The following is a 288,358-nucleotide window of genomic DNA, read 5'->3' on the forward strand; positions in this document are numbered from 1 at the left end:
GTTTTTTCCCCAATTTAATCTTTATAACAGTGTCAGCTTTATTTGGAGTTATGGTTTACCCACACTGGTCTGCTGCAGGTGTGTATATACGTGTTGTTTTTCATAGATTCTACAAATTAATTAGGTGGTTTGGACATGACAATAAGTAACACTGTTAGGAAAATATCACATTAACATTAATTAACTGATACAAATCACAGCTTCAAGATTCAAACAAGAACCCGATCTTTCCAAGCACCTAGTCTTATTATACAGCTATTTCACACTAGGGGGCAATAGAGAACAGAATATTTAGGGAAATGTTTAATATATACATACTAATATTTTATTTGTTAGCAAATGCCTTTGTCAAAGGTGACTTATAACTGTTACAATATATTACATTATTTTTACATAGTTACCCATTTATACAGCTATAGAGTTTTTACTGCAGCAATCCAGGTACAGTAACTTGCTCAAGGCTACAGCAGCAGAGGGACTGAACCCACGACTCTCTGGCCCAGAGTCCAGAGCCTTAACCGCTTCATAAAGGACTCATCATTGCCTTGTGTGTATGCTAAGCTTAAATGTTTCATTTATAAATAATAGGCACAGTTGAAACAGCTAAAACCATATTTTAAGGTGCTGCACAAACAGAATAAGCAGCTACTGAGCATAAATATTGTATGAACCCAAATCAGTAGAGAGCACCATTCTTAAATCATGGTCAAAAGCAAATGCACATGAATACATTTTTTGCCCTTGTTTTATTACTCTGACAAATATCTCCATTTGTTAGCCACCACACCTGCAAAGTCTGTCACAGAAACTAAGCGGTGCATCACAGCGCCTATGTTTGCCACTTCAGGCCTAATCATCTCCTCCAGCATATTTCTGCTCGTTGTGTATTTTCCACTCCTGTCAGTGGGTTAGGGTCAGCAGAACGTTTGCTTGCCATTGAATGCCATGGCTCAGGTCGGTTTGAGAATGATTCTAATGACACCGCAATCTACGGTTTTACTTCCCATCAACTTGCATGTACATGGAGCCATGGACACTATCTACATTGATACGGAAACCTTCACTGTCCAGTGGCTTAACCATGGTAAAAAAGAAGTACACACATACACAGCAATGCATGACCAACTGTATATGCAATGGGGTATTAGCCCCCCTTTGCCGCTTAAGGGATTGTACCAGAGGTCATGTCATGTGCTGTGTAGAGGCTGGGTACCAATATTCACAACAGTGCAGTGCAAATATGAACTGCATTTTATGATAATGGTGCATATACCAAAACTGAGAGTGTCTGAGGGAGAATAGCATTGAAGACATTTAACTGATTTTAATCGCAGCACCTCTGTGAGTAGGAAAGATATTGCTGAGAGACCATTTGCTACTTCATTGATTTGACAATGCTTGGTCCCTTGACATGCTTCATCTTTATCACGTAGCTCGTGAAGGATGATTAATATAGGGCTGCAACGTTTGTCTTAGAGACGGACAGAAACACAGTACATCACTGTCTGATCTGTTTAACTGCAGAAAACAATGAGACTGAACACATTCAGGTTTATCCAGGGGTGTAAAGTAATGAAGCACAAAAACTGTGTTCCTGTACTTAAGTACATTGCTCGAGTATTTCTACTTTACTTAAGTATTTTTATTTGTGGCTACTTTTACTCCACTACATTTATGAACAAAATAATGTACTTTGTTCTCCACTACATTTGCTAGATACTTGTGAGCAATCACACTGGAGCATAATGAGTATCGCTGTAGTGAGCCCCTCGGTGAGCCGGATAAGCGGCTCAAATCCCTTCCCTCTTTCGTCCATTAGCGCTTCATCGCTCTTTCCTTTCCTGGTCAAAGATGGAGTCGAACCCGTGGCCGGACCTGATACTCCGCACTGAGTGACACACGGTATAACCTTTCAGAGGCAGGTCTCTATTTGCTGAAGGACCCAGCCGAGGCTGTTTGGGGGGTTTGAAAGAGTTTAGCCTGCAATCTCCCTAATGTGGTTCATGTCTCCGACCTTAACAGTTTCATAAAATTAGTAAGAATTTAAAGAATCTAAAGATGCTGCCTCAGACATGAATATAAAGTGTGTTGGAGCTTCACACTGGACGGGAGTTAAATGGTAGAACTGCCTGTATTTCAATAGGAGCTCCACACTGCTTTAAGGAAAATCAGCATCGTGAGATATAAACGGTCTACTTTCTAGATTTTATCGCCGCGGATAGAAAGAATCTGACCAATCAGAAGTGACGTCAACCCACGTGCAAACACGCACAGTAAACGCATGCACCCCATAACAAGCCGCCTGGAGACGAGAAGTTAATTCATGAGCTCCAGCAATATCCATTAGTGCATCATTGCACATTAAAGACAAACACATCCATTCAAAACACAATGCGTGGGTGAACATCACAGCAGCTCTACTTTAATGACAGCTTTGCATGAAAGATATTAATAAATAATTAATAAATAATATGCATAATTAAATTTGATTTTTATTTTACATATTAACTTTATTATTCACTTTATGATTTAAATAATACAGTTGTATATGAGAAAAGGTCCATGCTGATGTTTACACTTTATATAAAACAAAAGTTTTTGCCACGAAGTTGGACCGCACTTCGTCAGCACGCCCCCGGCCTGAAGAGCCCCAGTTCCCCCCGCTAGGCTGTGCGCATTACTGTTCAGATACACACCGATCAGCCATAACATTATGACCACCAGCCTAATATTGTGATGGTCCCTCTTTTGCCGCCAAAACAGCCCTGACCCGTCGAGGCATGGACTCCACTAGACCTCTGAAGGTGTGCTGTGGTATCTGGCACCAAGACATTAGCAGCAGATCCTTTAAGTCCTGTAAGTTGCGAGGTGGGGCCTCCATGGATCGGACTTGTTTGTCCAGCACATCCCACAGATGCTCGATTGGATTGAGATCTGGGGAATTTGGAGGCCAAGTCAACTTAAATGTTTCATTTATAAATAATAGGCACAGTTGAAACAGCGAAAACCATATTTTAAGGTGCTGCACAAACAGAATAAGCAGCTACTGAGCATAAATATTGTATGAACCCAAATCAGTAGAGAGCACCATTCTTAAATCATGGTCAAAAGCAAATGCACATGAATACATTTTTGTCCTTGTTTTATTACTCTGACAAATATCTCCATTTGTTAGGCATAAAATGTACCTACATTAAAAAAAAAATAATAATTAAGGGTATGTCATATAAATGACAAATGGATGATATTACTAGTATATTGTTCTTAATATAGGTTGGTAATACACTTCGTTAAGGTTAATTTGATAATAATAATAATACATTTAATTAATATTAAGGCATTAGTAATAGTACATATGGAAAGAAACAGGAAGACTAAAATAAATGCCAAAGAGTAAGAAATACATGATCTGACTTCCAGCAACAGTGAGCACAACACATTTAGTTTATAAACACCGCTTCTTAGTCAATCAGATCGCAACATTTATTGACAAGGGTGAATTAAAAAAAAAGACAAAATCAACAATCATTCATTACATAAAGATGTATATTGTAATGAAAATGTCTATAAACATTTAAATATGATCTGAGGTGAAATAAATGAACTTGTATATTGGGTTTCATATAGTCAATAAAGAGTCTGATAAACATTTCTCAAACAAACTATTTCTACACCTACGAAATGTAGGAATGTATCGTACCACACATTCCTACAAAGACAATCTAATTTTTTGTAAGAGAATGATCTGTGGCTTCTTCACTGAACAAAGGTTACAGCCATGATTTCACAATTTCACCCTGTACTCAGATTACTCACACCTGCTTTATCTGCCTGCTTTCACTGGTAATTTAAAGCTGATGTTGGTTTGATGTGTTGAATATTATAAGGTGATCTACATGTAATGTCCTCTAACATCTCCAAAACTGTAGACGTTTCCTGGAATCTGTAGATAATCAAGCACACATGTATAGTTACAGGGAGTAGTCAATGACACAAATCAGACTGGACACAATTGTGTGAATCACTACAATTGTGCTGATAATTGACATGATAATTGGAATTTTGATAGCAGTGTATGGCAATCACTATCAGCAGTTGTATTCTTGATATCAGCAATTCAATTCTTGATATCAACAATTTGTATTCGTAATATCATTATAACATTATTATACAAACATATGTAATAGGCTGAAATAAAAAAAATCTAGAACAGGGACTCCCAACCTGTGGCCCGTAGAGGTACTGCAGGTGGGCCACGAAAATATTATAAATAAATAAATAAATAAATAAATAAATGAAATTCATTCGGTCTCCTTAGAATGTTTCCCAGCAGGCAAAATACATTAGAAACAACGTTGTTTCAACGTCATATTTCAGTGTTGAATATACATTGAAAATGGATTGGATTTGCAGATGGAATCAATGCCAAATTGTCAACATTCCCTCATCTGCAATTTAATCAGCAAATGCAAACAACCACAGAAAGAGAGAGTGATGATAGATATAGCTAATCTGGGGGAGAAGAAAAGAAAACAACTAAAATACACTTTCTTGGTGTTAACTATACAAAAACAGTAGAGACAAAACACTGTACAGCTTCAGGATGAACCTAGAATGAAAACTTCAAACATATTTTTTTTGGCTGAAATTACTTTATTTTGATGTGTTTCAAGAAAGACAGTACCCTGCACATATTGTGTACAAAATAACACAAAATGTGTCTTAGTACTATTAACACATGTTGTGTGTAGAATTTCTACACATTACTTCTAAGAGTGTATATTAAACCACCTGAAAAACAGATTTTAAAAATGCGTTCAATCTTTTTAAAACTAGTTTCATGCAAGTTATGGTTAGAGAGCACTTTTATACACACCCACAGTTTTTCCAATTTGTTTTATACAGGTAAAGTAAAAAACAGCAACAAAAAAAACAAAAAAACAATGCACGCTGACAAATTTCAAATACCAACAATGGTCACTGATAAAATATTTTAATTGTAGTTATTATTTTGATAATACATTTGATTAATGCACACATAATACATTTTGTTATCCTGCACTGAAATATTTAGCTACTAAAATATTTGATTTCAACTAGCCATTAATGACTTATTTAAATTAATGAACTCTCAGAAATATTTTTCCTTTAGAGGAATGTGCTTAAATTCTAATTATATACCTTCACCAATTTCTACAGTATATAGCAGTTAAACAGTCAAGCAGCAAAGACCCTTTCAATAGCCTACAAAACTATATATATATATATATATATATATATATATATATATATATATATATATATATATATATATATATACTCTTACTTGAGAAAACCTACAGCCAGCTTCAGTTAAAATGGAGGCTCTTCCCAGGTTTAAGTTTAGAGACTTTCTTGCTTTCATCTAATTGTCTGATTACTTGATAACCCTTTCCCACTCTATTTGATTCATTGGCTAAGCTGTTTGTCATAGAGTAACATTATATGCACCCAGGGGCGTTGCTAGACATAAAACTCTGCTGGGGCACAGGCCCCCCATTACTCATATCGCTTTTTTTTTCTTGAAAGCCTGCTGCGTGCAAAAAGTGTGCAACACAATGCACTATACCAGGGGTAGTCAATTATTTCGTTAAGGTTAAGGTCCAGACATGGGGGTCACACCTTCAAATGACCCTTTCCAACACACACACACAATTCTGTGAATTAGTAATATAACCCATTGCTTATATTTAGTACATTCATTTGACAAAGTACAAAAATAAAAACGTTGAAATGAGTGTAAATATTAGTCTTAAAACGGGTTCAGACCACTTTTAATTTAATTTTGTTAAAGATTATTGTAGGCATATAGATAAACATAATAGACACTTTCAATCATTTAGTGTATTAGATTCAAGTCTTTAGCATTTTACCATCTGTCCACTGTGCACTGCACAAAACTAATGTTGACAAATGAGGGCAAAGATGATTGAGTAATTGAGGGCGGGGGGTCTGGGGGTCCCCCAGAAGATTTTGACAATTGGAGACGTGAAATGCGCGATTCGGAGTCATTTCGAAGTCCAAAAACAGCTCAAAATCTCCATGAAATCAGGCATATTTGGACGCAAACCTATTTTTGCTTCACAACCGCACATCCCCAGCGGAAAATCACACGTCAACCGACATTGAGCAGCGAACCAGAGGCGGGTCTGCTGCCGCTCAGTCTGCACTGACGGGGGAGCCGCTGTGCCGCTGACGGACGGGTTCCTCGGTGAACACAAGCAACGGCACCGTGACCCCCCTCCGCAATCTGTGCGCACTTTTATATTGTGGAGGTGACGTTGAAAAATGTCCACACGTCAAACGATCCGCAGTTTAGTTATAGAAATCAGGAAAACAAAGCGAATAGCTGTGTTTTTGACGAGTACAAAGTGGCGCTCTTGCCCCAGTCCGGACCGGTACCGAGCCGCCCGACCCGGGAATCTGCGCGCAATCATGTCACTGGACCCGGGCTCTATAGACATGCGCATTAATACATCACATCCTATCGGCTTATAACTAGGAAGGGCTGCTAGGGTACACACAATAACAAGCACGGAGTGCAACAAACCTCCGTAACAATACATACATTACAAAATAAATAAATCATGATAATAAGTTAATTATATTTGCGGTCCATTCAAAGGTGTCTGCAGACCGGGAACACCCCACAAGAGCTGCAGTTTTGGAGATGCTCTGACCCAGTCGTCTAGCCATCACAATGTGGCCCATTTTTCCTGCTTCTAACACATCAACTCTGAGGACAAAATGTTCACTTGCTGCCTAATATATCCCACCCATCTTAAGGTTACTACAAATTGTCACTATAAAGAATGACTGCAAGCTTTTTTAATTAGCCTTATTATTTTTAAACTCAAACTTATCATTATGCACTGAGAGAGAGATAAAATAAATAAAAAATGAATATCTTAAGTTTAGCTCTTATGACCTTTTAAATATATATATATATATATATATATATATATATATATATATATATATATATATATATAGGTATAAACATCTTAAGTTTAACTTATGAGCTTTTAAGGCAGAAGTAATTTTCTATAATGTATTTAACAACAACAAAGAAAGATCACATAGCGGGAGAGAGAGATTAAATAAATACATTAAATATATTAACATCTTAAGTTTAACTGTTACAAGCTTTAAACATGTCAGAAGACTTTTACTAAAAATTGTAACTATATACCACAAGCTTTTTTTATTTCATTTTTTCATGAGCATTATTGTTTATATAGCATCTTCAGTTTACAAAAAATTGTCACTGTAAAGAATGGCCCCAATTAATTAGACTTATTATTTTAAAACTCAGACTTATCATTATGCATTTCGAGACAGAGAGAAAGCTAAAATACATTAAAACATTTTAATATCTTAAGTTTAACTCTTACGAGTTTTTACGACAGTTAGAAAGCAGTTACTAGACTGTATTTAAGTACACATTATGAGAGCGAGAGAGAGAGAGATAATATAAATAAAATATAGCAACAGCTTAAGTTTAACTCTGATGAGCTTTAAACATGGCAGAGGGGTTTTACAAAAACAACGCCCCTATACAGACTGAACACAAGCTTTTTTTATTTTATTTTTAATTAAACTTAGCCTTATTATTAAGCAACTGGCCTATCAGCAGATGTTTCCAGAGACTGAGAGAGAGAGAGAGAGACAGTGTGGCTAGGATAATCACACTATGAGGAGGGGGGCCTTTACAGTTGACCAACAAGATCAAAGAACTACACACATAACCTGTGGGGAAGAGGGGGGCAGAAACCACCCAACACTACTGCTGGCTCTGAACTCTCCGGCCCATTCACACTCTCCGGCAAGAACAAACACCTACAGACCTAATCAGTGTGGGGCGAGGCAGGGGTAGAGGGAGATAGAAGGAGAGGGGGCTATGGGGGCTTTGTGGTTGAGTTTGAAATGGGTGTACACTTCCTTCCAGATATGATGTAGGAATAATGAATAAGGTGACGTCACACATCATACAATATTAGGCCGCGCCCTGAGCACCCAGTATTCTACTGTGGTGAGCTGTTGTTTCATCCAGGTGGATGCTATACATTGGTGGTGGTGGATTACTCTGAGTTTTGCATTAGTTTGTTTGACCCGGACCCAGACGGAAGGGTTTGCTGTTCTGAGCAATGTTCGTGTTGTTGGGACCCCTTAACATGTAAAGTGCTTTGGGTTCCAAGATAAAGCGCTAAACCCAAGTTAAATTCATAAGAAATGTTTCACAACTCGCTTTCTATTGGTGTTGTGTAATTGTGTTAGTAGGAGTAGTTGAAGATACAGAACTATGGCATATTTAAGTCATTATTGAGGAGTCTTTTTGAGTCTGTACTTTTAAAAGTCTAAATAGATGCACAGATGTTATCAAACCCTCTCAAACTAAGAAATATGATTATGAAAATATCTAAATTAGTTTGATTTAACAACTGGATTATTTTAAGAAATAGCACAAGAATGCACACCAAACTAATTGTATGGAGGACAGGATTGCTTATAATTATTAACACTGTCCTACCACAATTAAGGTCATTCTGTATATTACAACAGAAACAATGCATATTTCAAAGTGGTTTCCTAAAGCATCACTGAAGGATTTGGTAATGGTGTGTTTGGCAACTAGGAGACAATATCAGGTTCCTGTTTGCATGAAACACTCCTGCCAGTAAGTCCTCAGATATGTTGCATTAAGCAAACTGTGATTAAATCAAAACTAATTGAAAACTATAGAACTGTAATCAGTTGCAGCTTCATTTTTAGTAAGATTACAATTTCTTCTAATCATAAATGTAACCGCTATGATGTACAGGTTTTTAGTTTGCTATTAGTGGGTGGGTCAAAAATTGTATTTCATCTTGCCCTTAGTCTAAGTTTAAATCAAAACATTGACCATAGCAACAGCTAAACTGAAAGTTATTATCCAGTTCTTTATGGTGGGTTTTTGTTTATGTGTAGAAGGAAGAAACTTCTGTCAGGTTTGTAATTTATGATTAGCAGGTGGGACACTCTACGCTTAGACTTCATGTGAAAAGCTGATATGAATTGCTTTTTAAAAAACAACACACAGGCCCAGCAACAGTTTGAAAATATATCAGTTTTGATGTGACTGGGAAGTTCTACCACTGTTTGGTAAAGAACCAAGCTGCAAAGCAGGACTAGCAGAGATAGTGGCCGTTGACTGTTCTTTTTTCAGTTTATCAAGAAACACATGCAGCAAGATATAAATGAGTGTTATTAATGCTAGTTGGTATTTCTAGTGATCACTAACGGCAAGGTCAAGATAAGTACCAGATTCTTCCTGTGACAAATTGAGTCAATTTACAATTTTTCTTGAAGTCATGTGTCACGAGTGTGGTTTTCTTTACTGAAAGACAGACCACATGTGAATGTCTTATCTGTCATCTGGAATGAATGCAACATAAGAAAAGTTTTAAGAAACACAATATAAATGAACGCGATAATGGATCGTATGGGATCTTCCATGCTTTTCCAACATTCAAATACCGATACATCAGCTAAGATATATAATTACAAAGGCTGTCAGAGTCATAAACATTGTAAATATGCATTGTTTACATTGAAAATGAAGATGTATCTTGTTTCTTGTAAGTTATAACCTAGTTGCCAGGGTGAGTGGAATAGTGACCATCCAGGAATGATTGTCTTGTGATTTACACTATGGAATGATCAACTGACCCACAGTCCCACTTTGACCAACTCCTTCTCCTTTTTGTGTTTCAATGTAAACAAACTCTACAATTTCCTTAATCGAAACACTATTGTTTGTTTTGCTCTGTTAAGAGACAAAAGAATACAGGAACACATTCTGATTATTAATTAAATGGGGGTGAGAAACTCTCCTTCTCTGTTCATTGTCCTCAAACTGAAATATTGTCACTGTCCCATAGTAACGTTCTCTACTGCCTCAGAACAGGGACATGCAGTTCAGCCTTGATGTCATATCCTTCTTCTTTTTTATATTTAATTCAGCACATACAACTTATTGGTTTTCAAAATGTAGACTATTTATAATGTGTGAGGACAGGTGTTAAAGCCAAACTAGAGCATTTTCCATACTTTGACCACGAGTTAAAAAATAACAAATGTGACTGTCTGTTAGATTTGACTGCATATGGTTCTTTCTGTCAATGTACTTGTTTCCTACAGAACCGTGAGGTTGAATGTGAAAATGTGTGTTTAGATTTTAGAACACCTGAACAATTCTGGAAACATTCTGCAACGAACAATCCCCAGCATTTTTATTTTGGGTTTAATGTGTAGCATTTCTTTTATAGAACTATATAAAGTGTTCAACTGCAGACTAAGGCTTGGGATACCAGAGAAGAGAGATAATTTGAAAAAATAACATGTCCTCCCATACACCAGACATCTCAAACAACACCTTTGGGATCATTCTCCAAGGAGGCATTGAGATGCAAATTGTAACACAACATATTTGTTTGTTTACTAACCTAACTACTTCTTCTTCATCTTCTAGACCCATGTGCTGTGTTAATTTAAATGATGGAACTCCACAGTCCTTCTCAGATCATATTTCGATTTTCTTTGGCTTGATTGTAAGTGATTGCTTGACGTATTTTGTTTGTTGTTTTGTAGCTCTTAGCAGCTATTGCTCAAGTCACAGGTTACATTTCCAAATGTTATTTCCCTGCCTGTCGACCTCTGATGACACACGCATCTTACTTGGACGCAAAAGAAAATATGAAATAAATGCACTGATGAAAACCTTTCGTTCTGTGACAACATTATTTCCTCTTTGTTTATTCTGCCCAAATCATGTGCCTGTATCACAAGACTACGCAAACAGACAACGAGAAAACCTTGGAGTGAATAGCTGAGGACACCAAATATCTTGGATTTTAAGGAGGCTCAAGGCACATCATTACAAGGATTTACAATGGATGGTAGGAACAATTATCAGTTTTGTGTGTTTATTTAATGTTGTCATCTAAGAACATTATTTTTTTTACTAGTGATAGAATGGAGCAGCCCATTATAATATAATTATATTTGGTGATGTTTTTTTAATGTGTTTTATGTAAGCTATTACATATAGGATAATAATGAATGTCAAAGTTCAGGAGGCATTTCTTTGTTCAGGGGAATACACTGGAAACAAAGTGTATTTGAAATGAGTTTCTGTTAATCATGTGGATGATTTGTGTGACTGCATAATAATGTTTAATGGATATTTTAAAGACATTTTGATATGTCTTCTATTGGAAATGTGTAGCACAACTACCAATAACTAAAACAACAGAATGTGGTACTCAAACCTGAGGGCTGTGTGACACATTAGCCACCTCAATCACAAATAGTAATTTAACCAATTGTATACAAAGCTACTTTTCGGGCGGGGGGGAGTGCTACAGTAACTTTTTATATTGCACTTTATTAAAATTAATATTTTCTTTACGTTATATTTTGCAGACCCGAATACCTCTCTCAGCCTAAGCATTGAAGACATTCACAATTTATTTGACAATTCATCAAATTACACAGACTGGTTTGGATATAATGACAGCTTTGTTGTCGACCCGAAAACCTTTACTTGCCCAGAAACTCACATAGCACAAAGTGTGAACATAGCTATGTGCTTACTATATTGGCTGATCTTCCTGCTCGCGGTTCCTGGGAACATCTTAGTTGCCATTGTGATTGGGCTCAACAAACACTCCTTGACACCATCTGACATCTACCTCTTCCATCTGTCAGTGGCAGACACCCTCTTTGCATTGACCATTCCCTTTTGGGCAGTGAGTACCATCCAGGGCTGGGTGTTTGGGGACAGCATGTGTAAACTGGTTTCCTTGGTTCAGGAGATTAACTTCTACAGCAGCGTCCTGTTCCTCGTATGCATCAGCATTGACCGCTACTTGGCCATTGTCCGAGCACTCCAGACCCGGAAACAGCGCCAGCCCCTCCATAGCTGGGCGGTCTGTATTTCTGTCTGGCTGCTAGGTGCTGTCCTTGGCCTTCCCGTTCTCTTCAATGAGGCCTTCAAGCCTTTAAACTCTGATAAAGAAGTCTGCTACGAAAACTATGACCCGCAGAGTGGGGACCAGTGGAGGCTTTTCACAAGACTTCTCAGACACATGCTGGGTTTCCTCATACCGTTGATAATTATGCTTATCTGCTACAGTATTACCATCTGCCGGCTGCTGGAGACACGCAGCTTTCAGAAGCAGAAAGCCATGAAGGTGATTGTGGCCGTGGTCATTGCCTTCCTTCTGTGCTGGATGCCCTACCACCTGACTGTGATAGTGGACACCCTGATCAGATACGAGATCATCTTCAGCAACTGTAATACGAGGAACATTATTGACCTGGCCCTGTTTGCCACCCAAAGCCTAGGTCTGCTTCACAGCTGTGTCAACCCTGTCCTCTATGCCTTTGTGGGAGAGAAATTCCGAAAGAACCTCTTAAATCTGCTCTATAAAATGCGTTTACTAGACCGCACTTCTGTATCCAAAATCAGCAGATCCACCTCACAGTCATCAGACATAATAATGTAATGTAACCATTTCCATATGTATACTGATCAAAAATATAAACACAACATGTATAGTGTTGTTTCCATGTGTCATGAGCTGAAATTAAAGATCCCAGAAGTATTCCATTGGCACAAAAAGCTTATTTCTCTCAAATTGTGTGCACAAATGTGTTTACATCCCTGTTTGTGAGCATTTCTTCTTTGCCAAGATAATCCATCCACCGGAAAGCTGTGGCAAATCAAGAAGCTGATGAAATGGCATGATCATTACACAGCTGCACCTACTATAAAAGGAGACTTTTGTCACACCACACTATACCACAGATGTCTCAAGTTTTGAGGGAGCGTGTGATTGGCATGCTGACTGCAGGAATGGCCACCAGAGCTGTTGCCAGCAATTTTAATGTTCATTTGTGTACCATAAGCATTGTCTACAACATCGTTTTAGAGAATTTGGCAGTGCGTCCAACTGGCCTCAAAACCGCAGACCATGTGTAACCATGCCAGCCCAGGACCTCCACATCTGGCTTCTTCAATTGTGGGATCATCTGAGACCAGCTTCCCGGGCAGCTGATGACTGTGGGTTTGCACAACTGAAGAGTTTCTGCACAAACTCTCAGGAAGCGCCTCAGGGAAACTCCTCCACGGCTTGTCGTGCTCATCGGAGGCTGGACCCGACTGCAGCTCTGGTGGATTTTCCTGCAGTCAACTGCATGTCAATTGCATGCTCCCTCAAAACTTGAAACTTCAAATCCATAGATTAGAGCCTAATGAAAGCATTTAAAGTGACTAATTTGCTTATATGAACTATAACTCAGTCAAATCTTGGAAACTGTTGCATGTTGCATTTATATTTTTGGTCAGTGTATATAATTAATCCTACTTTGATTGTCTGTATGTTAAAATGCTTTGCACCAGTAATGTGTCATGCATAAAACTTTATACTGCCACTTCAGAATATTTGATTGCATGGGCAATTTATGGAGCTCTACTGCTTATGGTGTTTTACTGTGTTTTTAGTGCTTATCTCTCTAATTGTATCATGTTCCTGCTGTATTCTGCAATTGTGAGAGAGCTGTCTACTAAATGGTGTACGATAAGACATGTTGTGCACTTACCTATATATATTTTTTAACTAAACTGTTGCTTTTTAATACAACATTATCAAATTGAAACGAGGTCTTCCCTCTGGCTAAATAAATACTATTATGTGTGGTGAGAGTGTGGGTGTTCATTTTTTGATCTCACAGTGTAATGATAAAAATACCTCCTTACTTAAATTAATGCTATTTTGAGAAGTGCCCTATAGATTTATAATGCTATGTAATGGGCATTAACTAGGTTTTGTAATCAGTATTACAGTCCCAAGACAGCAATATAGCACCCCCTTATAGACACGTATCATTATTAATCACCCCACTGTGGTAATTTCAATATCTCAATAATTAATTCTAGTACTACGCATTACACATAAATGAACTGTGCAATGTATATGAGTTCTGACACTTCAAGCATGCATCAGTTCTTTTTAGTTTTCTTGCAGATAATGTGTAAATAAATCAAAATGTTCACTTGTAATCTGCATATAATTTGTCAATTTTCTGGCTTTTTACTCTATTTTATTTTTATTATTTAAACATCGACAGTTGATTAACCGTTAACCCATATGAAGGAACACATCTATCAGCATCCTTTCATTTTTCTTGTTCGGCTTTAATCCTAAAATCCTTTCAAATACATTCTACAACTCTTCTTTTGCATATGGTATGTATTTTTCTTAAAAAGCAAAATAAATTACAGATGTTTTGGAATAATATCAGTCGTGGCAGAAAAACTCAGTTCTGCATTCAGGTTGGGTGTTTGTTGCAGTGCCTTCATTTCATGCAGTGTGGGGAGCAACACAGTATATTCGTTACAAAAAGACATATTTATACACAATAAACAAAAATGCAGTTGAAGAGTCGTAGAAATCCGGAGAGAGATATATGTTACCAATCAGGAAGAGGTTCAAGAGGCACTTTTATACAGACCAGACAGGAGAGAAAGATAACAGGCTCACATGTTTGTCCCGTGATGAGTGCAAATTCGGTTTCTGCCTGACAACTCATTAGGAAACCCATATACGGTTAAACCGGGGAAAATGTAAGGCATATGTAATGCTTAATATAAAGGGGGTTTATATGATGTATCAAGCCCAAATTGCTGGAGAAAACTCGGTTCCTCTGGGTATCAGGGTTGCACTATGGCACAGTACCATAGCACAGCAAGGCCGACAGACAGTGACCTTGTTTACACAGACACACAGGGAAAGAAATGCAGTTCATCACAGTTATCAAACATCATCCTTTGACACATGCTAGCAGAAGATAGTTTTCAAATACCGGGTGCACAGTTGTTTCTGAATATATTAAAGGATCTTGAGACTTAAACATGAGTTTGAAAAATATAGTTCACCCAATGTCTTTTTTTATTAAATGGAAGGAGTCCAGGTACTTTTCCAAAACAACATGTCCCTTTGACAATATGGATGGAGTCCAAATACACCCCTAACCAAAACGTGATGCTTCACAGCCTTTTGAGCCTTGAAAGAGAGCATTTCATAACTTTCCTTCTACAAAGTCCTCAATCAAATACCTGTGCCCCAAAACACACAACCTTTAAACTGTTTTAACTGATTTAGCTGATTCAATATCCTAGAAGGCATCATTTGAGAAATTGAGAAAATAAAACTGTTACATACTTTAATTTCAATATAATAGCTATAATTTAGATTATTTTATTATTTTATAACAAAAACGCATTAAAACAAACACATCAACAAAATACAACACAAATGTTATTGAAATCTATTTTAGATTTATTTTTGATTAATGTCACATCTTTTGTGGGATGATTGTACTACAGAATAGTACACAGGGATAATACCAAATTAAATACTTAAGCATGCTTATAAAGACTTTCTTTTGGACAAAGTAGGCTCAAAGAAGGATGGGACAAGAAGGAGAATGACTGTATATATGACACCCTTATTTATGTAATATTTCAACATAGTTTGTTGTGCTGAAGCACATAGCCACTCCTCCATTTCCTTTTTGAGACCCTGTCTCATTTAACATAAAGGAAGCACCAGGTCAGGTTGACCAGATGCTCTATAGGCAGTTATAGCACAGATAGCAATGACACACTATTTTTTTTTTTAACAGAACCTAAAGACAGAAACATTTAAAAGAACAGAATAATCTGTATGATTTGGATCTTGATATCTTATGAGTAAACAAAACTTAAATTACTTGTTTCTACTGCTGTGGTGAGAGGTAAGATTCTTTGTCCACCAACTGTATTAGGATTTAATGGCAAATGTATTTCATTATTTTCATTTCAGACAGCTGAAAAAGACAAATTCAATTTCTTATGTAATTTACAGATTTTCTGTATAGATTTTAATGTATTGAAACATAGTGAGTTGTTATTATTAGCACTGTTAGAAGAAACAGTAATACATTTTTAAAGGAAATAACATATCCAGTCTACATAATTGATGGGTGGAAATGTACAATGTATAAATTATTTATACCTTGCATATCCATTGTCAAGTTTCACCAAGATTTCTGTACATTCTAATAACTCAGGCTTATTCTACTTTATATATGTGCATGTTTTGTTTGTTTGTTTGTTTACAATACACTGAATATGGCTATTGAATAGTATTCCATGGTGTCATGTTATTTAAATCACTTATAGCTAAAAAACAATTATAGCTAAAAAACAATATAATCTGGTTTTATAATTCAAAAAAGGCATTGCTATTTCATTTTCATCCTATTTGCAATTTTAATTTTTGACTGATTTGAAGAATGAAATTTATGCTGGTTTTAGAAAAGTGAATTTAGGTATCTGAAGTTAATGTTAAACAAACTTCTACCAATATATGATGCACATTATTAGATTCGATTATCTTAACCATAATTGTGGACATGTGGTGGCACAGTGACTCACAGCTTCTGGGACCTGGGCTTGATTTCAGCCATGGGTGTCTGTCTACCCGTAGGCGTTTGGATGTTCTCTTTGTGTTATTTTTTTACTGGGTGCTCTGGTTTTGCCCACATAACAGAATCATGCTGTTTAGATTGATTGCCATGGCTACTCTGAATTAGTGGACTAGCATCCTGTCAAAGGTGTGCTGGGTTAGACTGGTTCACCACAATCCTGTACCGGATGACACGGTTATAGAAAATGCCTCAGAAAGCCCACAACGCAAATTAAGACACAAGTTCAGTTTCTGACATCTTTGTATATTTATCCACTGTTCCGGCATTCTGGAGTTTTACCCAGTCCCCTGAAATGAATAGTTTATATGTATTCATATGTTAATAGGAGTGTATACATGTACATCATTTTATTAACTCTTTAAAAAAATAAGAAAGTGATTACAAAAGCTCTCATTACAAACAATTTTCCTGCCAAGGAGAGCATGATGTTTCAACACTTACAGCAGATTCTACAATTGTCACAAAAAACACTTAAAAGTAAATAATACATTCATAAAACATGTACCTATTACAGTAAATTGCAATATATGCAAAGTACAATGTAAGGTAATTTAAAGTATAGATAATGTGAATTAAAAACAAGTAAAAAATAAGGTGCAAAGTTACATCTATTATGTGTGCAATGGGTTGATCTGGGGACACTAATCAATATTACACCTAGCGTTTACCATTTTATAATAGATTAATAATTAACGAAAATAATAGAAAATAATTACCACTGAATGTAGCTGCTGCAGAGAAGATAAATCCTGTACAACAGTAAGTGCTGAAACATATAAAACATAGAAAGTACCTAAATTTTACATTTGCCCACTTTATACTATTATTATTATTTATGTAGTTATGTATTGTAGATGACCTTCACAAAATCATGATTAATATGCAACTCTATTCAAAACTGCAGAAATTAAGAGAAGGCAATCAAAAATTCTATTGTATGGTGTGTTGTAAAATTTTGATTCAGGAGCATCACTTAGACATTTATTGTGTCCCAGAGAATCAGCATTCACAACAGAGTTTTATTGTTTTGTTTGTTTTGTTGTATTTATGTTCTTACAGAAAACCAGGATGCCCAATTCAAATCTGAGTGATCTTTTTATGAATTCCAGTAACAAAGTATGCTTTATTATTATTATTATTATTATTAATGGTTAAATTGTTTTGTTTTCAGAAAGTGTGTTGTCCACAATTATATTTCCTTATTGTCTCTATACTACTCCTACTATTACTACTACTCATACTTGTGTAACCACAACTAATATCAGTACTACGTTTACAACTACAGCTATGAATACTAAATCTACTACTACTACAAATACTATTAATATTAAAATCAATGATGATTATTATAATAAAAACTATTCTATTTGACAAGATATTTAAGTTTTATACAGCAGATAGAAAGGATGAGTCACAAACTTTCATAATTTCTGACACCATTTCAGATCTGATATATATTTGTCTATATATATATATGCACACATACATTTTTAGTGAATGAGTTACACAGATAGATAGTGCTCATAAAAAACCTTGTACTGCATTTTAAGTCCTGATTTGGACACTGTGTTAACCCATTTCACTTGTATTTTTACAGGGAAACAAGATGAGCTTTCAGTTTAGTTTATCCGAATTTGACTTTGACTTTTCCAATTATACAGACGATAACTACACAAATGGAATAGATCTCTCTTTCTCTCCATGTACCTCTTCCGATATCGGCCTGGACAGCAGGCTTGTGGTGGTCATCTACACCTTGGTGGTCCTTCTCGGCTTGCTAGGAAACATCCTGGTGATTTTTGTGATTCTCTGCATGGATAACAAAAGATCTTCCACTGATGTTTACCTCTTGAACTTGGCGGTTGCAGATCTCCTGTTTGCCTTGACTCTACCCTTCTGGGCAGTCTACGTTAACACCCAGTGGATATTTGGGGTCTTCATGTGTAAGTTAGTGTCTGTTATGCAGGAGGCAAACTTCTACAGTGGCATTCTGCTGCTGGCGTGCATCAGTGTTGACCGCTACCTTGCTATCGTGCATGCCACACACGCAATCACCCAGAAACGCCACTTGGTGCATGTTGTGTGCGCAGGAGTGTGGGTGGTGGCGGTCCTGCTCTCCTTGCCTATCCTCATCAACCGCACTTCATTCTGGTCCAGTTCCCATAAGAAGTTTATATGCCATGACCACCTAGAGGGAGAAAGTGTGGATAGATGGAGGGTGACCATTCGCTTCATGCGCCACATAGTGGGGTTCTTCATCCCTCTGGCCATCATGATCTTTTGCTACGGCTTCACGGTGAAGACCCTCTGTCAGACGCGAAGTGGGCAGAAGCACAGGGCAATGAAAGTGATCTTCGCTGTGGTGCTGGCCTTCGTGTTCTGCTGGTTCCCCAACAACCTGGCTGTCTTTGTGGACACCCTGATGCGGAGCAAAGTCATCGAGGAGACCTGTGAGGTGAGGAATCAGGTCGACACTGCTTTGGACACCACCCAGATCCTGGCCTTCATGCACTGCTGCATCAACCCCCTCATGTATGCCTTCATCGGGCAGAAGTTTCGCAATTCTTTCCTCAAAGCTCTCTTGAAACACGGCTTCATCAGCAAGAAGGCCATGGCGGCCTACAGAAGGGGGTCGTCTCACTATTCTACTTCAGGGAATACGTCCACAACGCTGTAGACCCCAACATGTGGGACGTGCTTCTGCTCCCGACTGGCTCATTGGCCATGCAACAATTTGAGTGTGTTTTCATTTAGGACATTGGGACACCATTTTTCTTTCATCATTATGTTTATAAACTGTTCACATCATTTAAATTTGGAATTTGCTTTTCTATGTAACATTTCAAAAGCTGGATTTGTATATATTGCTGTGTAAATCAGTGTTTTATATTCTAATCAATACAGTATGTGTGTTCTGTATCATTTTCATAGCAAACAAGAAAGTGTTCCAAAAATTACTCCCAGATGAGATGAAAAAATTGTAACTGTTTCTTAGCACAAATTAAATATACCTTAGTTCATAATGGGTTGGTAAATATCTTGTATAATTGTATATAATCTCATATTTTAATTTATCTTATTATAGTACTTCCTATTAGTTTAGATATTTGGCATTCATTCTGATTTCATCAGTATTTAACATTTTAATGATTTATCAATGTTTCAGGAGCAGGTGTCTGAATATTGTGATAATGTATTTGATTGATTTGAACTATGATGAAAAAATATTTGTTGACTGATTACACTGAAAGGGACTACTTTTCATTGTGTACTCAAATGTTGGGAAAAAAGTGAATCCATATTTAATTATGAATTGAAACTGTGCATATCTTTATTTTTTTTTAATCAATTTAATAAGTGCAATAAGGGAAGAGATTACTTACATATTGTGGGAGATAAAGCAGTTAATAACACCAGCTATGGTCTAATGAACTCAATGTCATTCTTTGAGTATAAAGAACAGGCTGATGGCATATGCCATATAAGTTTACACAATGTCTATTGGCTATAGAGTTAGGGTAGAGTTAAGTGACACAACAAGAAGGAAACTGTGCAATCTTAACCCTACTGAGGACCCCAAATAGTGCTATGTTATAACAGCTACAATTGTAATGCTATTTTTTGAGAAAACAGAACTGGCCTGTAACACAATACGATAAAACAGGAAGGATCAGGATAAGCAATTCATTCTGAAAGAGAATTAATTTAATTTCTCAAGCAAAAATACACGAGAGGACATCTATTGCTTCAACATTACAGCACATTATCACACAACTTTGTTTCCGTGGGGTTTAAGGTTAGATGGCGGCAAGACAGCATAATTTCCATATCATTTTTCTTTCTCTTTCATTCTCATTTGGATTTCATCTGCTTTATTAGTGTAATCAGCGTGATAAAAAAAGAAGAATGGCATTAGTTTTATAATTGTACCTGTATCTGACCAGTACTGTTTCATGTACTCATACAACCAGGCTGTTTGGTCTAATCTTCAGGATCTGGTTTTTCTGTAGCTGTCAAATCTGTACTGTATCATCTTCTCAAAGATGTCTCTGTACTGTTGATATGGAGAGATTTGCTGTAGACCTGAAATCAGACACAAACAGACTGTCAGAAATGATTAGCCCTAGACTCTCTAACAATCAGTCTGTCAGTTCATTTAGTCCTCCCCCTCATTCTATATTGGCCATCAGAGTCTGTATATGTACCCTTTTTAAGCTAGTTTGTATGCTTATGGTATGTACACTACCAGGTGATATAGGTAGAATGAAAGTACACATAATCAGTGTACACACATTTGTATTCTATTTGAAAACTCCGATTATTTGCGTACATTGTCAGCACACATCTTCTGAAATACACGCTGTCTGAGGATCTGATCCAGGAATCGTCATGCAAGCAAACCTTAGAAGGTTTTCTAAAGATATTTGCAAATGCAGTTAAGTCTATGTATATAAACTACACTGCACCTTTCTCACTCTCAGTAAGGTTGTTTTTTTTACTGTGTTTTTTAATGATTGGATTTAATTTGGGCCTGTGTTTAAAGTCTAGAGGCAACAAAAACACACAGCTACATTTACACAACTCAACAAAAGTAACAGTATACACATATATTGCTTTGATACTCATGGTCAAGATATAATCAAATCAGCATTTTTTTTTAATTCAATCCACTGTAATTTTTGTGTACATTTGCATCGGATATAGTACCTGGAGCAAAATAATTGTACTTATTTCAAACATTTGTCTTCAATTTAATTTTTTTTCTGTTAGGAAAGGGGAAGTATGCTTATAATTATAAATGTATATATACTTATGATTTTGTCAACACACAGAAAAACATCTGTGATATATTTTTAAACTTGTTTTCACTCTAACTTCCTAATAAAACTGGGAATGGCAAGTCAATGTTTATATCATTTGTAACAAATATACAGTAGAAAAAATCCCCTTGGAAAAAATAAATAAAAGTATGTCTTAAGAAAGTACACAATTGTACACAGATACCGTTTTAAAAAGTGTATCTTGGCCCAAGAGACAATTAAGCCCACAGAGATGAAAAAGTGGTGCAGATCTTCAGACTAATGAACAGTCAACTCTTGGCAATATCTTTCAAGGGAAGCCAAACTAAAACATGAAAGTTGCTAACAGGCAGCTAGACTACAGACATATCGATTAAGCTTGAAAATATCTGTTATTTTAATGCACTATAGGAAGACAAGTAGAGATTAGACAACAGCTATATTTGACCTTATGCATTATACTAGAGAAGCTAGATCAGAGAGCTCTCAAGAGGTGGGAAAGAATTAAAAAAAAAACCCTGAGTTTAGATTGAGAAATAATCCAGACTTTGATCACCTTTCTGTTTACCAACTTTGCTTTCTATGACAGTGGATTACTGAGTTTGGAAGTTTTCATTTGACAGATGGGTTAAATTTGTATTTAATCCAGACCTTTGTCTATGGAGCATGTGCAAAAGATCTTCAGTGTGGAAGAGAACCCCATCTCTTTTCTAAATAGACTTGAAATATGTCATTTAATACATTGCCAACACAAAACTGAAAACCATCCAGTCCAAGCAATCAATCAACGCATTAAAATATTACTACATAAATACATCATTGTAGACTGCAAATACAGTGTCAGGATCATGCGGAGGTCAATTATTTAATTGAGTTGTTTGGATAAGTGTATGATATCAACAACGACGAAAAAAGGAGAAACTCCAGAGAGAGGAACATGTCCTTGGTTCTCAGGGTACTCTACTGTTTGTAAGAATTGCAATTACTGAGTCAGTTATGAATCAAACTTGTATATGTTCCTATTGCTTTCATAAACAGCTTACATATGATAAAGACATCAAGCAATCAAGCCTTGAATAAACCTAGTGGAGGATTTAGTTCTACTATGATTTCCCAGCTATTAGCTGTTCATTTACAGATACCTACAAAGCCCCCATATGACCATATTAAGTACTGTGATATCTCAAATGTATGTATATGTATATTATATTAAGTTTTATAATAATATAATAAATATTGGGAGGTGTGGTTTGATTATTTCCAAGCTTAAATCCATAATTGTTATCGTTTCCCTTCTCCTTTAAGAAGCTGTCTAATTATCTATGTATTTAGTTATTTATTTTTGGTTAGGACCTGACCTGTTAGTTGAGCATCTTTGTGATATGTTCGGTTCTGCTTTTCAGGGTTCTTGCAGACCCTTTCTTCTTTATCAGCTGGTTTGTGAAACAGGAACTGCTGACAATCTGGTTGCCCTGCAACTTCCTGGTGGGTTAAGATGAAACTTGTGCAATTCTGCGATGCAAGCTACATACATGCTAAATGCACATATTACAAAACTCCTGTCTACATATTGAAACCAGTTAGGTGTAATATTTTGTATGTTCTTCTTAAACTCAATTCCTTGCTAAAATAGGGAAGGAGAAAAACTGACATGTCTCAAAATTAAATATATGGGCCAAAACTTTTTTTATAATCAATATTTAATGAATGACAGGATTAAAACAATTTTCTACCCACCCTGGTCTTCCAAAAATATTGTCATGCATATTTTTAATGACACTGGTCTGAGCTCCTTCCTGGATTTATTGATGGTGAACCATGGAATTCCACAAAAGCACAGTCTGCTTTCTCCACGTTTTTGCTATTTGTTACACTCACACTTCCCCCATTCACTTTGGGACAGGGATCTGACTATACTGGGGGAGTTCAACAGTGTGGTTGAAAACATTCTCCTCTTCAAATAATCCTACTCACCCACATATCTAACTCAGATTTATTCAGAGATACTTTCTTTCATTCTTTACTTTTTATTTTATTTACAATTACTTTAATTAATTGTTACTTTTATTATAAGATTTTCTCAGCAGAAAACCTGAACAGTTTTACAAACAAAAGGTTGGTGGCAAATACATGAAAAGCCTGCAGAGTAGATACAATAATCATGTTTTAAAAAACAAACATGTATGGTTCTATGGTGACACAAAATGAGCTTCACTCAATTTATAGGCATTTACTATCAAATAATTATTCTTGTCAACTTCCCTTTTGACCACCAGGTGGCAGACACAACTAATTTAATCTGCAGGAATTTAGAGTACAAAACCAAAACTACAGAATTCAGATTCTGAGGATGTTTTTCTTGATGTTGAAGCCACTTCATACATCTGTAATTTAAAAGTTGACGATTTATAGTAAAAAACAAAACAAAATGCATGTAAATTAATAGAATTTAGGTAGGAGTTGATATTAACATTCTCTAAAACATTTGAATTTTGTTAGTGCTTCGGCTTAACACAGTCTTTTGAAATCTAGAATGTAAACAGTGTAAATACTGTAAAATTTAATTATGTTGGAAGGGAAAAATAATTAGCAAAATCTATGTATGTATGTAAGTATGTACGTATGTACGTGTGTGAAAACATAAAAATAATAATAAATAAATAAAATAAACAAAATCAAAGTCGAAATGCTAGATGCAGAGCCCTGGTGCCACTGGCCGCATTGTGTCGATGTCTTTTGCCATTTTTCAGTCTGTTCTGTAAGGGGCTCAGTCCCCATCTGCCTCTTTGACTGGGAGCAGGTGCCAACTGCTTTCGGATCGCGTCTACATTCCTCTCCCAGATCCCGGCACAGACTCCCAGTAGGCAGTCACTTTCAACCGGGACACGGCTGGAATGAGAGGAGTGCAGACTGGCACGCCAAACAGGTGCATTCGGGGCTCAGCACAATAACCTGGGAATGCAGCAATTATCTCAGCTACAGCTACTGATAATCCCATCCTGTTTAGTGCTACCTAAATAGGCCATACAGCATCTGCTTTCCTGCGCTGTAAAATGTTAGGAGTTACAGTCCGCATGCCCTTTGTTTTGGCAACAGGGGTTAAGTGGCACCTGATCCTTATATATAGTCTGCCCAGTCATAAAACCGTCCGCTTGCACAGTAATCCAAGATTGCACTCCCGGGCCTGGCAGCTAATGCCAAGTTTTTCAGATAAAGGCAATACACATTATTTGCCTAAACAACTATGACCTCTAAGTAACATTAGGCTCCTGTAGTGTTAATCCACTTTGTCCCCCAGGTCCTTAATAATTGACATACTGCGTGACTCGGAGGGAAAGTGGTATGCAAGATATTGTATACCAGCTGCTGAGTGCTAAAATAATTCCCTTGACTACTGTCTCTGACTGTTTCACACTCCTCAGGGTTTCAGGGCAGCAATCCCTCTCTGAAATATCATGGCTTCAATGGTCTGATATGAGCTCTGAGTTTCTTGGGAGCTTGCAAAATATAAAACAGAAAACAGAAGATAATTTGAATGAGTCCTTTCTACTTAAGTAAAAAGAGATACATTATAATATATAATAACATATACATAAAAGACTGAATTGGACAGCCAATTTAAGTATTACTAAGTCTATTTTGAAGAGAAAGACAACAAGTAAACTGAATGCAAAAAGTTAGAATCCCTTCCCTCCCCAAAACCCCCACCAAAAATCCCTACATTAGTGGTTCCTCATTTTTCACAACTAGGCCACCCTGCCTGTCAGATCCTACCAATTAAACGCTCCTCCCCATCCTTCAGATTGAACCTGTAGACCACACTTTGTATGCACCCAACTATTGTCTGGCTATCATATTGCTGCTTCAAGCAGAACAGGACTGATAATGAGAAACAGAAGCCAGGGCCAGCCGGCGAAAAGGAAACGTAGGGCTGTCACCAACAACAGACGATTATTAATCTACTGATTGACCTTGTTGAGGGTCCCTGTCAGGTTAGTGTTGCTACAGGACGCAAAGACATATGCAGATCTTGCAGAGATTAATTGCACTGATTCCCAAAAGGTTGAGGCTTCTGGCTACAGAAATAGACTGAGAGGCCCACTGGTCGAACATGTGCGTACTGAAAAGACAAGGCACACTTCCTTCATCATATTTTTTGGGGGCTTTAACTGATTCACATGACTCTGCCTTCCACAAGCGAGGGCTGAGTCGCTATAACAACAGTCACTGTCCTTGGTGTCTGGTGAGAGAAGCTCAGATAGAAATGAAAAGTATGATTGTTAGCTAGTAATTGTGTTGCAATAGGGCTTTCAGGATAAAAAGTATTGTTTTTAGAATATAATAACTTCCAATGATTTAGATAATTATAATTCATCATGCTCTCGAAATGCATAAACATTCCTGATATGTTCCGATATGTTATGTTTTGCCTTTTAAGAAAACAAGATTTTGAAATGAATATCAGAAAATAAATAAAGATGTGCCTGTAGATCATTGATTGTATATTTTTTGAGCCAAAATCGTCACCATCCTTGCACAATATGTAAACAACACGCTTCTTTTCTGCCTGTGTACACAGATAAAATATGGGAAGTTACAGTTTAACTAGGGCACAATTATACCTTCCAGGAATGATTAGATGTTTTTCTCATGATTTGAAGCCAGAGTCGGAATTTAAAGAGCCAACCTTAGTACATGACTTTCCAGATGAGTAAACCGATAATTTGTTTTTCTTCACGTCGAGAGCAGATCGGCTTAAGGAATTTACTGCCAGAAGATTCATATTTCTCTGGGATCTCTGAAAGGGGGGTCTGTATCGGCTAGAGAATCCCTGCGCTCTTCTGACCCGGCACTTTGAAAGGTCTGCCAAATGTCAGCTTCAAGTCAAGCCCCCACAATACCAATGTTTTTCTCTTCATCTGTGGGAATTGAAAGCACAGGAGTCTTCAAGCTACAGGATCTAACACGGTCATTTATTTTATGGTAACACTGAAATATCACCCCATCCTCTAACCTGCTATACACATTTTTAAAAGAAATACAATAAAAGATTTGTGTCTCACTACTTATATGCCCCTAACCCAGTTGACAAGTGGTTGTCCATTATAATCCTGGCCAACTATAAACTATGAATGATAAAGCTGCCTGGTTTGGGTGCCCTATCTGCCACTGGTCACTGTAACTTATTTATCACACCTTTCACTTAAAAGCATGATAATCAGTTTTGTACTTTTGTCTTATTATGTATGTCTTAATATGTCAAATTAATGTGTAAAATATCTTAATATTAAATTTTTATTTATGACACTCCAATTTATCCATCAAGCGTTGAAAAAAAAAAAACATATCTTGCACAAGTACATTGTCATTCTTTCAGCCCCATTGTCATGCTTCAGGAGAAGAACTGCTTCATGTCCAAACATTTTAGAAACAAGAAAGTGGAAGAAAGCATACCCAGAAGCAAGACATTCAGGAAATAGCAGCCGTCAAAAACAAATGATTCGGGTGCCCTTTTAAGAGATATGGCTCTCCTTTTAAACCGGCCCTTGAGAAAAATAATAATGTGGCTTCTACATCACTGTGAGAATTGCATTATCTTTAAATGGTCACAGTGATCATTCTGTGCTGGATGGTGATTAAATGCACGCATTATATCTTGAAGCCATTATTTGTAATAGGCTGTTATTTTCAGGAACCTTCTGTTCCACTTGTAGGATAGAGCTCTTGGCAAAAAATGGGGAACACTGAAGTCTGCTTTTTCAATTATTTATTTTACTTGCCCTTAATTTGACTTCTGCCTTAACACAGAGGATGTTTTTAAGGAAGTTCACATTTCCAAATAATCTGTAAAGTATTAGTTAATATTTACAAGTATCACTCTCTCATGATGTTGCAAATAATTTCAGACTAACCACAATGTATGAGTTGTTTAACCACTAAATAATAATATTAATATAGATAACATGAGGTCTCCTACATTATCAATACATATTGGAACATTTAAAATAAAGGTATAATTAATAGTAATATTTCAAAGTGTTTTATTCAGTTTGTTTGAACAAAAGGGAAAAATGCTGTTATGCTCCATCAGAAATGATTTATATACTCTTTATTCTGCAATCTTATTTATGAAAGGATTAATCTAAGATAAACATCACTTTTTTAAACTCTTTCTTTAGAAACATTGCACTGCAGATATTAAGAATATGCTACAATTAAATTTGGAGAAATAAAAGAGAAATGTGTCAGTGCCATTGCAAGATAAGTTCCAAAATGTGTGAGAGCATCTGAAATGCATACAAAATAATTGCAAAACATGGGAGTCAGTTTCTGGATCCTCTATGTGTTATTGTTTTCTGGAAGTAATAGTTTCTTATTTTTTGTCTTCTAATTAATATTTGTTTTTATTAAACAGTAATATGATTAGGCAGAAACAAAAAAATACAACACTCTAAAGCTTTGGAATTCCTTAACATTGCTATAGAATACTGCATTCCTATTAGAGTCCTAACCATTCATACTAATTCAAATATAGACTTTAAAGCAAATTGATAGTCTTTGTTTGTTATAAACTGAGAACATACAATTCCCTTTTACCATGTTACTACTATAATTCAGACAAAGTAATTTGTGTTTTTTCTGGGAAATCTTTTTTGTCTAACTTATCTGAACTTGTAGATGTGTTTTGGTGAAATATTGATATTTGCAGTGATAATCATCCATGGCATTCTGAAAGTTTGCACACTTTCTTTTTTGTTTGAACAGGTTATTACATTAATTTACTTTTTCCAAGTTGTTGGCATGCTTTATCATGCTTTCCAGTTCTTTACCCTGTGCCTTACTATGCCTAACTGGACGTGGCATGGCTTCAAACACAATTTGAAAGTAGAACAACAATGTGGTACTTCTTATTATATGAAAGTAGGTTAGATATTCAAATACCTAAATACTTATGTTCTTACTGTCAAAGTCATTATACAGTGATAAACTGTATCTTTGATTTGCGTAAAAAGTCTTCCAGAGGTTATAGTAAGGGCAATGCTGTGTTGTTAATTAAAAAAGAAATACAATATCTGAAAGAAATAAAAGCACAAAAAACATTAATCAAAAATATAATTAAACTGTCAATTACACAGGTTTGAGTGTATTCCTGCACGGACTCTGTCCTTCTCCGGTCCCAGCAGAGCTATGAGTTATGAGAACAGACACAACACTCGTATCCCAATGGCATTTCCTGAGAATTTTTTTAAGGGCTCGGATTACAGTAAAAGTCAAAGTGTTCTTCAGTGTGCGCAGATTACTGAGACAATGTAAGACCCTCCGGTGTCTGCAGATTACTGGGGCAGTGAAAGTGGGCCCCATCCTCTTAGTTCGGGGGAGATTAGGAAGTTCGTGGCCACCAGTCATGTTCGACAATTCTTCCTTTGATCTTGATTTAAAGGAAGATTTAAAGAGGCAGCCCTGCTGTCAGAGTGTCTGGCTCCAGGGGGTTGACTGCTCTCGTTATCTTACCCATTCAAACATCCACAGACTAGCACACAGGCGCACACCTAAAGACTGACAAACGCACACGAGCAAAACCAAGACAAACCATCGTACACACCCAGACGCATATCTTCAGTCACACTCATACCTACTCACAGACCGTCAAGCACTGACTACTAAACACACAGAAATACAAACAGTAGATGCAGACAGAGATATAGCTAAACACACACGCAACCTCTGGGAGACACTTCTACAAGTTACTGAGTGTAAAAAGTAATGTGAAATTATTAATAATGTGCCTTTGTGCCTTTCTTCTTTCAGCCCAATCTTTATTTCCACTTGCCACCGAGTTAGAATTGTAGACCTCTAAACTGTGCCAGATCGCTCAAAGACTCAGGAAATAGTCTTGTTTTCTGATTTATGAAGGATTAAATAAGAGAATGCTGTGCTTAAATAAGAAGTATACACAATCACACTACATTTTTTGTTTGTGGAACCTTTATGTAAAAGTATCATGCCAATACCATACATAAATATTTTTGGTTGCACTATTTTCTTCATTTGCCTAAACAAATCATTTTCAGTTGCTCTATAATCTAAGCCGATTCCACTTTGTGAATGGTATCTGTAGCTGTGAGGCCAGGTTCCACAGTGAAAGCAAACGGTTCAGCTCGGTCTCAGTTGTAAAGGGAGCAGTGAAAATGGATAGTCCTCAGTGCACCATAAAAGTTGAATGAATGTTTTAAAAGTCACAGCATAACTGCGCCCCCTTTCTCTGCTCTCTCCTGGTCTTCACTCTCCAAAAAGCATGTTGGCTTTACCTAAAAAAGACTGAGCCATGACCATGCCATCGGTGACCTCCTGCCAGGAGTTCATTTAACCTTCCCTACAGACCCACCCCTCACCCCTCCCACAGCCTTCTAACCCTGTCACTGTCTCGGCTCGTTTTCATTTAATACCCTTCATGTCAGCTGAGGGTAAGATCAAATCTCCCATTACTGCCTTTAACACTAGAAGAACTGCTTTAATGTCTCTCTGCCCCGGCCCATTACTGTTTGATTAATTTCTTTACGATTGTCATGCTATTTCAGGCCGATTCAACACATTTGTTTAACCAAGGACAAATACTGGCACAAGGGAGAGAAAATATCAAGAAGTTATTGTATTCAATATTTAACTATGTACTGCTGTCAAGACAAAGTGAAATTGATACAGCCAACCAAAAACTAATATATGCCATTGTTAACTGTTCAAACAAGCAGGTCTATATGCACTTAAATATAAACTTCTACAAGGGACTAAGAAATAGAAGAGCACATCCTGCTAAAATGTGTTATCTATGATAAGGAAGAAATAACTTGTTATAAGTTTAACTCTATTTAGAACTATAACTGTTATTGCTATTTTAAGTTGTGTTTCCTTCTCTATAATGCACTGCACCCCCAGATGGTAGTTTAAGTCTATTTCCATATATTGTTGTCATGCCTTTGAGCACTGATTGATGCACGTACAGTTTTTCAACCGTTATATTTGTCATCATAATGTTGCTTTTATATTTATTGTTATTTTTGTCATTCATATTTGGATGTCAACACATAAACACTTATATTTTCGGAATACTGAATGGATTTGTCAGGTTAGTTTGTTCTTGGACATTAAAGTACAGTATCAGAAAGAGGCGTTGCAGATATTTTGGACACCTCACTACCAGTGAGAAGTGGTATGTGCATTTATTAAAAAGCCACCACAGTCAATGAAGAATGCATTTTTATATCACCCCAGAATATAAAAATTAAAATACAATAGAGTAACAAAAGGATAAAATAGTAAATTTAGAAAAGTTAAAATCTACAGAGGAATTTATCTTCTATAAAACTTTAATTTAGACTTCACTTCTAGTGTTCCTTGTTCTAAAAATGTCTCTTTGGAGCTGTTATTCATTACCTTAGCAAGGGCCTCAGGCAAACCATACACCACAACCCCCAATCCCCCTCCTTCTCCAAGTGAAATAAAAAAACTATATGAGCCCCTGATGAAGGCTTTAAGCACTGCGTCTGTTACAGTGTGCCCTGACACAGCACTATGCTACTCAGAACACATTAAAGGATTTAAAATGGGGGTGGGAAAGGTGGGCTATTTCAATACTTGGTGAGACATTATCTCAAGGTGCTGGCGGAGTTTTAAAAGGAGGAATTACAGCCTTGCTTTTCAATTGTCAAGAAACCTCAATCCCATAAACACAGGTTTTTCACAGACAGACAGATAAACTATCCTCAATTATGGGCGCATTACAAGTCCGATAGGTTGGCGGAAAGAAACATAGATGAAGAGCTGAGTGAAAGATTTAACACTGAAGAAAAAGGAAGAACCCGGCTCTTGGTACATGAAAAAACACTTCTGAAGCACAATAGCGAGGCACATTTCTGAAGCTGGGTTTCAGCGGCCTCTTTACACAAACGCAGACCCTTCGAATGATGTTTTTAAGAGAAGTTCCCCACACCCTGAATTCTGTTCGACCTCTGTGATTATGTATTGTTCTGTGATGTCCAGAGGGGGTGTCATCAATGAAGAATGACTGTGTTGAAATGATTTGCCTTTCCTGATCCAATTGCACATTTGCAGTTATCCTTCTTTTCTTGAAGTTAATTCATTTCTTTTCAGTATATCACCTGTGAAGAACTGTGGAGAGCAAACTGTGGAAAGGTACCATCGCTTTTGGAATTGACTGCCTGTTAAAAAGGAGGTGGAATAACGATCTAGACTCACAGCTGTGATTAAATATTACTGCTGATCCATTATATTTTCGAGTACATAAACGCAGTATATCATATTCCCTCCAGACTGAGCATGATCTGTGTTTTCACTGGCTTTCATGCAAAGGCTGGAGCAAAATGAGCAAAGCCAGCTGAATAAAATGGTGTACTGGTTCTGCAAGACACTGAGCTTGTCAAATGATTAGGCTGAGAACATGGTTATGTTGGGATGTGAACAAATAAACAGAAATTACATTTAAACAACAGGGCTTGAGTTTTATATACCTACTAATTAACTAGGCGTGAATTATGATTCCCACTGTTCAAACACAGATGCAATAACATTTCAGTGATACGGTGAATCAAATACATTCTCAATTTGCGTCACATTAGGATGAAAATATTAATGGCCAATGTGCAATTCTATGGAATGTGTTTTTTTGGTTTAAATTCAGGTCCTTCATTTTAGTGATATTAGTTTCTTTATACTTATTAATTACAATGTTTACTTTTGTTTGTGTATATGCATAAAAAGTATTTGGAAAATAAGCACAGTCAGTGTCTGCCTTTAATTTGTACTTTATAATATCCAGATGGGAAGATTTCAGCCAAATAATTTCAAAATTCTATTAGAGAGCTACAAGAACAAAGTACTGTATGCTTTATGCTATGGCAGTACAGTGCCAAATACTCCTAGCTTTAAAACATATGTATTGGCTCCACTGTAGGTTTGTGGATGTACTAAAGCCTGCTATTGCTAACATATCTTGATTGAACTGGCTTGTAATATTCAACACTATTTTCCAAACTTTTAGATTGTGCCCTGCTTTGATTTTTACTACAGAATACCTCAGATTTTAGTGGCTGCATCAGAGAACGTCCTCACAATTATAGCGGACTTACATAGTGACGCTGAAGGGGTCTGCAGGACGTTCTTTTAGTAAAACACCATCACTTTGCAAGATCCAGTCATTCTCTCGGTGGTATTGTAAAGATGTTCTGTTCTAACTTTCATGCTCCCGTAATGATTACACACAGGATGTTTATTAGTGTGAGGGCCTAATACTGCTTAATGTACTGATAATGGATTCCTATCTCCACCCTCTGCCCTTCTCTGAAAGGAGATCCCTCCAGGCAAGACTATTTGGCCTGTCAGGAAGGGTCTTGACCCTCTAAATTGACACTCCAACCCCCCAAGGAGATGTGTATGTGTACATATGAAATGAATAAAAACAAATCCAAAAGACATCCTTCATAACTGAGATAAATGTCAGTGGGATAAGCTTAATTTTACCAGATAATTAATTGCACACCCCCTATCTACACTTTGCGTATGAGATTTCTGTTCAAATACACTTGCTTAGTGCCTTAGAGGGAATGTAGTGTTAAAACAATCTCAAAAAAATGTATTGCCCTTCCTGAGAGCTGGTGCTCGCTGATTAAATGACAGTTGTCAACCACCTCAAGTCAATCACACCACTTTTCCTCCAATCGCTGCATACGCCCCATTTAAAAAAAAACAGTTTATGAGGTTCATAAATTAAAACTTGATAGATTCACTTTGAAATCTTCCTTAAATGAAAGGGCTTAACTGGCATAGCAGAGACTGTGGACCATTACTTTAATTCCCAGAGGATTTATAAGCACAAATTCCTGTGTCATCAAAATTACAGAACTCCTTTCTGAAATTGAAGCATTGTGTCTGAAATACATTTATTATAATACTATTGTACGGCACCACAATGTAACACAAAAGAGATACAAAAGCCCTTTTCCATAGTGAATTGACAGACCATCAAGCTCTTACTGTCACCATTATTAATCTCCCACTGACTATAGTGACAGGCTTATATACCATATCAGGTGAACCTGAAGGGACCTCTGTAAGCCGTGCAGCAGTTCCTTTCTGAAGAAACCTTAACGTATACAATTTTTTCCATGTGACCAGGATTATTAAGTGCAACCTAGCATATCTGAAACATAGATAATGGAAGTTTACAAACGGCAGGCTAGGTGCCTTACACGGTGACTTTTTCTAACGCACCAATAAAAACTGGCAACACTCCAAATGGTTGAAATGAACTCAAAAACACATATTAATCATTTTTGTGTTTCCCCAGATGAGACACAAACGTCTCACTCAAGAAAAGGCATATAGAGCTTGTGCTATTTCATTCTACATGGATTTGCATTCAGCAATTCAGCGCTCTCCATTGCTGTGCACAGGTGTGATAGGGTTTAAAGTCCACAGTAAACCAGCACAAAACAATAAGGAGTCTATGTTACTGTATAGGTAGAGGCACATTCCTCCGTTTCCAAAAACCAAATCTGTCTTCTGTTTCTCTGGAGTTGTATTTTAAAGAGCAAAATGAGAAGATAAGAGTGGAGTCCTGGAATGCTGTTGATCATTGATACCCCCGTTACTGTGGTTACCAGTTAATATACAGTAGGTTCATTTATTGTGAAGATGTAGTGGGTGGGGGAATTCCATTAAAATGCATGTCAAGCTGTACTTAGTTGCAGATGTTTTCTTTCTCGGGCATGGGATTTAATTGAACTGAAACAACATTTTGTTTTCCCTGGGACTGTGATAGTGATAGTGTTTTATTCCTTTGCAAAAGATGTTTCAGATGGGCGTGCCACGTAGGCACTGTAGCGTGCAGAGTTCAATAGCAGTGTATTTACAGCTTTGGCTGAGATACCAAAGATGCATCTAATTTACTGCTTGTGATCACAAAATGTAATTATTTAGTATGCAACTCCTTTGGCGTGTCTAAATCCCGACCTCCAGTTTCACTGCTCATTCGTCAGTCTCTGACGGGAAACACTTTCTGTTGCAAAAAGGATGGCATAGAAGTATTTTATAAATGACATCAAGATCATATTTCTCCCAAACATGCACATTTCAAAGGTCTCTAATATAGACTTTATTATTATAATTTAATTTCTTGGCAGACGTGCTTATCCAGGACTTTAACTCTTAACTTTGAACAGATGTATATTTTCCTGGTATATTAAGCATATTATGATGACAGCATTCCCCTAAACTTCAAGAATTTACATACTCCCTGCACATTAGAGGAGTTGTTGCTTATTTAGGTTGTGTGGACCAGAAGTCTGACAGCAATACGAATCTGACAAGGGCATGTGTGACCAAAAATAATAAATAAAATGCTCCAAGTTGCATAACATTTGTGTGGTTATTTATTTATGTCCTAATTTAAATGTTCTGTCCAAAACAAAACAGAAGCTTTTTCATTCTCTCTGTCATCTGTGTCTGAGAGTCAAACAAGCCCCTATGCTTAGCACGAAAGCTGACCTATAGGCCCGATTCTCCTTTTATATGTTGCATCATTCCTACTTATGCAAAATCTCATGAGAAACCTTACATGTGATCTGCCATTGCAACAAGTAAAAAAGTAATTAGTTTCACTTCAGTGACCCCTAGTTAAATGTATTTAAGTACTACTGTCTTGTCTTACACTTGCTCTTATGCAGAATATATTTTAGCATGCAAGAGTATGGGAGATTTTTTTTGTTTAGGTTTGCTAAGGTAAAACAAAACAAAACACCAACTGTTTCCATGAAAAGATGCCAACATGACTTACTTCTGCATATGAAGTATAGTTTCAAATAAACAAGCCACAGCTTTCTGACCTACTTAGCTTTGCTAGGACACAGAGCGTATCAGTCTCTGTAAAAGGTAGACGGGCAAGAGGTGTGACCACTGTTTCCTAATCCTGTCTCTAATTGATATTTAAATGTCATAAAGAAGCCTTAGATGTGTCAAGGCAGTGAATAAACTGCATTTCCCCATTCACTTCTCCTTTTAGAGAGTACACACAGGGTAACTAATTATACTCAATTGCACGTGCTTTCTGATGTAGATTACCACCTACTAAAGGCTAGGTTGAGACCACCCAGCTCATTTTAAAAGTGACCAGCTTTATGACCCTTGACCCTTAGGCCAAACTGCAACGACTTCTTGCAGCCCTCTTCCTTGACTGAGAATACAAAAGCAGGCCATCAAATAACCGAGTCCTCAATTCTGACATAAAGAAGGAAAAGAAACTGTTGGACAGAATGAAAACAACTTATTTTTCAGAAAGCGTGCAGATTGGAAACCTTCATCTACCTCAGAATAAACTTTCTTAAACTATTTTACATCCTTATAACTATTTGAGGGCTATAAAATCTGTTCAGATTCTTGCGTAGGGTTTATGAAACAAGGATGACTTGCGTATATCTAATATGAAATTTGAATCTGGTTTGAATCTGGAAGAGGTGCCAGTTGCTTTTGGTAGATTAGGTTGTAAATGCAAGGAATTCCATCATCTATAGAGGGAGAAATTATCAGGGACTCAAAAGGCTCATAAAGCAACAGGCCAGAGTCCAAGAATAACACCCTCTTCAAGCCTTTCCATCTGTCAGTGCTTCTGACGGTGAACTTGTAGAATATCTTAAGCCCATCAAACATGAGGTAATTTCTGGGCAACTGCCTCCTCTTTATGAGATTCACAAAAGGTCTTTCTCAAAAACAAAATGTTTTTACTTTGGCCACAGGGTCAAATTTAACAATCCTTTCTCATGCTAACTTCACTCTTCAGCTCCAAAGCTTTTGGCCCGAGAGTGTTATTTTAAGTAAAAAAACACAAAAGACAACATCTGCAAAAACATCTTTTTTTTTTTTTATAAGCAAACAAAACAACCTCCCTTGAAGCTCCTTTTAAAGGTTAGATTCTTTGTTTTCAGTAACTTTTTAACAATGGGCTTTATTCATGTTGCTTTAGGTTTTACCAACACTGATGAAATGAAGACAGAATATCATTAGAAGAAGTGACAGCTGTGGAAGAGTCACCTTTTATTGTATAAACTAAAAAAAGAGGAGGAAAGAATAAGAAAATGAATAGGTAATGAGATAAAGGTTTCTGGGCCATTAGCCATTGTTTTGTCACAACAAAATATTGCATGAAATTGCACACCTGAGTAAAAGGCTTTGAAACAACCCTGCTCTAAACAGCACAAACAAAATAAACACCAACCACAGTTCCCTGGAAGAGACTCACTACAATGCAACATTGAAATACTGTGAAATCAATCACTTCACAAACAGTACCCTGCACACCTGAATACATCTGTCTCACTTGCATGTGTGTGGCATCCTTGCCTGTCTTTATTGCAGACAAATGTCTTGTTTCTGTTTTCAGTTACATTATTTATTTTTAGACGTAGATTGAACATACATCTGCTGAAACACTCCCTCTCTCACTATAAATGGTCTTAGAAAACACACAGCAGGTTAAGGATCCAAAATAGTGGAAAAGAGAACAACAAAACAAGTAGAAACCACTGCATTAACTACTTCATATTGTTCTTTGACTCAGAAGTTACATACTGGACTGATTCAGAGAATTTGTTTATCTCTCTGACTATAGATCTTTGATGATTTTTGTATAGATTTTTTACCTTTAATATTCTTCAATATTCTAACTTATTTGGGAGTCTGATCTGAAAACAAAGTGACATTCATGCACTGCATAAGTTAGGTCATAAACACACATACCAAGCAGAAATGAGAACAGGGAGTAGAACACACCGTACTGAAAATGCAGGAATGGAATACAAATAAAAACTGCTAGGAAGGAAGTCATTATTTAAGCAGTTCCTTATCAACCTGTCATTTAACTGATGAATGCGAACCACCACAAAGCCTTGAAAAGAGCAAGTTACCTAACCCTGGCGTGCATACTGCTGGAGTACGTATGAAAGCCTCACAGAAATAAATATACACAGGCTCTCCTCAGTCGAATTCAAAGTATGCAATTGAAATCAGAATTACATTCTTGGTGAACCTTAAACCGAGGGGCGAATTAAGGCACTATGAAGAGCTTTTGAGGCAGAAGTTCTCTGGGGGAAACTTCAAAGGCTGGCAGAGCCATCAAAAGGCAGCTCCAGGACTGCAACACATTCCTGAAAGTTCCCCCAGCACTGGGCCTGGCCGCGTTTGGACACGACAATGTGTTTTATCAAGGGAATCAGGCTCCAGTCTGGCTGAACCAGATTCAGGATGATAAACTTGGTCTTTCTTCTTTACTCCATGGTCAACCTGGTGAAACATTGGGAATGGGTTCCCAACTTCCAGGTCTGTGGAAGCTTCCGAGATGCTCTTCCAATACTGGGCATTGGATTGAGCATGCACTGTATTTACTAGAACGGAAACTTCAACCCTAAATTCAACACCACACAAAGCTGGGCTGAAATTGATGGTGGGTTGTCCAGTAGTCCAGAAGACATATGAGAAGGACACAACACATTGCAATCTCATTGACACTTCCTACAGATGGGTATTCACAGAAATATTCAGACTGTGGTTCCATGTTTTTAAGGGTAAGATGGACCAGATTTAAGGCACCATTATGTTTATGAAAGTCAATATGTTAACCGAAGGTGCATTTGAATAACTGTGGACCTATGTGCAATCAATATATCTTAGTGGGATCAATGCTTGGAACAATGGTGAAATGCGCACATGATATTTTGTTTTGTTTCTGTTTTGTTTTCTTTAACCGTGGGAATTCATCAAAACTAAGGTTTTCTGTCCCATGAAGGCATCAATTTTTGAAAATCAGACACTTTTGTCGTTTCACTACTATAATTTCCCTGTAATTTTTAGTTCTGTATCAGTAATTGCTGTTTTTCTCACAGGAGAAAATGAAGGTGTGACAGACATCATTATCTGTGATGACTTTCCCAAAACCCTCTCCTTGCCGCTCCTCAATACACATTAATTCAGCTCTAGTAATCCCATGCCATCTCCCCTCGGGATTAAGAAGTCAGTGCACATTTGTACATTGTTGCCAAGAGGTGTGGAAAATACACATATATACCTAGTGACACAGAACACACAAAATATTCAGCCATTACAAAATTACATAAAATTACATAAGTCTAATTACAAAAGATGTCTGTTCCACTCATTGTATTTATCTTTGAATACCTAAGATAGAGTCAAGTGCACTTTCACGACTGCTTTTCCCAAAAAGACATAACATTTCCTGTCTCTGAATTCAAAGGATCTCTAGGCTATTTTTAGTTTAATACACGACTGCAGCTGCCTATCACATGCTCATAAATAATTATCATCTTTTGTCAATAGTTCCTTTGTCTCATCCCTGTGGCACTAGAAAGGCAATGTAGAGATGTCAACTAATACAGAAGACCATGACACAAATTACTGCTTTTCTTTACAAAGCATTTAGCAGGACTGTCTTTCTTTAAAGTCTTTGGTGATTTTGCTGGTTGCTGTTCCATCTGATTTAGATTGTATATAAGGTAAATACTTTCCTGGGCACCTTGAATCTATCACAATACATATAATTTCATATTTACAATACATTTTACTCTACTAAGTTCAGAGAGGGATTACATCACCGTAACCAGCTCAGGGATATGAGTAGGGCCCAGCATCTTCTGCGACTTCTTTTTTCAAACGTAATTCAACTGCTATGCACTAGATGTCCCTGCAGCCACTCATCCGATAGTTATCAAATTCATAATTATGAAATCAAGACATTACAATTTGACTTATTAGAAAAATGAAAACTTACTAAAGAAACTTTGAGAAACCTAATCATGGATTTAGACATTGCAAGCAATAAGCATAGAAATAAAAATGTTCCCTGAGCCAAAGCAGGCAACAATATCCACCTGATGTTCCATATAGCGATAGGTATAATTTATGTTGTACAACTTGCAATTTATTTTGGAAAAACACTCAAAAGTCAACAACAGACAGACATTTATTATCACAAAAAGACAGAAAATGAAAGGCTGAGATTGACAATTATGAGATGGTGTCTTCCAGTAAAAACACGGGGAGAGAGAGGTTTTTTTCTATATTGACAGAACCTTTTGTTCGTGCTAATGGAAAAAGGACATCCCATTCTGAATAAAAGTAATAAATGTGGGAGCAATTCCTACACAGGTCAACTGAGAAGGGAATATCTACCTCAAACTGCTGATTTGCACAAAAGGAAAATTGTACAATCGGTAAAGATGTCTGACTGTATCTTCAGGTACTGACGAGTCTACAGATTCAAGAAATCTGTGTGTTTTGCACATTTCGTTTTTTTGTTAGGATTATCGAAAATCTCAGATCTGAAAGTAATATTAGCTGATAAAGTTGATCTTTGCTCTGTGAATTACTCATCAGTGGCATGGGGTGTTGTTAAATGTATAAATGCATTTTAAGTTAACTTTAATTATCTGACTGGATTTGTCTCCAATAATGCCCGTTACACAATCAAGGCATAAAATGACATTCTTTAAAGTTTACTGCCAAGTTCACCATATTTGACTTGTAATGCCCACATAATAGCACTTCTCAGAAATATCTCAGCAATTTTCGGAAAACAGACAAGCTGGTTGCAACCGTTGCAAAAAATGTTAAATAGTCAGCAAGCAGAAAAATACATTTTAAAGACCACCTGACAGAAGCAATCCAACAAGAAGGCTGTACCTTACCCAGAAAGATGCCATCCAAATTCTGAAATGATGGGGCACTAGGTTTTCAGCTGCTGAATATATAAATGCATTCCCTTTGTGTGTAATTGTATATTTGGTTGTGTAAATAAAGATAAGTACTAATTTAATGACATAAAGTAGTTACCCATTAACTCAATTAAAAGTATGCGTAACATTGTAAATTGTAAACACACTGTAAGCACATTAGTAATGATCTGCTACTTACACATTCACTAGGAAATAAATTAGACACCCACAAATTGCCCAATTAATGCAAACAATTAATATAAAAAGTTGAGTTTACAACCTTGTTTTGCAAAATTGATCAATCAGATACTGAAACTGCTACAATGCTGATTTGAAAATTTAAATGTATTGCAATGCAAAGAGGAAAACAAAAAAGAAGAAATAAACAGCATATGTGTTCAACTATACTGGCAATGAAAAAGCTTTTTTATATATAAACACCAAACTTTCACTTCCATTTACCTAAATTATGGGTTATTAGAGGCCATTATCTGTGTGAAACCTATCCAACCGTGGATAGTTTCTGCTGTACAATTTGTACAAGTACCGCTCCGCAGGTGAACACAGAACAGAATACTATAGCCAAGGTCCTCTGGTACACATTTGGTCACAGAACAACAATAGAAAAGGCCTGGCAGCTGAACACATTGGCATCTCACACACCCCAAGCCTGGAGCATTAGATCAGCCTCTTAGCATCTGTAGGTTAATTTAGTATTAAAGTATGTTTAATTAAGCTTCATTTCATGCAGCTCAGAAACTCCATATGTGCCTAAATACTGCCACCACCCCCTCCACTCATTTAAAGAAAAAAGGTTATATTTCAACAATTAAAGCAGGACACTATGGGTTCCAGTAAAGAGCTATGCAGGTAACACTCAAATCAGGTAATGCTCCATAGCAAAATGTCATGCTTCCCCCCCCCCCACTTGCACTCTCTGTTCTGCTGGTTCTTTGCCTTCATTTGTGGTGTTGAAAACAATCATTCATTATGGCCGTATGATCCTGAGAGGTAACTAGGCGCCGTGAATGAAAGGATTGCAGATAAACGTATTAATCATTAATATCTACTTATGCTCTTGAAATTACACTCTCACTGCATGCAAACATCCATACAGAACTATGTGATTATTAGATGTAAAGATCTGCTTAAAATGTTCTATTTTAAGGTGTTGTGTTAAACGTTTTGTTACAAAGTCATCTCTCTGATACACACCTAAACCCTACCTTTGCATAGATTAATAACAGCAGCATTAGGGAAAATTACAAAAACCCCACTTGCCAAGATGGAAGATTAGTCTTCAAAGGTCCGAAGAATTTGTTCCATATGTGTTACACTTCAATATCCATATATTGCAACACATTTACAGTTATCTTAAATAAATGTATGTGTGTATTTGTGGGGAACAAATCATTGTTACATTTTTATAACTTTTATTATTATGTTAACGTTCAGACATTACATTTTTCCAGCGTGGTTCAAGTGCTTATTAAAGAACAGTGGTGTACATGCATGCTGTAAATATAATTATTTAATATATCATCTTATATACAATTGTGACCTATGTAAGACCCACTTTGTTAAATGAACCCAATCCAAACCCACCCAATCGAGTACTGTTATTTGCAGATGGCAGTTGGGATGAAGTTTAGATTTGGATTTTGCCAAATTTATTGCTATAAGATTTTTAAGAAACTGAATGGTGTAATACTAATAGTTTGGTGTTTCATAAAAAAAAAAAAAATGAAAAAGAGGACATAGGAATGCAATGTTTTTTTTAAAGCTTAGCAAAGCACCATTTCAGGTCTCATACAGGTGAAGATAAATAAATAGTGAAGCACGGCAATAAACTTAAATAGATACAGAGATAAAGTATGTCTTGTTTTGGGGAACAGGTATGATACAGTATATAGCCAAGGACTCACAACATGATCCAGCTTAAGGCAGACTAAATTTGTATAGAAGTGCTCAAACAGATCAGTGGCTGAAATGAGTACCTGGCACTTTCATGTATAACTTATCTGTATTGTTTAGCACACGAAAGAAAGAAATCCATGCAGATCATATATTTTTTCGATATGTATTGAATTAAAATGCTTTGATTTGATTTGTGTGGCACTTTGATAACCCCCACACAGTTGTTGTTTGTGTTTGTTTATGCATTCATTCATGTCTTCTTCATGTGATTATTAATAGAAGCTGTTGTAGGAGTAGAAGTAGCATAGAAGTATTGATAATGCACCCTTACATTTACACTGAGCGTAAGAGAAACTTCTGGAAGGCATCTGTGGTGTAAAGCAAGTCGCAAAGCCAGTGGGGATCCGGCAGTGTGTGCGCCTTTCCTACAGGATGCAGTGTTGAGCCAGGTTCAGGGAGGGGGAAATCCTCAGGGTTGGATTACACACACATCCCTCATCTGAAACACTTTTTTAAACTTTCAAATCCTGCCTCTTCCTGAACAGCGGGGGGAGGCAAGCCAAATGCGACATTAAGGCATTGGTGAGAGGCTTCAAAACGAACTCGGTCGTGGTCACGGTTTACACATCTAAAGGCGAAAACCCCCTGAAATCACCACCGTACCCCCCTTTCATTGAGTTCAGTCGATGGTTCATGACAAATCCCACAACCAAACCACAAAAGCGTTTGATAAAAGCCTTACCTGTGCCTCTAAAGCGAGAGACGTGTGAATGTTAGGGAAGTTTCTGTGGCCGGAGCCGGGAGGACCGGAGCGCTCGCCGGCGGGGTGCAGTTGAATGGGTCAGCACCGGGACTGGGCTCGCCAGCTGCCCGGATGGGATGTACAGTGAGCTTCATCTGCTGTGAAGACGAGCTCCTCCAGATGCCTTTCGACCGACATGAGGAGAAAAAGAAAGAAGAAACGAGGCTGCTCGCAAAGGTAAGGCACCCCGTGCGGGCAGACGTGAGCAGGTATTGGTCCGGAGTGGCCGCTGGAAACGGTTTGAACTTGACCACGGATACAAGTGGAGTCTCCACATGATAAACAAGCACACAAGCACATGCGTGGTAAAGGGAGAAGCTCATCCAGAACACATGTGTCGTGTTTACCTGTTGGGCATACAAACATACAGGCACTGCAGCGGTGTGGGTTATTGTTTTAGTCCTTATAACAGTGCTTGGTTTGAATACAGTCATGGTAAAACAAGCAAACAAACACGCACCACAGCCTGTGCCTTTGCCTTGTTTTGTTTTCCGTCATGCAATTGCATAACCAACTCCATTTCGGGTAAACGGTTGTCTAGAGGAATACAAGTTGTTGAAGAGTTTGGAAGCATTGATACATGAATTCGGATTCTTTTGGAAAGTTGGCCAGTACCAAACTCTCTAATTCTCTAATGAATCTCCTGATGAGATGAATCAGTTTCCATGCCTCCTACAAACCTGTAGAGCCTCCTGTTCTTGATCATAGCTTCCCCAGTACTTTATTCCCATACTGTAATGTAGTAGGAAAGGATTCCAAACAATCTGTATCTTTTACATATCTGTGAACATACATACATACATGCATGCATGCATGCATGCATGCAATCTGTACATATTGCATTGCCTCCATAGTAGATATTTTGTACATGAATATACACCGATCAGCCATAGCATTATGACCACTGACAGGTGAAGTGAATAACACTGATAATCTCATTATCATGGCACCTGTCAGTGGGTGGGATATATTAGGCAGCAAGTGAACATTTTGTCCTTGGAGTTGATGTGTTAGAAGCAGGAAAAATGGGCAAGCGTAAGGATCTGAGCGACTTTGACAAGGGCCACATTGTGATGGCTAGACGACTGGGTCAGAGCATCTCCAAAACTGCAGCTCTTGTGGGGTGTTCCCGGTCTGCAGTGGTCAGTACCTATCAAAAGTGGTCCAAGGAAGGAAAAGCGCTGAACCGCCGACAGGGTCATGGGCGGCCAAGGCTCATTGATGCACGTGGGGAGCGAAGGCTGGCCCGTGTGGTCCGATCCAACAGACGAGCTACTGTTGCTCAAATTGCTGAAAAAGTTAATGCTGGTTCTGATAGAAAGGTGTCAGAACACACAGAGCATCATATTTTGTTGCGCATGGGGCTGCGTAGCCGCAGACCAGTCAGGATGCCCATGTTGACCCCTGTCCTCTGCCGAAAGCGCCTACAATGGGCACGTGAGCATCAGAAGTGGACCACGGAGCAATGGAAGAAGGTGGCCTGGTCTGATGAATCACGAGTTCAAGGTGTTGACTTGGCCTCCAAATTCCCCAGATCTCAATCCAATCGAGCATCTGTGGGATGCGCTGGACAAACAAGTCCGATCCATGGAGGCCCCACCTCGCAACTTACAGGACTTAAAGGATCTGCTGCTAACGTCTTGGTGCCAGATACCACAGCTCACCTTCAGAGGTCTAGTGGAGTCCGTGCCTCGATGGGTCAGGGCTGTTATGGCGGCAAAAGGGGGACCTACACAATATTAGGCAGGTGGTCATAATGTTATGGCTGATCGGTGTAAAAACATAGTTTACATTAAATACGTTTCTACCATTCCTATACCCAGCTCATTAGATGCTCAAGAGAGTTTCCAATTTGTCCTATATATTTTATGTTTGGTGGAACAGGGGTTTAAAAAAGGGTTTTGTTAACAAGAAATTCATGGTTTAAATCCTTTGCTCTCTCGCTCTCTCTCTCTATCCTCAGCAATTGTCATAACTTCCTCCTGTTCTGTCCTTTGCAAGAGATGTTCACCAAAGGTCCTGTTGTAATAAACCTAGTCACAGTTGATGAAAGACTCAGAACCTAGTATTTGTATATTGCTATGGATTTAATGCTGCACTAAGTGACTAATGATTTCATTGTGTGTATACTGTATACTTGTAGTTCAGGAGATGGGGAGAGCTACTTTGTGAGTCAATGAAAGTTTATTCAGTTTCTTTACCCACATTGTTCGAGGGTCCGGATACTAGCAGTCTTCATAAAGTGGGACTAGCCCTGTTAGCTGAAGCACATTGTTAGTGGAAAGAGATTATGGAGAGAAGTCAGAGAGGAGGCGGGGGGATGTGAAATGCACAATTCTTAATGGTATGTAGGATTATGTTCTCGTTTTTCATGGTTGAGTTCACTGAATGATCTGCAGATATACTGGGATGTCAATGAAGAGGGTGTCTCCTCCCATGTATGCCTAAATACCTTGCCTATACTACAATTGTTTTAACACTTTTTTTTTTCTTCCAGTGTTGTATATTTCAGATTACTGGTTTGGTTTAAAAAAAAATGTAATCTAGAAGTCAGAGCTCTTGTGATAAGCTCCATGTACATGCTAAGTTGCATCATTCAGTTTCCAAATTGTACTAAATCATTTTTTCTTGAATCATGTTTTGGTTTATAGTCCATCCCATAGATGCTGGTTTTCTTTTGATATTTGCATGATCAGGTTATAACATATATTTGCCCACCATAAGAGTGTGTTATGTTTGCAAGGAAGATTTTTGAAATACTTCAGAAAACAATGGTTTGGCACAGAAAGTCCTACTCTTCCAAACATGTTTTTCCAAACTTGGTGGTACACGTATATCATGCATGATCTTGCTTAGCCTTGAACAGCAGACCCTGGTTTTCTGTGCTCCTGAGTGGTACTTTTCACAACTGCAACAACAACAACAACACACATCCATCCAGTGTAGAACAAAGAAGATACTTTGTGTTGCCTTGCATTAAAGTAAGCCTAATTATCTAAATAGCAGTGAGAACATTTTCTCATCAGTAGAAAATGTGATGATCTATGAAAACAGGAAGAAAATAAACTTTAATTACTGTAATTAAGATGAGTTTGTAACCGTTTTGAAGATTTCCACATAACCCCCCCCCCAAAAAAAAGAGAACAAAGACAAAACAACAACAAACCACAACCAAGATGTTTAGATTTTCTCAACAGCACAGCCCTATATGGCCCAATCTAGATTAGCTATTAACTAGGAAAAGCAATATAACCTTAGAAGACAATCCTTGTGGTTAAACAATCACATCAGTCAATACTTTTTAGTAGTTTTTTTCCAATTATAGGGTCTGTATTCTTCTTATGGTGCCACTGTATGTATTTTAAGTGTGTTTATTCATCTTGCTTTTAACAGAACTGCTCTGAAACTTTTCTTAAATTGTTCAAGATCATTGAAAACGTTAGACTTTGCAGAATTTGACCCAAAGCTCATTATTCTAATCCTGACCCTGAGATAACAACGAAACTGGGATTTATCCAGGTGAGGTGGGGAAATTGAGATAGTAAGCAAAAATATGTGGTGATTAACTTATCTGTTCCAAATGTTCCTCTGAGCAGTAACTTCCCAGGGTTTTAAGATGCGTGTTGGATCTGCTGTCTTTTCTGATGAGCCTTGTCTCGAGTACTCCACTCTCCTGGAGGGCTGGTGTGACTGCTGCTGTCAACAGCCAATCTGTTGACTGTCCGGTCCAACCTCCTCGCAAAAGAACGGTCTAATGGTACGGTGCACATTCATTCAAGTGGACAAATTGCAATTTTGTTTTTCAAAACGACTCCGTGATGGAAAAAGGCAAGACTAGAAATGTGCTTTCTGGTGTAAAAATTCCTTAATTGGCTGATTGTGTCAGATCAGTTGATCATCAACCGTGTACCCAGATCCTAATATTGCTGTTTTGTTCTCACTGCTGTGGGATCTAAATTGTAATCATCATCATCATCATGTGGTAACCAAATAGCTCAGCAAGCATAGCGTCTTAACAAAGACCAGAAAAAGGTAGAGAAACACAAAAGAAAGCAAGTGTTTGAAGCCTGCTGCTGAGGAATTGCACATGTATGCCTAGACAACACTCATATATTTGTCTGATCTGTCATTTTCTACTGCTTTGACAGTTGTTTTAAGTACCATTGGAACACTTGTAACTTAAGCAAAGGTGCGAAGATAAATGTATTGAGGAAACATATTGCACTTTCACCCAACAGCTGTTTCGTAAAATCACTTCTCACATTTTAAGATCATTACCATTTACAAACCTTTGAGACATAAGGCATTTATCTACTGTGCAAGTAACTCATGTTTTTGAATGAGTGTGAATAATATTATTTGTAAAAGCAACTGAATGTTATTCATGGACTCTCTTTCATATTTTAAGTTAAAGTTTAACAAAGTTGTAAAGATCCCAATTGTGTGTTTGGAAATCGCTCATAAAGTTTCCAGTTCTTCAGGAAGGGAGAACTTTGAAAAAGCTGTTGAAGTGGAGCTGCATTGAAGTAGTGCCAGACTGCGAATGTGTGAAACTTCTCTATAAAGTCCTGGTACCCGTTCAGAAACTTCCAGCAGATTTGCATTTCCATAAAGCGTTCAGGTGGAAAAGCCTGCAGACTTTGTTGCCGTTAGATGGCCAATTTGTCCTAGTTTGTAATCAGCACAGTAATGACTATAATTTGATCGCTGTCTCAGGAAGGTATTACTGAACCTGGTGTGATTGTGTGCCGCTTATCGCTCCTCCAGAGAAACCCAGCTGGGGGGATGAAGGTGGTTTGGGAAAGGGAAGTGAAATGCATTAAAACAGGGTGTGCATTGTGGTCCCAGGCTTGGTGGAATAAACAGGTCTACAGGAATGTGGCCAGAGACCTGATGTATGATAGTCATCTCTTATTGGCATCTGGAGTGGATGTGGTTGGAATCTAATTCACTTGTGAGTGTTTTCCTCAGGTTATGCTTTACTATATTACAAATGAAACAAACAAGAAACATAATTTGTCCTTTTGGAGATGTTAATCAGTGTGGCTTTTCATATTTATTTATGTAGGTTGGTGCTTTTTGTAATACTTCATTAATGCACTTAATTAGTTTGCTACTTTTCCGTTCCTTTTTTGGATGTGTATTTATATTCAGTTTCTTGGCTTACAGATTCAGTATGGAGCGTATTGTATTTAGAATGATTTGATCATGTGCTATTTGAAAAGAGCAGGGCATCAAAATAATAGCAATAGAATCCAAATTTAATGATTTTAACCTTAGGTTATATTGTGACATATTTTCATCCTGTATGATACATTATATCTCCTATCTAATCTGTTCTTACTTGAGCAAATGTTTTGACTCTCGTTTGTCTTGTTTAAGCAATCACAAATAAAGAAGATTAAGTAAAACAAACGCACATTGCTATTTCCCAGAGTCTCTGATTTTGTAGTGAAAATTGCTGTATTAATAAGCTGTTACCCATGGGACACATTCTTGAGCTATTGTGGTGCGGCTTCCCATTGAGAAATTAATCAGATTCTATCACAGTTTCTTTGAAAATTGTCTATGGTGGGAAAACATGAAATTGGTATCATTAATTTAATCAAGTTTCTCATCAGTGCTATGTTCCTAAATTACCATGACTGTAATTTACATCTTATTTGTTCAAGTTGAATGAACATTTTACTGCAATAGAACTGTGATATTTAGTTAACGCCTTCAAATACAGAAATACCAGTTTTGTCAATATCAAGAACCGTGTCTTTTATGAACATTTATATGTATTTTTTAATATTCTGCTCCTCTCAAATTAGCCAATTCCTTGTGGCAGTTAAAGGGTATTTTGTTATTAAATCAAACTCAGAAAAAAATGGAAGAGGTAATAAAAATAGTGCAAGAAACAGGTACTTATGTAGGTACGCATCTGAAAGCATGGGTCTTATGCGAACATTTGGATGTAGCCCACTCCTTTGACACGTTTATTTTTTAGTCATAATGGTTTAGGAGTGTTTGTGTTTGGTTAACCATTCCTTTTAGTCTGAATATAGTAGCATTTGAGGGTATGTCTGCAGCCCAGAACTGGCATAAATCCATGGCCTGTTTTGCTTTGGCAGATTTACAACCACATTTTTTTTTTCTTTTTTACCAAGACCACATTGACATCATTTATGGGTTACCACTTGGGTTCTGCATAACAAGTCAATGACTACTTACTTCAGTGATGCAGTGGCTATGTATTATAAACTGAACACTTTGCTGTTGGGACCAAGCCATCTAAATCTGGTGTAGATGTGGATTCTGGCCTTAATAATAGAGCTTAATATCGAACACATACATGCCTTTGTTTTACAATTCAGTTCTGGGGAGATTCATTATGTATATAAGAAACACACCTGCTGCAACAACAGATTGAAGAAGCCTGTTGAAAATATTGCAGAACTATGCTTTGATATAGGTGAGAGGTTGGCTGAAAACACTTTTCAGCACTTCATCAAACGTTGTACAATATTAGGCTGGCACTCATGAGCTCCAAGATGGTAAAGCAACATCTATCATGGCAGGATTGCTGTTCTGTCAAGATAATTTATTTTATGTACCTTTCAGAGTTTGGTGTGGGTTTACGTCATCGTTTATGAAGTTGAGCCAGAACACCTCCAATAGGGAAACTGGAGCCCTAGCTGTGACGCAGATGCAAATCCCTCTACTCTATGTAGACTTCAAGTCCAAGTCATAATTCTGAATTTTAGCTTGTTCTTTTGTCAGTGCAATGACAGAAGCCTTGTTCAATCAATCAAAATTCAGTCTTTAATTGCACTCACAGTATTTCCTAGCCTAATACAAGAAATTTACTCCTGCTATGCAGGATCACATTTCCATTAGGAATCAAAGGAACACTGAGAGTAGGCAAAACTGGAATTGGGATTTGGTGACTGTCACTTCTCATTTTTAACCTCCTGATGAGTTTTTTAACTTATAATTTAAAAGTTTAATGCAATGTAATGTATATATTGTAGCTTAGATGCATGCACAGATGAGTTTTACATCCAATCTGTTGTCTCTTATGTGTCTTGTAGCCGTTGCAACTATGTGTGCTTCCTTTACAATTTTGAGCAAATCATCTAACAGCAGCTGGTGTCTACAGAGCATCTAACAACACTGAGAACACATCTGCTGCAGGAATACAAACTGACATTGTGCAACTGATTGTGTGAGTTTAAAAACTTGTCAATGAAAAGTAAATGAGTTGTCTTTCTTAAAATTGAAGTGTAGAGATGTACAAGATTGTGTTTGTCAGAAACCTGCTGTTTCTGGTTTAATACTTTGAAATATTTCCCACAACTTGAATGCCCAAGCATCTTTTTCACTTGGCCAGATAATTGAAAAATTAACATCTGTTGATTTAATCCTAAATTAAGTAAAAACACATGTGAATATATTTGATCTGTTCAAAGTCATACTGTAACTTCCATGATGTTAAATAATAAATATTCATAACTCGAAGACTCAGCCAGTAGTACTATCTGGTCACAGATGCTTAGCACATGTTCATTAATCAGATGTTGACAGGACATTTGCTAACAGATCTCAGATATTTTGAGGGGGAAAAGAAAAGGTTTGTTCACTTTCATCATGTTCATAAGAGTAAATCATTTTGATGTTGCAGTCAGCCGAACAAAGGCAAGAGTGGGAATTTCCAGTGATTTATAATAGGTGTGGGATATTTCTGCATATTTCTACACATCTACCTGTGCTGATTGTGGCAGAAGGAGCAAAATCAAATGTTTTGTTTTATGTAGCTGATAAGCATCAGATGAAGATACTGTTCATTGCTGAGTCATTCAGTTGATAAGATGTGTGCATAACCGTGTTGGGACAATTTGATGAATGTATACATAATTGGGAACATTTGCAGTTACAGAGGAACAATGCACTGAAAACGTCTATTTCTAAACCTATATCAATGAACATAGCTAAATTATGTTTTATTGTGTTCACAGATATTGTTCCTAGAGACCAAAACACTCGCTGTTGACGGTTTTAGTTCATATTCTCTAGAGCTGATTGGGTGGTGAATTGAATTCCTGTGGCATAGTCCGCTTCACCTCTCTATTATCCTGTTGAACATGAGTATTGATGTGAGCAGGGCTTCATAGTCATACAAATGAAAGCACTAACAAACGCAGTTATTTATAGATCGTCGTTATGGAATTTGCCTTCTGGCAAAATAAACAAAGCATAGACATACAAGAGACACAACAAATAACTAATGGGAAAACAAGATTTGTATACAATTATCATTGATTTTATAACCCAACAGTCATCCTTATGATGATATGTTATCAACCGAAGAATTGCATATTGTTTAAATCAATACATTAGAGGAAAGACCTGCACTGAGAATGCTTTAACTGAATCAGAGGTCCTTCGAAAAGTGTCAAGCCAACCTTGTACTGTTTGAAAATCCTCTGACATCCCCCCTCCCTTTGGCCGCTGCTTTCATTCTCTTGTGAACGTTGTGTTTGTTCCTTGAGGCTAAAACTGCCTGTTATTTTTAGATCCTAACTTCAGACAAACCCAGCTCAATCCAAACCCCACGCACATCAAAGGCTACCTGTCGACTGCCTACTACACATCTTTACTGTGCCGCCTGTCTGTTTGTTTGACAGGGGAACGGCTCGTGAGTCGAGCTTCATCTTACACGGACAGGCGTGTCTCTGCTGCTTTTGTTTGCCTTACCAAATCAAGGGCAGAATCACTGTGGGTACAGAATGAAAAATAAATAAAGGGCCTTCCGTTCTTCCTTTGAATTTCCAAAACTGTGCCTTAACATCGTGACTTAAGTCATTTTTGTTTTTAAGGGAGAGAAAATAAACATCATCAGTGTTTCAAATGTTTTTGTGAATGTGCCTTATCAAAGGTTTGACTCCAAGTTACAGCCTTTATTTATATGAAGTAAAAAACCAATAAACATGAATATAGCATAACATCTAATGCATGTAGGTCTGAATTTAAGGCTGTTTAAATGTTGCTTTTAAGTGAACAACTAGAGGAAAACGACATCTAGCGTTAAAAACAACAAAAAAAAAAACTTGAAGGGATCAATACAGGTCCCTTTAATTTCTATGGATTGGGAATGTCTTCTCTGGTAGTTCCGTGTTCTGGTGCATTTGGTGGGTGTGTGGAGAAAGTTCTGGAGACTTCTTGGCACACGTCTATAGGAAGGGAATATAATAAGTACCACATAGGAGGAGATGTTATCTGTGAGTCCTGTGCCAAACCACAGAGCGGTTTGTTCGGTAAACCCACATCTTGTGTGAACAGCCTGCCAGCTGAGAAACTGGATATAGTGCTATTGTACTAAACGTTGCATAAGCATCGGAGTCTGCTTAATTGTTTAATGTCCTAAGCTGAGCATGCAGGGGGTCTGCAATCTCACAGTTGTATCTCCTTTAACAATTCAATCTTGAAAGTATTATTTAGTAAAGGTCTGGTTTTACTTGAGAAGCAGTGTGATAAAATTTTATCCACCATCTCATTATCATATTGAAAGATGGCTTGATTCATTTGAACCTTTCCTGTAAGAAGCAAGACTGAGCTCAGTCTTGCCATAAACCTCTGTTTTGTAAGGTGTACCATTGTGCAATTAATTAACACATTTGTGGAAAGGGCTTATCATGCTGTTGCTAAATCTGATTAGATCACACAGTTTGTTCTATGTATAGAGTGTTCTAAGGTATAAATAACCAAATGCAGTTAGAATAAAATATTTTGAAGGCCTTCATCTATGCATTGAATTACAGTTACATATAGTACTACTTTTCCGCTGCCTTGGTTTGGTTTTCACACACACATTAATGATACTTGATGGGTGCTCTTGGAATGGAAAATGATTGAATTATGTATAAGTTAAGTAAAAAGTAAGGTTCAAATCCTGGGTGGGGCAGTGCTGTTGTACCCTTGAGCAAGGTACTTCACTTCACAGATTGCTCCAGTAAACTGCCCAGCTGTATAATTGGGTACAAATGTAAGTGGCCCTGGATAAGCGCGTCAGCTAAATGACAAAAATAATAATAATAATAATAATAATAATAAAGCAACTACATTTCAGTGTTTTCATCTGCCTAGAAGTTGACTTTCTGACTTCTCTTGCTTCACTCCTCCCCACCATAAGATTTAAGCACAATAAAAGAAAATCAGTGCAGCAAGCGAAGGCAGGGGGAGATGGGGAGCTGTAGATTAACAGACCTGTAGCCTCCGAGTGATGAATAAAAGGGAGGAGGGAGGAGGAGAGACACAGGAGATAGAAGAGCCTCCCCCCTGGTGATGAGATTCCCTGTATAGGCATGATTGTTCTTTTGTGTACCTAATGCCTCAGTAATGATGACAGATGTGTGATTAACTCTGCCCTCCTTAAACGCAACCGTAAAAGTGAAATCAAATACAGAGGCAAGGCTGGTGGCACTACTTAATCTAACCTCCTGTTTAGACTGCGTTCACGTGAGCTGCACGGGAAGTAATGAATTGTTGCTTTCTACACCCCACCCCGCCCAAGAGCATTCCTTTACGGGAGCTAGGACAGCGCTAGGAAAAGTACCATGTTGGGTAGGACAGGGACCTTTGAGTTTTATCATGCAGTGGTGTCATATTCTAGGCCCGTAGTGTTGTAACCCTATATGACTACACTTCAAACACATATATCTTCAAATATGATTAAGAACAAAATGGTTTAGATTTGGAAACAGAAGTCAGGTTGTAAGGTTTTTAAATCCTTTTGACCCCAGCTTGGTTTAGCACCTGAGCGGAACTAGGTATTTAACGTGTGTGTAAAAGCAGTCTGTTATTGTTCGTGGTGTGCTGGTAATACCCATATTGAACTCCACCTGCTCTCAGCTTATGTAAGCAGGTGAGAATGCTAGTGTTCCCGTGTTTAATAAAGTCATGTGATAGTCGCCCCTTGCTGTAAACACATGGCTGGGGAATTCGTGTGAATACATGTAGTGGAGAATGGTCAACCGAAGACGGCACTTTTAATGTCAGTTAAAGCCAGGGATTACCTGTCACGTACAACAGCTTATTTTATTGTACACCTTTACCTTGGTTCTGTACCTTCAGTACAGTCTTAGAAATGCACTCCCAAACTAAACTGAAGTGAGAGCAGGAGTTGTGGAGAAGAACAGGTCTCATACTCCAGAGATTGTGTGGTGCAAATTATTTGATGATTCTGTCCCAAGGATTTTAAAAAAGGGAATCAAAGTTGTTATTGTAGAACTGGTACTTTGTGGGGATATAAGGAAGAGGGAACATGACTACAGTGGGGGAAAAAGTATTTGATCCCCTGCTGATTTTGTATGTTTGCCCACTGACAAAGAAATGATCAGTCTATAATTTTAATGGTAGGTGTATTTTAACAGTGAGAGACAGAATAACAACAAAAAAATCCAGAAAAACGCATTTCAAAAAAGTTATAAATTGATTTGCAGTACAGTGTAAAATCAACACTCTTTAATTTGACACCCAGTATTAACACTGACTCTCAAGATGGTTTAACTCTCAAAATGTCAACTGAATATTTATAGTGTTTAAACAACACTGATTTTAACACTACATTATTAACACAGGGATTTCAACACTACAGATTTTGCTGTGAAGAATCCTATCCAGTCTGTTTTTGAATGTTCACAAATGTTCAGCTTCAACCACATCGCTGCAGAGTTTGTTCAGATTGTGACGACTCTCTGTGTGAAGAAGTGTCTCCTGTTTTCCGTCTTGAATGCCTTGAAGCCCAATTTCCTTTTATATCCCCGGGTGCGTGTCCCTGCTGATCTGGAAAAGCTCCTCTGGTTCGATGTGGTCGATCCCATTCATGATTTTGAAGACTTGAATCAAGTCCCCACGTAGTCTCCTCTGTTCCAGGGTGAGAAGGTTCAGTTCCCTAAGTCTCTCAGTGGCACATTCCCTTCAGACCTGGAATAAGTCTGGTTGCTCTTTTGAGGCCTCTTGGTTACATAATAGCTTTATAAATGTCTTCAGCAGTCACTGTAGCCGCCCCCACCACAAAACTAAAGCCTATGCAGTCATATCTTACCTAAATTACTGACTTTTGTTTTTTGTATATGTTCACTAATTTAATTGACAGTAATTCAATAGTTATGAACTTAGGAGGGGTATTGTAGCTCTGTTGGTTCTGTAAAAGTTTGAGCTTTTTAAAAAAATATTTTGCTTACATTATCAGATATTTTTGCTAATTAATTTGTACTACTAACCTAAATTCATTTTGCCATCTTTCTGCCAAGAGACAAAAAACAAAACCAAAGTGTAGCAAGGTAAAATCACCAGTTTTGGCAGTGGAAGTAAAGTACTTATTGTATCAAATCATTTTGACTGGCAAATCAGATTGACCCCAAACCCTCCTTATTTCTGAATGTTCTTGATGTGACAGCTCCCTGGCAGGGTGTCTGGCATATTCTGCAATTATCTGATAAGGTATGTGCAGGATTGAAGGCTTCCCAGCATCCTCTGCAGCATTCCACTGTCCCGCTGGCTGACAAACACTGCAGCCTCTGTGTGTTACTGTGGCATCCCGTCTTGCGCCTTTACCTGATGGTGCTGTACCAGAAGAACGATTCTGCTCCTGTCTGTGCATATCTGTCCTTATGTGAAGGTTTTCGTGTCTGGGGTCTTAGAAAGAGAACAATATGTTGCTGAAGTGTGCTGGGTAGCTAGTGCGAGAGGAGCAGACAATGAACAAACACTACTGTTTACAAGGCATCTGTAAAAGCTCACAGACATCTGGTCACTGATAGAGATACAGAGGTGCCATGTTATGCCCCGCTTTGATGGATGACGTGTCTGCCGCTAGCTGCTATTTCAGAGTGCTTCGTGATGGCCCAGGCTGCAGACCACATGACAGCCCTGTGAGAACACTAATAAAGACCGGGGTGAGAATGATTCCTCAGGACGGTGAGAAATGACTGCATCCCATATCTATATGGAGTGGAAGGAAGACAAAATATTTATCTTGGCCAGAAGATCAAAACTTTTTTGTATTTGTTCTTCTTTCCCTCCCCTGAGGCTGCACTCGGTTGTTGACATATCTCTCAACAAAATCTGAAACGTTATTGCAGACAGCCCAGTCTTATTTGGTTTAATTGCTTCTACTTAAATGCAAAGCTGTTACGCAATAATGAAATCATAAGAGACATCCGACTGTTTGTGTGCCATGTTCATTGACTGTATATGGGCCATTTTTGCTGGTGTGAATTCATTATATTACTTTTAGACAGTGACCATGACTACTTAGTGGTTGTGCTGAATTACTTTGGATCAGCTTGGGCTAGGGTCCCTGATTTGTTATCAGTATTGGGAAGGACATATTGATTGTCTTACAGAGGAATACAGCATGGGATTACATTATTAGCAAGCAGTAACTTCTTAGCAGAAGTGCTGCTAAATACAATAAAACAACTCAAATTTTGTTACATACTCTTTAAGTTTAAATATTTTTTATCTTTTCTCATGACAAAATTAAATGGAAAATATATTTTCAATCTTATTGCTTGCCAGGTTGCTATTGATCTGTCCACTTCTTGAAAAAACGCCTATGAAGCACCATTCATAATGGTTTTGCTAATTTATTCTTTAGCCTACATCCGCTGTTTGTATAAAGAATAATTAAAATCCATCATGTTTTCTGTCACGATTCATTCTTGTTAGAATAAATAAATAAAATAATCAGTAAATTCATGTTATGTATTAAAAAATGCAGAAGGAAATACAAAAGGAAAAAATAACATCTGTGCCACAGAGATGCTAACCCTTTTATTTTTTCTGCAGTGCAAATAGCTGAACACAAAAGGGCATGTTAACAAAAGATACTGCAATTTACCACATAATTCCATCAGCACAACTTAAAAGACAGAATTACAGTAACGATATGAAGAAAAGAAAAGTTGCATTAAGAAATGTTTGAATGTACGGTCTTCTTTCTTATGACTGTAACTGTGGGATAGTTACAAATTAATTACTTCTCGTCAGCTTTGGCTTTTTTTTTTTAGGGATTGGTTTTGGATTTGTATCTGGACATTAAGCTTGCTCCTTTTTTCTCCCTTTTCATCCATTTAGATTTCCTTGTAATTTGGTTGAATGTGCCTTTTTATGCTGCTTTTTTGTTTTCACTTTCATGCCGGAGGGATTTTCTTGTCTGCCTTTTACAGCTTGGCATCCCAGAGTGGCGTTTATGCCTGGCAACCATGAAGGTCTGCACTGCTTTGACCCCGACACTGTTCCTGCATAGTCTCTACTATTGCTCTCAATTTCTTTTTTCATTTGTTTGACTCAGTCCATTCTCGGTGGCTATACAAACCATATGACAGAGATGGACAGAGTGTAGGACTCACACAGAGTCTGCTTTGCATTCGACAGAAATAAGCTTTGTTGTTGTTTTGATGGTTTCCCTATTTACGTGTCAGTTTTTTTACTGTTTCTTTTACTTGTATTTTCACCTCCTTATCTTAAATGAAATGCAGAGGAAATCCGGTTCCACCCCAATTAGTGGGGCAGCAAGGAACACCAATGCACTGGTATTCAGGTCGTGTGATCGTGTTTTCATCATTCTGAGAATGTTTCCTCCAGGGAGGTAATAAAATCCCCCTTTGACATGCCACATTTACTGTGAATAAATGCAGATAGAAAAGCTCGACTTTTTTGTGGGTTTAAACAAGCTGAGACAGATCATTTTGAATTATTTGTAAAAAAAAATCCCCTTCCTCTTAAGAATAGGTTTCCATGCTTCCACATTCTTCTCAAAGAGATGTCATCTAATAGGTATTTGCATTGGAATGTCAGGTATCAGACTGCAGAGATAAAACCCTGGAAATGAAATGTCCATGACGCATAAAATACCTGTCCAGTAAATCCAGGCTTTAGTATTCAGTATCTCTGTCTTCACTTTGTCTTGAAGCTCAGCAGCCCACTCTCTCATTGCTAGACCAGATTATAAAACGTTGGAAAGAGATTTGTACTTTAAACTAACATCCTTTCTGATATGTGACTTTTTCACATTCATAAATGCTTCATATTGTGACTCATATTGTGTATGCCGGTTATTCTTCTTAAAGTTTTTTTGTATTCAAATATTACTTTTTAGGAGCCATTTGTATGCATTTCAGTTCCACAATTTGTGGTATTTTAATTCTAAAAGTAAACCCAGGGATCCTAGGTTGAATTTGTTTTTGAAGCCTACAAAATAAAAGGCACATCTGATTTGAATGGACGGTGACACCTGATGTAATAGCAATACATTTTGAACTCCACAGTACTTCTGTTGGCTGTTTTCTTAAACCCTGGATTGTCACTTGTATACTCGGCCTACTTAAAAAACAGGTGTAATGTTACCATAAGCAAGAGCTGTTATGAAACCGTATCGGCAAGAGAACACTCTCAGTGGTTGGTTGAGACTTCAGATATAAATCAAGTCTAAATGTATAAACAGCTCTTCCAGGCATATTTATTTTGCCATTGTGTTGTATCTCAGAATTAAAGACCCAAATTAGCAGAAGACACAATGCTGATGCAACATACTTTCATGTCCAAGTCAGAGTTCTTTCATCTTCATCTTTAATCCTCACTTTTAAGTATTTCACTTTGGGGAAACACACAGTGGCTGGGCAGTAGATTCCCATGTGGGCACCCAAAGAGTGTAAGCAGTGCTACTTCTGGCAAAAAATTATTGGCTAATAATTGGATACTTAAATTACAAAACCCTGAAAGTTGTATGCCCTTTAGATAACACATTAAACCATTTGAGAGCTGAGAAAAATAATAATTTTGATGCAATGAAAATGAGCTTAGTTTTATTGTCTGCTGTAGTCCAGAACCATGGGGCTTAAAATTTGATTAACTAGTATGAACGTCTGTTTATTCATTATTAGAGACATTGGCGTGGAAATAAATTACATGTAACAATTTCCCATTTACATTTAGAAAAGAAGAATGTGATTGAATAAATGCAGAGCATCCCAATTTCCCCAGCATCTCTGTAATTTTAAGAGATGTTCGTGAATTAATAATGATTACATTACATTACATTATTACATTATTAAGCAGCTGTTTAAGTCTGGTAATAAAATCTGACCATGCAACGCATTTTAGATTTGTATGAATTTATTCAGGTTCCATAATACTTAACTGCCCTAAACCTACATCACATTTAGACTGTTAAGTGATGGTAGAATAACTTAGCCATCCATTTTACTCCCATCAAAGGTAGATATATTGTGTCAGGATGTACTTTGACTTGTGAAAGAGAACTCTAAGCAAGTGTTGCAAATCCCACCCTGGCATTGCCTTGGTCAAAGACTGAATAAAATTCCCTGAGGAAGACATCCCCCAGTATCCAGAAGGGCATCCCATCTCGGAATTCCTCATGGGAAGCTTCAATTCCACTCTCGCAGTATGTACCAGAGCCCTATATATATATCCAAAAAAAATGATACAATCTTATAAAGTGTTCAGAATTCTTACCAACTTGCACAGTGATCATCATTGGATTGAAACTTTCTCCTTATCCAAAGCAATTGCAAAGAATTCTGACTCATTCTGTTGCAGAAGAACATAAAATGAAACTATTTTGGGTGTAAGGAGGAGCATATGATTTATTTTCCACCCAATTGTCACGTTCACTGATATTTCAAAGATTTGAGAAAAATATATTGCGGGATCCTTTATATTCAATGTAGTCTGTGTTTTCTTTAATCATGTCCAATAGTTATGCTTACTCACCTGGAATACATAGGCAGAGGGCTCCAGGTGTAGGTGAGCTCCATTCATAACAAATGTCAGAGTTGGCAGGCTGCTGATGCTGTCGCATTCAAAGACGTACTAGAAACAGAAAACGGGTTAAGCGTACCTTCTGTGATTTAATAAAACTTTGATAGGCTTTGTTTCTGAGCATGACATAAAACCACTCACATGTCCATTCTCATCTTGCTGAGCCCCAAGTTGCTGATGGAGCTCCTGTACATATTGGGGCGGGCAGGTCAGCAGAGAGGTCCCAGTGTCCACAATCGCCGAGCAACCTCCCTGGCACCAGCCAGTACTCTGGTGGTCGACCTCAAACCTTTAAGGAGACAAAAATTAAATAATAATCTGATCTTTACCTCAGTAAACTCCAAACAAAACTAAGAGCAGATCAAAACATTATATCTGTAAAAATGCTCATGCAGCCAAAAAAAGTGCCATAATTTTTAGATTTTTTTGTAGCTATTTGCAGATAAAAAGAAACGATTAATTGCATTATTCTTTATATTTATTTATCTTTGATGTATTTGGAGTACCAGAGCTATAATTACAGTGCTTACCCTTGAAACACCAGCTGCCAGTGGCTTTCCGCGGCAACGGGAACCCAGTGGATCTCTCCAGTATATTGGGAAGGATCTGTGCCACCGAATGTCACCTCACTGGTCCGTCCAGAGTTCCTTGAAAGTAAAATGTAATACTATGATTGTTTATAGTACAACTGAAAAAACAACAACAATAGATTGGAAAAAAAAGAATGGTGACCATGTCAGTTTTATTTTATTTTTAATTAGGGGCCTATATTCTTGAACAATATCCTCTCCCTTCCAGAATTGATGACTCACTTAGACTATCTTGTTTAAATATATTGGGTACAAAATACTCACTTGCTAAGGTAGAAAGCAAAGACGGGCTCCTCAAGCAGGTTCTCCTTGATCATGGTGTCCACAATGGTTCCTTGGCCCTGCTTGAAGGCCAGGCCCATGAGGCCATCGTGCAGTGGTCTTGCAAAGTGGCTCCCTGGCTCCTGGCTACTCAGGCCAATCTTCTGGTTAGTAACGGTGAAGTCCTCGAGCTATGGAAGAAAGATGCACAGACAACACTCTGTGATAATTTTGTAAAAGATAGATTTCAATGAGGGCATATGCTTTAATTCTACGGTTGTCTGGTTTTACCACAAGCTTTGGTTCAACCATTTCAGAAATTGTAACTGTATTCAGACAGAATTTCACAGGTATGTAAGTGCTATCATATTGAATATTAATCTTATTCACTTTGTTATTTATGATTGACTGGGTTGTTCTATTGGAAATGAGTGGAAAGCAACAACTTAAAATGCGCAGACCTGTAGGCCTAGGTCTAGGCCTTTAGGAAGTCCACATAATTGACTCTTGATTTTTGTCAAATGTACTTAGGTTAAATACAGATTTTAAATACTTTTAGTATTTGCAATGAACTGGCACAAGACACATTTGTACGGCAGGCCCAATTTACTTACAGTGATAGTGTCATAGCCAATCACCCCAGAAACGCTCCCTGTCCCATATTGGATAGAGAAGGGCTGGTTGTTGCTGTAATAGGTGGATGACTGACTTGGGTCAAAGAGTGGATGCATTGCTATAAGGAAACAAATAAAGACAATGAAGATTTAGGCCTAAAATAATGTATCCTTTTGTATTAAATGTAAGGACTAAAAAACATACTTTGTTAGCAACCATCAACTTTTTCAAAAACATAACTTCATAAACATGAAGCACATCACATGCAATTGTACTTACTGCAGGCTTCACTCTGGCAGTAGATTGAATTGACCCACAGGGTAGTTGATCCAGTATCAAAATGGACATAGAAGTATTGTGGAGGGGTTCCCACACCGATTTTGCCATAGTAGCCCATCTATAAAGAAACAGTTTCAATCATGAGATCTGGAAGGAGCTTTGGGAACTCATTGGGATATAGGGGTATAGTTACAGAATATAATTCAATGCTCAAGCTAGGCATAATATCCAATGGATACATGGGATAAATAAGTATGCTTATAAGCTGGAAGTTTAATTTGAAATTTGAAATGTTCGGCACATCTTTGATTCATCACAATCACAGTCTTATTAATGAAAATGAATAAGGTTCATTGTAAAATAACCTTGAATCAGACTGCAAATGGGTCTGCTCTGAATATAAATATAAATATAAGTCTCAAAGTGTTGGCATCGGAAGTTAAATCCTATCATGATTTATAATTGTGCAGGATGTGATGGGAATTGTCTTCTTACAATGTATTGCAGGCACTGTGGTAAGTGTGTTATTCAAGTATTGCTTTTATCACCAATTATAAATGCATCAAATTTAAAGCAAATCTTTATGATCCCTTTGATCTGCATTCTTCACATCATGGGTTCTACTGTAGTAATCTCCTTTTCTGTAATTTATTGTTTGTCATGTCATTTTTGTTATACTTTTCTGTGGTGATAATCCTGTAAGGGAGGTGTGCGTTGACTAAAAATTGGAAAGTAGGCTGATCGAAGTGGAACCTGAAACATCAATGCACTTACGTCATTGTTATTTATGAGATGCTGAGTGTAAGTACCAGGTGCACTGAACTGCTGATACTTCAAGAAATCCTCCAGCTCTCCTCTCTCTCTCAGCTCCTCATAGATGGACTGCCGGTTCATCAGGGGGACTCTGGCAGGAAAAACTATTCAGTTTAGTATAGCAGTGGAGATCCAAGCAGGGTTGCTAAACATCCCATAAAATATGGAATCGTCCCGTAATGAAAAAAAAAATGTTGCATTCTGTATTGAATCAATACTATGTTACGACTGACAGCAGCAAGGATTTTAGAAATGGCACCCTCCTCACATAGTCCATTTGGTAAACGAAAGAGGCTGCAACAATATGAATGGGAATGGGAAACTGAATTCTCCTGACTTTGTAGTGTTAATGAAAATGTATTTAAGGCGCACTATACAATCTGTAGGCAGGTTTTCTTCCATCTGTGAGGGGTGAAGCAACCACAGATTGAGAGACAGCCAAAGACAAACATGGCACTTACTGTGTTGCACTATTAAATGAATAATGATTTGTTCTAGTTAGTGGGCTACTATGTATACCCTTAAAGGTAATATTCTCCTACTTCAGTTACTTAAGTTTACTTTTTTCTGTACTCTGGTTGTCAGATAATAAAACTTTTCAGCTGCTTTCAGTTAGCACTTCCCCAGAAAATGTATTGTTTCTAGTTATTCTTGTTGTTTTATTAATCTGACTATTTTCCAACAATGTAAAGCCCTTCAAAGTTGATGTTTGAGTCCTTATGACAGAATTACAGTAACCATTACAAGTCTTTATAATCAGAGCTTTGAAACAGTGGTGTGTGGCATATTTTTTTTTACATCATGTATGTTAAGCAGTGTTTTTTATTCCTTGAATGACAAGTAGTATATTCAGAGCATGATTGGCCCTAGGACATACTTAAAAATGCTTAAATCCCCCTCTGATATGTCACAAGAAACAAGCATTTAAAACTGTTTAAAGAAAACAAAACTCCCTGTGGGAGCATGTCGCCAGTCCCCCCTAGGATTAAAGTGTCCTTTATTTGCTTTTGCTAAAGTTGGCAACCCTAGATCCAAAGTACTGCCCATCGATACATGTGTATGTTTTTCACCTGAGATTTTTTCTTTCCTTCCCAATAAACCTCAAATTGACTTTGTCAAATGTAGGTAACCAAGTAATATACTTGACAAAACAAGTCCTAGTTGTTAGCAGTTCACCTCACCTGACGAGTCCCTCTGCAAGAGCCAGGCAAACCAAACCGAGAATGAGACACTTGGCCATGATTTTGCCGTGTCCTCCTTCTGTACTGAATGCACTGCAGGGCCCAGGTTTTTATACCTTTTATGAATCAGCACCTTCATATCTAATCTGTTCATCTTGGGTTGTTGCTTTTTTTGGGTGGGGTTCAAACAACTAATTATGCCAATGGGTGTTAAAATGATAAGATATGGAGCCCAAACAACACATTTCATTGGAGGATTTTAGCCTTTATGTAACAATTTTTAAGAGAAAGCTACATACATTTTAACCTTCATTATTTCTTTAATATGTATATCAAATGCATTGAAGTTGATAAAGCTGATTATTTTGTGCAACCGTGTTGGACAATAATCAGTACTTTTGTTGGTTTAAAACTTCAGAGGACTGATTACTTTGTTTTTCACACAAAACATTACTACCGAATGAACGCTATGACTATTAACGTAAAGCTTTTATTGAATCATTTTCTGAATCAGATATGCCAGGACTGTTGAGAGTTAAACACACAATTTGCACTGAATAATGCTGTCTCAAGCAAAATTAAGGTAGTGATACAGTCAACACCACAAAACAGTGCTCCAGTCAGGTATGTTACTATGTAACAAGCTGTATCACAATCACCCTCCATATGTACTGCTGACATGTAAGCACGTAACATTTAAGATTTTAACGAATTATTGAGTGTCAGCGTTCAGTGTCCTTCAAGGTTAAATGTTTGCTTAGGTCTTTAAAAATAAAGCAATGGGAATGGAAAACACAAAGAACACCTTCTTTAGTCATAAGGGCTGAAGAAAAGTTTATTCAGATGCTGGGTTAATGGATGAAGCTCAATCAATCACATACAGAGTGAAGAACAGCTGTTTGGAGAATGTATGGAATACATGCTTGGGATATGCCTCTTTTATTTTAAGAAACCTTTCAGAATAGTTCAATGTTGAGAAAAGTCACTTTCGCAGGACATTACCTATTTAATGAAATTAAATCTCCAATAACAAAACCAAAAATAAGGCTTTGACCTACCTGTACCTATGCCATTTAAGGTATGAGTAGTAGAAAGTGGGCTCTGATAATACATTAAAGTGTAATCTGGTCAGGTTTGTACTTGTGATTTTTTTTAGCATTGAATGTCAGAACTGTTAATATATTACTATGAACCTGACAACTTTCACAGCTTTTTGCTTCAATGTGAAATTTGCTCCAGTTTTTCTTAGTCCAAGTAGTTAAAAAACAAAACAAAAAGTAAATAAATTACAATTCATAGCATATATAATAAAATCTATAGGTATATATGTATGTTCCACTACAAAACTCTACTAAAACTACTGTACCATCAAAAAACATGGAGCAAATGTTGCACTGGAGCAAAAACCTTTCAATGTTAATGTTGGCGGTGCATGATTAATATTCAAAACAGGATGGTGATTAGCTGTGACCAAGCTACTGCTGTGAATTCCTAATTAAACTTAAGATGAACGCTGATAAATATCTGCAAGAAGTCCCAAAACATGCACTGTGTTGCCGGTGCAGTAGAGGTGTCTGCACGATCAGTGGCACAGACATAGAGAAACATTCGTATTAAATTGAGGGCAGTGAAGCACGGCGGGGCTGAGATCTCAGCAGGTGAGAGGTTTTTACCAGGAGCACTCTGTGGAAAAATACTAGCCGGGCAAAAGCTGTTTTTAAATCATAAAACCCTTTTCCTGAAAGCACATGAGTTTAAACAGTAACAAAGTTTGTTCTGATGTGAATAAAGTAACTCCAGTTGAAACTTAGAAGACGTGGACTTTAGTTTGGAAGATTTGTTTAGATTTCAGTTGTGTTTATGAGTACAGATTCATGCACTCTCAATCTAATATCATAAATGAATCAAAAAAGTCCTATCAACCTTGTATAAATAATCCAATCATAGTTTATTCCGGGCTGAGAATAAGGGAGGGCTGTATGTGTTTGACCACAAGGTGGGGATATTGGTGAGTTGAAGTAAATCGTCACTGGCCTTTGAGGGATATATCCAGCTCCCCCAGCGAGGATGTGTTGCTGCAGTGACTTTACAAGCGAAAGTATGTGGATCAACTTTACTGTTTAAAGTAGGCCACTGGCTGCAGTTTTACACTGCAGTAGCAAAAGAAAAAAATAAAGAAACCTGTAATAGAAACTAGTCTTTCTGAAATGATTACATTGTGGTGATGTTTGTCTGTACTGTAACAAACACTTTTCTTCTGATTAAATTTTACATGTCATCTGTGATATGTCAGTCAGAGTCATGTTGTTCTTGTGGAGAGGAAAGAAAAAAACAAAGATTGAGAAAACATTAGGTGTTTGAAATCTTACAGTAAAACAAAGACCAAAGGACACAAGTGAAAAGTAAGGCCAATTTTTTCATCAATCATATTGTTTCAGCAGTTAGTTTTTTTGATTCACTATAGCACTTTTTTTGTAACATTTCATATCTGTGTATGATTATCACACAATTACTCCTAATCAGTTCTGCAATCATAATAAGTAAGGTAAATTCACACTCCTTGACTCCTTTCCAAGTCTATGAGTCTCCCCCAATTAAAAATGGTGGCAGTGCATTTGCATTAATACTGAGAACAAGCAGTTAGTCAGACGCATTGGATAAATGCAGTTGATGCACAGAAGAGCTGAAAATCAAAACAGTGAGCGCCTGTCATCGACTGGATCCCGCAATGGCCCCCACTTGTCCGATCACGCAGTCCTTTTCCTCCACTGCTAAATACATCATAATTATTAGCAGGACGCTCCACGGGAAAGACTGAGCTGTCTAATCCCCCATAGAGTTCACACGCTCTGCTTATGAACTTCATATTCCTGGGTTGGAAATGACTTTAACGAGAAAAGGCAGTTTGCTCAGAAAGCCTTTCAGAAAACAAAAAACAAAAAAAAACTTCTCAGAAAAAGTCAGATTTTAAATTTACTTTCACCTAAGAAAATAACAAAAACTAAAAGCGTTTGAGAAATGTGAAATGAGAGATTATGCCTGGGAGTTATGCTGATAAGATCTTCAAAGCACCATTGATGGAGTTCCCAATGATCTGAAATAGCTTTGTCCACTTCAGTCCCTGACTCTCTTTAATTGAGTTGAATTTACTTTTCTTTTTTATATTTGTTGTTTATTGGTTAGCTTGGGAAAAATGTGAGTTGTATTTTCTTTCACTGATTTTGATGCTAGTAATTACTGTAACAATTGCTAATTCCTTAATATTCTGTTACATTTAAATTAAAATATTTTCCTAACTTTATTCGTTTATCCAGGTTTATTTCACCCTCAGTATGGCTGAAAAATGCTGTGCACAGCACATGAGGAAAACTGATAATTACAGTTTGCAAACTTTGTTGTCAAGCTATTGAAATCAGAAGGGCTGAGCTGAGTCAGTGTATGTTCATTCAGCAGCCTCCGAAAACAGATCAATCACAGCTGATTTAGCCCACAAAGCCCATGGCAGTACAAAAGCCATTGTCTGCTCCTTGCGGTTCCTCAGGACCACATTCCTGTTGTATGTGTGGGCTATATTAACAGTGTATATGCATAGAAGTTAATTGGGTTGTGTCTGTATATGTTTAATTCATTTACATCCTTAAAACGGCCTTCACAGTTGTACTGGGTTTCTCAAATATGTGACTAGATAACCGATGAAAACTTAATCTGAGCAGAAGTGCATTCCATCGTGGGAGTGAGACATGTTGTAGTTAGTTCTCCACACAAAAGAAAACCTATTAATTGAAGATGCATGTAAAGGAGTATTATGGAGGCTTGGAAATGTACAAGATTAGTTGCAAAACACTATCATTATGTAGTGCTGTCTGTGCAACATAAGTAGTAAGTAGTTTAATTTACTGTCAGTTTACAGTTCAGAGACTTGTAGAAAGCTGTCTTAATGCTGCATTCATCTCCTTCATGCTTGAGGGAGAAACATAAATGGGAGAGGCATTTCCATAACTCTGGGGATCCTCGTCATGCTTTACCCTGCTGATCTGGGCAGATGAAGGTTACACGCTGAGCAAGATAACGGCTGATAATATAATGTTTTGCAGACTGCAGAAACAGGCTACCACTGTATAGTTGGGTGATACGAATTAATGTGCAGGTGACTGAGGTTAAGTGAAAATCTGCAAGATATGGAGGTGTAATTTATTGCTGATTTGAAAGGGGATCTTTCCTCAGTCCGCTTTCTTAAACCAGCTGCATTTTAAGGACACGGTAATTGTGCCATGATGACAAATAATGCTATAAAGACACAGCGTAGTGTAGGAAGTATGTCACACGGTGTCACAGAAATTTTTGGCACGCAGAAGCTACAGATTCTGCTTCCTTGCAACGGAAACCTTTTAGAGCAAGAAAGAAAAAGTTTGTTTGGCGGAGATAAAAAGCTTCAGAATTCTCTGGCACTGTCTTACCCATATCACATCTAATTAATTCTTTAAAAAATGCTATAATGTTTAAAGAATACTGTTTAACATTTTTTTTTATATAAAAGCACAAATCACTCTGTGTGTCATTATTTCTGGTGTCCAGGGTGAAGAGAGCATTAATGATGCCTTTTCCCTGCGATTTGTGCACATTAAGTGTGGCAAGGGAGGGACAGAAATGGCTAAAGTTAGCTGTTCCAGTCATTTGTTGTTCTCTAAAGGACTTCCTGCATTGGGATTCGGGTTTCCTGTCTTAAACCTGTTGTTGGAAACTATTAGTTTTCCCATGGCTCATGGAATCACCTTCCTCTTTCCACTTTCCCTTTGCTCCCTGGTTAGAGAACAGTTTGTTCTGAGAGAGTGTGACTGTTTATGTTAGTCTTTAGCTGTTAGCCTTTTTCTGACCACCATATTGAAAATGGTAACCCCCATCCCAAAATAAAGGCCTGCCCCTTAACCGGCTGATGCCTGAACCTTACATTTATTGTGAAGCTATTCAATTCCAAAAGGAGGAGATCCATCAAAAAGGGCACGTGCCAAAATATTAGAATCATTCCAAAGATGCATGCTACGACAGCCTCACACTATTGTTAATTGGGCTGCAAGGTCCAATACCTGTGAATGAATTTTGATTGTGAACCGTTTTAGAACACAGTTATTATGTGTGACTGGAGGAAACGCTGAGGAAAACATCCCTATGAAAGCACCAACTTGAAAGATAATATCAACAGAGAGACAGGTGCTTCAGTAATGGGTTCTCCTTTGGGTGCCCTGTCACATAGTTACTCTTACATGTCAGTACATTCATTCATTCCGTGTTGGAAGTAAATTAATTCATGCTTTTCATGGAAGTTGGGAGAGCATTTTGAATTACACAACACCAACAACAACGCATTGACTTGCGTACTCAAAAACATGTTCTATTTTGTAAAAGAAGAATCTAACCTATATTGATAGTCTTGGTGGGTCTAGATTTGGATGTCAAACTGAAGTCAATGTCAAGTTAGTTCAATGGATTAAGAATGAAGTACATCAAAATGTGTTGCCCAGTGTGCTTGTTCACATGAAGGGTCTCTTTGCACGTCCACGGCCCTTCTAATCCCGAGTATAGAGAGAAAAACCTCCTATTTCATTGATATGAGCTTGTCACAATGGGAGGCCGAGAGGAGTGGAAGGGTTCATTAAGACCCCCCTGTTGATTTAGGGGCTTTGACCTGTCTGGCCCCTGGATATCCTCCAGCTCTTACGCTGTCCTCTTCACCCCGGTTAGACACAGCAAAACAATGTTGAACCTTCAGAAGAATCCGGAACAAATCAATTTTGCCATTTAATTTTTCATTTTTTTTAATTTTTTTCTCTGCACCGCACACTCAGCAGGGGTGCAGACCTATCAGCTCTTCATCGTAATAGAGCAGCCTCTTGCTGAAGAGTGATTTTTTGGGTTGTTTCAGAGCATAATTTACATTATCACTGCATGTGCATGGCCGCTGATATTCCACTAGTCTGCAGAATACTGAATATATGAAATGGCATATTTCAGTCCTTTCATATTTAGAATATTAAAATTTATTCTGAGCCATTTAAATGGCATATTCTGAATATGACTCCAAACCCACAAAAAACACAGGCGATAAAAGAGTTGAGATGATGTAAAACACAGGTGATTACAGCTTTAAAGAAGAGCAGCTACTTTTGGTCAGTTTTCTTAAGGATTGGAAGAGAATGAAGGCTTACAAAGCAGCGCCATGGAATCTCCAAATAAAACAAATTATTCCATATGGGAAAGAAGATGCCAAAAAAATTTAATTAGTCTATTATTCAATATTAGGCTACAAGAACTCCCTAGATCTCAACAAGATTACAGGTGCAATTCAAACATTCACTGCTCCTCTTGCCATGTGCATGCATCAAGAATTACAATGCACGTAAACAGAACTGTCTGAATATATATTCTGAAAACTTAAACTTCTGACAACTTGTGGCAGGTAAATGATCTATGAAAACTCTGTGTTCTATCCATCTATCCATCTCTATCTATATATCTATCTCTGTTTGTGGTTTGGTGCATAGCAGTATACTGTGTTATTGTTTCTTGCATTTGTGAAATAAAGTTTAAGACCAAACCCATCCATCCATCCATCTATCTATCCTCTACAAATGGTGTGCTTTAACTTAGCTAAGTGACTTTCAGCAGTGCATGAAGTCTTCAAGGTCCACAATATTATTTTTTGCCCCCCAAAAAAGTGATATATGATCTGTAATGCACACTCACATGTGTATTTATTGAAATAGCTGCAATTAATCAATGAAATGAACTGTGTTATAAACTCATTGGAGAAGAACACCTAAATATTTATTTGCCAAACCATCCAACTCCATAGGTCCATATGAGTTGCTTCACAGTTTTTGGCCTCAGTTCTGCTTCACTATTCCTGTCTAAAGTTCTGCTTCTGGCTGAAAACTTGATAAAAGCCTTAACCGATAGAAGAACACTTTTATTCCTATAAATGTATGTTGTTTTTGTTTTGTTTTTTAAGAGATAAATCTGATTGCATTTCACTGAGATACAGCATTTTTATTCAAGCAGTGATTTAGGGTGTGTTCACACTTGGCAGGTTTGGTTCGATTAAAACGAATTCTGGTGCGATGCTCTGTTAGTGTGAACACTTAAGAGTCCTGGTCCATGTTAATAATGGCCTCATTTATTGTTTTTAAACTAAAATTAAATTTAAGTTATTTCTAAAATATAAATTGCATATATTGAGGGGATCTCCATTGGCCAATTCCTGCCTCTGCCCCTATAAATCTCTCTCTACACTTATTAAGGATATTAAACCCACCAGCTGGAATCTTCATTTATTTCCCTGCAATTTTGCCTTTCATTAACTGGTGGTAAATAGCAATTATCCTCCTCTTCTTGTCATGTTTAATAAAACCTTCAGTGAGACTGCACTGTGTTTTTCTGTCCGGGTTCTTGGCAGAAATATTAGAAAAAACACAGGACTCTGTCAATAATCAACAAGGAAGTTATATTTCACAGGAGCGTCAATAGCATTCCGTTGGGCACAGGTTAAACTTTGACCTTCACGGAAGGAAAAAGAAAAAAAGAAAAACAATCTTTACGCCGCTCACGTTGCACAGTAATTAAATCCCCCAAGAGCTGCCTTGGCTGAGATAATTCTTTCAATTTTTTTTTTCTTTTAAACAATACACATGAGGAAATTTGTTAGGACAAATCACGTACTGCTTAGCCTTTTCTTGCAGTGTTTTTAAGCTGCCCAGCTGTGTACATGAGATTGTGTTGTGCTAGTCAAGGTGAACTATTGTTAATATTTGGACCTCGGGAACAAATGCCAGGTTAGGAATGAGGGGTGCTGGCTCATAGAAGCTGATAGGATTTGGCAGGACCTGAAACAACTGAGCATAAGAGCGCCTTGGGAGATCGGGGGCTGGAGCACTCTTCACAATGGTAAGTGGAGGCATGCAGTGGACAGTGTACCACAAAGTGACCTCTTTACTCATAAGAGGGTGCAAAGGGTCAGATGCATTCTGTGCTAGCAATTATAGACAATTAAAAACCAATGCAGCACCAAAATATTGAAGCACTGCATGGATATATTCAATTGTACTGGGGTGGGAGGGGAATACATAAGAAAACTCACAGAAACTTTTTATTTGGAGCGATTATATCTGAGAGTAGTATCTGAGTGTGATAGCCATACTGTTTGCTGTAGTTTTCTGAGTTGTTGGATGAAAGAGATTAGATAATGTATGCACTCTATCGCCAGTAGGGAAATATAGCTATATATATTAGAAGCCTGTTTTTGCAGTCTTTCTGTTTTCCCGTGACAGGAGTCAGACTTGTTAAGCTTCAAACCAATTTTAAATGGGGTTTTGCAATTTAAATTACTATTTTGTCTTTTCTATGCTAGCTCACTTCCATACATTCAAGTTCTTTTCAGATCAATCTTCTAAAATATGTGTCAGGTATTCCTCAAACACACACAAGACCTGCAGACCTGTACACAGGCAGTACACATCTTACTGTACGGCGCAAGTGGGCACCATTACAAAGAAAAATAAAAAAAATGTCAAAAGTGAGTACATTACTGGCTTCTTTGAAGTATAACTATATAAATCTAGTTGTTGTTTTTCATTTATAAAGACAAAAACAATAACAAGATTTATTTTATTTTACAATATAATATAAAACCATAAATATGTTTTCCAAAGACATGTGAAGACATCTTTGTGTGACCTATACCGGGGCCCTAATCCTCCTCCTCTGTTTTTTCTTTTGTCTGTTTATTAGAAGATCGTGCTGTGCTTGAAACATAGTTTTGCTATTGTGGAATAATTCCAAGCCCTAACTTGTTAGTAAGGCGTGCTCTTAGATATTTGTTGAATGAAGTATACAGTAGTGGTGGTAACTTGTTTACAAAATGATCCAGTCTAGAGTATTATATAGATTAAACCTTTTTTTCTCTTCTCTATATGGTTGCATTGATGTATTTTCACCAAATAGATGGGAACTGCAAAAACATTTCCCTGTTTTACTGGCATGCCCGCTCAAGGGAATTTGCTCTTGTATTGTTTATACTGACGGCTTACGCAAAACGAAGCTTTCAAGCCAGCCAAATAGATTTTTGGCTTGCACTAAAACAAAGATGGGATTTTTCATAATAACTTCAATAGTTCAATATACTTTTTGTAGACTACAACAAATCAAAACACCTTTTGTTGTGTTGCATACCAGAGTAATTATAGTTTCTTACACAGTTTTTGTGGTGAAATTATATTTACAACCGAGACCAGAAGAGTGTATTTGTTAATTTAGAGTCACGCACAGCTCACGAAACTCATTTTCTCCAGATTAATAGATAAATCAATAGATGGATTATTATTGCATCTAGATAAAATCATGTTTCTTGGTGGCCATAGAGATATGTGTAAAGAGAAAACTATTTTGGACTTAACATTTACATTGCTACTCTGCATTTGTTTGAGTATTTAAAATCTTCAGGTCAGTTAAAAACATAAATTTAAACAATAAAGGGCTCTCTTTTTATCTTGAAAAGAGGATATTACTAAAGGGAATTGGTTTAGATTTAGATTCTACATTTTGAAGGACATTGTACAAAGTCAACCTACAGGGCTACTGTAAGTTTAACACTAAATAGAAGGCATAAGTCAAAGTAAGGCATTGATACTAGCAGGCACTTCTTGACATACTGAGTTGTAGTTGATTGCAGCAAATAAAGTACAGTTGTAGATTCAGGTAAGAGTGTTGGAAGGACTGGCTCAAAGATGTTCTTCAGTGAAGTATAATTGGGAAAATGAACACCACCTATAATAACCCTTTATTTCTGTGTCCTGGTGAATAACAGATTATAGACTGTGACTATCGCATTTATCCTGTTGAACATGCCTATTTTCTTTGCATTTCATGGACATCTTGGGATTTCAGAAGATTAGAAGGAAAGAGTTATGTTTTGCAGGAAGTTCAAAATGGCAATGGCTGTCCTTAAAGGTTTATATGATAAAGAAAAACATACTATGTTTGAGGTTCAGATGACCTCCATTTGTTAAGTTGAAATACTATTTGTCTTTCCACTCACCTAGTGGGTTTCTGAAACGATTGGACGTGTTGAATTAGTGATAGCAGCAAGAAATCATTTGTTTCAGCTGGAGGTTAAAAAAGAAAAGTACAGATTATAGTTATAGCACATGTACTTTTAAAGAAATACCATGCAGAGAATCATATGAGCATTGTTTAATGATATAAATATAATTTGAATTTGATAGGTACCAGAAAATACATTATTCATTAGCATATTGGAATGTTGTTGTATAACTTTAAGAAGAAGCTGAAGAAGATGAAAGTGACTCGAGCCACTTAAATTGAGAACTGGAGGGAAGATCACAAACCGATAAGTGAATTATGCGGGCTGGGTGCTGCCACCAACGTTGTCTTTTTCTTCTTCGTTTCTTGTTGCTTAGTTTGTTAAGCATTCCTGGTCACACTGTGCCACACTCTGGGTTTTCATTTAGCTTCATGGATTTTTACTGTGTCTGATTCACTGCATAGAAGTGTATCAGTAAGCATGTCCTCATGACCTTGTTTGACAAAGGGTCTTGCCACTTATCCTGTGATGGAGAAATGGTTTCTGGATAATAATAGCCACTGCTGGGGTGTCCACTACTAAAGTCATTGAATTGGATCACAGAACAGGAAGTTCAAACGTTTAAAACGTGGAAGTTTCTAAACCTGATCTTTAGTGCCATAGATGTTCATGCTGCTGCATTATCTGGATAAACCGTATTAATTCCACACATTTCTTCATTGCTACACCAATTTTTGCAGTTGACCTAAACTGTGCTGTCATATATTCTAACCAATAAATATACAAACCAGACATGTTTGTGATCCTTTATTTTATTTGTCTTTTTAAATAGCTGGCATTGGTCAAATCTGACATCAAATTCCAGTCCAACTCATTGTAAGCAACACATGTTAAGGAGGAGAATGTACAAGGAAACAACTTTTGAATGTGTCATCCATGTGTGTTTTTTCTGTGTGTGTTGTCTTGTTTTTTTGAAGCACCAAGGTGGTTAAGTATGTTGTGCCAAACGTCTTTCATGGTGAAAGCGGGCTGGACTGGTGATGCCCTTGGAAGGAGGTTTGTGGCTGCAGAGCGAAATTGCTTTAGTGCCAAGGGAATCTAATAAAGTAAATGGGGACGACAGAGGCGGTGCACGGGGAGGGGGGGTGGTGGGGTTGAGCACATGAGTATAAAATGTTGTATTTTTCTTGCTGTCTCTTCCCTGCCTCCTTCACTCTTTGTGCTTTTTCAACCTCTGAACAATTATAATTACATCTCCTCCCAGTAATTTACCATATACAAATGTTGGTGGCAAGCTGAGAAAAGAACCAAAACCTTAGAATAAATAGGCCCTGGAGCAATACTGTTTTGCTCTGGCTAGTCGTAAACAACAAAACAAGGCCATGCCAGCACTGCTTTTCCTTTCCTCTCCTCCACCCTGAATATTTCACTTCCTTTACGGTTTATTTAAGACCCAGGGAAAAGACTTCCAGCAATCCATTAAAAAAAAAAACAATTTAAAATACTGGTACAATATAGTGGCCATGATAGTTTAAAATTAGGCCTTAAAATTAAAGTACAGAATATGAACTGTCTTTCTTCATATTTATGTAAGAATTATAGTCTTGAAAGTAGCACTGTACACCTTTAAAAATGTGCGTAGGCCAAGTTGCAGCTGCTTCCTCAAAGTTGTTTACGTCTTCTGTATATATTAACTTTTCAGTCATCCACAAATGGTAAGAAAATATGAGGGCTTTGCTCAAGGCTGCCATCCTTTCCAGAAACTACATCCCTGGCAGGGAAAAGGGCTGCTGTGTCAGTGCTGTAACATTAATTTAATTGGGTGGGCCATTAGCAGTAACATACCACTGATATGGTATTTTGTGTAGCTTAATGTCACTTCAGTACTTCAGTGGCAATTGTAAAATGTCCAGGATGTATATTTTATAATTTGTAATCTATTGACTACGTGTTTATCGAAGTAGCCTGATACCACCTTTCGTATATGTTTGTTGAAACAGGATGAAATAATTTGTTGTCTCCTACACCCTACTATGCCTTGACCATCAAACTGCTGTAAATCCTGTTGATTCAGTGACTTCTGTCCCCTCACATCAAGCCTTTAAATTAAAAGCAATAGTAGGTATAATGGGAAACAAAACACGTAGCTTGACATGTAGGGACAATACTTAAAAAAACAAAAAAACATGTAACCTACAGTCTTGTAACAATCCTATAGTCTAATAGACCCAATATTGCCACCAATTGCATTCAACCTGAATATACAAATGTTTGATAAACGTTTCCCTCTCCTATGGTCTATTATTGCTCTCAAAGATGTCTGTATCACCCTGTCTGAGATGCACCGATGCAGTGAAATGCTACAGTGAGTATTTCTCAGGAAAGCCTTTCATTTTATTAAAAATCCTTACGTGACATTCTTATGCAGCAATATCTATCTTTTTTTTAATTATTATTATTTTTTAAACCAGACCCCATGAAACACCATTCATAACCCCCATTGTATTCACTGCCTTTAGAGGGAGGGCAGCAGGTTCCCGTCTTTGGCCTGAGAGAAAAAGACTTTCTGTGCTTTGATGAGCTTCTGGCACCCAGGGTCCTTCAGGAGGGGAAGTGGAGTGGATATGCCCTGGCTTTGTCTGCTGTGCTCACATTGTCCGGCTCTTTCAGCACCACCACAAAAATCTTCAATTTGGGAACAAAAGACAGCCAATTATGGCATCACTCTGCCCTCAACACTGCCCAAGCCACTTCTGTTAATCCCCCTGCCCCTCCCCTTACACCTTTGATTTATTTACTCTCATTCTGCAATTGTTGATCAGGGAGGATATTTATAGCACCGAATTTTAGTAGTTTCTGACTTTAGCTACAGCACGTCCCTGAATCACCTCCGTCTCAATCAATATTCTTTGTGGAGTCAATAGATGCTGTTTCTAATGTTGAGGAATGAGTAAATCTGGATGTTTGCTGTCCCTTATCCTCTTCTAGCTAGATCTCCTCTTAGGACATACCTGCTTTCAGTAACTCATGACCATATGTACAGAACATGTAAAAATGCTATTAAGCTAAAAGTTCTGGCTCGTAAGTAACCAAGGCTACAGCCGATAGCCCTGCAACCCACACGGTGCTCATTTAAATCCTGGCCTTTCTCGTTTTGTTAAACTTTTAAAGGATCTGATTTGTTTGCTTGGCTGTGCTACATTGTACTACAGGTACCAACAACAGCACCTCATTGTTTTAGTATTTACTCGACATCTAGTGCCAAGAATAAAGAGTTGCCTGATTTGATTTGATACTGACATTGTTGAAAATGAACTAAATGGGAATGCTTTCTACTATTTGTTTGTTTGATAAAGGAGATTGTTTGTAGCATTTTTCTAATATACCTATGTAGGTACTTTTCTCATGTATTGTGGGCGGTGCTACCTGTTATATAAGCATTATATACCTATATATTGAGCATTACCTTACCTATACGCAATAGTAATTTTCCCAGCATTCTTGCTACATTTCTCTGGGCTGCTGAGGCTAATTAGGGAGATTAATATGATTCCTCAAGGGACTCCTCAGTTGTCCAAGCCATCCTACCCCCCTGTTTCCCCACATAAGTCATTATTCATCTGTCAGTTCTCAGTCCCCCAGCGACAGTTGCCTGCTACTCAGCTCTTGCTGCTGGACACAGCTCTGGTTTTCTTCATTTTATCGATGTAAGCTGACCAAACATATGATTTATTTGATTTCTGGTGACAGCTTCTGGGAACCATGTGTATGAGTTGTTTGGCCCAGTTGTTCAAGCTTCATATTAATGTTTTTTTCACACCCCTGTTAATCAGTTTCATTGAAGATGACAAATTGTATGGTGATTGAACATATAACTTCAAGACTATTCACTGTTTTGACATTTTTATAAGTGTCTTTCTGAATGGCTATATTATTAAGGAACTTTTGAGGACTACTACATTATGTTTAAAGGCTGATAAATTGTTCACTTATGTCATAGATTGAAGCAAGTGGAAACATCTTGGGGAGGCCTTCATCCAGCCATGGATCGATATGGGCAGATGATGATGATGATATATATAGAGATAGCGAGGGGAATTCTGTTCAGGGAACTCATTTTTTTTGTTTTCCTTCAATACAAAGAATTCTTCATGTTTACTTCAATTAGGCTCCTTTGTGCTGCGCTCATACGCTCTTTGTCTTTTAGATGGCTCAAACATCTAATTGGATCTGAGAATCAATCAGTTAAAGGCTCTATTTCACTTGGATTAATAATTGGATTAATTAATCACAGACCTTAAATATAGGTTTCAAATTCAACTCTAGCTAAAGCAAAATGATTATTTCAGGTTTCCCCTCTTCACTAAGATGTCTAGGCAAGGGTTGTTTACAAATCGTATCAGGGATTCCATCAAAATGTAAATTATAATGCTGGAATAAAGTCAATAGAATTTGTTGCCATTGCTTAAGTAAAGCTGATCATTATATAAAGCATATGCAGGCAGCAGCTATCCCATCTATCTACAGTATTTGATTAGCATTACATTATAATGTTATTTTAACAATATATTATACAAAGCTACAATGGATATTTAGAGAATTTCATTTTTCACAGTATTGAAACTGTATTGTATTTTGTACACTGTCACCTTAATAAGTTTAGTTCTGTGGGCACCTAATTATTGTTGAAAATGTAAAATTCATTAATTACATTAAAGCAATCTGTTTTAATTTCCTAATGTTTTATAGTTTCACATTTATTGCTGAATAGCTTCATTTTGGTCTTATGAGAAATTCACTGTGATAGTTATCACATGATGTCATTAGTGCCAAGTTATAAAGCTCCCCTGTTATGTTATGAGCTTAAATATTGGGAAAAACTAGCTCACTGCAGTTTTTTTCTTTTTTGTATCATTCCCAATAAATATGTACTGCTGAGGTGCTCACAGAGGGGTAACATTGCCTTGGAAACTAAAAAGAATGGACTTTTAATTTTGTTTCACCAGGAGTAACTTCATCTGACATGCATCACAGTTCTCATAGGCAAAATACTGTTTCCAGGGGCAACCTTCAAGTGTGCCATGTACTGAAACAGAAGGAAAAACTTAATTTAATTAAAAACATGGGTCTGGCTTTTTGAAGGGATTTCTGTTTTCGACATTTAACCCAGCGAAAAAATACATGTGTAATTGTTTTGCTTCTCAGAAGAAAATCAGAACGCACAATCTAGAATGTAAAATGTAGATTCTTACAATCAGAATCCTCTTCGTGAGATTGTCCGACTGGTTGGGAAAGCTACATGCTGCCAAACAACAAAGGTCTACAGAAAATAAAATTAGCATTGATAAAAGAGGGACCACTAAACTAGAACCACCAAGGGCATAAAGCTTGTGAAGTCCGACACCAGAAAATCCTAAAGCATGTTATTTTGTATAGCTGATGTAGAGTTTGACACACACTGCTAAAGTGTTTGAGGGTTGTGAATGATGATAGTGAAGACAATGCTTGAAGAGAATCGAGTGGATGGTTGATCTTACATCTCTTACTTGGGATAGACTAAAGAGACAGCAGCTTCCCTAAATTAGTTAATCACAGTTGAAAGCATCAATGGAAATGGAAGCTTTTTGGGTACCTGGTTAGAACAGCATGCTTACGGCTGACGTGCCACCTGTCAAAGTATCGACCCCATGACTTTTATCACATTAGTAGCAGCTCAGCCAACAGCTGTGCCCTACTGAATTGCATCAGTTTCTAAACCAGTATCAACAATTAAATTGTGTAGAAAGCTCTTGGCTATTGAATATTTTTATTAGTTCTATTAAAAATTAGCCTGTTACCAAATGTGAAAATATGACAATCAAATTATATTGTTATTACCCTGATTGATGTTTTTTTCATTCTGCTTGTTGGACGGTTGAATTGTTATATTTTGTAATTTAACAATCCTCTTTTTCTTCTTCATAACATTCACTAGGTTTGAAATTTGCAGTTTGTTACATCTCCCCTCAGGTTCAAGATGGCACAGTGATTCGTCTTAGTCTGTAATAAAAGATAATTAATTCAATCTGCATTCAACTTGTTTGCCTTGCTCCCGGCATCTGTAATGGGTTCATGGGAGTCTTAACAGTATATGCAATGCAGGCAAAAACTGCATTCCTTAATTTACTTATTGTGTTCCAGGCTGGCTCGGTGCCAGGATGACAAAGCATCCCCCCCAATGCAAGGTTATCTTTCGAATCCTTTATACTTTTGAACACTGTTGCAAGCTTGTAAAATGTGAAAATTCAAGCCTGTAATTTTAAAAAGAAAACATCTTCCTCCCTTCTACACACACACACACACACACACACACACACACACACACACATATATAAACAGGGAATAATGAAAACTGAAGTGATTCATTAAATGCTCTTATGACTCAGTAGGTTTTGGGATCACTGTTTTTTGCGGATTATTTAATTTCATGCTTTTCCATTTTCCATTCTACTACATACATTGATGGCACAAAGATATGACCTGCAGTGATCTGTGAAGTAGAGGAGTAGCCGAGATCCTAACATGATGGAACATTTATTTGATGTAAACCTATACCTCACAGTCAATTGTCAGCTATCCTATTTCCACTCCTTCTGATTCATTAGAATTAATCTTGGCTATAATGCCAGCCCTGCCTCAGTGAGGACATTTTGCCAGTAAAGTACAAGTAGAGCCAGTAAAAGGTGTAATTTAACATTTGAATACAATACATTAAGAAATAGATCTATGTAACAATGAAACACTTTTTATGGCAAAGTAGCTCATTCTGTTTAGCACCAATAATCCCCTTTTTAGAAGAAGATTAATGTTTTAAATCATAGCTGTTTGATATTTTACAGCACAACAGCGAAATGATACCTGCTTTACTGTAACCTGAAACTAGTACATGCAACGTTTGCTATTATGAGGACGTGATTAATGAAGTAGCGTATGTTCAATGAAAAAATACCCGATGTGTGGATTATTCACTTAGTGAAAATCTATTGCGGTATCATCAAAATTGTAACTTGGTCTACTGTTGATTTTGGTTGTATTAGACTTAAAAATGAAGTTTGTAAGTGGTATCAAATCTTAAAGTCTTTCTTCTAGTCAACATCCTAATTGTAAAAAAATACTTTGCCTTTAGGGGTGGGGCAAATGAAACAAAAAGAAAACGTCCTTCATATCCAAGTGAAACAGAAAATAAACCAAAGAAAATTTCCATGATGTAATATTCTCCTTCAATAAAAAATAAAAAATAAAAATGGAATACCTAGGACCGGATTTGGACACACCTGCTATTCTTCACCAGCTGTGATTAAAAACACAGGTTTTGATATCATGTTTGCATTAAATAGAAGCACAAAACCTATACAGGTGTTGTAATCGTGGTCTGTAATTGGTCGGTTTTGATTTCTTTCTGGTTCATGTCTGCAGATTATTTTGTGTACAGATGGAAGAAAGGAAAGCCTGCAGGAGATCTATGTGGAAGAAAGTACCAGCTTTTTTAGTGTGGGTTCATTATAGAATGGAATGCAATTAAGTTTTAGTTATTATTTAATCTTTTAATGCTTTGATCTCTTAACTTACTTTATCAAACAATGGAGCAATTTCTTTGCAATGTATTGTTATTTATTTAATGAAGAATTCTGAAATGCAATATCAGTGTTATTATATTTTACTTAATACATTAATACATTAATTAATAAATAGGTTTTTTTTTTCTTCCATGTGAGTTGATTACTGTTTGTGTCTGTGTAATCCAGCATATACTTCCATTTCAGGCAGCGCTTTGTGCGCCTGTATCACTTTTCAGTTTGGAAGCAAGTCTATATTGTTGGTCAATATCTGTCCTTAGTGATTGCAGGGTCTATTATTCTTAATGTGCAGTTTAATTAACAGTGAAGTATTGGTCTCAAGGGAAGAAGGACTGATTTGCAATTGAATACTAGGTTATGAATTGCAGGGGACTTGCTCTCTCTCTCTTTCTGCCTGGTACTCTGTGCTATAATAATACTTTATATAATGATGACATTCTTGTGTTTGAATCATTTTGATTAATCTTATTCTGCAACATTTGTATTGAACAGTATAATAGTGAGGTTCGCTCAAATTATACTTCAACACTGCAGTATTTATTTGAGATGTACTTTCAGTCTTAAAAATAAAAAGTTCCAATAAAGAGTCTGATTGTTTTTGTGATGTGAGGCGGTTAACTTGTAATGTAACATCATGCTTTCATTCGCACTCATTATCAACCCATTATAAGATATTGCTTTTGCAACCCTTGTGTGCCGAGTGTTGAAATGAATTCGGTTCTGGCAGTCATTCAAAGGGCTGTAGGCTTTGGGTTTGAACGGACAGGCTATAATATCGTCACCCCTTTTTCCCAGAAAGTTACTCCCTGTGAAGTGCAGGAGATGTACAATGGAGCAGCTCACCTGCAATAGCATTTATCATTTTTCATCGGCACAAAGCCTGCTGGGCTTGGTGTTAACAATATGCTTTGCTTTTAGTATCTGGTTGTTTTATTTCCTAGCCTTCAGCCTTGCTGCTGGGGCTTATTTTTATTTTCCCAGTTCCCTGTTTCTCAGCCTTAGTCTTACTGTGACTATCTTTCTTTCTCTCTGTTCCTCAGTCCCCCGCCTCCTCTCTCTCTCGCTCTCTCTCTCTCTTGCTCTCCCCCCCTCCCTCCCCTCTCTCTGCAGCATCCAGAGAGATGTACGGATCCTGAGTGGAGATGATGTATGGCGGGGAATGGTCGCAGTTCGGCTAGTGTAAGCATGTGCTCATCTCTGGCAACGTGAGTCTGTGCTCTGGCTCTGTGAGAGAGGACGTTCCCAGTGTGGAGCGGGAAAGGGTGCTGGCTGAGGACAGGCTTTAGGTTCAGATGCGGCTCCTGGGGACAGTGTACAGCGTGAGGGTTTAAGGGGGCTCCTAAGGACACTCGCACCACCGTCTGACTGGATATCTGGGAATTAAGCAGGCAAGGATGGCCCGTGTGAATTGGTGCCTGGCCACAGTGATCAGCTGGGGGAAGTTCCTCTTCTCGTGCTTCTTTCCCCTCAGGGTGCCCAGGAGGGACAAGGTAAGGCTGCTTCTGTACCTGTGGTGCTGCCAGGAAAGGGGACAGTGGCATCCCCTCAAGGCTGGCCCACAGAGTCTTTACGGGGGGCTTCCACAACAAGAGGTCACCTTGTGCATTTGCAGCATTTTGGACTACATGACGGAAGTACAGTGGTGCAGTGGCACAGAACAGAGTGTTTGAGCTTTTTCTTTCTTTCTTTCTTTCTTTTTCTTTCTTTCAACAGCTTTTTGGACAGCCTAAAAATACTTATCACTTTTTTGTACATCTACTTAAGATTGCAATCCCTATTTACATTTGTAGTACTGATTGTTTTACAAATGCTATTTAATAGGGTATAAAATAAATAATAGGCTGTAAAAGAAATAGTGGATTATAACAATCACAATTCATCACTACATATTTGCTTTCTAAAACACAGTTCAAATTAGAGTATTGCACAAGATAGCATGCTTTTGCAAATGGTAGGATTTGTGTGTCATTCAGGGCTTTAGTCACTTAAGATGATTTAAAATTAAATTTGATGAACGATTTAATGAAAAGCCCTCAAAGTTCTTATTTTATGGCCAGTGCTGTGGCAAATTAAATGTCTTTGTAAGAAGTAACACAGTGGATAGCTCTTACGAAAACAAACATAGTGTGATTGATTGTACTTTGTAGTGTGTTTTCTTAGTATCTAAAGCTGTTATCATACACATTGATCATTTGTTTTTTTCTTTGTGTTTTTCCATTTCTCTTCCATCCTGCAACGCTGGGTTTGCTTGAACATTTTTCAGATTTTCTGTATTTGTAGGCTACACATCAAAATATTAAGCTGGTCTAAAAAGATCTGTCTATTAAACTTCCAAGATATTAGGTACCACTCAGTAGCATCTTTCACAGAGCTCTCTGGATTTATACAGGGATGTGTGTATATCCTTGTATTCTCCCTCTCTCTCCCTCCCCCTCTCTCTTTCTGTCTCTGTCTATATATTATTACTTACTATATCACTACTACTTATACTAGTCCTATATTACTTAACACTTGAGAACTCTATTAAAACATCTAAATCAGTTTTCAGAGACCCAGTGTTAGTCAAGGAAAAGTAATCCAGGACTAAAGCAAATCCAGGTCTGTGAAACCATCAGATAGAATAACACAGTACTTTAAACTATAATGTAAGATTCCTTATTTTTATGGTGGTATAATGGAGATTTTGTTTTGGTTTAAAGCAGTGTTTAGACTTGTTTCTTAACTCGTAAAGTTAGTTTGATGTGATTTCACAGCAGCAAGCGGTACTGCAGGTTTTCCCTCACCTTATCTGTATTTTGTTTTTGTTTTTTTCACATTGACACTGTAAACTTCCTGTGTCCTTCCCCTCCTCTCACTCCGTCTCTCTGTGCCCACACACTGAATTAATTTGTAGCCTGAGAGGGTGCAGGTGGGATGGCCCTTGCCGAACAATGCCAGAATATGAATCACATGTTAGTTAACAAAGCAGTGTGCTGTGCTGTAAAAGGGCTCACACGCAAAGGGGCTTTTCCGTTCCCACAGCTGGGCTTTATTACAGGAGACGGCCTGCATTAGAAAGTGGAGGAAAGACTTAAGATCAAAACCCAGGAGAGGGGGCAAGAACTCATGCCTGCATACCGGGGGCCTCATCCACGTTTGGAATCAAAGGTGAAACGGATTGTGCCAGAGAACGTACCCTCGAGATTCAAGACGTTGCCTTCAGATTAACGCCCTCTGGTTATCCTGCTTAGGGAAATGTCTATCTGTACTGCTTTAAAGGAAACCATGCGCTTTACACTGTTTGTGTTGCTTTAAAATTGTTACGACCACCCCACATTGTGATTGTTAACTGGGCAGTTTTGTAAACATTGGGATGCACTTTGATTTTTCATTCAAAATGTTTTTGGTTTGATTTTTCATTCATTGCTACAGCACTCTCCAGTGGGCCTTTCACTACAGTTTTTTGCAAAGATGGCATTTGATGAACTCAGCACCATGTGTGAAACTAGAATTGAATGTTCATACAGAAAGGCCTTCTCCTAAATTGTCTTTTTCAGTATACAGCTGCACCTGACACTACTTAAACAATGTCCTGGATTATGTCATACTAATCTAATTAAGTTGTTCAGAGTGTGCTCCATCATGAGACATTTATCCCAGTGTCCATGATTGCAGATATACTAGAAAATAGCATGTGAACTATTATTTAAAGTGCTAATGATCAGCCCTAATCTCCGTGAAAGGTCCAGGTGAGGAACAATGATAAAACGCAAGCAAGAGTGGGAAGGTATTTCATGCACAGGGAAAGAGAGGAGTAAAGAAAATTGAAGGGACGCATACAGAACTGCTTTCAAAGAGCAGCGCGTGATGGTTACTTTTGCGTACAGATGCCTCTGGAAATGACTGTGGGGATACGACATCCAGACAGAATGATTTATAAGTAAAAGGCTTTCATATTACTTTGCTTTTGTCTACCTTTGGATCCCGCCGTCCCTCCCCTCCCAATTACAACCACTGGCAATCCCCCTAAATCAAGGACAGGGCAGTGGCTCTTGCCAAGCGGCAGCGTCTATTGAACAGAGTCATTAGCTGCTGTGCTGACTCCCTGAAAGTGTCCAGTCAGCCCCCCGCGATATTCTTAATTAAGGAAGAAAGCTCTCTTTGCAGGGGCTGGCTGTTTTACACAGAGAGGGATTGCAGGCTAAGTGAGATCTTAGTGAGCACTTTTTTTCCCGTGGAATTAATCTCCCTCTATTGGCACTTTAATAGCGAGGCACACTGGTCCCCTCTGTTTTTATTATTGAAAAAGACTAAGCACTTTTCTTCTCATTTAACTAATGTCCTCATGGCTCATAAATTAGGAGGTTAACTTTGGAGACGGCTTAAGGATAAAGGATCCACCCGTTTAATACATTTTTGTTTTGCCTCCAACCTTATGCTCCAAATGGGTTTGAAATACATTATTATTATTGTTGTTGTTATTATTATTATTATTATTATTATTATTATTATTATTATAAAAGCTTCTGTTCTTCATTGAGAGGTTTATTCAGTTTTTACTACAATAGCTTTACTTAAGCTACATGTATATATATTCCACTTATTGTCAGTGTCTCTTTTCTAGGTCATGCCAGTAAAGCTTTTGGTTTCATCTTCTCATCTTCTATCTCTCTTGATCCATACTACAGTTTCTTTAGCCCATGTTTGTTCTGTTCACCTTTCAATGTGTCCAGTCCAGTTGTGTGAGTGGTGTGTGTTTGTGTGCCATCTCTAACTCACAGTGACCCTGTACTGGATGAAGTATTCTAGGTGCAAACATCTAAGATTTAAGTTTGAACCTTCTTATGAGTTTCAGCTGTGTGGCAACACTACAAGTGTATGCCAAAACCATATTCTTCATAGAGCTTGGAACTGATTTTCACAACATCAACAGTAAAGAGACTAAAAAAAGTTTAGTTTACTGAAATATGAGTTCTGACAGTTGAGTTTGGCTTGTGGTACATTAGTTTAAATCAGTTTGAGATGTTGGAGAAAGGCATTAAAAGAAAGACACAATTCATCCAAGCATTGGCATCTTGGATTTTCATGTGTGGGGAAAAGGGGAAAAGATTTATCTGGAGAAGATTTGCACATGGTGATCTGACTTAGCTTTTTGAAGAAATGTGTTGCCTTTTCTGCATGAAAGTTGAGGTTTGGGTTGTAACCCATTTTTCACAGCTTCTCTCTTCCAAGGGGCTGTTTGTCACTGTCAGGGGCTTTTTTAATGTGTAATGGAAACGTGTATATACATGTGAGTTTCACTAGAGTGGGTGTGTGTTTATGGGTAATAGACTTTAGCTTCCTCCGTTCAAATAGTGAGGTCATTTATCTCCTACTTGCTCAAAGATCAGAGGGACATGCCAAGTTAACACATAACAATAAGCCATGCACATATAATGTTGGCACCTGCATTTTTAGATAATTATATGATTTAAAATGTGTTTGGCAAAATTGTTTGAAAATGGCTAATATTGTAAACTTTGCCAAGCATACAGTCGTCAGGAAGTCTCGGTGTTAGAAACCACCTGACACAAAGGAGACGTACCATTGTTTTGTATATGAGGATGAGTTAAAAGACATGGAGATTAAATTCCAAGACTTATACAATTGACCAATAGAGAGGTATTGCTCATGCACTATTGGGGAATGTTGATTAAAAGACCGCACATTATGATGTTTTAGTGGTGTGTGGTAACTTGTCCCTAGAGATTTGGACAATGTACAGAAGCCTGCGGGAATATTCGGTTGTCTTGGAGCAGTTATCTGACAAGCCACCAACAGAGGTTTTTATTAACCAGATGTAAAAATGTCAATAGTATCTGCATGTATACACTTTTAATGCCCATTGAGCTAATGAAACTGCTCTTTGTGCCAATGGCATATATATCCCCTCTCTTAGAAATGTGAAGTGCAGGGTTGTTGTACAACAGTCATATGTTCCCCATGCAGCTACAACTCCACAAATCTGTAGTTGATGGTCGTGTACCAGATTTCTCTGAATTTATTCAACACATAGGTAGACATTATGATATAATCATTTTTTATATTGGATTTCAGGCAGTTCTAATGGTCATGGTTTTGGAGGGAGAACAGATATGACAATAGTTTGACTTAATTCAAAAATATTTTTGCATTCAATAAAGTGTCCTTTCATTTCTTACTGTAATGTTTGTAGGCTGTCCCTCCTTTTTTTTTTGACAGTAGATGACATCTTCCATTTTATTCAAAACATATGACTTTGAAATTTGAAGTAGAGCATAACACTCCCAAAATGTTATCCTTGCAAGTTGTTTTGTCAGAATACATCTTAAAGAAAAGGAGCAAGAAGGAAAGTACTCCTTCTCAAGACAGATTATCAGCTCCTGTGGGTGTCACGTGTCCTCGCTTTGTTACCTCTGAGCAAGGAAAAGAGAAAGTCTGTATGTCTCACGTAGGGGCGGTGAGGAGTGCATCCTATTCACAATCCCCAAGTAAGAGCAATGGGGGCTTGGGGCTCCTCTGGGGTCGGTTGCCAGGCAACAATGGTTTAACGCCAACCTGAAGTGGCTTCCCAACAGGACTCCAGACCAGAAATGGGCAGCCTGCTGATTCCACAGAGAAGAATGCTCCCCCAAACTCTGCTGTGTGGCCTCGAATTCCACAGATTCCTGCAGGCTACATGCCCTACCCTCCTTGGGCTTTCTTTCCCCAACACCTTTTAAACTGCTCTCTGGCCCGATTCGATGCCTTTAATGCCTTGCACATTCCCTTCTAGCCTTTGTCTCCTCCATTCACCTTTATCACCATCATTGGCCTTTGCTTTCAAAACTGCTTAGCAGACTCATGAGTGTTTTTGCAAATGGTATGTGTTAATTTAGAAATGGTAAAAGCAGTGCATTTTATGAGTGCTTTTCAGTTGATCTGAAGTGAAGCTTGAGGTAACTGTTCACTGTTAAAATACTTACCACAGTATATTTATTCCTTATATTAAGCTATTATTAGTTCTACAGATTCTAGTATCCTCTCAGCTTTGTGGTCTGTTAGTGACACCAACTAAAGAGGTTTTATAAGTCTTATAGGCACAGCTTGTTAGTACCAACAGCATTGCTAACTACATATTCATATGCTATTGTGGCCAAGAAGAAACTGATAATGAAATCCTATATGAATGTGACAGCTTTCACTGAAGTCTTAAGTTTTCATCTGAATATTTATTCGTAACCGTGTCCATTAAAGAGTAATCATTTTGCATGCACATCTCTATTGGTAGTAATTCTGTAACATTGCTTCTTTAATATAGTATTCATTATAGTCTAGCTGTTATATAACAATCAGGGGATTGTGAATGCATTTTCACTGTTGAATGGATTTTAAATATAGAAATGATTTACGTAATCAGAATCAGTTTGCCGATGCAGGTACCCGTTTTCCATTTCTTTATTTCAGAGTAAGCCGTTAATAACTGGCCGATGTGTTATTACATCTTTACAGAAGGACAGTACGAAAGCTTCCACTAGGGGCTGCTGTCGGGATTTTGCTTTTGTGTCCCTTCACAAAATATATATTCCGTATGTATTTGGGGAGAATATTTCAGACAACTCCTATTGTGCACAGTATGGGTTTCAACATTATTGGAGAAATATATATATATTCAGTGTAAAATATTTATACATTTGATTGCATTTTACATTTACAATTATAGGTAAGTTGACAGTGTACACAGATTTATGTCATATATGATTATTCTCACCTCTCACCTTCCTAAAGTAAAAAGTCTTCGAGCTTTCAGCCATGGTGCAGTAATAAAATATGTCAATAATTACCATGAGATGTAAAGTGATGCTATATCCCTAGCTCCCACTGTGCATCTGTCTCTGGGTCTTAGTGCACAAGGTGATTCATTTATGCCTGAAGCCTAAAGCCCCAGCCGCTTGCTACTATTTGTAGAAGAATTCTCGCTTTGCTTTGGATGGGATTTACACTCTGTTTATATGATCACCGCTCAGCCAATCATGAGGAAGAGCTTGCCATTACGAAGCCTCATAATTGCGACTATACAGTGTGCCATTAACATGAGGTAGATAGTAGTTTAGGGTCACAATAATAATATCCTGTGAAATGTTTGCATTTATTCCCAGAAGGGTTTCAGTGTGCATGAGTACACAAACAGTTGACTAGACCAGAACAGTTCTGAACAGTTTTAATTGGTGTTGTGCAAAAGTTTTAGTCTGGCTGTTCGGGATTAGAAATAAATGTGTGGCTGTAACCTGTATATTTGCACTCTCTAAAGCTAGTCTTACCTCCGGGGGTAAAAAGTTCTCATATCTGTCTGCTCTGTTTATATTATTTTTGCCAAATCAGATTGTTTCAACATGAAGTAATAACGTGAGAGAATATATATATGTGTGTGTGTGTTCTTTTTTTGCATTTTTATGCAAAAGCACAAGTCTGCCACAGATTTTACAGTTCTGGCATGATTCTCCTAACAGCACTGCTCTCCAGAACAAATCTTCCATCTCTTGATTTGTTTTCCCGAAACAGAAGACATTTATTCACTCACGCTACCTCCCAAGCAGGCTGCATGTATTTAGTATTGATTAAAGGATGTCTGTTGTAGCCGCATGCCATTCAATTCCAGAAGTTATAATGAAGTATGATGGTCACATCAGAGTTGAAGTCAATCAATCCACTAAAAACCCAGTGCAGTCGTTCTTCATAGGAAACCAAATCCATGTTAGAAAGTGAGAGATTAATTTGCTAGAACAAAATGAAAAGGCCATACTGTGGGACTATCTCTATCAAATTTTCATTCCTTACTTTTTAACATGCTTTCCATTTTTGCTTTTTTGCTTTTAGTGTGTTTCTTTGTATATGTAGTTCTTCTCCTATACTGTTTGTCACTGCATGGAAGCTGGTGGCACTGATAAATAATTAGCTTGATAAAGTCTATAACTCTTCATCATTTGACCTGAGACATCCCTGCTATGGCAACTGACATTCTGTGCCCCCCTCCTCCCATTTAGATGTGAAATGGTGTTTCAGATGCCATTTTATTCTATAAGTTAATTAACAAGCCGAATAAATAAAAAAATAACAATCTTGCAGACCACTTAACAGTATATAATGTCAAAATCGAAAATCTATGAAAAAACGGCAGATCAGTGTGCTTCACCTGGACTAATAAGGTCCTCTGTGTATTGAGGAATAAGACATGTATTGGCAATGAACCATTGACAGATTGAGGTTGCTCTCGGTTGAACCATTTCATTTTTCGAAATCCTTTTTATTCCTGTAGCGGAAGGAAAACCTCTAGGATTCTCGTGCAGAAAGAAATACCAGGGGATTAGTGATATAAACCAGTGTGTGAGAGGAGAGATGGAGATAAGGAGATAGGACAACTTTCACCTGGGCTGTTTGTGTAGTGCCCTTGTTTGGTGCGCAGACAGTTACTACACAGGTGATTTGAGATCACTAGCTGTGATCAATAATACAATATATATATATATATATATATATATATATATATATATGAAGAAATCCCCATCTCCACTTGCTTTGCAACTTTGACTGTTGATATTGTGTTTTATAGTGGTCATAAAATATATTGAACTGTTGAGAGTTATCTATGAAGAAGGCACGGCAGGGAATGATTGTCAAAACAGACGTACAGTTTTTTACATACTTTTGGGTAATGCATATTGTGAATTTTGTGAAAAAAGAAAAGAAAGCAATGCATTTTTGCCAAATTGCAAAAGAGACCGATTTAATCCAACCAGCAGAAACAATGACTAAGAACAGTTAAAGGTATTGAGTGATAGCCTTGGTGAACTGGGATGGAGAGAGAGGGATGCATGGGATGAATGAAAAGAAGAATGAGAGAGAGAGAGAGAGAGAGAGAGAGAGAGAGAGAGAGAGAGAGAGGAGGGGCTAGCTCAGAGAAGGGGGAGAGTTGGGGATTTTTTTTTTTTTTTGGGATAAATAAAGCCCCTTCCAGACACCTCCCCCTTCTGTGGAGTTGAGTAGTCTGACCCCAAAAGCATTTGTGAGTCTCTTGGAGGAGGGAGAGAGGGAGAGAGTGAGTGAGAGGGAGGATAGCAGCAGCGGTTCCTTAAGCTCCTTACAACGTGTCATGGAGCGGCACTGCCAGAGAGAGCCCTCTGTGGAATTAGTGGGAATCCAGTGCTGGTTTCAGAGGGGGACTTAAGTGACTAATTTGAGGATGCCGTCTGTGTCTCTCAGCTTGCCTGCTGGCCTTGTGGGGCGGGCCAGGACTTGGGTCTGTCTGTCCTGCATGTTGTGGGTAAGTGGGGTGCATCTCCTCACTGTATTTCTGTTTCCAAAGGGGGCGGGAGGGGCAGTGAGGGACGCTAACAGTCCGGCTGTTGGTTGGTTTGTTTTTGTAAGTCCTTATTCACACATTTACTATCATGATATTTTGCTGAGGTGGTTATTTATTTTGCAGCAGAAAGCAGATATCGTAAAGTACTGTGACTCATTTCCAAAGTTGTTTTATTTTGTCCTTCTTTTTGCTAATTGCCATAATACATGCGTAGGACAGACTTTTCTTCTTGTGACTGCCTTGTACAAAGCTATTTCTGTTCTCTCTGGTTTAATTTAATCTATTGGTTTTGCTCAATTGTAAGTAGCCTTGGTCTGCCAGATGCATATTTATTTCAGTCCCCACAGGTCGATGCAATCCATCAGTCCTGCTTGTTTCGCATAATCCCAGACTATCGGGACACAGTTATTTTTTGACCCCTTGTTGAGTTAATTAGCATTCAGCTTGATTCCGGGCTCGGTGGGATCAGATGTAAAAGGATCCCAAAGCCCCAGCTTAGTGCCAAGTGATTGACTGACTGACTGAATTGAGAAGGAAAGTCTAACAGTCTCAGTTTGTTAAGGGGTGACTGCCCTCTAGCCGACTGAATTGGTCAGATTCAGAGGGACAGTGTTTGAAAAGGTGAGGAGAGTACTGTATGTGTAGCTGTACAACTAATCTGAGTTGTTAGAAAATGTAGGGAAAGGGGCTAAGCCTATTAATGGTGCCCTTCAGTGATTTGAAAGAATATATTGGACTTTCAGTTTATCTATTTACATACAATATGCTGAACGTAATATAATAGACATTTTTATGGAACCAAAGGTATCTATGTGCCACGCACTGCTTCACAGTAGTAAATGGAATATGGTGTTTGAAACCAAAGCAATAACTAGTTTTCTTTTCTTTTTTCTTTTATTTAGTTTCTTTACAACAAGTATAAAGAAAAAAAAACATCATATATAAAACAAGCAAAAGCTCCACAAATATACATTTCCACTTTTTATATAAAAAAAGTTCCTTTCACAAGAATATGCATTTTCTCTTTAGGATGTACAGCTACACCTGACAGTTAAGCTGCACAAATTAATTTGGTTCCAAGACAGGGCAAGATTCTGCTTCAGATGAATCAACATGTCTCTATTGTTGTTGTAGCAAGAATAATTAACTTGTTTACTGTCATAAGGGAAGGATGAGGATTTGTTATTAATTACAGTTTAATTCAAGTTAGATTTTCAGAGATCCAATATTAGTAGTAGTAGTAGTAATAATGATTAGACTGGAAAGAGTTTTAACCTACAGAAATGGGTCCTTCAAAGAGGAATCTGTCTCTGTGATAACTGATGACAGACCAACATGTGCAAGATAAAACAAGTATTGATCTATCCATTAACCTGCAAGTTCAGTCTGTACCAGATGGTAACCTCTGGTTGGTCGACAGCTATAAGCAATAAAGAAAAATACTAATTAATTAAACCAATCCTGTGGAATACCAGCTGGGCTTGGACTGTGTATTTGTTTGGGTGTCTAGATGCATGGTCCATGTGGTGTTTAGCTGGCAACAAGTGGCCTCTAGTATTTACCGGTCAATCAAGCAGTGAGATCAGTTGCGTGTCACTTTCCCTTTTCTCTGAGCCCAGAGTGATGGGTTTCAGAGCCCCTATTGGCACTTGTTGATGGATGGAATCTGCTGGAAATTAAAGTTTCTCCGCTGTCATCAAACGCTTAATTCTAAATGAGTATCTGCTCTGTTTAGGAGACAATAGCCGCTGATATGCAATGCACTGTGGACGTAGGTGCTAAGTGGGCTGTTTCAGAAGTCTGTTTTAATGCTTCCGCAAGAGCCTTAGCCAAAGTCATGATTTCTACATCTTTCCAAAGCAGAGAAAGTTGATAACTTCTTTGGACCTTAGAAAAGCCCACCTCTTACACCACCTCGGATATGTCAAGCTTTCCATTCTATCCCTGCCATTGGCATGTTTCACTACAAAGGATGAACCAATTCATGAAATGTACAATATATCAGATTACATTTGATACAGGAAAAAAATGTAATCATACAGAGCCCCTTAGAAATCTGGCAACATGATCATAACATCTGGATCAGCTTTTATGCACATAAAATATGCACAGTCATAATTGATTTAACATGAGGTGACTTTGCGCATGCCTGTGACATTTCATAGTTATGATGGATATACTAAATTGGATGTGTTCTTCTACTCCCCCACCCCCGTCTACCCAAACACACCCTGTACACCCCGAACAGCTTCTCCATGTATGCAGCTGTCTTTACAGGGTTAAAAGATGATGTATGGTTTGTGTCTATAGTATGAGTTTTGCAGGTGCTTAACAGCATTCAGTCCTGGAGCTACTGTTGAACAATATTGAAAAGTAAAAGTGGTTTTGTGCTGTGGAGGACTAGGATCTTGTTGAGATAAGTGTGCATCTTTGCCCTTGCAAAGGGTCCTCCCCGAATTTGAGGGATTTGTTTTATTACAGATTTATAACAGACAAAAACTGTGGGGAAACATTCAAATGTATTCAGGATGTCTGCTTTATCGAGAGAATTTCAGCACACACTGAGATTATGGGCAGTTCCCCTGCTAGAATTGAGGAGCAGCCGAGTCTGGCATACAGGATTGATTACTGAATGAGTTATGTCTGGCATCATCAGGGTATAATACATAATTGTGCACATGGCTCTGCAATATCAGGAGAGCTCGGAGAGATTCTTAAGGTGACAGTGATGATAACTGGGAACTGAGAATGAACTGAAAAATATATGTAGCTATTTTTAACAAAAATATGTGTTATGTACAAAATCACACAATTTAAGTATATTTAGGCTTTCTATATTTTATGGTAATTGTATTGAATTGTACATATATATTATGTATGTAACTGCTCTTGTTAAACTTATGTTGATCACATTATTTGCTAACTGTGGTAATTACCAAGGTCTGCTTTTGACTGACAGATCAATAGATAAAGACAAAGACAAACAAGAGAGTGTTTCAGCAGTTAACACTTTATAAAATGTTAGACTCCTTTAATTTAGCTGAGAATCTAATAATGGGCTAATGTTACCAATTATAATCATTTTAATTATGACTGAATGCTGATATTTGTGACTTCACATTGAGACAGATACAAGAAAACAATGAGACAGGCTATACTTCCTGACCTAGGACACAAAGACCTTCAAGATGAGTTCCTTCTAACTGCCTCTGCCAGTCTTTAAAGTAAATAAAAAAGGCATTTAACTCATCCCAGGTGATTTATGGCTTCAGCAGACCTTCTTACTCAATTATGTTGCTGTGATACTACAATCCTCTTGAACGCTTCACTAGTCTGAATGGTATTCGGGGTCTTTTCGCTCAGTGAAACTCCAGTGAGGAATGCCTCTTGTTGTAGCCTGCTCCTCTCTCTCTGGGACACTTGTGTTTGTCTTGAGAAAACCGATCACTCTGAAGGAGCAACACCCTTTTCCTCAGGAGTTATTGTTTTAAGTCAGCACAAGTTTTTGGTTTGGCTAAAGTGTCTGATTTTTTAAAACATTATTTAGTTATTCTTTTGTGTCTCTTGGATTTGGATTCTTCGAATGTACTACTTTCGTAAGAAATTTGACCCACCTACTGTTTCACATTTGAAAGTCGTGTGCGATCCCTACAACCCTACACAAGATGTGCTTATCAGAATATTTATGCAATTTCAAGAACCTTGTTGAGAGAAATGTATACAATGCTGCCCTTCCAACCATGTCTTTATAAGTTACTTATCATTTATCACAGCTGTATTTGATAACCTCTCCACGCTTTCCCTTTTAAGAAGGTTTTCTGTTTATTGCATACCTTATAATCATATTTTACTTATGCAGATGCTTTTTGGTAGATGTCTTTTCAGCCTTTTTTGCTAGGTAATGAAATCTGTCAGGTCAGAGTACTCTCTCTCTTATTTTGTCTCCCATCATTTTCTGTCATCTCCGCATGCTGTTTGGGATGTTAAAAGGCAACTTGTGCCATCCTTGGTTCCTGTGATAAACAAATCATCAATCTATTTTAGTGTGATATGAGCCAAGCTGACTAACACAACAAATTGCTTCTGCCCCAGCTCTCTTGGCTGCAGAGTGTTTGTAAATCTGAGCCAGACGTGTAGCAGGTATCCTCTCGGAGCTGTGGTTTGCCACAATGGTCTGAAAGCCGGTTTCACTTGGAGTGCAAAGCTCGTAAAAGCAGTAGGCGCTTTTGCATCGAGCGACCACAAGTGTGGTTTATTAGCAAATGGGAAGACTATTAATGGCTGCTGTGAGCTGGAAAGGGAGAGAGGTGTGCATCAGAAACAGCTTGGTCGAATTCAAAAGGCAAACCTGGGACTAATTAGGATTTTAAAGCCAGGCGGAAGGGACCCTGACTTCTTAAAGAAGGCTGTGTCATGAGAACCGCCCTTGGCCATTTTGAGTTTGCGGTGGAGCATCTCATTTATATCATACTTCTCTTGTGTACACACTACCTCTACTTGGCCTTCCTTAGTCTACCATTGTTTACTCTATTTCTGTGACATTTGCTGGGCTTTTCGGCAGTACAGATTGATTTCAGTTTGGTCTACTGCACTCTGATTACCCTGTTGGTTACTTTCCAAACAATGCTGCTTAATGTGGTATTTGGGCATATTTGCAAAGCAGACGAAATTAGCATAACACTAGTCTCATGGAACCCTTATTTCAAAGACTGCAGGCCTCATTAGGAGATGTAGGCCAAGACAGATTTTAATACAGTGCTCCAAGATTCTCTTCTGCTCCTTTATTGATTACCTTTTCTTTTCACTGACATCTTTAATTAGTCTCTAGTGTCTGTTGACAGCTGGTGATTTTGCACCGTGATAAGGGGATCGCCAGGCAGTTTGCCTGTTTCTGTTGTTGTTGTTTATTTGTTTATCTTTTTGCCTGGCAACCCTCAAGAAGATGTTTAATTGATTTTCATGGACTACAAAAGGCCCTGGTGGAAAAGCAGACATTGTAACAAAGGTTGTATTCCTTGAAGAAGTCACTTTAAAGTTTGTTGCCTTGCCTCTCAATAATACACTTTTTTGAATTTCCTAAATAAATAAAAATGTCTGGGCTTAAAACATTAATGACAAATCATGTGTATTTATTTTCTTAAGATATGCAGTAGACTCCATTTTCGGTACTCATTTTCTTTTTTGGAGTCTGTACTAGACTTGAGGCCAGTTCCCCAGGGCTTTAGCAGAGATACCTTAATGTGGAGAACATAGCAGAGCGCTGAACAAAAAAACATGATTTATAACTCTTTGATAACAATTCTACTAGTAAATGCAGATTTTGGTTTAGTGCTGCTTTAATGTTGTTCCAGACTTCATTAGTTACTCAATAATACTGCCAATTAAAGTAAAGACAATTTTTCCACAAACTTTTACAAAAACCAAAATCTGGCAATAAAACAATGTTGTGTTCTGGACTTGATTGAAATTGATATAACTTTTTTTGGTTTAAGCCCCAGATAACAATGTCTGCACTTAGAACTAAGAACATCCAAGAACTATTATGCAATGTATGACATAATTTCATTTGCTGAAGCCTGTATTCCCAGGTTACTTAAAAAACATGAAGTGCAAAATCTGATTCTGATCCAAGAGATGTGGGGTCACTTCTAAAACAACAGAAACATTATGAATATGTATAATAGATGTGCTGCTGTTGACAGATTTAGCCTAAGACCCCAGCTTTTTTGCTTTCTCCATTATATATTTCCAGTCAGAAAAATAAAATAGAATCCATTTATTTTCATTACAAGTAATTACTTGAATCTCTATGCCATTGGGAAACTAATGTTAAGTGCTTGCTGCTTGTACTCGCTCCATTGCCAGCTGTTCAGTAAAACAAGAGAACGCGGGTGATTACTTCAGGTAGGAGACCACTCTCTGTGTATAAAGCCATGTCCAAGGATCAAAGAGTTTGGCCTCAGGTCATGTGGACTATTCTGTTATACAAACAGGACTTAAAGTTCATTGATGGAGCAGAAGTATGAATTCAGTTGAGTCCAAGGAGAAGAGGAGTGCAGCAGTGAAATGAAAAGGAACCTTTGTCTGAACGGAGTGCTTAATTTCTTCCAGCTTGAATACCTCCTGCAACGTTTCACATGTGCTGCTGTGTGAGAGAGCCAATTTTACACACATTTTCAGATGGAGAAAATATGTTACACTATTAGATAGGCCTAAGCACTTTTATATCCCTTTTTTATGAACAAAGGCTTTATAATTGGCTGCCTGGTGGTCAATATTGAGGTCTGGAAGTTAGCCTTTGTAGTGTGCGTGGCAGAGTCACTAAGCATGTGTGCTTTCCCTCTTATATTAAAGAACTAGTTCTAAAAATAATAATTTATGAATAAATGGGCCTGAAAGATAACAAAGCGTAGAGCGTTTCCAACACCTTTGAATTTTAAGCATCACCTCCAAAGGAGACCAGTTTAGACTTTCATTATTATAAGTGAGTGATAATAAAGATAAGAAAGGACACAGAAATATGTTTGGATAGGAACTGTTATTAATTAAAGTTAAATTGAATATTTAAGTATTTAAAAACAAAAAAATTGTCCTACTTTTAAGTACATTTTAAACAGCTGCTTTTTGTAGCAAGAAGTCTTGTGAGCACCAAACAAAAAAGATTTTCCCTCCAGTTTCTCCCATTCCCATTCCCTTTGGAAAAAGGGTTCATTTCCTCCAACCTCCCTCTTAAATGGAGCTCATATTAGGGGATAGGACCTTTACGAAAGACTGGAATGCCTTAGGTGCATTTCTATTCAATGAAAAGCAGGTGACTGCCCTGTGTGAAGAGAGTGAAAAACTAAGTGGATGGAGGGGTCACATTCCTTCCCCCTGGGAGAGAGGAAATGGAGTGCAGGCCCCCTTTTCTACTTCTTTAAACCTTAATTAGTTCCCAAACTGGTGCCCTCTCATTGTTCCCGTTATGACAGTACAACGCACGCTGCCCCAGCTTTGTTCTGACCCTTCCCACACAAGGCCGCTAACCCCAGAAAATGGGTTTCATCCTCTCTGCTAACCACTGAAAGACCAGAAGAGTCCTCTTATCGTCTGCACATCAAGTTCCCATCCTTGCCCTTTCTGGAGAAACGAACCGAGAGATAGGTCAGCGTTCTTCGACAGCTTTTATTTCGTGATGTCATTGTACGGTAGATCTCCAGATGCCTGAACAGATCGACATGCATGCTTGTGCTTGCAGGGGTGTTCACTTTTCTGACTGCTCATTACACATCCCATGTATTTAATCCCAGCTTCCCCACCAAGCTTTGGTTGCCGTCTCCTCCCAAAGCTGCCCCAGAGGGAGTTTGAATTCCTTGTTAAACACAAATGCATCCTCTGAGGGAAGGGGGGTGCCTGCAGGTGTGATTTGGAGAGGCCTTGCTTCTGTTTGTGATACAGAGGCCTTTCTGAACAGTCTTAGAGCTGACAATTTTGTTCTTTTTACTCTTTTTGACCACTAATAGGTTGCACTGAATGAAAAATGTTGTTTGTCCTGGAAATGTATACTTAAAGTAGAATCCATACAAAGTTAGCCAGAAGAATAGGATTGGAAATATTGTAACGGAACAGAAACCATGTGAATTTGTTAAGACTCTTCTACTTACTGCGTCATTGTGTTAAATTGTGTAACTGATTGGGGCGTGTTCTGTTTGTAAGACTCAGAATTGAGTTACATTGTGGTAGACAGTGGATTCGGGGGACCTCCATCTTTTGCTACGCTGTGATAAAGAAGGGATTTATCCTTCTCAGTGGTTAGTGGTGTAATGTGAATGATAGGGTAAGTAGCTGGTTGAATAGAGGACTTTACTGGACTGTAGGAGAAAGAAGCAGAATTGAAGATTGCAGTTTGTAAAAGGTGTGGGACTGCATTGTGGAAGTTAGTGGATTGAAGATCCTCAGATGGCGGGACACAGGGCTGAAGTGAGGATGAATTAACGAGTCCTGATCGACCATAGACGAGCGCTGTTGCCTGGGAATGGCAGAGGAGATTGGGACTCTCCTGCAATGTGAGGGATTTCCATACTGTGCCCAAGCCCTTAATCCCGTAACCAGGAAATCCCTGTTGTTGCTAAGGGTTTCGTGGCGTGAAGGGATCCCAGGAGCCCCCAAGCCCGTGCCAGGCTGACCTGTTGGGGATGAAACGGAAATCCACAGCTTCTTACCCAACAGGAGTTTCTTTAACCACTCCTGAGACGCACACACACACACACACACACACACACACACACACACAATTTTTAAAGCAGCGTTATGGTCAGCTTTCAGTGAAGGAAAGTAACTTTACAATGTCAGCTGTAAAACCGAAGGACCTGTTTAAACTGTGAATTGAGGTGTGTTGTTTAAGTAATGCAATCTGAGATCCTAGCAGTGTTAATCGTGGGGCCTATTACTACGTAAACACAACAGCAATAAATCTCATAAACTGGCTGTCGTGCGCTAGGCTTGTGATAATAGAGATGTTTGGAGTTCTGTGGGCAGTCCTGATTGTCATATTGTTTGGCCTGTGTAGATAACCACTAATATGAATAATTACAGAGACTGCTCCTCCAGTCTTTGGACAATGTGTTTGTTAGTTTTAAAGAAAACCTTTAACGCAGATGGATGCCACATGTTGATAATTTTACCAAATCTTGCCAGGTATTACTGCATATATGTTATATTGTATAGGCATGTGCTTGAGCCTTGTGTATAACATTATACTGAGTGTTCTTGGTATGGTTTTTACTTTTGTGTCTGTTTTGATCAATGTTCCCTAGAGTTATAACTTTTTTGCTTATGGCGATATATGTTCCTTCTTTGGTCTTGACTGTGCCACAATAACCTTATTGCATTCTGCTGTAGTGTCTGTGTCTGTGAGCATTAAAAAGCAGCGACGTTCAAGCCTTACCGCACACATTAATAGCTTAGGTTTTAATGCTGCTGTACTTACAGTTAAACAAAGACAATTAAGAAAATATAGAAAGCAAGTGGGAGGGGTGGGTCTCTTTAGGACGGGTGGGAATGTTTGCCTTCAGCTATTATGGATGGTTTGGGGATCTATACCTCCTCTAAAGAGCCCTAGGCTTTAAAGATAAAAGAGAACGTACTTACATATTTATGGGGATATTTATTTTATCGAACAAGGCTGCCATAATATTTTGTCAGACAAAACCACCCAAGCACACTGTTTTCTTTCTTTGCTCTCTGAAGGCCAAGCTTCTTAACACAATTCAATCACTTTTTATAAAAGCTAGACAGGTTTATATCTATTCCCTGCAGTGTAACTCTGATACACTTTACTTATTGCTTGTAAAAAGTCTGATGCCTAATGTAGGCCTGTGTATGCTGTTGTGAATGCTGAATTGCTGTGTTTTTTATTAGAGATGGAGGAATACTATACATTGATACATAAGCATGATTTAAAGACTTTAATGCATCATAATCTACTTTTTAAATGTTTCTAATTTTAAGCATATGAAGATTTCATCTGTTTAATTTCAGTTTCATTCTGCGGTACTTGATCAGACAGACTTGCCTTGTTCTGTCACAACTCCGCACATTCTAGCCTTGCGTTGCGGATGCTTCTGGATCGTGAATTTTAATGACATTCTCTGCATTCTGGCAGCCTCCTGATCTCACCCACTACGCTAGCTGTCGAGTCAAGGCCAATGAGCCCATCTTAAAATCCATGCTTTCTTTTTGGTTAATATTTTTTCTTAGTATTTTTGCAAAACACTCACTCTTTCACTTCTTTGGAATACCTTAAGAGGAAGGGAAGTGGCTTGATTTACTTTAGGGGGAATATTAAAATGCAAAAATAATTCCAAAAATGAACCGTTCAACTGTTCCATTATTTTAAATCATATTAGTTCACTTTCTGCTATAAAGTACCATTAATGCAGTGTGGTTTCTATCTTTGAAACAACATAGCTGTGTGAGTGTGAGGGAAAGTTCTGTGGTCAGGATGTTTCGTTGGGCAATTCTTTCCTTGCTAGGAAGGGACAGCTATAGGATTTATGTGGAAAAGGACTGGCTGAGATGCCTATATTTGTTCAGTTACAGATGGGGTCTATAAACATTCTCCACGTTGCTCTGTGTCTCATATTCTCTCTCACTGGGCTCTGGGTCTCCCTATTATTGCACACCAGTGCTTAACCAGTTGCACTAATTCCACAATTGGTGGAAGCAACAGCTTTACTATTTAGTTTATCTGAGTAACAACCAGCTTTCTTATGAGTTAAATAAAATATTTCAAATGACCCATCACATGACAATGGTCAACATAATTTATGTAATCCCTTTTTCATTATTTTACAGTTTGTGAAAGTTTAGCCTTCATTGTGTCCAACAGATTTTGCTGGACTCTTATTTATTTTGGCTCAATTTTCTCTGACACGCTTCACTAGTCTTCTCCATCCAAAGTTTTTGATTTATTTATTTTAGACGCTTAGTTTTCCTAATTCCCCAAACATGTTTAAAAAAAACAAAGCCTGAGCATTTTGTGCTGCAGTTACCTCATGCCTATTGACTCTGAAAAAGCATTGAATGGATTGAACGGCTTTTCAGAACTCGCCAACTGCATTCAAGAGAATTCCACGTCTGAGTGGGAGGTGTTTCTAGGATACCAGCCTAAGATCATTGCTAAGCAAAAATTAATTCAGTTTTTTTTTTTTTTTTTTTTTTTGCTTATGATAGCATACAATTAATTCATTTGGCTTTCTTACAAATCTGTCAGTAGGTGGTTCTCAAAGCTCCCCAGTCGTCTTCCTGTCCTGAACAGTTTGTGACCAGTCTCCCACTAGGATTCCCTCAGTGTGTCATTCACCCAGGAGACACAGATCTGATTTCAGGGGCTCCATGTGGGGGCCCGATCATACAACACTGAGCCTCACATGATCTAGTAAATGGAAGCGGCCCGAGTTGTGTGGGGGTGGGGCAGCTGGGAGGGAAAGGGAGGGGAGCATGTCAGAGGTTACTGCTCCTGCTGTGCCATGTTTTGTAAGCCGGTAGAAAAGCTGCCTTGTGAGAGAAAACACGTGCGATGAAGGTTAGTGTCTGGGATCGGCCTGTCCTTCCGATGTCTATGCAGGCACCGTATCAGCCGGCAGGTAACAGAGGGAAATGTGTCTCTTCTCCATCATATCAGATTCCTTTTCGATGGCAATCTCTCAAAACCAGTGACATCTTTCTGTCACTAGCATATGTCCTCCAATCATGCCTTAGGTTAAGTATTTAAAAAAAAAAACAGGCCACCCAAATGATCAACCTACAAATTAATATTGTATGTTATGTGTGCATAAATTAGAATCATGGAAATGGTAGTGTGCACAGATATATTCACAATAACTGCTGAAAAACACAGTTAAACTAGTTCTTACTGTTGAATGTTAAGAGAGTGTCCCTGAAAAATGAATGAATGGAGGAATGAATAACTTCTTGTGGGAATTCTGATATAAGACAGACAGAGCAGACTTCCTGGCTGAGAGTGTTTGTCCTGGGGAACAATTCAGGGGAGCTCTCTTACAGTAAAGATTAAAAAAAAAACCAGTTCCTTGTGATCTTACTGAACAAAAATGTTTCAGAGATGGAAAACAAATTCTGCTCAGTCTTGTGTGTGACTGCTCCTTCAGCTAAAATTGTAGATCGTGGGTTGCCCTAAAAGAAGCTGTACTTCAGTGGTTTTGAAATGATATGGACAAAAATGTGTAATTTAACTTAAACCCGACTATAGATAGACTGTCCGGAACTGACATTTGCTTTTGTTTCTTCACAATTGACTGGGCAGCTCACAGCAGTATAACAGAATTTGTTCTAATGCTGTATTCCTTGACGTACTGGAGGTTATTCTGAAGGTTATTAAAAAAAGTCCTTGGTTTAGTATTTTCAATAAAACAATACACACATGTCAGCTGTTCAGGTCCAAAACAATACTCTGAGGTTTCAGATTATAGGAGGAGGAAATGAATATTCAATAAGGTGACATCAATATCCATTTTGTTCATCAAGGTCTTAGACTGCATACAGCAGTATAAATATATTGGAGAATAATAAGCCTGATGACTGTCAGAGAACAACAGGTAATGTTGGCATTTTGTTTTAAGACATTAATTTACAGGATAATATGACATATAGTTATTGTAATCCAAACAGACGTAGCTCAGACCTTCAGTAATATGGAAGGTATAAACATCACACAAAAATGATGGGATTCTCACAATTTGCACCCTAGGAAAGTATCGATTGATTGAATGTATGGATGTTCAACGGAAAAGCAATTGCAATAAATGTAATTAATGTCTTTAAGTCTCAGTTACATTATTTTCTTTATCAATGCAAAACAAAACAAAAACTAATCTTCTGCACTGTGGTAGGAAAAAACCAACAATGGTTTCCTCGATCCCATCCCGATCAGCAACATACATCATGTGTGAACAATAAACACAGATTGCCACTTACTTTTGTGACTTAGATCAGCAAACAATTGGAGGCTGAACTGGCAGCTGCATTGCCGCTGCTGCTGGTGAAAGCTGTCTTTGGTTATTCATGGTCCACATTGCCCCATCTAAAGACTGAACTCCATGTGCCACTTGTGAAGCAAGCTTTTACCATTTTGTTGACCTGCCTGTTGAAGAGTGCTTTTGACAAGGAAATAGATTGCATCCTGCTTGGCATAGCTCTGTGTAAGCGGCACGCTGGCAGTTGGCTGCTTGGCCAGATCATGCCCCTTTCACTGCAAGCAAGAAAACCCTCTTTTTCCTCTTTTGCCCACGAGTTATTCTATTGTAAAAAATAAAAATGAAATGCCCTCCTGTTACCCCAAGAGCACCCCTACCACTTGCCCCATTACAGACACACACCATAGACAGAGGGTCCTTCTCACCCCAAAAACCGCTTGGCTGAATGCCCAGTTTCTTTTACTCCAGGGGTGGGGGGGGAGGACTTGGCTTTCATACAGCAACGAAGGACACAAAAACCCTACTCAAGAAACCCCCTTCACTACTCCTTTAAGAGGGATCTCAACCTCGTGCTGTGTGGGGCTTTTCATTAGCGAAATTAAAAAAGGCAGAGGAGCAGAAGGGCTTGATTTAGTGGGCCTGGTTTTTAACCTGCACTTTCTCTAATCCGTTTTACTCACGGGATTGCTTAGCCTGAAGATGGACTGTTTCCCTGACTGTTATTGTTATTAGACAGTTGTCATTATCCTACCTGCCACTCAAAGCTCTGTGACTTGAGGATATTCTGTAATTTGTTTTGTCTATAGGTTTCTTCAACCTCACCCCCCAAATAAATAATAAAACAATTATTCTGTAGATAAGAAAAAGTACTAAAAGTCAGTCTTTGAAAATACTTGCAAGTTTTAAGTTTTCATATTCTGTAAATTAGCTGCTGTACAGTTTTAATGTAAAAAGTCTAGCTTTTCAAATGAAAAAAAAATAGGAACACTCAAGATTGATTAAAAGCCTTTATTTAATGGCAATACCCAAGCCATTACCTTAATTGGGGTATTAGAACTGCTTTTATTACCTTGATTAACGCAATGGCCGAAACACATTGATACTGCCATAAAATGAAGGCTTTCTGGTTTGGATCAGCGCCCGTGTGTTGCTGAACTCTTTTTTTCACAAATCATGTTTCCTCTGCTGCAAGCTCGTCTGAGAGCGCGTGAAGTTGCGCCAGCTTTTTCTGTTTAGTTTTGTTTGTTTTGCCGTTCTACAGAGAAGGTCTGGAACTTTTGTGTGCTTGAGGGAGGGAAAAATGAGGCTACTTGAGTTGAACGCACTTTGTGGATAGACAGAAATTCAGTGTTTGTTATGCCTACAGCAGCTCTCAGGGGCACTAGAAGTTTACGATACACAATAAACAAAATAATCTGAGGTACTGGCATTTTATTTCCAGTATGGGTGGATTGTGGTTGCTTTTCAAACTGCGCCATCGCTGGAAGATAGACATTCCCCAGACATCCTGTGGCAGCAAGCCATGGCTTTGTTAATTTAGTGAAGTGGAATATGTGTGCTCATCAATCACAGGCTGAGGTTTACCTTTGTGGTAGCCAAAATAGTAGTGGTGGAGCTTTACCTATCAGTTAGAGGCTGAACGGAGTCTTGCATCATCATGGATGTAATCAACAGGACTGAGTTCATATCATCCCTGGGCCTTAAGGAGTACTGTCTGTGTGCATTTGACAGTCTGACTAGGGGGATTCCTGTTCCCAAGGGCTTAGTGTCTCTGTGACCAAGTACCCACTGAGTAGAGACTGCAGGCTGGGAGATCTCTGTTTTGGTGCTGCTGCTTTTGCACCATTTTGTGTGGATGGACTATTTGCATAGTTGGCAGCACTCCTGAAAAAAGAGACATGGTGCATTTACCCCGGATGATTACAAAGACTGAGGCTTTCATTGCTGTCCCCCCACCCATACTCTCCCACCCACACACTCACTCCCACCCACACTCACACCTAGCCTGCCTTAATCTGTCTTATCAAAAAACGAAGGAAAATAGTTACAATGGTCACATTGGTGAAATGAACTGAACACAATTAAAGAGTAAAGCATCCTCTTCTCATTATAGGAGCAGGAGATGGGAGCAAGGCTTGATCCTTTTGATTCAAATGTCAAGCTCTAAGACAAAGCATTTGTTTTTTTTCCCAAAAGAGGTGAATACATGAATAAAATATATTTTAGATAAGCAGCAGCTGACAACATTGAGATACATTTGAATAAAGGCATAACATTGCTCTTCTCCGAAGGACTAAACACGTCTGAAATATTCGACCTTGTGCAAGATTCCGAAAACTGGGATAATCGAGTATTTATTCTGTTTACCGTTATAGTTTTGTTTCAGTTTCATCTCATTGTTTTTGTTATTAAAATGTCTCTACAACCAAAGCCAAGATGGTTTAAATACTGAAAGAGCTGGTTTCCTGTATTTCGAATGCTATATGACTTCTTCTGTATTGCAGACAAGTCTCCTTCCAATGCCTTTAATGAGATGTACACATTTCCCTGTCTGGTCTTCTGTTTAGAATCCGGTTCAGTCTATGGGAAGGCTAGAAAAACAAACGTGAATGTGGTCATGTGTCTCGGGACGTGCTTCCCTGTCATTGCGAGTCTGTGTATTGGTGTGTGTGTGTCTCTCTGAGTGCTTTAACTGGCCTTCAAGGGAAGTGATATGGAACATCTGCACTTCTCGTTTCCAGAAAGAGGGAACACATTAACTGTGGTTTAGTCAAAGCTTGAGTAACTCATTGGCCCAGTGACAGAGGAGATTACAACTCAAATCATCTCTTTAAGTTTATTGAGAATAAATCTTAACTATGGAGCGAATTTCAACCTTTAGAGGCCCAAAGATTGGACATCCTCATGACAACGCTGTAAACTGACATGCTAGGTGGCCCAGGGCACGGGCAGCTATAGCAACAATGCTCCGCTTCATGGCAAAGACAGACGAAGGACCATCTGAGGGTTGCACTTCACTCCTACTGCAACACTGTACTCTGTTTCAACCCAGCTCCGGCCTGGAACTATGCCAAGCGAAATTAATATTTAGAGAGATCTTGAAATTATTTAAAGATTATCATCAAATATTTTGAGAAATCTCTAAATGAATGTCAGATATCTTTGAACGTTTTCAAGATATATTCAAATTTACTTTAAAATAGGATATCTGCAATTCTTTTTTAAATATCTGAAATACATTTTGAGATCTCAAAATAACTTCCTATTTTAAGATATATGAAAAACAATCTCGCAATAACTTCCTGTCTGACATTATCACTTCCTGTCCACTCATTCGTTGATATCTGTGTAACAGGAAGTGATCATTCTGACAAGATATCTCAATGTATTTCAGATGTCTTCAGGAATTTGAGATATCTCAAAATTAATTAGCCGATTTCCGTAAATAGAATTAAATGAGAGTTATCAACATTTTTAAAGCTATCTGAAAGTGCAGTTCCACAGATCTCTAAATGTTTAATTGGGGTTGCCATATGGAACAGATCTGGAGTTTGAAGCTGCCACTAATGTGTTAAAAAATGGTTAATGATAATGTGACATTTAATTGATTAACTGTCTAAGCTTTAGATAACTATGCAACAACAATAAATGCCTTCATGAAAATGACCCCTTTGTTTGAAAACATGCATGATTGTTGTTTTTGATTTTTCAGTTTTTTTTATATGGTGTGTACCCCCATTAGCAAGTAAAGTATAAACAGAATTACTAACTGATGAGATTCATTATGTCTACATTAAAGGAGTTTATTTCATTAGAAAGGATAGCAGTAAGGAACCTTTTAGAGAACTAAACTAATCATGGGCAGTTAATCTGTTGTGACATTTAAGCAATGATATCCATCTTCCTCACTCCTTATTACTGCCAATGTGTTACTGATTTAGCAGCGGCTTCAAAGACCAGGTCTGTAGATTGGAGTCAGTATTAAACAGCATGCCAGATTGTAACAGGAGGAGCCAGCGTACAACTGGTCGCTTACGGGCAGCTTGGTTGAGATCAAATGTAGTTCAGTTCTGATAATGCACACTCAGATGGATCCACCCAGTACAGATTTGATTGATAGAGAATGGGCCAGTAAGTCTGTTAATGCTCTGACAAAACTGGGAAGAAAATGTACATTTACTCTATGACATTGGTTTGGAGCTTTTGTTGTGTTGTGTTGTTTTCTTGGGTTTAAGCAAAGGGAAAATAAGTCTCATTTATAGACAGTAAAGCCCTCTGGCAGTGCTTTACTTAAAACACAATGGATTTACAGTCCCTGTGGTTTTTATGCTACCGCAGTGGGAAGACAATAATCACTGTAAAAACACACGCATAGTTATAGCAGTCTTGTTTAGGAGAGGGGATTGTCTGTTTTTGGAAACAGCACTGTAATAACAAGTCAACTATTTTATAGAATTGGGCTACACAAATAGTGAGCAGGCTTAATTTGTAATACATTGCATATTGAAGTAGATTAACATGTTAAAAAGAAGCCATGTAATTTAAAGTTTGGGAAACATTATTTGCTATAGACTCCAAACGATCTTGGAACTTGAACTTCTAGCAAGTCGAGTCGCACAGTAATCATCTGGCAAAATGAAGATTCTGCTCTATGCCCTTAAAAGCCATTAGTCCAAGCAGCTTCATTGTGAAGTGCTGCAGCAATAGCACCTAATGGAAAGCAATTGGATTTGCTATTCATTGCACACAAGGCTCCTGACAGTGATGTGCTACTTCAATGGCAACACACACACACACACACACACAACAGTGGGCCCAGCCGGTGATGTACTCTAAAGAAATATGAAAGCTGAAATAATCTGTTGTAATAGACCTAGACTATGGCCAGGTTCTCCTTCTAAGACCAGCGAAGATTATGGAGGTCAGTTTACCAACAAAGAGGCTTGTAAAGTTCAATTAATGGTTTTACTCTAACAAGATTAGGCTAATCATAAAGGGTGTAGGGCATAACAGAAACCTGGTATGGAAAAGGACGGCTGTTTCACTTCAATTGTGTGCCGGCAGTGTACAGTACTTCCAAGGTCACAAGCCATCTGCAACTGAAAGATGTTTTGGTTTATTAAAAATCTGTATTAGTATTCTGGAGAGTAGTTCTTTATAGAGTTAAGTTAAGAACCGAAACTCAAAAGGGAGAATATGACCTCCTACATGTTTAAACACAGGAAATGTCTTCTAAAATAAATAGTTTAAGGTCAGTCTTAATCATACAAAGACATAGATGCAAACTCTTTGAATAGCTACTTGATAAGATGCACAGAAGGCTTTGGTCTAAATCAACTCAATATAATTGAAATGTTTATTTGCATTTACATGTGGAACAGTAAATAGAGTGTACACAATGAGTATGTATTTTTTTTTTTTTTTTTTTTTTGTCCTGCATCTCTTACCACACTGTGTTGAAAACATAATTATTACTGACATTTTGTTCTTAACGGTTATCTCCCAGTGGCACACCACACCAACCCTTCCCGTTTCCCAGGGGATAAAGTGTCTCTTTTTTTCTTCCCAACACTGCAGCAGATTGCCTAACATTTTGCACATCTCCACTTAGCTCAGTCTGAAATGGTCATCTTGATGGGAGGTCTCCCTCCTAAAAAACAAACAAACTAAAATAAAATGACTGTGTTTTATCAGGTGAAAGTCTTGCTGGGAAGGTTCAGTGTTAAGGGAATATAGACCAGCTCTTGCCTCCTGGACTCTAGAGCTTTATTATTATTGATCATGGAATTGGAGGACACCAAGCTGCCCTTTTCAATCTTCAAGTACAAGCTGCATGTGGTGAATAGAGATTTGGTTATTCAATATTAATAAGCTGGGAGTAAAATAACATTATATATTCCCATTCTCTTTATGTGCTCTTTTCAAAACCACCATTAATTACTGTGTCTATAGAATAAAAGCAAATGTGGGGCTCTGTGCTTTCAATTAGCAATGGCTGGGTCCAGTTTCAGAAGGGGTTCAGTCTGTTTTGCTTTCTGTACCCAGTATCCTATCCTCTCGGTGATGTGGTGCACATGTTTTCTGTAAACCAAGTTATCTTTTATTAAAATGACATTGGATATCACAAAGACCCTGCAGCCTTTTTTGGGGAGGATGAAAACCCTTTCTAACTTTAAAGTTAAATTGAAGCCACCTGAATAAATATTTCAGAGGAAGTGATATCATAGGCTACACAATTGAGGATGTCCATTAAAGAATCAGGGATCTGTACAAAACAAGGGGCATAATTGCCTTATTGAAGAAGATGAAACATGATATTTTAAAAGTTATTGTGAAATCTTTTTTTTTTCTTTCAACCAGTAACAGAAGAAATCAGGAAAATATGCTGTTTGGTTTAAATAAAGGCAATACAATATATATCACAGAGGGAGATTTTGCATTTGGAGATTTTCCATATCAAAACAATTTAAATGTGCACACAATTTGCTGGGATGTCAACAGTGAGCTGCACGTGCTGCGTACAGATGCGGTTGCTTTCTTGGACACGTCTCTTTGTGTTTTCTCCACCCTTATTAGGAAGAGGGTGTAACTGGTTCCAAGGTTCCTGTGTTTTATTTTCCCCTGCTCTTTTGCTGAGATTGTAGTTATTTTTTTATTTTAAGTACTTGGACTGTTTCTGTCTTACTGAAGCCAAGTCCAAATGTCTGTGACACAAACGTGGCTAAATGCAGTCAATGTTTCCAGTTGGTAATGCCCACTGTATGTGCTGATGAATTTCCCAAAATTTCTCCTACCTTTAACACAGAGGGAACTGCAAGGAATAATTTACCATGCATTTTATTTTATGGACTGTCAAAGTCTCTTTTGCTTTGCTTGTCAGTGAAGTCATGTGGTTTCATCTAGCTGAACCATTCCCAATTAAATGAAGAACTAAAGAAAGTATTTGGGAAGAGCCAGAGATCAACTTGATTTGGCAATGGATTCAGGTTATTTTTTGTTATTTTAATTCGCTGTCTGTTTTCTCTCTGCTTTCTTCAATCACAGCCAGAGGAGTTCGAGGCCGTCCATTCCCACACGTTTCGGGTGAAGACTTTCAAGAAGGGCAAGCACTGTGCGGTGTGCAAGCAGATGGTCAGCAAGGAGGGACTCGTCTGTCGAGGTCAGTCTGGGCTGTGCAAATGAGGCCTAACATTTACTGTAACCTGAGGTATCCAGCAGGCTTAAAAGAGAGGTGTAGGGGTCAATTTAGATCCAGAGTAATTAGCACAATACCGTGACTCATACTGTAATCTGACTACTTGTTGGTGCGAAAGGTGAATTGATTCTGGCAGTGCCTGAAAGATTGTGGCACACATGTTTTCATATTCTAGTATGAGAGAAAAAAAATTATGTATGCAGTCCTGGCTTCCTGTAAAAACAATGCTTCAAATAGGTACTAAATGATTTAATGGTTGGTAAAAAAACAGCTGAATCTTACATGTCATTACATAAATTCCCCAGGCATGCTGAAGTATCTGATATTATTTTATTGTTTTTCCAGCTTTGTTTAATACCAAAAATGTCTTAATACTTTACTCCTGGTTTCAAGAATGCTATATGAAGGAAAAACAGTTTCACTTATCTTGTGATGTAGTGGAAATTCATGTGGTACTGTATATGTATAATGATGTCAAAGACAAAACACCAGAAATAGTGAAAGACAAGGAAAACGGAGAGCATTAACAACTAATCGCGTAATTTAGGCTTTATCAGGTAGATTTCTAATTAATACTGGGGTGCTGTAGTGCATTTTTTATTTTCTGATTTCCACATAATGGAAGTTTCTTCACAGTAGTGAAAAACCTGGTCAGACACAAGCACAACCACATGCAATCACTGCTCTTATAATCACAGATGCCCCAGTGATTTGGTGCCTGATCATTAGTACATTATGTGCATAATGCAAATACAATGTCATATTTTTTTCTGCAGAAGTAGAATTGCAATTAAGAGAAGTCCTTTTATCGCTGGTATATCGCTGAAATAGGAACCTGAGCTATCTGAAGATATCCAAACAACAGATAAAGCTTTCATCTCCCCTTGCTAATTGCAAGAGCTTCAAAAACTAAATAAAACAAACAAAGGCATAATAAACATATCCAGGAAGAGACAGTTCAATGTCTCACAGATCTTAGAGAGTCCATGGACAGAGACCCACACTAACAGCTGAATCTTGTGCAGAACCTAAAGCTTAACCAAGACTGACAACCAGAAAGCATCTCTATTTACGAGGCTGAAGCAAACAACAGAGATAGTAGCACTGTCTGAGGGTGTTAAGAGACAGCTGTTATCATTTGCTCTTTTATCCACCACCATGGTATAAAAGTCCAGTAATAGAATTTTACATTACACTATTCAAATCTCCTTCTAATTCCAAAATCCTCTTGTATAACAAAAGACCCAGAAGCCCTTATCCTAATCAGTCAATTCTACATAACCCTCACACAATGCTCTGGGACACAGCAAATCAGCAGCTGTATTCTATATACAGAGCCTCACAGTCTGAATTCACTGTATCATTAGAGCTCAGATTAATCCCCTTTTCTGCATTATATTTAATAAAAAAATGAATAATTGTGTATCAGTGACTGTACATAGTCTGTGTAAGGTTTTAGTGCTTTTTTAATTTTTTTAACCTGTGATCACAAGCTGTTATTTAAAATTGTTGGCTACAATGTTACAGATTTCCAGTATATCCCATGTACTTCCAAGGGGATTTCAACTTGACACCTATTAGGTCTCCTTGAAGAGTTCGTTTCTTAACCCGGGGGCTGTGGGTTCCTTACATGTTAAAATTAAATGATGCCTGAGCATTTTTACATTAATTATGTAAATGCTGCACTTTATACCACACCTGGTGAAAACTAATTTATAGCTTTCAGCACCACACTTCCAATGGACAGCTCCTCAAGCAGTCATTCAATTGAGGTGAAGTGTAGCATAGAACCGCTGTCAGGTAAACTTACATTTGACACTGAAGGTGGCTTTCAGATTGGCTTCTATTAAATGCTCTAAAATTGCTCATTGTGTAAACAGTGGACAGTACAATAAGCAGCTTATTAAAGAATGTTACAAATAAAGAACATGGATGGTCAGCAATTATGGCATCACTCTCCAATAAACCAAAATGTTTTAAATGTATGATAAAGTCTAAAGCACATTGTAGGTAATGGTCTCTGTAGGCAGTAAGCAAGATTTGCAGAGCGACTGCAGATTGCTTGTTGACGTTGGTCTGGCACAACCCAAGACTGCAGATTATAGTAAACTATTAAAAATGTCTCTAGTAATATGGGCATGCTTGCCTGAAACAGACTCTGGGGGCTTGGGGGGTGTTAGTTTGCAGCATATATGTATTCTAATAGGAATACTGTGATTTATCGATGCACAGACCTGTGCCTGTAAGTGAAGTACGCTTTGTGAAATTCCTGGCACTGTTGCTCTTTTTAAAATTAGCAGTTCCGCATTATCCTAGATAAAAGAGCGCTCTAGCACAACACCATAAGTGTATTGAATAAACAAGCTGAAACTGGGACACCTGGCCACTTTAAAGTAGGTTACAGCACGGTGTTAAGTGCAGCAATTCTTACGTTCAGGTAGTCAGCTGTGGATTGCAGATATTATCCTTTAAAGCAAACCTGCTCCCTGGATTATAACATTTGAAGAAAGTGCTTTTATGTCTCCAATTCCCTCTGGTAAAATAGCCCCTCCAACTGAGGAACCCCCCCAAGGGAGTATGTTAAGAGCAGGACAGCTGAATATTGACAGGGGCTTAGTGGAATATTTAGTCTCAGTGATGTATTACACACATCGAAGGGTTTTAAAGCTTAAACCTTGACAGACAGTATTCATTTGAGAAGCTTTTATTCAACAATAGTGGCTGCTTCCCACATGGAGAAGGCCACCCTCTGGTGGAAGACTTGGTAGTTCCTCTGAGACAGAGCAACGCTTTAGGGATTAAGTGGATTTAAGACTAGCTGCCTTTTTGAGAAAGCACAAATGGTTGACTTAAATAATGGCAGATTCTGCATTGCATTTTCCATATGTTTGTTAGCTATGATGGAAGCTAAGAATCTAAAGAGGTGTGGATCTCCTACCTTACATTGTATCTATTCAGAAATAAGCAAAATGGAATATGTTAATAGTTAACTGTTGTCAACTGTTGTTTATAGTATAGTTTGAATCACATTGAACCTACTTTGAATCTCCTGATTTATGTGATTATACATTATTCTGACAAATGTCAAAATGTGTCCAGTTATTATTTTGAAGTATTACAGGTAGAAGGTTATTCCCTCAAAACAAACCATATTAATATAGTCATATGATCAGTTATTGCATTTAGAATTTGATGGTAATATATATTTATATTATCTTTTTTAAACGAATTAATGTATGAATTAACCACATCTCATGTGGTTATTCCACACCAATATAAGAGATGACCTTGGGTATCTGCTGGTAACAATGACATATTTCAGAAAAAGTTTTGGTTTGAAAAAGCTTCTTGGTGTGGCTAAAGGTTAAATGCTGGTAAAGGGCACAATAAACCACACTAATTTGCCTATAAGCTGGGAGAGAGTGCAGAGCCAGGTGAGCTCATTCTGTGGTTTCTTAAACACAGCTAATCTAGTTCAGTCTGTCATTCAAACTGATTCCTATCTGGTGCATTAACTGACTGTGGTAATTTGGCTGGAGGTAGAAGTAATTGCATAATTGTAGTGCTGCAGTCATCAAATCCTTATCCATGGAAGTCGACTTAAGCAGCCTTTGAGTTGCATACCTGTCTAATTAGTGCGTGTCAGAGCCACATCTTGTAGAATATGATTGGTATTCAAATCCTTCTCTGGTAAACACATAAAGAGACACTTTTCATCACGTGCTAAACAGAATTTGTGCAAAACTGCTTTATTACTGAGAACTAAAGTTAGACTTGTTGTTTACTACTGAAAACCAAGACAGATTCTAACTATCAATTCACTATCAATTAGAGAACCAAGATACATAGATAATGTATATTTATCTATCTATCTGTCTATAGAATGGAGATCATGGTAATGTTTCTCAAGGCATAATTCAGTAGAAATTATAATTCATCTTTCACAGTCTAACAGTCTAAATCACTTAATACATAACTAAGTGACACTGTTGGTATCTTGTGAAAATCCTCTGCACTACTCTGTCGAAGTATTGCTCTGATTGTTTTTTTTTTCTCACTTGCCGAGCACCATCGATTTCAGAAAGCCACATTAAAGTGCTTCAAATTAATTTCTTCAGATGCACAGTGGAAAACCATACGCCCCATCTCAGGCACTGATTTCGTGGCTGCGGTTTTCTTATTAAATATTGATTGGACCACTAATTAAAATACAACCCACTGAGAAGAAACATCTAATTTACAAATGCATCTCATGGGACAGCACTGAAAGACACACACGCACATGCAGAGTTACATTATACCATTAGAGGGGATTCACATAATTACATCAAGTGCCTTGGTCAGTTAAGCATCTCAGAAATGTGCACCTAGCTTCGGTTGAACTGTATTATTTTGTATAGTAATAACTCTATGTATTTATTTTTTTGTTAGTACATGTAATATAATGGGATGTAAATTAGATTTGCAGAACTAAACCTAGAAGTAATCTCACTAACTAATTTAACTAATTTATTCAGATTTCCCCAGCTAAAGTTGAAACTGATGTGTTTTTCAGTTTACATGTTTAGTTCTGTCTTTCATAATTTGGAAACTTTATTGTGGTCATCTGTGTTAGTTTAATTTTGAATAAACATGAGCATTTATGGTAACTTCCTGAAAGAAGGGCAGATTTGAATATCCAGTTTCATGTTTTCCCAATCAGGTTTGTTGAAACGCATGTAATACTCACTTGTTTTAGTATTTTCTATATATAGTATTGAGTATTGTTTACATTTGTAAAGGTTTCAAATCTGAAAAGTGACACCTTGTGATGAATTATTGATCCCTTCAAGTATCAAATGTAAAATGTCACATAAATAATGCAGCTGAGAATCAGAGTATAGGATTTTTAAACTTACTGTACGTTAAAATCATTGCATTAGTTTAAAATCAAATGTAGAGATCTTAAATGTTCAAACATGCGCACATTTATAGCCCTCACAGAAATGTTGGAAATAATTTACATTTTTGTAGTTTTTCTTCATTGTAATAGTGCCATCTTCTGGCATAAAGCAGGCATGATTTACTAAAAAAAGAACTCCATGGCTTCACTAATTAGTGCCTGATTACCTAATTCAACTATTACTGAACTAAGCATTTGCTGAAATGGATGGTTTTAACTGTTTTCAGTGGTAAGAATGTTTTAATGAATCACATAAGTTGTGAGGTTTAATTACAATAGGATTGTGTGTGTGGGGGGGTTATTCTGATAATTCATACACTAAATCACACAATTATGTTATTTTCTCCAATTCACACAATGTTCTTGCTTAACACAAAATCTGGTTACCAAAACCTCCCATAATGTTATGACAACTAACAATTTTATTCAGATTTTTCTTCACAATTCAAATTATTCAGTTTCAGCTAGTTGTTTCAACTTTCCTTTCTCACACACTAAATGTAAATATTATGATATATATTTTATTAATTGCATATTTATCTGATATTTGTTAATTTGTGTCAAACAACATAATTTCTGATGGTAGTGAATGCCTTAGTTTGAAGCCATGTGATATTCCAGGAATCATAGTGTGAGGCACTGCTTTCCAGGTTTTTCAACTAAAGATGTTTGGCAGAGGCAGGATTTACCTGTTACCTATTTTACTCTGTTTCTGTACTGTCAGATTTGTGAGGATTACCTGCAACACTGGGGGACAGCAGGTGTGGGGGGTCAGAGAGCTTACCTGCGGATTAAATATCTTTCTCTCCAAAAGATAAAGGCCATGCATTTAACTCGGCTTCAGTCATGCACAAATCCAAGGTACTCACTTCAAACAGAGACGAGTTTATCTCTACAATTAGAGGTAATGAAAAAAAAAAAAATTGAACGAACTGTTCAGTCACCCATAGTGGGGGCAGGTAGAGCACACATGAGTGCTTTTCTGTTATTATGAGGAAAGAAAAGGTGGTCTGGCGTCTGACAGATAGGCTTGACAATTGGAATGTGCCTTTGCATACAGGTAGGTGGAGTATGGATGGTAAACTGAGTGGTAGTGGAGTGGAAGGCAAAGGAACAGTCGACTTACTGGCGATAAACAACATCGCAAGATCTGAGCATCATGGGTTTAACATCAACCAAATGGGGCCTTCTTTTAATTTGATTAAACCCTAGACCAAATCAAGACATTAATTTACTCATGAGTTACAAATTACAAACTTGTACCCTCTCACGTTTTCATTTATAAGTAATTGAAAGCAAATTCTGACAATCCATTATAACGTAAATCGTTATAATTTACGAGTTGTGGGCAGGCCAAAATTTTGATTTGGTTCAGGCCTTAATAATAATAATAATAATAATAATAATAATAATAATAATAATAATAATAATAATACAAAATCAGTTTACCTGTTTGATGAAAGAAACAGATTATTGGAGTTGACTGTTCTCCCCACTGGATGGCAGCAATCTGTTGTTCTGAGCATCTTTTGACAAGACCTAAATGGAGCACAACACCAGAAAAAAGAGAGAGATTTTGACAAATATTTTTTGTATTGTTTTTTGCAATTGTCTGATATGCGATCAATGAATACATTCCTGGATAAGCAATAGAAATGGCTAACTAACTCTAGTAGAGAAGAGGACACAGCAATTCCTCTGGAACAACCTGAACTATAGTACATAGAATACATAAATAAATATGTTTTTGCAAACTTTACAATGACGAATGTCCTGTTAATAATACAGTTAATAACACATAAAAACAAGTAAACACCATACACTAGTATTACACTGCATTTTACAATACTATCATATTTCTTACTTTAGTACTTGTAATACTTTGTGGGATATAACTTTGTGACACATATTTTGATTTGGGATTTTTCAGATTACAATACTAGCTGTGTGAGTTCTTTTTTTTTTGTAATGTTAATATACAGTTATTTTTTGATTGTTCTGGTGATACCCCATTATTAGGTAATCCTTAAAAAAAAAAACAGAATAATAATCATCAATGGCTATTTCACTACTGGTTGCCATATTTCTCCTTATGTTATTAATATCGTTTGTATTTTGACTAAATGTATCTACTTAATTTAGTTCACTTGATTGCTGATTATTAAAAAATGTGATACAAATCTAAGCAAAAGTTGTGTAAAAGTAAATATATATAAATCAGTGCATAATTAACGAATATCTTCTATGCTTACAAATTTACATCGCAGACACTGACTTTTTAAGCACATTTTATGCGTTTTACTACCAATTGCTATAATTCTAGGAGGATCAAAATTGAGATGGCAAGTGTAAGATGAGTCATTTAAAAAAAATAATTCAGGTCTGGCTGGAAGTTGCTACGATCTTCTGATTTGAACAGAGGAGTTGTCCAGTTTGGCCTGAATTGTGCAGGTTTAATCGTGGACCACCAAACGTCTAAATGTTTTAAAGGCAGTGACCCATTCTGGCTGTGGTTAGTGACGCCGCGGGGGAAGCAGCCACTGGGAGACTTTATCTACGGTCATAAACTGAAGCGCCCTTGGAATCTATGGTATAGTGCTGCCGAGGGAAAAGACGCCTCTGTATGGTTTGAGTTAGTCCGTGGACGGCTCTCTGCAACGTGGAGAGAAGTGGGACTGTTCTCAAGCTCCCAGTGCTAATAGGTACTCGTAAAGGCAGTTGCAGTGTGCCTGAGCGAGACCCAAGCCAAAGGAAATATTAAACTCATTTTTACTGATTGTGCTCCCCTCGCAGTCAGCTCGAGCCCGTCCTGAGGGACGAAAGCCCATTATAAACGGCCTCAGCGAGGAAATGCCTGCATTCTCCCCCCTTACCGCATTCTATAAATTGTGACTCAGATATGAAACAGCTCTCCTCCGCCATAATCCTTTCAAACACAAGGTACACCTCCCCCCCACCCCATACAGACACACACACATTTATGTAGAAACCCTTGATTTCCTAACAAGGCAAGGCTTTGATTGAGGCAATAGAGCTAACATTTTCACACCCAATATGGCCGTGTCCTTGCCCTCTGGTTTGAAAGAGCGTGGTCTGTGTGCCGTGTGTGATGTCCAAGCTGAAGCTCGGATGTGAATGGTGGATTTCTTGGACGCGAGGGCGAGGAGGAGCCCTGCATCTGTGGCTTTGTAACCAGTATATTATTATGGCCCAACAATCAGGGATTAAAACCCAGCGCAGAGGGTGGGGTGTACTGGTGTGTGTATTCCTTCACAATACGACGATTGTACTTTGAGCGTTATTAACTTTCACTGGCCCCTGTCTGACCAGTCATTTTGGGGCTTATCAGGTTTTTGACTCACCAGACAGCGAGACAGGCGCAGATAAAAGGTACTTGAATGTACAGATTTAACTGCTCTTGGAAAGGACTGTGACATTTAGAGAAAAAAGGGGTTGTTAGGAGACAAAATTAATCCAAATTGATATAGTTGTTGATTAATCGATTTTCTTCAACATTTCAAGATGCCCATTGGTAAGAGCTTACACTAATTGATATCGAACTTTCGCCTTTCAGGTTAGAATCGAGTTCCTTAAAATTGTTAAACAGACCAAATCTCAGCAACTCTTTCACCACAACCCTGGTTGTCTACAGCTCAACAGCTTAATTGAGCCCTAATCTGGTTTAACAGAGTGTATACAAGGTGTTATGTAAATCTTGAGGTAATAAACCCAAGACTTTTGGCTGAGGTGCTGACTTATTCATAGTCTGTTTATCTCATTATTTACTGTTTACACTCAGTTAAACAGGGTTATCACCATTATGCTTCACCTCCGGGGGGTGAGGGAGGAGAACCCAGAATATTGAATTTTATATGGATGTGTTCATAAGAATCATATTACCAGGCAGTCGATTTGTATATCTTGCATTTGAAGCTGATAATAGAGAAATGGATGCTGTGATGACAGTAAGATTAACACCCCATTGGTTTGTGCAGGAGTTAGTGTTTTCATCTTGACATGCCTGACAAATAATGGAGATTATTTGCCGCTTCTTTACAAACAAGGAGACCTGTCCCTTCACATATGTGTGTAAAATAATTTTCCCTGTCAATGACACCATTCTCCCATTCTGATCTGTCTTGGTTTTTGGAAAATGCCTGTCCATGTTTCGTCACTGTTTGGAAACGTAGTCTAGCAACCAGAAACATCGTCTCATTCTGTCGCATGACAACTATTTTATGATGAATGTTTTGTTGTTGTTAAGTAATATAGCTTTTATTAATAGAGTATTTATTCATTTTGTCTGGGAAATTTTCTAAATAATACAGTTGACAATGGCTACAATCATCTAACATTCTTTAAAAAAATATATATTTAAATCTTTTTTTTTCTTTCAGTGCTTGTCATAGTTAACAGATGCTTTAGTTCAAAGTTATTTATACAGACTAAGGAAGTCAGCAATACATTTAACAACTTAAGTCTACATGATTTATAACAGGACTTCAGTCTTTACTTTGCATTCAAAATAAGATAAGCAATAAGGAGCAACACCCTGACAGGTAGCACGTAGGGGGCAGTGTTGAAGTCCTAGAAACCTCCTTATATCAAGCCAATCTCCTCTACCACTGGACTAGTAAGCCTCCCACTTTTCAGTATTTTTCTATCCTGTAGATTTTGATAAATAAACAATTTTCAGTGTACTTCGGTGCATGATAAGTTGTATACATATGTCATTGGGAAATAACCCCAGAAACTGTTTAAAATGTACTGATTGCCGATTAGTCAATAGAAAATACATAGTTAATCAACTGCATGTCTGGGCCCATAGTCAAGAGTTTTATCTGCCCATTGATTTTATTAAATCAGACAGATTTTCAAAGCTTACACTATGGGAGCAGGTCCAGCTGAGCCGAGGAAATACACCACAACATAGAAAACGAAAAAACCCGTCTACAAATGGTGCCATAGACACAGACACCACAACCCGAAAGATCAGACGCACGTAAACCCTTGTCCCAGGACAGGCGTAACTTTCAGGAGGTTGCGATACTAAGAAAATATCCTGTGAACTAAAGAAGTATGTGTAAGTTTGGCAAAAGCTTTTTTTTCCATGCCATTCTTCATGTCCTGGGAATCTTACCCCAGCAGTGAGGCTGAGAGAATTTTTACTTCAAGAACTATCTTAAAGAAAATAACGGGGAAAAGAAAAATGCTGTTATCCAGTCCTTTAAATGTCCGGAATGTAACAGGAAAACTGCAAAAATATTGGCAGAATGAGATGTGTTTTGGGAATGCTTCAGACTACTAATACTGATAATGATCAGGATGACATTTTTATTATTATATTCAGGCTGTAATAATTAGAAACATCAGACACAGTTGTTGCGTTAACCAGAAACAGCTGAATTCTCTGAAACATATAACAATGTCCTTCCAGTTGTAGTTACAGTCCCAGTATTAGGAGGAAATTATTCCAGTTACATTTTTATGCTTTGAAGCTTTTTTTTATGTTTGCTCTCATACAGGTGAATCATAATAGAGGCAAATACAGACAAACAAACAGAATAAACCAAACTTCAAATTAAGCCTAGCCACCCGGTATACTTGTTGCATTCAGCCATACCTTAATGCTTAGAAATGTGATTCTGAGAACTGGGTTAGGAGTGACTTTCAACTCGCTTTTTAAGGGGAAAAAAAGGGCTCATGTAAAGGTTCTCTGTTGCTGCTGTCCCCTCCCCCCTAAGATAGTGACAGTACTGTGAGGGTATGCGGCTGTGAGCGAACAATATGGCCAGTATTTTCCTGGGGTCTGAAACCCTGGTTTTGTGAGTCTACCTGTGTGGGTTGGTCTTGGACTCTGGCCAGTGCAATGGGGGCTGAGGAAGGTTGAGATCTGAGAGCCTGCTGAGACTTATCTTTGTGTGGCAGACATCCCCCAGATCCTCTCCGGCAGCGATCCGAGCGGCGGTGCAGCCTCCGACAATGTGGGTACAACTTGCTCTCTGGGGTGCTGTAGCAGTTTCATGACTCCAAAGGGAGGTGACGGCAAGAACGAGTGGGTTTCAAACACGGGGCATTTTAGGGGATGTATATTTCTCCCGAACATCAGGCGTTATAGATTCCCTTTGAAGGTAGCCTGGAGATTCAGACTTCAAAGGTTTGTGGCATTGTGACAAATCTGAAATAAAGCACATTGTAAAGGAAGCTTTAACTTAAACTACAGTCTGCAAAATGCAAAGAAACCTGAACCCCATAAATAAAACCATTGGTGAGGTGTGTGTTCTTGAGATTTGAGATTTTTTTTTGATATCAGAATACAAACACAGCAGGTTTTACTGTATCTCTGAGCCGTGCAGACAAAGGCCTGTTTAATATTCTCATTTTCTTCTACAAATGAAAACTAACTTTGTGTGTTTTGTGCTTTCTTTTTCCAGTTTGTCGGATAGCTTGCCACAAGAAATGTGAAGCAAAGGTAAGAGCGATGAATTTACTCCTGTTTTTTGAACTGAATTTCTGAACTTTCATAGTTGAAAACATATTTCACATCGGCAATATTGGTTGCATTAATGTGTACTGGAAATATTTACGATAATCTTATTTGCTAATCTTAGCTGGATGCTAATGAGAGGAATCACTGTTGCCCATCCTTGGCACAGATTTTGCCATGGGACTCATCCTGGGCATCCATTCAATAACAGTATTGTCATAACTGGAACCCAATTGGGGGTAAACTGAGCTCAAAGTTTGTTAGCTGTAAGAGTTTAATTAATTCTTGTATGTTTTGCCTGCTTGTGGATTGCAGTGCTAGGATGCCATTAGGTCAGTGTTTCTCAAAGTGTGGGGCGCGCCAGGGCATGACCGGGGGGGCTCGTATGAGGGGGGGCAGTGTCCGAAATTAACTTTTTGGCTTACTTGCCAAAAGGACTGGTAAAGGTAGAGGTGCTTCTCGAACCTACAGTTCCGCGACACTGTTTTCACGGCGGAACAATAAACACAAACCCTGCTTTTACGCTAGCAATGGACGGTGTTCATTCAGAGAGTCTGTAGATTGACAGAATGGAGAGATATTTGACAGGGACGAAAAGAAAAACTGGCGATGCTTCCGAGACAAACAAGACAAGTGACGGTAATGATAATCAAACAAAAACCAAGTCAAGAAAATATGACAAAGCCTATCTTGCTCTTGGGTTCACAGTGAATGTGGTGGGAGATGAGGAGAGACCAGTGTGTATTTTATGTCTAAAAATTCTGGCAGCTGACAGTATGAGACCCAACAAAATAAGAAGACACTTAGAGACATTACACCCCAGTCACGTCAATAAGCCACTCAAGTTTTTTGAGAGAGAACTTTCTGAATACCATCAGCAGGAACATTGCTTTGTAAAAGCTGCATCAGTCAACAACAAAGCTCAAATGGCATCATACAAAGTCACATACAGAATTTGCCCAGTGCAAGAAAACAAACACAATAGCAGAGGAGCTCATACTCCCCGCAGCTTTAGATATGGTGTCAACTATTCTTGATTAGACAAGCGCTTCAAAATTGATGGCTATTGCTCTGTCCAATGACACAGTTGCAAGACGTATATGCGACATTTCAAAAGACTCAACGATAAACTGAACTGAACAAACGTTTCACCTTACAAGTGGACGAGGCTACTGACCGCAATAAAGACTGCTTATTTATTTCTTATGTTCGCTTTGTCACATCAGAGTCACTGTGTGAGGATTTGCTGTTTTGCAAGTATGTCCTAAGTAGAGCGACAGCTGATGAACTCTTTAGACTTCTTGAGTGTTACCTGACAGAACATGGGCTGAAATGGGAGAACTGTGTGGGCGTTTGCACGGATGGTGCACAGACTATGGCAGGGATAAGGAATGGATTGCAGGTACTAATCAAGAGGGTCTCGCCAAACGCGCAGTGGACACACTGTATAATACACAGAGAAGCGTCAAGGCAGATTAGCCCTGAACTAAACAAGGTTTTGAGCGATGTGGTTAGCGTGGTCAATTTCATAAAAACAAGAGAGGAAATGTGGGTGTTTTTAGAGGAGGAGTGAATGCATGAAGTTGCAAGCAAGTTTAATGATGAACAATTTCTGATGAAACTGGCCTATCTCAGCGATATATTTGGAAAGCTGAATGAATTAAATCTTCAGCTTCAAGGCAGAGACAAGCACCTTCCTCACCTGGCAGACAAGATCGGCACATTCACTCGAAAGCTTGAGATGTGGGGCAGGCGACTTGATCAAGGAAATACTGATTCCTTTGAGAATCTGAGTGATTTTGCTGAAACCAGTGATTCTGGGGCCACCACAGTGATTCCATGTCTTAAGGAGCACATCTCTTCCCTGGGAGGATTCTTTCAAAAGTACTTCCCAAGCAACAGTGCTCAGTATGACTGGGTGAGAGATCCATTCAATGCAGCAACACCTACTGATTTCAGCTCTGTTGAAGAGGACCAGTTCATTGAGATGACATCTGACTCCACCCTGAGGCTGAGGTTTACAGCTAAGACACTGAGTGAATTCTGGCTTGGTGTGGAGAGGGAGCATCCACTCATAGGGAAGAGGGCTGTGGCCATTCTGCTTCCCTTCGCCACATCCTATCTCTGTGAGACTGGCTTTTCTGCTGTTGCCTCACTGAAAACAAAGTACAGATCTAAGCTCAACATTGAGCATGACTTGAGAGTGGCAGTATCAAGCCTGCAACCCCATTTTGAAAAGATGTGCAAAACAGGCTCATTGCAGCCACTAATGCAGCGATAAGAAATTCATAAGCTCTCACAAATTGACTTGCTCCATCTTTCTTGCCAAATATCTGCAATTTGTTATTTTTTTATTTTATTTTTTTGCAGATTGAACTTTATTGTTATTATTCAAGCAAAGTGATGATTACTTATTTAATTTTTCTCTATTTTTGAAAAAGCACACAGACTGATGGAAGTTGAAGTGGAAGTTGCTTTTTTATTTGCACTACAGACATAACTGAAAGAAAGGTGGAAGGAATGTTCATGATGTTAATGTTATTTCAATAAAGTTAAACTTGGTCCATTTTGTCACCATTTTGTTGGGGCGGGGGGGCATGAAACTGTTTCTTCCTCCAAAGGGGGGCATGACAGAAAAAGTTTGAAAACCACTGCATTAGGTCGTGGTGTATGTCTCTGGATGTCAGGAATTGGCTAATTGAAGTACGATTGATAATTATAGAGTTTCCTTAAAATGACGTGGATGATCTTAATAGGGTACTGAACTAAATAAATAAAATAAATATATAAACTAAAAAATAAACTTGCAGCCACGTGACTTGACTATTTATACATACATTAGTAATTTAATAAGTGTATATGTTTTTACCCTGTACCCTGTTTTATCTGTTCTTCAAAAATCTGTGCAGAAAATGTAATGTTATTTTAACAAACTTGTAATCCAGAGTTAATGTACTCATCTTGTCTCTACACCATAAAACCAGTGACCCTTTTTAGTTGTGTCATTAATCTTATTGATACAAATTATATCACTGGAAAAAAAAATGTGAGTGAGAAGTAATTTACCAAACTTATTAAAAACTACAGTAGTTTTTTGTTTGTAAATCAAGTATTCGTCATGACTATAGTCGATAATATCAATGATTCTGCAATCAAAACTAATCCCCAATGTAGATATTATTACCTTTAACACAGTGAATAAGATATCCTTGCTGTTTTTGAAGCAGTGAATCACTTATACATTAGTAAAGCTATTTAATAATATGAAACAGCTACCATGCATGCAAGATTTATTTGATATATATGTGTGTATGTTAGTTGTCCTAGCAAATCCTGAGATTCTCAAAACAAGTGTGTCTGTTCCAAAACCTGTTTGATTTGGCCGAACCCTTGCATGCTGGAGTTCAACCTGTCTAAAAATAAATTCAGTGCGCTTGTCTAGTGCCCGAGGGCTCGATAAAGATTTTCCGTATTGAAGTAGGGAACCGAAAAAATAAAAAAGTTTATGTGGAGCCGGGGGGTGAGGGGCTAAGTGTGGGGGAGGCTTGATAGGATATGGAGGTGGGTTTGAAGAACTCTGTCATGTATGTGGATTAATTTAGTTAGAGGTCTTGTTTTGAAAGTTGTTCCCATCTGGCAACCATTAATGAAATCATAGCGGTCTGCATGGCTATGCAAAGTTGCCAGTGCTACCTACTGCTCTGCCCCTCTGGACTCCCACAGGAAATTCCAGGGGTTGCGAGGTGGCCGGGCTGCAGGGCTGAGAGTGCACAACAGCCATGCTTGTGCCTCTGGAGGTTTGAGACAGTCTGGACCCTCTGCTTGCAAGATGACTTAATTAAGCCATTTCTGTTTGTGTGCACAGCTTTAAGTTTCATGCCTCACATCCTATACAGTGTGCCACTTGTCGTTTATTTATCTGATCATGCACAGAGAAAAATACATCTTGTTTTCACAGTATGGCCTAACTAAACAGTGTGATTAAATTCAATCAAACAATAGAAAACCTATGAATAAATAAATAAATGAAAAGGAATCCTGTATGGAAGGTGTTAAAGAAACCAATTTAAATGTGTGTGTGTGTATCTCCACCACCTGTTTATAATGCTATCATAATATTTTAATATAAAATGACAGCATTTCAATTCTAGAGTATGTTTTTGCTCAAAAGTACTTAAGAGATGGATTAGAAAGTACAACATGGCACTTTAAGTTACCAATTGTTTTCTTGGTGACTATGGTCCCAGCTGCCTTGAGATCATTAACAAGATCCTCCCATGTAGTTCTGGGCTGATTCCTCACCGTTCTCATGATCATTGAAACTCCACGAGGGGAGATCTTGCATGGAGACCCAGACTGAGGGAGACTGATAGTTATTTTGTGTTTCTTCCATTTGTGAATAATCGCACCAACTGTTGTCACCTTCTCACCAAGCTGCTTGGCGATGGTCTTGTAGCCCATTCCAGCCTTGTGTAGGTCTACAGTCTTGTCCCTGACATCCTTGGACAGCTCTTTGGTCTTGGCCATGGTGGAGAGTTTGGAATCTGATTGATTGATTGCTTCTGTGGACAGGTGTCTTTTATACAGGTAACGAGCTGAGATTAGGAGCACTCCCTTTAAGAGAGTGCTCCTAATCTCAGCTCGTTACCTGTATAAAAGACACCTGGGAGCCAGAAATCTTGCTGATTGATTGATACTTATTTCCCTCATTAACATGCAAATCAATTTATAACTTTTTTGAAATGCGTTTTTCTGGATTTTGTTGTTGTTATTCTGTCTCTCACTGTTAAAATACACCTATCATTAAAATTATAGACTGATAATTTCTTTGTCAGTGGGCAAACGTACAAAATCAGCAGGGGATCAAATACTTTTTTCCCCCACTGTACATGTATTTATTTATTTTCAGAGTTTTATCAGGAGGTTGTCATTTTGAAAACAGACATAGATAGGGCAAACTTTGTTTTTACTGTACAAGTTTTGCAATGTACCTGCTCAAAAAATTAAGAAATCCACAGACTTTAACAACCTATCTGTGCCCATTCTGAAACCTGAGGAATGGGAGAAGAAAAATACATGGGACATCTCATCTAATGTGATTATTTAGAGTGATGAAAAAATTCATCTAAACATGACTTCTTAAAATTGAATACGTCTTTAGGATTATGCTTTGAAGGACATTGTTGTGGAATTACCAGAACACAGTTGTTTCAGCCAACACAAATTGAATGTGCCGAGGTTATTACTGCCTGCAAAATTACTGGGGATTAGAACTCAGTAGAGAAAACATGCAGTCAAAGTTTTCACTGGTAATTACATTGAAGGCCAGCACCGTTCCTTAGTAACTGTTTGTTACAGATTGTTGGTTTGATTTCAGCCAGTGAATACATTTGTTTCAAAGGGTTAGTTTTAAAAACATTTTAAGGCTATCTGGATTTCTGTAAGGTAAGCATTCATTTAAATTGAAGACATGTGCTTTGCTTGCCAAAGGCTAGAAACTACACTGGCTCCATGTATCTGTTATCCATAAAAATTACTCTGCGTATATCTGCATTCTTTTTGCTCCACTGTTTCGAGTGGTTTCATTGTGCAGATGACAACATTGCGAGTTCTGATTGTATAGTCTCTTTTCATTTAAATAATCAAAGCAAAACAAACTATTTATTTAAAAGAAGTGATTCAAATAGTGATATGTACATTGATGTTATAATATATTATTAATAATAATGTTTCAGGTTCTTCATTCATTTCCACAACCTTTACTTCCCAGGTTGTTTGTCTGTGGGCTGATGGTGGGAAAAGTGGGGGTTTGGCGGTTTGAGTCCCATCCTAACTGTGTTTGGAGAAGGAAGCAGTGTTTCACAGTTAATGATGAGAGGCTGAGAATTTAGCCTTAAAACCTCTGAGAGAGTATTGGGAAAGGGCAATTAATTATGCTGAGAATGCTTTTCATTTCTTTCTTGTTTCTCTTCCTTAATAGTGATTTATATATTTTTTTACATTCTTCCTTAAGCCTCCCATGCCGTAGATCTTTGTTCCAGACAAATGAGTTGTTGTGTATTATTTTTAGAGTTGGCTTCCTCCTTTTAACTTTTCTCTTAGAAATGTCTCAGGTGCCAATGAGAGATTCCTGATGCACTGCCTGAAATGTCAAAGTGCTGTAGGAAAGTAACTTCATGACTACTATTTTCAGTAACAGTACTAGGTGCTATAATCCCTAGATAAGCTGTGGTTTGATTTTGGTGCTTTATTTAATTCTAACAAATCTAGTATTAAAGCATGTTTTAAGATTATGTTCCAATAAATTATGCAGGTCAATTTGTAAATAAATGATGTTTCTAGGACTCCCAGTGTGTCTTGTGAGATTAATGACTTGTTTATTGTTTTTGCCATTGTCGAACCATCTACTTTGTCTAGCTCTTGTTTATTGAGGAGGTGGTTAAAGTTCAAAGATATTGTTATTAAAGTGTAACAACCACAGTTCACTCAAGGGTGAACCAGAGTTTCCATTATTGTTTTCACAACACTTTCTTCGCAGCATCCAGAAGTGGGTGTACGCTTTATAAATGGGAAACAACGGCGCTGCTGGGAGTAAAGAAAAATCAAAGACCTGCTCTGGGATATCACTTTTTTGAAGGCTCTAGAATTGTGCGCTGTGAAACAATACTGGATCTGCTTCCAAAACCTTTGGCCCCAAGTAGCCAACACAAACACACAAACGCAGCACTGACTCAGGGTCCACAACTGGATGCAGATGTGGTGAGAAATAGCAACACAGGAAATGGTGACTCATTCCCAGTGGGAAAGATGATTTTTGTCATCTCCGATACAAGATAAATAATCCACTTGCAGCCTGTTTACACCCAAACACAGATGTGCAAGTTTGGCTTTACGAAGCAACCATTTTATGGTTTAGTCCTACCAAAACACCATTAAACAGGTGACAAATAATAGAGTATAGTGTTCAGGGTGGTAGCGTGGAAGCACATACCGTGCAGTAGTAATGCATATGCAGTTGTGTCATTCCTTAAGACACAACTGCATATGCATTACTACTGCACGGTATGTGCTTCCACGCTATAGAGTCATCTTATAAGTGAGGTTTGTTGAGGGGCACAGGAAAACGATATGATGTAGAAAAGAAGTGCAATTACATGTGAGGAAGTTTCCCTCTACCCAATCACATCTATGGTTTGAAAATGAGACTCTGTTGGGCTGGCTGTGGTTAACATTTCCTTGAACGTCTACTTGTAGACTGAAACTTGGGATCCTCTGTTATGCAATATGTTTTGCTATGTTTTTATATCCTCATCTCTTGGAGGGAATGTTTACTGACTAGTTATGACTTTGCTTTGACCATCTGTTGAGACGGACTTACACAATCCTTAGTAACAGTGCAAATATTTTTTACATAAGGTTTTCTTTGCCAGGATGAAAAAGGGGAATACATTTGTGGGTGTGTGTATGTGTGTCAATTATTTTAAAAGTAGTGAAACTACGTACCCAATTGACAGTCTTATTTGAGTTCAGTGCATGATTTCCAACAATCCACATACTTAGATAGCGTAAATATTACCGCTCTGCCGTGGATACATTCAATATGTGTTAGGTTTCAGTGTGTCAACTCCTGTGGCATAAACTCTTATTACAGTCTTATGTTTGGTCCCATTTATTTTTTCATGTGCATCTGTCATATATAAGGAAAATGTTTGTATTGCATTATGCATCTTATACTCTCTATAGTAGGAATGCTTCTAATAAATGCTTTACTGCATTGCATTATGGGAATACCATGTTATACCATATTAAATGTTTGTCATAAAGGCATGTTGACTATAGTATAAAGCAAAAACATAAGGTTAAACTTGCATAACGGGAGATAGCTATCTCATTACTCTGGGTGGCAGTCATTTTTGTCTGTGTGTGCATGTGCCTGCACAATTTGTGTTGTTTTATGGAAGAAAAAGAGAAAGGCGAAGTTCAAGAGATGTAATCATTTGTTTTCAGCCAGAGGGTGTGTGCTTGTTGAATTTGGATGGAGTCATGGCCTGAAAGTGCATTAATGAGGTGTAGATTTGAATGCTTGGAAGGAAGTGTGTGGAAAGCCGTGTTCCCAGCTCTGTTACAGACAGCTTCCTCTCTGTGAGACCAGGCCCAGCGGAGGAGCACTTTGCTTGTGATATCGGACACAGCAACACTGCCACCGTCTATCAACCGCTGGGTTAACAGGGATTTCCCAGGCAGCAGTTTGACTTTCTTCCCCAGTATTGCTCGGCTATTAAATCGGTCCTGGAAGCTGGAATAAAAGGTGGGCGATTTTAAGTTTTGCTGTCGAGAACAGTGTGCTGGTTTGGGGAGAGGACTGAGAATGCATTCAGGATGTTTGTCGCTGTATACATAAGACGTGTTGTTGTGCACAGGTTAGTCGAGCAACTGTACATGAAAGGAGTTTATACTGTATTACATGAACTGGGCACCTTTCTTTAAATTGGTTTTGCAGACACAAAGATAGGACAGAAACTGAGGTGGATGGTGCAGCAGGATGATAAATTGTTTAAGCTTTTTAATGCACAAAACAAAAATACACTGTTCCTTGTGTTCCACTGTTGCTTATTGAATTAACTGAACTGTTGTTATGCAAAGCTGTCTGTGTCTGCTCATAGTTTATACATTTAATTCTCTGTCATTTTCTTTCATTGCTAATACTTCAGAATACTTTACCATTTATTTATATTTATAAACAGTGTTGCAATTGGTTCAGTGATAGTTTCTTTACCATCTGCCATTATATTAGTGTAATGAAGTGTCCACTACGGTATAGATGATGTAAAAGGATGAGCTGCTTTATTGGGGGAGAAAACTGGAAACCTGTAATGTACATACAGTTATTATCTGTGAGATGTTGTTTGTCCTGCCTTGCAATGGGTTTCAAACTCATTTTCTTTTGACTCCCCCATATACTACGCCATGGGCTTAGTTCAGAAAGGGATACTTTGTTATTAAAGAAGATTTATTGGTCCGGTATAATTGGAAAACCTTGTTTCTGGAATATCAGTGAAGTGGTTTAATTATTTCATGGGGTGTAGTCCCTGAGTTCTGGTTTGGCATGGAAAGCATCTAGCGCTGAGAATTTCAGTCATCTGTGTACGCAGTTAGAGAAAAAAAACAAAAAACATTTTGGCAATAGTCAACATCTTTGGGATTCATCTGTTTCCTTCCAAGCCTCCCAACTTAACCCTTTTTGGCTCAGGACTGGATTTTTATTGGATTTTTTAGACGCATTTGTTTTACATTCTTTTACTTACCTTCAACACTAAAGCTGTTGGTCATCTCCATATCTGATTTCTTATCAATGACAACTCTGTCTCAGCATGTGCCTATTGATAGAACAAGCCAGGTGCTATTAAAACAAGCAATTACTTGGACAAAGTATTACTTCGAAGCAAAATAGCATGTTTTAACATAGATCCATCTATTAAAAGAGGGTGTGTATTATTGCATTTATTCTCGTGTGTGTGTGTGTGTGCATGTAATTTTTCCTCTTTTAAAAAACAAACCTACATTCTGTTTTTATTTTTCGTCTCAGTTTTTGTAATAGTGTGCTCTGCTAAATACTGCTAGCTCTGGGAAATGATAAATGTACCAGAACAAACTACACAACCCATTATTTCGGTAAAGGTATTGTATCTGTGATTACATTTGAACTTTTCTGACAAGAAATCACCAACTTAAATGGAGATGGAGTTTGATAGTAAAAGTTCAGTTGCAGGAAATTAATTGTACCTACTAGCCATGGGTAGACTGATACTTAATTGCCCTGCATTTAGCACTTGACAAAAGGAGAGACTGCGTTTAATAAGTCTCCCGGGTCTTACACATAGTTAATGTGCACAGTGTTTGTTTCCAAATGGACAGTCTATTTTATTTTGTATCCATGGTTGAAGGACACAGTAATACATTAAATTAAATGAGAAATCCCAGGATACAGTTGCTGTTAAATATTGCAAATCTCCCTGAAGTAAACAACGCGGTAATAATTTTCACAAGAGGCAAGCCAAAGGGGTAGCTTTGCTCTTTGAGCCAGAATTACAGAAGGATTGTACTGCAGTTGTGTTCTGTATGCTGGTTTGTATTCATCGTGATTTGAACTAATTTCTAATTAAGTATTTACTGAATAGTAGTACCTTGAGTAGAGGCTCGAGGCATATTGTACCCAAGTTTAAATTTATAAACATTTGATAATTTGGTTTATACAGCTGCAGTCCAAAGGTTAATAAAAGATTAGTACTTTTCTGGAATTATTCAAGCCATTGGATATATATTGTAGTGTCTAATTGAAGATCGAAATAGATGTGAGTTCCCTGGAACACCCAACACTTGAAACTGGCTTCACTGATTCAGCCACAATGATGTGTGGTAACCATTCATTAATTAAAAGAAAGAAAGAGAGAGAGATAGAAAGACAAAGGCTAACATTTGTGGTACAGTATTAATGTAGTATATTATAAAATAGTATAATCCAGTTTCTCTTTCATTCACAATAATAGTACAGCCACCAACAAATCCTAAAATGAATTATCTGTATAGTATTAAATATGATATAAAGTTTACATTTTGCCAACAACACATGACTAGAAAGAAAAATATATATAAAAAATGCTTGAGTATCATAAATGACAGCTGTAGTGGTCTTAAAAATGTCCCTATTCTGCATTGTGGTGAAAAAATTCCTAATCCTATGGGTTTTTTGTTGTTGTTGCTTGAGACACATGTTTCCTTTACGATTGCTCTTCTGATGGTTGGGTTCATAAGTGTGCGTGTGTGTCACTCGTGCCATCATTTCAGCTGCTGCCAATATGGCCAAACTACCTTTCCCTTTCTCATTGCAACAGCATTTCTGTCAGGTTGCTTGAAAAGAGTTACTGTTTTCTGCCTCTTTTTGATGGCTCAGGCAATCTGAACATCTGCTGGCAAGGAATATAAACAATGAGAAACTCAGGGTTTCTTTTAAATGAAAACTTGTGGACAGGAACAAAGTTGAGGTCCTCCGATTCTGAGACTGCTAATACTTTTTGGCCAACTGTCCTGCCTCAGTTTTCAGTCCCAAACTTTAGCAACCAGCTTGCATTGCCAAGCATGACACTGTTATTCTCGACTGCCCTTTCAATGAGAGGCATGAGGGACCATTAACACTAAACATTAGCTTCAGTTTCTTTGAAGCATTGCGTAATTTTCCTAAAACATGGGGCCGCTGAAGCAAAAACAGTCTATGCAAAATAAATACGTAAATAACAAAACAATAAAAATTACAAAATTATTGCCATATAAAGGTTTGTGATCCGGACAGAGCAAATACGGATACATCCGGAAAAGACCGAACATTCTGAGGAACTGATACGGAAGGGAAAATATAATTTTTTGGGAAATATATTGTAGTTTGATGTGATGAAGCTGTTCTTTTCTACCTCGAATATTTGCAGCGATGGGTCATTTGTACGTGTGGGGGCATACAGTGATTTAAAAGTTACAAATTGCATTACAAAATTAGTCTTAGAAGACTAACCAATTTTTTTTTTTTTTTTTTTTTTTAATAATTTTATACATGACCCTGGTGATCATTTTACTTTTTATATTGAAGAACAAACAAAGCTCTCCCTACCCCAGGGCATTTTCACAGGGTGATTCCATCTAAACGTCCACAAACAAAGCAGGTCAAGCAAGAATTGAATCGTTACAAGGTCAAGGTAGTCTTAGGTGCTCAACAAAGTGGTTCAGATTTTAGAAAGAACGGTGGGAAAGTTAGAGAGATGACAATTTGAAGTCAAATGGACTGGATCAGTGAGCTGCCTTACCTGGTCACGGGCTTTCATTGTTTTCCATATAATTCTGTTTTTACGTTTATAAACTCAGTAGGCACATGTTGATGGAAGGAAATATGGCCTTGTAAAGATAAGGTTTTGGCAAGGCTAAAGTTTGTTTAAACGAGGTGATGAGTGGATGTCAAATTTCCCTCACCTCAGAATGATTGTATTGTTTTATGTTAGATATGTTTCAAAGCATCTGACTGTTGAAATGCAAATGTTTTTTTTTTTTTTAATAAAAGTTGGGTGTCAGGGTCTTTTTGTCTGTTTTAATTTACTATTCTTGAGGAGGAGATCATCTGGATGGTTGTAGTGAATATCCTGGCACAGCTAAAGAAAAAGCTATATATTATCATGACTATTTTAGAAATAAATAAAAAAAGACAAGAACATATGGTCATTTTATGATGATGTGTATGCATTTCAGGTACTTTTTCTTTTTTCTATTTGTGAACTCATAACTGTTTTAAAAAGATAATTGAGAAGCATCTTTATTCATTTTGAATGTGATTCCATTTGAACTGAGCTTTTGAATAGTTTTGCTTGTTCAATTACAACTCTGGTTATTGGTGTTACGTTGTAGGTAGGACGGAGGAAACGGCTGAATTGCATGTACTTTGCTTTCCATTGTTTCTGTCCGTTTTAGTTGTTGTACTGTACTGCTGTACTGAATTTCTTAGCGTTAACTCTAGGAATTGGCAGTCCTTGGTGTAAATAATGCACATAGTCGATTTATTTTTACTGTGCAGTTCAGATCTATTACACCAACTCATTTATATTCATTAACGCTTGAAAATGTCTTCTTAGAACGCTGTTTATTTGCTGGAACACATGTAATTTAATACATACTGTCCCGAATCAGACATTAATTGAAGATGATATGAACTACATGTTTCTGATTTATTTTTAATTAAACTTTTTGGAAAGGATATGTTTTGTGCCAAGATATGGTCTCTGGTCCTTTATTAGTGGTACTTTCATCCTGTAGCCTTTGGATTTGCCTTTTCCTGAACTATTCCAATCCTTGTTTTTTTATCCTTTCTTCAGGCTATAAGCATTTGTAGGAGTGTTTTAGACACTGACAAAGCTCTTAAGATATGTTCTCTGCACTTCCTCAAATTGCTGGTTATATTAAAGCAAAGCAAAACAAAACAAAACAAAAACATCGATTTGGCACTTTCACATGTTTTAAACACACTGTGAAGAATGTAAACACGGGGCAGAATGGGTACGCATGATAGCTATTACTCCCAGGAGCAGAGAGAGGGAGAGGCAATCTTTGCTGATTACAGACAGACTGATTAGAAACAGGCAGCTTAAACAGGATAAGGCAAAGCCAGGAGAGAATTACATGAAATAACGTCAATTTCCAGCTTTGCAGGGCGGGAAAAACATTAGTGCAGTATAAAAAGATTTGCGTAAATTAGTAGTGTTCTATATTATCGTCTATTTGGGCTTTAACAAAATGATAATCTGTATAGAGTAATGCTTTTTTTTCTGTATTTTAATTAACAAAAGGCATTCAACTCTGGAATATGTGGATTTTGTCATTAGAAATATGAATCTGATGGCAGTTCCAGTCTGGGGTCTGACTCGTAGAGAGACGTGTAGAAAAGTTTTTGGAAAGAAAGCTATAGATGAGATTATGAGGGATCATATCTAATCATACTTTTCACTTAACAGTTGGAGACATGGAGGAATTACATGTAGTCGTGGTATCAATAAAACATCATAGCTTTAAATATTTTACTAAATTATATATTTTTTTGCATTATCTAGAAATATTTTTCTGGAATAAAATGAAAAAGAAAACAAGCAAACAATAAATAAAAAGCCTAATTTCTAAGGATGGAATCAGAGAAAAGCATTGAATGAATAGGCAACTTTTAAATTCATTACAAAGGAGTTGAATTTACATTCCTTTATAGGCCAATTCAATTCATTACTGTATCTCTTTACATAGTCTAGGAAACAGCTTTATCAAAAGACATGTGTGATTAAATGATTGTAATTCATTATATAGCGAAGGACTTAACACTTGCATCCGTTGATAAACCATTCTTTTTCTCGATATCTCCAGTTCTTATTTCAGTTCCCCCTTTTATCTTTTTACTCTGCAAACAGACCATTCCAGCAGGCGCCTAAAGTTTGAATTGTAGTGTGTGTATATTGAAGGTAGTGGTGATGTTTATTTAATATAATAGAGGTGACCCATATTTCATGATATGCATTTGACATAGTAACTTTGTCATTGATGTCTGGAAATCTGTATTTACTTCTGAGTATCCAGTGTCATTTTTCTTCATTATCTTCTTCTTCTATTGTATATATTTTTTCCAATTTAGATCTTTCATAGAACTCCTTGTACTAAACATTATGATTAGCTGATTGTGCCGCAAAGCTAATTTTTCATTTCCTGCATCAAGGAGAAGGATTGAAATATGCTCCTTTTAGGTCAATAATCTAGTCATTATGTATGGTTCAGTATGATATAGTGGCATTTTACTACTCTTAACTGGCTTGACTAGAAGACTCTTGGACACAGTAATTTGGAGCAGGAAATTAAATGTATAACATGTCTCTTTTCTTTTTGGTCAAGTACACGGACAAATGACAGCCTTGTTTTAGAAAGGTCACTGTTCCGCCAGGTTTCATTGTCATATTAACATAAGCTGTGTACGTTCTGTCCCAATCATTGTTTTTCCATAAACATGATCATTAGGGATATATTTATTGAAATCTCCTTCATGACTTCAACACATAGAACTGAGGAGTGTTATGAAAATCAAATTCCACATTCTAAGCTAATGAATGACAAATGGGCCCTTCCGCCATTGTGTATGCCTGGAGACCCCCAACTAACACTTGAAATTTAATATTTACAAATGTTTATGTTCTTTCAAATATGGTCTGACATGCAGCCAAACATTGACTGATAGGCCACTTGCCCAGCAATCGTGTCAGCCTCCTCCGTGCATTTCTCTGTCGGGGGTTTCTGATTGGGTGCTGCGGGTCTCAGCAGGATGTGTCCAATAATCGTTCCAAGAATCATGTGAATCTCCTTATAAATGCTCCGGCAGGAATTCCTGGAATGAAGTGCATGAATTAATCTCAAAGTGGACTGTCTTTCTTTTCTCCCCATGGAGAACTCATGACATGCTGGTTGTTTTTATGGAGCATGTACAGTGGGCAACAATTCTGCAAACTATGGGGCCAAATAAAGCTGCAAATGAGTTTTTCCTGACATAAATCAACTGTTTCGTTATGCAGATAGAGTAGCAAGAGGTAAATATGTCTTCTCCACTCTTCACTTTAAGCTGCCTGAAAGAAATTTAAGTACCAAAGTGTGGCATTGTCAGCTGTGTTTATATCAAGAGTGGGTATCTGTTTTGACCACACATAAAAACAGCTGGGTTTGTAAGCACATTTTGTCCCTCTCTTTGTGCATCATTCAGTAGCTCAGTCATACCTGTGCACACGCCTCACCCCTCTCTCCGAGCTTGTAATTAATCCCAATCTTGTGCTAAACGAACACCTGTTTAAAAGGAATGCTTCATGTTTGAAGGAAGAACAAACACGGACCCATGACTGAAATTATCTGAATTTAGAAGACAAAATGTTCTTTGAAAAACATACAGGTCTGTTTTTTGGGCTCGTAAATGCATCATTATCATCAAAAGTATCACCATTATAATATTTTAGGATCATATGGCAAATAAGTAGTTTTTTTGCTTTCTTTTGAAAATTGTTTGATTTTGGAACGTATGACATCAGACTACATGAGAGGACTGCAAAGTCAGGAATTGGATTGGGGGACTTTTTACCTGGAAAACTGCCTTACAATTCAATTCATACTAGATGCAAAAACCACAGAAATATTCTCTAACTGGATCTTCTTCTGTTGGTTAGATAGCAAGGAATGGATACCACACGTAAAACTTTTGGCACATCCTTTTTACCATTGTTTTGATTTGACAAATTTTTTTGATGGACGAAAAAGCTCTTAAAAAAGGGTTCAGCTAAGAATGAGAAAGTAAAAGAAATATAAAGTAAAAAGAAAATATACCACTTTGGCTCTCAGTAGAAGGAAGCTTTGACACACTGCACTAAGATGCATTACACAAGACGCAGAGCACATTGCTTAAGGCGGTAATGTGTCAGTGCTTAGTTCTTGTGGCTAAGATATTAACATATTATTAAACGGTGTCTTTTTAAAGCAGAGGTCTATGCTGGAAGCCATACTAGAATAGAGCACTTGGATTATTTGCTTGCACCCATGCAGGCATCTCCATACCTGACACAATGGGCCGTAGACGTCTGCAGCAGAATTGTTCTCCTTCAGAAGGAATTCACTCACTGCATGTTGGTGAACGATATCATCACAGTGGATTGTGGGAACACCAGTCGTGTATGTGTATGCTCTCGAGTCTGTGTTTATATTGGAGCACATTCACAGATGTTGCTAAAAACGTGTGTTCTTCTATATTCGGCACAAACGTGTGAAATCCACAGATGCTCATTACTTTTGTACGGCCCTCGTAATTTTAACTTCTTGTAAGATATTTGTGAATTGGCAATGCTTAATGTGACAGCATGTTGTTTTTACTGCAGAGTTAATTGTGAATTCATTGTTTACATGTGGAGATGATGATTATGATAATCCTTTTATGGGTCTTCCGGATATAGAAGGACATGACTTCTTTGTTTCCTCCGTTGTTTATTGAAACTATTGTTTATTTTATTGTATGTTATTGGGTCAAGAACATTTCATGTTGTTTGTGAGTGGGCGATTGCAGCTTTCAGTTTTCAGCTTTCAATGTACATATTATCAAAATTACTGTAAAAATAAAAATCATAATTACATTAAATGAATTATTCAATCAATAACTGATTGATAGAATACATATTTTCATCTGAGTTTCAAGTGGTTTCTGCCAGTTTTATTAGTAAATACAGACAGAATACTTTGTGGACCATACTTAAACAATCTCTGTGCATTGTTCATATTAATTATGTTTAAATTAATAAATACATAAAGAAATGCTCAAGAAAATGTCAACACTATGGGGGTTTGAGGAGTTCTGGCAGAACAGCTTATTTAGTTATTATTAGCAGTTCAGTGCTGTTCAACAGGCAGCACAAAGAAAGGCTGTTTAAGAGGAGGGTCAGTGTGCACAGGCTAGCTTTGAGCTTGTCAACTCATGTTTAACCTGTAAACTGAGAACTTGATAACAACAAGGAGGAGATTGAGGGGGGGGTTACGTCTTGTCTGTCAGACTCAAGTCCAGCCCCTGTACTTTCTGAATTTCTGCTTTACATACTCTTGGCGGCTGAATCTTTCCACACACATACACGCGCAGAGACAGAAAGTACCGGGTTTGTTTCACAGGAGAGAGAGAGAGAGAGAGAGAGAGAGAGAGAGAGGGAGTGAGGGAAGGAGGGAGAGAGAGAAAACAGATTTAGCCTGCAGCCACATTTCCCAACTTTTCATGCATGTGCTTCTTAAGTTTTGGGTGCTGTGACTGAAAGTGGCTTCCTGTCTGCTTTTGGCCATATATAGTATATATTTTTTCTTCCTTCCGATCTTCAGAGGGGAAAAAAAGGAAAAAGAGCCAGAAGTATTTGTCTGGAGTTAGAGAAGTCAGAGGCGCACACACATACACACACACACACACACACACACACGCATGCACACACACACACCTCTGCTGGCTTGATAGAGGCTCTGGGATTATATTTTTTTTCCAAGGAGGTGTGAACTGAGTGAGGCTTTCCAGTTTATTTTTCCTCCTTGCTCCTGAAGCCATTTGTAAGCACAAAAAGGTGCATGCAGAGAGAAGAATGCAATGATATTGCTGACAAAGAGATGATGGCAACAGCAGTGTATCAGGTAAGCGAGCAGTGTCTTAGGGTCGATTTGACTTCTCCTTTATGTTGCATTAAATGCAGCAGAGAAAGGTATGTGAGGAATTTTTTTGTGTGTGCAGTTGACCAGCTACGCAACTGGCAAATACTAACATGCCTAGTCATGGTTTGTGGAGTTTGTTTTCATTTTCAATGCAAAGAAATATAATTATCACCTGAATACTTACAGATGTGTTTTGCACTGGGAACATGCACAGGTTACAATGTGAATGCAGACTGTATGTTTTTAAATTAATACAAATTAATAAACCAAGTACAAATACTCCTTTAAGGTTATCTTTCATGTTGTTTTTAACTAAACTTCTGTCAAACAATATTGTTTGGAATAAGTTTCATTAATATGTTTCAGTGTAAAACTTTTTCTTTGTGTAGTTAATAGATGCACTACAAACTTTGTACAGGACCAGAAATCTGGCATATCATCTCACTCTCTCTCTCTCCATCTCTTTCATTGATATCGTAACTACTATGTAATACATGCTCTATTTAGAAGTTTTCCAACATGCCAAAACATGAAATAACTATTTTCATTACCCTGTTATCTACAAATATATCACACAAGCTTGAGTATAATGCTAATCAGTCACAGCACATGAATCAGGTATTACAAGCAATGCTAAATATGTATTGGGAAGTCTATCTTAAAAGAAAGGTGAAAGACAGATCTATTTAAATCCCTTTAAAACCTTTCGCCAGCTCTCAGATATTCACCTTTCATTTTACTTGTCAGTGTACTGTAGGTATTTAATCATATTGTATTCAGTAATCAATAAATAAAAACACAAGTAAAATATACCAAAGTGTCTTGTTCATCTGGTTGCTAGTAGCTTATTGATCCAAGAATTCACATTCTTTCCTGAAGAATCGGTATTCAACAAAGTGGCTTGGAAGTTTGCTCCATACACCCACAACATGTAATTTTCACTTGTGTTTTCTGGTCCTGGTTTCTGTATCAAAACCCTGAAGTCTTCTCTGCTTTTACACCAAAGAAATTCAGATACCATTACTGTCTTGGTAGTGGATCAGTTGCTCTTCTGTGGAATGACATAATGGTAACTAAATATAAAGTCAATTAACAGGGAAATAATTATTACAAATAACAAAATTATTACTTTGGAAAATGAGTGCCTCTTTCGGGATTTAAACTCCTCAGAAGCTTAATTCAACAGACATGCGTCTCTGAAACCAGGCTGGTATGGCCTGCATTCATTTCACTCACCGGTAGGTTCGAGGGAAATTGCTTCCTGTCAATCAATGACGACCGCAAGTGAAACTAAGAGTAGAAAAATGCCTTGAGCTGATATTAATAAACAGTTTGTTAGTTAGTAATTAGTATATTATTTTATTAGTATTACTATTGTTTTACTTTTATTGGTGAGTTAAACAGCTTGCACTGGCTCTGAAATCTCTAAGCTCTGATTCACTCACTGGTCTGCTATATTTATATTCATGTAAAACAATACTCTTAATTAAAGGGGATATTCACAGTCAAATAGATGTATCCTTGTCATGTGAAACAATTATCAATTTTGTATGCTTCATCAAGCCAATATGTATTTTACCCTTGACATCTCAAGCTAGGGCAGTTTGTTTTTGTGAACGCAAAAGTAAATAAGAAAACTCCTTAGATAACAGTATGAACACAACCGTGGGAAAACAAGGTTCTATTTTGTCACGTTAGAGCTGCAATTCTGCTTAACACTTTTTTAATTTGACTACAAAACCTTAATTTTAAACAATAGAAAGAATACATTTGTCAGAACGGTTACAAAAATAAAAAAAGCAATGAGCCATCTCCATAATCAAATACGAATTCACTTGTTGTTGACATTAATTGCCAAATAATCAGTATATCTATTTAAAATATTCAGATATTCTTTGACATGGGAATACAATCTGAGGAGCAGGAATTCTGCTTTAGTTTCATGCAAGTAATTTTTCGATTTAATAGAAGCAACAGTGCTCTTGGAATTCCTTTCATTTATTTTTATGTAGTGGGAGTCAACAAGCTGCCCTTGCAATGGTTCATACTGTCCTCTTGGCATTTGCAGTGATTACCGTGCGTTTAAAACACTTCCATTATGGAGCACCATGGGTCATCTGAGCTGGTCGCTGGAAGATATGTTCTCCACTGCTGCAGAAGCAAGAGAATAAATACTGCTGTATTATTCAGTGATTCATCCCATCTCTGTGCCTCACAAACGCAGGCCTTGGTCTAATTTGGTTTCTGGGAGCAATATTAACTTATCAAGATGAAGCTCATATGGAAACAAGTACACTGGGTTTACTCAATTACGCATCAGGATTTCCCCTTATTTAGCAAGGACAGATATTAAAAACATGAAAGTTTAACGAATCTTCTCATTAACCTACACATCAAAGGGCTCTTGATGTGCTATTGATTTGTGTGTAATATACTAAGAGCTGTAGATACAAGACAGAATCTGAATTTAGGTATTAGCTTCAGTTTGGGTGATGATAATTTTCATAGCTTTTAGTTTATGATGCCTTTGTGGCTTTACAATGGGATAAATAAAGGTTCAGTCCTTCTTAAGACTTTCTGATATACGAATAGAGAACTCTGTCTGTACACATGGATGAAATTCTGGTTTTCGACACAAGGTATGCACATATATTACAGCATCACTGTGAATTTTAAGACTTTGCATGAAGGGGCTTAATATTGAATGTGTGAAAACATTAGCAGGTTTGTTTCTGCTTACTGGGCAACTAACAGCTAGTAATTAATCAGGAACTGTTTGAGTACTGTGTAAGTACATTTTTGAGCTTGTCAGGGTAAAAACAAATCAAAGGAAACATCAGTAGAGTGCTTATTGTTTATCAACTTTTAAAGGGCTTTTTTAAGTATAGTAAGTGTCTGTCATGCACTTCTGGGAGGTATTGTATCCTTCTGTGTACTTAACACATGAATTTAAGCTGAGAAAACAAATCCGCTTTGTAATACAAATTATGCATTTCTGTAACTGTAACCTGTTAATAGCATGTGATAGTCGGTGGACTAGTAACTTTATCCAGTGGGATCAGAGTGCTCCCTGCATCAGTATTTAACTACAAAGCCACACTTTCATTGTGTTTTGCAGCTTTTGTTTCTCATCAAGATTAAATGAGCTGTTGAATATGTATTTTTCTCCGACGCACTTGGAAGCTAGATTGCAGATTGTACATCTTTGAGAAGTTTCTTAGGTTGCCAATGTGGGTAATTGTGTGAACCACAGATGAAGATTAGGAATGGGCATAGGCAAGGAGCACATCTACTGGACTTCACATTTCTGTGCAATCCCATGGACACAAATAGGCAGTTTTTCATTTGTATGTTGTCACTCCAACACTGAGAGAAGTTGCATTTCACCCTTTGTATTCTTTAGTGAATGGCAGCAGTCTTAAAAGTGCATATGGTGAAGTGGATCAGATATCTTGCATATAACAATCCTAAAGAGATTTGGCTCTCCTCTTAACTGCTACGAGCCCCAGAGGAAGTAATTTAGAGGAAAATTAGTGAAAGCATCCTCTGTTTAATTTCAGCTGAGTATAATGTTTGGGTGCATACTGTACCTGATGGAAGTTCAGTGCAGGCTATTTGTTTTAACCATTGTAAAATATAATCAACCATATTAACAAACCCCCTTATTACAACATACACACTTGATTGATGGGAGCTTTGTGGTCATGCATTCTTAATTTCAAACAAATGACAGCCTAACCATTCCTTTAACTTTGGGTTCCTTACTAACCATAAATGTGGGTATCAACTTCATTGTACCTAGCATGCCAAGAAAAAACACAGTTATGAACTTCTAAAGAAAGAAAAAGCCCTCTTGAAAAGAATATGAATAAAATCCACTTGAGAAACCACTGTATATTGTCACTTTAAATTAAAATAATGTGTTTCTTAAGGAGTCGGGAGGCAAGGAGTCTTCCGTTAGAAACAGTGACTATGTCCCGGCAATGAATCACAGATTGTCCCTGCACAGTTGCAAGGCCTGTTATGGAGGAAATGCAAACTAACGAAGATGGAAACTGCTTACAGGACAACAATTATTACAGTAGACTTACACAAAGACCCCTGGTGCCACGCAACCAGATTGAAGCAATACAGAAACATATAATGTGACTTAATGGGAACACTGGATTGTGCTTGTTTAATGATGGTTGATTTTTAAAATTGCTTTATGCAATCTAGCTGTCTGGTTCCTCTGTGTAATAGGCTTTATTGGCTAATGGTTAAAGTTAAATAAAAAAAAAAAAAAAAAAGGATTTTTCCAATGTTTTATTTCCAGATTCACTTAACATGCCTTTGACTTGGATCTATACTGTGACAAAGAGTTTGAGACTCTTTTCCCCCCTTCAACAGCTTGAAGACGCATGAACAGCCTTTTAATTGTGTTGAACACAATATTTTGCATGTTATGTATTCTATCTACAGTTTACCTATATATTTAAAGAGATATCCTGACATTACTGACTGGCACACACTGACTTTGCTACCCAGTTTACAGGCTACAGTGAGACTAAAAGTAATTAATTTGACAGGCCATTTTGAAATATGAAACCGGGCCCCTCATTGACATTTAAATTCGTAAATGTGATTGAAACAATGTGCTCAGTGTAGTAACCACAGCGAGTGAGATGAGCAAAGTAGAAATAAACAGATGGAAGAAAATATTATCCCCCAGCACATCTTTAAACAACTTTGTGTCATAAGTGATTCCACATTTGCATCAAACAAGTTTTCTTAAATGAATTAAATAGTTAATCTCATTTATTTCATTTATTCAATTTTTGTGCTCAATTGTCATAACGATGCATCAGACAGAGGACACATGCACATTAATCTTTATTTGCATTGTATGTTGAGATTATTGCCGAGGATAACCTTTCTAAGTAGTTTTTATTGATTTATTATTAACATATGAATTAATGAATGAACATACATTTTCATCTGCACATGCAATTAATAATAAACCTCATATTTAAGTTATTTTTGTATTGAAGAAGACCTATTTAATATTCTGTAAAAGTAATGTACAACTTTGCCACACAGAACATATTTGGATTAGACTCTGTATCACCAATATCACCATATATCATCTGCTCTGTTCAAATGTAGTTTAGTTAATATGAAGGTCAATCAGTCAAGAAAGAGATTCCTAAACAAAAATAACTTAAAAAATACATTTTAATGAAGGGACAAAATGACTGAAGATTAATTACATTTAAACCGGAAAAAAATAAAGGCTTATATTAGCAGTACAATACATTAAGTGATAATCCCTTGTCTAAACCTTAGCTGAGCCATTGCATACGCTCCTTTTGTAATAGGAGAAGAGCCGATACACCTTTAAGTAATTTAAACCATCTCTTAGTTCCATGCCCATACATTATAAACAAATGTGTGCTTTACATTGGATTAACACGTCATGCAAGTCGCGTGTGCCAGTGGATACAGTTACATATCTGTTACCATATCTCTTAGCATTGGTCTGATTTCAGTGACCCCATGCAGCCCTGCTCTCAAAGGAACCCAAGAGGGTGGCCAGGTGCAACTCTGTCCTGGGTCTGAAAAGAACTAGCGTTGTGTAGGTAGTGCTTTAAAGTGCATTAAGATTAGGTACTTTCTTCCCTGTCTTGAAAGAGGGGCCCCCACTGTGGTGTGCCATGCAAGCTCATAAAAAATGAGGTTAAACTGGAAGATATACCATATATTTACTGAAATATATCATATTACTTTATAGTGTGGTTTAAGAGCAGCCAATGATTTATTTTCTTCTTTTCCCCCAATATGGAAATACATTTATATATACATCCAATGTACACAAACAAACAACACAACCTTTATAGGACCTTAAAGTGATTGTCACCAACTGAACTAAAGTCCTACTGAAATTAAACAAAGTACCTTCAATACTGAGTTATTTATTCTGGTGGCAGCAAACAATAAAGTATGTTGACAGGACTGGCATTCGTCCACATTTTTGGATTGGAGAAATACCATAAACAGATTTAATGTATTAATTTGTTCATTCATTCATTATTATATTGTTTGACTGTGAGGAATACAAAGTCAACTTAAGAGTCCAGGATGGATCTGAAATACAGACTCCCAAAATGCAGTTGAATAAAATGATAGTATAATGTCATATTGATTAATGTTAAACAAAAAAATCCATCAGATGACTGTGCATCTGTACAGTGACTGTACTAGTATGGTTTCTTATGTATATTTATATATTAGAAAATAAGGATAGGCATATTGAAGCTTGTATTCATCGTGGCCTTTGTTATAGACTATGGTCTTCAGATCTGGCCCGGATCCATTGTTTTGTCTATAATAAATCTGCTTGCAGGAGTTTGAGCTGCAGTGTAATGTACTGTCTCCAAGGAGCAGTGTTTGTATTATTGTGTTGATGTATTTCATATGCTCTTTCAAGTTGAGCCAGCAGTAGAAGGTGCTCCCAATTCACTTTAAGATTTTTGGTTGTCATTTCATCTTCCATTTTTTAGAAGGTTAGAGATAAGAGTGCTTTAACTATGGCACATCTGAGCACAACTACATTTCCACGGGCTGCACAGCTGCTCTGCTCCTCCCTTGGCTCCTGAGCACTATGTGAAATATTTTATTTCTGCCGAAAACATGCATATTGTTGATGAGAAAATGGGAACAATTTCACTCAAGGGGCTTTGGAGCTGTGGGCTGTGAGCATCAGGTCTCTGATGTACGCTGGAATGTGTTTTGTAAAGCATTCCTCGTTTTGACTTTTTCAGCAGTAAATTGCTGTGTTATTCTTTGGTTTTCCACTGATTTATGGTCTAGACTCCAAATAAAGCCAGGATAGACGCTGTAAACCAAGTAGTGTTGTTGATATTCAACTTCAAGCAGTACCGATGTATGGAAGCCGATTTTATAAGCAAGGTAGTAAAAATCCTGAATAGCGAGAACCTTAAAAAATATGGCTTCCCATTGCTGTGAACTTAACAGCCACGTTTAATATTTTTCCTTCCCTTCAGTCTTCCTCAGTTTGACTCAAATCCTTTGCTGTTGAGAGTCGACCACATCTTGTATTCGTTTCACTTACAAGATTGATCTAGTCTCTGTGCTTTAAGCCACCCATCAACTTTTCTTGAAAACTTTAAGATCCAGACATATTTTATCCATGGTGTTACTTCATTTAATAAGAACATCAACAGTGGACCTTGCCAATAGCCATAGTGAATCTTTCTTGCTTCATTAAAGTAACTTGTGTTGCCAGCCACAAACACTCTACAAATTCTCTTGGGTATATGGATTGATTTATGTTTTCTATGAGTTTAAGAGTTGGAAAAAAGGTAGTGCTATTGAAATAATTGCATCATAATATCTTGCACAAAGTATCTTGCTCATTAAAATACAGTACAGAGAGCAAATATACCCAAGCAAGCAAACTGTGGACTGGAAACATCAGACTGTAATGTTTCATCCAGCAAAGTGGCTTACATGTGTGAATATGTGTTTGTTATGTAACATAGAAAGCTATGTCTGACATTTAGCCCGGTTATCAAAAGTTAAATATTTACACTGCAGTCGAAATTTTATTAATACACATTGTGTGAGCAGGAAAATCACTGCTTTGCCAAATATATATTTTATAGAATGTCTAACAGTATAAAAAATACATTCCAACATGATGAAATCTTAACAAATAGTCTAAAAATATCTCTTGATAAATCAAGGCCTGTCTTTCTAGTTGTGTGACAATCTCATTTATGAAAACTTAAAAAATAGTATTTGCATGAAATAGATTTTGCCACTTTACTGTTTTTCAGCTGTGCTGGTCTCAACCTGCTGGAGAAAAGCTTGTTCAATAGACTGATAATTACTTTTTGCAAAGTGACTAGTGTCTGCTGACTCGATACTTAGAAAATGTTGATTTACTAGTGAAGGGAGAATGCCTTCTTGAGATCTCCCCTAATTCTTTGGTACAAGTTTTAGGACAGAGGTGGGCTAAGAAGACTTGCTACAATAATTGGCTGCAATGGTTAGTAACTCTTACCTCGTGGTTTGAGATTAACCTTTTGACATGCTAAGTTGTTCAATTTCTTTATCCAGCAGCAGCCAAGCATATGTTTCCCTTCTTTCTTTCTTTTTCTCTCTATTTTCTATCTTTCTTTATTTTAGTATTGAATGCTCAGCAATAAAATGCTTGCTCCCATTGCATTCTTAATTAACTTAATCAAAAAATACAATTGGCCAGTTGGGTTAATTGAGATTGCTAAATGTGTTATATTTTAATAGAAGGGTTGTATTATGCAAAATAACTTTACATTGGTGTCAGAGAGAAACACTGAATGCTTACCCTTGTGTATTAATACTTACAACGATACCCCCTGAGAGTCTGAACTTGACTTTTTCTTAACCAAACAAAAGAGGGAAAGAGAGAGACAGACTAAGATCCAGAGACGTTTAATTCCTCACAGGCCTTTGTTCCTAAGTGTATCAACATGGCAAAGCTCAAAAGTCCGTCTGGACGAAGTGTATTTAAACCAGTTTACATCACCCTTCAGAGATACTGTTCAGGCTCAGGGCTGTCTTTTTGCCAAAACACACTCTCATTCCTGCATTTCAGAGCACTGCGTTCCAAGCACTCACAGGCCGTGGATGATCGCCAGACCCTTAAGGGCGTAGTTTTGTTTTCCAGGAGAGGAGGCCTTTTATGGTAGAACTTTTCCGTGAAACCAAAGGGCACTTATTCAGGAGAGCAGCATGTGAGTGAACCAGGCATCAAGAAATGTTATTATTGAGCTCAGCGGCGAAAAAAAAGAAATGAAATACAAAGATGTCACTTAAGCAGGCTTTCCTGGCAAAGAGGCAGCCACTAGCACCTGGACCAAGCATTTTTTATTTAATTCCAGTCTCTGTTTAAACACAAGAAATCCATATTAGTCCTGAGTGTATTTTCATTATCGAGCACATCTTGTCACACATCACAGTTCTCCCGTCAACAACAAAACCCAGAATCCTTCTAGACTGGCTACATAAAGCGGTGTAAGCATGGAAAAAGGCTCCATGCAGAGGATACAAAATGTCTGTGGCCTGTGTACTTCTATACCCAGAAAAAAGGTGCTTTGGGGGAAAGTTATACCATTGTACTGCTATAGATAAGAATGTATTTGTTCACTAAAGCAACCCCCTCTTTCCTATAAGAGTTTACCTGCATTTATGGGGGATGGGATCCTTTGAAAGATGAAGAGGGATTTAATACAGTTAAAGCAAGCATGTATACAATGCTAAAATACAATTATTCTATATCATATTATCCATTTCTGTACAATCTATGCATATGGACTCACACACACACTTTGATATAAAGGACATTTGTTCGCTGAAAAGGTTCTGTAATGTTCACACAAGCTTCTTTGTACCACTTCGGCTGGACACCTGGCAGCAATGAAATCTGCTCCCATCTAAACTTTTTCATAGCTTCTTCTCACTAGGCCGACAGCTAAACACAATCATGTAACTGCTGATGTAGCAACTGAGTGTCATGACATCTGAGTTGATGAATTGGTTCCTGACTGGTGAACACACTTCACAATCATTCTATTAGCATAGTTCACTCGGCTCATGTAGGGAAATGTTAGCTGGAAAATGTATAGGCACTTGTATCAACAGTTCGTGTGTGTGTGTTGGGCGATTGGGAAGTCGGGGAAGTTAATACATCCATACTCAATCAATAACTCAAAAATCAATTGGTAACAATGAGTGACAAAGTGTGGAATAAGCCAAACCTCCAAAGAACACATGCCAAACATGAATATATAACGAGAGAGCAATCATACGAATACTGGCTCTTAAGGCACCCTGACTCTCTTTCCCACAAGATGTCAGATCTCTTGACTTGAGTGCTAGGGCATGACTGACTGTGGTTGCATGTGATTACCGCCATCGCCAACCTTTTAAAGTTATTACCTGCATTTATTCTCAACCAACAGGCCTGTGGTTTGTGTAGGTTATGGGGTTGACAACCAGCCAAGCAGTTAAAGGCATAGACACATTAACGCACTGTTTTAGGTAGGGTATCAAATAATCACGCTGCTCTGATGCCTTGTTGAATTGTCTTGTACAGCAGAACGAAAGTCTTTTAAAAGTAACTGGATTCACTGTTGATCTTCAGCTTCATCCTTCTGTTCGCAGTGACCTCTCAAGCTTTTTGATAGATACTTTTTGATTAATAATTCCAGGGTGGGAATTATTACACAGAGGGGTGGGAGCCACATATTTATATGGCTTATTAGGCTTATTGGCATTCAATTTCAATTCATCTCATATGTAAGCACAGTTTGAAAAATTGCAGTCCTTCGCTAAGGGAGCAGTTTGCATATGTGCTTTTTGCCATATGGTTTGTATCTTCATTTTTGCTCTTTGTGTTTTTTTTTTCTAGCCATGCACTTCTTTTGGAAAAGTATGTTTGTCCCTATAAAGTACTTCACCCAGGCCTGCATGCCTTAATGTCATTGCTATTGCGGACTAGCGAGAAGAGTTTTGGAAGAATTCCTATTGCTCGAGACTCAAGAAAAAGTCTGTTTTGGATATTCTTTAAAGTGAATGGCTCCTCAATTAAGATTATTAATTAATTATCTTAATTATAAGGTTAGGTTATCCTAACTCCTGCCAGGGAGATGGAATCCCTGTATCACACTGAAGCCTTTATTTAAAAATCATTGTGGTAATTGTATTAATTCCTGACATGCTACTGTTAGATATTTGGTTTATAAATGCAATCACTTTTTAATCCCTTCTAGATTATAATTATGTGCAGTGGAAATGTTCCTGCTTTAGTGAGCCGATGGGTTTATCTTGTTAATGCTGAACTGACTTTACAATCCTCTTTTGTGCTTTCTATTATTGACTCCACTACTGGCCTGAACCATGGGATTTTCCCAGATTAAAAAACAAAACCAAAACAACATTGAGTAACTGAGCGCTTATTTTGTGCAGTGTGCATCCAATCGTTGCTTGCTGCAATAAATGTAACATCTGTACCTTTTTGAAATCATCCAAACCACACAAAAAAAGATGGCAGGTGGACATTCTACACTTTAGAAAAGTGAAACCGGAACTCAGATAATTAAAAAGGGTGATAGAATATTTATGGAGTGCATGGGGCTCAATTGGTAGCACACTGACCTCAAGACAAAAGGGTTAAGTCTTTGAATCCTAGGTTGAGATAACCCAGACCTGGTAAATGTATACCACACCAGAGTATAGATTTACAAGGTGTGAAGGCGCTGAAGTTGGAAGGAGATATTGAACAGGCTTTCTTCTTACTGTGAGGAGATTCACAAGAGAAGCAGAGATTTGTAAGGTAACTTTCAACACGTAGTCAGAAAAGGAGACGCACATTTTATCAGAAAGAAGGAGAGTGATGAAAGGGGAGGTACGTAAATCTGCAGACACAAGTCATACGACCTTGGAGCCTAATCTCGGCAGTCCTTAGAAGCTAAGATAACCATAGCCTGGGTTGTATTCAGACGGGAAAGTATAAAGGGAAAGCTGGCGGAATATATGTATCGCAAAAGACCCAGAACCAACACACCAGCACCATGGTTGGAGGGCATTGGAGGTGTTGTATTTTGAGTAAGTTACAAAACCAATATTCTTGATGAAAATGATAGATCTTGTTGTATTTATATCAAGAATAGGGTAGTAACCCCTTATGTATGCTGAATTCAGTATAGTTTATACCCTGATACTGACACTGGCTTAAGAATCATCAAATTCAAATAATCAGTACAGTCCTAATTTTCAGCCCTCCAGACCCTTGTACAATCCTGTTTCTCTGGTACTGAGCAGATGATAGGTTCAGACCTGTGATTGAACAACATATCTAAGATCAGCATCAACATGAAAATATGTGCAGTAATGATAATGGAGAGGGAGAAAGCTGATTGAAGATGATCCATCGCTTTGCAAGACCTCCCCCTACCTCAGGGGTGCAAATTCCATGATGTTGGGACCACCGCCCCCCCGGCCAGGAGAGCGAGAGCTGAGTGCTTCTCAGTACGGGGGGCTGCCCTGTTTTTCCAGTGATGAGAAACCTCCAGCTGTGATAACAGCTAGGGGCTGGGCTTGCCTGAACGTTCAGTGGAGGGTCAAAGTTGGAGTCGGGGTTATAGTTAGGTCAACAGAGATATTGTATCAAAACAAATGTTGTATGGAATCCATAGTTCAGTAGTACAGAATAAATAAAATTACAACAAAAAAATACAATTACAATTTTTCTGAGATTTTGGTCGGCACGTGTATGAACATTTGTTTTTTAAATATCATCTTAAATATCAGACTTGCAGTTTAAATTGGATAGCATAAAAACAAGTATAATCAGATTCCAATCATAAAATGCAATCATAAGGAAATCATACAATTATTAGAGCTCACAATTATGCTTTACAAATATGCAGTGTTTTTTTAATTAAGAAAAATATTCTGTTTGGCATTCTTTTAAAAGAGGAAAAGGGTAATTAAAATGGAAACAAATCTACAATCTCCTCAATCTTTATGTAGAGCAATTTTTATAAGAGCGATTTTATTTAGCTCTTAATTCAGTATCAGATTGTAAAGATACACTACAGCAATAAATATTTTAAATAACTTCATCCACCACAGCGAGAGTCAGAGCTACATTTAATGACCTTGTTAAATAATTTGCTTTGTTAAGCTCTATTATAAATTTTAGACTGGAATGGATAAAGATTTATGTGCTGCACGTGCGAGTGGAAACTCCTTGTAGTGTCAGAGTTATGTCCACAATTTGGATTCTACTACGATTTTACATTTATTTACCTGTCTATGTGTATGTTTTTCATCTTTTATGAAACGTTTTAAATGCATACTATTGATTGATTTATTCCAGTGTATAACTTACATATATAATGCATAATGACGTCATTGTCTTTTCTCCATCATCACTTTTCCATCAGACCTATAGCTTCAGATTCAAGGAAACTGGACTCCAAATGAACTTAGATAAAACCAAAGTTGAACAATCATGTTCAACAACTTTGTTAAAACTAAGATGATTTAAGATCAAAAGATAATCGAAGCAGTCAAAAATTATGTTTACTTAAGATGGAGTACGTTTGGAAGAAGTGGCCTGCTATTTAAAGGGAATGAAAGAAAAGTATTTGATCAATGCATACTTCCAGTGCTCACTTATGACACTTACAAACATTACAGCACAAGAAGCAAAACTGGCAAAAGGATAAGAAGAAAGAAATTCAAATCAGTTCAAACATTTGAAGGTCTCTCTATTACAGGAGCTGAGCATGCATCTACTTATTAGTTTAAATGATTACCTGGATACTCATTCAGCACATCACAGTGAACATTATGGGATTGTGTTTCGGCTCTTAGCTGCATTGTAGGAAGTCTATAATTTGCTAATAAAAAAAAAAAAAAAATAAAAAAAAAAAAAAAATATATATATATATATATATATATATATATATATATATATAACATAACTTTAGCATAAGCAATATATGTACCTTTTGTTTCATTGTAGTAGTTTATTCATATTTATAATTCAATATATAATTGTAAATGTGTGTAAAGAAGGTCATCATCGTTATAAACCAAAATTCAATCCAAACTAAATATTTTGTTGTGTGGCAAACTTCCAAACAAATTGAATGTACGTGTCCATTGCATCCATTTCTATTTGTGTGGGACACATCTTGTGTACTGCAGGAAACACTTTATCCTGGTGTCCAGATGATACCAGAACGAGTAATTATGAAGTGTTGTCTTTCCTAATATCGTAATTACGCCTTTATAGTTCCAGTATGTGTGCGCTCAAAATGTTAATCCTGTCCATCCTTCCTCAGAGCTTCAGTAATTCGACTGGGACCATCTTTCAAGTATACAAGGCTTTATGGTGGCTGTTTACTGCTGAAGAAACAAACTGACCAACTCTGATACAAAATAAACAGGTCATACATCTTAAATATTTCCATCTAAAATACTGATTATTTCTTTTCTTCACAGGTGTCCTCATCCTGCGTCCCTACTGCAAACTATGAGCTGGTGAGTACCTTCTCTTTCATACACCTTGAAACGGTAGCTCTATGGTTCAGTTTCTTCTGCAGATATCTGGTGATGTGTGTTTATTCAAAAGGGTTCAGCTCGTGTTCACAGAGCAGAATCTTGTGCAAAACAAATGCAGCGTATGTCAAGTTGAACTGTAGTTAACATCCCCAGTGGAGAAAGCTTTTCGGCAGCCTTTCCTTTTTTGGTTTGTGCTGTAGATGGAGAGCTGGACTTCAAAGTTTTGTGTTCTACATCGACTGTGTTGTATTTTCTTTTTTATCTAAGTTGGCATAACAGTGAAGCCAACAAATACCATTACCTATAAACACATTTGTTGCATAAAATAACCCCCCGAATCAACAATTTTAAAGATGTTCATCAGTAATTTTTCCTTGATTAAAATAATGCACACATTTTGTATTAATATTAACATCATCTTGACTATAGCATGTTTGTGTATTGTTTTGTGTAAAGTGTGTGTGTATGTATGTATATGCATTGTGTGTGCACTTAAAATCTGTTGTACCTGGTCTTTAAAAGTGGTAAAGGATTTACTGAATGTCATTTACAAAGGTGTAAATTCTTCCAAAGCTATTAATATTATTGTCCAGCATATATACTGTATTATATATTTTTTGTAAACAAACTTTGCAAGCTGGTGAGCCCATATTGTTTTTGTTATTTACAGCAGTTTTGGTTTAAAAGCATACATTTCCGTGGGTTTATTTAGAATATATATGAAGCCAGAGGCACCTGCATTACCTTTTTAGCACCCCGGAGAAGGCATAGTTATTGTTGTTTTGCATAGTTTTAAATGTTTAATAAAGGAAGTTGCCTGTGAAATTTGTGTTTGTGCCAAGAGAAATCACGTAACGTGGCACTAATTGCATGGATTAAAAATTATTGCCTATTTAAACATTAATGACCTCAGCAATAAAACATGTTTAATATTCTCTTTAGGAATTGAGGGCATACACAAAAAAATAAAAAATAAAATAGATTTGTTTTGGAAGCACTAAGCTGTTAAACTCTAGGGAGCTGTAAAAGCAAATGCAGATCTCTAGGATAACAATAGCTGTATTTACAATGGAAACACAATGTGGCTGTTAATAAACTAAAGGCAACACTGAAGAGTCCAGAGAGTTGACTTAGGAGATGCTGCCCATTTGTTTTCCTTCTTAGATCTGTAATTTAATATATATTTTCACTGTAACTTAATAAAGCAATATTATACCATTGAGATATTTCAAATAAACAAATTACTTGTTGAAAACTAAGAAATAGCATAGTTGTGTGGTCAGCTTCACTCCCTTTATTTTGCTCTACATTCTATAGGCTTTAATAAAGTGTATGTATATGTAAATGTAGATGTATTACTATCCATACAGATGTAGATATAGAAAATAAAATGTCAGTATGTAATATACAAGAGGAATGGAATGGCTAAATCAAAGTTATAATTTTTAAATAAAACAAGAACAAAACAATGATTTATGACTGACAAGGGGTTTAAAGCATTTTTATGTATTTTCATAATTCTTTGAACAATTTGCTAGTAATTAGGAGTGGACAGCTTGCCTTCTGAATGCCTGGCCTTAGAGAGAGATTTTGGAGCTCCTTTTTTGGTTAATTTCTCTGCTTGGAGAAGCTTATGATTTATGAAGCTTGGAGTCTGTTTTTTTTCCCCAAACCGAGGAAACACACACACATGTACACTGAGTTGACAAGGAAGACCAGGAAAATTAGAATAGGTGTTGCAATCGGAACTAACAAGATTATACATGTGTTCTTTTGCTTATTATTTGAACTGCAGTATTTATAAAGATAAGGGTATTTGCATGGGTTTTGTCTGTCTATCTGTCTATCCATGTGTGTTGGTGGGTTCTTTTTCATGGTCACCAATAAACAATCACTATTACTAGGACACGGATGAGAATGCTCAGATGTTGACAAATCACATTCATGTCTGCACCTGTTAATTATTGAATGATAACTAAATTAATGCATGTTTGTGGGATAGGTATGCATCACATAGGGCCGCAGTGTGGATTAGTGGTTAGGGCTCTGGACTCTGTATAAATGGGTTTTTGTCTATATAAAATAATGAAATATACTATATTAATAATCATATTCTGCAAAATGTCAAATAGCATAGAAAGAAAGGATAGCTAGTCTGCTGAATGGTCTGTGGTGGAAAGGCAAATACTTTGAGCAGTTTTTTCAAAGTATGTGCAATGAATCATAGATACCAAGATGTTACAGAGCCAATATTTAATCATATTAACTTATTAAGTCTTGTTAGAAAATTAACCGTTCTGTGTACATCCTATACAACACGGAGTCGGTCTGTCCTTGTAATGAAATGCTCATAATCCGGCACCACCCTACTAATGCTTAATTATACATCTGCCATGTGATTGTATTTGAAGCTGCTGGGAGACTGTTATAACCCTTCATATTTGTCCTGTTATGAAGCAAATTCAGAAAACGTCTTGTGCATGGAGACTAATTTCATCCATTTGAGACAAATTGGTCCTGTTGACCCCATTTTGGGTTATTAAGACCTTTTAAATATGTATTCCTCAAAGAAGTGAGATTTTTAATCTCAGTATTGCCAACAAAATGACTCTCTTTGTGTTTGAAAAAACTAGTCCGACAACACTTGGATATAGTACCTGTGGAAGTTGAATGCAAAACCCTGAAGCTCCCTTTTGACCAACTTTCACCTTCTAGGGAAAACATGAAGAATCGACTCTACCCAGTGTTGCCGTGATGGATGTTGTGTGTGTTTGCGAGTTGTGCTGCACGCAGGAACATTCCTGAGACGTGCCCTCATACTGCAGTGTGTCGGAGCGGCAGAGAATGTTTTCATTAGCTGGCAGTGGGAGCGAGCGAGAGACGCAGGAATGTCAACCCTGGGGGGACTGGCTTTCCTTACGTTTGTTCAGACCCCACATTGCCTCTGCTATTGCTGCCTACCTTTACCTGACATTGCAGAGATGATCCATTTTGTCTGGCTCAGCCTAAGGGAATCCACAAATTCTGCAACAATGGTAGTATGAGCAAAGAATACTGGTTCACAATAAAAGCCTGGTCATTTTAAAATTATTGTGTTTTCACCAACATCAAAGTGTTAAACATCAAATTGCTGGGTGGAAGGGGAGTCCAGTGGGTGACAAATAAAAATAAATGTATCAAGACCTCTGTCAGTAATGTATTTATTTATTTATTTTCAGCTGGTACCAAACAAAATAGGCGGAAGTTAGTGTTCTTTTGTATTTCAACAGTTTTGATTCTATGTATATTGAGATAAAGTCAACCAGTCTTTTTTAATTAACGGAAGTTATGTCTTGTATAAAGAAAAACGATCACTTGCCAACAATTTATTCCAAGAGAGAACAATCGAAGAAAAGGATTTATAATAGCAGCAATCTTTGTAATAGCCCATTTCCATGACTGACTGAAGGCCTGTGCCATTAACTGAGAGAACATGGGAAAATAGTACTTTCCCAAGAAATGCTGCTATTGAAACCAATTATATCAGGAATATCCAATGGACTCTATAGGCCAATGTATACTAGAGGAAACGGCAGTGGCCCGGTTAGTGTATCTCTTTATGTTCATGTATTTGTTTATTTGTAATACTTTATGAACCCTCTTAAAGCATATCTGTGCATTCTGTATTTGATTATATTATGTCATAATCTATTAAGCATCCAAATACCAAAAATCTGTTCTAAACGTCTCTGGAGCTGCTTATAATAACAAACGGTACATAATTAAGGCATGGTAGAATTGGGTCCAAAATTATCAAGTGTGCACTTTTAAACTACAGGAACTTTTCAACTTGAATGGGCTTTTAAAATTCAAAATGAATTTTTTTAGTTCGTGCTCTCCCAAACTATGCGGAAAATTGCATGTTGGTTCATAGAATGGTTATGGCAAGATATGGATGCCAGCTGTGAATATCCCAGACATAGATTTTTATTTATTATGACTTTCAAATGTATTTATGTATGTGTTGCAACAAGTCAATCAGAAAAGTAGTAAAGAATGACTGATATCATTTCTGCTCTTAGTAAAATTAGCACTCCATCTTGAATTGATATAATGTCTCTTAGGAGCTCGATAAAGACACAATTGTGTTTTGCATGTTAGTTTCCCTACATGATGTCCGGAATAGATTTGGAAATTCTTGACTTGACATTTAGAAAATTAGTTAATGTTTGGTTTTACTTTGTCAAAAAAAAGTAAACTAAATAAACTGTCTATTCATTATGCCAAAGTAACCAGGAACAAAACAATGATAACCATCCTTCAACCAGTATCAAAACGCATTTGCAGACATATAGGTGATGTCTGAACTGGTTAGTCTATTAGCATCAATCTTTTATTGATATCTCTGTGGCAAAACAAGAGCTTTTTTGTTTGTTTTAGATTAATTAAAGGGCAAAAGAGCTATAACACTTGTTAAGCAATGTGTTACTGAATTTCTGAAGTTGGGATTGGGTCAGTTGTTTTCTCAAGCAGTCAGCTAGTTCTTTAACGTTCAATCTCTTGACTCTCAGTGTTGTATTTTGCGTGTGTTATTTGTGAAATGAATTTGGATATTAGTCAGCAACATATAAATCACTCCTTAAGTGGAATTGGAGAAACACAAGACTGAATAAAATAGCATTTCCTTTTTAGGTGATGCACTTGCTGAAGCTCAGGCAGTACCTGCCAGAACTGCAAATTAATGTAAGCACTGGCCTTCACATTCGACAGTGAAATATACAGCATGCAACCTAAAGAAATAATAATAACTTAATATAACTCACTGGCTTTCTGTTGAATTTATGCTTTGGGTTTCTTACATTTTGTTTAGATTTTACCTTTAATTCCACGTTGCAATAGGTATAGTATTTCAAATGTATAATGTCAGAGATTATTACCCCCCACCCCACCCCAAACAAATTAGTTTTAAATTAAAAGAGCAAACTTTAAATGAAAGATGTAGTTCTTTTGTATAGCCTTGAAGAACCTCTTCTGTGAAAGCTGGAAAAGTTCATGTTACATTATAACAAGTGCACAAGTTTGCAGCCGCCAATTTGTAGTCACTGGCATCACAAACTGGTCAGAGTAAAGTGTGTTGTGATTTAGTGCTCAGAGTCCATTTCCCTGTTACCCCTGCAGGAGTCAGCAGTCTGCATCGGCATTTTCATGTTTAGGTTGAGTTTTTCTATTCTCGTTTGCTGCTGAGTCTGTGATGATAATCTATCTATTCTTCATCTACAATCCTCCTTCTCCTCATATACAACAGTATTGGGAAGTAGTTGCATTAGGAACTGGAAAGTCTAGTTTAAAGTGGCTCAGACAGAACAAGATCAGAGTTGGCAAGGAGTGTTTTTTCTAACATCAGTTATAAATTGAAGGTAGAAAGGAGAAAGTACATGGTGTACCTTAGATTAAAAGAAGGCTTTATTTTCAACATATGGTTTTCCAGAGCTTTTTAGTTGGTAAGGAAATCAATAGCCAGGGTGAAGAACATAAAAAGACTTGGACTATGCAGGTTTTATTCTGCCAGTGAAGCTTTGAAATTTGATTTAAAGTAAATATATATTTTCATGTCATCATTCTGCTGTCTCTCCAATTTTTAACTTCTGACAACCAGTCAGAAAATATATATATCCATGTGTTAACATTCCTGGAGGTAGTGAGGGATGAATTAAAATGTGGCGATGTTTGTAAAAAATTATGAGCATCATAATGTGGAAGCCACGATATTTAATACCCGTGAGGATGTAAATTGAGATAAAGACTGGTCTTTTAAAGAAAGAAAACACAGATGCTTTTTTGAATAAAATGCAACCACAGACAACATATTTGTGCGAGCTGGGCCTCTGTGCTAACAAAAAGCCACAGTACACAATCATGCTGAAGGCGGGCAGGCAAGTAAGGGTCAGATCAACAAACCGCCTCGAGCCCAACCTATCCCAGACCACAAGTACACTGGAATTAATTTGAGCTGTGGCAGACGAGGGAACTTATTTCCTGTTGAGTGTCCTGCCCTGTTGTGTCGGGCAAGGGGGGTGGGCACTCTGACTCAACACCACGGCTGGACAGTCTGTGTTGTTGAAAGTCAAGGACTTTTTTGGAGTCTTGCCCATTATTTTTCTAGAGAGTTCCATGGAAACCAAATTGCTTAATGTACTTTGTATCAACACAATCATTATTCAGCTGGTCATGATTAATTCATGCATTTACTTTTTAACATTGCAACATGCATAATGTAAATCCACTGCTGTTAAAACTGTTGACATGTTTTTGTTTTTGTTGTTTTTACTCTTGGAAAAGCTGTTTTCCACATTATAGAACTCAGCGTGTCTTCACAGTTGTGTTAAAGCATGGCATTTGTATCCAGGGACTCATGTGATTGATTATAAAATGTTCTCCCATGTGACTATCTTGTACCAACTAGGTCAGAGACCTAATTTTTCATTTTCAAAAATGGTGAATATCATATTTGCTTTTCCCTTCTGTACTGAACTGAACTATAAATGTGATGCAGTTGCATAACGGTGTCCTTAAAGCCCCTGGTGGCATTGCTGAAGGTGTTGTATTGTCAGGGTATTTTGTTATCAAGTATACAAACAAATATTGAGTCATGAGGTACATGGGTTGACTCATGTGGTAGTCAGTCACTTATCAGCAAAGAGCATTAGGCAAGCTGCTGGTATTCAGCTCAAATCCATTATTTGCCACTTGGCAGTCTATCAGGAATTCAGTTTCTTTCACCAACCATAATACAGGGACATTTTATACCAGTATATCTCTATACAACTTTTTAAAATATATACATATTTGGGAAAGGGACCCATGCAAATTGTAGTAATGATTAGGGTAAGAATATAATGAATACAATAAGGATGTCAGACCCCTCAGAGGCTCTGTGCAGTATTTGAGTTTCACTGCCGAACTGAAGGAAGGCCAAGGAGACCACAAGCATAATTCTAAGCAAACCAAAGTCTGCAGTATCACTTTGCTGCAATGACCTAACTCTCTGTGCCGGCCAAACACAGCCGCGTGGTACAGGTTTCACAATCGTGTTGAAATAAAGCACATACAGAGAGCTGTTTCAAGAATATGTTGTAGTGGAGTGTGGGAACTGTTTCTAGGATTTTTTAAGAACCTTGTTGACAAATACCGATGAATAACGCAAGACATCACAGTCTGTTTTATTTTTGTCTCAGCTGTCTCATGTACCTTTCCCCCAATATTTTGCAACATTCAAAGCTGAAAAAACTGAAAACCACTTTGTGGAGAAGATACTGGTAAAATGATTCAGATATGTAGGCTATATTGCTAACAGTCATTTAAATTAGGTGTTTATTTATTTATGTATTTATTTATTTATTTGAAAGTCCCAGGCAACTACTGAATTCCATTTGCTCAGTAAAGATGGAGAACTGGCTGTGTATTGATACACCTGCATTACACATAGTTTGTATATATAGTCCTGCATATAGTAAAACCAGTCAGTATATAGAAAAACCAGTGGGCATTCTTCTTTTATGAGGATGGAAATAGGGAGGTGCTACTCTGCTGTGGTTGCTTTTGTGGAATTAGACACAGTTCTGCTTAGTGGTTTCATTTTTAAACTTACTGGGAGGAATGGGGCTAGGGACTGTAACATTAAGACTTTATAATTTAGGAATTTTATATACATACAGTGAGGAAAAAAAGTATTTGATCCCCTGCTGGTTTTGTACGTTTGCCCACTGACAAAGAAATGATCAGTCTATAATTTTAATGGTAGGTGTATTTTAACAGTGAGAGACAGAATAACAACAACAAAATCCAGAAAAACGCATTTCAAAAAAGTTATACATTGATTTGCATGTTATTGAGTGAAATAAGTATTTGATCCCCTATCAATCAGCAAGATTTCTGTCTCCCAGGTGTCTTTTATACAGGTAATGAGCTGAGATTAGGAGCACTCACTTAAAGGGAGTGCTCCTAATCTCAGCTCGTTACCTGTATAAAAGACACCTGTCCACAGAAGCAATCAATCAATCAGATTCCAAACTCTCCACCATGGCCAAGACCAAAGAGCTGTCCAAGGATGTCAGGGACAAGATTGTAGACCTACACAAGGCTGGAATGGGCTACAAGACCATCGCCAAGTAGCTTGGTGAGAAGGTGGCAACATTTGGTGCTATTATTCGCAAATGGAAGAAACACAAAATTACTGTCAGTCTCCCTTGGTCTGGAGCTCCATGCAAGATCTCACCTCGTGGAGTTTCAATGATCATGAGAACGGTGAGGAATCAGCCCAGAACTACACGGGAGGATCTTGTTAATGATCTCAAGGCAGCTGGGACCATAGTCACCAAGAAAACAATTGGTAACGCACTACGCCGTGAAGGACTGAAATCCTGCAGCGCCCGCAAGGTCCCCCTGCTCAAGAAAGCACATGTACAGGCCCGCCTGAAGTTTGCCAATGAACATCTGAATGATTCAGAGCTGGGTGAAAGTGTTGTGGTCAGATGAGACCAAAATCGAGCTCTTTGGCATCAACTCAACTCGCCGTGTTTGGACGAGGAGGAATGACCCCAAGAACACCATCCCCACCGTCAAACATGGAGGTGGAAACATTATGCTTTGGGGGTGTTTTTCTGCTAAGGGGACAGGACAACTGCACCGCATCAAAGGGACGATGGACGGGGCCATGTACCGTCAAATCTTGGGTGAGAACCTCCTTCCCTCAGCCAGGGCATTGAAAATGGGTCGTGGATGGGTATTCCAGCATGACAATGACCCAAAACACACAGCCAAGGCAACAAAGGAGTGGCTCAAGAAGAAGCACATTAAGGTCCTGGAGTGGCCTAGCCAGTCTCCAGACCTTAATCCCATCGAAAATCTGTGGAGGGAGGTGAAGGTTCGAGTTGTCAAACGTCAGCCTCGAAACCTTAATGACTTGGAGAGGATCTGCAAAGAGGAGTGGGACAAAATCCCTCCTGAGATGTGTGCAAACCTGGTGGCCAACTACAAGAAACGTCTGACCTCTGTGATTGCCAACAAGTACTAAGTCGAAGGGGTCAAATACTTATTTCCCTCATTAACATGCAAATCAATGTATAACTTTTTTGAAATTCGTTTTTCTGTTGTTATTCTGTCTCTCACTGTTAAAATACACCTACCATTAAAATTATAGACTGATCATTTCTTTGTCAGTGGGGAAACGTACAAAATCAGCAGGGGATCAAATACTTTTTTCCCTCACTGTAAACCCAACAATGTTTATACACCTCTTTGAGCATAAACTAAGCTATACAAATCTCATGCTTAATTTTAGGCTTGCAGCAATGACCAAGTCTAAAGTTTTCTGTCTGTATGCCATGTGTAAGACACATACATAGCCTCCATGGTGGAATATATATTTTATTTTTAGAATTTCTTTACAGTGTTCACCTATTAGTTACCAACAACCCCTTAGAGTGTCATAAATGACTAAAGATGCATTGTATTTCCATTGTGGTTTTGTCTTCCTCTCCAGTTCTATGAGTAAAACTGTTGGAGTATTGTTTAGTGGCAAACCAATGATATACTTTTTTAATCTGTTTCCCTGGATAAGCAGCATCAGTATTTGCATTCTGTTTAACATACGCAGAAGTTTTTCTCTTATTTCCATCTCGGCTCCATGCTATCTGTTCTATTTTTCGAACAGCTATGTGTTTGTTACCAGTCCCCATTAGACTCAATTCCGTTGCTGGTGATTCAAACATCCTTCCATCTACGATCTTTTAATTACCAGCATTTTATAGAATGAGTTAAAGGGCTCCTGACGATCTAAGACTTCCTACTGAAATATCAGCATGAACCATTTCTTTATTAGTATTAACATCCTGTAGGGTTTATATGATTTATCTAATTTCTGCTAACTTCGTTAGACATTGACTGTAACTTTGTTTCAGTTATCATAGGTTGAAAATGAAAATGGGATCCCTTTATCATAAACCCATGAACCGTTGTTCCACTTTTCGTCACATTATGAAAAGTTGATTGGCAAAAAAATAATTAAAAAGGAAAACAATAACTGTATATATAAGTAACACAATAGAAAAAAGTTATCCTCTAATATTACTGAGAAGCAGTTTCTTTTTAAACCAACTTGTAAAAGGTCCCTGTTCCAGAAGTTTTTTTCCTCTCTCTCTCGGCCTTGATTCATGGGAGCTTTCTTGCCGTAATATAAACAAGCTGAAGCAAACCAGAACAACCATCGCTCATTACATCATGGATTCTTGGAGCCTGACTTCTTATAAATAAATGCAATTTTTTAAAACGAACGATTTCTCCCTTTTGACAGGGAATGGGCATTTGGCAGGCTGGTTGGTATGATTCTTAACTGCTGTATATGGTGTGCGAGATACTCTGGTAATGTTTGGCCTGACTAATGGAAAAGAAATGTCTCTTCTTCTAAATATTTAAACAGAGTGTTTATAGATGCTCCCACGTGTTCAGAGGTGCCCTACGTCGGGTCTCCCCTCTATAAACTGACATTGAGCTTACAAAGATTACATTTTCTCTTTTCAAATCTAATTTTCTTCATTGATTTAAAGAAACCAGACTGTTTGATAATCCTTTACATCAGGGGTAGTCAATTATTTTGTGTCAGGGTCCAGATTTCTTGCTCAAGGTATAGGCAAGGTCCAGATATCAGAGGAGGGGACTCACACCTTGAAATGACCCTTTCCAACACACACACACAATTCTGTGAATTAGTAATATACCTATAGTTGCTCAAATTTAGTACATTCATTTGACAGAGTACAACAATAAAATATTTGAATAAATGTAAATATTAGTATTAAAACCGTTTCAGACCACTTTTCATTTTAATTTGTCAAATATTATTGTAGGCATTGCCCAGCGATGGACTTTTGACAGAAATGCACGATTCTGAGTCATTTCAAAGTCAAAAAACATAGCTCAAAATCTCCATGAAATCAGGCAGATTTGGACTCATATGGACTCAATATGAGATATTGGACATATCTTTGCTTCAAAACCACACATCATCAGCGAAAAATCACATATCAACCGACATTATGCAGCAAACTAGATGCGGTTTCTGGTGCTTGTCAATCACAGATCTATTTCAGTGGAGCTCTGTAATTGAAATGGGAGAGGATGCACAATTCTCGATTTGTGCGCTGGTTAAAATATGTCCACACGATAAACGATACTCAGTTTAGCTGTTTATTTATAGAAAGCAGGAAAACAAACCGTATACCTGTTTTTTTGTGTTTAGTTTTTTGACGAGTACTAAGTGACGCTCTTGCCCTGGTCCAGAATGTTTACAGAGTCACCCAAACTGGGAATCTGCGTGCAATCAACTAACTAACAGGAAAACAAGCTCTGTATAAGACATCCCATATTAATACATAACATCCTATTGGCTAATAACCAGGAAGGGCTGCTACAAGTTCCACACAATAACAAGCACTGAGTGCAACAAACCTCCGTAACATTACATTAAAATAAATAAATAAAAACAATCATGTTAATAAGTTAATTAAAATTATTCTTGCGATCCAACCAAAAGCATGTGGTGGTCCGGATTTGGCCCGCGGTCCGCCTGTTGACTACCCCTGCTGTATATTCTTCATATATATTATTTATATATTGCTAATGCCTAATGCTTATGAATATATTTATACATATATACAGTCAGTCAGATGAATATACAGTTTACCAATACAGTTTTTTTCTGCTTATATCCCATGGTGTGTTGGATTGGACAAATACTCTTAGTGGTCTATAGAGGTTTTAAAGAAAAGTCAGATTTTAAAATGAAAATTATAGGGTCCTAAAAGTGATGTCACAACATTTTAATTTTTCAATTCCATAAACAAGCTGTCTTCACTGTGCCTTCACAAGTGACTCAAAGGAAGTTAAATCCCACCACAGAATGAGGTTGCATAGTACTGCTTGTTGTGCTCAGTGACTGCAGCAGTTTGTGTGTACATGTGTATTCTGAGGATGAAGTGATGTGAAGCTTGGTGTTTGACCAAAGCAGCTGCCCTCTCTAGGTGTGCATTCATCTGCTTTCTTCTCTGAGGTTAATGGAGTGGAAGCTGCCTGCTCCAGGTGGAATATTAACTGCTGTAGAGGAGCCGTGTCTATAAAAGGATGTGCCACCTTACTGCTGAGAGGGCTGTGCTTTCTTTTACACTTCCTTTGGTTCATGTTAGGATGCATCACTCTTTCTAACAGCTTCTTTTTTTTCCTCCCTCTTTCCCTCTGCCCCTAGCATCCAAGTAATGACATCGCATTGAAGCATGTAGACACAACGGTAAGTGAATATCTTTGCCTAGTGACTGGTTGGTTTTCTGTGACTGTGTTAGCAGCTCTTTCTATTCCTCCTCCTACTTCCACTTTAATGTTGTTTTAATTAATTACTTTCCTGCTTGATTCCTTTCCTCTTCCCCCCCCCTCTTCTCCAGCTGTGTGTTTCTCAGGGATTTGGACATTTTTCATTTCCCTTTAAAATGGAAAAATACACAGGGCCTTTACTTTTGCATGTGTTCCACATTGCTGACTATTAAGGAGTTATGATTTTGGATTGGATGTGTAGTTGCATGGGATGTTTAATTGTATGGATTTGCTTTACATGGGAACACAAGTATTTCAAGACAGTGGCAAGACATTTGTTCATGGTGGATTACTAGCTTTCTGCCTACTTCCATTACTCTCTATGCTTTTCTCCATTGCCTATTTTCAACAGATTTATCTGTTTTTCTTTTTTTATTATTATTATTATTATTTTGGATTGGACTACCTATTTTGCTCAAAAGAGAATAACTATTAAAGTGAAGTAAATGAATAGCTAGGAAACTGTGCTGAGATGTTTAATGAGAATAAAACAAAAGCTGTAAAATGTTATGTTGGAACTCTTATGAATTAGAGCAACATCTGCCTGAGACCTAAAGGCTATAAATGCATTCAGAAATTATAATATAAGTTGGTCCCACTATTTTTTGCAGTACACAGAAATACACCCACAGCCTCCCAGGCACAACTGTGTGTGACTAACTTTATGAGGCTTTTGCATTAATTCAAGCATTTCTGATTTATTTACCTAATGCCAGATGGTCACATGCATCATCACAATCCTGACATGTTGAGACAGAATCACTCTGAATTCAGATCTGGTCCATATAATTGTCAAACAGTAAATACAATAAAATGTGTAACTAAAAGTTTCATGGTAAATAAACAACCTGAAATTGGTTTACACCAGACCAATTATGGCAAATCCTGCACATATTCACATGGACGTTTACCAATATGCTTTGCATTGCATTTCAATGTATAAACTTCATAATTGACTGCTTCTAATTTAAGGAAACAATGAAGCAATTACTTACATTTGGGTTGTGTTCAATTAGATTGGGCTCCAGCCATAATCAACACATTTCTCTTGCATAAATAGTACAAATACATTTGACACATTAATGGTCAGATTATCATATTTTAAGATTTGTACATTATATTGGATGTTAAAAAAAAAATTGGCAGTCATTTCAAGTTATCTTTAAACTAATATGTATTGCCCTTTTTAACAGTTTTACCAGAATAATTGCATGACAGGTATGCATAATCTGAAACCAAAAAAAACAAAATAAACAAAAGCAACTTTGTATTTGATTATAATAAGTCAAACATGTTTGCAGGCCCTCCATCTTTAGATTAAAGATTGACACAATGAATGCTGTTCATGAAGGTATTCTTGCTTTTTTAAATACGTATGTTGCTTTTTATTTCTTGATACATTGTATATAGCAACAGCTATAAAGCATAATACAAAACAAAAGCTCACTGTGTGTCATGGATATAGTATTTATGTGACGCATGCTTTGGTTTTGACTGGTTTTATTTAGTTTGAGAAGGGAAATATCAAATTACAGATTGGGAGTTGCATCTTTTAAAGCCACGATGTAGCCCATATTATAGAGGAATGTAAAGAAATCAGTACAGTGTATATGTGTGTGTTTGTGTGGAGAGCATTTGTGTGTCTTTCCCTTGCAACCCCCTATTGTTAGTTAGTTCCACAGCCTAAGTAGAACAAAATGCTTTTCATAATTAATTTCAGGTTAAGATGAGCAAGAGGGACTGTTACTCTTTCTTTCCTCTAACCACTGCATATGTCTGCAGTATGGAGTGATAATAAAGTTACCATTTACCTCAAGCCTTGTGAGAAATTACTTGAATTTGTGTGGTGAAGATGACATTCGGGAGTGGAAGTAGATCAGAAGATTTGTTGCCGGGAATGTTCCGATTTATATTACACACAGAATGTTACTGGTTATAATATTCATTCATTCATCAAAATATGATTTTCTAAATTATTTTTTACTTTAGTACAGCTTTAGTACATTGTATATGTCATGTTTACCTTTATCCAGTTTATATACTACATGTTTTGTTTGGTTTTTGGCAACATAAATAGTACAATTACTCACTTTATTACTACATTTAAATTGCATTATTTTAATGGTAAGTCTGTCCTGCGTCACTAACTTGAGGGTGTCCTATAAACCAGGATAGTGTTTTATTTAGACCCATGGTCGTATAATTTATCTGGATTAGATGCTTAGCTTATCATTCAGACACTTTTTTTTTATTTCTTTCCAGACACTGCTTGTCTTATTAAGATCATTTAGTTCAGCATAGTACAACTTCAGCTGGAGCATGAAAACTTGATTTGTTTTCAGAGATCTTGCTGGCTGTAATGAATAAGTGTGTCAGCGCTCTTTGACACCATGTTCTCTCTGTCTTAAGGATAATTATATTTTGTGGAAGAAGACATGGATTTAAATTATCTCTCTGCTTTCTGACTTGCCCAGGAGTTTTTCTTTTCTTACTTCTAAAAATGAAAACCTTTTTTGATTGTTGTGGCAAAGTCATATTACAATAAAGGCTGAGAGTATTTAGCCCTCTAGCAGCAATGTCATCTGGCAGTTTTTTTTTTTTTTTTTTTATGAGATTTTAAACACACCATAACCGTCTCCCCGTCTCTGTCACCCCACACTAATTGGTGGTGTAGCACTCTATTTCCTAGGTCTCCCACAGGGCACGTCAGTGAGGGCTGTAATACAAAGCAGATTGGAAGTGAAAAGTCACAGAGAGAGCAGGGTGGTGTGGAAGGGGTTAAGATGTAGGAAACACGAAGATGCCTTACATTAGCTGCTCATTTCCAGCTCCAAGGAGTCAGCTGATGGGAGTCTGACCCAGGCAGGGACCAGGGTGGAGCAGAGAGGAGAAATTCGCAGCACTCTGGATGCCAGAAAACACAACATGGGAAAGAGGGAGGAGAGTTTCCGTGGAGAGAGCAAGGGAAAGAGAGAGACAGAGAGAGAGAGAGAGAGAGAGAGAGAGAGAGAGAGAGAGAGAGAGAGAGAGAGAGAGAGAGAGAGAGTGCAAAAGCGCTTGACTGTACTGTAAATCGGAGCCAGGCATGTGGCATCTTGTAAACAGTCTCTGCTTAAAATAGAGCCCTTTTTTGTAGAAAAAGGAGAGTTTAGAGAACAGAATGCATAACGGCATGCAGCCTCCTCCTTCCAACATGAACCCCAGCAGCTCAATCCGGAGAAAGTTTTCTTCTTTAAGAATGCCCTGGCGATGGAGTACAGGCTACCTATTTAAGGTAGGGTTCAGGGGTCATCAACCAACAGATACTTTGAAAACGAGGGAAAAAAACAGATTTCTTTGCTTCCTTTCTGACTGCATTCTAACGTATTTCTTTGTGAAACTTTCTATCCCACTACGATTGCCCCCCACCCCCTCGTTCTTTAAAATCTGTTGGGCCCTGTGTTTGCAGCTGTTTTTAATCATAATGATGAGATGTACAGACCTTTTTGTGTGATTTCTCAAGAGATGTAATTGTAGGCTGATTAAGGGATTGCTGGATGTTATGATTTGGTTGCAATGGCTGGGAGATTTTTGAGTCACCAATAACTGGTAAAGGAGAGAGATTTGGTAACCTCCATGTTTTGAGGGCAGGGAGTCCTTTTACATTTAGGTTTTTTGCTGCATCTGTTTTTCATTTTTGTTTTCTTGTTTCCCCTCTTATTTATGTATTTAACTGATGCCTCCATATAAGGTAACATGCATCCAACAACAGAGATGCATTTGAAAACTCTGACTAGAGTGGTTGAACAAAAATAACAATAAAGTAAAATACAACATAAGTGAATAATACACAGTGAAGCGAAATACAGCACAAGACACAGCATAGATGTAGGTGAAAAAATACATTAAATTAGAAATGCAAGCAAAGTTATAGAAAATGAATGATGCATTCATGCAACAGGTTTTCCTATGAAGGATTTTGAATGAGGGGATAGCTCTGCACTGTATAAAGTGATGTGCACAAGCAGCACAATCACAATCCCCTTAAAGAAAGGGCTTGTAACATATTTTGAAGGACAATCGGCATTTTGATTCAACACTTGCCAGGATTTTCAGTTTCCAAGTGGTCCTTGTAATTATTTGCATGTCAGCAATGTGAGGTAATCTGCAAGACAATAAGTAGCACTTAACTGTATTATTTATAATGCTTTCTTTATCCCCCCCCCCCACTGCTTATAACATATGTTTTGATTGGGGGGTCACTGCCTCTTTTGCAACATAATCATTTATACGTTTCTTATTTCATTAATCAAACCTTGTTACAATTAATAGATTTTTTTATAGAATTTATATTTTTACATCCAGCTTTCTTCATTCAATTCTTAGATGCAAGGATGCAATGTTTTTTTCTTGTCAGAATGTGCATTCGCATAATTTTTTTTCCTGTAACACATAATTCATGAATAAATGAACGCCATTTTAATTCAGTGTATGATGATGAACAGACTTAGGACCTCTGCGATTTATTTACTAAAAGTACTAAACGAATTATGTGATATCTGTGCAAGAAAGTCAGATTGTGTTTTGTGTCCAATTAAGGCATATGGAACCATTTAAAAGTATTCCTGCTGAGAAATACAGATCTTTCAACGTATAATTTATTTATTTAATCTAATTGCAAAGTTTTCTACACCGGGGATAACATGCCTCAGGAAACTCTGGGGAAATTCTTAAAGCAAATAAAAAGAAAAACAACTTTATATGCTTAATAACGAAGAAGCAGCAGCGAAGCTTTCATATTCTTGAGTCTTACTGTTGTGGTGAATTGTATATTCCCGAGGATGAATACTGACAGAAGGTGGAGAGTGATCAATGGTTACAGATCACAGCACTCTTGAACTTTGCACTTAGTTATCTTCTCACTGCTGAGACCGACTGTCTCCTTTTGATTGGAAACTGTATGAATTTGTGTGGATGCAGAGGTTGTTAATAGGTGCTAATGGACCATCTTGTCTGCCTGTTTCCTTTGCTGTGGCTGCCTGGGTTATGGAGGGACCCACAAGTATGTTTCTCAGTGCCTTCTCGTTGGAGGGAAGAGTGGCTCATACGCAGACAGAATTGAGTCAACCTAGACACCAGTCTGATAAGCCGGTCTGTCTGCACGATGGGGAATTAGTATAAAGAATCAAAGTGATGTGAGAGATGAAGTTTCAAAAGAGCACATCAATGACTCTTTTCGATTATTTTTATTGGCGTCTCTGGATGTTTCGTGACTTTGGTGCAACAAACTGAAGTAGATCAGTACTTAACGTTTTGAGTTTAAAGACCCCACCCTAACTACCATCTCTCCCTCCTAAAGAAAGCATTTGCTGTTGTAAACACAATGTAAAAACATTTTTTAAAGCATTTTTTTGTAATCAAGGCTGTGAAAATAAATAAGACTCACAATGGTTCGATGTGGGCTAACCAGAAATAACTGTGCCAGATTTAACTCTGTAGTCAGTTGTTTTACTCTTTAATTTATTATCCTTCTGTTACCCACACACAACGGCTGCATTTTCACTTCTTCTTTGTAATGCATTTTCTTATTTATAACCTGCACATTTTTCAGCAGAAACCATTACACAGAACATTACATTATAGAGGTGACTGACATGTAGAATTATGCTGCAAGACATATAATTTTACTGACAAATTATGGTTAGGGAAAAGGATAGAACATGACTGAACCGAATGTGGGAATATATGGGACATTTTATATTGTGGGGGTTAACATGTTTTTGAGTATCTTAACTGTCACACTAAGGTACAAAAACAATTAAAACAAACAAGTTCATTGATTGAGAAAAAGCTGCATACATGTTGCATCTTCATAAACACTGAGTATGTCTTGTTTTGATATGAATCATAGCAACTGATATATATATATATATATATATATATATATATATATATATATATATATATATATATATATATATGAAAAAGCCATTCAGTTATTTCACAGAATGTAGTACCATTTTAACCATTTTACTTTACTTGAGGATTGTGTGTAAAAGAGCAATGGATTTCCATTTGTTTTTGAAATAATTGAATGAATTTGGTGGAGGAGGGTCCTTTTTAGGATGTTTGTGGAATGTTCTTGCATGAGAAACTAAAGGAAAGAAAGGGTTAAACACAATTTTGACTGAGAAATCTTATTCATGGAGTTTAGTGTTTCATCAGTTTCCAGCCATGGGACTGTGATGCTATAGACTAGACACAAATGTTTATTCCTGTCTTATCTCTAAGATCCATGGTCAACATCCAAAACAGCTGTTTTCAGATTTCCAGATCCCCTCTGTTCAACGGGCCTCAATATTCATTGCTAGAATAGAATTCAGTAGAATGATAATTGATAGGATTTTACATTTTAACATATCATCATCATCCTATATGGAACAACTGCTGGATGAATGCCAGATATACATTTTTAATGTTCGTTCTTTCTTGCTTGCATCCAACTGTCTGTATGTTTTCATATATGCCTATGTCCTTTTACCTGTAATTAAAATTGTATTATTGTAGTAGTTTGAAATTTTTGATCTTTTGATTTTCAGGGTTCATCAAAATCCTCCAAGAGTATGGAGTCTCGACGCAGACCTTCTCGGTAAGACCTAGACCACAAAGATGATTTTAACAGCACAAACGTAGTTACTGTTGACCATAAAAGTTTTCTTTCGCCGTCATTCTCATAACAGTACAAGTTATTAACTTATTGGCTTTTTTTTTTTTTTTTCTCTCTTTGCTATGATTCGTACTAGCCCAAGGTCTCTGTTTATAATTTACATAATCTACTTATCATTTTCACATGCAGCATACAGTCATTGCAGACAACTTATCATTCTGTGTTGCTATGGAAAGATTATGTTAAATAAAAATTAAAAAAGAATAAGACGGCGGCATGCTAGCCTAAAGACGTAAAGTCTAAGTGAAAGGGCAGGAGGGGTAATACTAAACTAAGCATTTTAAGACCAAAGTTTCATGGGAAAAAATACAAATATGTATTTGAAAGGATAGAAGAATAGTACCAGCACTTTCCCCTGGGGATCAATGTCCTTTAATAAGGTTCTGTGTGGGCATCAGTGTTTAATTTATGAAAAACCTTAAACGAGGAAACCACATTTTCTCATCTGTTTCAGTTTTTCTGGGTTGTGTCAAATAAAACACACAGTACTACAAATGAGATGCAACCAAACATGAAAGCTGTTCTTTTATGGTCCTTTTCAGTGCCCTATTTTTTTTGTACCATCGAAACAATCAAAGGTACATTGGGATGCCATGCATTAAGCCATATATAAAAGGCTGATGTTGACACACCACAAGATCTTACTGAGACAGACTAAGAGATTAGATGTGGATCTTGTGAAACAGTCATTCCATTTATTGGAAAACATTTAAATGTATTTTTATAGGTTATAAATCAAGCATGAATGTGTTTTTCAGGCTATATTTCCTATGTTGTTGCCAGTTTGTGGCTGGCATAGTTAGAACTTTGTCATGAATGCTGTAGCTTTGTTTTTTTATATATAATAATGAGCCAGGTTATATATAAGTTAGTCAACCACTCCAAGCAAAATCAAAGTAAGATGATTTTAGGATTTATCATACAAAATACAATATCCCCTTGCATATTAAACATCAATACTACAGCAGTCATTGTTCTTTGTTAAGTGTGGATTGTTGCATTAAAGTCTTTACATGTCAGCACTTTAGGGTCTAGGTACAGTCAAGAATTTAATTTGAAAAGAAATATCATGCTGGAGTTTGCTTTGCATAAGGAAGCATAAATGGGCCTAATCCAGGAATTCTGCCAGAAAGTTTCCACAGGAGTATTAGCAAGAGACCATTTATTATTATTGTTATTATTATGAATCATAATATTAATTATAATAATAACACTAATAATAATTGTGTGATGCATTCTGTTAGCAATTATAAGAGTCACATGCTCATGTTTTGATACAGTAAAATTCACCAAGTCAGTTGCAACCATGCAAAATCAGAAAATTACTTCAAATGTGCATCTTTGTAATGAGAGGTTAGTTTTGGACATTTGGATCTAGTGCTTATCAGTCTGAAAGCTTTACCTTTAGTTATATTCCAAACACTGACCATATTCCCATCACATAGTTGTTTAATTGGTGTGCAGAACATTGCAGAATTAGCACATTGGGACCTGTATGATCTAGACTGTCATTGGTACCATTTAAGCAAAATACTTTTCCTGGTTGTTAGCAGACTTTTAGATTTCATATTAAATACACTGACCAAAATAGATAAATAACAGTTCAGTATTATTATTTCCAAAGTGTACATACCCATATTGAATACAATCAAAATGGAATGTAGCTTGACTTTTGCAAACCAATCAAATAGCTTGGAGCTACTGATTACCATATTTGAAGGTATGTATTTTTAGGCTGTGTACAAGAGAGTTGTTGCATTGTGTACGGCCAAAGTTTAAAACAAAAGAGGCATGTAATTGATGGGAAACGGACGGTCTTAATCACTTCAGGCATTCCTGGCAGTAACCCAAACCACTGGTTTAAGTGTTTTAAATGAACCAATGATGGTTAAGGAATATTGAGACATTTTGAGGAAAGAACCTGGTGTTTTTGGATTTACTATAACTGTGATTCAGGGTTACAGCATCGTGGTGTAACGTAGGACTGAAGTGTAGCTTTTTGCAACAAGACAAAAGAAGTGTATTTTTGATAAATGTACCGTAACTTAAGTCACTAAATAAAATAAGTCTGTGAAATTCAAAGAAACAAGTTTTGGGAATAACTTAAACTAGACAATTAAAGATGTACAACCCTCTCTTTCAGGAGTCTGAGCATGATCCAGGCCATGGATGAGAGCTATGATGTGGATCTGGTCTACATCACGGAGCGCATCATCTCCGTGTCCTTCCCCAGCAGCGCAGAGGAGCAGAGCTACTGTGCTAACCTGAAGGAGGTAGCCACCATGCTGAAGTCCAAACACGGAGAAAACTACTTGGTAAGCCCAAAAGCAGCTTTTGTAATAAGGTATATGGATTCATAGGCATCTTTTAAGTCGTTATCTGCTTTAGATCTGGGAGAAGAGCTGCATGGGCATCTTAGGAGCTCAGAAAACCACAAACTGTCCCTTGAGAAGTAGATCTGAATAACAGTGCCTTAGGAAGTGCATGTAACCACCTTCATTCCCCTCTCCAAAATGTAATAATTGTCCAAAATAGCTGGATTTTTAAGGGTCATTTTTATTGGCTATTGGTTATTAAATAAACCAAAATGCAGTATTTATAGGAATCCCATCAGAATTTCATAGAAAGGGAAGATGTGCTATATTTAGGAGAAATTTCTGTTTCTTAATTTTTTATGTTTATATCTATGTCAAAAACACATTGTTATTCCAGCTCTTCAACCTCAGTGAGAGGAGGTTTGACATTACGAAGCTAAATCCAAAGGTAAGTCATAGTTCCTAAGATATGATTACCTTTAACATGTCTAAAACTAGGAGTTTAATGTTTAATTTTAGTGGAGTACATTTGGAAGAAACAAATTCACTACTAAAAGGAAATACAGCCATTTGCCTAGAGAGAAAAGTATTTGAACAATGCATACTACCAGTACTCACCTATGCCTTCAAAATCTTGTAACAACACCAAGAAGCGTGGAAAGGTGCATGCTTGGAATAACAAGTGAAAATGAAAATGTTGAAATGGCAATGGGTTGTACACACTGCAGAAAGAATAGACCAAAGATGGACAAAATAAGCTATAGAACAGATCCCAAGACATGAAAACAGACCTAGAAGATGACCATATAAGAGATGGGAAGGTGAAATCAGAAGCTGTGCTGACATGACCTGGAAAAGAGACGCTCTGGAAACATCTTGTGGAGGCCTTCATCCAGCAGTGGATCAATAAATGTAGTTGTTGATGCTATATGTATAACATTTTAAATGGATTTTGACAGTCAAGTCATGGTCATAGTGATTACACATTACCATTACAATTTAAGATGGAAAAACAATAAGAAAAACATGTAGAAGATGGGAAGATGAGACCAGAAACTTAACCTTGAAAATTGAAACATCTTGTGAACTCCAGGAGGAGTTTGACAAAGTCTGATGATGATTGTAATATACATGTATTATAACAATGTTTAATCTCAGGCATTTTTTGTCTAAAAATAACATTCTTTTTGTGCCAAGAACTAGGAAGCTGCCAAGCATTTTGTTGACCACTTTGTGTCTCTTGACCATATGTTGTGTTTCACCTTTTAAAGAAAACATATTGTTTCCATTACAGTTTTTGTGACAGCTATGATTTACTGCACATCTTCTGTAGGTGTTGGATTTTGGCTGGCCAGACCACCATGCCCCGGCACTCGACAAGATCTGCAGCATCTGCAAGGCAATGGACACCTGGCTGAACACCGACCCGCACAACGTGGTGGTGCTCCACAACAAGGTGCCAGAACGTGCTTCTTCTGCTCTATATCCCTCATTTTCCTTAGCATCTTTCTCACTTCTCACGCTTTCTCTGTGCGGAGACTAAAAGCAGATTTTCTCATATCATGCTTTAGAAGGACTGTTCAAAATCAATAAACAAAGAAACAAAACCTGAAAATAAGCAAAGGTGCATAAATTAGGAATCTAGACTATATCTGAACTGTTTATATAGATTGTACAGTTATTTCTGATTATCCAAGCAAGTTAATAAGCTGTGGTTGTTTTCAAGTTCCTGTCAGCAGATGGCGTTGTAAAGCTATTCTCACTCAACACGATCTCAGAGCCCTGGGGTCTGTTCCCCTTCCTTATCAGAGCTGGTAAAACCAAGCATATCAACAGGAATATTCTAAGGCATTTCTGCATCTAGAAACACGTTTTCAAAACGGAATTGAATGTATACTTGCTAATGTTTTTATATGAAGTGTTGAGTAAAATGTATACTCCAGGGCTCAGGAGAGTGAAAGAAAGAGCTGATTTGACATGGGTCAGATGACAGCAGTGTTTATTATTGAAAGTTCGATCCAAATAAACACAGCCTGCAGTCTTTTATAAAAATCCTCAGTGCATTAATGTCATAAACAGGGAGGTGTGATATGTGATTTCCATCTGTGTGTCTGTGACTGTGTGTCTGTGTCTTATTTTGGAAAGGTATAGTGTGTTGGTGTCCTCCAGTTCACATGTTTCTCCACTTCATTGGCACATCTTCCATCATTCGTTTTGTGTTAGTTCATAAATCAGACCAGCATTTCTTACATTTTCCCCTCTTTTTCAGACTGTTGTATAATCCCCTAATTGCTTTGCAAAGTTATTTATAACTGCGATGCCAGCATTCCAGATAAGTCTACGAAAACAACTTCCCACAGAAAACAAGTTGGTTATCTAACATATCAACACCACAAGTGCTTTCCGAACATTGTACAAAATGTCAACAGTGGCATCAATCAGAACTTGACCAAGTACAAGCAAACTACCACAAAAACATTGTGCCAACCTTGTTTTGAAGTAACAAGTCACCATTTTACCTAGTCGTATCTGAAGTTTAGACACATGTCTATGGCTTTCTACTGAAAAGCAATAGTATGTAGTTGTTTAGAAAATGACGTAGATCGCAAATTGTTTTATTTAAGAAACAACAAACAGAATCTGGTAATAACTGTTCAGATTTGGCCTGCAGAACTATGATCCCCTGATACTGTAAAACAGAGCTCGCTTTCAAAAAGTCTTAATTATGTGTTTTATAACTGTCCCTATTTTCCACAGACATTATGAAAAATTATTTTTTTCAGCTACTGTGTACAGTATCTCTGTAAAGCATTGTTACTAGTCTTATGTGTGTGAAGGCATGAGTTTATAGTATTGTGCCTCATATTGTTACTCTTTGTTAGTGAATTTCAATATTATTGACTTACTTACCTAACACAGGATTAGGATGTGCTTTTACTAGCTCTCATCCATGGCCTGGATCTAAAGCAATATTTAACTTATTAGGAACCCAACGTATCATATAGATAACATAGTGAGGCCTGATAAAATGGAATACGATATTTTTGTCAAGCCTGTTAAATGTTCGTGACGTTTACTAGATCACTCTATGTTCTAAAGGGTTAATATTGAATGTGTTGGGGTGAATTTACTGCTGATTTTGGAGATTGCAGTGATGACTTATGGCACCGTATAGTATGTGTTTCATGTTTTCACAACTGCTTAACATTTACTTCATCATCAATAACTAAAACTACAGCAGGAGAATTCCAAGACTTCTCAAACCCTGTTTGTACCTTAACTCAATAATCTTGACCTCTTTATTAGATGACTTCAACAAGGCTTCAATGCACGTGAAGATATGGACTTGGACTCAATTAGTATAAAAGTTTGCCATAAAACACAAAACCTAACCCTCCCTTATTCGTTTTGTTTCTATTCTCAGGGAAATCGTGGGCGGACTGGGGTGGTGGTTGCAGCCTACATGCATTACAGTAATATCTCAGCAAGGTAAGAGGTCTTCCTGATTTAATATGGTGACCAGTGATTCGCTACACAAACATTAGTAATGGTTATTAATCAGAATAACAGCTTTGGAATGTTGTGAGAGGAAGTCTTAATTTAAAATTTAAAGCTTTTAGGAAAAACAATATTGCTTTTAATATTCACAGGAGTCTGTATTGCCATTGATAATACAATGAAGGAATACCAAAAGTTCACACTGTAGGCAGATACACAATGAGGTTCACAATTAAAAAAACTGTCTAGGTCAAAAGAGTACTGAGAAGACCTTTCTCATACAATACAGTGCGGACCAGGCTCTGGACAGATTTGCCATGAAGAGGTTTTATGAAGACAAAGTGCTTCCCGTGGGCCAGCCATCCCAGAAGAGGTCAGTTGGACTACTTTTCCTCTTTGCCTCCTTGGTACCTTCCTGTCTGGTTTATGAGTTTGGCCTGGGGTTCAATGTATGTTGCTCTTACAACGGATAGGGGTCATAGAAACCCTTTATTTCTATTGGCTGTTGGGTCCCTCAAGTATTTCCATTATACACTGTTAGTGCTCTATTAACGTGTATTGGGGTGCTGTCTGTGGTCTGTTTCTATATCTCCTTCTAAAACGGATCTAAAGGAAAATTAAAATAGTGGCCTGATTCTGACTTAAGTGAGACAACGTAATCTAGTACAAGGAGACAGATATCTTCTTTCCATACAAGCGTAACTCTGATGGGAAACTAATCTTGATCCTCTTATAGTATTATAGTTTTAACATCAGCCACTATAAACAAAAGCTTATCTCATTGTTATTGGAACATATTAGGAAATTAAAGGTACAGTAACTCCCCATTGATGTCCAAAATGACCAAAAATATTGTTTCTTCCAAGTTAATCTCTTCAGTTACACTTCACATATATACAGCTCTAGAAAAAATTAAGATACCACTGCAATTTTTTCTTAAATCAGCATCTCTACATGTATGGCAGCCATTCCATTCCATTCATATGTTTATTTGGAATTTGGGAGAAATGTTGTCAGCAGTTAATAGAATAAAACAAAAATGTTAATTTTACCCAAACATACCAATACATAGTAAAACCAGAGAAACTGATAATTTTGCAGTGGTGTCTTAATTATTCCCAGAGCTATACAGATACATGTAGTCATTTCGGTAGGGTAGAACTTTGTATAAAACTAAAGAGAAAGTAGACTGAGCAATTTGAACTTCCATCTTTGTAGGCGATCACATTCTGTAGTTCAGCACGATGAGTTAATACACACAAATACATTTGAAAACCAGCCAGCAAAGTCAGTCCTATTGGTGCCCAAGGAGTCCTTCTCTTTTAGAAAAGTCACTCACTTTCAGGGGGGTTTGCTCTCCCAGTTTCAACATTAGGCCTCTGCACTGCTATTTCCTGCCTGAGATATAATTAGACAGGACTCAGTGCCCAGCAGTCTGCAGTTATTATGGGAGGCATGTGTGACATTAACATGGAGGGAGCTGGGTTTCTACACTGCCAAACCAGTATCGTAGGGAGAACTTTCAAACTGCCATAGAAACCTCTGCTGAATGAATATTCAGAGATCATGGTTTGCCAACTGATGCAGCTTGATGTGGATCCCAAACCCAGATTAAATTGCAGTTATTTACAATTTGGGAGCACTGATTTGGAAGCATACTCCTGCCATGGTAACAATTCAATGCACTGCTTTCAAAGAGACATACGCAATACATATGCTAACACAGTATAGAGCCACTGAGCATACATGACACCCAGTTTACAAATGAAGACTTTTTAATTTTTAATTCTACAAATGCAACAGCAGCAAGCAGAGACAAATCAGCTTAAGAATAATGTGCTGCTAGCAATAGAAAACAGACGCCCAGTTAAGGTCACCATGATGTTTCACCCAGGGTGTTTTTGACAAGTGGAGCTCTAGATTTGGTCTAGTGGTTCATTGGTAATGGGTCCTGGGATAACAGCCAGAAAAGCTAAACCATACTATGGTGTTTATATATATATATATATATATATTTTTTTTTAGGGATGTGGGACTCCATGGAACTGTTATGCTAATTGTCCCATGTGGTCCCAGATCCTTAAAATATATATAAACAGTGGTATATGTGTTGTTTCCGTCTGTGTCCATCTGTTCTGTGTGTGTGTTGGGGGTTAGGGTAGATTGTGCGGGGGTCTGAGCTAGGGGAATTGTGGGTACTTCCAGGGTCAAATGTTAACCCCACACAGGAACAGCAGGGGAGCAGGGATTTGGGAGAGAGGATCTAATTATTAGTTGTTTTATGTAAGTTCGACATTCAGTATTGCATCTGGACACTTCTACTCCCTGCTCATGAATCTTCATGTCTGTTTTTGGCTGGAAGACCCAAAATCAAACCAAAAACCAAAAACCAAAAAAAAAAAACGAAAACAATGTATAAATGATTTACCCGGATGGGGGTGTTTTGTGTCCCTGTTCTTTTGTTTGTCTACCTTGACACTGGCACAGTTAAGGCTGTAGATAAAGGAAGTACGATTAGCTAAATCTTTCAAAATTGTGGCTCCCACGTGTTAAATGGTATTGCAGTAAAAACAAGGAAATTGCAGTATAGGAACTGGAGCTCTTTACGAGGGATGTTTCAGATGTTGTGGGCTGGGATTAAATGCCAACACTTTGAAATTATTTGTCACAGGGTTTATCATGCATGCTAGGGAAGCTGGACACCTGGTAATCAAGTCAAAAAAGAACAACAACCCTAATTCTGTAGTAAAGTGCATACAGTGGTTAATTTGGTTAATGCAGCACCAGTGTTTGCAGATTATTTAATTCCTGCAAAACACCTAAAAGACCTCATATAAATACCTCATGAATATCATTAATCAGTTAATCAAAGAAAGAAATCATGAGTTAACATCACTTTCCAAATGCTGCATCTGTAGGACTGAACTACCTGTTGAAGTATATATTACCTTAACCTTTTAGGGTTATACAAATGTAAGATGTACACGAGTTTTCTTAAATTCTTGTTTAAACCAGACTTTACTGCTTAACTATATATGTGAAGTACAAACAATAATTCCCTTCTCTTATTTTAGATATGTGCAGTACTTCAGTGGTTTGCTGTCTGGAACCATCAAAATAAACAACAAGCCACTATTCCTGCACCATGTGATCATGCATGGGATCCCCAATTTCGAATCCAAAGGAGGTCAGTGTACATATTGAGGTTGCTGTTATTATTTTTATTATTATATAACAGAAGATGGAAATTGCATTACTACATGCATGCATATATTGAATTGAATTGAATGAATAGTGCATGTTGTTTTTACATTGAAATGTATTTGAAAATTGCCCTTTGAATTCTGTTTCCTTTATAAAATAGATTTTTGTAATAGATCAATTACAGAGGAAACTCCAGAGAGCTGATAACATACTGTACATATTTCAATCCTCTGGAGCAGTGCAAAAATGTTCTTGCTAATTGCAGATGAGTGTTCAAACATCACAAAGGCTTATATTACACAAAAGCGTGGCTCATTTTTCAAACCTCCCATAAATGGAGACCACACTTGAGAGATGAATAGCACATACCTTCCTGGCTGAATGGGGTGTTGGAAAGCTATGAATGGAGGGTGTTTAAAGCTTGTTTAGGTGAAGGGCAAGCAAACTGTGGAGTCTGCTGTTTATGGGTAGGGCTTGTTCTCTCGCAGCTTGTTCGATCAGAGATGTTTTTATGTATCCATGTGACCTCCCATCCTTCGGTGGCCCTCATTCGCTACACAGCTGTTTGTCTTGGAAGCTCTGAGGCCTTTGTTTCACTCTGGGCAGCTCTGTCGCTAATGTGTTTTCCTGTTTTTTGTTCTCCAATGTCTTTCTAGGTTGCCGCCCTTTCCTCAAGATTTACCAGGCAATGCAGCCAGTTTACACATCTGGAATCTAGTAAGAGAAACGTTTAATACCCCCGATTCGTGCTGTGCTGGCACCTTGCCTGAATGGCATGGTTGTAATAAAAAAGCTTTACAGTTTTCCTCCACCACTCGTCTGTGCTCTGTGCGTCTGCCATGCAAGCATCGATATGAATAGTTACAGAGGCACAGAGGGTCATTATTTCCCAATGGCTTCTGCCACTGAAATCATCTTAACTAGATCTTCCCAGTTTGTGTGTTTATGGGATGACCTTATTTCTTTTTGAATTATCTCTGATTTACAGCCCTATAATGCTCTTTTTAATAAATGTAGGGATAGCACAAGAAGCAGTCAGAGTAGAAGTAGTACTTGTACTTGTCCTATAAACTTTGTTGAACATTATGTCCTTGTAAAATCCTCTAGTTAATAGCCTTGTAGCTTTACAGCACCCATGTTGAAACTGTAGGTTTATAATCCTCATGTATCTTGGGTAAAATATAAAAATAGTTTCTCATGGACATACAGCATCTGACTGAACACTAAAGTGCATTCAACCATCATTAAAAATATTTTTTTGAGTACAACAAACTGGAAATTCTACAAGTTCCCTTGAGATGTTCAAAGCACATTCATAGAGTGAAGTCATTCAGTGAATTGGCTTATTGTCTGAGTTATTCACTTTTGTTTCAGAAGACACAATGTGTTTAACATAATTAATCCAACATCATGCTATTGAAACCCTTAATAAAACAATTTCCATAAGTCTTATAATATGTAGCTTTTATTTAATTTATTGGAATACCATGTTGATGAGTTATACACTCACCTAAAGGATTATTAGGAACACCTGTTCAATTTCTCATTAATGCAATTATCTAACCAACCAATCACATGGCAGTTGCTTCAATGCATTTAGGGGTGTGGTCCTGGTCAAGACAATCTCCTGAACTCCAAACTGAATGTCTGAATGGGAAAGAAAGGTGATTTAAGCAATTTTGAGCGTGGCATGGTTGTTGGTGCCAGATGGGCCGGTCTGAGTATTTCACAATCTGCTCAGTTACTGGGATTTTCGCGCACAACCATTTCTAGGGTTTACAAAGAATGGTGTGAAAAGGGAAAAACATCCAGTATGCGGCAGTCCTGTGGGGGTCGAAAATGCCTTGTTGATGCTAGAGGTCAGAGGAGAATGGGCCGACTGATTCAAGCTGATAGAAGAGCAACTTTGACTGAAATAACCACTCATTACAACCGAGGTATGCAGCAAAGCATTTGTGAAGCCACAACACGTACAACCTTGAGGCGGATGGGCTACAACAGCAGAAGACCCCACCGGGTACCACTCATCTCCACTACAAATAGGAAAATGAGGCTACAATTTGCACAAGCTCACCAACATTGGACAGTTGAAGACTGGAAAAATGTTGCCTGGTCTGATGAGTCTCGATTTCTGTTGAGACATTCAGATGGTAGAGTCAGAATTTGGCGTAAACAGAATGAGAACATGGATCCATCATGCCTTGTTACCACTGTGCAGGCTGGTGGTGGTGGTGTAATGGTGTGGGGGATGTTTTCTTGGCACACTTTAGGCCCCTTAGTGCCAATTGGGCATTGTTTAAATGCCACGGCCTACCTGAGCATTGTTTCTGACCATGTCCATCCCATTATGACCACCATGTACCCATTCTCTGATGGCTACTTCCAGCAGGATAATGCACCATGTCACAAAGGTCGAATCATTTCAAATTGGTTTCTTGAACATGACAATGAGTTCACTGTACTAAACTGGCCCCCACAGTCACCAGATCTCAACCCAATAGAGCATCTTTGGGATGTGGTGGAATGGGAGCTTCGTGCCCTGGATGTGCATCCCACAAATCTCCATCAACTGCAAGATGCTATCCTATCAATATGGGCCAACATTTCTAAAGAATGCTTTCAGCACCTTGTTGAATCAATGCCACGTAGAATTAAGGCAGTTCTGAAGGCGAAAGGGTGTCAAACACAGTATTAGTATGGTGTTCCTAATAATCCTTTAGGTGAGTGTATATCCAGTGTCTATAGAAAGTATACACCCCCTTTCAAAATGTTCACCTATTGTTGCCTTATTTTAGTTTTTTCCATTTATCTACACATCCTACACCACAACATCAAAGTGAAAAACATATTCTAGACATTTTTAGTAAATGTTTTTAAAATAAAAACTGAAAAACTTGGTTGAATAAGTGTCCACCCCCCTTGTAATAGCAATTCTTAATTAGCTCAGGTGTAAGCAAATTGCCTTCAAAACCACACAAGTTAGGTGGCCTCCACCTGTGTTAAATTGTAGTCACTCAAATTCCGCAGTTCCTATAGGTCCCCTCTGCTGGGTCATGCATTTCAAAGCAATAACTCAACCATGAGAACCAAGGAGCTTTCAAAAGAACTCCAGGACAAAGTTATTGAAAGGCACAGATATAGGACTAGGTATAAAAAATATCAAAGGCCTTAAATATTCCTTGGATATTCAAGGTCAAGACAATTATTAAAAAGTGGAAGGTGTATGGCATCACTGCCTAGATCAGACTATCTCTCTGAACTGGATGAGCAATGGCAACTTTGCAAGAGCTACAGGCTTGCATGGCCAAGACACTGGTCAAAGTGTGCATGGCACTCCACAGATCTGGCCTGTTTGGTACTCCTTGAAGTCCACCTTGAATCCCATTTGCATTATGCAAAAAAAGAGATTCAGTAGCCATGTGGCAAAAAGTTTTGACTTTAATCATATCCAATAATGATAGTTCAGTTTTGTATTTTTAATATATATATATATATATATATATATATATATATATATATATATTTCCCTTAACAGTTTGGTATATGGTGTGTAGATAAGTGGGAAAAAATCCCCATTTAAAGGCATGAAACTCTTTCAAAATTTGAAAAAAGTCCAAGAGGGTGTTTCTATAGGCACTGTATTCACTCCCCAGATATAAAACCTTTATATTATCTTAGATTTCTGGAATCATGAATAAATCACTGATGCTGCACTCTTGTGCTTTAAAGAGTCACCTTTTAATAATAACTTGTGTTCAATGTGTACAATTGGCTGTAGTGTATTCCTTATCCATTGTTGTCAGGCATTATTTCAAGATGGAAACATTTTGGGCTTGGCTGAATTACTGTAGAAATAAAATAACTTTGCTCAGTAAAAAAAATAACATTTATTTGCGTTCTGCAAATAATAATCATAGGGTAATATGGGATGTATGTCTAGGCAGCCTGTCAAAATTGCCTTGACATGAAGAGAAAGTGTAATGTTTAAATCCCTAATTAAGAGATTATCCTCTGATTATCCCCACCTGCAGGGAAATGCTGACAGCTGTGGTGCAATGGTCAGCTCTGTTTTTATGAGCTCCCAATACTCTATCTGCTCCAGAGCTCCAACAGATTGGCTCTAAAATAAGTAGTCAAAGATTCAGTTTCACTGCATTTATCGTTTATATTTCAGCATACATGCAATTTGTCTGTTCATTTGGTTCAAGAATAAAACAAAAATTGCCTACATCATAGTCATTCTAATTTATATACTAAGTATGTTAATATTAAGTGAAAGTACAAATATAAATACAATAATTTGCTTATGTTTATCATTTGGATGCTGATTTCCTTTAGATAAATAATATCTCCTGTTTCCTTCTAGTAATGTCCAAGGAGACAGTCAAACCAGCATCTGTATCACCATTGAACCTGGTCTGCTTCTGAAGGGGGACATTCTGGTAAGAATACAATTGATATTTGTAAATAACTCCTGAGCTCGTACACTAAAAAGGTTATTTGTCACTCCGGGACAGCCTGAAAACTACAGACTCTAATCCAGGCTGTGCCGCTCTTCAATGGCGCGGGTTACTGCAGTGATGAGTTTCAGAGCAGGTAGGTAGGACTGTGTTAGCTGGAGAATCTTGGCTTGACTGTAACTTGACCGAAACTGTAACCTCACTTGCTGAAGTGCCTGACGTTGACAGTGATATGTGGATCTCTTCTACATGACAATTATCAAAGGAAACTGGCTAATGCCTTCCTGTTCTCTTATGCCCTTTGATCAATTATAGATCACTCAAGCACTCACCTGTCTTGGTTTTTGTTTATTGATTCATACTAATTGTTCAGATTGTTCTTTCGTAGATGCACAATAAATGTTTAATGTTGGATTGAAGTAAGATGGATGCTTTCTAGGTGTATACACGAAATCTACAGACTTTTAGATGTATAAATTTACTGTACTGTGTATATGAGAAGTATAATTGGACGTATATGATACTTTGTGTCACTTAGGTTATCATGAGGTAGTCAATATTAATCTGAATGGAAAATATGTTTTATATTATGAATAAAAATGGCAAGCTGGTGAAAACTTCAGTTACTTAGCACACACCAAAAGTGAATTATAGTTATGAATCCCAAGGTGTTTATAAAAAGAGTCAAATGGAGACATAAGACAAACAATGTTGACTGCACCATCCTAACAGAGATCATCTCGTACAAAAGTACTGTGTCTGCTGCTTCTTTACTCTTGTACCTAAAAGGACTGTTAGCTCTTGAATGTTTACATACCCGGATGTTCTAGTTTACATTACTCTTGTAAGTCGTGTGTTGTGTGTATCGTGATTTACAGTGCAGTGTATCTTTGACCATAATATGTATCACTTGTGTAAACATTCAGTATCTATCAGGATTATTTGCATTCAACAGTTTAAATTTTTGGGAGAAAAACAAATACATTTAGAGATTTATTGTATATTGCAATTTGCTTTTACACAAGAAAGTAACAGCTGGTATTACTGGTATTGTCTAGTAATACTCACTTTTCAGTTAGTGCTGCTGTGCCATGTTTATGCATTTTTCTAAGAATTAGTCCATTATATAAATTGCTGACTAGGTACTGTGCATTTCAGAAAGCCTGTTCCCTTTTTGTTCAGCTTTCAGTTTATTGTAGTACAGTGAAAGTGTATGTTATGTATTGTTTAATTTACCTATCTTCCCTGAGTCTTTAGAGAGTTTGAGGAATAACTAAAGTTCCCTTAAAACACCACTATCCCTGGGAATTATCCACCCTGCTTTTGGCACATTTTAGCGATTGTATATGGTTTGTTTTGTTGCATGGTAATAGTCAACCTGTACTTTTGTGTGTGTGCTTTTGCCTCAATTTAATGTCTTGATTATAGTTTGCACTGGCTTGGGTTAACATTTTGGCTCAGGACCCAGAAATGTTTTCTCTCTCTCTCTCTTGGTACTCAGCGCAGTGAAGATGTGAGGAAGACAGCTCAATGTGTCTCTTCTACACTGACTAAAATACAGCAAGGGTTAAATAGAACAATGTGGTAGAGGAAAGGATGAGCTAGAGCAGAGAAGTGCTATTGTCTCAAGGGTCAGATTTCCCATCGTTCTATATATAGGCTGCATGCAGCACTCAAATATCTATTGTGAATCAACATTTTCCATTGATCTTTGCCATTTGTTGCCCTTTGAACTGGCGTTGGTCTACAGGTGGTAGTCTGTTGTTATATCCAAGGCAGTTGTTCATTTTAAATAGGAAAACATGTATTTTGTTGCATTCACGTTGGTTATAACCAGGTCTAGGCATTTGTGGGTTAAGTACATTATTTTACCAGTAGAGCTCCCATAACAGCAAGTGTGAAATGTTTATATAAAAAAAGGTACACGATTAAACACCTGGGTTATAACAGGCATATATTGAGGAATGCAACAGGTTGACTTTCCTAATATTCCCTTATAAAGGGGGTTCTCAGTCCCGTAAGTGTTTCCTTACATTCTCCTTCATTAATGGCTTTGAGGCTGAATAATGACTCCTTTGTTAGGAAATCAGGCTGTACATTTACAAGTCTATTCATGGCTCCATTGCTGCTATTAACATTGAAACCCTGCACAGAAATGGCAAGGAAAGTCTGTAGATTGACTTAAGTACAGTGCAGGCATTCACTTCAAGCACTGTTTTCTGGTTCTATGAATATGTAAAGTAAAATTAAATCATATACACAGATATATGCATGTGTAACAAATGGCTTGTTCTATTTTACATACAGATATGGTTAGATGGTGCTACAAAAATTTACATTACACTTAGAAAACGATGTGAGTGCAAAACAGCTCTAATTATTTATTTTTCCTTTGACAGACTTTGAACTTAACCTGTTGTCAATTGCCAGCATATTACATTGTGACTGTATTATATATGCAGTGGCAATTATTATAGTAAAGAATGTGCTCTATTTATATCATTCTCACTGTTCTCATATCTATAGTATTTTATGATGTGTTGGGGACATCCCAAATGAGAGAGATGTTAATATCAAACAAAACTAATATCGTCGGGGGCAGTTCTCATAGTGATTGACACTTTTTCCCCCCTTAGCTGAAATGTTATCACAAGAGGTTCCGCAGTCCCACCAGAGATGTCATATTCCGGGTGCAGTTCCACACCTGCGCCGTCCATGACCTGGGCATCGTTTTTGGCAAGGACGAGCTTGATGAAACTTTCAAAGGTAAATCAGCTTCTCTTCACATGGCTAAGCATAAAATGGCGGCCTGATACTACTTCTAATGGTAACACTGCTAGCCAACTCCAGTGGGTTGCAGCTGTTTGAAAAACTAAGGACATCTTTGCCAATTTTGAGTTGACCCAACCTCAGCAATATCTAGACTCTAGTGCCCAACCTGTGCTCCAACTGAAGGCCATTAGTGGTTTTACCAATTTGGTCCGCCTGAGACTTTGAAATAATTTCCCGACAGAAAGTAGAGGCAAAATTGTAACTTTCTAAATCTTTCTTACCACTGAGTTCTGTCTCCCTTCCTAAAAGCATATTTTAATGTTTTTCTTATGTATTGTGATGAAGTAAACATTTTAATCTGGACTTATCCATAATACATTTTTTTTAAAGTACATGATGTTTTCTGCTGCTGGTAAATTTCATAAACCCTAAATAACCCCTGCTGAAATGAATGTTTTTTGTTTGTTTTTTAATTCCACAGATGACAGATTCCCAGAGTATGGAAAGGTGGAATTTGTCTTCTCTTTTGGGCCAGAGAAAATACAAGGTAAGCATCTGGCTTTCTAACATGCTCTTCCATGTCGAGTTAGGAAAATAAGTAATAAACAGATTGTGTTCAGCTTTTAACTTGTTTACTGGAAGACATTATATGTATTCCACCAGGAATCTGGTATGCATGGGTTGTGCAATCTGTACACGACAACTGTAGAAGTGAGAACTCTGTGCGTATTGTTTTAGGCATGGACCATCTAGAGAATGGCCCCAGTGTCTCAGTGGATTACAATACCCAGGACCCCCTCATCCGCTGGGACTCCTATGAGAACTTTAACCAGAGATGTGAGGACACCATGGAGGGTAAGTGCTCTTTGTCAAAACCTTTTTTTTTCCTTCTTTCCTTTTAGAAAATACTTCACAGTTTGAGGCTTTTACCTGGGGCACTGGTCCCAATATTGTTAGATGAAATGCAATGCAGCAAAACTAAGTGAATGGAAAATCGTAGAAATACTGTGTGGTTATAAATGTGCAGGACACTTTGAGAAAGCTGCCCAAACCAGTCAGCAGTTGGACAGAGCACAGAAGTGAAGAGTTAAAGGTCTCTCCACGCCTTCCCTCCCCCCATCCCCACCCCCAACACACACACACTGCTAAGATTAAAGTCTGAGACAGGTGGATGTCAGGACCTGTCAGTGCCTTTGATTTAACACAAAGACCCCCAGGAGGAGAATGCGGAGTAGCAGTGCCTGGGGTGTACTTAACTGTGATGGGAGTTGAGCGGCTCCAAACACCCCTTCCGACTCAAAAGGACCACCCGAACATACACACGACATGAGCCATTCGTAATTTTAATCTCAGCTGCCTCCAAGACACTAACTTCCCCCTTGTTCCTCCATGAATATATCCATGTTCAGTGTTTCTTTGAACTTGCAATAACTGAACTACTATTACAAAAATAAGTCGGCTCATAAACATTATTGACACTTCCCCCATTTTGGGCAGCATGTAGTGATTTTGACTAATTGGGAAATGTATTTAAGGTATGAATTGAGTTATTCTGTGAGAGAGACTTCAGGAACATTCCAATTGTTGTTGATGGAGATTGGACCAGAACAACATAGCTATATGATTTGTTGCATGTTTAAATTCCACATCAAATGTCTGTGTATCAACAGAAACCAGTGCAGGAAAGTCGCATGGACCAGTAAAACTATGCTTTAACATTTCAGCTCCATAAGGAAACAGTATGAGAGAATACAAACAGGCGAGAAGTTGTCAAAATGTTGTTTAGTGCCTACAGAAAAACATTGCGGAACTGCGACGGTTTGGGGTTGTTTTTCCAGTGCACGACTATATAGTTAAAACAGAAGTTCCATTTGTAAAGAAAGAATGTTATTCCATTCCTCAACATCATGTATTTATACCTCAGGAATCAGACTTGTGGATGAAGGATTTGTTTTTCAGCATGATAAACACATACCGACAATAAACCTAAATTACGTACATGAGAATAGTAACTACCAGGGTGGTTTGTGATTGATCTTGACTATTACGTTTTTTCCCCCACCCCACCCATTAAAAAGAAAAACACTAATGAGTTAATTATTATAACAAAATGGATCCTAAAATAGAGTTCCAATGATCTGTGGAAGGACACATGTTCCAGTAATCTTGTACACAAAACAAGACATAGGGTGCAGTGTTATTTACTAGGAGTGATTATCTCTATGTGCGTCTAGTCTCAGTGTGTAATGTCATGGGGTTGAATCCCAGTGCATACATGGAGAAGAAGGACACAATATATATATATATATATATATATATATATTATATATTTTTTTTTTTTACTGGTATAATCAATGACTGCTATTCAGATGAGGGAAAAGTACTCTGAAACAGCTTAAGTGCATTAGACAATTTCATCTAAAATAGAAGCTGCCAGCAAGAGCAGCACTATAAAGTTGTTTTTTAACTCAATTTGTGGCAGATTAGTGTTTGCCTTTTTCCTTTATGACAAGGTGGGACTGAATGTCCTTTTTCTAAACAAAGTGAAACAAACATAATGCGTTATCAATATAAATCAGAGGGAAGTGTTGCCCTTGACACTGAAAGGCAAAGACCCTATAGTACAACACACCTAGTTTGCAGGGCTCTAAGAGGTATTAACTGCGTGAAAATTGTGTTGAAGCCTCAAGTGTAAGCAAGTATGTTGGGAAGTGTGCTAAAGTTTGAAGAGCAGAGCAAGTGCATGTCAGAAATATCCTGATAAATAGGGTGTTTCCACATGCTGCTGATTTACAGCTGTCAGAACATAAGGCTGCTAATAGAGCCCTCAAAGACTTACAGGCTGTCAGCGAAGTGCTTTCTCCTTAGAGTGGTTGTAAACCCATTGTAATTGTTCATGTTCTTCTATTAGTTGTATAGGTTTGTAAGTGGTTTATTGCTTACAAAGAGGAAAACATATTTCCATTGCTAGTGATTCAAATCGACACAGGTTTCTTCTCAGAATGACGGAATGGAATATCGAGTTCTCCTCCCATCAGGAGCCTGAAATCCATTAACTGGACATGTGTGACAGGGTTTTTATAGTTTTCTAGCACAATGTTCATTAGAGATAATAAGGGGCTTTAGACACCACGTTGAGTTCTGTAACAAACAGAATGTAATTTTGCCAGTTCTTCGGGGGACCACAGTCTGTCCAAAGATAGAAGGTTGGCCCGAGTCCTTAAATACATTTTTTGGACATGATGGCTTTATAAACGCAGGAAGCTACTTTGTGAGTTCTGTTTGGTAAAAGCAAAAAAAAAAAAAAATCTGCTCAAATTACACACATCAAAATAAATGAAAAGGTCAGAACAGTTTAGTATTCCAAGTCCGGGGTATAAAATTCAGTAATAATGTTAACTCCATGACAGAACAAAACCATTTATAATGTTTTCTTTTTCTTATATTCCCAACTCTGGCGTCAACTGTGTCTATGTATCCATCAATAGAAACTTTAGACTATGTTCTGCCACAGTTTGTCTCTTATTGATCTGTTCAATGTGCTTTACTGCAATATGACCCAGCACTTCGCTACTTTGTGAAAAGTGTGAGCCTTCAGCTGTTTGAGTTCAAATTCAGTTTTTGATTGTATGCATAATTGTCGATTTGTACAATTATAGATGTTAAAAAATATATATAATAATCCTATCTGAAACCTTTGTGAAAGGTATCCCATCTCTTTCTGCATGAATTATCTGTTTTTAACATTCTAAACCCTCTTGCCCAAAGCTGTAAAGACTTAAACCGCTGTTCATTCTCCCTAGTGGAAACTGGTCATGCACTGCTGTACAGCCGCCCCCTGGGATTTTGTCTCCTCCTCCAGCTGTTTCGAAAGTCCTGCAGTGCTGCAATAAAGCATCCTCTCCCTGCCAATCAAGCTTTAAATAGCTTCTTCAGAAATAGGTGGGCGTCAGTCTCCCTCCTGGCAGCTTGGGTCTGTAAACCAATCCCCCATCTCCAGTGTGCCCTGCCTGGGTCTAGGGTCAGAGAGCCTGGGGACCCCACTCTCTCCCCTTCCTCAGCAGGTGAAAGCCTGTCTGACACATACTCCTTATTGAGCAGAAAAGGAAGCAATCAGATACTGTAAGGACACACCATACTGGGCTACACAACGCTGGTTCACAGAAACGGTGCATTTACGCATGAAATTTGATTTCTGTACCAACAGAATGACCAATTCATTGCCAGGGTGTTCCAAACCACCGTGACACTCAGATTACTTCACATTGCACTGTACGTGATGTAAACGTCTGTGTTCTCTTACAACTGAATCAGTTAGTTGATTTGGCTTTGAGAAGGAATGTAATTGAAAGACATGTTTTTCAGTACTGGCAGAGTAATCAGGCCCAATACCGTATAGGTGTGCAATCAATCTTCATTTTACTGCTAGTATATTTTGCAAAGATGATGATGTCATCGTCAAGTCAGTCTTCCCGGTCTAAAGTCTTGAACACTTATTTAAGTCTTACTGTGATGAGTTTTGGATCGATTGTGTCTCCTTGACAAACTACTCTGCCGATCTTGATCTTGTCGGTGTCTTGGTGGAGTCATATTGTTGATGTGGCATTGTAGTAGATATATTTAATACGATTTATGTATGTTTCATGAATGCTTTGATTCCCAGATTACCGAGTCTGTATCTACTGAATCCCATTTACGTTTTTCTTTTCTTTTCTTTTTCTGTATCATTTTCTGCACCCTGTGGGTCTGTGCAGTGAGTTAATGTTTAATGTAGCTTTGCTGTGAGTAAAGTCTCAATGATTAAATTGATGACTGACTCACAGGTTGAGACCACATTTTTTTTTTCACTTGAGCTCCCTATCTAGTTATGGAGTAACTCAACCAGTTTCTAATGGCATCACCAGGCAGACTTAATATGGATCAAAATCCACTGAAGCGAAGTGATGTTGGCAAAAGTGTAGTTCACAGGTATAGGGGGTTTAACAATTTTTGCAACCCAATTCAGTTTTAACAACCTGTAAATGTGCCAAGAATACAGCAGCTTGTAAAAGTCGACATGGATATTAGAGACTAAATAAACGAAACCCCAAATCCTTTCTGCGTGATGTAACTACATTAGACCACGGTCCTGTCTCAGTGTTGGGGCTAGATTTAAATATCTTTGTGTCTGGCTTCCAACAGTTTGATGAATACATTGTTTACATTGTTTCTGAAGTTGTTAGGGGAAATCAGATCCTGGTACTGAGGCTGGGAAAGTCCTCTTCAAAGTGGTGCTCAAAGAGTGAGTCTACGGTATGTATTGAAGGGATTTGGTGGCTTAATCTTAGCTAAATAAATACAAGATTTATTGGTTGTCTAAATGAATACATTTGCTTTGATTAAGCTGTAAACATCTGAAGGTCGATTTATGGAATATGGTAAAGCAAAGTTGTCACTGAAGGTGGGTCCATTTGTTAATAATAATAATTTATACAAATACAAATAACATGACGCAGAATAAAGAGGTGCTGATCTATCACTTTTTATAACTACCCTGCCAAAACAAAAAAAGCTGGATGCCTGAACTATTTCTAGATCAGCTGAAAAACAACAACAGCATTAATTAATCCTGAGTGTAAAACATGAGCATTTAACCTGACACTGTTATCAAAGAACCATCTGTAAGCCTCTTTGCAGTCAGACTGTTTTCAGCAACAGACTGGAATTTCACATTGCAAAAACTACAAACAAGAGTTGGAATTTATCAAACACTTGCATCAGTGGTTTTTATTTGTGAGTCTTTGAGCTGTATAGTCACAGGTGTGCCGTGCTCCATCTGAAGTACACCTTATCTTAGCTGTTTTCTTGCGTTTGCTCCAGTTATAGCCTTGTGGTTCAACAGCTGCTGCTCCCAAGGTTAAATCACCAGGAGGCCTGTTGTTTCCTTTTCAGCTTGTAGGACCAGCGAGCAATAGCTGCAGTTCTCACACCATGTTTCCTTTGCGTGACCCTTCTTGTTTAGTGACAGAAAGTAAACATAAGTGCATTATCTGAAATGCAATTAGCTGAATCACAGCAATGCAGTTTTAATTTAGTATTAATAAGTGTTTGCAACAGAAGATATATATAACAGAGCAACATGTTGTCCAACACTAGTGAATATCTTACAGGTGCATAGCATCTTTTGTATCCTACTTAAATGCATAATGCTGCATAAATAATAAAGTACTAATAATAACAATAATAACATAACATAAATATATAGATATAGACATACCGAGCAAAGCAAATAGCAGGAAATGTGTGTACGGTTCTGCTTCTCTCACTTAAAAAATGTAAAAAGAAAAAAGAATACATCTAAAGAGACAGTCTCCGAGCTGTGCCAGGACAGGGGAAGCGAGACCTATGTCACCCAGAGGGACAGGGCCTTGTTTAATGTTGCTCTTCCCATATTTGGCCACAGCATGGCCCGTGGCATTTTTGGAATAGTTCGGATGAAATGTGTGGCAGTAGTGAGAGAGGATTAGGGATGAGCGAGGGCAACACCGAGAGAGGTGGGAACTCTGTGCCGTACTCACCCAGCCTGCTCGGACTTTCAATCCTTTTGTAATCTGTCACTTGTGTGGAGCAGCAGGCGTGTGTAATGAAGCACAGCTTGGGAGAACTGGGGAAGAGTTGATGCGTATCTGTGGGTAAGCTGTCTTATGTGTTATTCTTCTGCAGTGATAGGTGTATAGTTTCTAACTTGCGTAAGGAAAGGCAGTGCGTCAATCGTAAGAGTTTCAATTAAGTGTTAGGAGTGACGAAGACTTTTTTTGGTGTATATGTGTGTATATTATTACTTTACACATAGTGCTTCCTTGCTAACATAACATCCTAAGTGGGATCATACTCTTCCCTCTCTCTCTCAGTGCCCTCTGCGCAGGGTTTCTTTTGAGCCGTATTTTGAGTTTCTGCAGGTCTACAGACTGTAGCATTAATTTCCAAATATTCATTCAGGGTAAAGGGGTGCTTGGGGAATCTATTCTCATGTTGTGTTCTGCTAAGTTGAAAAGGTGCTTTTTTTCTCTTTTATTAGAAGTGCTTCTTTTAAACTAAGAGTCCTAAAACCCTTTGAGGGAAGCGTTGTTTGTCAAAGGGCTTCTCCTTTGAGGCAGAATCTCAATTCAATTTTCTCTGTTTCCATGTCAACATTGCTCTTTGTTTACAGTCGGTGCTGATATGTTCAGCATATGTTTGGTTCAAATTGATTTAGTCCATGTGGAAAATGTAAGGCATGGTTGTTATCTATTTATACATCGGCTGGTGTCCTGTAACTATTAACTTGGCAGGTTGGTAAATTTGCAAAGCAATTTGGGAGCTGTGTAAAATTCCTTTTGTTAATGAGGAGCTTTTTTATTGGCTGAAGTGGGAACATAATGACATGGTAATACTACCACTGTTTTGACTTGAATTACTCAGCAACTGTATAATCCCAGGAAAACACAATCCAATATTGTTCTGTGCTCCATCCTCATCCAAAGCATTTCTGCTCTTAATTTGACTTGATCACACCTTTGGGAATATTATGTAAAGTATTATGACAAATTGCATCAATTACTAATTATGAGGCTGCTAAAAGCTAAGTATGCTGATAATGTTATTCGTGGTAATAGGAGGGCCAAGTGCAATAGCACTTAAAATGACTTTGAATACCAAACTGTGTTCAACACAAACACATACAGCTGTGCATTTGCTTAAGCTCATATGAAGTGCCTGATCCAGCATAAATAAATTATTCAGAATACTTAGCATATATATATTTATATATATCACCATCATCATCAGTCTATATCGATCCACTGCTGGATGGAGGCCTCTTGTAGTTTCCACTTGTAGCAATCTATATCTTTCTGTATAAATAGATGGGTGGTATTCTTTTAACTGAGCTTGAATTTTGACATGTTGTAGTGCAAAATCAATATCTGTACAATTTAGACATTACGGTAGTTGTATTAATTTAACATTGTTCTCACATGTTTATCTAATTACACACATGGCAGTAACAAAATTAAGGTCATTTTTAAACAACTGTGGATTTCCGTGAGAAAATTAGATTCCAGAATGTAAACAGTGTATTTGAATCATCCGTTAACCTTCTTCAACTATCTTATACATGCACTTTATTATATACAAGAAACGTACATGGTGATTTACCTATTTATATTTTTCCTGAACAGGTTTCTAATTCAACCAACTAAATATTTATTCTTGTTGTTCTATGTTAAAAACACTGGACAAAACTACAGGACTTTTCTGTTTTTAACTAGAAAATAGAAAAAAAAAAAGAATCAACAATTATTTTTTATTTGGTACCCTTCCAAACTCAAGCTGCAAATACCAGAGGTTCCTCATCGTTACAACACCTGTGCTTAACACATACATGATGTAGGAACCTAACATAAACCTTTCAAACATGTCAAAAATGCAATGCAAAGCAATTCAAACAGCAATAAGAAGAAGAGTACTGCAGCCCTCAATGTTAACACAAGATGCTCCCCAACTCGGTACGCTACAGGGACCACTGTTGTGAAGCCAAGCTAAGGACATCCTGGCTAACTCAAGCCACCCCACCCCTTCAGTAGTTTGCCAATTGCACAACGCCCCACTGTCGATCCCAGTCACCGTCAATTATGACTTAATCCCGATTTGGACCAGCTCTGTCTGGACTATGAGGTTTAGCCTTACCCTGAACAGTGGCTTCTGCCAGTTGAACCCCTCAGGAGTCCCATAAAAACCTTTACTTACCATGCTTTCTGTAGATATTGAAGTGTACATTCAAGTATCTTGTACAAAAGATGTGAGTCACATGATGATGATTTGCAATGTGAAGAGATTTTTAGAAATACATCTTCAGGTAGAAGTCCTGTGAAATTTGATTTTATAACGCAACGTTTTATTTTAAATCTAGCTGCCAAACAACAACAACAATATATGTTTTTCTCAATTGACCCCTTACTCAGTAAGTCAGTAAGTCAGGTTTTGGGAGGCATGCTTGTATAAATTGAAAAGCTGCCATTCCTATTCAGCTATTCAGACAGCAGAAATTAACACACACGTGTGCAGAGCTGAGATTGTCCTTACTCTGTCCTTACTCTGCTCTTGGTTTACCATGACATCTAGTGTTTGTTAGGATTGGAAAGGAGATGTGTGACTTTCCAGAAGCAGAAACAGGACAGTTTATGTCTTAAAGAGAGACATTGTTTGAGCCACTGAGCTTAAGGAAAGTAATATTCGGGAAATTGGAAACTTGTGTGGCCTTAAGTTGTTGTGTTTTTTTAGTTACAGTATCCATAGCAAATCTGTCCTCCTTACTTTATGCAGCATCTTCCTCCCACTCACTGGGCGGATTGGAAGCTGGGATTGTGAGGATAAGATCCATTCTCATATTAAGCCCCTAATACTTGGCATGTACGTAGAACATGATAAAATCTGTTTAGAATGAATTACAAATCCAGATTGTGATTGAGATGTAATTACCAGAGGTTGCAAATGAAAAAAAAGGAGTGGAAAATGCTAAGAACAAAAGTAAGAGTGAATGTATTTTTTAGGACAGTGTTTGGTTTTTAAGCACAGTTTGAGCCAATTTTTATCTGGGGCTGAAAATAAGACTGGCTGGAAATAGTTTCCAACCTCTCCGGGCTGTACAGTGTGAATGTAATTAGGAGTACCTTATGACTCTGCTTGTGTGGGCTCCAAGGGTCACGATTCAACTTCTCTGGGGCCGAAACGACAAAATTAAAAAGAACTTGCAGGCAAATCTAATCGTGCCTTTGTTTCCATTGGAAGGACTTTTTGGTGCTAGAAAAGTTCACTGTAAAAATGCAAGGAGATCTTGAGGAGATAAATCTTCGTGGTCTTCAGTGTAAGAATGTTTGTGATGGACAGGGGCGGCAGTAGATCCAAGATGTATGGTAACTGCGTGATAATTGCTGACCTTTGCTTCAGACCCCAGCTGTTTCTTTTTTTTTTTCTCCCCCCCCCGTTAATGGCTTTCCTCAGCTGTTTGGCTTATAGTGGAGCCGTGTTTGTCTTCTGACTTACTGATACTGGGATCAGGAAGCTCCACGTTGTTTCATTATGATGCGTCTCTGTTGATTTTCCATAGCTGTATTAGTCAAGTTTATCCTGTCTTGAATATATCTGTTGAGATGTTTCTTCTTTCAAAGGCTAGTTACTCCCCTCATCTGGCTTTAGGTGACCTTAGGATGTGATTTATGTATCAGGCTGAACAGTTTCCTTTTAAACAACAAGCCAGTATCCCCTGTATACTAGTGGATACAATAAATAAGAGTCTAACACAACACAAATGTAATAATTAATTTAGCTGAATAAGGATGAGGCAAACTAGATACACTTTCTCCAAAGATGACAATGATAGAAAAAACTTTGATCAATCCAAGTCGATTCCTTCTTTTGTGAAATATGTTGTGTATGTGCTCTGCAAAAGAAGTGGGTCATTGAATTAATAAAACAGGAAAACCAGTACCCAACACTGATATGTAAAGAGCCATGTATATTTACGCAAGAGCACTAAACAGAAACTGTTCAAAGCTTATTGTATCGTACTTCTCAAGACAAAAGAAGTCGGGTGTGCTTTTCCGGGATTCACACAATGCTTTCTACTCTGATGATGATCACTTTCACAAGGACAAAATAACCAACCAGTGCAGAGGTCTCAGATTGCAGACTGCATTGATTTGGGGTCCAAACTGTTTGGTTCAATTGTTATTTTATTACACATGAGGTGGTTGCAATAATGAGGCAGTTTTTTGTTTTGTTTTTTGTTTTTAGATTTGCATACATTATCATGCATTAGCATATAATAACTGGGACTGGGTAAGTGGGCTTTCATAAAGACGCGTTGTTTTCCCATGGCATAAGATGCCAAACGAGCACAGGAATGCACACAGTTTGGTGGCACCAAAGTAGCATCTTAAATAGGGCTGTTTAGTGCCAGGCATTAAAAACAATGTTGATAGGTTCATTTGGTCCTGGCATTATGATTAAAGGGCCAGGGAATTATGTAATATTCTCATTTGCTTGTTTATTTCTGTGCTTTTATGATGCTGGACGTGCTTAGGGAATTTTAAACTGCGTCTATGCATCCCTGCAGGACTTGATTCATCTGGTTTACTTTCCTCCAAAGAAAAAAGGAATCCTTCTCCAATTCACAAAGCCACTGTAGACTGTCATGCACACTCAGTTTAGGGATACATGTGACCGACTCCTGAAACTGAACTCAAATTTGGTTTTGCAGTATGTGAGGAATTGTGGACTACCCTGCTTTTCTTGATACCGCTCCCAGTCCCGACCACAGCAAACTGTTGCGCAGAGCTCCAGGCATTGCTTCAAAAGGCCCAGGCGGCTTCGAGTGGAGCTCGTGGGGTTGATTGCTTTTCCTGAGACATTACATCACCTGTAATGAAATGTTCTACCACATATACTAAATTATAGAAATGCACTGCATACATATGTTTACAGATTCTAAAAAGAGACTCCGGGTCTACAAGATCAAATCTGTTCAATACATGTAATAGTCTATGCTGGTTCTGCAACTCAAACGCACCCTATCAATAGGGTGGTCATGTCCCGTGAATTGACTCTGATGTGCTGTTCGTACATTTCTTTATTGTTTTTAATTTGCTAGCACATCAAATACAATAACGATGCGTCATGCAGTTTTATCTGTATTCATAAGATAAGATGGATGGTTATTTCAAGCAGAACAGTGCCTAACTCTCAGCCCACACTGTTTGTAGCTTTATAATCAGTCATTGGGAGTGTGAATTGTACAATGACATGGTTATAAAGGACAGTATCCTCATGATGTATGACAGTGTAGTTCTTCTCTGCATAAGTACACTGTAACAGCCTTGAAATGCAAGAAACACAGAGTTCGATTCAGGGTTGCTGAGAAATTCATTTTTGTTTAGATAATTAAGTACATAAATAAATAATACACAAAACGTACCAGCATTGATACCTCTCTTCAGTAGACCTGCTAGTTTGCCCTGGTAAACTGTATTTCACAGTGATGTACCGTTCTCACTTTGCAGTTCTTCATCATACTTAGACAATACTGTACTATATTAAAATCCTTTTGGTGTAGTAGTGTCTTTCAACACACCTATCATAACTATAGTTATCTTTTTTATAGTTATGTTGTAAGTACAGTGGAGGCAATGCAATTGAATGGAAAGTGGTATTGTAATATACTTTAAAAACCTATATTTGTGTATCACTATTGCAAGTATAGAGTTAGTGTTTTTAAACTATAACAGTGTGAAACTATTTATAATGCCATATCTGTATATTGCACAATCCAGTTTGTGTAGTTTTTGCAGGTCACAGAACTATGCAGGTTAAAGAAAGACATTTGTTTTGATGTTGCATTAAGTTTTGTTTGTTTTCAGGATTTCTCGCAACCCTTTTAAAAACTTTTCTTTTCTCATTAGCTTGCATTAACTGGTCTATTTACTGAAAGATTTAGGGGCTAGACATCTATAATACATTTTTAATGCACTTTCAAATACTGGCATTTTTGTGCTTGGGTCTCAATTACTGCAGAATGGATTCCTGTACTTAAGCATTTTGTGGATCAAGGAAGAAATACATTTGCACAGCAGCTGCACTCTCTGCCACGAAATGCTTACTCCGCATATATTTTGTCCAACACTGCGTTGGTGCCATTTTCACAAGAACATAAATTATAATTTATGTACACGTTCATTTAAAAGTTGGCCATTTACAGCTTGCTCTTTCGAATTCTCACACTTTAAAAAATCCATAAATTATTTCCTTTAGTCTGCATGAAGCCCAGGACTGGAAAAAACTGCACATAAAGACATCCAGTGATTCATATCAGACTAATGCAGACGTTGTTAATGATATAACCTGTTGGGTCCACCACAGCTCACCAAAACTATGTAACCTATTTTCCCCACGGTGTCCTCCAATTCATGTTCAATACATCCTGTTCACAGTGTAGCCTTTTAATACAATATTGTCATAAATATATAAGTGAGCACCTAATAAAATATCAACAGTCTGAGGTGGCATTCGGAAAGCAACCGTCCAGTGAGGCAAATTCTCTGGTCTGACTTCCCTAATCCGTAACAGATCTAACCTTCGTGGCATTACAGTATGTGACTCATTAAAGCTATTTTGAATTCCATAGTCCGAAATAGTCTTTTACAAAATCGCCATCTTCTTCTTGTTGTGAAAAATGTTTGCTTTACCTGGCTGAAATAATAATCTTAATAATCCTAAAAAGGTTCAAATGCATTCAAGGGAAAGTGTTTTTTTCAGAAGAAGAATGTGTGAGGGTCAGACATCTGCAGACGATTTATCTGTCACTCTGAGTAATTCCTTCAGCGTGTTCGCTCTAGAGTCGAGCACTATTTCAGTAACGCTGAAGGACGTAGAGTCCCTGTGCTTCTCTCACGGTGGCTTCAAAGCTGAGGTATTTACATGTGTCTATAGTCCAGTAAAACTAGTTAAATCTACATATATTTAAATACCTTGCATCTAGTAACGTGATGGAACTGCTAATAGAATTTTAAGAATTGGGGCAAAGATGTATATTAGTGCATATTTTATGTATATTGATTGTGGATTGGGGGGTTACTTTTCATTTTGAATTAATCTTTGGAGTCACAGATTTGAGACACTGAATTCCCATTCATTTGTGTTCATAGATATTTTATTTTTTAACTAATAAGTGTAATTCATGACATCACAAAAGGCTGTTTTGATAAACATTCACTAGACATATCATGCTGTATTATTAATAGCAGAAGAAATGCCATTGACATCTGCTGTTTTCCAATTAAAAATAGATGCAAGCATGTATCTGTAAACATTCAAACCACTCTTTATTAATAGAAAACCTATTTCAGTACATATTTTTGATCAGGGTAGTGCTACTGCCTTGGTGAATCTCAGCACTCAGTTTCCACACAGTAACGTAAAGTTGAACTTTCCCATTTTAGTTAGCTTAGCTTAAATGATTTTCTAAAGCACTCTGATGTATCGCTAAATGCGGCCAGTGTGCTACAGAAGCCCGAATCCTTGAGTTTTGTTTCTGCGTCAGACTTTGAACAGATAACACTGTTTTATAGTTTAGAGCCTTCAAGTGTTCTTTTAACAACAAAATGTATTTTTTTATTTTTTAATAAGATATATTAAGAAGCCTGTTAACAACCAAGTACAGAAACACAAATAAAATCATGGAGGTAAAAGATGAAACTGGAATGGTCACACCAGATTTGTTTGCAGACGTAGCAAATTCATGAATATTGGTGTTGTTTTTAAAAGCAGACAGTCACTGACACAAATATACCCAGAAGTAAAGCTATTAGTTCTAAAACATAATAGAGTTTAGATACTGCACACATCACAGATTAGGTACTGCTGTGAGAGGTCCAGGAGAGCCATTAGGAGCAGGTAATAATAGCTGAGTCATAGCTGCCTGAAAAGCTGTTATGAGTCGCTTCCTTTCAAATGAAGTTTATCTGTGATGACCCCTGCGCGACCTGCTCCGAAAGCATTTCATTAAAGTCCCTATGAAAGCCTGGCCGCTTCTCCCAGCCGGTGCCAGTGGACTAGATCTATCCCGTGAAAAACTCCAAGGGGGCTGCAGACATACTCTGTGCTGTAGCAGAGTGGGAGAGCCTGCAGGATTGAGGTCTCGCATCACTGGGTAGGCCAGTGTCACACGGCAGAATGGGCTCATCATTAATACAGTCCATTTAGAGGCTATTCATGTAATGAAATGAGAAATGAATACAAAGTCGACTGACTGTATTATATTGCTGAGCAACTGTAAGAAAACAACAACAAAACAACACTATAATAGGACATTTATATCAGCTATAATCATTCATATTGCCTTAGGTCTCAAATAATTGACATTCTGATATAGCACAAATCACAAAGGGAAGCTTGTTGACAACTCCCCGTCTCTGTTAACTATTAATATATATCTAGGGAAGTCTGTCTCTGTGTACCTTCGAAGAACAAATGGCTCAGCGGCTTCACCCAGATTCTTAAATGTTCTGTTCCCTAAAGCAGACTTGATTGTTGGAGCACTTACACTTTTGTGACAAAGAAATCGGTTGGATGAAGCACAGTTAGGGCATTTGACATGTGGGTCTCCTCTGTGCACCTGCTCTCTGTGAAGCTGTGTACCAGACACCTCCGTTAACATGGCCTCGTCTCAGCACAGTAAATTCCAGGGTGAATCATGGGGCGAAGTCTGTATTAGGAAACACCGTATTAGGAATTGAAGACTGTTCCACAATGAGTTGTTTCGGACTATAGGATTATTTTTGTTGATATATTTATTCATCCATTTGTTTGTTCATTTACAAAAACCAAAGCCAACCAGAATGTAGTATCACATGCTATGATCCCAGCTACTTAATCATGACATAATCCAAAAGACCTCACATTGAAAACCCCACCCCATGTGATGTTTATCAAGCAGAAGCACCTGTTGTACCCTTGTAAAAACAGGAAGAAACAGCTGAATTCCCCTCTTTCATTATTCATTTATGGTAACTGTCCTGTCATCATCATATTTAAGTAGCATGTTTATCAGATATATCTTAAAACTTTACTGTGTTCCAGATCTTAAACCTTGGAGAATACATGACTGCAGAGACACTTGCAGCATTATTAATTGTATTTGTTTTTTTTAAGAACAATGGTATTGACACAGAAACCACAAACTATTTAATATATTTATTTTATCAGAACATGCAGTGCAATGTGTAATTGGTTTCTTATGCAGAAATACAAGGAAAACAAACAAAGATAAAGTAAAGGATATGATGTGACTCGATTAAATCTTAAACAGTCACTCGGTTATCTCGGTTTGTACAGAAGAGATTAATGATACCTCCAAAAAATACATACATACATACATACATACATATATATTATATATTATATAAATGTCAGAAGCCACTTTCTACTACTTATAAATCAAGACGCAACAGGGTACAAGTCTGTAAAGTATACTTCAGAGGTACGTCAATGTCAGCATCCTTGGTTGGGGGAGTTTAGACGTGAGATTAAAATGTAAAGTCAGTAATCAGATTAATGACATCACAACAATAAATGCAGATTAAATACATGTAAAGATTATCTATACACATTTACTTGTTGACCAAAAATGTTTTCTCTCCAGCTGGAAAAGTGGCAGAAATGTATAGTCATATGAGGAAAAGGAAATGATCCCTTTACTGAAAATGTAGTCATCTCTCGTCTTATTCTTTCATTCCCTAATGCTGTGCTTGTTTCATGTAGAAGCACTACCAGTATTTTCCCCTCTATCCCACCCTTCTCCCCACCCAGTTTAGCAGAGGGTGTGAGTCTGAGGCACAGATTGTTTCTATTTTCCAATGCAGAGTTGAACAACTGGAAAAATGTCAGCCTTTGAGTTTTTGGTTCTTTCCATTCCCCGTACAGTACAGGAGTCTAGCAGAGAAAATAATAGCCCCCTCCTCCCCCCTCCTCTCTATTCCTGGACGTGTTTGCCTATGTGTGTGTAAGTATGTGTGTATGCGTGTGTCGAAGCATAGCGTTGTGTCACATTCAAGGAATGAGAGAACAGAGGATGTATCGGTCTGTTCTGTACGGACTGCAGCCCAGCCTTGGTGATGTCATGGTATTAGGCACATAGCTGTAAGATGATAAAGTCCTCCCTGGGGGGGGCTCCCACTAAGAAGAGTTGCAGTCAAACTTTGCTGAACCAAATCAATCCCTGCCCTGCAAAGAGCTGTAGGGAAGGACACAGCACGAGAACCAGGACCTGTCTTCCTGTACACAACACAGGGCTACAGCACTATCTGAGGAGCTTAAGCACTTCTTAAAGTAAGAGGCAGTTTTGGTTTTGTTTGTTTTCTCTCTGCAAACTTTGGCAATTTCTGTCTTTGGATTAAAATGGAGGGAACTATCAGGTAGGATTATTTTTGTTTTGTTGGGACAAAAACGAATAAGCATAATAATGACTTTCACAATCTGTGGGAGAGATGTTTTTCCTGTCAGTGCTAATGATGCACTTGTGAAGCAGACTGCTTATATTGAATTCTGCTTTTGATAACTTAAGTATAAAATTCTGGTATTAAGTTGATTTTCAGTTAATGAAAAGCACTGAAAGAAAAGGGTCTCTAATTGGTCATATTAAGAGCTTTTTATTGGATTATCAAAGTCAAGTTGCGTGGTAATGAAAAAACAGATTTTACTATACTTAGAGGTGTTCGTCTTGTCTTTCAACATGATCTCAACATTGGCATTTGCATGCAAACTGAACCTGTTCAAACACAAACTGTAAGCTTCCTCCCATACACATAGTATTAGAGAGTTTGTGTCTCCACGACTGGATTGTGCAGTGGTCTGGGACTGTACACTGTCAGGAAGCATAGCTGGAGGTTGTTACCGGCAACTACAGCCAAAGTAGTGGATATGGAAAAAGTTCATTTTTTCCAAGATATGTTGTAAAAGGAAGCATTGGCTAAATCATGTGCTAATGAAAAGGAAACCAGCTCACTGCAGACTCTTTAGCCTATCTCTTGAAAAACGATTTAAAAGAACGTTTACTTATGGGAGTTCTGCACAGGAGCATTGCTTAAATAAACATTACCATGGGAAACGCTGTATGATTTTACACAGCCAAATAACAGCTGGCCAGGATGAAAGAGTTACTGAAAGACTTAGCAGCATGCAGCCATATTTCTGCAACTTTTCATCAGTCCTGCAGAACCACATCTTAATGCCACGAGATCCCGTTTGAGAAATCAGCTACTGTGAGAATGGGTTAGTTACTGTTTCATACACAGGTAGAAAGTTTGAAAACTGGTAGCATCAGGTTAGACTTTTTGATAAGTATTTTTAGGGAAAACACTCTGTTTAGACCAATGTACATTAAGCATAAAAGTTTTTTTTTGTTTTTTTGTTTTTTTAAAGAGCTCAATCCCCTAAGATTTAACAAATCTGCTTTCTCATTGGCGTGATTGGCATACAAGGACCCTGGCTGTGCTCTCCATGGCTAAGAAACTCTTTATAATCATTTAAGTGCAATGTGCTGCTAATTGCAATTGACCATTTCCATATTAACAGGCAGGGACCTCAGACTACCTCATGGCTCTGTGAGGAATAAGTGGCGTCCCATTGATTCTGCTGAGCAGAGCAGTCAGGACACATACCTTGAAAACAAAACACTAAATGTAATTAGACCTCACACTTATTGATGTGCTGCTTGACCTTGTGGGTATTTTTTGTGACTTACAGGTAGCTGCAGATGCTTACAATAGCCTATAGCTTAACAATACAGTATTATACATACTGTAATCTAAAGATGTGATTTCTACTTACAAAATTACACATCTCCTGCACCTAGATTTTATACGATTAGAAAAGTATCCTTTTCCTTGGCTTTCTTAAACATCTAAGGTCTGTATTTAATAGTGGCATCTACAGTTAACTACTGACTTAATGATGCAATTGAAACGTATGGGGAGTTACCGTGCAAGACTTTTTTTTTTAACGTTAAAATATGGTGCAGGGCCAATGGCGAGGGTGGTCGGCTCCCTCCAAAAACTTTTACAGCACGTAAACAGCAGCTGGTTTGCAGGCAAGATTACTTCCTCCAATTATCTGGTGTGCAGAAACAGCAGACCACATCGTCACATGGTAAGAAAGCGATGCAACGTGACAACATCTTGACATTTCAGCAATGTTGAGAGGACTATTCATAGGCAGGGTCCAGAACCAAAGTCATATCATTGTTTGGGTCAGGGTCAGATTGAAGCCGTTGCTCGTTGTCACACTTATGATTAACATGTTTTGACAATGACTGACCACAGGGCACAATGAGAACATTGTTAGTTCAACAGCACTGTAAACACTGGCCAGCGAAACTGACCAGTAGCAGAACCGAGCTGCCAGGGGGCGGGACACAGCACCAAAAAAAAAACTGCTTGTGTGTTTAGGAAATGTTTTGCTATGATTCCAAGGAGCCAGGAAATACCATATGCCCTTATTTCTTATGTCACTTTTCCATTTCTGACTCATTCCTCTAGCTCTTTAGCTCATAGCTTTCCCTGAGTAGATCCTGCAGGCTTTGAGGATTAGTCAAGCCCAAGAGAGGTGGTGTTGTTCAGGCAGTGTGGAAAAAAAGTGAAGGTGTTAATGACTTTACTGGTCCTTTAGTGGAATTTGGTAAGACTTCAGATGTAAAAACACCATAAATGTCTTGGTTTTTACAACTGTGATGTAAAATAGTATACATAGTTGGTGCAGCAAGCATGTGTTTATGGATGTCAATGTGTATCTATCTATATACATTTTAGTACATACATGGAAACTGGAAATTCAGAGATACTGCTCAGGTTATAAAGAAGCTACCAATATAATGACCTTCTGACTGTGAAGCTGGACATGCACTTTTACAATAATGAGTTCAAATTTCCAGTCCACTTTCCAGTGACTCAAGATAATAAAACACATTCAAAGCTGTGTTGTGTCAGCTTGGACTCCATTTTATAAGGGTGGAATTATTTAGGCCTTGCCCATATGCCTGTGCCAATAAATCAGGAGAAAAGGTTTTGTTGGCACTCAGAGATCGCCCCATTTTAATAATTAAACAGCCTAGAGTTTTCCGATTGCGTTTTTTTTTTTTTTTTTAAGCTTTTTTCAGTGATGTTTTTGTGTTTGACAATGCTGGCAAGCGCATCCGTGGTTTTCTGTAAAGTCAGCGCTTCAAGCCAAGGACTTCAGGTGTTAATAATTAGTGCTTTGCGTCTACAAATTGAAAACCAGGCTTCTATTTATTGTTTTCCCTCGACACATGCTACTTAATTTTGTATGTGTGTGAAAAATAAAATTGTTAATTAAATGAACACAGGAAGCATGCTTTGGATTGGGATTTATTTCACTGTGATCAAGGCCAGGTGGAGGGATTGTGAGTGGATGTGGAGAAGCTCAATTCCAGAGAATAATCTATTTGTAAAAAGATTATTTTATTTTATTTTGAGTGAATGTTTCCCTTGCCCCTTCTTTTTAATATATATATATATATATATATATATATATATATATATATATATATATATATACACATATATATATATATAAAATTATTGAAGTAAATTAACCTCCCGTGTTGCTGGTTTATTTCAGACGTGGTGCACACACAAGGCCCTCTGGACGGGAGTCTCTACGCCAAAGTCCGTAAGAAGGAGTCCATCGAGGGGACAGTTCCTGCCAACGGCCTCCCAGTAGTCGACCACGCTCTCTCTGTCAGTAGTGACTCGGGGAACTCCACTGCCTCCATCAAAACTGACCGAACCGATGACACAGGCAAGCAGGCTGCGACGGTCACTCAGCCGTTAAGCCCAGAGGAGAAGAAAGAGCTTGACCAACTCCTGAGTGGCTTGGAGGCCCCTATGCATCGTCAGGGTTACTTGGCAGCTTCGGCTGGAGGAGGAGGAGGAGGGGGAGGTGTGCGCCATTTAGTGCCAGCCCAAGTCCATGTTAACGGGCACAACAGCGCCGAGAGGGAGACGGACATCCTGGACGATGAGCTGCCCAACAGTCAAGAAGCGAACAGTGTCGACAGCTTAGGGACGCTCTCTTCTTTTGAGGGCAGAGCTACGCCCGCCGAGCTCTACTACCCGACCGAGACAGTGATCAATGGGCAAGGCATCACTTACCTGGAGAAGAGCGCCTTGGAGAAAGCACCGGAGATGCCCGGCCAGCGGATCCGGAGCTCTTCTTCAGCTCAGGAGCGTATCATGGACTCCGGCTCGGGCTCGCCCCAGAGCAGCTATGCCAACCAGAACGGCAGCATCTTCCGCTCCCAGTCCTTCGGTGCTGCCGGCGCTCCCAGTATGGACGCTGCACCTAAGTTGATGCCCAGGGCCCCTGCCAGGAGCACCAGCAGTAGAGATGCCGTGCAGAGGGGGCTCAACGTCTGGCAGCTGCATGGACATCCCGAGGAAGGGGCCCTAGACGGGGGTCACTTGAACCCCGCCCTGCAGACACACAGCCTGCCGGAGTTTCCCCGCACCGCGTCCCAGCAGGAGATTGAGCAGTCCATCGAGGCTCTGAACATGCTAATGCTTGACCTGGACCCGGCCTTGACACAGGTGCCCAAGTCCTACAGCGCCCCGCTCTCCACGGGGCAGGGTTTCACAGGAGAGAACTACGTGGTCACCAGCCAGCCTTCTTTCTCTGAGATCCCAGCCAGACCCTCCTATGTAGCAGACATTTCAAGTCCATCTTACACCACAGATCCCTCTGCCTCCTTCAGTCAACACCGACCTGCTCAACCCATAACCACAGCGGCCCCGAGTTACATAAGCGAGCCGTCTGCCCCATTCAGCACACAGAGGTCTGCCAACACGTATCAGGCCAGCCCTCCACTGTCAACCTACTCAGCTGAACCACACAACGCACTCAGCTACGGACAACAGAGGCCCACCAACACTTACCCAGCAAGCACGGCAGTCCTGACCTACTCACCCGAGCCGTCTCCTGGCACGTTTGGCCAACTCCAGTTGAGGCCCCTCAACACTTACCCACTGAACACTGGATCCTACTCTCCTGAACTGCCGCCGGATCATGAATATCACATCTCCTCTCCATACCTGGGACCCCCGCGGAGCAATAGCGCAGGCGGGGGCAGTGCCTCCTCTTCCCCTTTGCCCCCGGTCAGCACCCAGGCTCCCAAGGAGGTGGAGCCCGAGGAGGAAGGCTACAACCTGGAGGGACTGGTGGCCCATCGGGTTGCAGGTAAGGATCATACATTTTCTGGGTTGTTCAGTGGAAGTGAGTTTCCTAAGGAGCTAGTGAAATGAATGCTCTTTTATTTATTGTTTTACTATTACTATTTCCAGAACAACATCTTCAGAATTTACTTTTTCGTTTAGATGTTAGTGATCAAGCTTTTTTCATCACTTCATTGTTTGTAATTCCAATCAAAATGGCATGTTGTTATATTGTTCTGAAATACACAGGGTATTTAACAGTTTGACTAAATGTCACTGATTTAAAGTAGTATGCTGCAATTCACTACAAAATATAATAATACATTTAAATAATATGGTTATTGGGCACCAACAGAAAACAAACATTGAAATGTTAACGATAAGTATCATTGCATCATTATTTGGTAATGCAGAAGAGACTGACCTTCAAAAATGCCATGAAAGCAAATAACAATAAATCAAATCTCTCTTTATCTCATTCAGTTGCTGCTTAGTATCAGACATAAGCAAACTACTGTCAACAATGTTTAAAATAAAACCTGGTGATAGTTTAAAGATCTGATTAAGCTTTGGGAAACAAAAACAACTAGAAAGAGCATTCATGTCTGCACTGTAATGTTTTTCAAATGTGCTGTACTGAGAGTTGAAAGATTTGGATTCTACATTTGATTTTCAACAGAGGAAACACAATGAATTCCCTGTTTTGTTTCAGTGGCTATTTATATTGAATATTTTTTTTTGGTACTACAGTAGGTTACTTCTATTATAGCGCTGGCGCAGTTTGGGCATATAATATATGCATTGTCCAGAGCTTCACAGTGCTTGTAGTTCATGTAGAATGTGCTTCTGTCATCTGTGTTGCTGCATTTTACAATTTCTCAGCCCAGCTCAATACACCTTCATTATTCACATAGCATAATGTCTGGGAACTAGAGTGTCATGGTCTTTACAAGAATGGCCACAACTTCCAAAACAGTGGACATATCAGAAGGCAGAATGATCAGGGGGTTGCATTTGGGGGTCTCTGCAAGGTTTCGTTTGTTCATTTAGCTTTTGTGAACACTAAATTGTTATACTTTATACAGTAAGGGCAATGGGTGTAGGGAATATATCATAAAATAGATCTAATTTTCTTTGCATTGGTCCTGTTTGCTTTATCTTCAAATACAGCCTGTGCCTGAGAACAAATCACACCAGCATGCTTCACACAGTAAAAGCAGTGTTTAATCTGAATGCCCTGGTTTGGGGGATAGCGTGCTTGTTGCTGAGCATGGTATTTAAACTAAACAGCAACTGCATCCTGCTCTTTGTGACTTCATAAATGAACTCTCAGTGAAAATCCATCTTGCCATTAATATTGAATACTCCTTCTGCTAAAAGTTAATTATGCATAGTTTAAGATTAATGTCTGTCCACATATAGCAATTGGAAGCCTGAAAATCTTTCCAGATCGAAGGTAAAAAATTGTGATTGTCAATTTCCCCAGAAATAATATTAACAGCAGCAGCATCATCAACAACAAAAAACAAACACAATAAATATATAATAATAAGTCATTTACTTGCATATAATTTAATTTGAATTAGCCAGGAATAATTCTACTTTGGTGTTACTACATAAACCTTAGCTGAGTGGTTTTCACCTTCTTCCATAGAAGCACAAACTTTATATGAACACTGTGGACACATCGCTGGTGCCTGGCAGGAAGACCTTTTTCTAGCAGAAGCAGATAATCTGTCTGAAACAAATGAATAAATATCCGGAAAAGCAGTCTGGAGGAAGAGCACCCTTGTAATAAAAATAATATATCATGCTTTTATGGGAAGCTTTAGGAAAGCTTGGCAGATCATTTCATCGATAAGGTTTCTGAAAACAAACAAGGCTGTCTGATTTTACGATGGGGATAGAAAAAAATAATAAATCTGTATTGATTTATGTGAGACACTTATATTGCCACCAGACAGATAAACACTGTTAAGCTCTTGTTGGTGACCTTAAAGGCACAGGTTTTGAAGAACATGTCACACATTAGCAGCATTGGAGTTACCCTCACATAGACACTAATACCAGACTTAAATTCCAATATGAATCTGCTCTAGTGTAAACAGCATGCTTTTACACCATATAATGATTCATAAAATAGTAGGAACAGTTTAACATTCCGATACTGGGCTAATTTAAATGCATTGGCATTGTTACATGCATCAAAAGGGTACAGCACTGCAGAGATGTAGTTAAAAGCAAGGAATACATATCAATAGGTATACCTGTAACGGTATTCCAGCTGGAAAGCTATTGTCAAGCCTGTAATCTGCTGGTTTGTTTAGTTTAGTTTTTTCAAAGCTTAACCTTGAAGCATGTCTATAATTGAAGGAATATTATAGGGTTTGGAAGAAAAGTAAAGTATTCCAAAATGTGTCTCCCTAGGCTTTCAACAATAACCCTGCATTTTCTCTTTGTTTCTCTCTTTCATCCTCCCACCTCGGATCATCCTTCATCCCTCCGAATCTCCCTCTCCATCCCCTCCTCTTCCTCCTCTTCTCCCTGGCTCCTGCCAACCCCTGCTCCCGTAGAATACAACGCTCGAATCAGGGGCATCTGGCAAAGCATGAACCCTCCACAATCCCTCCATCGCCTGCGATCTTACTCCTTCTCCGGTTCGTTCACTCCCTCTCTCTCCTCCACCCCGCTCTTCTCTTCTATAACCCCCCTTCCCTCTGCTCTGTGCTGTCCTTCATGCTTCCCTGCCTGACACCTCCACTGCTGTGAATTTTTGGACTAGATCTCTCTTTCATTTCTACCTCCTCTTGTGGTAGGACAGACCCATAATTGTCCAGATGGCTCTCACTTGATGGCAATGGTGTCAAATTCTGTACTACAAAATATTTTGTATAGTACTACCAGGATGACACAAAAAGGATGCTTGTGACGGGTCACATTTCACCACTTTATATGCTTTTAACTTTTATATTGTGTGTGTGTGACTAACATCATTTAAACAACAGACGAATATCAAACCACCATTCACAATGTTTTTCATATGGTGTTGTCCTACGCTTGGCCTTAATGATTCCTGCATACCAATTTCATAGTTGGCTGTGGGAACACTGTGCCATTTCACCTGGATCGCATAGTGTGAAAAAGGTAGATTTTTGTGTTCTGGATTTGCTGAATCTTTGGACCATCGTGATCCAGCTTTGTATTTCAAATTTCATGAACATGTCATTGGTAGTTCCAGTTTAATTTAAAGTAAGATTGGTGAAGCGTCTACAAGCCTGTCATGTTGCATAATCCAATGACTTAACGGTATAAACCTTTAACGAGATGCTGTGAATCATTGTCACATTTTGGGCTTTAGAGCATGACAAGGCCGATTTTGCTCTGGGGACATTGCTGGAAAAACGTGCATTTAGGAAAGTAGGTGGATACCCATGGTAATATAATGGAAAGCAATAAAATGCGGGGACACTACATATATATATATATATATATATATATATATATATATCAAGCTGGTAAAACAACAAAAAATTGGCAACAAAGTATGGGCCTCCCTTTTTATGTCTATTTTCCTTTCCTTTGATAGCACCATTTGATTTTACTAATTGCATCTGTTTTTTTGGGCAAGTGCTTTTCCAAATTGGCGACACATTTGATTCTTACTTATAATTCCTGTGAGAAATACCGTATTGTTTAGGAGGCTGCTCTGTTTCAAAGCGGAAAAAAGCATGCATAAATCTCAGAGAAGAACAATCCATTCTTGTTGTTATCCGGCCAATGCTAAAAGGGGTATATGAAATAAATAGACAAGTAACAAGAAAAAAAATTACAAAAGGGTACTCTGTGCTCAGGAATGTAAAGCTTGCAGTCACTCTCGAGCATTGCAAGTTTCATTTCACAGCATGCACAGAGCGAGGACGGATATAGAGACGCTACTATCTTGCAAGGTTGGCAAAAGGTTCTTTTTCTTTATACTTTTTAGCATTTCTGTTGCTGATAGTACAGCAGGACCCTGCAGGAAACGGAAGTTTTATGGCAATCTATTACATGCAAGGCACAAGAAAAGTGAGTGTCCCCTGTGTGGCATACCGTTACAGGGAATGAACACAAATATATATATATATATATATATATATATATATATATATATATATATATTTAAATTGGCTACTGTGAAAGAGACCTCACACTGTTTTGTGCTCAAATTCGGATAACAAAGGTACTTAAAAAAACATTACAGTTCCAACTGAGAAAGGCAGACGGTAGGAGAAAGGACAGGATGAAAGGTAGCCAAAACTTTCCTTGTGTATATTTCTCTGAAGAGGACAATTTAGATTTTCCTATTCTCTCATTCTGTTTTGCCCATTCACAGCATAAATCCTTTGGTCCTGGGATTCCCTGCTGTAACAGCTGGAACCCATTAGCGAAGCCCTGTTGCCAAGGTGACCGGGCCCAGTGCTTGACATCACAGCTGTAGAGCTCTGCAGGCTCTGGACATCTGGTTTGCGTGTTTCATGGCCTGGTGTAATACATCACAGGGGAAATGGACTACAAGTTACTGGCACTCATTCGTATGTGAAGTTAGAGATGTTTTTTGTCTATAATTTATTTTCCGCAAATTTGTCATTTGAAACACTTTAGTTTCACAAGCGCTTAGATGCTTGAAATAAATCTGCAAGTTTTAAAACACAAATTATCATGGAAGTCATCAAGTTACATTGTTTTTGTTAATTGGCTAGTGGTAAGTTAGACTGTTAGACTGTTTGTTATTGCTTAGGATGTATGTGCTCGAGGCTCTTAAGATAGTAAACGGGTATATTTTCCAGTCGTAAGTAAGTACAAATTTGAAATTTGGATTCTTGATTTAAGGATTCATAGCCCCACTGTTGCTTGAGAAATTTGTCAGGTTCAGCCGCCCTTTGGTATATTGCAGCCGGCTTTTATATAAACAGCAAAGGCTGTGTTCTGGTACAAAGGTTCTCATAGCTGCAAGCTAATATTTCACATCTTCTGTGCAGCAAGTTAGCTCTGATGTGGGGATCTTGTAAATATTTTTCCGATGTTGTCGTTCAGTACTTTCCAAAGTGCTGTTCACTCACACCCTGTTGTGGTGTGTTTTCTCAACTTTGGGTGGTTCTGTTACTATGTTTTGGATTCTTTCTACATAATCTGAGTTCGTGAGCGCATGTATTGTGATGCATATAATATGGCTTTTTGTGTGCTTTCTCTTGAATGGGTCACTTGGGAAAAGCTGTTACACCCTGGAACAAACGTTTGCACACACTGTACGGCATGTAGAACATTTAATTTCTTTCAGGAGTGCAGAAATTAAATGTGATTTTTTTTATTGGAATCGCATAATAGTTTTGTTGTTGTTGTGGCACTTGGGTTACATATTTTTAAATTCATTATAATTGATAAACTGGATTATGGAGTTTTTCAAAGTGACACACTCTGTACTATATTAATAAGACAACACATATTTTTCCCTTTCAAAACGTGTAATGATTGTGTTTGACCACCAGAATGAAGAATGAAGTTTCTAACTGGTTTTATGTCTGTATAAGACCTTGAGAACAATGCTGAAATATATATATTTTTAATTTTAGCATTGAAAACTGAGTAAAATACACTCTCATCACTAGATTCAGTCAGATCTGATACCCCTACATGCTCTGGACATTTGTTGCAGTTCCCTGAAATAAAGATACCTGTTAATAAGGCATCGCAAAGATCGTAACAGCTTGAATCTGTGGAGGGAACCGCGTCAAGACATATCTTTAAAATATTGTCTCATGGTTGGCTCTTATGTTGCTCACAGGCATGCGCTCCCATGGAATGTCGCCCGACGAATCGTCCGCCCCCATGCGCCGCCGGACCACCAGCGAGGGGCAGTACGAGAACGGCCACGACGGAGGCTCGGCCCACGGCACCATGGTCCGCTCCCCGATCCGCTGCGTCTCCCCGGAGGTCGTCAATACCATTTCTGCAAACCCAGGGGGGCGGCCAAAGGAGGTACTCACTTCTAGACAACACGCTTCACTTCCAGTGTCAGTGGCTCCCATTTTTATCATCTTTAACTTGATCAAAGCCTGATGCACATCTTGACTGTGGGTTGGTGTGGCTCCTCATGGTTGGCAGTAATGAAAAAAAGTATAGACAGAAACAGATTGATTGAGAAAGAGCTAGAATGGACAGAACAATTTAAACTTGCCACTCTTAACCTCTAATTTGTCTAGAATAAATTCCTTAATGGGAAAATAAGTAAAACAGACCTGCCACCATTCTGTTAAGCCCTCTTTTTCATGGTGGAGGTTTCAGTATAACATGGCATTTTTTTTCCGGTGCCTTTTCCTCTTCAGCAACACATGCACAGCTACAGGGAGGCCTTTGAAGAAATGGACGGGGCTCCTGTCAGTCCCACATCCAGCGGTGGTGGTGAGGTCCTTCCCCCAACCCCCGCCTTTCCTGTCTCACCACAAACCCCTTACTACAACCTGTGTAAGTCGACCTTCCTGGAGGAAGAGGGCGCTGTGCAGACTTGGCTAGACTGAAGCTAATTAGAAATACAGATGGCCTGCAAAAATGCATTTAACAGATCTTAAAAACCCATCACTCTGTTGGCCCAGGAATTACTTGAATCTTTTTTTTTTTTTTTTTTTGCAGCTGAATACTACCTGGAGTTTTGTGGTGAACTGTTATACTCACACAAATCAATGGTTTAATAGACCTATTGAGCCAGCACTGCAGTTAGCAAAGTTAGAATTAGTAAATTAGATTTTACTAAAAAAGTAAGACATTTATTGCCGTCATTAGCTTTCATGGTTAGTTTCTGGAAAATAATGTATTCTGCCCCTCTTTTATGATACGCTGAGTAAAATGTCCAAACCAACTGATACATGTTTTACAGAAGTGTGTTTTTCAGCTATATAAATTCCATGATAGTTCTGATGTCCTAGTTTAATATGCATCCTTTATAACATGTGGATTGTATATTAATACCAAACACCTTTTCCAGTAGTATGCCATAGTTGGGATGAATATTCTGAAATAAATAACCAGGGCAAAAAGTTATGTCTTTGTAAATAGGAATCAGTTCCTACTTAATTTTAATGATTGAAATAAGAAGTCAAAGTCAAGGAATATCCTTAATGTTTGTTCACTAATATACTACATTGTTTTTAGAAAGAGTATGTGTAATTAGAAGGGACCAGAACAGTGAGAAACAAAAGAAAAATAAATAAGAATGATAAACTATTTTTGTGAAGAGTTGCGTACATGCAATCATCTTTTCTTAATAACCTAATTTTAATGACCTTGGTGGTGGGTTTTTATGCTTTGTAGATATCATGTTATTCTTTCTATTAATCATTAATGTTAAAAGTGTGAACCCAATGTCTATTAACCAACACTAAAGTGTGCCTTTTAATTTCTGACTCTGGAATGATAGATAAACAGAATCTGTGAGTACAGGGATGGAGGGGTGGGGTAGGAAAGATGTAATGTACTTTTTATTAAATTTAAAAAATACCCATATTATCAAATTACAGAAAGCTGCTTGTTTCATGATAGAGAAGTAATGTTGCCTAGTCCTTTACAGTATTTGCAAAATGAGCCCCATAATTAAATTATATTATTATTTATCACAGAGGAAATGCTGAATAATGTATTCCACATAATCAAATGAAATGAAAGAAAGCAGATAGCAGCTATCACATTGTGCCAGGAAGGGCCTGTTGGTTTATAGACATTCTTCAGCCCTCAGATTGGAAAGAATCCTGCTTCCACAAAACCCTTCCTGTTCTTGTGGGCTCGGGAATATGCGGCTCTGACAGGCTTCTATTTACTGATACCCACAAGTATTTTGCTTCATAAATCACCATGTACAACCGTTTTATTTAAGAGAACAACCACTTTGTGCCAGTTGTTAAGAAGGCATCAATCTATTCAGTTTATACCCAATAAACCCTCACAATTTTTTAAAAACTTACAGTGCAAAAGTTAAGTGGATTGTACCAAAGCCATGATTTATACAGTGAAGCAAAATATAGAAGCTACAGCAAATGAGCTTGGCGTGTTCAAGGTGTGGTTTTCGTGAAAGCAGTCAGGAACTTTCCTCTGTAGGGGTTAAACCAGGTAGAATGATTGAACGCTATAACTTCTAAAGACTATTACGATTACGGCTCCCTCCTCCTGCAGTGAAATATGTCTTTTAAGGAATCCCCCATAAAGCAGTCAAATGCCTTAGCAGTGCGCGGTATTTGGCTGCAGCACAAAGAATTGATTGGGATTCTTTGGTAAGTGGAGGACGCATGAATTAGTTGCTCTGTCCTGTGTCTGTCCTTCCCCTACTACACTTCCTCACCTGCTACTTTGTGTTGCATGCAAATGAAATATAATCTGGAATCAGACCGAAGGTCTTCAATCTTAACAATCACCCTTAAGATTGATAGGCTTCTGTTTTGGTGTCCATTTAGTTGGCTGAGCCCAGTGGGATTCATCAGTTTCCTTTATAAAGCAGGGTTTGATAGATTCAATTGTATGCAGAATAGCATCATGTTCGAATAGTTATGTTTTACAACAAATCCTACGCAATACCTCTGGTGTGCAGCATTGCTTCTCAGCTAAAAGTATTGTTAATTGTATTTAATTTTTAGCAGACACCCTTACCCAGGGCAAAAGTATAGGGGAGATGAATTGACTAAAACGGTGTCAAATTTAAATGTATCTGTAGCCAAAGAAGGAGTAGGAAGTGTTCAAAAGACTGAAGAAGGAAGTTTTGATTCATGATTTATAATTTATGATCAGTTTTCATATTTAGAAATGAGTTTCAGTCATATCCACTAAAAAAACATAACCAAATAAAACGCTAACACAAAATGTAGGCACTGTTCCACACTGAGTGTAATGTTTTCATGTTAATCAATCAATCTTTATTGAGTATAGTAGCCACAGGGTGCTTTACATAGTTGAAATCAACACAAGGTTGTGTTAGTTCAGCAATATTTATTTTAAATCAGTCAACAGTGCAACATATACTGCATATGTATTTGTATCCATTTCTTTTCCTTCAGGCCTTATTTATTGTGGGATTGTATAATACAGGAAATAGGGGTGGTTCCTGTTACAACACATGTTTGTTATAAAGAGCAGATTGTGGAAAATACCTCAATTATAACACAACTCTACTGTTTTGGAGCACAGAAAGGTTTCAACCTGATTTTCTGATCTCGTCTTACAGTGACAGTGCAGATGATAACATTTTGCATATGAAAGTAAATTCAGTTGTAGGTGCGAAAATGACATTTTAAAAATGATGTTGCAGTCTGCACGTTGCATGCAGTTTGCATATTGTTATATTACACTTCACAGGCTTTTACAATGATACTGAAACTAGCATGGTTTAATTCTGTTGAAGAAACAGTTGCATGGACAGCACACAGCATGACATATAAATATATAATTGTTTATGGGATATATATATATTTATGGGATATATATATATATATATATATATACATTTGTTTTATGTATGACTATTTTCTCTTCAGTTCAGAATTACAATGTATTCTATTGAAGAGAATGGTTTGTTTTAACAGCTGAGAACTTAATGGTATGTGCTACCTATATCATCTACATTTTAAGACTTTATCATTATCTCACACTAATAACTATTATCTAGATAAGTATCTGCTGTTAAAATGAAACAAACTATTTGTTTTTTGTGCTGGGAATTAAAACACTGTGATTTCTCCTTCAGGCCGTTCCCCTCCTGGCCTTGCCAAAACCCCTCTGTCTGCCCTGGGACTGAAACCCCACAACCCAGCTGAAATCCTGCTCCATCAGTCTGGCCCTGGTGAGTCCACATGCTTATCTTCAGATCTCCTGTACAGCCCAGTGAAGATAGCTGGCCTTTCCTGGTACCCACTTGAATGTAATGAAACCAATCCTCTGTATTTCACAGCTCTTTTATCTCAGACATGGAGGAACAAGTTATTGAGAACAAAGTCCTCTGGCACACTTGAAAACTGATTTAACTTTTCCATGTTTATATTAGTTTCTGCTCATTTGAATTCCTACTTAGGGCTGTCTGCTTTTAGAACATTTATACACATTCTTTTCACACTGACTGACACGGTTAAAACAGACAAATGTGTGTATGTATCATTTTCTCTTTTCTGGTATTTCTTAATAGCTGCCTTTTGCAGTTTGGTCAGTTTCATTCGCAGTAACTATGTCATGAAGGAATGCTCGATAAGATTAAATGAATATGACTCACTACATCAGTTAGTTAAACTCAGAACAAGTGCTCCTTTTTGAAATGTTTGATCTGAACTTGAGTATATAACTCTTCAGGCAAATCACTCACAGACAAACCACTGGCTCTTTGAAACATTTTGTGTACATTACGGGTTCAGTGATACATGCCATTCTGATCTGAAAGAAGGCAACGCTTGCGTGTCGACGCAGCATCATGTCATAAATCCACATGTGCATCATAAATCTGTCAGAGACCTATGTGTCCTGTCTTTGACATGGAGAATGACTTCATTTCTGAAGTACTCTCTTGATAAACCACTGTGCCTTGCTAAAAAAGAACTCCACGTCCAATATTTATTTTCAAATGATAACCTTGTTGTAATTAATTGGGTGCACTTACTTTCTAAATACCTTCTTTCAATATTTCCTTCCCTCTCTCCTGACTCTTTCCGTCACTTTGCCATCTGTAAACCCTCTTCCAATATGTCAATGTGTTACCCTCACTCTTCCTCTATCCCCCTCTCTCTTGAACATCTCACTCTCCTTTCCCTGCCTCTTCTTCTGCTGTCAGATGCAGATACTAGTCCTTTAAGTGAAAGTGAGGAAGGTAAGAGTGTCTCCATGGTGACAATCTCTGTAACCCTGCCAGCCTCATACATCCATCCCTTCCTCATCGTTTAAAAGGATCTGCAAGCAAAGTCATATGCTGGGGGAGATATATCAAGAGCTATCTCATGCTTCCTTTTGTTTGTTTTTAATTTTCACACTTGTCACCTCTGCTATCCACAATCTGTTATATATTCTGTCTTGTCTAGTGGATAGTTTGTATTTGAAATTCATATCAATAAGGAGAGGAAAACTAGAACCATATTAATATCACCTCCATTAGCAGCTTGGATATACAGATTGACTTACAAAAGATAGATTTACAAAAACAAACAAGGGTGTTCAAATATAATCACTTCAACTTTTCTTTGTTTGTGGTGGTCTTGTCTACAGAACCTCGGAGCTACGTGGAGTCAGTGGCTCGTACAGCCGCCGGAGGGGGTGGGGGGCAAACAGGCTCCCCCGTACCCCTCAGTTATGGAGCAGAGAGCCCAGGGAGACACACAGCTCCTTCCCACACCTTCAACTCCCCACTGTCTACCAGCAGCCCCATCCACAGCACTGACGGGTGAGCTCTGCCTATACCTTATCTAGACATCCGATCTGTTCAAACAATAATACAGAATGAGTTAAAAACAAATTACAGTTCCTTGACATTAAAAATGCATTATATCTTCACAAGGAAATTGGTAATCCATCATTTACATTTTACACTGCGCTCTTTAGGAGTGTAAATCTGAAAAGCTTTCATCCTTTTCCCAGACAAGGGAGGTGGAAAGGCCTGTCAAGGTGTCTTTATTTTCTGCTTGTAGGTTTTACTGAGAGGATCTTTATATTGGCGCACCTCTTGGCATGCCTAAGTGAATACACATTGGTCTTCCAGTTGAAGCATGTAGGAGGCATTTTAAAACCATCATAAAATAAAATGAGAAAAACAAGAGATCTGTTAGTTTAGAAGACTCAAAAGAGGGGTCAGGATATTCCCTTTCTCCAATTCTTTTTCAAGTTGAGTCTGAGCTAATAGAGGTAAAATAAACAATCTTTTCCTTCGCAGTCTGGTGCCATTAGCCTAATGTTTCCATTATCAGAGTACAGGTAGATGTAATGGGCCTGTGTGATCTATACACAAGTTACAAATGGGTTTTTAATTGATGTTCAACTTCTTGATTTCTCTTGCTGCAACAGAAGCCATCCTTCTGGTGACGGTAGCATCCGAATGGGCACTCCCACCCACACCACCGTGGACTCGGGTTTCCGCTCCCAACCTTCAGAAAGCACATACCGCATCCTCACGCCCTCGTTCCCGGGCTCCGCCACCATCACAGGAAGCTATGCTGCTCCCGAGTACAGCCCCTACCAACCCGAAGGTGCTCAGGTCAACGTTATGGGGGTCCACACCGTGCCCGGCAGCCCCCACACCCTACACCGCACAGTGGCTACTAACACACCTCCCAGTCCAGGCCTGGCACGGAGGGCGGTCAACCAAGGCAGCCCTGCCATGGGCCATCACGTGGTGGCAGCAAACGGAAGTGAGACAGGGACTCCCAGCAGCCCTGTCCTGGGCAGGCATCTGTCGGGCAGCCAAGTGGTTTCGGGAAGCCCAAGTTTGGAGAGGCATCTGATGTACGGATACTCCAGCCCTGAAGAGAGACACGGCAACCTCTCACGACAGAGCAGTTCCTCTGGATACCACCCCCCATCCACTCCCTCCTTCCCCATCTCACCGGCTGGCTACGCAGAGAGCTCGGGGGTCCGGCAGGGCAGCCCTGCCCCACAGCCCGTCCTCCCGGAGAAGAGACGCATGTCCAGTGGCGAGCGCCCGAACGGTGTCCTGTCCTACGGCTCGCTGAATGGGAAGATGTCCTCACCTGTGTCGAGTGGGGGCAGTACCCCCAGTGCCTCCTTCTCACACACGCTGCCAGACTTCTCCAAACTCGCCATGTGTGGTAAGGGCACAGATACGTGCTTGTCATTGCTGTCGCTGTCACTGTTCTTGCATATGGATACACATGGAACCGTATCACGATGAGAAAACAGCAGTTCAGTTCAAATTTCTCGTTCTCACTCACACAATGTAGAAACTACATAACAGTAAATCATTTAAAGTTATCCGTTTAATGAGGCACGCTTTAATATTGATTAAAGTCTCACACGATACAAATAATTATAAGAACTTCAAGAGTTATAAAAAAAAACTTGAAGGAAGGAAGAGGATGGATAGCAGAACTGTAGACATTCACATTGAGTTAAATATGATCAACTGCTGAAAAACTATTTAAATTTCACATGGGAAGACTTTTTAACCTTTTTAACCTGTGTAATAAATTAAACATCTGCAGGATGAATGCATTAATTTATCTTGTATCATATTCTTTCAGCTGTTTTATATCAGCACCAATAGCAAAGCACATATGTAACAGCTCAAAAATAACAATTCAGTTATTTTTCACTAATTGGTTGTTTTGACAACTCTTTGCAGATGGAAGCCCGGAGACAAGGGCCAACGTGAAGTTTGTTCAGGACACCTCCAAGTACTGGTATAAGCCCGATATCTCACGAGAGCAAGGTAAACGTTTAATGATAATATATACATATACAAAATATATCTAGAAATGCTTATTGCTTTTAACTTGTACTATATCCATGAAACTTGAAATGAAAACTAAAAATAACCTGTATCTGTACTCTCTTTTGCCAGTCAAATGCTTCCAACTCCATTGTAAACCAGATATGCTTATATAGTAGCAGTATCGGCCTGGAGTTCATGAGACACTGAGTTCTTGTTCCGTCTGTGCACAGCAATCGGTCTGCTGAGAGACCGGGAGCCAGGAGCCTTCGTGATACGGGACAGCCACTCGTTCAAGGGAGCCTATGGCCTGGCCATGAAGGTAGCCTCTCCTCCTCCCACGGTGGTGCAGCAAAATAAAAAAGGTATTGTATTCCAGCCAGGACATTGCTCACGGTTCAGGAATGAGGGCTTAATGTCTTCCTGCAGCAGCCGCCTCCCTCGCACACAACAATGCATTCTGTAACCGTTCTTCAGCACCTTCCTTAGTCCAGAGCTACACCCCTATTGGCACTGAGTGTAGCCATGTCTGTGATGCCAAAACCAGCGCAAAAGTGTTTCGGTAGCACTTTTAGCTGCTTGTACTTGAATCTGCATCTTGTACACCACCCAGTGTTTAATAATCGCTTAGCAGTGGTATGGTTGTGTTTACTGCCAACCCTATGCAAGTTTAAATGCACATACATACTCAAATTATTTCATTCTGAACATGCACACCGCTGCCTTGTTTGGTCACATGATCATGACTGGTTCATTTAATAATCCATCCATAACTAATCAACCAGTAAATCACTCTGATCTGCAACTTTATACAGACTATGTGACTATATAAATGTTAATCCTAAAACGTACATAAAGAACTATTACTGGATCCTAACTACATAATCATGAATGCATATAATCAAAAATATTGAACATGAACTTAGAACACAGAACTCCTGTATCTAATAATTAAATGTGAGATAACATTAATACATGTTTTGACTGCCATTTCAGGTGACAGCACGAATGAGCTGGTGCGACACTTTCTGATAGAGACAAGTCCAAAGGGGGTTAAGCTGAAGGGCTGTCCTAATGAACCTTACTTTGGTGAGTATTTACCAAGGAAATTGGGCTTTCCAAGGAATGATCTTTCGCTGAAACAACTGATGGTGGGATGTTTAGTCTTACACCATCATACTGCTTCCAGCACATTGATCTAGGCATGGCAGCTCATAGCTCAGTGAGGGAGCTGGAACTGGAACTGTTTGTTTAAAGAGACAAATGTGGGGTCTGTAATTATATAACTGTCTTATGGAGTGTCTTATCATCACTCCAATGTGCAACACAAACATGGGATAGGCTTGCTATATTCCTTCAAAACATCCTGTTTTGGTAACCACTGCATACTCTAGGCCTCTGTTTATTATTGTGGGAAGCTTCCACATCTTGCGATTGCTTACTGTGGTTTTAAATACTGTCTTATCAGAAGATTTGTGCATAAACTGTTGTCGCCCTGTGAAAGTTTACTCCTCTTAGACAATCTGCCAACATCTGGAATAAAAGCCAAAAACACATGAAACAACCAAGCAAACCTTATCTGAAACCATACTCTGCTATCACACGCCTGTCTGTAACTAGTCTGCATTACTCTTCTTACATGATTTTGCTGCTGTATATATGATTCCACTGCAGTGAAATATGTTAAATTACAATAATTAAGCAGTTCTGTGGTTTGTTTTCACCAACTATGCACAGGTAAGATTTCCTTAACAAATTAAGTGTTGCAAGCTGCTATAGAGTCGTCATATATGTTGCATTCATGGTGAAAGCAACCAAATATTCATCATCAATTAAAAACCCTTCCCTTGAAATGAAACGCATGTTTCTCCTTCCGAATACTGCCTCATCTGTGATCCAATGTAAAGCTCTGGTTCAGAGAACAGAGAAAGGCAAAAGGCCCTCTCCTTTGAATTTCATAGCTTTGGAGTATTTTTCTTCCCCCCATATCAAAACTGATCCAATTTTGGCTGTTTACATTGAACTCTCTTACCCATATATAGGCTAGTTGAATGTGTTCTTTGTGCTCAAATATGGTTTCTAAGGACTGGCAATCAGGGACCTGCAACATGAAAGGATTATGCCTGAGCCAAAACCCAGAATGTCTGTTTTACATTTACGTCTGGGTTAGCCAAGGAGCACAACATGATTAACAGCGGATCCCGGCCGTTCTCCATAGTTAAATATTCGTGGTCACTAATGGAATAATCTCATATGCCAGCTCGGCCAACTAGTTGTGCTGCTATTAAGCATCATGCCCCGTACCACTATGCATCTTGTGAAGAAGCATCTTATACTGAGTGCATAGTTTGACATCTCCTGTTACCCACGCTCTGTTATTATTGTGTGTTGTGATACGAGTATTGTAGCTGGGCTTGTAATTGAGGAGTAATTTCAGTGGGAGTAATGCTCTTTCTTGGTGTGTTTCTAGGTTCTCTGTCGGCTCTGGTGTATCAGCACTCCATTACCCCCCTGGCTCTGCCTTGCAAGCTTGTCATCCCAGCCAGAGGTGAGAAACGCCTTGATTTTTCATTCTCTCTATTGATATTTGATATCCAAAAGTCAACGTGGATCATTATTAACTATCCTTTAACAGTGCATACAAATAAATGTATATTTTAAAAAAAATGACCAACCTTGCTGTCAAAGAGTAGAATACTCAAAGTGAGACCCATGGTTAATGGTGCTGGTGTGTATGTTGGCTGCTGATGTCACCGTTGGCCTATAAGTGTTCTTGTTACGCCTCAGTCAGTTGGAATGTAACACACTGGTGTCAAAAGAGTGTGTGACATTCCCCAGTTCGAGGGAGACCAAAAGATCAGGGAACTGACAGAACATAAAGATAACACTGCCAAGATTTAGTGGTAATGATGTCTTCAGCAAGGTACAGCAGAAACCACATGATGTAGCCTACTTTCTTTGCTGACAAATCCTTTGGTGAAAATTCTCAATATACATCAATTGTTTACTTAATACAGTGTTGGCTTGGCAGCTACAGTGTTACCTTTTAGTCAGGTAAAAAGCCAAACCAATTAATGTTTTGTTAAAGTGGCATCCAGGAAATCTTGATCAAATTCTTGTGTTGATAAAATGTCAAGGCTTGTTTTAACCTGAATGTACTGAATTTGCATGTGTGATAGTGCATGTGACAGGAGCCTTAAAACTGTGCTTAATTTCATTTAAGTAAAAGAAAAAAAAAAACTTTTGAAGATTGAATTGGACAGCAGAAAACATATACCCAGCAATGAGGACAATCATCCTACGATTTACATAATTCGTTTGGAGTAACTGATGAAGTGTAACACCTTAAATTAGTCCAAACGTAATCCATATGTCTTTAGGGAGAAACTTCAATGGTCATAGAGTAGGAGTTTAAAAACTGATATGATGCTGGTTGTTTGCTTTAAGATCCTCATGATGAGACTCCGGAGATTGCAACCCCCTCGAATTCAGCCTCAGAGCTTCTCAAACAAGGAGCAGGTAAGAGCAAGCAATATCAACTTCTAGCTTTTGAGAGATTTTACTTTTCAGGCAGAGAAATGGTTCACAGGCTTGAGTTCATCCAGTGAAGTTCGAGGTTTTCTGTTGCAGTTGATTTAATGGGATGGAATTTAAACTGAACTCAGATGTGAAGCATCTGTAACTTTTGCAAGAAAACATTAATTTACATTAAGATGTAAACTGAGATATGCTTACTTGTAAAATTACTTGTGAAAATATTATTTTTTCACTTGCCAGTCTGGTGAGAGAATAATGAGCTCTTACAAGCAGTCATCTGTTTTAAATCTAGGCTAAGTCAAATGTCTTTGGAAGATATATATATATATATATATATATATATATATATATATATATATATATATATATATATATATATATATATACACACTGTATATATTTTCCATGACTATAGAATCGTCAAAGTTCTGTATCCATTGAAAATTGGGCAACTTGTTCTTCTGGACTGCTTACAACTTGAACAAATAGGTTTGTTACTGTATATTTAAATATTAAGGATACTGATCACCTTACAGAATGGTAAACTGTGTAATTTGCATTTCAAATATATTAATGGGAAGCAAAGAAAGACATTAAAAAGAGATGTTCCTGAGAAAGTCTTGCACATAACATGTCTAAAATAAAATACAACTCTTGATGTACAAAATTAAAGACTATACACTATCCATCAAATTTTCTGTTACTTTCATTGAAACACACACTTCTCTGTAATTAAAACCTTAATCTCTACCAAAGTCCACTACAACGCTCTTCAGTGCGTTACCAAACGTAGATAAGTAGAAAGATTCACAGACCAAATCCTCGATACCAAACATTTTACTTAATTTTTTTAAAATTTTAGACTAACAATTAGGCTATTGAGTAAGTGAAATATGTTTAAATAATCTTGACAGAAAGTAAATGTCCCTCTTTATAATGGTTGATTTATAATGGCCTCTTTATGGTTGATTGTGTTTCTCCTATTAAAATGTCTGATGTATCATCTGATTTATTTGCTGTTGCCTATGGATTTTGAAGTTCTCTGTAGGAATGGCTTTAGCCTCGCACAAACAGCTTCTCACAGTCTTGTTTTACACCAGTGCTGGAGCTGTAAGCCAACTGTACACTATTTCAATAACACCATAATATATCTTATGATTTTAATATATATTTCTGCTAAAATGAAACCATTGCAGTCAGGACATCATCAGGACTTTTATAGGTTTCTGGAATTGAATACTGTGAGGTATTGTTACCTATAAAGAAGTCCAGGAATAAATAGTAAAGGACAGATTTAAGTATTGTGGTCTTTTGCAAATAAACCTGTTCCCCAGCTAGTGATCAACTGTTTATTGACAGTGCTATTTTAAAAATATATCCATATATTTTTGTTTATTACTTCACATTCACATACATAGTCCCATCGTTTAGTTATATGGCATCATTAATATGTTTTTTTCCTCATTCTGTTGTTGCTGTTATGTAAATATAGGGCCGAAGGTCCCTGCAGAAGCTCATGGTAAATAATATTTTATCTGTGAATCTTTGTCCCTGTCTACGTACTCCATCAGTTATCTGAATTTGCCAAACCAAAAAAACAATCCTGTGCATGGGCGAGTGTTTTTAACTACCAACAAACTACACATTTTTCCATTCTTGTTACCAGTTGTGACTACAGTGCTTGCATTTAATACTACAATGCTTCTGAAAACCAGTTAGGACTTTAAAAATGAATTCAAGTTTTTTTTCTAGGTGGCCGCAGCATGGAAAATATAATGTGTGCATGCAAGGGCAACTGCATCTCCACATGTTTACAGTTCTGAGCCTTGAAAATGTGCAGTTAACAAACTTACTAATACATCTTTCAGTTCTGTTACAAATACACATGATATTCTTATTGTGTAATATGTTAGAATCAAAATATACATCTATTAAGCATGTGATACTCATCCATAAAAGATGGGCTGTAAATTAAATGAGCTTTTCTGTGAATATTAAACCAAAGTAATACATGTGAAATTCTTGGAATGGATATCACATGTAACTGGTCTATTACAGTGCATTTAAATTAGTATTAAGAGCCCTTATAGGAATGGAGTCAGATCAAGCTTTTTGAATAACAAAAATACATAAATCTGTCCATAAACAACACCAAATTATTCATATTTATAATCTCTGATGGGGCAAGTCTTATCAATTAAATGCTCAAAATGTTGTAAACATAATTATTTATTCTTAATTTCTTGACCACTAAGTGTTTTTTGCCAAGTCTTTTCTCTAGAGTACAAATATCTTTCCTTTTATCTTTTTCTTTTACACAGCTTGTAACGTGCTTTTCATCAATTCAGTCGACATGGAATCCCTCACCGGCCCACAGGCCATTGCCAAGGCGATTTCAGAGACTGTTGCAGCGAACCCTCTCCCCACTGCCACCATTGTCCACTTTAAAGTGTCCGCTCAAGGCATCACGCTTACGGACAACCAGAGAAAGTACGTGTCATGACAACACTGCAGCGATCAAACATAACATATAGCAGCATGGTCTGGTGCAGGAGTATGGCACTGTCATAAGAATAATACTTTACTGGTTATTTCTGAGTGTCAGTGTGAAAACTCAAGCAGTGCATCATGGGAAATGTTTTAACATAAAATACAATGGATGTTTACTAGTAATATAGCTGCATATGAGCTTTGTCACTACCTAAATGTATTTTCAAGACCTCTGATATATTTTTTTGAAATGTTATTTAATGCTATATGTATTTCAACATACACTACCTACTTTTTACAGGTATTCCTTTGCTTAGCTAATTTCCAGAAAAAAGATGATCTCATGTAACTGAGCTGTATTTATAGATTTGAAATGCACTCTAGGGCAGCAGTTTATGTTTTACTAAAGTTAGAAGGTTAGAGTTGGCAGCAGTTGTGAACTACATGCCAAACCAAAGATGTATATTTTATTTAAAAAAGTTGTTTTTTTCTGCTTAACCTTTTAACCTGTAATGTGTCGTTTGTAAAATAAGCTGATATTTTTTTAAAGGCTTCTACACAGGGGACAAAATATTATGAAGTATTATTTAGCATTACTGAACTCCATTACCATATGTTACTTCAATACATGACCCCTACCCTTAACCTCACAGACAAAAAATAGCATTAGTAATATTTATATTTATTTTCATTTCAAGGCTTTTCTTTCGCCGTCACTATCCTATAAATACAGTCACTTTTTGTGATCTGGACCCGCAGGAGAGAAAGTAAGTACAATCTTCTTTATTTGCAGAAGTCAGCTTCAGGATTGGTTTTTAATGTTTAAATCGTTCAAAATACAACACAACAAGTAACTTAATGAACAGGTGGTTACTTCCAATGCTTTACTTTCAACTTACTTTAAGAATGTATCTTATCTGAACCTTTTGTTTCCATTATGATCATATTATGTATAATGTAAATATGGTACTATGCTATCTTTTACAATGAAAACCTTTTTTTTCCAGGTGGAACAAAGCAGACGGAGGCACTGCTAAGTAAGTGGTTTTCACTCTGACCACTCACTCTGTGAACCTTCTCTTGTTAGTTATGAATCTAGAGTTTTATTAAACATGTTAAAGAGCCGGGTTATTTTTTGCCAGCAGCCTGCTTAAATGATTTATACAGCCATTTGAGAAATGCCATCATGCTACCGTATCAAAGCATGCGTATCTCGTTACCACGAGCTTCTGAACGTGTGCATGAAGCACAAAATAAACACACTGAAAACCGAACTGGGAACATAATGAAAAACACAAAAATCTTCATTAAAGAAGTGCCAGAATGTGTGTATAAATAATCAGAGCGATCAAAGGTTCTGAGATCAGCTAACACGATCAGAAGTACATTTTCATAAAGAGAAATAAAATAAATACATAAAAAGTAGGATTTTTTGAACGGTGAAAGGATTTAACAGCTTCAGTTTACATTTTTAAATCCTGCTGAGCCAAGGAATGCCTAGTACAGTTATATTTTTATCCTTGTAATTGCCAAAATAATACGTGACCAAAATACAATGAACTATATGGCTATGAAGAAAAGCTATCTAAAAAAACGTAATACTTAATTTGCAATACATATTTTAAATAATGATGGATAGTAGTTTTTGTTTTCATTTCAATATGATTGGTTTGGACTTTCAAATATAGATAATCTTAGAATCTGTTAACCTGTACAACATACTGATATATATATATATATGAGAGAGAGAGAGAGGGAGAGAGATTTCAAGATCTGTCTGCCTGGGTTTACAAGTATTTCACAGACCCAGAGACTGAGACTTTTGATAAAAATAGCCCTGTTTTTTAATCAATCTCATTAGTGGCTGCAGCTGTTTTTCACTCCCTGCAATTATAGACCCCGCTGCCCCGGTCACATTCTGTTCCTGTTTTATTTGTGTGCCCCTGATTAAAATTGTGTTGGGAAATGAAACCGTATACTTGAGTCACAGAACATTTAAATAGTTATTTCCTTTACAGCAGTTACAGGTCCACTTGATAGTCATACCTCAGTACAGCAAGTGCACAAACTTTATCTGACAAACTTATTTGTACATCCTTATTTGTAAACAACAGTTTAAATTGGTATGTTGATTAGTATCAGATAATAATAGGCTGCCTTACATTACCAGAATTCTTCAATTTATTTCTGATCCAAACTATATATAATCACTAAATTGCAGAAAAAAAAATATAACAAGAATACTTCCCCTGAAGAAACTTCTCGAAGGAAGCCTGCCATATTAGCGCCTAAGCTCTCAACAGCTTGTTCACAAACCAGTATAGGAATAATTAATATCCTTCATTATTAAAGTAATATAATAATTGCTTTTTGTTTTTCACTACATCAGATTTTTTGGATTTGTGGCCCGGAAACAAGGAAGCACAACAGATAATGTCAGTCACCTCTTTGCGGAGATGGACCCAGACCAGCCCGCCTCCGCCATCGTCAACTTTGTCTCCAAGGTGATGATCGGCTCACAGAAAAGATGAGTTCCTGTGGCACTCCCTTTTTGTTGATCAGGAGGAGTTTTTTTGTTTTTGTTTGTTTATTTTTTATTGTTTTGTTACTTTTTGTTTCTTTGTTTTGTTACGTTTTTCTTGGAAGGACTTGGAGATGATCCGAGATGGAGGTAGAGAAAGTGCATCATGGGGCAGTGGCAGTGATAGTAATGGTGGGAGATAATATCTATCTTGGCACAAAAAAAAGGAAGAGGAAATGATGTCAATGAGCTTCATTTAAAAGCAGGAAAAAGAAAAAGCAAAGTTGAAAAAAGGATACTGAAATCTAACAGGCTTTTGGATTGATTAACCAAAGATGAGAATGGATTTCAATCACGTCTGTCATTAATGAATGGTCCATTTGAAATGAAGAATATACTTATTTGTAAAATATGACTGCTGAAACAGGAAAAAAGGTTTGCATTCAATGCATTCTTCCAAAGAATATCTGAGAAAATCTGCATGTCCGTTTAGTGTACCAGATTTATGTATATATTGTAGTCAGTTCCAAACCCAATAGTTAATAATGTTGGGCCTGTCTGATGAGTGGATGTAAAGGGCTTTACTATAAAAAATAAAATGTTTGCTCCTAAAAATAATAGACCAAATTATAAATTGTTGCAACAACTTTATATACTGTGGTCCAAGTTATATTTGTTTATATTCTCTTAAAGTTCCTGGCTTGATTAGTCAATCCTATAGCACGTAGATTTCAGCAGTCAGAGATGGATTACTCTTGCCTGTGGACACAGGACTCCTGAATGTACTGCAGTTAGCTGTAGTCTCATATTAAGGCTTTGCTTTGCTTTTTTGAGGGGGCAGTTCCTGAGTGAAATAAGAAAGACATGGCTTCTTCTGATGACACACACTAAGGTGCTCCAGGTTTTAGGAATCTGAATAACACTGGAGAAAGCCCAGCAATGGACAACTGGGTGATTGCACTGTTCTGCATATAAAACTAAAACTATAAACTTGTTGCCTATGTTTAAAGCTACATGTAGTTTTCCCCCTTTCCGAATCTGACAGTCAGTAGACTTACATTATTTATGTAATTAAGTATGTCAACCTGGCAGAAAACAAACTCTATAAAATAATGCATGATAAAGAAACTTTTTTTTTTACTTTTTTAGACAAACATTTTCAGAAACCAAGCTTAAACCTCTGAATTATGTAATAAATAAAGCCATCAGAGGATGTATGGGTACTCAGGTCACAAAATAGAAACCCAAAAGAAAAGTTAGGAATCAGAACCGTCCAGAGTCCTTTTTGCAGGTTTAGATCGCGGTTTTATTTTGTTATAAATATTACTCGAACTGAAGGCTGATTTCTGCAGAAGAACCCATGTTTTATAGCCAAGGATCACTGTCCTCTCACTCACAATCACAATTATAGCTATGACATCTTTAGAGAGAAAATTTCCTATCACTGCTCAACAAATGGCCTTACTTCTATATATATATATATATATATATATATATATATAGATCATACCGAAAAGTAAGCTAATCAAATATATATATATATATAAAAATACAAAAGTGACTTTACTAAAATATTTATTTTTTGCTATGTTGCTCCATGTTAACTCATATATACAAATATTGTATAGTCTACATAAAGATGACCTAAAGTATTTAAAGAAAAAAAAAAAAAAAAACTATTTTGGCAAAGATTTCAAAATCAACAGGTTTTGAACAGCATTTAATAAATATATAAGGTGTAAAGTCTATGTATGTTAAAGCTTGTCACTATATGTTTTAAATATTTTTCACTGCTTTATTTTTCTTGCCTTGTGTTCTTAGATTCCAGTAGGCATGTAAGGGGATAAATAATAATAATAAAAAGTTAATTGAACTGTTCACGGTTTCCCAGGTGTGTGGAAAATGATCTTTTACATGGTTCAGAATCCAAATTCTATACTTACTATAGTGCCACAATTCCTTTTCCTATTTTTTTCATCTGCAAGTGAAATATATATTTAAATTTGAAATAAGAGAAGGTTTTCATTTGTGCACTTAAACTTTTTGCCCATCTCCATTCAAGGCTTCAAAGCGAGAGCTAGCTGCAGTAATTAGGGGCATGTTGTTTCCCATTCCTCAATTCTGCATTACAACATCAGCAAGATTATAGACACTTAATTCAAAACAAGAAATGTAATATTTTACTTCAGATATCTTTGTAGGCTGATAGAGAACTTACTTCTGCTCACTTTTTTTATAGGCACACGTTTTTAAAAATTACAAATTCAGGAAATCAATGAAGACAGATTACATTATTTATAATCACAGTCAAGTATTCATCAACCACAAAGCTATGCAATTAAGATAACGCTTCAATTGTGATCAATTATTGAAAACACCAGACAATGGACAATGCTGGGAAACAGGAGCTGGAAATATTCAGCACATAAGAAACAAAACACTGATTTTGTCTTAAGAGTGATTGGTTAAAATTAAAAAAAGAAAGGAAAGTAAAGCAATCTAATTTAAAAAGGCAAGAATAAATGTGCTTAAAATAATTGCAAATTCCACTTTTTACAGTGTAAGGTGGGGGCTGAGTGTCTGGGCAATCAACAGTAATAGTCAGGGCAATGCAGCAATTTCATTAAAGTGGGTCATAAAATTGTTAACCTTTCTGGAGAGGATGCAGCATTCATTTCTGAGGGGTGAAGATAAATGTTCTGCACAACCCACAAAAAGGAAAATATTTATCTTGCTAAAACATTTTATCTTGGCTTCTCATTTGCTGTTTGAAATTGTTGCGCGCTTATAACGGATGGCAAACAGTGTGGTAGTTTATTACAGAACACCAAACAAATAACACGGCCATGTAAAACTGATTTTCCTTAATCATGAGTTATACTGTGTATTTCTTTTGTCGTTTGTTTTCCTGTTTTCCTGTTTACTAAATGGCTTTTTTTTTATCTTTGTCATTTGCTGCCACCTTTTGTTATAAACTGGTATTACACACTGTTAGTAGTGAGCAGGTCAATTAGATGTATATGCACTTGTATAATCTAAAAACAAACATATTAAAAAAATTACAAAAAAAAAAAAAAAAAAAAAGTTAAAACAGTGGTTGCTGAGAAAATGTCTACTGCTGTGGGGAAAAAAATCAATACTATCTTACTAATGCAGATTCCCTGCTTCCTGCTCTTTTATAAGGGGAAAGAAAGTGCTGCCAAGTGCTATTGTGATTCTGTATGGCAATCTCTTACATTGATATGTATCTTGCTTTCTGCCCTTCTTTCCCATAAGCAAGATGGTTTACTGAAAACCTGCATTAGTATCAATTGAACTTCTTGGGGTCTCTATTCAATTAAGTTGCAAAAGACTTCTCAGCTCACCTATGCACATGGACATACATATGGTCAACTGACTTAAGCCCTAGAGGAGATAGAGGAGGCCTTGGGATACTGTGCATCTGGGGACACAGAAAGGCACCAGGCCTTGCCGAAAGACAGCGTTCTGTTCTCACTGAACCTCTGAACCCATTACAATCCGTGTAGCTCCCTAAGTATGTTACATCTTTCCTTGGAAGACTGGCAACAGTGTGTCAGGTTGCCAAGAGGAATGTATTTGTACCCAAGCACACCGCTGCAGGCAAATGGACATCACACGCTTTTTAGTTATCCACCGTTTGGCTATGTTTCTGTATGAAGATTCACCCGTGAGGTCAAAATGTTGATACTAAAGTCAAAGGATCCTGTTACAGTCCCACATACTCCAGGGAAAAGAAACAATCATGGAATGGCTACGGCATCGGGGACAAAGAGACTCTAGGCCAAATAAAAACCCAAAGCAAGGGAGACTGGACTGAACTCAATTCAATGTTTCTCTAGTGAATGACTGGATAGCCACTCTGTGCTGTTTTCATCAATATCTAAAGCCATATGTGTCTGAAATATGGGAAAATTCAATACAATTTTGGTATTGCATTGAACCACAGGACTGAACAGAACAACTCTCAAAGCAAAACTGCAAATTGTGGAGGAAAATGGTCTTGGTTCGCAATAGAATGGAATATTGTATTTCAAACCAAAAAAAAAGCCCACAATACAAGTGAATGTTTATACCTGTGACAAAAATGAGTCGCATTTGGATCTGTGTGTAAATTGCGCATCAGGCCAAACTAAAACGAGTATTTTTTTTGCCAAAGAATGATTTGTATTCATGCTTGAAGGCTTTATTTTTCTGTTCAATTGCTTTGTGGGGTCATTTGTATTTGTATAGATGACAGTTCTTTACTTAATAAATTGTAATTTCACTCAAAATGCTGATATGTTGATATACATTAAATACTGCATTATGTTTGTGTTTGTGTCTTCTAAGTGGTTTAAACAGGTTCCTGCATTGGATTCTCTTGAACACAAATAAAACCAATTTATCCCCATTAAAAAATAAAAGCACTTACACTCCAGGAAGACATGTTAACAGGACCATAACATACGGGGAAAAACAGTACTAGATAGTTAAGTGTGACTAGCTACTAATAGTAATTGTTACTAGTTTTACAATATTGAAAGCATCACTAGACTTAAATTGTGGGAGTCAGGCCATTTGTGTTTTACTTTTTTCAGTTCTTAGTCTGGAAAACCAACAACTTCTTAGCAACAATATAGGTAAATTAACTTGGACAGAATTAAGAGTAAGGCTCTTGCATGCTTTTGACTACATTGTTATGGCCAGCATGCACATGCAGTCCCAATCTGCTATGCAACTATATCACTACAGTTGAAATGGTTTTGCTTACAGTTAGTTCCCTTAAAGTCCACTGCAAACATCACTTTAGAGATTGCACCAATTGTAGAGATTGTACTCATAACTGCCTTTATACAGAGAACTTAAATAGTTTACTGGTTCTTGACATGTTGAAATAAAATTATCCATTTCACCAAATGCAGAAATTTACATCATTAAAAAAAGTTACAAGAGATAGATGCTCTGCTTTTTAAGCTTCCCAGAATAGGAACTTTTAAAATGGTAATCAGTGTTATATCATTCAACCCTCCCAAAATTATTTCTTATCCTTTCTATGATAAAAAAAGATCAACCCTGTTTCTGTATTTATATAGGAAGATAGTGTCTATTTTCTATCCCATGCCTGCTTCTTTCAGACAGCTGTTGACATAGAATGTGTGAATATGCTACCATGGCTGTACAGACCTTTTGTGTATTTTCATTTGCTTTATGTTGTATGGCTTTATTGTTTCTGAAAAATAAAAAAGCAATACAGAACAGTTATATTAAAATATACAGCTGCTTGAAATGAAACTTTTTTGGTGTAGAATTGTTGTATTTTTTTCTTTCTATTAAGGAATTCAGCAAAATATGAAGTTAACTCCTGTAACTGTTGATAGAAACACTGGTAATCTATGGTCATGGAAGGAGCATATATATATATATATATATATACAGTGAGGGAAAAAAGTATTTGATCCCCTGCTGATTTTGTACGTTTGCCCACTGACAAAGAAATGATCAGTCTATAATTTTAATGGTAGGTGTATTTTAACAGTGAGAGACAGAAAAACAACAAAAAAATCCAGAAAAACGCATTTCAAAAAAGTTATAAATTGATTTGCATGTTAATGAGGGAAATAAGTATTTGATCCCCTATCAATCAGCAAGATTTCTGGCTCCCAGGTGTCTTTTATACAGGTAACGAGCTGAGATTAGGAGCACTGTCTTAAAGGGAGTGCTCCTAATCTCAGCTCGTTACCTGTATAAAAGACACCTGTCCACAGAAGCAATCAATCAATCAGATTCCAAACTCTCCACCATGGCCAAGACCAAAGAGCTGTCCAAGGATGTCAGGGACAAGATTGTAGACCTACACAAGGCTGGAATGGGCTACAAGACCATCGCCAAGCAGCTTGGTGAGAAGGTGACAACAGTTGATGCGATTATTTGCAAATGGAAGAAACACAAAATAACTGTCAGTCTCCCTTGGTCGGGGGCTCCATGCAAGATCTCACCTCGTGGAGTTTCAATGATCATGAGAACGGTGAGGAATCAGCCCAGAACTACATTGGAGGATCTTGTTAATGATCTCAAGGCAGCTGGGACCATAGTCACCAAGAAAACAATTGGTAACACACTACGCCGTGAAGGACTGAAATCTTGCAGCGCCCGCAAGGTCCCCCTGCTCAAGAAAGCACATGTACAGGCCCGTCTGAAGTTTGCCAACATCTGAATGATTCAGAGGAGAACTGGGTGAAAGTGTTGTGGTCAGATGAGACCAAAACCAAAACTCAAGAACACCATCCCCACCGTCAAACATGGAGGTGGAAACATTATGCTTTGGGGGTGTTTTTCTGCTAAGGGGACAGGACAACTGCACCGCATCAAAGGGACGATGGACGGGGCCATGTACCGTCAAATCTTGGGTGAGAACCTCCTTCCCTCAGGCAGGGCATTGAAAATGGGTCGTGGATGGGTATTCCAGCATGACAATGACCCAAAACACACAGCCAAGGCAACAAAGGAGTGGCTCAAGAAGAAGCACATTAAGGTCCTGGAGTGGCCTAGCCAGTCTCCAGACCTTAATCCCATAGAAAATCTGTGGAGGGAGCTGAAGGTTCGAGTTGCCAAACGTCAGCCTCGAAACCTTAATGACTTGGAGAGGATCTGCAAAGAGGAGTGGGACAAAATCCCTCCTGAGATGTGTGCAAACCTGGTGGCCAACTACAAGAAACGTCTGACCTCTGTGATTGCCAACAAGGGTTTTGCCACCAAGTACTAAGTCGAAGGGGTCAAATTACTATTTCCCTCATTAACATGCAAATCAATTTATAACTTTTTTGAAATGCGTTTTTCTGGATTTTGTTGTTGTTATTCTGTCTCTCACTGTTAAAATACACCTACCATTAAAATTATAGACTGATTATTTCTTTGTCAGTGGGCAAACGTACAAAATCAGCAGGGGATCAAATACTTTTGTCCCTCACTGTATACACACACACACACACACACACAACACAGTCAGCTCTCCTTATACCACCTGGTAAGAACCATGGGCAAAACTGCCGATATAGCAGGGGTGCCGTTATTGCGAGATTACTCTCTACATGGTATGCATTAGTTCAAGAGTTTTATTTTAAGTTTGATGGTTATTTCCAGGCTATTTTAATAAAGATGCATCTTTTACAAAATCTGAAGGCATCTTTACAGTAGACTACAGTAATTGTATATAGTATTTAATACAATTTCTATTTATCACTTACTTTGTGTTAACGAAGCAAAATTGTATAAAGACCAAAACAAAAAACTATGTTTCACTACAGTACTGGTGGTCATAAATTTTAATATATGTGGCACTAGTGTTTTTATAATATCATGAATGTTTAAATCTACTATTTTGTAATGCCACCTGCTGGCAAAATGGTGTACCAGCGTACTCAACCTTCAGGTTGACAGAGCCGAGGTTAAAAGCCTGGTAGTGCTTTTGTCTTCTGGAAATATAAAAGTTGTATATTGTTTTAGTAGCGGGGGGGGGCAGTGTAAGGTTGATATACCAGATCTTTGTGCAAATCACAGTTGAGAGCTTTGTGACTAAAAGGTAGCACAGCATCAGTCCAAATCTGATCATTGTTTCCGTGTTTGTTGTGCCAGACAGGGCAGTGTGAGGTTCATATACAACATATTCAAGCAACTGAGTGTTACATGGTACTGGATTCAAATCCTGGTGCAGCACTTGTCTTCTGGAAATTGATTGATTGTGGTGTGTTTTATGTCAGGAGGGGCACAATACAATGTCTTCCCCTACCTTGGCCCACCCCAACTACTCTACTCTGATCTGATCCTAGCCTCAGTTCCCCTCATCCTATCTCATGTTACCCCTGGCCCCCTCCTATGCTACCCTGGCCTGACCCACCCTCATCCTATCCCAGGAACACTCCTCCCATGGTACCCATGCCCAGCCTGTTCCACTCCCTAAACCTCATCCTATCTCATGTTACTCTGGTCTGTCACACTCCACATGCTACCCTACTGCACCTCAACACTCTCTCATTATTCTATCTCTTAATGTATTTACCTCAATCACCAGCTAACTCCCCAGCCTAGAGTTGAACCCGGGTCCTGCTGACTTCAAGGCCAGCACTCAGCCACAAGGGACTCCCCTTTTAAATGATCAAATATCTGATATACCAACCTCACACTGCCCCTAAAACAAAGTATTACTTCATGCTCAAGAGATTTTCAGAAGACAGGTGCTCCACCAGGATTTGAACCCAGGTCCTGGTAGCTTCTAGACCCACATGCCATGCAGTGAGCCATACTAATGTGATCAAAGATCTGCTATATCAACCTAACACTGCCTGTCCTGACACTAAAACACACCACAAACAATCAATTTTAAGACCGGTACTGTACCATGATTTGAACACATGACCTCTGAGCTTCCAAGCAAGCATGCCTGCAGTGCGCCACAAAAGCTTCTCCTATTACTTGCTCAAAGATCTGGTATGTCAACCTCACACTGCCCACCTTAGCACTAAAATACTGCACAAGCAACAGATTTTAGAAAACAGGTGCTGCACCAGGATTTGAACTCAGGATTTTCGAGCTTTTAGCCTAGCACTATGCATGGTGAGCCACAAGGGACTTCACTTGTAGTTGTTAGAAGATCTGGTAACTCCACCACACAGTGCCCCCTCTGGCACCAAAACACAGCACAGTCAACAGTTTCACAGAAGAAAGATACTGCACTAGGATTTGAATCCAGATCCTGTTAGGTTTCAGTCACACAATGGAGTGAATCTCTAAGGAATCTGCACTTATTTGCTCAAATATCTGGTAAATCCAACATAAACTGCCAGGTAAGGTCTGAATGTTATTCAGCATCTGATCTTTGTAACTAGAGATGGAAATCTGGCACATACCTGTTCATATGGTTAAATTATTAACATGATTAAAACTGTTTTATTGAATGTCCTCAAAGCCCTGCTGCCTCATTACTTACTTCCCCTCTAAATTTCCTCCTGATACACCTCCAAGTGAGTGTGTACAAATTGGTCTGTCTTTGGGACTGACTGTCCATAGTTAACATTAAATCACGGGCTTTATTATTTTATATTTCCAGGATGTTTAAGATTGCATCAACAAGCAGTTTATATTGTTAATACATGTATTTCTACTGTATCACTTAAGGACTCCCTTCTTCTCTGCATCCTTTAATTGTCTTCATAGAACTAATCAAGCACCTTTTAGCCTCACACTAAAATCACCTTCAAATGGTGTTGGAATTTTTTTGTGCAGTTTGGTCTGAGCTGGAAACAGGATGTGTTGTAGAGTGTAAGCCAACTGTAATAATGTGTTTAATCATATGGGTCCATATTTTTTGATTACCTAGGCATCCGTTGTATATATTGTATCAGTTAGACCACATTCTACATTATTATTTTTATTTTACTTTCTTGACATTAATATAAGCAAAGAAAATGGCAAATTAGTTGCATGAAGCCAATTAGAGGATGCAGAGAAAAGGAGATTCCTTATAATCATAATTGTATTTCTATAGTGGTCAGTAAGATACACTCACCTAAAGGATTATTAGGAACACCATACTAATACTGTGTTTGACCCCCTTTCGCCTTCAGAACTGCCTTAATTCTACGTGGCATTGATTCAACGAGGTGCTGAAAGCATTCTTTAGAAATGTTGGCCATATTGATAGGATAGCATCTTGCAGTTGATGGAGATTTGTGGGATGCACATCCAGGGCACGAAGCTCCCGTTCCACCACATCCCAAAGATGCTCTATTGGGTTGAGATCTGGTGACTGTGGGGGCCAGTTTAGTACAGTGAACTCATTGTCATGTTCAAGAAACCAATTTGATATGATTCGACCTTTGTGACATGGTGCATTATCCTGCTGGAAGTAGTCATCAGAGGATGGGTACATGGTGGTCATAAAGGGATGGACATGGTCAGAAACAATGCTCAGGTAGGCCGTGGCATTTAAACGATGCCCAATTGGCACTAAGGGGCCTAAAGTGTGCCAAGAAAACATCCCCCACACCATTACACCACCACCACCAGCCTGCACAGTGGTAACAAGGCATGATGGATCCATGTTCTCATTCTGTTTACGCCAAATTCTGACTCTACCATCTGAATGTCTCAACAGAAATCGAGACTCATCAGACCAGGCAACATTTTTCCAGTCTTCAACTGTCCAATTTTGGTGAGCTTGTGCAAATTGTAGCCTCTTTTTCCTATTTGTAGTGGAGATGAGTGGTACCCGGTGGGGTCTTCTGCTGTTGTAGCCCATCCGCCTCAAGGTTGTACGTGTTGTGGCTTCACAAATGCTTTGCTGCATACCTCGGTTGTAACGAGTGGTTATTTCAGTCAAAGTTGCTCTTCTATCAGCTTGAATCAGTCGGCCCATTCTCCTCTGACCTCTAGCATCAACAAGGCATTTTCGCCCACAGGACTGCCGCATACTGGATGTTTTTCCCTTTTCACACCATTCTTTGTAAAGCCTAGAAATGGTTGTGCGTGAAAATCCCAGTAACTGAGCAGATTGTGAAATACTTGGACCGGCCCGTCTGGCACCAACAACCATGCCACGCTCAAAATTGCTTAAATCACCTTTCTTTCCCATTCAGACATTCAGTTTGGAGTTCAGGAGATTGTCTTGTCCAGGACCACACCCCTAAATGCATTGAAGCAACTGCCATGTGATTGGTTGGTTAGATAATTGCATTAATGAGAAATTGAACAGGTGTTCCTAATAATCCTTTAGGTGAGCGTATATTTCATACAGATTCTCTGGGTTTAGTTTTTGTTCCACCTGAGTTCCTGATCACTTTAGCTAATCAAGCCTTTTAATTAAGCTATTTTTAAAAAGAATTATAGAACCATTTTAGAACCACTAACTCAGTAACAAATACTAGATTTCAGAACCCCTCCTTTTCTTATAGTAACACCGTGGGGGGTGACATGGTGTCTGATGCTCTATAAGTGGGGTCTCTTGTAGAAACAGCCACACAGAGGCAGGGGAGTACGGTGCAAGGAGGTGATTTATTATAGAGTGAAGTGAATACTGTTTATTTGGTTGAAGTATTTTACATTTCGTAAATAAAAACAATTCAATATTTAATACTTATGATTAAAATCGTTAAAAATGTCGGTCCTTAAAATCACTTAAAAAATTTTAAAATCTTTGTGATTTTAACAAAACTAAAACAATTAACTTTAAATAAACGTGCTCAAATCAAATAAACAAAACGTGATAAAAGCAAAAACTGCACACCAACAAAAGGGTCAAATACATTGAAAATAACTGAAAATGCATTGAACAAAATAAAGAAACAATTAAAAGGAAAAAAATAAAAAACAAACAAAAAAGGTCCAATGCATTTTAAATTAAACCCAAAACGGTCAATGTATTTGACAACAAAATATAACAAAACTCTACCAAAAACCCTAAACAATTGTGATTTAAAAATAACTAAATCTTTAAAAACAATTAAGATTCGTTATTTAAAATCTTAAAAAAAAAATATATATATAGAGTGAAGTGGGCAAAACAAAAGACAGACAAAGCAGGTCCCTATCTAAACATATAACTCATAAAAAGTGAAACAGCAACCAATTCAAGTGCCCTCACTCCCAGGGTCTGCCAATCAGGGGTGTCCTACACATCACATGCTTCACCTGCATGATACATCTCCCGGGGCTGGGAGATCTGTAGTGCCGGGCAGGGCAATAGTGTCTCACTCAGCCCAGCACTGTACCACAATATATATGTTCCATAAACCTTTAATGCGATTAATTTGAAATATTTTATTGATATGGGCAATCCAAACTGGTTTAAATATTTCACGCCGTAGTCGCAATACAGACTTATACCAGAAATCTTCTGCTATTAACATATTTAGGGCATAAAATATTGTTGCTAGATCCGATCATCTTGAGCAATCATTTTATTGAAACTAGATTGCTAGTTTGAGTTCACTGCATGTCATTCCAGTATCATGTCTATTTATTTTAAATGTAAGGTATTAGTCTTGGCCAGAATACAGGATCCATTAAATTACTGGTATCATTATTTGCTCACTTTCTTCATATTTAAAGGGCTGAGTCTAAGTATGTTTTTTCACCAATGACCTTAATAAACGCTGGAGTTTTTACTATTAAACAAACAAATATTGTTGGTTTGGTTGACTATTTTTTTAATGTTTTTTCAGCAGTTGTTTCAGCAATTGGTGGAAGTATTGTAAAGCATGTCACATGGAATATTTTGACTTAAGTTGCTAAACAAATTAATTGGAAAGGGAATAATGGTAAGCGTTCACGATTATACATAAGTATCATTTTAACATTTAACATGTTTAATATATATTCTAAAATAGTAACTATAGATGGTAAAAGCTAATTATTTATATGTCAGCACAAAGTCAAGTCATAAATGTACTGAGACCATCCATTTCTAGTGGGTTGAATGCATAATTACCATTCTTGTCCTTTATACAATGATACATAATTTATGCAGGATGCAATCAGGGACTTTTGAAGTACATATATATGTAGGGTTGTGAGATTAGTTTATATAGATTTTAGCTTTGCTTTTTAGTATTTCACACATTTGCAACCACCCCCTGCAACATCACATGCCAGTTTTGGAACCCCTGCCCTACTATTTCTGCTGGTTTTCATTCCAGCTGAGTTGTTAGTTTCTCAGAACATTTATCTGAACAATTGCCAAGTGCAAAGCAATTTAGTAATTGCCTTGAGTGAGAGCTCAGGCACTTAAAAAGTGGGTAGGATCATGGTAATTGAACATTATATAAAAAAAATTAAAAAAAATAAAAAATATATATATACAGGCACACCTCGTATTTCCACGCATATAACTAAAATGTCTACTTGATTTAGCTTAAAAGCAATACAGATATGCAATATAGAGAAATACAGCAAACTACCATGTGAAAATGAGCTACATCATAATATATCCTTGAAAAGGATTTACTAACACCAAAGATGCCAACTGTCAACCTTAAAATGATTGGTTTGTATGCAGACGTGCAGCTTGTGAACAGGCAAGGCTGGCAAATGCCTGGGGCCCCAGAGATTATTTATAACATAGCCTAATGGTGATGAACGCTGGTTGGAGGTGCCCCCTGGGAATTTTTGCCTACGGCCCCAGCAGACTCTAGAATCGCCACTGTTTGTATGGCAAATCATGGTACTTAGAAGGGGAGCAACCAAATGTCAGGTGAAAAATGTCTGCTTGAACACCCAAAACACAGAAGTTGTAAGGAGTGTTTCTAGACCCCTAGTGGAGAGAATCAAAAATTAAAATTAGAACCTATTATAGAATGGAATAATTTCTTAAATATTACAAATTATATGGAATTCAGTATTTCATATCTGTAATGATAGTATTTTTCATTTTTTAAGAAAATCAATACACCCTATGTGATGCAGCGTTATATTTCTTGCAGATTACAGGGGCATACGATTAAAATGGTTGTACAAAATGTGCTGTTGTATTTGTGTCGATACATTCTCTAATAGGGTAACACAAAATAATCAGTTTTATAATGATGTTGTTTTTACAAATTATGTAAAAGTAAAGAAAAATGTAATGCTGAATTGCATACGTTTCACAGATCAAGAGCATCATATACCAGATGACCACTTGGTGTCAGTATTTCCCTATAAGAGTACATGTGGTGTTCAGAATGGCAGAAGAGCAAGTCCACCTCTGACAGAGTAATTTCCGAAAGGGGCAAATTAAGTTAGCAGCAAAGTACTCTATAAATCACTTTGTAGATCACTTAATAAACTCTATAAATTGGCTTATGTAAAATGTATCATGTTTCCACTTTCCACAAATATAAATAATACATAAAGTAGACTTTAAAATAAAAATGACTAACCAACTTATTTTAGCAGTGCCCCTTTTGGAAATCACGCCTTTACATTTGTGTTTAATACAGTACACCTTACATATGTTGAAACAGAATGCAGATAATGTCTTATAAGTTGTTTTGATGCAATTATCTCACCAGCATGAACGATATTGATCTAAAATTCAGAATGCAGGCACCTTCAATGCAGTTTATTGTAATCGTTGTCAATGCCTCTTTTAGGGGAAATGTCAAGCCTTTTTGTTTTCTCTCTTGTTTTATGATAAGATCGTGTTCTCATAACATTTTGACAGAAATTCTGTATAACAGTGAAACCTTTTCATGTGCTAGGCTGAAAAGTCTACCTTTGCTCAATTTAAAATAAAGGTCTGTGAACCAAACTAATGCCAGTTTTATCCAAATGGGATCCCAACCATAAAGAGTGTGTATTAGGAAGAACATCTTAAAATCAATATTTTATCTGATTGGGGACCGAGAGTAATCTTTGCTAAACAGGTGTTAGCTAGGGCCTAGAAAAGCTAGTATCATTTGCATTTGGTAGAAAAAGTACCCTTAAGGCATACATACTTTTTCCAAACAATCTGAAATGAAGTAGCCATGCAGGTCACTGTCCGAGAGTGTAGTCAGTTTTGTTTGTAGTTCTGCCCATCGAGCATAATTATGTGTACTGTGCTTGAAAATGACAACAGATGTGTTGAGTTGAAAAAGGTAACCTAGAACAAGGACTAACATTCCCAACTGTGATGGAAGGCAGGGAGAGAGAGAACTTCAGAAGACTTGAAATTCACATTTCCTCAATACATGCATGTTTACCTTCCTTTATTGCGTAAGTTTGACTTTTAACTTTTCTGACAGGAAGCTCCACATGCTTCCCTCAGTTGACCAGATGACTCAGTGAATCTTTCCACAAGATATTGGGAGGCTTTTAAAATTATGATGTTTCGTTGTGTAGGATATACTGTCTTTAAGCTTGTGTGTGACAGTCTGGTCTGCACATCTGGAATATTTCTTCTGTTTTTGCTATTGTACTGTGATGGACCCGGTGGGAAGAGAGAAGCTGCATCCATGTTCTTCTGCATTCATTCTAAATTAATTGGAAGAGACTCTTGGTTATGGTATTTTTATATTGCTGAGCAATATAACTTTATATTAAAAACAGTAAATAAACATGCATCACAAGTTCAATATGGCTTGTGGATATGATGCAAACATTTTTCTCTATATAATTTTTAAGTAATCCAAAAAATCTTCAGTCTGAAAGAAGCTACTAAAATTTTAGTTAATATGCAAGCACTGACACATTTGCATGCAATACACACACATACATATATATATATATATATATATATATATATATATATATATATATATATAATACATTCAGTATAACTATATTGTTTTAGTTTTTGTGAATATTTTAAAATTTGGATTGATTGTCTCTAAATAAACAGTGTAATACCCAGCAGGTATTACAAGCAGGTCTTCAATTCCATCACTTGTAAATATGATAAATGTGTCCTAGAATATAAGTACATTGCTTGTGTATGTTGATGTGGCCTCAGAGAAAACAGTAACAGTGCTCAAATTTGTAAAGTTGGACACTCTTACACATCAATCAATCAATCTTACACATCAGACAGAATGTTCAAAAACCTGGGATGAGTTACATTCAGTCTTTCATTTTAAAGCTTTGAAACTAGAATTATTCGGTATCTTTGGGTCCAGTTCAACATTTCCAAACTAAAAATACAAGGCTCAGGATGTTATTTTAAGGATTCATATCCGTGCCTAGTTTGCATTCTTTCTGTCTTCCAGATATTTGAAATACTGTGGCCTCCAGATTAATTTACATTTTTAAGTGTTTTCCTAAAATATACATAGTCATAAAGTATTACTTTGTATAACTATCAATATTGGATGTATCAGTAGCACGGCAAAGAGTTACATACATTCCTAAATGCCAGATTTTCATATTTATTCAATATCACTACAGCAATCAGTCCTTTGCAAATCCTCCTCAGGCTTTGATAACATGGAGGAGGCGCTTCCTGTAGCCTTTTAAGAGGTCCATCAACTCCTCGGGAGGCCAGATTCACCACTCCTGCAAACAGAAGCTCTACGGCTCCCCCAGCTTGTGCGGGTGGACTGTTTTCTCCAGTTCATACCACACATTTTCTATTAGACTGATTTCTGGAGACTGCGATGGGCAATCACAAACACTGATTATGTGATGCTTTTACCATTTGGTCATAGATTTGGACCTTGCTAAATCAACTTTTAATTATCCATTTGAATAAATCAGGAGGCTAATGTATGCCCTGCACTGCTGAGGAAGATACATATATAAATATACACATTTATCATCAGCAAAAAATTAAAGTAATCTCTTATGGCTGTGAAACCTGCTCACTACACACCAAAATGTGACTGAAATTGCGGGTGACACAAAGGAGTATGGAAAGATGTATGCTTGGAATAACGAACTAGAAAAAGAGTGTTAAAATGGCAAAGGGCCGGCCACACTGCAAGAACAGATCAAAGATGGACAAAGAAAGCTATTGAATGGATCCCAAGAGTTGAAAAAAGACCTAGAAGATGACCACATAGAGGATGGGAAGATAAAATCAAACACTTTGAAAACGTAACATGGAAAATAGAAGCTATAGATCAAAACAAGTGGAAATATCTTGGGAAGGATCAATCCAGCAGTGGATTGATTCAGCTTCAATTTTCTTAGATTTAATAAAGCTGTTACACATGACTTTGGTTTTACTCAAGTTCATTTTAAGTCGAGTTTTCTAGCTTGCATCTAAGAGTCCTTCCAAATGCACTCCATCCAAGTTGTGTGTGTATAGATTTGGCATTAATGTTCTTCCCTGACGACTGTACCGAGCTCAACTGTAGTGCCATCTACTGACTAAAGGATATATTGACTTATATTGCATTGCAGGATTTCTACATTAAATATATATATCAGTGCTTTTCTTTACCACTACTGGATACACCCCTAGTGACATCAAAAGCACCCTTCATATTATTTGTGCTGATTTTGTGCAGAGAGAGTCTGCTAATGTGGGAATGCTTGATCACAAACGCTTCCCCTTGGTATAGAACGATATAATTAGCACTCTACAGAGAGGTCAAGTATATGTCTATATATAAATAGACAAGCAAGAGCAGTTCATAGGTTAAAGTGATGTGGTGCGTGGGGTTTTGAGTGCTGGGCCACAGTGCTGAGGCAAGTGGGATCGAATATCTCCCTGGCTACGATACATATATATTGTTTCATTTGTTGTTTTCCAGCGCAACTATTGACTTTAAATTTTGCACAAGAGAACAATAATACTAACACAGACAATGGCACAAATGGTTGATTGTGAGAATGCGTTTCTTACTAGCTATTCCCTTGAGCATATTTGTAGGTCCCCCTTCATCCTTCAGATGTAAAATTCCTTCTTATTAGGAAAGCATTTATATCTGTTTATGTCCACCTGCACGTCTTACCCATCCATTATATTAGGCCTGATATCCAGGTTCTCTCAATATTGTTCTGGAATGTTCTCAATTTTGCAGGTCTGCAAGGGCACTATTCATTACTATTGCAACATACTCCTAGATTTTCAATCGAATATCATTAACTGTACCATAAGGAAAGAAATAATGAATCTGTAATCAATACTTTTGAATGTTGGCAATGTTTTACTGATACCATTTAGAAGTTGGTACGTAAACACTGTGACTGCATTAAGTACACAACAGACATTTAATTAGAAGAACACCACTAAGTTCCCAGACTTCCCAGAACTGAATAAACAAACCCAAGAATGGATGCTTACAATTGCCTTTGAAGAATAATATGGGTAAAAATAGAATAGGGCTAATCATGTGAAATAATTCAGTGTGTGCCACTGAGGTAAGGTAAAATTGGGCTTTCCAAATGGAGAAGAGAGAATCTGAAGACACTATATGTATACCTTCCTTGTGAACGGAAATAGTTTTGCACTGTTTTGAAGCCGACATTGCAGGGTTTCTTCAAGAGCTACAGACAAGGAAAGGCCCAGTCTCTGCTTAAAAACTCTCTTCCCTTCTCCACCTTTGTTGTGCACTGAGGTATATCCATTTACTGAGGCAGGGGGAATGCAATTCATCCTGCTTACACCTATCATAACTATCATCACTACATTCTTTCCATGATCTGCAATGCCAAGAATGGGGCTGGCAAGCTATTCTGTTACACCATGACCATATCTTAGTGGTTCTGGGCTGCTGTGAGGATTACGGCTGGGAACTCTTAGACAAGAAAATTAGCTAAAATGTTTAACAAATTTCAGAGCTGCGGCCAAGATTGGCTAAACCCCTCTCCACCCATCACCATTAGGATTCATCATATGCATGAATGAATGCTACAGTAACTGTACACCTACAATGTTCTATTAACCAGTTTTCTTTAAATATGAGGAAAAAAAAAAATCACAACAAAACAGTCACTAGGAAACACTGAACATGAATATACATTTTTGCCAAAGCCTGGAATCTGCAGGTATGAATCCAGGAACTATGGGTTGTAAGAAAGAAGACAGGACTCCAAATTAAATTAAGTAAGATAATAGTAATTTTCAACAACTCTGTGAAGACTAATTAAGATTGAAAAGGTCAACTGTTATGTCTGTTTCGGCCAGCAAATTACTGTGCATAGAGATCTTATGGAGGAAATAAAAGAAGAGTAAAAATAGGAAGTAGTACTATTGGCAGAATTCTATTTGTCTCAAGAGGAAATTATTTGCTCACCTATGACTCAAACATGCTTATTATAATTAATAAATAACACAAACAGTCCAAAAAACACAAAAAAGCATGACTGGAATATGGAAGAAGAGTTTTCTTTTGTATGGATTAGAGAGGGGAAAAAAGTGTGTGACATAATTGAAAGAGTGAAGATGTTGAAATTGCAATGGGCAAGATTCATTACACGGAGGACAGATCAGAGGTGTTTTGACGAAGCAAGGGAAGGGATCTCAAGGGATCTCGACCTGGAAAAGTGACAATGCAGATCAAGACAATAAATCATGAGGAGACCTTTAGCAGTAATAAATCATAAAACGACATTTACTTGTTGCATTCTTGGAAAAGGAAACCAATTAAGTCATAGCAACTTATATTTCCCTTGCTAAGCATTTTCATTAGAATTACCTATTCATAATGGGATGGACATGGAACAATGTAATTACTCATTGCTAACATACAGTATGGCACAACTGCATATTTCGAGAGGCCGTGCTGAAATGAAAGGTCAAGGGTCACTGGATAGCACCTGACATCTCCCTGACCCTAAATTCAGGGCTAGACTGACACTGTCCTGAGTTTCTACTGCAATCTGTTCAACAGACATCAGAGCCCTAGAAACATCTAACATATGGATGTTTTAAACACGTAATTGATTAGTAACAAATACGTGCAGTAAATTAGATTGGCATCATCTGTCTATCTATCTATATATCTATACATATATATGTAGATCTGTATCTATCTGCATAGTAACATAGCAGCCAGGCAGCACCTGCTAGTGATATCTTTGGAACAGAGTTGTTGCTATGCGCCTGAACCTTTAAAGCAGTTTACCCAGTAGGACGAAGGGATTCAGGAAATTGTTGCTGTGATTATGGTAAACTTGCACTTGTATTGAATTCTTCCTTTGTCCCTTCGAGTCTGCCTACGTGTTGCATGTGTCAGAAATGTTTATTCACATTTGTCTCCAAAGTTTCTGTGTTCGTTTTTCTGCACGGCCTCTGGTTTTATATACTGTGAGAGCATCTGCATATTAGAGACTGAAGGCTTTAAGAGGTTGCTTTGTTTAAATAAAAAGAGCATAAATCCCAAATGATGAATCTTCTTCTTTCCTTAAACCCATTAGCCCAGATGTTGGGCTATTATCATCAGTCATACTAATGAAAACATGTGTAGCCATAAAAATATATTTTTGACATTGCGGAGGAAGACAGATCATCTTCTACACTTTAGTGATAAACATTGACTTTTCACCATCTCGTGCTAGAAATCTGATCATGCAATTGGTGCATCAAAACTTGGCAGTGGCAAGTATGAAGATGTGAAGGAGAAAAAGTCAAAAATAAAAATTTCAAAATATCCTCTTGCAAAAAAACAGGTATTTGGGATCTGAAAACTAGAGTATTATAGTACTTCATACTACAACAGTCTTATTTTATTATTTGTATTATTATAGTTAACATACATGTCATTCTAATTTCAAGATTTTGTCACAAGTGCATGTTTTGTATATATGGGTGTTGGGTGGGTTTGCATTTCTCTCTTACTGCGTTTACACTGCAAGACAGGACCTAAAGTGGCCATTATTACGTCAGATTTTAGGTTGGCTTTGATCCGACTGTAGTGTTTACACTGCCCTTGCTTGGCACACCCTAAGAGCGGACAGTCTAAATGCAGTTTCTGATTCATTTATATATAATTGCTCAGATTTATTATTGTAAATAATGACCCTTCATGTTCACAGGGAATAGAAAATCCAAAGCTCTTATTGTGTTTTTGTTTTAAATTATTTGTCAGGAAGGGATGAGCACACCCTTTTGTAGCAAAAAAGATTTAGGAGAAGACATCTTGAAAATAGAGAGGGATATACTTTTACTTTTTACTTTTTTTTTTTTTTTAATGTTTGTGAATTACAAAAAGTACAAATGCTGGCATGTTGCTTAAACAACTGGAGCAAGATATCCCTGCTATGTACATCTCAAAGCATGACTAAGAAAGCACAGGTCCATAGATTAATTCAATAAGGATAAACTCTGAAACAGCTTTGCAGAATCAGAAGTGCACAAGAATGATAATACATAGACTAAGTAATACATCCCCCCCACACACACCATTATTTGCCCTTTTTTCTGAATTGCAGACTATCCATTTGATAATTATGTGAAAAACAACACCAGTGGGAGGCATTAAGTGTGTGAAATTGAGCCCACACACATAATTACATTCATTAGAACATATCAGTATTTAAGAGGGATTTTAAACTAATGTTTTTTTTTCATTTGATGCATATGACTTACAGAGATACTAAGCATGAAAAATACATTTCTAGAACAAATTATTATTGTGGAAACATGAACCTTATCCTTAAAACAGGGAAGGGAAAAAGAGCTGCTCTCTAAACACGTGTAGTCCTAGCTTTACATGATTTAAGATTGTTATGAAAAACAATTTAGTTTAAAAAGTGCAAGTGCAGAAAAGTTGATGAAAAACATGGAATATACAGTATGATAAACTTCTCTTTCAGTTTATGTAACATTATTAGAACAGCAATTTCCAACGGGACAATATTTAGTAAATCAATTTTTCTTCACGAAGTAAAAGTGCTGCAGATGGGTCAAAGTCAATCCATATCCCTGTTATTCATCCTTTCAACATCTGATTACTGTAGTCTTAAAAACAACATCAACAAAACCGAAAACACAACCAACCGACCAATGACTAAAAACATTTGCGACCCAATTTTCTCTTTAAATCACACTATTGCGAGTGCTATATGGGGGACAGGAGTGAGTAGGAGGGGTGCTTGTAGGAGCTATGGATCATCTTTCCAAATAGGAAGCGGGTATTTAATATTTCACATAGTTGTGAGAGGAAGCTGTGGTTAAGATGACAGTGCTAGAATCCCAGGCATGCGCACGCAAAGAGACTTCTATGTTTGACGGACGGGGCAGGTGTCGGTCACGCATTAGCCGTCAGTGTCAGTGTGATTTCTCAGCTGCTCGCCTTCTGTGGGGGTAATCTTCGGAATATTCCGTAAAAATAAACACCACCGCCGATCCCGTCCCTCGGAGATGAGAAACACAGAGGCCCGGAGGTATAGTCACCCAGTATGTGACACTGGTCATACTGATGGAAAACTCCCTGCCTAAGGGCAGTAGGCCAGAGTGAAGTTACTTCCAAGAATTTTGAGAATCAAGTCCTCTGGTATCAAACTACACGTTGTACTACAGCAGAGTATAATGCACTATTGATGGCACAATCTATGCTATTAATGTCTAAAAATACAGTATTTGTTTAGTTTATAAGGTTACACTTAAAGGCTATCACAATTCATTGAACATGGCTTGACATTATTACAGAATTATTATGTTGATGATGATTTTATTTCCATTTATCAGTACACAATCTGCCCTCATAGCTGTAAACAATGGTTTCTGCACACAAGTGTTTTGGATATTATAATAGGAGATCTACTTTAATTGTGAAACAATGGGGAGACATATTTATGTGTGAAAGTCTGAAGAGAGAAAGACAGGCAAGAATCCCAGTACAGGATGGATTGCTAGAAAATAACTTTTCCTTACATTTTCCAGATACATTTAACAAGTCCAGCTTAATTGGTCTACAATGAAGCACAGGCACATATTGACTGTCCTCTTGGCCATTGGACGTAAACGTTATTTTCTATGTAATAAGGCCCACCTGCTACATAACCTTGACCTATTATCAGATCGCAATTGCAGCTGTAAAAGGTAAGGCAAGGTGACACCAACTTACACAACTTGCCTGAGGCTTTGGAAGATAAATGGTGCCCCAGGTGACCTTTAGCTTCCTGTTGACTCTGCTCCATATCCCAGCTGGCTGTGGTAGGAGGCCAAATTTCACTTTTAGAGAGGTACATAACTGATGATGCTCCTGCAAAATTAATGAGTTTGAAATGAAAAATCACATTATACTGAATTAAGCCACATGCATTTAAATTCCAAAGCCTGAGCATCATGTTTATATGCCTTTTACATCCTCTTAATTTAATCAAAAAGCGTAAGACCTTTATGTTAATATCTGAAGTGATTTAAGACTAGTTATAAACTCTGAAGAAACAGACAATAAGATAAGAATAAGAAAGTAGGGAGGAAGTACCGCCACTCTCCGTGATGTATTGTGTAAGTTGCTGTGTTTGGATCTAGCCCTAAACTATAACCAGATACATTGCTATATAATGCCAGTTTGCATTTCAATCCCTATCTGTTTATGTATTCCATTAAAGCTAAAAGTCATGTTTTGTTATTTTTGGAACCTTGGAGGGCCATACATTTGGTGCAATTGAAAATAAAATACAAAAAGATATAGATTTTTGGTCTTTGAAATGAAAATTATGAACAGATTTTCCTTCTTAGAGAATGACACAATACCTGGAACAAACTTCAGGAAATAAACTAGTATCAGATATATTTGTAACACCCATAATTAAATGTATTACTCACATTGATGCATTCACTGAAGCATCCACACTTACACAGTTTGCTGGCGTTCAGTTGCATGCAATATTAACTGTCACTTGGAAGAAATGGAAGTGATTCTGCTGGGTAGTGTCTGAACTGGGCATGGGTTTACAGCAGATTGTTGAAGGAGATGTAGAAACTGGATTCTTGTTTATTTCATTATAAGCTTTGTGATTTAGCCCTTGACATATTTTGACTAGAAATTAAATACCTGTTGTCATAACAGCTTATTGACAAAACACCATAATGATCTTCATATCCAGCACTTTATGGTCTCAGCTTCTAATATAACTTGTATATGATCCATTGTGTTATATCCACTTCTGAATTCTGCTTGTTCTCTTGGTTGGGTGAAATCTAGGAAGAGGATGTGTTCATATATTTGTAAATACTTTGTATAAACAGACTAATGGGCCTATAGCTCTTCAGATCTTCTTTGTCTGCTTTCTTGTGAAGGAGGATGACAGTTGTGTTATTTCACTTATTTGGTATTCCTTTAATTTAGAGACTCTCTGTGAAAAGTTTTGCAAGAATCTTCTACATATTTTTCTCCAGCTTCTTTTAGGATCTCCACTGTGATTCCATCATCCCCAGGTGCATTTCAATTTTTCATCTTCTGTATGGCATAGCCTGCTTATTCAGGAATCACATCTGGTATTTCACTTGTTGTTAATTGAAACCTGCTTCACTGTGGTCATCACTACTATACAGGGTTTTGTAGAATTCTTCCACTCTGATTATCAAATTTTGTATTGTTGTGCCACACTTTTTCAGTGCAATGATTTGATTCTTTCCTATTTGGAGGTGGTTTTTCATCCATTATTTTCAATGGTTTCCTTAAAACTATGGGTTGCTGGTAAACTGTCTTACAGCTACAGTTTCTTTACTGTTTTGCACAGATCAAAATAATTAGCTGTTGATTTGGGGTCTTGACTATTTTATTCTCTTAATTTATTTGCTCTCTTATGGGTGTGAAACCTGGCCACTTAATGAAAATCATGGATCAATATGAGCTGATGAACATATCCATATATCTATCTATGTGTGTTACCTAACCCATACTTCAATACTACTCTATAAAAGGCATACATTAGATATTTGGAATTTAGATTTTCAGTTAACATTTTCAGAATGCAATGTTATGGAAATACTTTTTGTTTTCAGTTTGCATTTCACTTTAATGGCTCTCAAAGAACTAGTGCAAGCAGAGGTGATGCTGTATATCTTTTAAAAATAAATTAATTTAATATGATCAACCTAAAACTCCTTATGTGAGTGAGGCTTCAGAGAGCTTACTTTTTACATATATTTTGACATTTGGAGCATAGCTGCACATAGGAAATAAAGAGGTGTCTGTTTTTTCATTATCTGAAGGTATGTATGCACACAGTAAAAAATGCATGTTTTCTATCCATTTACTGTATTTCACATTTGTTTCTAATTATTTTATCTGCCATGTGTCTCCTGTTTCATTTAAAGGTTACAGTAAATGATGATGGTCTCAGGATAATTAGTTCTGGAACCAAACAGTGTGTGCAAACCTAATAGATAAAGCTTGAGACAACCAAATAACTGTCCCTGTAGACCCAAAGAAAGTATCCTACAATACCAGATTGAGGAGCACTGACATTATATTAAAATTGTGAAGTTTTTGGTGATATTAGTTAAAAAAAGCACAGACATTGGTTTCCTTCAAACAAGATAAAAATAACCAAGCTAGAAGCTCAAATGCAGTAATAGTCCTAACTTTTAACAAATGTAGTATGGCTCTGTAAGGCACAAAAACTTTTCTCCAATCTTGCCCTTCCCAACCTAACCTTCTGTTTTTTTTAATTCAATTATCTTTTTCGTATGCATATGTCAAGCTTTTAGATCATAAGTACATCCAAAAAACAATCTAGAATATTTCTGTATTATTCTCCATCAGTTTTCAATAGGTGTAGGTTTCAGGGGATTTCTGCCCACAATATGGAGGGAGCATCAATTGGTCCCCCTCAATCATTTCACTTTATGAAAAATGTGATTATTCATAGACGTTATTTACGAGGTGTACTCACCCCCCCCCCTGCTGAAGAACTTGGCAGCATGGCCTGCCACACTCAACAACTCAGCAGCACCGCCATTGTCAGACCCACAATGAATGCCACCCCCCCCTTGGGAAACAAAAACTACACCAGCGATTGGGCCTATGTCTTTTCCAAAATTATATTACAATGTCTCCCTTATTATTGTTTTGTAAAGCACATATTAAATGTGTTGCAGTTCAGCCATCTTAACAGAGGCAGGAGGATGCATCTGCACAATCCATGAGTGTGTCAGCTTTGTGCCATGCAGGTTCGGAGTTTGACCGTACAGAGCTGTCAGTCTTGGCCAGGGACAGGCAGGGAGCTGAGAGTTGGCATCCACACAGGGGTTATGGAGGGAAAACAAACGGGGGTTGAATCACCTCATCACACAAAAATGACCCCTGCTGAGCAGCTGGAAATCGCTGCAGGGCTCATTAGCTCAGCAACATCCGCTGACTCTGGACACAATCTGGCTTGGTGGCTAGATATCCCAGTGCCCTCATGTGCCTCCAGTTTGCTTCACTCGTTCGGTGGTTGTAGTATTGGGTGAAGTCGGATCAGGGCACTACTTTTAATACATTGATGCATACATTTAAAGGACTTGTTTTTACTGAGGAAAAGCTTTTGATTTGGAAGGAAGAGAGAAGACCCCTCCCTTAGGACCAGGTGTTATTTGTATGGATGATGCATGTTAAGAACCACTTAACATTTCTACAACTGGCAAACGCTACAAAAAACAATTTAATCACATCAATCATTTATGGTGGAGGGGGGCTCTGTGGTTGACTGTTGTTAGACTTAAACTTGCAGTACTCTAAATGTTTGGTAATATGTCAGCCTCACTGTCCCTATTATTTAACCAAGGCCTTTTTGCTCCCCCCGCCCCATTTATAACTCTTCATACCCCCATTAAGGCTATACGATTTGAGGATTGTGTTTTTTCTGTATTTATTATTGTGGATGTATATTCTTTCAAACTTTGTATAAGTCTAAATAAACACTGCTTTTAGGTTAATTTCATATCTTGCTTTCAGTCTTACTAAACACATTTTATTTTTTGTTCTGCTTCATTTTGTCTTTGAAAATGAAAGGAATTAAAATAGGGCGACATTAGCACAACAAAAGCAATGAGCTCATGGGCATTTCTTCAAGTTTTAAACTCTCTAGTTCGTTGAGGCCAGCAGCCTGTCTAATTACATGTAATATGATTACTTTTGCCCTGAGAAAAAAGCTATTAACCCACACACAATGCAATGAAAGACTTTAATAACATGAACATTACTGATGTTTTGCAATTATCTCCCATGGAAACAAACAAAATGCATTAATTCTGTTTGCTTTAAGATCAAGTAAATTATTATTTGAGTAAAACCTTTTGATTTAAGGTTTTGTTTTGTACAGTAGAAAAAATGATTTCTTGTTTATAATTTATGGTTTCCTAAGTGTGCTGATACCATCATGGTAGTTTCATAGCTTTGCAATGTGGATATGATTATCTGTTATGTAAACATTAAACATATCCAAAATAGAAACAAGTCATCAAACACACCATTTAGGTGCAATGCTATATATAGGAATATAAACTGAAATTGTCTCATGAGAACTCAATAGTGTGAAATTCAAACTTGCCAAATGCACAATAGCATTTAAGAGACTATTCTATAACTGTACACGGGGTGTTCAGGCTAATACCCATATCGGCCATAAAGGCATCAAGATCTATGTGTTCTTATGTTAATATTACTTATTAAAATTTACAGAAGCAATATTTACATAGAAACACTGAGATTTTAAGGAAAAGCATCGTCTAATACGATTTCAGGTCACAATGTTCAGTTGATACACCCTGTTTTGTGTATGGCAATCAGTTCTAAGTAATGGTGAAACTTAAGACTATTTTAAGTGCGAACTGAAAATATATCTTTCTGAATTAGCTTTAGAACAACAGGTTTAAAGCTGGAGTGGATCATCCTCAAAGACTCTTGCAGCTGGATGTTTAAAAACTGCTGATGTTAATCCAAATGTAGGGGCTGGCATTGACTCAGACAGGGGAGAGATTAAGACCATTGTTACTGTAGCATTTTTAACAGCAGGTAGATGGATTACATGTTGGTGCAATTTCAATTCAAAGGTAGATCAGAGGTAACATTCACTAAGTAAAATGAAAATAACTAGAAGTTGTTAACAGATTAATTAATTATATTTTAATGAATATTTCATCCTTTGAAATAAGCAGATCTACAAACTCTTTCTCCCTGAGCTATTTTGTATTTAATTTGGTCTCTGTGAATTGCAATAGGATACATGTCAAAATCTACATCCAATCAACAGCAGCAGAAGTAGCCTACAAGATAAGAACCCCACAAAAGTAATGGGGGTCAACAAACACATGTATAATCTAAATGTAGTGTCTGCAGCTTCTGCACAAATAACCCAAACAAGAAGTAGGTTGGCACAGAGAATAACACACACATTAAAGCCAAAGTCATGCTGAGAAAGAAATCTTAGGGTACATTTACACATGCGTTTTATGCTGATTGTATTTTAACTAAGTGTGGTTTATTTAGTTTGGAAGCATATAGAATAAGCCAAAATAACTCGGTCTCTCTCACAGATTGTGTTAATGGAACTGAACAGACTCCTTCCCGAGAGGTGGTCTACTTTCGTTTGGGCTGAAGACTTGCATTTGCTTTGTATGTTGTAGTGAAATGGAACTGTAAAGTGATCCCAGCTCTTTTTGCAATCTAACTGTGCCAGGCTATGACTTTGTGTACATGTCCTCTGACCTTAGGAAGCGTGCAAGGAATGTGGAGAGGATTAGGAATTAATGAAAACAGGCAGGGAAAAATTTAATTTTTCTTAAAAGTCTGGCAAAAAGAAGAAATTGAGGCTCATTGAGTGACAGAAAAGGAATGAGAGGCAATGTATTAATAAAAGTCTCCTTAGATATTATTTATAATAATTTAACAGTTATCTGACTTTTGTGATACCTAAGTACTCATGACATTTAAATCCCAACTAAAAGCGCAATGACAATGCAAATAAAATACAGTAAAAAACAGTAGTTTATTTAGATTATATTTGAAAAGACCTGTAAATCAATTCAAATATGAATTTCAAGCACTATATTTCAACCAAGTGGTAGCTTGGATTTTTCCCAAGAATGACTGTCAACTGAAAGAAAGTGGGACTCATGCAATGAACAAGATATAACAGTCCCCATTTTCAAAATTTACAAGGAATTTTGTAGATTATTTTCTTTTTTTGGTTTATTTCACACAATTCTATTCTATTCTATTATTAAGACACATCACTGATATTTTTAAGACAAGGAAAAGAAACAGATAAGTAAACAAAAAAGGGTGATTTCAAAAGCTCAGCAATTACTTCAGACTTTGCAGAAATGTAAAGAGTTTAACCAATTTATGGTTTGAAACTCCTCAGTTCACTTTACAGTGAAGGTGTCGATTGTTTTAGATTACAGTTTATTTTAAGGTGCTGATCCCACAACAATAGACACGTGTCCTGTTTCATGTAATGTAAATACATTTTTTAGTAAGTGCATTTGGACATTGCATAAAGCATTTCAGGAATAAACATCACCTTTATGCCATGTTAATGAAGCATGGACCAACCATGGGAACAGGTTGCCGTCACAGAGCTGGGGCACTTTTGGGATTTGCTTTGGACCAACCATAAACATACCTTGGATTAGGGGTTTGCTCTACAGGTAATGAATAGGGTACCTTCTTAAAACTGAAGAGTTAGGCAATGGCATATCCAATCTGAAGTTTATCAACTGTGCAAAATGGTGGATGTGTGTAAAATTGGTTGTACAAAAAATTAATTCCTGAGTCAGAGTCCTGACTAAATACAAAACTGTTAAAATGTATAGTGTACTAACCAGAAAAGCTTTTTTTAACTTTCTCTCTAGTAAGATTAATCATGGATAAGTTGCCTTAGATTGTCTTGGAAGCAAAAGCACTAAGTATTGACAAACAAGCGAATTGGCATCAAGGCAAAACATGACTGAGACCCACCAGTGAGGGATAAACACAGTTACTGCAGCTTCGAGGGTATAAATGCTCATCTAGATCCTGCTACTCTTCTTGACTTAAACTCAGTTTATATTGGCACTCAGAAATATGTTGATGGTAATATACAGCCTTAAAATGCAAAACAATTATTTGTTGTTGTTTTTTTGACATTATGTGGTGATGAAGCCAGAAAGGAAAACCAATATTAAAATCAAGAACATACTTTTATAATGTATACCCCTATAGCTCATGTTCCTTCTTGCAAAGACGTTATGTCATGTATTACCCACAATGTCATTCACCTCGATTCCTGCATGAATGATTTCTACCTGGGTAGAACAGTTCACAATTTATAAACTAAATATTTAATATTGACCTTCCTCCCTCCTTTTTCTTCTCTACTTAATTTCTGTGTCATGTTGGAAAAAAACAGGAGATTACACATCACTGGAAGGGCACTAATTGCGAGTAAGATTTTCTCGTTCATTTCCCATTTGAGAACATGCTGCAGCTATATTGGTTAAGGTTCAGGGCTCGTAAGACGTTGCGGAAGGAAACTGAAGGAAAAATCACTGACTTGTTTCAGAAAAAAAAACTGTGGGGACTTCATCCATGTGCTAATCTCACCCGTTCTCCCGAGAACAATGGAACTGTATTCAAGTGCAGGGTGCATGAATTGAGCGCTATTGATTGGAAAATCCCTGGATAAACCCATTGCAACAATGGAATTAAAGCTTGTGTTACAGAGTCAGGGTGGCCAAAAGTGCTGCTTATAACGCAAAGCGAGAGAACGATTTAGTCTTTGTAATGATGATTAAATATTCGAGTGCATCTATTAATAGGTATATTTCTAGACCTATTATCTACCATGACTGATTTTAATACCATATTTGTTTATATTCAGATTAATAAAATCTGTATTTATTTATAATTATAGTGATTTTGTCATCTCCAAAACAAATAATAATAATCAGGTTGTTATTGTGTGTCAGAGAAATGTAGTGGCACTAGTATTGAGGCACTGTGTAAACAGGAGATTTAGATTACGAGGTGAGTGCTGATATCTTTGCTGGTGCGTGGTGAGGGAAGTTGTTGGAGAAAAACGCATTAAGCTATCAAGTAAGAGAGTATGGAAGTTATAAAAGTTGAAGTCTGGCTGAGGCAGTTTAGAAAGATTTGCAACAGCACATGCTCAGCACATGTAACAGGTTACGACATCAGGATTTTAGGAGGACAGCACTTTCCAAGAAGACTGTATGGGCGTGCAATGCTCACGGGCAATGTTAACTAATGCTCTGGACTGTTTTGAAACCTGTCATAAAAAATCCAAAAAGGAGCCATTGCCAAAATTCTTTCAGCAAACTCCAACTTTCACAGAAAAAGGGATCCCACTTGGCCCTTCCAGCAATTTCCCTCCATTTTGTTCTTTTCACCAGGGATTCCTCAGGCTTTTGCAGTTTAATGGGGCCGGACAGTGATAAGCGAAACGCAGAATGTGTGTAGACGGACTAACTCGCAGAAATGTGTGTTCTGACAGAAAGTAGCAGAATACAAGTCCAAGGAATATTTTCTCCATGGCTGCATCTTTACAAGATAGACAGCACTAAGTATCTAAAACGTGAAATTGGTTTATCATTTCAATAGTGAATTAAGCTATAAAATACATGTCCACAGTATACATGAATAAGGCTTAAGACACTTACTGTAGGTATGCCCTGAAATGTAATTTTCTTCCTGTCGGACTAACAACTTAATGGGGAAAAATGCATTAGTAATTAAAGATGGATCACTGAAATGAATTTAAAAGCCCTTTCATTTCTGAGAATCCAGTCTGATGATGCAGAATCAAATGAGTGAAATGGAGAATTCATTTTGAAACATCTAAAAACCTCTTGTCCACAAGGACTTCAATAACAATGGTCAATAAACATCTGTATTTTCATGCAAATGTAAGATTAAGAGGCATAAACTTTCTGGTCATTTCAAAGTCATGTATAATGAAATAGCTGAACTAAATAAAAACATTTACACAGTTATTTTTTATAAACAGAACAACTTTACCGATCTGGAGACATTAAATAATTAAATAATCCATGACGGCATCTATTTTTTCCAGCCTGGAAAACCACGCCCCCACTTGTGTAAAAATGTATCTGTAGTGTGTAGTACTTAGTGAATAATATTGTAATCCTTATGACATGTTTTTAAAGACATACAGATTGAATGAATGTATTTCTTTCAGCTCTGACAGTCAAAAGCATAACTGCAAGGATTGTCCAGAAATTACCTACTGAAAAATAAGCCACTGTGGGAAACTTCCCGAGACGTATCTTGTGTGTCTAATTCAGATCACAGACTACTTATTGTCTCTCTCAGTATCATGGGGAGCATTTAACAAGACCAGACAGAACTGACAAAGTTCCCATTTGTTCTGCCTAATAGGTGAGTCAGCACATGGCCCGCGAACTTCAGGATCGATCTGTAAGTCTATGACTTGTTTGAATAGAGTTCAGTTCTGTGACCTCTAGCCATGTCTCACACCCCCACCTCATAATGAGCCATTACTGAAGAATGGCTCCTTAAAGAGTCAGCACATTGCAGTTTTGTTTGGTCTACATTGAATTGGCCAGTTGTGAGCTAAAGCAAGAGATCTGTCCCCAAGGAACCAAACTAAGTGTAACCCAGATTATTTTTACACATTTTAGGTAGTCCCTTATTATTAATCCCTTAATACTTTGAGGGGAGTTACAATTTATTGGCGACCCATTAAGGGTGCAGTGTCGGTTTTCTTTGATCCGCCATTCTAGGCTTTTTCTCTACTTCACTTGAGTGGTGAATACATGACTGATGCTGACTGACCGAGAAGAAAAGATTATTATTAATAGATTCATTGTAACTAGCTACTAAAGCTTCCATAGTTAATTATCTGTGGAAAAGTGGTATTTTAATTTTGTTGGATTATATATTTTTTAGGGATGTGACGGAGCTGACAGAAATCCGCAAAATGCGGATTTTAAAGCATTAAATCTGTTGAATGCAGATGCAGTGCATTTAGTTGTAGGTTGAGGGGCATTTTGTTTTTGCCAGAATTACTAGAGTCTGCTACAGTTTTTATTAAAACGTTGACATATTTAACACATTTTATTTTAAATGCTGTAAATGTGAAATAGAACTGAAAAAACTTCAGCTCATAGTCCTAAAATTGAATGTAATGGAGTACTTATATTACTATTATTTCACTTTTCAAACTATAACAATTGCATGAGCCTTCAGACATTTTAAATTAACTGTTCAGAGATGCAAAAGTTACATTTCAATATGGTTAGATTTCAAGGTAAAGTAAGTTGCTGATGGACGTTTCATTGTTAGCAATGTTGTATTTTATGTTAATAATAATGCGCAAAGCTGTTTGTTTGTTTTTTCCTATTATCATCATGCTTTATAATCTTGTGGGTCTGTTGTGCACCATTATATCATTTACATCGTGTTGTAATCATACCTTTAAAACACTAGTACAAAGTATTAAACTCCGCCTCTGACACAGGGGTGTAGTGGAGCCGGGCAGAGCGGTGCCACTCTTTCAACCCCATGCTTCTCAATTCTAAATATTTAAAATTATTAATAAATACATTTAAAACATTTCCTTGCTGCATATATTTGTCTAAATAATATAATGAGAATAAGTAATAAAGGCCGCTTATTAACGTAACAATTCATATAAAAAGTGCGTGCAGCACCCTCTCCTTTTTATTCTACCACTACACTACTGGAGGTGACTACATATTTTGGTGAAACTATAATTCCAAGAACGGAAAGCCCATTGTTGTGGTGGAAAATGAACCAATATCGACTACCTGTCCTTGCAAGATAGATAGGCTGAAGTACATGTTCACCTTACTCTAAATTAGCTTTCGTTCAGAGGAAAATGCCAGAAAGGCTGGTTTACATGTACAAGAATAATCCATGGCTGTCATGTGACAACGTGTTCAAATTAAACCGTACAGCTGTGCCTTGCGGCTTTAAGTGCCCGAGCAGTGATATGGTCTGGTGCGCTCCGACAGCATTACAGCCCTGGTCACCTCTGTAACGATCACATCACCCCTTCGCTCTCTAAAATAACTTGTGGACCGGACTGAGTGAATGAGCGGCTGACTTCATGCATGTGCGTGTTGCAATGGTAGACAAATATTTTGCTACAAATTCGAATTCGAATTCGTTTGGTTTAGTATTCGACGGATTTCGGATTTCCTAAACATGTGTGAAGTAAGACATCTGCGAATGCGGATCACAGCTAATGTGTGGTACATTTTTCAGGGACAAATCAAAGAGATTTTTGTTGCTAATTTATTTTACTTTTTAAATGAGATCTCGTATTATTATTATTATTATTATTGTTGTTGTTATTATTTTACATACCGGCCAGTAGGTTTATCTGTATATTTGCTTTGAGCAATTGAAATTAAATAAATGTGACGAACCTTTTGTGAAAAGTGAGTTTTAATAATAGGAAACATAAAGTAATGAATAAGAATGTATTTAATTAAATTATCTGTTACATAAAGCAACCTACAGAAAATATATTGTATTGGTCTTCCTTGGGGTGGATGAGGTTTATTTCTGTTGATCGAGCCTACCAATCTCCTTAGGACCCAGACCTAGACGAGTACCTCACCTTGCAGCCTTAAAACAGAGGTGAGTTACATAAACATGAAACATACTTGCCATGTTTTTTTAGTGGACTACATTTTTCCATAAATTGTATACCATACGGTTTCTGTTGTTAGACAAGGTCCTTCATACATATATACATTTTAATCAGCTTATTCAGTGCTAAGGGGACAGTTTTGATTTGTTTTAAGATACTTGAAAAGGTACTACTGCTTATACTATGTATTATACTACTTCCACTATGCTTTTATCCATGGGAATTTATATGCATTTACAAACATTAGCACAGTGTACTATATAAAGTTAACAACACTGTAAAAAAAAATAAAAAATAAAATAAAATAAAATGAAGGCATAGTAAAATAAATAATAAGCAAGCAAAATTATTAATTAATGCAGCTCAGTGTGCACACTGCTGAAAGTGTAATATTTACCAAACTAATTCCTCTGGCAATACTTTCCCTATTTCACATTCTTTCAGAATCAGATAATTCATTAAAGGATGCTGCCAGATAAATAAATAATTTGTTTTAAGAATATTATAAACAGTTATACTGCAGATAGCATATTTTGCAATGGTTATTTCATTTTATTCTTAACATTTTTATTTTTTTCCATAAATATTACTCAAGGAACAGACTATGCATAAACATGGTCCTAGGGGTGCCAGCTTTTAATTACTTAAAAGTGCAGATGTAGGCTTATGTAATGCAAAGGCCTTTGGAAAACAGTGTGGAGAGGGTTTTAATTTACAGTGTGAGAAGGAATGGATTTCTGCATATTATTTCAAGTTGTGTTCATTGCATACAGTTCACTACTTTAAATATGCTTTTAGCTATTGACTTAACTGAGGCAATGAATACATTAGGTATTTTCTTTCTCACCATTCAGCATCCTAAAATCTCAACTGAAACAATCAACTACTCTAATACATTGTTCAAATAAAGTCACAGTCATATTATACGGAGTCAGCCAAACTGAACTGAAACTTGAATTTGACCTATTCGGGTTGATATAGCGGATCTAATTAGTTGTACTGTAGTAGTCTTCTGATTGGCCCCCTGTACTTACAGTATCTCTGTGGTGTTTACATTTGTGCAGAATACTGCGCTCTCTGTCCTCCTCTGTCCTCCTCTGTCCAATCTCTGTTTCTGTTTCCTGCAGCCAAAGAGCAGAAACCCCTGTTAGAAGTTTCAATTCCGAGTGTAATTATATTCACATTCTGCATTGTTTCCAATTCATGTTGTTTGTATTTGTGTTAGAAAATATGTACACAAACTGAAAATGCATCATGGTGCCTTGTCCTATTCTTCAGTTTATCATTAATAAGAGGATATCAAACCAAATGCTAATCAGTCAGTAATCAAAGTATTTTGCTAAGAGACATTTTTAAAACACACTGCACTCTTTTTCCTGCAGTTTAACCTGCTTCCCATAGTCACACTATCAAGGCTTAGTAACATCTGCCTTTTGTGTGGGAGGGGAGGTCATCAACACAAAACAAAAACATTTGGTTGATTTTCAGCAGCTGGTGATAACCTCTGAATATGATGATTGTATCACACTAGATTTATCTGGAAGAAAAAACATGTAATGATGAAAAACAGACATCAGCTCATGACATGACATTTATGATATACTGAGTTCTGCATTATTAACAATGAACACAGGAGCATACATTTATTTATTTTGGCCCTATTTAGTAATGCGTGACCACACTGTCATTTTATACTGGAAATTCTCACCAATGTGAAATACTACATGTAAAAACATAATTAAGAGACAGTTTTAGTTTCAACTGGAACAGATCACGAAACCTCTCAGATTTCTTGTGGAATGTAGATAAAAAGGCTAAAATAATAAAATGACAGAACTGTTATCAATAAGAACGCTTTCATTACTTCAGTTTTTGGCATTTCAAAAGTATTGAAAAATAGAATAGAATAAGTTGATATCCATTATATTTCTTAAATGATTAAAATAAATCACAAGTGGAGCTGTTTATTGCTCCTTTTTAGCTGTTTCTCATTGATAAGGTACATTAAAATCAAACAGGTACTAATAAGCAATTGAATGGATTATATAGTATGGACAGATAAACAGGCAAATAATGTTTACTGTCAGTGCTTTGAACGTTTATTTCAAAGCCATGAACAAGCTATTGACCTAAAGTATACATTTCAAAGTATTTAATTAGACTTTACTGTTAATAGTATTTAATGTGAAAACAAATATAGCAACAGCTGTGGACGTTAGGTAAAGTTTTCTGAAAGAAAAGCTTATAGTTAATAGCTTTATTATTATATTACACAAAGCTGAAGGGAAATGCCTTTCATTCAAGCACTTTGAAGTAGAATATAATACATTGTATTAATTATATTAAAAGTGTGGAATCAATCAAGTATTTAAACTAATGCCAAATCCTGATAGATATACTACATTCAAAATTCATTTTATATTGCCTTTGTTTCATTCAAATCAAATTATTTGATTTTTTCCTATTATTTAGCCTACATGCGTTGGGTTCTATGTAGTAATGGTGCAAATTTGCCATTGCCATTGCAATAAAACTATTCCACAAAGACTAATTTAAAAAACGTTTCTGGTTCTGAATAATTTTCTTAGATTTAACAACGCTGTTAAACATGACTTTTGTTTTACTCAGGTTAATGTAATGTACAGTTTTCTTGATTGCATCTGAAAGTTCTTGAAATTTAAGCTGCAGGTGTTTTTGTATATGACTGACATTAGCAAATTGTTCCATTTACGTTCAATTTAACTTGATTCCTTTTTCTTCCCAGTCCAAAGGGAAGCAGGTGAAGAAAACTGGACTGCTGGAGCTAAAGAAAATTATGATCTACTTGAATAAATGTATACTATATATCCAAATCTGTATCTTAAGCAATGTATGACAAGAAATAATCAAATTAAAAGGAAAACAATTGAATAAAAACCCAATTCCTTTATTTCTGATAATTTGTACGTTAATATACAGTATCAAGCGCAGTTATCCTTGTCTAATAGTTACCTACTTCTATACACTTATGTCTGTAATGGTTGATTTGATTGTATAGGCTACATATTTTCATATTCATATGAATTTTGATACAATAGGACCCTGTTCACACTTATCAGGCCGGCACTGGGCTGCCTCAAATTTAGTCCGGCTTTTTTCAGACACTCCATTCACATTTGCGGTTTTAGGAGGCCTAAGTGTGTTCACATATGCGGGCGAAAAGGCGGCCTTAACAAAATGCATGCCGGGAATAAACAAATCTGCTCAAACAAACCAGTGACAAATGACATTAGGTCTGCTTACAGGTGTATGCAATGTATTTATAATCACTAATATAAACTTATTAATATCGATTGGCTATTGTTCGGTTCTACATTTTATTTGAAAGTAATCTTAACCCTTTGCAGCCAAAGCTTTCTAAAATTATTAAAAATGTGCTGGTTCAATGGGGAATCTAATTCATATATTTCCCTTTTCAAATGTCTATCTTCTTTTCTGCAAGTCTAAAAGTGCTGTTATACAATTCACCCAAAAGTGAAGCACCTTTATTAGGACATCTGCATTAAATCACAAGAAATCGTATGTATTAGTATGCAATCGTATGCATCGAAAGCAGCCTCTGTGATGCGTCTATAGTTATATCCTCATAGACAGCAGCGCTGTGCACTTCCTGAGGTTTGTTTTTGGACTTTATCTTCCATCCACATTGTGAACAGTGCTTTAATTTCTGCATCGTCCCAGTTGTTACCTCTAAAGCTGGCATTTGTGATTGTACTGCTCAGCTCAATATAATCACATAATCGGATTGCATAGTAAACTGCTGGTCTCATTTTAAAATGCATTGATTTGAATGCAAACCTGCTTCAGTTAAATTTATATTGTTTTAATGCAAAATTCGGATAATAAATAAAGTTATGGTCCCGTTCACAATTTCACCATGCAATGTCCACATGTAAAATGCATACTGTTAAATTCCAGACTTCAATCATACTTAGTACAAGAAAAAACAATAGCAAGTTTACCAGCTACACACCTTTATTTTAATCGACCGAGTAGTTTGAACTGTTTACATCATTATAACTCATTACTTAGCCTAGACTTTTATAATATATATATAAAGATGTGAGGTAGCAAAATGTATCAGTGCATTTAAGGTTATAGATCGATATGACATTCAAACAATATAGAGACAATACTGTGAGTCCTGCAGTGGTGTGAGCTGTCTTGGTGCCCGTGTTTATTCTGTGTTTATTCCGCGTCACTCTGACTCAGACACGCAGTCTCTGGAGGCAGGGCTTGAGTTGCGTCACACGCTGATGCTTTCCACCCGGCCCAGGGCCCGGCGCGTTCACATTCACATTTAGGCCGGCATTAGGCCGGGTCAAAAAGTGGGACTAGTTTTGACCCGGCCCAGGGCCGGCCTAAATCTATGACCCCGTTCTCTCTGTGTTTAGGAGAATATGGACTTAAAATTATTGGAACTTTTTTTTGTTACATTCTTCTTGCACGGATTAACAGGAACATTTGTCAATAGTTGATTATCTTCCTAAAAAAATAAAACTCCTAATCCTTCAATGCAATTGAGCTTGCAAACCTTCCATTTTTCAATTGGAACTGGAATTTTCACAGTATCCCTTGAGATAGCAAGTTTTCCTCCTGTCTATTTGAGCTATTATGATAATCCCTTGTAAACCAGAGCGTAGTAAACCACAAATCTTGCTTCAGGTCATAACTGCACAGACCACGGGGTAATTTAATTTCAATTCACATTGTGCAGATCTGATTTCACAACTGTAACGACAGTGTATCACTGTAATTACTCCATTACCTGCACATCTTGCTCTGGCCTTTTGTTGAGATTTATACACCAGAAGTTGGAAGCTGATATATTGTAGAATCATTTTCAAACTTGTTTGGAAATGCAGGAAGTTATCTGGAAGGCAATCTGCCATTTCTCTCATTTGATTTGGTGTCTAGTTAAAAGTGAGCCATCTACAGATATATATATCTCCAATGCAAGTTTCTACATTCATTACGGCTATCGACGGCATTCAATATTGATTTCTATACTTTGCCCATTGCATTTGGAACTTATACTTCACTTATTTGTAAACATACTGATAAATTGTATATATATATATTATTTTTTTGTTCAAAAATCACATCCCTCTTCAATGTATTTCTACACGAAAGCTCAGTAAGTTCACATATAGCTTTGATCTAAGAAATAAAATTGAATAGTATTAAATGTATATATATATATATCATGCTTCTAGAACATCTACATCCCCCTTTAAAATTTTAATCTTTTGTTGCCTTATATGCAGAGAGATCAGGAGAGAGGAGATGGAGGCTATCCGAGCAGAACTGAGGGAGTCAGTGAACCCTAGGAGGGCCTCGGTGGCGTAAGCAATGCGGTTGCCGGATTGCACAGGATCAATGAGCGAATGATGGGATAGAAATGCAGAGAGCCGATGGTGGACAACTCGCTCGAGGGTTTTCGAGCGGAAGGGGATCCAATCGGAAATCTGTGGCACAAGTTGAAGTTTGCTGTCCATCAGTGCTCCCCGAGTAACTTGACAGAGCTTGAACAGTTTTTTTTTTTTTTAATAATTGTCAAATATACCACCAAATCTAAGTGTGGATAGTTGATTGAGACCTATCCCAACAGACTCATAGCTGTAATGGCTGCCAAAGGTGCTTCGACCAAGTATTAATACAGGGTGGTGGAGACTTATCCAATTATGATTTCAGTTTTGTATTTTTTTTATATATTTTTAATTATAAAAAGTGTTTCCCCTTATTAGTGTGGAGTAGGGTGTGTAGATGAATGAAAACAATCCTCTTTTTTAAATATATTTATATTGAACTACTGCTTTAGTCTCATACCTGCTAGTTTCTGAGAAGCTGTAGAGGTCTGAAACATTATAATTAAGCAGTTAAAAGTAATAGCCTCAGTTTATGCAAGCTAGTGTCTGTATCTGTGAAACTGGACTGCTTGGCAGACATTATTTAACATGTTTCTAATGAAGCTGAGTCATGGTCCTGGGTCACTCCAGGACAGTCACTGAGTAATGCAGAACTACAGTGCTTTGCCATTAATGCTGCAATATCCAAAGACAATTATTTACATACTAACAACTTCAATGCCAAATTACTTTTGTTTAGTTTTCTTCCCATGGTTATAAATTGGTCAAAACTACACCAAGTGAACTCCAAAAACAAAGGGCAGAGTCTGTTCCACAGCATCAAGCATTACAAATCGCAATGTAATCGCAAAAGGAATGCTCACATGACACAGACGATAATAAGTTGGTGGGATAACAAATCTTCAAGAGGTTGAAGAAAAAATTTGATCATTCATATAGGCTAACTACTTTACATAAGTAAGAATTTAAAACAGTGTGAGTTGCAACAATCTCATAACCTATACTGTATTCAGTGTAGATATTCTACAAGGCTTTGGAAGTGTAAAAGATCTAGCCATTTGCTCTCTTTAACAGGCATAGCAGCATGTTTTGCAAAAGGTCTGCTGCTGAAAAATGTATGAGCAGAAAGAGCAGCTTATTTCACACGTCAGCACAGTCCTAAGGCCTTGTGTTTCCAACAGCATGTATAGATAGCCTGCACCTAACGTGTCAAAATATTCTCCACTGTTACATTTTTCTCATGTAACTTGATATTTAGTACCTGCCTGGTTTGCCTTGTCAGAATGCGATACTGGAGAGATCAGGCCTAGTCTTCAGGTATGTGGAACTGACACACATAGTCATTCTTCACTATAATCCATAATAGAGTTCTTGGAATTGAATTTGGACACTACATTTGGAGGGAAATGCCACTGTTCATGAATCTCAGCATCACAGATTTAAGGGTCTGACAATTTTTAAGTTCTGCATGGCAGGTGCCTTGAAATTTTGATTGCCCCCCAAAACATATACCAGCCCAACTTTTCATGTAGTAGTGTGGTGGTAGAAAAGAAGTTACTGGTGCGGTCCCAACCTGAATTGTCAACCAAAGTGGGGGGTGCTGACTACTCATACACCGGAATGGGAGTGCAGATGAATTGTAGCCTGGAGAGGGGGCTGACAAATGCAAACAACGTGTTGGCCATGTGTGTTGATATCTCCATTCACCAACTTCACCAACATGTAGGCCTATCTCACGCTTGAGATCTTTAGATTGGCCAAGAATAAACTGGCAGTTCATTTGGAAAATTGAGGAGGACTGTTGAGTGCCAAATATAGTCATTGGAAATTAATACTTTGTAGGTCACATGTACATCTCTGATGTAAACAAATCGGCCATGATGACATAACGGTTTCAAAATGATGTGCGAGTCTTCCTCCAGCTACCTTCGTACCACTAATTTGAAGCATGAACATTACAAAAGTCTAGGACATTACACTCTGGTCTTCACCATAATCTTGTTTGAGTTTTTACCACTTGCTTCTGGTTTCTTTAGAGTGTAGTGTTATGTCTATATCGGGGCTCATACCCATTTTATATTTCTATTCATAACAGGTGTAGTCCATAAGCGAAAAACCGGTTAAGGTCACTGTGAGAGTCAGCCGTCTTTTCCACATTATAAAAAAATGTTTAATTGTGCCTTCTTTACAGCAAAGTTATTTTCAACATTTTGCTCTGCTGGGGTTAAACCAAGTTGTTCCAACCAGCCTAGCATTGTGATTTACAGTGCGTGCCTCTATTACTGTCAGATAATAAACCTCATTCATTGCCCTAGGCATGCAGAAATCCTCCTTAGTGCAGCCTCCGTTGTTGTCTGGATTCGTGAGGGCTTGTAAATCAACTACATTTTAATCCCAAAACAACAAGAAACAAAACTCTCCCAAAACTTTAAGTGCAACAACATTAACCTGTTGATTTAAATTAAGCATATGAGTATGCTCTCGTGTCAGTGTCTTTATTGGAAGGAACAGGTTTTAATTACCCAGATGTTTAGGGGACAGCCCCTATAATCTCTATCCTAAGGGGTTTGATAATTTTAGAATGGTTTTGTTCCAGCACAAATGGACTGTATCCGAGGCAACCATAATGTTGTTTGTTACTTCAGGCATGGACCTGGAACAGTAGTTTCAAATATTTTTTTTTTTTTTTCCTCCATGTGTTTTCTATATATAGCTTGTTTAAGAAAATGTTTGCACAAATAGGAAAGTCTTACAATATATGAAATATCTAGTTTATTTTTATTTTGTAATTCTGTTTTTAATTTGAATAATTATTAATATTTATATAGAGCTAGTCTTCAGAATAATTGTGGTCAATATACACTCACCTAAAGGATTATTAGGAACACCATACTAATACTGTGTTTGACCCCCTTTCGCCTTCAGAACTGCCTTAATTCTACGTGGCATTGATTCAACAAGGTGCTGAAAGCATTCTTTAGAAATGTTGGCCCATATTGATAGGATAGCATCTTGCAGTTGATGGAGATTTGTGGGATGCACATCCAGGGCACGAAGCTCCCGTTCCACCACATCCCAAAGATGTTCTATTGGGTTGAGATCTGGTGACTGTGGGGGCCAGTTTAGTACAGTGAACTCATTGTCATGTTCAAGAAACCAATTTGAAATGATTCGACCTTTGTGACATGGTGCATTATCCTGCTGGAAGTAGCCATCAGAGGATGGGTACATGGTGGTCATAAAGGGATGGACATGGTCAGAAACAATGCTCAGGTAGGCCGTGCCATTTAAACGATGCCCAATTGGCACTAAGGGGCCTAAAGTGTGCCAAGAAAACATCCCCCACACCATTACACCACCACCGCCAGCCTGCACAGTGGTAACAAGGCATGATGGATCCATGTTCTCATTCTGTTTACGCCAAATTCTGACTCTACCATCTGAATGTCTCAACAGAAATCGAGACTCATCAGACCAGGCAACATTTTTCCAGTCTTCAACTATCCAATTTTGGTGAGCTTGTGCAAATGTGTAGCCTCTTTTTCCTATTTGTAGTGGAGATGAGTGGTACCCGGTGGGGTCTTCTGCTGTTGTAGCCCATCCGCCTCAAGGTTGTACGTGTTGTGGCTTCACAAATGCTTTGCTGCATACCTCGGTTGTAACGAGTGGTTATTTCAGTCAAAGTTGCTCTTCTATCAGCTTGAATCAGTCGGCCCATTCTCCTCTGACCTCTAGCATCAACAAGGCATTTTCGCCCACAGGACTGCCGCATACTGGATGTTTTTCCCTTTTCACACCATTCTTTGTAAACCCTAGAAATGGTTGTGCGTGAAAATCCCAGTAACTGAGCAGATTGTGAAATACTCAGACCGGCCCGTCTGGCACCAACAACCATGCCACGCTCAAAATTGCTTAAATCACCTTTCTTTCCCATTCAGACATTCAGTTTGGAGTTCAGGAGATTGTCTTGACCAGGACCACACCCCTAAATGCATTGAAGCAACTGCCATGTGATTGGTTGGTTAGATAATTGCATTAATGAGAAATTGAACAGGTGTACCTAATAATCCTTTAGGTGAGTGTATATGTATAGAATGTATACACTGGGCTTTAAATGACAGTCGGCCAGTGGAGATACATTATACAATCATTTTAATCAGAAGCTCTTTTCTGGACATCAATTTGTTAGTGATGAACAGTAATGGATGCATACTTACCATATGCGCTATAAATATGAGGAAGCAGACTATCAACCTTTATTCGTCAGGTCATGTACTGTTTGAATATGTACTACATACATTAGTTTTTGAAACCCACTGTGTATTTGTACACTCAACCTTATGGTTTTAATTTTGTATTTCTCTACTTCCCTATTGAATTTCAACAGCTATAATAGGTGTCCATAACATATAAAGGATCTTAGTAATTGGATTCTTTAAACTGGATTTAAAATGCTGTTTTCTACAAATCATAGAAATGTAGATGAAGATGTTCTGCCATTTTTTATTCTTATGTGTACATATTTAGGCTGGTATTCCTCATGGGGCTTACAGAGCATGTGATACCCAATTTGAGCAATTTTGATTGTGTATTCCAGTATCCATAAGGTTGAACATATTCAAGAGTAAATTGAAGCTGATTTACGCAGATTCCGGGACTGATGAAGGGCTTTTTCTTGGCCACATCACACTTTAGCTTGTTGGGTATTGAGATCAGCTTATGCAAGGGTGTTGTTGGGGATCTCAGCAGGCATTGAGATATCTGATGCACTTTTGTTCTTATGCATATCTGAACAACTATATATTAGATCTTGGATGACTGTTCCTCTTTAAAACTGAATATCTTTAAAACTCAAATCATATAGGCCTACACACGTTTTATATGCACTTTTTACCAAAACAGCAGCGGCATGGCAAATATCATTTTACAGCAAGTGTAGAATTATATGGTGGCAAATTTGCTGCAGGCTTTACTGCCCAATTATAAAACTATTCATTATTAATTACACCGTTGTCCATGGCTATACATGATGAGACATTATCTGTGGTTGATTAATCATAGAAACACGTTACACATTTTGCATTTTATGGCTTTGTTGATTCCAATCCTTTGACTGGAACTAAAGTACATACAGTGTAACCCATCAGTGTTAGCCCAAGACTGACCCCAGTCATACTGTTGAATCTGCTGAATATCATGATATTTTGATAAGAAAAATAAATCAATCATTGAGCACTTCAAATAGTCAGTGTATTACAAGTTTCATTTCTTTTATGATTAAATTGGAACATTTTGGAAAACTTTTTGAAACGTGTCACATTATGAGGCAATTTATTTTCCAGTGTATGTTTTATTCTACGTCTCAAATATTTTATTGGGAAAAGTCATACTTGGAAGTGTGTATTTTAATAGTGGTAGAGTTCAAATGTCTAGTACTTGTGAAACCTTAAACAAAAAAAGTTTATCTTCTGCATCTTTGCAGTAAATGTTCCTTAATTGTTGCAAGGCCTGCGAGATTAGACTCCAATCCAGTGTCTAAAGTACTTTGGATTTGATCCTAGGTTCCAGGAAAACTGATCTCTTTGGATAGGTAGTTAATGTACTAGCATGGGTCTTAATAACTGCCTATCAAGTTATTTGGCTTAATAAAACAGTTGGACTAAAGTAAAGCTGTGGCCTTTTCTGTGCTCTGTAAACAAAACACAGAGTGATGCTGCCATGTCATTAGTACATATACGTTTCCCATTTACAACACTCATAGAGTTTCTTGATAAAAAATAAAAAATAAATGGTATAGAGAGTTTCCAGTTTTGGTTCACATTTGTTTGGTTTGCTTGCCAGAGCACTGGGGAGCCCGAAGGTGCTTATTTGCACTAATTAGTCTGTAGTGGGAGTACCTTCATATCTGCTTGCCAGCAAGGTCTCACTGTAGCCTGTCAAAGCAGATTTGCCTGACAGATGGTAAAATCTTCCCCAACCCCTAGATAATATCTAATTTTGTTCTAAATCCTGCTAAAGGTAGGACAGCTAATCACTAGTATTCATTTTGAAAGCGAATGCTGATTGAGATAATCCCATGGGAATCCAGAAGGATCATAACTAGGTCCACGGCAAGACAGCTTCCCAATCAAATGCCTTGAAAAACCACAAACATCTTGCTTAGGGACTGATATTCAATATTTGCCAACTTCTTATGAAGGAATTATATGTATAACATCTGCACTGGCATGTACTCAGGCTATACAAGGCCAGATCAGAAGTTATTTGCAGAATCTTACTGATGTCCTCCAGCAGGGAGGCCGCTTTTCTGGAATTAAGCAGCACACTTGCCGACGTATTAAAATAAAAATAATGACACGTTTTAACATACTTTATCTACAGCATCCTGTTATGTATTTTAATTCAACAACTCTTTGTTTCAGTTGTTTTTGTTTAGCAACTATTTTACTTGACTTTGTGTTTTCTGATTTCCACAGGGGGGACACGATATGTGATGGCACAGACTTCTTACTGCGGCAGAGTGTCAGTCATCCTGTCTGGCCTTAACGTCTCTGAATGCAGGCATCACACGAACACACAGGACAGCAAAGTTGAAAAATTTGGCTGCTATTATTGCATTTTTCTCTTCAAGTGTCACTGAGAGAAAAGGTACTGTACAGACATGACTTTATGAAGTTTAATTGAGTTAATCTGTTAACTGACAGGTCCTGTCATCTGAAATCTGACAGCGCCCCAGTACTTTGGAGCCTGGTTTACCACTGCAGAAGTCTAGTCCACAATTACCATTAGCCGTGGTTTCTTCTTAGGAAAACTGTGGTAAGGTTTCCTGCCATTAAACTCTTACTGCACAATTACCAAAAAATGGCGAGGGGGAGGGGTTAGAATTGTTTTCTATATCTCAAATAACAATATTACAAAAGTCTTGATTATCCATAACAAAAGGCATGGTTATGCCAAGAAGAGTATATTTTACTGGTCTAAAAAAAATATAAGCCAAAACAGAACAAATCTGATTATAACCATGTACGTATAACCATGTAAGTCCACTACTGAATTTAGCGCACCAGTATCAACTCTTGTATGAAAGGATTTTATAATGAAACATGCTTGAGGCCAAAAATTATTACTTAAAACTAAAGCAAAACTAAGCAGAGTATTTTCATCTGTAATAAGCAAACACAATTACAGCAAAGATTATATTAAAACTATTATAAACATTTGTGCTAACCTACATTTTGCTGAAGATAGGCAAATTGTACAGACATAGCAATGCTATAAAAAGCTACAGTGAGGTACTAACATTTAGAGGCCTTTTATGAAACTAAGCCCCAGGCAGTGATCCAGTATCAGAACAGAAGTTTAAATACTTGTTTAAATGGAAAAGCACAACATCAGAGGTATGTTGTACTAGGGCAGCCTGCCAACGTAATTGAACAGTTTTATTCCAGAAATATCCAAACTTAACAAACTGGAGTTCCCAAAGGGTGCCTGACTTGTGCCAAATCTCTCTGATTTAATTAAATACGTTTTTTTATTAATCAATTCTCTTCTGTCAGTGTAAAACAAGAAACGAGTACATGGGTAACATCTTGCAAGGCTTTCAGGTGGATGGATGTTCAAGAATCTGTAAAGGTCCTTAAAGCGTTAACCTTTTATATTAAGAAAATCTATATTAAAAAAAAATCACAATTGCTCCAGTTTGAACTAAAAGTCAGTCCTGTGAATATCTGCCACAGTTCTTCCTCAGGGATGAGGTTTCCCAATCCAACAGCCACACTGACAATCAGAATCTATGAAAGTGGATGTAACTCCTGGTCTTCTGGGTTTCTTTCCAAATGAGCGTTTTCACTGAACTAATGCATGGCTTATTTTACCCTTGTCAGTTGTTTTACGTTACTAAACGGTTGGAGATTGTTCAGGTTTGTGCCTGGCTCAACACCAGCAGACACCGGGGTCCGACCATGACCAGGATTAGGAACCACTGATCCGTACCATACCTGCCACTACTTGTGCCTCAACCATGAAGCTCCCTTGAAGAGCCTGAGATTTGTGGAGGCTTCCCTGTTCTACAGTGTACTGATACATCTTTTGCATGCCAGTTATATATAATCATATCTGAGGAATATGTCACATGATCATTTGAATACCTGTTTTACACATATTTGAAAAACGCAAATGCAAGTGACTTATTTTTTAGGCTGTATGCATCAGATGCACTTCAGACTTATGCCAAAATAAATTGTATTTGAACTTAACTCTTAGTCTGTGAGCTCTGTATTTTTCAGAATCATTGACTCAACCAGACCACCCTGGTATAACGAAGGTGGTGGCAGCTACCCATTACTCATACTGAAAAGCTAATGTTACCCATATGAAAGCAAGCCCAGAGGGTCTGTTTCAAACGTCATTGTTTAGATGTTACCACAGGATAGCAGAAGTCAGTTTTGCTAATCAATTTTGTTTTATCAGCAAAAGACATTTATGTTCTTCAAAAAATATAGACATTTCCAAAGGTCTTAATGCATTTGTTCCAGTGGGATGAGTTAATCTGATGCACATTAAGAGACATGCATTGGAACATGTTATAAACAATATCATTGCTGTTTGAGTTTTTTATATTGTTTGATGCAACTCCAAGCGGAAAGGTATAGATTTTAATAGTTTCTAAACTGCAGTATCTGCTCTACTGAATTTAGTGGTGCAGAGTCTTGAAGGGTTTATAGGTAATTTAACAAAGATTTGGAAATAGTCAGAATTAAGGACAACTTAATTCAAAGTCAGTAATTAAGTCATTTAGAGCTCAGGTGCAATGAAAACCAGAAGACCTTGTGGCTCTCCAGGACCAGGAATGAAGCAGACCATTGCAGTACACAAAAATACATTAAGTGGATGTCTGTTAGGTTTTTTTCCCCTTTTTGCATGTTACTTTGAAGTAGCCCCTCTTATGTGAAATGGTGACATTATGTCAAAACAAAGAAATACAGCCAGTCTAAGTGGTTAATATTTGACAACTACTGCAGAAAAGAATATATATATATTATATATATATATATATATATATAATACAGATGACAATAAAATGAAGACCTGTATTTTCTTTAACTGCTTAAATATGCAGTTTCAGTATTTCCATAAATATTGATTTACCTTGATGCCACAATTTTGACTGATGTTCCGAATTATGGAAGGGCGATCGTCTTAGACAGGTGGTTTAAATTTAGATTTGACTCTAAATATAGTCCTCAAAAACATGATCCAGGTGTTTTTAGTTGAACAAAGAAACAGAGTTGGAGCCAAGCTGCCTTCTTTGTGGGTTTCTTTTATGAACAAAATCTCTGGAGTACACAAGAAAGACTATCTAGTGCCAAATGGGCACAGAGACACAGTAATGCTGAATGTATCAGTGAGAATAGTCAAGGGTTGTAAATGACTCCAGCGGGGCTTCCAGTTTTATGTGGTTTTTCCAGGACTTGGAAGACTGAAGGTGAGAGACTGCTTTGGAATAAGTTAACTCAAACTGCTCCTTAAAAGCAAATCCTATGGAGGTTTATATGCATATTTATATATATATGTATATGGTTGAATGTGTTCTGTGTTTGTATAGTGAATTGTGATTGTTTGCTCTATTGGTTTTAAATGTTACTTTGGTAGAACATGGTAGAAAATACGGAATACTAGAGTATTTTTAAATAAAGGATACAATCATTTATGGGTCATTTATTCTGAAGACCTTGATTGTAGTAAATGGATAAGAATGTTATTTGATCCATTGGTAAAGGAACAGAGCACCACCAATAGTTCAGTATGTTACCCTGAGCAGCTCATTTACCCTTCCGGTGGTCCCACGACTGAGATATTAAACCAGTAGACATTGTTTCATAGACTCAACTGATACTGCCAACACGTTGCTTGGAGAGCGGCTGTTTCCCGGCGCCAAGGGCCATAGCTGACAAAAACCTGGTCAGGATGACGCAGCAACTTTGTCCACTCAATGTAGCAGCTAAATGCTCAGACAGAACAGTCAACTGCCAATCGTTTTCCAAAGTAAAGGAAAGGGAATCTTTTTTACAACTTCCAAGGAATTTTAGTTCAGGCCAATCACTACAGACTGGTTACAACATTTAATTTATGAAAAAGTTCCTCCCTTTACTCAGTTTCTTTTTGGCCTTCCCCATTGACCACATGCTTCAGCTCAATTGAAAATGGCTCTTTGCTTGCTTAAGCTTTCGGGAGCATAGTTTATGTATGGAATTCCCAGACAGGACATGAGATTCCATTCTTTATCACGTGCATTCCTTCTTTATTTCCCAGACACATTTACGCAATTGAAAATTCTCCGGTCTCTAGCTTTCCAAGATCAAATTAGACATGCCTTATCCAGGTGTGGTTCCAGCCCATGACCGATGCAAACATACTTCACCATCTCTAGCCATGTCCATTTGAACCGTCTCAGATTTCCCTTATTCTAGATGATTATGTGGTCAACCTTTTCAGAAGCACTGGATATTACCTAGACTCCCAAAGCCATTAGAGCATTTATTGGTAAAATGCTTGATCACACATCTGTAACACCAGCTGTGCTGCAAGACATCCTGGCTTTTGCAAAACAACTGTCAAAATGTCTAATCTTACCAAAGTGCAGACAATCTACTCCACCCTGCCTAATACAGTGGATTAAGGATTTAATTAACTTCTCAAAACTTGGAAAAAAACTTTACACACAGAGCAATACAAGGACATGAAATAAGGCATGGCATACTTTCCTCCCATCCCCCTAAAACAAGTTTTCTGTGATTTGCTTTCCACCAATTTATTCTATTAAACCATACTAATGAGAGTCATTCAAAGTTTTGTCATTTTATATCCTTTAATAGTATAACAAAGACATGATATGTAAGTAAAAAGATCCACCTAGAGTTAAAAAAAATAATAATTCTAGTAACGTGATTTCAAAGAAAACTGCCACAAGCAAGTGAACAAATAAGATCTTGGTTGGAAGAAGTGAGAATTATACAAATAACTTAACTGACTGAAAGATACACTGTACGACAATTGCACTACGTAGCTATTTACTTGGTAATCATTGAATATTAGCGGTCTTGGACAAAGATGTTTGCCAAATAAATATATTAAAAATATACCCAAATTAATACATACATACCTTTTAGATCACTGTATTTTTTTTTTCTAATTGCATATGTTATAGTTCTCAGACAGTGGTTGTGTAGGGGTGTGGTGCCACTGTGCACATGAATTTGCACTGAACCATCTGCTTGCACTGGCAAAATGTGCCAGTCTGTTTGTCATGGTGTGGGGTGTAACTGGGGCCACCGCACGGTCACAACTGATGGTCCATGAAGGAGCAGGTACTTCTGCCAAATAGAAAGATTCTCCAGAACTGACTTCTCCCTGTCTGTGCCTGTTTTTTCGATTTATGTAGTTGAAGCCGAAAGGGGTTTGGTTTTACATATCAGTTAAATGGGCCTCTCATGTTCCGATGCAAATTAGTAATTTTACACTACTTATTGGTTGCAGAGTATGACAAGGTTATCAAGTTGTTTGGAATTATATTAATTTTATGGGAATTTATGGTGTTCCCCAGTTCACTAAAACTAAGGATAGGCCTACATCTTTATCATTATCTCATTTTAGATGTTTCTCTGAGCTTAAGGACCTAGACAATTCAAAAGCACAAATCCCTTTGGAATTTCTCCTCAATAATCTCAATAAGCTCAATAATCATCTATCCTGAAGCACAAGGCCATCCATGCATGTGTTCTTAGGAGCCTATTATGTGCAAAGCAAACAAAAACTGATGCGTGTGAATAGATATGACACCCCGCACACAGATACTACTGGGGTTGTTCTTCCTTATGAAAGGAAAATGGAAAATCAACCTGTTATTTTGTTAAAGCTCGATACCTCCTGAAGCACACACCTGTCCTTGTGCCATTAACTTTCAACAGCTGATCATGACTCATTGTTGCCCAGTAGGCAATTGCAGATCAGATAAACAGGTGCTTTATTATTACCCTGAAGGCGTAACCCTTATTGATGTGAGTGCTAACCTGCAAATGTCAAGATCAGCAACATTATGTCTGAATAATCTGTACATTGTACAACATAAAAGGCCAGGGCCAGTGTGTTTTGGCCTTTGTAGCACTTGGTGTGGCAAAGTTTTCTTTTCTTGACTTCTTTTTCCCTGTCATCTGTCTTTTTCTGCTTAAAAAAAAATAAAAAAAATCATACTTTTTTTTTTTAACACAGAGGCCAGATATTCTAATTCAGGAAGCTGCACTACCCAGACAAGGTTCTGCAGATCAAGCTTGTTAAGCACTTTTTATCCTCTTTCTTTTTCTCCTGTTGAGTTTGTTCAGACATACTTTAAAGGTGTAGTTCCTGAAAACAGTGTCCAGCCCTTGTTTAGTCTTTCATGGCTTGTGCCTTATTCAGGACATTTTTTCTTGCTTTCAGGTTTAACATTTAGTTCTTTGAATTTTTCATGGTGTTTTGTTTCTATATTTAATTGATAATATATTTATATGATATGTATCTATATTTTATCATAGATACAGATAGTTAAGCTACTTGATAGAGAAAAAATCCCAGAGGCATGAATAAATGCTTTCATGCCTACTGGTTAATGGTTATTTTCATTGCCTGCACTGCCATTGATTTAGCCCCTTGCACAGATATTGAAAACCGCTATGAAGTAAAGTTTTGCAGTTGCTGAAAGAAAAACTGTAACAGCTGCAGTATCCAAACAAATATAAATTATTGGCCTACATTTTTTTCACAAAAAGATTAATCACACTTTCATTCAACTTTCTCTGAAGTGCTTCTCATATTAACCATTACAGATTTATCACAATGTTAGACTATCCTGCTTTCAAAGGCTTACAATCTGATCTGATGCCAGGCAAACTCACGATTTGGGTTTTTCATTACATAGGTTAAGTAGGCACAGCAACATGCTAACAGAATTAATTTTGTGCTAGACCAAATCAAAACGGTCACCTACCCAAGAATTTGCCAAGTGCAAACCTGCGTCTTGTCATATATTAATTCACTGTCAGCAACCACTTTCTACTACAGTACTTATAAATCAAAATGCTAGAGGCTGCAAGTTTGTAATTTATGATTCGAGGTTGGGTCAAAGGTTTGATTTAGTCTAGCCCTTATCACTTCATAGACATTGAGAGGCTTTCTACCCAAGAGGTTTCTTACAAAACTGAATAAGAGCAGCTGAAGCATTTAATGTCAAAGCTAAAGCAGGGATTTATCATTTACCCTTTCCCTGCATGTGTTTCTCTTTGTGGATAAATGTGACATGGAAAATACCTATTCTATTGTGTGTCCTTGAAAGGTTAAGCAGTTATAAAACAACAGAAGATATTTAAAATTATAATCTTTGCCATTTATGCTATACAGGAGTGAGTCTGTTAGTTATATTGGAACACAGTACTGAATGGTAAAATAGTCAAAGGGAATTGTGTTTGATAATGCCAAAATGGAATACATCCAATAGACATGGAAAAATACTAATTGGTCACTTATATCACTTTGTCAGTTTAGCAACACAGAGATTTGAAAAACTGGCACAAATCAACATTGGTGAAAGGTAAGTGTACTTTTCCATCCCTTCTTCATCTGTGCAACAGTTTTTGATTTTTAAGTCTGCTGCTTATAATGGCAAAACTATAAACACTCGCACAACACTCCCGCTGGTTTGGAACCCGTTCTAGTTTTGTACTCCCACTGTCATTGAATTAAAATAAAAATCTGTTGTAAGAGGATTCCCATCTTAAGATCACCATTTTTCAGTTAATTGGATCTAGTCATCTGCAGTTGAACACATTGGAACAATGCAAAGCACTGCAGTGTATTATAGATAAGACTTAAGTGGCAGAGATGGAACAAATACAGAAAAGAAAGAGCTGGGAGTCATGTGGTATGTCTTAAACCCTGAAAGATTATCTGCCTGTCTCTGCCTTCTTTTTCACAATTAATAAGTGGACGTAGAATATGAAACCAAAAGAAAAGGTTTGAGAATTTCATACAAAGGGTTCACTTTCAAATGTGTCACCAAATGGAAACATTTGTGAATGATACACTACTTAAGAATACACTAAGTTAAGAATGGAGGAAATTAAAAAGTGAATACAAGAAAAGACAATGACTCATGGATGCAATAAGAAATGGGTTACAAATGTGTCTGGATAGATGAGTGTATAAGCGCCATAGGATGACTGAACTGGAAAGCAAACTCAAGCAATAGGAAATCAAACAATTTCCTTCAATCACTGACATTTGTAAAAATGTGCCTGCATTTCTAGGGCTGATTCTGATTTTAGATTCCCAACATACTGTTGCCTAAATGGACATAGAAATAAGTAGTCATGATGAGTAAACTTATTTCAGCCAAAGAAAATAGTGATGTGAGCATCAGCCAGCAAAGGGAAAATAAAATGGACATCTACAATGATCTAGTACAACTGAACCCAAAAACACTAATAATAATAGAATAAATATCTAAGTATAGATGCTTTCCAAAAGTTTAATGTTATCAAACATATGCACGTTGAGTTACACAGTAATAAAATACATAACTGCCAGATAATTCACAAATTAGGCCTACACTTTAAAGAAATAAATTATATTTTTGTAAATATCAACAATTCATTTATTTAGGTTTAGGATATTCTCTTTTTCCACTGTTTTTAACTGCCTTGCTAGAAACAGGACACAAGCTGTATGTAAAGTCATACTGTGATTTATTCATTTTCTTTTGGACTCACTCCAACACATTTCCAGGCAGGGACCAATCCACCTGGTCGAAAAGCCCCTCTTTCAACTCGGATTACACAACAAAAATGTTTAGCAGAAGTAAGCAGACTGTACAATTAAAATACAGTTGTCACATCTGGATTTCAAAATGCTGAATTCGCTGAATCGGATCTAGTTTTCATCCAATAGCCTCAACTACTGTCAGTTAATGGAAACTATGTTTGCCTTTCTCTGATTCAGTATGTATGAAGAATTACACAGTGCACATATGTAATACACTACCTTGTTAAATACCAGTCTGTTTTGTTAATCAGTTAAATAAAAAATATGCTTTTGATTTATGAAAAACTAAAAACAAACGAGTTGCGCTGGAAAATTAGTGCTGATTAAAGGGAAGGGAGGAGCAGTACTAAAATGATATTATTAAATGGCTTATATCGTCAGGCACACAATCCCAAGCCTCCCCTGACGACTACAGATGCAAATATAAATAGTTAAACCAATACCATCACACAAGT

At 37.6% G+C, this 288,358-nt stretch overlaps 4 protein-coding genes and 1 long non-coding RNA gene across 17 annotated transcripts; 3 read left to right on the forward strand and 2 right to left on the reverse strand.

The window, feature by feature from the left end:
* The first annotated feature begins 10,745 nt into the window (after window positions 1-10,745).
* cxcr1 (chemokine (C-X-C motif) receptor 1) lies at window positions 10,746-13,784 on the forward strand. The gene is made up of 2 exons (XM_066688169.1): window positions 10,746-10,976; window positions 11,503-13,784. Exons 1-2 carry the CDS (start codon window positions 10,970-10,972, stop codon window positions 12,585-12,587), a joined length of 1,092 nt encoding a protein of 363 aa, XP_066544266.1. The 5' UTR covers window positions 10,746-10,969; the 3' UTR covers window positions 12,588-13,784.
* Window positions 13,785-15,685: 1,901 nt separating this feature from the next.
* On the forward strand, window positions 15,686-21,514 carry cxcr2 (chemokine (C-X-C motif) receptor 2). Of its 2 annotated transcripts, XM_066688464.1 has the most exons (3): window positions 15,686-15,879; window positions 17,674-17,730; window positions 18,212-21,514. In XM_066688464.1, the coding sequence occupies exons 2-3, from the start codon at window positions 17,683-17,685 to the stop codon at window positions 19,289-19,291; spliced, it is 1,128 nt and encodes a 375-aa protein (XP_066544561.1). In that variant the 5' UTR covers window positions 15,686-15,879; window positions 17,674-17,682; the 3' UTR covers window positions 19,292-21,514. The 2 variants fall into 2 exon arrangements, with proteins under 2 accessions (XP_066544561.1, XP_066544562.1); XM_066688465.1 differs by lacking the exon at window positions 17,674-17,730.
* LOC136711891 (uncharacterized) lies at window positions 20,298-42,981 on the reverse strand. Its single transcript, XR_010804787.1, has 2 exons — window positions 42,864-42,981; window positions 20,298-20,697 (listed from the first exon to the last, which is right to left on the reverse strand). It is a non-coding gene; the product is annotated as an uncharacterized LOC136711891 (long non-coding RNA).
* A 14-nt stretch (window positions 42,982-42,995) lies between these two features.
* tns1b (tensin 1b) lies at window positions 42,996-238,941 on the forward strand. 12 transcript variants are annotated; one of them, XM_066688451.1, is made up of 34 exons: window positions 42,996-43,100; window positions 111,055-111,169; window positions 122,582-122,619; window positions 154,462-154,500; window positions 166,799-166,840; window positions 173,499-173,548; window positions 175,770-175,941; window positions 176,339-176,389; window positions 177,275-177,397; window positions 179,366-179,430; window positions 179,729-179,812; window positions 182,514-182,626; window positions 183,300-183,360; window positions 187,010-187,085; window positions 189,740-189,869; window positions 190,357-190,422; window positions 190,614-190,730; window positions 210,081-211,694; window positions 214,243-214,326; window positions 217,491-217,684; window positions 218,032-218,170; window positions 221,430-221,525; window positions 222,929-223,103; window positions 223,721-224,481; window positions 225,015-225,101; window positions 225,335-225,466; window positions 226,098-226,190; window positions 227,572-227,649; window positions 228,549-228,620; window positions 230,131-230,157; window positions 230,960-231,128; window positions 231,827-231,895; window positions 232,136-232,165; window positions 233,518-238,941. In XM_066688451.1, the coding sequence occupies exons 1-34, from the start codon at window positions 42,996-42,998 to the stop codon at window positions 233,657-233,659; spliced, it is 5,409 nt and encodes a 1,802-aa protein (XP_066544548.1). In that variant the 3' UTR covers window positions 233,660-238,941. The 12 variants fall into 12 exon arrangements, with proteins under 12 accessions (XP_066544548.1, XP_066544551.1, XP_066544550.1 ...); XM_066688454.1 differs by having other exon boundaries at window positions 218,032-218,107; XM_066688456.1 differs by lacking the exon at window positions 42,996-43,100 and adding an exon at window positions 71,151-71,430.
* LOC136711800 (gastricsin-like) lies at window positions 56,798-63,562 on the reverse strand. The gene is made up of 9 exons (XM_066688272.1): window positions 63,493-63,562; window positions 62,273-62,402; window positions 61,499-61,616; window positions 61,219-61,337; window positions 60,608-60,795; window positions 60,284-60,400; window positions 59,895-60,042; window positions 59,706-59,804; window positions 56,798-59,391 (listed from the first exon to the last, which is right to left on the reverse strand). Exons 1-9 carry the CDS (start codon window positions 63,549-63,551, stop codon window positions 59,236-59,238), a joined length of 1,134 nt encoding a protein of 377 aa, XP_066544369.1. The 5' UTR covers window positions 63,552-63,562; the 3' UTR covers window positions 56,798-59,235.
* Window positions 238,942-288,358: the final 49,417 nt, after the last annotated feature.

This window comes from Amia ocellicauda, chromosome 16 (genome assembly GCF_036373705.1).
Source record: "Amia ocellicauda isolate fAmiCal2 chromosome 16, fAmiCal2.hap1, whole genome shotgun sequence".
NCBI lineage: Eukaryota > Metazoa > Chordata > Actinopteri > Amiiformes > Amiidae > Amia > Amia ocellicauda.

Coding starts and splice junctions, on each gene's coding strand:
- cxcr2 (XM_066688464.1), top strand. CDS start 17,683: ATGCCCAATTCAAATCTGAGTGATCTTTTTATGAATTCCAGTAACAAA. Junction 17,731..18,211: donor TTATGAATTCCAGTAACAAA/GTATGCTTTATT, acceptor GTATTTTTACAG/GGAAACAAGATGAGCTTTCA.
- tns1b (XM_066688451.1), top strand. CDS start 42,996: ATGGGATGTACAGTGAGCTTCATCTGCTGTGAAGACGAGCTCCTCCAG. Junction 43,101..111,054: donor AAACGAGGCTGCTCGCAAAG/GTAAGGCACCCC, acceptor CTTCAATCACAG/CCAGAGGAGTTCGAGGCCGT. Junction 175,942..176,338: donor AACACGGAGAAAACTACTTG/GTAAGCCCAAAA, acceptor TTGTTATTCCAG/CTCTTCAACCTCAGTGAGAG.
- LOC136711800 (XM_066688272.1), bottom strand. CDS start 63,551: ATGGCCAAGTGTCTCATTCTCGGTTTGGTTTGCCTGGCTCTTGCAGAG. Junction 61,338..61,498: donor CTGCCAGAGTGAAGCCTGCA/GTAAGTACAATT, acceptor GTTTCCTTATAG/CAATGCATCCACTCTTTGAC. Junction 60,401..60,607: donor TTTGCTTTCTACCTTAGCAA/GTGAGTATTTTG, acceptor TTTACTTTCAAG/GAACTCTGGACGGACCAGTG.